General features: G+C 51.9%; 56 protein-coding genes across 56 annotated transcripts, besides 1 other annotated feature; 26 read left to right on the top strand and 30 right to left on the bottom strand.

The window, feature by feature from the left end:
- Positions 1–5,327: 5,327 nt before the first annotated feature.
- CTRU02_209983 (uncharacterized protein) lies at positions 5,328–6,686 on the bottom strand (the record flags this gene model as incomplete). The annotated part of the gene is made up of 2 exons (XM_036720801.1): positions 5,328–5,527; positions 5,663–6,686. 2 exons carry the CDS (start codon positions 6,684–6,686, stop codon positions 5,328–5,330), a joined length of 1,224 nt encoding a protein of 407 aa, XP_036587641.1.
- Positions 6,687–8,781: 2,095 nt separating this feature from the next.
- On the top strand, positions 8,782–10,379 carry CTRU02_209982 (gpi-anchored wall transfer protein; the record flags this gene model as incomplete). Its single annotated transcript, XM_036720800.1, has 2 exons — positions 8,782–8,889; positions 8,994–10,379. The coding sequence occupies 2 exons, from the start codon at positions 8,782–8,784 to the stop codon at positions 10,377–10,379; spliced, it is 1,494 nt and encodes a 497-aa protein (XP_036587640.1).
- A 6,727-nt stretch (positions 10,380–17,106) lies between these two features.
- CTRU02_209981 (Fatty acyl-CoA synthetase and RNA processing-associated kinase 1) lies at positions 17,107–20,711 on the top strand (the record flags this gene model as incomplete). Its single annotated transcript, XM_036720799.1, has 4 exons — positions 17,107–18,057; positions 18,114–18,707; positions 18,762–19,609; positions 19,661–20,711. 4 exons carry the CDS (start codon positions 17,107–17,109, stop codon positions 20,709–20,711), a joined length of 3,444 nt encoding a protein of 1,147 aa, XP_036587639.1.
- A 3,846-nt stretch (positions 20,712–24,557) lies between these two features.
- CTRU02_209980 (membrane bound cation transporter) lies at positions 24,558–27,614 on the top strand (the record flags this gene model as incomplete). Its single annotated transcript, XM_036720797.2, has 6 exons — positions 24,558–25,279; positions 25,757–25,772; positions 25,829–25,936; positions 25,990–26,061; positions 26,117–26,194; positions 26,244–27,614. The coding sequence occupies 6 exons, from the start codon at positions 24,558–24,560 to the stop codon at positions 27,612–27,614; spliced, it is 2,367 nt and encodes a 788-aa protein (XP_036587637.2).
- A 2,954-nt stretch (positions 27,615–30,568) lies between these two features.
- On the top strand, positions 30,569–31,942 carry CTRU02_209979 (SPRY domain-containing protein; the record flags this gene model as incomplete). Its single annotated transcript, XM_036720796.1, has 1 exon — positions 30,569–31,942. The coding sequence occupies one exon, from the start codon at positions 30,569–30,571 to the stop codon at positions 31,940–31,942; it is 1,374 nt and encodes a 457-aa protein (XP_036587636.1).
- Positions 31,943–32,059: 117 nt separating this feature from the next.
- CTRU02_209978 (enoyl-CoA hydratase/isomerase) lies at positions 32,060–32,959 on the bottom strand (the record flags this gene model as incomplete). The annotated part of the gene is made up of 1 exon (XM_036720795.1): positions 32,060–32,959. One exon carries the CDS (start codon positions 32,957–32,959, stop codon positions 32,060–32,062), a length of 900 nt encoding a protein of 299 aa, XP_036587635.1.
- Positions 32,960–33,519: 560 nt separating this feature from the next.
- Positions 33,520–35,595, top strand: CTRU02_209977 (clr5 domain protein; the record flags this gene model as incomplete). Its single annotated transcript, XM_036720794.1, has 2 exons — positions 33,520–33,635; positions 33,807–35,595. 2 exons carry the CDS (start codon positions 33,520–33,522, stop codon positions 35,593–35,595), a joined length of 1,905 nt encoding a protein of 634 aa, XP_036587634.1.
- Positions 35,596–36,274: 679 nt separating this feature from the next.
- On the top strand, positions 36,275–38,332 carry CTRU02_209976 (d-lactate dehydrogenase; the record flags this gene model as incomplete). Its single annotated transcript, XM_036720793.1, has 5 exons — positions 36,275–36,560; positions 36,636–37,907; positions 37,956–38,050; positions 38,100–38,180; positions 38,240–38,332. The coding sequence occupies 5 exons, from the start codon at positions 36,275–36,277 to the stop codon at positions 38,330–38,332; spliced, it is 1,827 nt and encodes a 608-aa protein (XP_036587633.1).
- A 1,202-nt stretch (positions 38,333–39,534) lies between these two features.
- On the top strand, positions 39,535–43,878 carry CTRU02_209975 (uncharacterized protein; the record flags this gene model as incomplete). Its single annotated transcript, XM_070205372.1, has 3 exons — positions 39,535–39,935; positions 40,024–41,573; positions 42,686–43,878. The coding sequence occupies 3 exons, from the start codon at positions 39,535–39,537 to the stop codon at positions 43,876–43,878; spliced, it is 3,144 nt and encodes a 1,047-aa protein (XP_070061020.1).
- A 423-nt stretch (positions 43,879–44,301) lies between these two features.
- On the bottom strand, positions 44,302–46,422 carry CTRU02_209974 (ATP-dependent RNA helicase rok1; the record flags this gene model as incomplete). The annotated part of the gene is made up of 1 exon (XM_036720790.1): positions 44,302–46,422. One exon carries the CDS (start codon positions 46,420–46,422, stop codon positions 44,302–44,304), a length of 2,121 nt encoding a protein of 706 aa, XP_036587630.1.
- Positions 46,423–51,040: 4,618 nt separating this feature from the next.
- Positions 51,041–52,911, bottom strand: CTRU02_209973 (immunogenic protein; the record flags this gene model as incomplete). Its single annotated transcript, XM_036720789.1, has 3 exons — positions 51,041–52,315; positions 52,373–52,562; positions 52,625–52,911. 3 exons carry the CDS (start codon positions 52,909–52,911, stop codon positions 51,041–51,043), a joined length of 1,752 nt encoding a protein of 583 aa, XP_036587629.1.
- A 4,651-nt stretch (positions 52,912–57,562) lies between these two features.
- Positions 57,563–57,751, top strand: CTRU02_209972 (uncharacterized protein; the record flags this gene model as incomplete). The annotated part of the gene is made up of 1 exon (XM_036720788.1): positions 57,563–57,751. The coding sequence occupies one exon, from the start codon at positions 57,563–57,565 to the stop codon at positions 57,749–57,751; it is 189 nt and encodes a 62-aa protein (XP_036587628.1).
- A 6,537-nt stretch (positions 57,752–64,288) lies between these two features.
- Positions 64,289–66,459, top strand: CTRU02_209971 (uncharacterized protein; the record flags this gene model as incomplete). Its single annotated transcript, XM_036720787.1, has 3 exons — positions 64,289–64,762; positions 64,813–65,206; positions 65,261–66,459. The coding sequence occupies 3 exons, from the start codon at positions 64,289–64,291 to the stop codon at positions 66,457–66,459; spliced, it is 2,067 nt and encodes a 688-aa protein (XP_036587627.1).
- Positions 66,460–67,147: 688 nt separating this feature from the next.
- CTRU02_209970 (lysyl-tRNA synthetase) lies at positions 67,148–69,079 on the bottom strand (the record flags this gene model as incomplete). Its single annotated transcript, XM_036720786.1, has 3 exons — positions 67,148–68,409; positions 68,468–68,638; positions 68,716–69,079. The coding sequence occupies 3 exons, from the start codon at positions 69,077–69,079 to the stop codon at positions 67,148–67,150; spliced, it is 1,797 nt and encodes a 598-aa protein (XP_036587626.1).
- A 614-nt stretch (positions 69,080–69,693) lies between these two features.
- CTRU02_209969 (Mitochondrial import inner membrane translocase subunit tim10) lies at positions 69,694–70,075 on the top strand (the record flags this gene model as incomplete). Its single annotated transcript, XM_036720785.1, has 2 exons — positions 69,694–69,791; positions 69,892–70,075. 2 exons carry the CDS (start codon positions 69,694–69,696, stop codon positions 70,073–70,075), a joined length of 282 nt encoding a protein of 93 aa, XP_036587625.1.
- A 5,574-nt stretch (positions 70,076–75,649) lies between these two features.
- On the top strand, positions 75,650–77,084 carry CTRU02_209968 (uncharacterized protein; the record flags this gene model as incomplete). Its single annotated transcript, XM_036720784.2, has 3 exons — positions 75,650–76,014; positions 76,077–76,539; positions 76,593–77,084. Coding segments are annotated over 3 exons (1,320 nt in total), but the record flags the coding sequence as incomplete, so codon positions are not given.
- Positions 77,085–78,284: 1,200 nt separating this feature from the next.
- On the bottom strand, positions 78,285–79,679 carry CTRU02_209967 (uncharacterized protein; the record flags this gene model as incomplete). The annotated part of the gene is made up of 3 exons (XM_036720783.1): positions 78,285–79,253; positions 79,315–79,448; positions 79,544–79,679. The coding sequence occupies 3 exons, from the start codon at positions 79,677–79,679 to the stop codon at positions 78,285–78,287; spliced, it is 1,239 nt and encodes a 412-aa protein (XP_036587623.1).
- Positions 79,680–80,511: 832 nt separating this feature from the next.
- On the top strand, positions 80,512–83,260 carry CTRU02_209966 (sin3 complex subunit; the record flags this gene model as incomplete). The annotated part of the gene is made up of 2 exons (XM_036720782.1): positions 80,512–80,741; positions 80,806–83,260. 2 exons carry the CDS (start codon positions 80,512–80,514, stop codon positions 83,258–83,260), a joined length of 2,685 nt encoding a protein of 894 aa, XP_036587622.1.
- Positions 83,261–84,220: 960 nt separating this feature from the next.
- Positions 84,221–87,771, bottom strand: CTRU02_209965 (WD repeat domain-containing protein; the record flags this gene model as incomplete). The annotated part of the gene is made up of 2 exons (XM_036720781.1): positions 84,221–87,580; positions 87,757–87,771. 2 exons carry the CDS (start codon positions 87,769–87,771, stop codon positions 84,221–84,223), a joined length of 3,375 nt encoding a protein of 1,124 aa, XP_036587621.1.
- Positions 87,772–88,466: 695 nt separating this feature from the next.
- On the bottom strand, positions 88,467–89,501 carry CTRU02_209964 (uncharacterized protein; the record flags this gene model as incomplete). The annotated part of the gene is made up of 1 exon (XM_070205371.1): positions 88,467–89,501. One exon carries the CDS (start codon positions 89,499–89,501, stop codon positions 88,467–88,469), a length of 1,035 nt encoding a protein of 344 aa, XP_070061019.1.
- Positions 89,502–97,030: 7,529 nt separating this feature from the next.
- On the top strand, positions 97,031–98,711 carry CTRU02_209963 (serine threonine-protein phosphatase pp-z; the record flags this gene model as incomplete). Its single annotated transcript, XM_036720778.1, has 3 exons — positions 97,031–98,428; positions 98,478–98,630; positions 98,682–98,711. The coding sequence occupies 3 exons, from the start codon at positions 97,031–97,033 to the stop codon at positions 98,709–98,711; spliced, it is 1,581 nt and encodes a 526-aa protein (XP_036587618.1).
- Positions 98,712–99,943: 1,232 nt separating this feature from the next.
- Positions 99,944–102,369, top strand: CTRU02_209962 (tRNA-dihydrouridine synthase 3; the record flags this gene model as incomplete). The annotated part of the gene is made up of 3 exons (XM_036720777.1): positions 99,944–100,284; positions 100,336–102,231; positions 102,288–102,369. The coding sequence occupies 3 exons, from the start codon at positions 99,944–99,946 to the stop codon at positions 102,367–102,369; spliced, it is 2,319 nt and encodes a 772-aa protein (XP_036587617.1).
- A 946-nt stretch (positions 102,370–103,315) lies between these two features.
- On the bottom strand, positions 103,316–104,226 carry CTRU02_209961 (bap31 domain-containing protein; the record flags this gene model as incomplete). The annotated part of the gene is made up of 4 exons (XM_070205370.1): positions 103,316–103,691; positions 103,786–103,935; positions 104,017–104,102; positions 104,206–104,226. The coding sequence occupies 4 exons, from the start codon at positions 104,224–104,226 to the stop codon at positions 103,316–103,318; spliced, it is 633 nt and encodes a 210-aa protein (XP_070061018.1).
- Positions 104,227–105,305: 1,079 nt separating this feature from the next.
- On the bottom strand, positions 105,306–106,670 carry CTRU02_209960 (peroxisomal membrane protein; the record flags this gene model as incomplete). Its single annotated transcript, XM_070205369.1, has 3 exons — positions 105,306–106,012; positions 106,067–106,573; positions 106,616–106,670. The coding sequence occupies 3 exons, from the start codon at positions 106,668–106,670 to the stop codon at positions 105,306–105,308; spliced, it is 1,269 nt and encodes a 422-aa protein (XP_070061017.1).
- Positions 106,671–107,578: 908 nt separating this feature from the next.
- On the bottom strand, positions 107,579–108,725 carry CTRU02_209959 (hscarg protein; the record flags this gene model as incomplete). Its single annotated transcript, XM_036720775.1, has 4 exons — positions 107,579–108,162; positions 108,229–108,280; positions 108,332–108,469; positions 108,549–108,725. 4 exons carry the CDS (start codon positions 108,723–108,725, stop codon positions 107,579–107,581), a joined length of 951 nt encoding a protein of 316 aa, XP_036587615.1.
- A 1,799-nt stretch (positions 108,726–110,524) lies between these two features.
- Positions 110,525–112,003, bottom strand: CTRU02_209958 (uncharacterized protein; the record flags this gene model as incomplete). The annotated part of the gene is made up of 3 exons (XM_036720774.1): positions 110,525–111,146; positions 111,199–111,701; positions 111,764–112,003. The coding sequence occupies 3 exons, from the start codon at positions 112,001–112,003 to the stop codon at positions 110,525–110,527; spliced, it is 1,365 nt and encodes a 454-aa protein (XP_036587614.1).
- Positions 112,004–115,616: 3,613 nt separating this feature from the next.
- On the bottom strand, positions 115,617–119,342 carry CTRU02_209957 (DNA excision repair protein rad2; the record flags this gene model as incomplete). Its single annotated transcript, XM_036720773.1, has 1 exon — positions 115,617–119,342. The coding sequence occupies one exon, from the start codon at positions 119,340–119,342 to the stop codon at positions 115,617–115,619; it is 3,726 nt and encodes a 1,241-aa protein (XP_036587613.1).
- A 479-nt stretch (positions 119,343–119,821) lies between these two features.
- CTRU02_209956 (N-alpha-acetyltransferase 38-B, NatC auxiliary subunit) lies at positions 119,822–120,228 on the top strand (the record flags this gene model as incomplete). Its single annotated transcript, XM_036720772.1, has 2 exons — positions 119,822–119,932; positions 119,995–120,228. 2 exons carry the CDS (start codon positions 119,822–119,824, stop codon positions 120,226–120,228), a joined length of 345 nt encoding a protein of 114 aa, XP_036587612.1.
- A 336-nt stretch (positions 120,229–120,564) lies between these two features.
- CTRU02_209955 (sphingolipid long chain base-responsive protein lsp1) lies at positions 120,565–121,895 on the bottom strand (the record flags this gene model as incomplete). Its single annotated transcript, XM_036720771.1, has 5 exons — positions 120,565–121,205; positions 121,261–121,444; positions 121,504–121,637; positions 121,714–121,771; positions 121,839–121,895. The coding sequence occupies 5 exons, from the start codon at positions 121,893–121,895 to the stop codon at positions 120,565–120,567; spliced, it is 1,074 nt and encodes a 357-aa protein (XP_036587611.1).
- Positions 121,896–124,336: 2,441 nt separating this feature from the next.
- CTRU02_209954 (set domain-containing protein) lies at positions 124,337–128,304 on the top strand (the record flags this gene model as incomplete). The annotated part of the gene is made up of 2 exons (XM_036720770.1): positions 124,337–125,107; positions 125,209–128,304. 2 exons carry the CDS (start codon positions 124,337–124,339, stop codon positions 128,302–128,304), a joined length of 3,867 nt encoding a protein of 1,288 aa, XP_036587610.1.
- Positions 128,305–130,805: 2,501 nt separating this feature from the next.
- Positions 130,806–132,451, bottom strand: CTRU02_209953 (purine-cytosine permease (NCS1 nucleoside transporter); the record flags this gene model as incomplete). The annotated part of the gene is made up of 3 exons (XM_036720769.1): positions 130,806–131,902; positions 131,952–132,168; positions 132,221–132,451. The coding sequence occupies 3 exons, from the start codon at positions 132,449–132,451 to the stop codon at positions 130,806–130,808; spliced, it is 1,545 nt and encodes a 514-aa protein (XP_036587609.1).
- A 4,133-nt stretch (positions 132,452–136,584) lies between these two features.
- Positions 136,585–136,827, top strand: CTRU02_209952 (uncharacterized protein; the record flags this gene model as incomplete). The annotated part of the gene is made up of 2 exons (XM_036720768.1): positions 136,585–136,671; positions 136,732–136,827. The coding sequence occupies 2 exons, from the start codon at positions 136,585–136,587 to the stop codon at positions 136,825–136,827; spliced, it is 183 nt and encodes a 60-aa protein (XP_036587608.1).
- Positions 136,828–138,023: 1,196 nt separating this feature from the next.
- Positions 138,024–138,981, bottom strand: CTRU02_209951 (isochorismatase hydrolase; the record flags this gene model as incomplete). The annotated part of the gene is made up of 2 exons (XM_036720767.2): positions 138,024–138,527; positions 138,697–138,981. The coding sequence occupies 2 exons, from the start codon at positions 138,979–138,981 to the stop codon at positions 138,024–138,026; spliced, it is 789 nt and encodes a 262-aa protein (XP_036587607.2).
- A 1,484-nt stretch (positions 138,982–140,465) lies between these two features.
- CTRU02_209950 (l-arabinitol 4-dehydrogenase) lies at positions 140,466–141,675 on the top strand (the record flags this gene model as incomplete). The annotated part of the gene is made up of 2 exons (XM_036720766.1): positions 140,466–140,662; positions 140,745–141,675. The coding sequence occupies 2 exons, from the start codon at positions 140,466–140,468 to the stop codon at positions 141,673–141,675; spliced, it is 1,128 nt and encodes a 375-aa protein (XP_036587606.1).
- Positions 141,676–142,616: 941 nt separating this feature from the next.
- CTRU02_209949 (mitochondrial f1f0-atp synthase) lies at positions 142,617–143,410 on the top strand (the record flags this gene model as incomplete). Its single annotated transcript, XM_070205368.1, has 3 exons — positions 142,617–142,884; positions 142,962–143,076; positions 143,134–143,410. The coding sequence occupies 3 exons, from the start codon at positions 142,617–142,619 to the stop codon at positions 143,408–143,410; spliced, it is 660 nt and encodes a 219-aa protein (XP_070061016.1).
- Positions 143,411–150,681: 7,271 nt separating this feature from the next.
- On the bottom strand, positions 150,682–151,971 carry CTRU02_209948 (regulator of secondary metabolism (methyltransferase domain-containing protein); the record flags this gene model as incomplete). The annotated part of the gene is made up of 6 exons (XM_036720764.1): positions 150,682–150,715; positions 150,802–151,359; positions 151,423–151,497; positions 151,566–151,708; positions 151,766–151,856; positions 151,949–151,971. The coding sequence occupies 6 exons, from the start codon at positions 151,969–151,971 to the stop codon at positions 150,682–150,684; spliced, it is 924 nt and encodes a 307-aa protein (XP_036587604.1).
- Positions 151,972–167,389: 15,418 nt separating this feature from the next.
- CTRU02_209947 (transcription factor tfiia complex subunit) lies at positions 167,390–168,517 on the bottom strand (the record flags this gene model as incomplete). Its single annotated transcript, XM_036720762.1, has 1 exon — positions 167,390–168,517. One exon carries the CDS (start codon positions 168,515–168,517, stop codon positions 167,390–167,392), a length of 1,128 nt encoding a protein of 375 aa, XP_036587602.1.
- A 1,050-nt stretch (positions 168,518–169,567) lies between these two features.
- Positions 169,568–171,432, bottom strand: CTRU02_209946 (WD repeat domain-containing protein; the record flags this gene model as incomplete). The annotated part of the gene is made up of 2 exons (XM_036720761.1): positions 169,568–169,689; positions 169,749–171,432. The coding sequence occupies 2 exons, from the start codon at positions 171,430–171,432 to the stop codon at positions 169,568–169,570; spliced, it is 1,806 nt and encodes a 601-aa protein (XP_036587601.1).
- Positions 171,433–172,409: 977 nt separating this feature from the next.
- CTRU02_209945 (kelch repeat protein) lies at positions 172,410–174,801 on the top strand (the record flags this gene model as incomplete). Its single annotated transcript, XM_036720760.1, has 3 exons — positions 172,410–172,833; positions 172,895–173,828; positions 173,883–174,801. The coding sequence occupies 3 exons, from the start codon at positions 172,410–172,412 to the stop codon at positions 174,799–174,801; spliced, it is 2,277 nt and encodes a 758-aa protein (XP_036587600.1).
- Positions 174,802–175,983: 1,182 nt separating this feature from the next.
- Positions 175,984–178,306, bottom strand: CTRU02_209944 (C2H2 transcription factor; the record flags this gene model as incomplete). The annotated part of the gene is made up of 3 exons (XM_070205367.1): positions 175,984–176,353; positions 176,408–177,487; positions 177,648–178,306. The coding sequence occupies 3 exons, from the start codon at positions 178,304–178,306 to the stop codon at positions 175,984–175,986; spliced, it is 2,109 nt and encodes a 702-aa protein (XP_070061015.1).
- A 9,445-nt stretch (positions 178,307–187,751) lies between these two features.
- On the top strand, positions 187,752–188,510 carry CTRU02_209942 (uncharacterized protein; the record flags this gene model as incomplete). Its single annotated transcript, XM_036720757.1, has 2 exons — positions 187,752–188,388; positions 188,452–188,510. The coding sequence occupies 2 exons, from the start codon at positions 187,752–187,754 to the stop codon at positions 188,508–188,510; spliced, it is 696 nt and encodes a 231-aa protein (XP_036587598.1).
- A 1,531-nt stretch (positions 188,511–190,041) lies between these two features.
- Positions 190,042–191,679, bottom strand: CTRU02_209943 (rab9 effector protein with kelch motifs; the record flags this gene model as incomplete). The annotated part of the gene is made up of 1 exon (XM_036720758.1): positions 190,042–191,679. One exon carries the CDS (start codon positions 191,677–191,679, stop codon positions 190,042–190,044), a length of 1,638 nt encoding a protein of 545 aa, XP_036587597.1.
- Positions 191,680–195,183: 3,504 nt separating this feature from the next.
- Positions 195,184–195,318: a sequence feature (Protein overlapping with rRNA (CTRU02_209941, KAL0935350.1) was converted to a misc_feature.).
- Positions 195,319–196,849: 1,531 nt separating this feature from the next.
- On the bottom strand, positions 196,850–198,445 carry CTRU02_209940 (uncharacterized protein; the record flags this gene model as incomplete). Its single annotated transcript, XM_036720756.1, has 1 exon — positions 196,850–198,445. One exon carries the CDS (start codon positions 198,443–198,445, stop codon positions 196,850–196,852), a length of 1,596 nt encoding a protein of 531 aa, XP_036587596.1.
- Positions 198,446–198,982: 537 nt separating this feature from the next.
- CTRU02_209939 (DUF1479 domain protein) lies at positions 198,983–200,018 on the bottom strand (the record flags this gene model as incomplete). Its single annotated transcript, XM_036720755.1, has 3 exons — positions 198,983–199,526; positions 199,700–199,832; positions 199,910–200,018. 3 exons carry the CDS (start codon positions 200,016–200,018, stop codon positions 198,983–198,985), a joined length of 786 nt encoding a protein of 261 aa, XP_036587595.1.
- An 843-nt stretch (positions 200,019–200,861) lies between these two features.
- On the top strand, positions 200,862–201,314 carry CTRU02_209938 (uncharacterized protein; the record flags this gene model as incomplete). The annotated part of the gene is made up of 4 exons (XM_070205366.1): positions 200,862–200,870; positions 200,961–201,032; positions 201,099–201,169; positions 201,242–201,314. 4 exons carry the CDS (start codon positions 200,862–200,864, stop codon positions 201,312–201,314), a joined length of 225 nt encoding a protein of 74 aa, XP_070061014.1.
- Positions 201,315–201,641: 327 nt separating this feature from the next.
- Positions 201,642–202,822, bottom strand: CTRU02_209937 (isopenicillin n; the record flags this gene model as incomplete). Its single annotated transcript, XM_036720754.1, has 2 exons — positions 201,642–202,563; positions 202,623–202,822. The coding sequence occupies 2 exons, from the start codon at positions 202,820–202,822 to the stop codon at positions 201,642–201,644; spliced, it is 1,122 nt and encodes a 373-aa protein (XP_036587593.1).
- Positions 202,823–203,274: 452 nt separating this feature from the next.
- CTRU02_209936 (WD domain-containing protein) lies at positions 203,275–206,256 on the bottom strand (the record flags this gene model as incomplete). The annotated part of the gene is made up of 3 exons (XM_036720752.1): positions 203,275–205,034; positions 205,090–205,883; positions 205,934–206,256. The coding sequence occupies 3 exons, from the start codon at positions 206,254–206,256 to the stop codon at positions 203,275–203,277; spliced, it is 2,877 nt and encodes a 958-aa protein (XP_036587592.1).
- Positions 206,257–206,703: 447 nt separating this feature from the next.
- CTRU02_209935 (DNA-directed RNA polymerases I II III subunit 10) lies at positions 206,704–207,106 on the top strand (the record flags this gene model as incomplete). Its single annotated transcript, XM_036720751.1, has 4 exons — positions 206,704–206,739; positions 206,797–206,855; positions 206,917–207,003; positions 207,058–207,106. The coding sequence occupies 4 exons, from the start codon at positions 206,704–206,706 to the stop codon at positions 207,104–207,106; spliced, it is 231 nt and encodes a 76-aa protein (XP_036587591.1).
- Positions 207,107–212,689: 5,583 nt separating this feature from the next.
- On the top strand, positions 212,690–215,194 carry CTRU02_209934 (uncharacterized protein; the record flags this gene model as incomplete). The annotated part of the gene is made up of 7 exons (XM_036720748.1): positions 212,690–212,811; positions 212,864–213,080; positions 213,134–213,232; positions 213,284–213,448; positions 213,482–213,644; positions 213,692–214,091; positions 214,147–215,194. The coding sequence occupies 7 exons, from the start codon at positions 212,690–212,692 to the stop codon at positions 215,192–215,194; spliced, it is 2,214 nt and encodes a 737-aa protein (XP_036587588.1).
- A 2,029-nt stretch (positions 215,195–217,223) lies between these two features.
- CTRU02_209933 (uncharacterized protein) lies at positions 217,224–217,403 on the bottom strand (the record flags this gene model as incomplete). Its single annotated transcript, XM_036720747.1, has 1 exon — positions 217,224–217,403. One exon carries the CDS (start codon positions 217,401–217,403, stop codon positions 217,224–217,226), a length of 180 nt encoding a protein of 59 aa, XP_036587587.1.
- Positions 217,404–217,857: 454 nt separating this feature from the next.
- CTRU02_209932 (uncharacterized protein) lies at positions 217,858–219,012 on the bottom strand (the record flags this gene model as incomplete). The annotated part of the gene is made up of 3 exons (XM_036720746.1): positions 217,858–218,154; positions 218,209–218,660; positions 218,724–219,012. 3 exons carry the CDS (start codon positions 219,010–219,012, stop codon positions 217,858–217,860), a joined length of 1,038 nt encoding a protein of 345 aa, XP_036587586.1.
- Positions 219,013–220,150: 1,138 nt separating this feature from the next.
- On the bottom strand, positions 220,151–220,759 carry CTRU02_209931 (uncharacterized protein; the record flags this gene model as incomplete). The annotated part of the gene is made up of 1 exon (XM_036720745.2): positions 220,151–220,759. The coding sequence occupies one exon, from the start codon at positions 220,757–220,759 to the stop codon at positions 220,151–220,153; it is 609 nt and encodes a 202-aa protein (XP_036587585.2).
- A 3,037-nt stretch (positions 220,760–223,796) lies between these two features.
- On the bottom strand, positions 223,797–225,425 carry CTRU02_209930 (uncharacterized protein; the record flags this gene model as incomplete). The annotated part of the gene is made up of 1 exon (XM_036720744.1): positions 223,797–225,425. The coding sequence occupies one exon, from the start codon at positions 225,423–225,425 to the stop codon at positions 223,797–223,799; it is 1,629 nt and encodes a 542-aa protein (XP_036587584.1).
- Positions 225,426–238,218: 12,793 nt separating this feature from the next.
- CTRU02_209929 (dynein light chain type) lies at positions 238,219–238,984 on the bottom strand (the record flags this gene model as incomplete). The annotated part of the gene is made up of 6 exons (XM_036720742.1): positions 238,219–238,283; positions 238,418–238,487; positions 238,552–238,578; positions 238,649–238,683; positions 238,751–238,864; positions 238,936–238,984. 6 exons carry the CDS (start codon positions 238,982–238,984, stop codon positions 238,219–238,221), a joined length of 360 nt encoding a protein of 119 aa, XP_036587582.1.
- A 647-nt stretch (positions 238,985–239,631) lies between these two features.
- On the top strand, positions 239,632–242,518 carry CTRU02_209928 (Multiple RNA-binding domain-containing protein 1; the record flags this gene model as incomplete). The annotated part of the gene is made up of 3 exons (XM_036720741.1): positions 239,632–239,892; positions 239,958–240,791; positions 241,016–242,518. The coding sequence occupies 3 exons, from the start codon at positions 239,632–239,634 to the stop codon at positions 242,516–242,518; spliced, it is 2,598 nt and encodes an 865-aa protein (XP_036587581.1).
- A 2,601-nt stretch (positions 242,519–245,119) lies between these two features.
- Positions 245,120–248,009, top strand: CTRU02_209927 (transcription factor; the record flags this gene model as incomplete). The annotated part of the gene is made up of 3 exons (XM_036720740.1): positions 245,120–245,546; positions 245,601–245,804; positions 245,857–248,009. The coding sequence occupies 3 exons, from the start codon at positions 245,120–245,122 to the stop codon at positions 248,007–248,009; spliced, it is 2,784 nt and encodes a 927-aa protein (XP_036587580.1).
- Between the last annotated feature and the right edge of the window lie 363 nt (positions 248,010–248,372).

Here is a 248,372-nt window from a genome sequence, read left to right as displayed (position 1 = left end):
GGATGCACTACCTCGTGGCTCGTGGCCCGTTGGCGGCTCGTGGCGGTGTCACATGTCGAATGGTTCCAGTGTCGGTCATAGAATGATGTTACAAGAATTGGCAAAATCCAAACTTCCAAACTAGAATCGCTGGTGGCTGCAAGAACTGGTAAGTCGGGCCGGTACACCAAGCTATGAAATATCTACGATCTTACTTGTCGTCGACTGCCCGATGTTACTACATCATGATAGACTTTTGACGGGGAAGATGCTTGCCTAAGAACTAACACATTCGATCACGATGGTTTCTTCCTAAGTACCGTCTCCCAGCAAATCATCGTGATGAGAACACCTCCCCACTACCGCTCGCCGGTGCAACGGGCTAAGGCAAGGTTGCTGCATGCATGTCTTCGATATGACGGCCACACTTGTCTTGATGAAGCGATGAAGCAAAATAGGGTAAATGGTTAAGACATGGACTTTTAATACATTGTTGAACGACTAAAAAAGGGGAGGAGCACTATAACCGTAGATCTTATCGTCGCCTCTGGACTTCCCTTTGCATGTGCCATGCTGCATGAGATGGGGATCGATAGAGTTTCATGTCACGGGCGGTTTGGGGAGCCAGGCATGGTTGGACGGAGTATCGAGACCAAGTGGATAGTCCCCCTCGTTGGCTGACGCTCCGCGGGGGAGGAACAGTGACGATGGGGGGGCTGGAACGCGGGGAATGGCATTAAAGAGTTGAGCCGCTGTCGATCACTTCTTCACATGCTTTCTTTTTCTGCTGTCGTTGCTGTTCCTGGGAGGTTTACGTTACTTCAATTCCTCCCTGGCTCCCACGCAATCCCCTAGCGCCCTAGTGCAGTAAATGTCCAGGCCACGCCATGCAGCCCAAGGGAGAAGGTGCTGCGAGTTGGTGAGCCTCGTCCATAGATAGATCTTGAATTAGGTTTCGGCTGGCTCTTTCATTCACTCGTGGTGTGGCTTTTTTGGCTACCTCAGTGCAGCTGGTGTGCAAAAAGGAAAAGAAAAAAAAATAAAAGAATTCGGCGGTATGCCGGTGCTATCTATGCTGGGCCAAATGGTGCTGATGGCGGTGCTAGACTGCTTGTGTAATGTGTGCTGTACAGCCTGAAAACTTACGCAAATGCCCTTCAGGAGGCCAGGAAGATGAAGCTAATATGGCTTTCGCAGTAGATGTTAACAAGGCTGTTGCGGTTTTTTGTCTAGTTTCAATTTTGGCTGCAACTCTGTACTTGGCTGATTGAACGGAAAGGGCTTGCGGGACGCCAACGTCACTATGTGCTGTTGATGTGTAGACGCGGTAGAGCGCCACCCACCATTCCGGTATTCGGGCTTCAGGAGCATGTTGAGTAAGGCTTGAGGCACGCGTGCCCCAAGCCTCAAAACCGCGCTTTAGGACTGGTAAGTACATCGTGTATACTTTGCACCAAAGCATGAAGGCTGGGCTCTGGCCATGCGGATCCCACGCTTTCTGGTATAGCCCAGCAGATGGGCTGTGGCCCAGATAGACTTTGAGTAAGACTAGATGATTTGGTCTGATTTGCGGAAAGCGATGTTCTCGAGCATTTGGCCGAATATATCAACAGAGTTTATAGGAATGTGGAATCATAAGTTGACCTCTGATGTTGAAGCGTAAACTTTTTGGGGTCCCCAAATAGGGTAGTTCCTTGAACCTGTTGATTTTTGGAGAAATCTTCCTTTCATAGCTGTGTTCTGACGTGATTTATGATAACACCGTGGATTCTCCCTAGGTGTTCCGATTCGTGTGGGAATGAACTAGTCGAAAGCTGATGTAGCAACACCCTATCGCGGTTCTGTGAAACATGCATTGAAACGGGTATACCAGCACTGATTCTTATGTCTAGTTGTTGTAACATGTCAAGCTCTATATCAAGGACCGCTACGTCGTTCTATGAGTGTATATGAATCTTCATATCTGACTAACCATTGTCCTAAGACTCTCGCAGTGGTTTCGGGTGTTATGTCTTCCTAGCATCCACCGAAATCTAGGTCGAAGAGAGACAGATATACTTCGATTCGACAGAAACTAAACTTGTATGGTGAAATTATGAACAAGACGGCTTCTTTCTATATAAATTATGCATTCAGTATACGTGCTGTAACGCGGTTAGGATCAAAATATTGACCAGGAATGAGCTCAGTGACGGGATAAATAGGGTATGATCGTTGCCTTGCCTCTCAGCCGACCTTTCTTTGACTTATAAAATGGTATACCATACTACCTTCTTGTCAATGAAAGGCGGGTTGTCCGTGCTGTATATTACTGAGTGTTGTTGCAGGTGACATCCGCACTCAAATCAACAGGCCTAGTACACGTCCCGGTGTCACATGAGCATATAACTGCAGTTTCTACGTCATCCAAGCTGATCCACACCTGATATAACAATAAACTGCAATAACAATCAAAACTGAAAGTCTCATATGTATGAACTGACGGGGTTTTCTCTTTCGGTACTGGACCATCTTCAGTTGATGAATGTGAACTGTGTTTCGCCATCAGTAGCGATGAGTTGGATTTCATCGCAAAATAGAGTTGCAAGAGTTTGATAACTCATCGCGCAGGATTTTGTTTTTGGATCTTCCTGCCGTTGATAACATTGCAAGGAAAATTTTCCACTGCCCTGCCATTTTCTCGATACAGACGACTATGTAAGCAACCTGATGTGGTTTTGACGGACACCCAGCTTGCTATTTCGTCCCAAGTAATTTGCAATATCACCTGGGACTCCTAAAAAGCATGGCCAGAAGATAGGACACGCGAGGCGTGGTAAAAAGCACATCATACTCTGTAGTGACTCTTGAGCGGTTCCATTAGTCCTCAACAGTCAGCCCCAAAGAAGCGGCTCGTTTCCAGGAACCCTTGACGGTCACATCGTACACGCATATGAGTTCGCGGTGTAAGTTGTTCGCTTCGGGAAATGATTCGCCGCAACCCGTGCTTGCCATCTTTTGACAGGTGCAATTCTTCAGTGATTGTGTAACGAGTAAAGCTGTCAGCTGAACGATTATGGTCAGGAGCCAGTGCATTGGCTGGCCTCCAGCAGCGAAGTTTTGGCTCGACCTCATAAGGCGTGTCGATGGCTCATCTGAGATTCATTGACTGACAGGCATGGGATTGAACCTGCTGCGCCGTTGCCTTCTCTTTTGTGCCAAAGTCTGTGTCATTTTACCGTTTGGGAGGAACAATGGTTGTACGAGATAGCTACCGCATCCTGTAAGGTTAACTAACTATAAGTGATGTTGAAGACAGCCGCGACTGGCACGATGCCAAATTCACTCACTTTCCTCTGTCGCTACAACCCGGACCATAACCTTGTAGCCTTCTCCTGTCTGCAGCGCTTGAAGAATGCCGAAGTCGTCCCAGCTGGTGGTACAACTTCTTTGATTCTTCGATCATTGATCTGCTAGCACCTACAGCGCGGAAGAAGCCGTCTTCCATTGTATATTCCTCCGCGGAAATGTACGATAACGACGGCCATGTTTGCGAATCCTCGTACGGCAGATTCCGCGATGGAGCGGGGTTACATGAAGCTCGTGATGTCGAAGTCAGTAGTAAGTCTCTGGTTGGTTTCCATGGTGGCAAATGTCCCGATAACCGCGTAACGAAAAGCAGCGCGATCGAAAGTCTTGCAGGACCTTCGTGGAAATCGTCAAGACATGGCTTGGCTCCGTCTGCTCAGCATATCTAGGATGGTTGGGTCTGGAACCTGCCTTGGTTGCCGTCTTTTCTAATGCCCTCGACATATTCGGACAATACTCAAGCCCACGATGAATCTTAAACTCGTCAGGGTCCATGAGAATCCCCAAAACAGCAATATCAGCTCCTTTAGCAGAAAGCTGGACGTTCTTGGAGAGTCTGGACGCAGATTCATTTTCGGAGAATGGAACCCAACTTAAAGGTTGCCATGGAGTTTATCTTGCACAGCCACCAATGTGTCACTTCAGACTTTGGTGGCTGGTAGGTAACCAACCTAATTGCGCCTCGTCAGTGCCTGTGAGATCTCGATGCTCCGCGCCTTTCTCTTCACTGTATCCATCGACACAGCTGTTCAGGACCGGAAGCAGCTCCGGAATATTTGCCCCGCACGACCACTCATCGTGAGTTTATCAAGCGGGATGTTCTCCGTCAACCAGAGCTTCGTAAGCCACAGGGTCCGGATGCGGCAGCTGCCACTCGCGCAGCCTCATCGTCATGGACATAACCACCCTCAAGGAAGCGCTCACTCAAAGTACGGGCCGGTGTCCACGGGCCGAAAGATTGGAAAAGAATGTGGAAGAAAATAAGTAAAGAAAAGCGGAAACGTCTCGTACTCTTTGTCCAAGACATTCCTTGGCAATCCACAATTCCGCTGTATCTCATGGTCGAGTTTGACAGCTGACCAAACACGGGAGGAACAGCCACGATCTGGGTGACGATCGGTCCACCGAAGCTCCAACGCGTAGCTTTAGGAGGGGCGTGTGAGATGGGCTGAGGTGTATGGCAGATTGTGACATGGAATTGATGACAGGTCATGATGGGAAAGAAGAGTAGGAAAATAAAGAACGGGGGGAGGCGAAGACATGAAAACGTCTGTAGTTGTTAGCCGGTAGGTGTGAGCTTGTTACAACGTAGATCCTTTCCCCGGCGTGAATGCTGTCTCAACCCTTCGAGAAGGGGAGTGTTCGGGAGGGGGGGGGGGGCTTCCAAAAGCGGCATGTAAGGATTCTTTCATTTCTTAGGGGCGGTGAGAGTAAGGACTTGGTGGGTTGAAAATAAAGAAAGTTCCTTGTGGGCATCTTATGTCGTGGCTCGGTCAGCACGTTTGCGGCCATAGACGATAATTTCTCGCTTCGGTTCAGTCTTGGCATTTTATGTTCGAGGTGCGTTGCATACCAGGCAAGAACGATATGTTGATGTGGCTATGAGTTCTATGACCTAGGTTTGTTGGAATGGACAAAAGCGACGTGCACTCCTGGCTGAAAAAGCAAATATGGAAAAACGCATTGTTGTTGTTGGGGAAATCTCTGATTGTTTGTTCTGAAGCAAAGGACATGTGCAGATCCTCGTGTATATTTGAGAAGTCATCAAAGTACATAGCTCATCATTTAGGCACGACCGCCGACTCATAATGCAATGGTGGTGTCATCTATAGACAAAGGAGGGACAACGAACAAGAGATGATTAAAGGAAACGGCCCAAAAATGACTACCCCAGATTACCGTATGATCCTCGATGAGATGCCGGATGTGTGAAGCAAAGGATGAAGAGAAGAAAAGAGTCATTAATCGTGAGCACAAAAAAAAAACCAGTCGTGCGTGGATTAAACTTTTCCTCCAAGATATAGGATGTTCTCCCTGACCGCATCCGTCAAATCTCCTTGTCCCGTATATACATAGGCAACCGTGTTGGCCCAGGCCTCGGGATGTGGCAGCGGCAGATCAATAACGTCGCCCGTGGTAATGTGGCCGGAGACAATAAGCGCAGCCAGCATCGGCAGATAGGACCGGGCGTATTGAAGGTCTATTGATGGATTAGGGTTAGTCTGGGTTCTTAGGGAAGACGAGGACTGGCTTAAAGGCTACGGCCAAAAAGGTTCAAGTCCGCAAACGTCATGAGCGGGAAGGGAGATAAACTTAGATGAGACATGCTACTTACGGATTGGCATGGTGGTTGCGCCACGCGACGGGGCTCTGGGTTCTCCAGGTTTGAGCCCGCGGTTGAAGGGCAAGGGGCTGTGCACAGCGGCGCTGCTCGACCTCCGCCGTGCCATGCTTGGCCGAGGAGAGGACATCTTTGGCAGTGACAGTGACGGGCCGACCATTGAAGGCCGCCGCCTCAAGTCCGCAGGAGGAGAGGTCGGCAGCGGGTCTGGGACTGTGGAACGAAGCTGCTCAATGTCGAATGTGCGTTGGATGAGAAACGGCTTGCGTTCCAGGGCGCGGGGGCGTACACGAGCTCGAATTGAGGTCTGATGAGAGGAGCCAGTGGGCGTTGTTGGTATGCGTGTAGGTGAGGAATCGCCAGCAGAGTTGTCTGAGTTGGTGCTCGCATTGGACTCTCTCCGCAAAGATACAGCTTGGACGAAGACGTCGGAGGTTTTGGCATCGCCGAGATAGACGTGACCCCAGGCGCGGAGCTGCTCAAGATGGTGACGCTTCTCAGCATCCTTAGACCTGGCAAAGAATCCCGCGGTAGGGACAGATTGCCGGCGTTTTGCTTCGTCTCCCATGCCGGCGAGAAGCATGTGTCGGTTTTCCGCCGCGAGGGTTTGCCTACGACCACTGGCTATCGATGGTGATACTGGCATTACCGGCGCCGGCGGCCTACGGGGGCTGATTTGAGCAGCAGAATATCGTCTCCCCTCGGCGCCCGAATGCTCAGCGAGAGGAGAAAGTGGTCTCGGTCGAGGAGATGGTTTTGGCGGACTCAGTTCGGTGCGTTGCGCTTGTCGAAGTCTTTGGCCGAGGCGGTCAACCATGGCCCGTTCATGTTGTCTCATAGATCCATCGTTGGATGGAAAGACAGGGGTGGGCAAACTCTTGGGAGATCGATCAGAAGAGCTAAAGTATGAGGTAGGTGCTGGACGGGTCGTAGAGCGAGGGAATCCTCCCATGTTGTATTGAGGAGTCCACATGGGATGGAGACTGGGGCTATGGCGGTTCTCAACAGGAGTGGCCATTGTGGTTGTTGTAGCGATGATGGTCAACTGTGCAAGCAAGCAAGGACTTAATGACCGGGCTTATAGCGGAAGGAGGGTTGAACCAAGCGATCAATAGGTGGATTCAAAGATGGGAATGTGCAACCAAAGATAGGGGGCCGATGAGCAGCGAAATTCTATAGCTCGGGAAGCGTTCTCAAGGGAGAGGAGCACTCTTATGTCTGTGATGTGAAAGGGATGTGAAAGCAATTAATATCCAGACCGTTCAAAGGTCTTATTGGTTATCCACCTGCTATGCCCTCCGCGGACCTCACTTTCTCCACGCCGCCAGACAGTACGGAGAAGGAAAAAGAAGTTTCTTGCGCCAGCTGCCGGGGACGGGAAATGAAAGGATCGGTAAGCCTCCCAAAGGACAAAAACCACCCGAACTTAGATGCCAATGAAGAGAGACATACTGGCAGTGGACCGAAGAGAGAGGGTGTGTAAAAGTGAACGGTCACGGCTCCTTGCTCCTGGCCGCCAGCCACCACTAGCACACCCTACCACTGCCACAAATCCTTGTACGGGGCTTTTTTTCTTCTTCTCCTTCTTCTTTATTTTTTATTCTATTTGTTTGGACAGCGTAAGTGGAGTGTAATCCAGAGAATGCAGTCGTCAACTCTCATGCGACAATGGGCGGTTGCGGACAGCAACCATAACCATGCTGCTGCACGCGAGGACAAAGAAGAGGGGCTAGAGAGGCATGTGGGTTTTTTGGGGCAAACCCATGGGTAAGGTGCTGGTATAGGCCAAGACGGGCTTGCAACTTGAATTTCTGCAGATGGCCGCAGGGGAGAACAAAGAAAATGTGGCTTGTCCGGACCTTGATTCGTCAGGTTTCTGGTAGGCCACTGACACCTTTGCAATACTCTTTCCCTTCATCTCAAGCGAAGAAGAGGTAAGATAGGGATCACTGTTCGGACCTATAGCCTGGAAGAGCGGAAAGAGATTTCTCTTCTCTCGTTATCCTTTTCCATGTATGTCGCGACTGGGACTTGCTAGCAACAAGGAAGAAAGGGAGGCAGTGTGGGCGACCATGACGATATTGACCTTGTTGAAGCTGGCGGGGTACACTTGTACTGGTGCCTGCACTTGGCGCGTTTATATCCGAATCCGTAAGGTATGCGGGAGCTCTTTTTTCGCAAAGCGCTGTCTTCAGTTGCCGCGGTGAGGCCGAAGGTGTGAGATGTATGTGGTGTGGTGTGTGTGGAGGCGGGAGCACACCAACAACGGCGCTGGCTCATCAGAGTCTCAGTCGGAACAGTCACAGTGTGTGTATGTATGTTGTCCCGGGCCGGGTTCGTCCATGATGGCAAAAAGGAAAACGGCCTGGCAAGACGATGGAAGGCATCCATTGATTTTTGACCGGTTTGGGATGACAAACTGACCTAAACGTGTCAGAGGGAATGTGTAAGAAAGGGTGGGCAAAAAAGGTGGGATGAGACATGGAATGTCACCGTGGTTGACAACGATGTCGCTCTTTGCCTCCCCACACCCCCCCCCAATCCTGTCCACAGAATCACATCCATGCCATCACAACAGCTCAGGAAGCTGCGAAATGTTTCCTTTAGATGGATGACAAAAGATGCACGAAAGGGAGTTTGGAGTTCCAGCGTCAGGTAAGGCTTTCCAGACCTCCGTGCCTCCGGAGCCCATCCGGAATGGGGATCCACTCCGCCGACTGAAGCTCCTGATTGGATGACTGTTGCTTGGATGGCATTTGCAGCTATGCTGAACTGTCACCCACCTGAGAGTGGGAGGAGCTTGGACCACCAAGGGGGGGGGGGGCTTTCCTGTCAAAGTGAGCCGGCTGTTCTTTCGATGGTGGTTTTTTTTTTTCGTAATTGGAGCCATTTGGCGACGTTGCAAGTTGGTCACTTCGTCAACTTGTCCGACCAGATCTTACAAACTTTGTCCTTACCTGTCCTTTGGGCGGTTCCAAAAGCAGACAGATCTCCGAAATGCCAACAGTTTTATAGCTGACATTTGGACTTCTTCCCCGGCTGATCAAGCCCCCCTAAATCCTACACCCAAAGAAACAACCTCTTCCGAGCTCCCCCTCCCTCGGATCGCAAACATGTCTGCCACAACGGCCGAAAGCTACAAGAAGCTCAAGGAGGACTTTGTCTCCAATCTCTCCGGAGGGTCTGTCAGCGAAATCAACTACGTAACCGCAGTCGCACCCGTGCGTCCTCCGTCTCCTTCCCTCTCGATTTCCTCCCCCCTCCAATATGCGCTTGTAGTGGAACAAAGACGAAAGCTAACTCATGCATCTTTCCCTCCATTCAGGTCGCAGTCCTCCTGTGGTCTGTCCTCCAATCCCGACAATCCTTCTTCAAACCTTACACGCCCCTAGCAGGGCTGGTCGACTATCTCCTCAACGTCACTGCCATCCTCCTTTCCACGACCCTCTACGCATCCTCACCCCTGCTCCTTAACATACTCCTTCTCGCACCCGCCGCCGCTGTTTACGCCTTCCCGCCAAACACTCGTCGCAAAAAGCCCGCTGTTCCTCCAAATGCAAAGTCCAAGGGTGCTGGCGCCAATGGCGCGCTCTCTATACTGTCTGTCAAGCCATTCTTGACGCACTATCGCGGCAGCATGATGGTTATAACTTGTATCGCCATTCTTGCCGTCGACTTCCGCCTCTTCCCGCGCCGCTTCGCGAAAGTCGAGACTTGGGGCACGTCTCTGATGGATATTGGTGTTGGGTCTTTTGTGTACAGCGCCGGTGTCGTCGCCGCGCGCCCTGTTCTCAAGGAACGTGCCGAGGGCCGCTCAACACCACTGGCCACCCGGTTGTTGAACTCTTTGCGCCATTCCCTCCCTCTGTTCGCTCTAGGCATCATCCGCCTGCTTAGTGTCAAGGGCCTGGACTACGCCGAACACGTCACAGAGTACGGCGTGCACTGGAACTTCTTCTTCACGTTGGGCCTGCTCCCACCATTCGTCGCGATATTCCAGTCCGCCCTTAAGATTGTGCCGAGCTATGCCGCCTTGGCACTCATTCTGGGCGTGCTGTACCAGATTCTCCTCGAAAGCACGGAATTAAAGGCGTACATCCTGACCGCACCGAGGACGGATCTGATTTCGAAGAACCGGGAGGGCATCTTCAGCTTCATCGGCTACCTGGCCATCTTTCTCGCTGGACAGGATACAGGCATGTACATTCTGCCCCGCAGCGTCAACCCAAAAAGCGACTCCACCCCCACGACGCAGCGCAGGACACTCCTCATGATGATGGCCATCTGGTCAGCTGTGTGGGCGGTTTTGTATTTCTTGAGCACTAGCTACAGCTACGGTGATGGCCTCAGTGTGTCACGCCGTCTCGCCAACTTGCCCTATGTCCTCTGGACAGCTGCTTTTAACTCCACACAGCTCCTAGCCTACTGTGTCGTGGATACCGTCTTCTTTCCTGCAACTTACAATGCCACCGATGCAAAGTCGGAGAAGGAGGCTTATGAGACGGCGACGAGCAGGGTCTTCCGCGCCTACAACCGTAATGGCCTGTTTCTGTTTCTCGTTGCAAATGTCCTGACGGGCCTGGTCAACATGACGGTGCCCACACTTCATGTCGGGCCGCTTGTCACTATGGGCATTTTGATCGCCTACAGCGGGATCCTCACCGGTCTCGCCCTGGGGCTAGATGCGTATAATATCTCCATCAAGTTGTAGGAGGCACGGCATGTACATACGTATATACGTAAATATCATAAGAGAAGATACCAGCCGAATTTCCATCTTTGAAGCATCTTGCGTTCGCGACTCCCACTCGAAGCTACGAGGGGCTACCTTAATTGCAGTCACTTGGCCCCTCCCGAGGCGGCCGAACATGGCCTGATGCCGGAGACGCACAAATTGGATGTATCTCTGCAGTTCACAAGGCAGATGGCTCAGGTGGTTAGTCCTGGCTGACACGTTAGAGGGCTCGGCAATCCTTTAAACGATGCGATCCGGCAAGCTCGGGGTGACGGGTCGCTGAAACGGAGCCGTCGGCAACCCGCAGCCATCAGCATTCGCTCCATTATGGAAGGAGTCCTTTCTTGAAAACCACTGGATTCGGGAATCACCCCCTCCATCTGGAGCGACGATTTTGCGGCTGAGATCAAGGAGCCGCTTGGCTTGGGCAGTATTGTGTCTACAAGAGACCAACGTACCAGTACATTTTCTCGCATGACAGGTCTCCTCAACCAGTCTCGTTCGGCCCCATCAAAGTTCATTCACCCCACTAGATTTGGAATCTTTCCAGAAACATGGCAGACAAGAAAAATAAAAAAAAATGAAGAATTCGGTCCGTGACCCCCAGTAAGTCGTCTTTTGACTGTCGGGGACCCCGTAAGACACATTTCGCAGGGTTAGTCCGAGTGGTAGGGAAAATGAAGATTGCGTATACGAATCCCCCAAGGCATTGATTGCCCTTTGAGGAGGATCCCGATACCCGGCTCATTGGGTCTTTGCGAGCCAGCGGGGGTCGTCCCTGGACAATTTGAATAGGGCGTCTCCAGTTTTTGTAAAGTCGACGTTGGGTTAACGGCTAATTGGCGATGGGCGGGGTGGATATTGCGCGTCGCGTTTTTCGCGATGTTATGGACGCTTGTGAGTGGGATCGACGATGGGGAAGGTTTTTGTGATGGAGAAGCATGAACATGTCCACATTTTATGCCTTGTGAGTTGTCAACAACACGGCATCAATCCCTTAACCTGACTGCATCCTGTACAGAGTAGTATCGTCCGTCAGTTCCAAAGAGTTAACAAACGGCGATGGACTGATTGTATCAGCCAAACGTTGCGGCGTAGTCTGAAATAAAAGCTAGGATGCCACTTATGATGTCACTAGCAACATAAACTTGTGGCCAAATGCCGAGTTTGATTGGGTTTGTCCGGAGACTTTCTTGATGGGGTAGCTCGCTTGTCCCCAGAATTAGCCCGGCTGCCAAATAAAATGAACGGTAATTCCATCGTGAATAGTAAAAAACCGGAATGCACTAGCCGAGGGGCCTTCGACAGTCTGAGAACTCATTTGGAGCCCCTTCAGCCTTCCTCATCAACCGGCCTGGTATGCCAGGCCCCCAGATGTGATCTTCGGATAGAAAAAATTGGAGCTTCGTCTTCGATTGACAGCTTTAACTGGATACTTTGCTTCAACGGATTTGGGGACAGTCTTAAGGCTATCTTTTTGTTCTTTGCAATTGAGCCTTGCCCCGGAGCAGGTAGATCCCTGTCGCATGCCGTGCGCCTCATCTCCGACATTAATGCTTACTGACTTACTTGCTTGCCTGAGCTCTTGGCCCAACCGTCAATTGGAGAAATTGAGTGCTAAATCCCCGTTGGTTTTGGTCGGACGCCAAGTGGCTCATGCGTGCTGAGGCGTACAGCAAAAAAAATTCTTTTTGCGACGTCAGCTGCGGTCAGGTCGGGCCAAATTAACAAGTCGCGTCGAAAGGCAATGCCGTTGGGGGTGTTGCAACAGAACGTATGCCTGGCCGGTTTTTACAGATTCAGTCCGTCTTAGAAATATCAAAGTTGATGGGGGGGCATTAGGCCTTGCACAGGATGAGGAACGCGGGCCTGCGGATTCAAGACAAGCGACTATTAAGGTGCAACGGTGCTGGAGGGGACGTTGCACAACGGGAACCCGTCAATGAGGTGAGACGACAGTACCCAGGAAGGTAAAGAAGCGTATCGGGTACGAAAAGACCGAGTTGCGAGTGGATGACAGAATGAGGGAAGACGGCTGAAAGGATGCCAGTATGGATGCGAGATCTTACATGCGAGGCAGCGAATGGAGTAAAGTGTACTTCGATACGTGCGTACCTTGCCTTGCCATGCATTCAATGGGGTAAACCTGCGCTGGAACCAGGCTGGGTGGGCCGCCCGGATTACTACGGTTGCAGGCCAAAGTAAAACCCCCTTGACGGGTAACTGTGGCCGTGCTCTGTCTGCTTATGTAAACATAGGTACTTCCAGCTCCTAGACAGTTTCTGGACCAGTCAGGTCGCAAATCTCAAAACTAGTGTGGGTCTACACTCCACAGGACACATCCAGAGGGTTATACTTACCCCTAACACGTAGTAAGAAGATCATAGAGGGACACTCATTATTGAGAAGGGTACTGCAGCAAGGTTGAGCGACTTGCGCATAATTGAACCTCGACTTGTCAACCCCAACTAGTAGGTATGGCGCGCATAAAGTAATAAATCGTAGATAAGCCGAGCGCAGCCACGGTTGCGTCCAGGTGCACATGTAAAGGTTGAGGATATCGAGTGAATTTCACCATGCGCAAACATGCAAGATTCGTTGTTCGAAGGCCAGGGAAAGATGCTCCGTCCGGTCTCGCAAACATTGATGAACAGCGTCAGGCTTTGGACGGTAATTTGGAGATATGCGTCCTGCCACATCGATGCAAGGGAACTCGCTGGTGCCTCAAGCGCGTATGCCAGCGGCGTCCTATGTTTATGCTAGTATTGTCATGATGTGATGGGTGGGGTGCGCAGAGGAGACTCGTAGTAGCAGAGACTCGTAGCAGTGTGGTGAGTTGTATTCCCTTGCGCTTGACTGGCTTAATGAGCCGACACCACACCCCAATCAAGGAGAAATGGAGAAGAGACGAGATGCAATCAGACGAAACCCGAGTGATGTGGGCGGAAAGCTGTGCTGGCAGACCTCTCGCTGCAACTGTTGGACAGATGACAACTGAAAGAGCCAAGGAGCCCCGGACCATGTTCTTATCCCTGTCCTTGTCGCCTGAATGGGTAGCCCAATGGACAGGGATTACAAGAGTTTCGTGACAGGCGACAGCTGGAGACATTTCTGGACACCAAGGTATCCTAAGAAAATCGCGATGCGACTCTGCAACGTTAGTATGCGCTGCCGCATGAGAGACGATATATGGCCAAATGCTGGTAAAAAGAATAAAACAGAAAAATAAACAGAGATCATGAGGGGGCGGGTTGTTTGTTGATGCTCGTCATGAATCGGGGAGAGATGCACGTCGTGCCCCTTTCAAGCCGGACGCATTCAGCAATATGCATCGCATCTTGTTATATGGCCTGGCGTTTCCTGTACAACGGGTTAAGATTTGCAACACTTTGAGGGTAAAAATGCGAGATCGCTTGTTTGCTTTTCAAGGATTGTATCCTCCAGGTGCAAAATGTACAGCTCGCCCCTTTCATCACTGCCTAAGGAGGAGGATTAGAGCAGCATGTGAGCAAACACGTGTGAGCTGCATGATTCGCGGTCATCCTTGCTGTAGAGCGATTCCATCTAAAAGGTAGGACATGGATGAGGGCGGGCATGAAGTTGGGATACCCGGCGCAACCTGAGAGTTGGGAGCCCTTGGGCTTCTTGAACGATGTGGAGTAGGGTCTCGAGGCTTGATGCCAGCTCGCTTGACAGACTTGGCTTGTCCAAGATAAGCTCGATGCCTGTTCTATAGGCGGCTGATGTTGGTTGATGCCTTGGAGGTGGCGTCAGGATAATTGGCAGATCGAGCCTCGACCTTTAATTCGGTTTCGGTGCCATATTAATGCCAGATCCCGACATGATGGAGCAGCTAGAGCGACTAGAGCAAGTGGCAGAGATTGGGTCTCGTGGAGACCGTGGAACGTTTAGGAAGTGAGATTGTCATGAGAGAAATTTTGCGAAGAAAAAGAAAATTGAACATATATCGGGAAGGCGAGACATGCAAGGTCGGACGCGGAATCTGTAATGGATATCTGACGCTCCTTCCTTTCCTGCGGCCGTCTCTCACCCCCCTGCCTTCCCTCTCGTTCTTTCCTTTCCCTCAGCAAACGAAAGCCTTCCCCCCTCTCTTTCTCATTCGCGTGCCTCGGACAAGGAACAAGTACCTTGTCAACCTGCATCTTGTGTGTGTATCGGATTGAATTCCAGTCAGAGTCGAATTCCAGCTGGCTCCCTTTTCACCCACCAATTTCGTACCCGGATAAGTTGAGTCTGCCGTGAAGGCAAGCAACATTGCCGTCAAATACCGGGAGCCCAGCGCCAGCGCCGCACCAATACCAGAGGCAACAGCACCGGCACCAGCCACATCCACGTTTTGGCTGTTGTGCAACCCACTTCGGTCTCACACACCTCCGATTCACAACCTACCGCAACTTACACCAGTCCCGCCTAGGTTGGAACCTCGACTCAGACAGCCCAGGTCGTAAGAGACTGAGCAATTTCTACATCGATTGGAAGGCATTCGTTGTTCGGATCATTGCTGAAAGTCGTCGCACCAGCTAACCTAGCTGTCATCGAAATTTCATCGGGTCGATTCGCCCTTTAGAGGCTACGGAAGGGAACGTCAATCCATTCCATTCCGGCTGCCGCTGCATTGACGAGGATAATTAATACTTACCCTCGGGCCAGCAACCCAACCCAGGCCAAGCAAATCACGGAACCAAGGAAATGACCTAGCTGGATTGAAAAGCCCCAAGGGAGAAAAGAAACGACAAGTTGCCCACCTTCTCGCATCTGCCGGTGCTTGGACGGCCACGATTGCCATAATTTAACGAGACGGCATCTCCTCATTTTCCCTTCTTCGTCTGAGCGGCCACAAACACTTCAGTTGAGGCGGAAGCTGGTACGAACACCACACAATATACAAACACACACTCGAAAAACGGATACAGCTTCTGTTCCTGCTTTTTCCCCTCAGCTCAGCTCCGCTCGATCCTACCTCACCTCCTCCTTCGGGTACACTGCCGAGACTTCGACCGCAACCTCGTCACCCCATTCCAGGTGCTTCATCTATCCTACTACTGCACTTCTCCTTCCTTTTGCATTGCAGGAGGACAGCACAGCCAGTCGCCAGTAGTCGCAGCATTAGCGGATATTAGCGAGTATCTGGTACCTGCATCCGCTACTAGGTGCATGTACCGCAGCGACTCCCTTTTTCCCGCTTTTCCCCCCTGAGGCCCACGCATATATCCTTCACTTCCCTAGGCGGTACTTGCATTGGACAACTCCCCTGCAAGTACACGATACCCCCGGAGGCACACTCTCTCACAGACTCTCTCCCGGCCAGGTCATCCAGGGCAGCCAGTTGGTCCCCAATCTCTCTCTGGGGTTCCCGCTCTGTTTCTTGTCGCGCTCCGCGCTGCGCAGTTCCAAATATTGGACGCCCTGAACCGGCTCGTCCCAAGGTCTCATCTCGTCAAATTTACTTCAACCAGAACGAGGAGAGTCTGACCGTTCGCTCGCTCATTCTTTCTCACAGTCTCCCCTCGTCCAAGCCAAGACAGGACCCATTCCTAATTCCGCCAGCCTTTCTCTCATTCTGGTCTGGTCAAGTTTGGTCTGTCCTTGTCGTGTCTGTTCCGCGTCGCCGACAGCCGTCCTCCACATCTGCTCTTCCCACCGACTTTGCTTCAGGTTGGGCCCTCACCTCATCCCACCTGTACACGGGGTGCCCCTTCATTGTCAGCGTCTCGTCTTGTTTTTCCGACCGACGATCCAACCTCACACCCGATAGTCGGGCGCTAGTTTCGAACCTGCGAGGACGAAGAAGCGCACCATCAACAGCTTCGACCATTAACAAAAAGCCAATAACTGGAAGGGGCCCGCGCGCCCATACCATTGTTGTCTTACCTGAGTGTTGCGAGAGCTTCCCAGTTCCAAAGTCAGGTCAGGCGACCTTGATTGGCCAACGATAGGGGTTTGCTGACAACAACATTGGGCTGCCTATCGTCAACTTCCAACCCACATCCTCCCTCAATCAATTACCTCACTGAGGCAGCTTCTGCTGTATTTCACTCGCTTCCCTTTAACTGTCCACAGCCCCGTGTGGTCTCTGGCGGTGTCAAGAGACAAGAGGCACAGGCTCGAAGCCGCACAGCCGTTCACAACAACAGAGTGTGTGCGTGCGTGATCGGCCCCTTGTCGCGTCTTTTTTTTTCTGTGTTGCTGCATTGACTCGACATCCCAAGACGATTCGTCGCCAATACAATTTGTCCTGGCCGAACTGCAGTAAACAACAAATCGCAACCCTGACAAGGAAAAAAAAAAACAAAAGCGATCCCTTCCACCCGCACCATGAAATAGCCAGAGCCGATTCATTGGTACAACAGACAGACAACGCAGCAAGGTCCATAATACCTCCAATCGGACTCGTCCATCCCATCCCAATTCTGGCCAACTTAATTCCTGCAGCTCATTAATTCCTGCGTCCTGAAACCTGCTGCCCATCAAGCGAACTACACCGCAGAGGAGCATTACTCACTTAACTCCTTCGCTTCTCACCTTCCGCCAGCAATTTCTCTCCCTTGGCTCCTCCCAAAACGCACCAACATTGCAAGCCGCCTTGTTAGCGACAGCCGCGAAACAAAACACGCCAAAATAGAACGGCTGCCCAGTCGAACTCTATTTTTCTGCGCGCTTGCGTCTTCAGCGTTGCAAAAGCATGTCCTCGGCCGCTTTGCAGCCTGCCCATCAAACACCAGCTTTGGCACCTCATTTAGTCGCTGCCACTTCGAACAACCGTCAGTACACGTTGGATCATCCCTCACCGACCCGCGAGGCGTACAATGCCAATCTGCAAAACACGACTGCCTCTCCTGCATCTTCACACCGCCCCTCGAGACGACCGAGCGGAACCGGCGCGTCTGTAAACAGTCCGGACCCAGTTTCGCCCATGACGTCCCGAGCTGCCCCCGCCAGTCCCATCGCCGTCGCGCCCTCCTCCCCAGACTACCAATCTTCATCCTCCGAACGTCGAAAAAACATGCCCCCTGTCGCCCCCCCTCGAACGTCTTCGACGAACTACTCGGGCGGTACTACTACCACCGCTGCCTCAAAAAGACGCGACCACACAGCTGAAAAGGCCGCCTCTTCACCGCGACGCGGTCAACCTGACGGCACCAACGGCAATGCCGATCATAGCTTCTCAGACGACACTGCTGGCTCACGCAGCAGAAGATCGTACCAGCAAATGGCACCAGATTCTCCTCACCGCTCGAGCGGCAACCGTCCGGGAAGTCAGCCAACAGTAATCCCTGTACGATCACATGCAGCGCCCCAAACGACCGCGCCTCCCAAGCAGCCCACACACGAGGGAAGTGAGGTTTTGAACAGAATGGTCGTTTCTCAGCCGGAAGTCGATGTCGCTCGCGAGAAAGAGCGATTAGCAGAGTCCCAGCCTCAACGTGCTGTGTCATCCCACGATGATGCCGCACCGCCCCCAATTGGCATGTCGGAGCACGATGATGGCAGACGAGGAGGCAGAAGTCGACATGATCATTCTGGAAAGCGCGATAAGGTTGTTAGGTTTGGCGATTACATTCTTGGTAATACTATTGGTGAGGGCGAGTTTGGAAAGGTTAAACTTGGATGGAAACAAGATGGCGGAGTTCAGGTAAGCTAACGGTCCGGCTGCACCCCCCAAGTGCTTAACTTACCATGTGGAATCAGGTTGCCATCAAGTTGATCAAGCGGGATAGTGTTGGTAATAACCCCTCCAGATTGGCGAAGATCTATCGCGAGATTGCCATTCTAAGGGGTATCTCGCACCCTAATATTGTTCGCTTGCATGAGATGGTTGAGACGGAGAGACATATTGGTATCATCCTCGAATACGCATCTGGCGGTGAACTGTTCGACTACATCCTCAACCACCGCTATCTAAAGGACAATGCTGCAAGGAGACTCTTCGCCCAGCTCGTCTCTGGAGTAGGCTATTTGCACAAGAAAGGAATCGTTCACCGAGATCTCAAGTTAGAAAACCTCCTTCTGGACCGAAACCGCAACATCATCATTACAGATTTTGGCTTTGCCAACACTTTTGATGCTGACGAAGAGCTATCTGAAGACGAAGAGTTGAATCTGGGCGACCGCGAGTTCGTTAAGAAGTTGGGACTGGACAGGGTCAAGACCAATGGCACAAGAAAGGGTGATCTAATGCAGACAAGTTGTGGCAGCCCTTGCTACGCCGCCCCAGAACTTGTCGTTAGCGACTCACTGTACACTGGCCGAAAAGTTGACGTCTGGAGTTGCGGTGTAATTTTGGTAAGCACAGCCTGCTATGAGTACGGCAACCATCCAAGGCTGACAGAATACTAGTATGCCATGTTGGCAGGCTATCTTCCATTCGACGATGACCCGGCGAACCCTGAAGGCGATAACATTAATCTCTTGTACAAGTACATCGTCAACACCCCCCTTACCTTCCCCGAATACGTCACGCCCCATGCGCGTGATCTCCTCCGACGAATTCTCGTCCCCAATCCGAGAAAGAGAGCGGACCTCTTCGAAGTCGCTCGGCATAGTTGGCTGAGCGAATATGCTCACGTCGTGGAATTCATTACGAGTAGTACCACCACGCCAACTCAGATCCAGAACACGACCGTCCCCTCTGAGGACGCCGCGGAAGCACCTGGCATTGCACGTAGTGCTTCAGTTCGCGAGTCATCCAAAACCAAGGCCAGCACGCCTACGTCGGTGGGAGGACTTGCTAGTAAGCATGCTAAGATCGACACTGACGCCGAGGCAATGGCCGCTGCCAAGCAGCAGAGAGACAACAAGCGTCGTACTGTCCAGGTCGAGTATGTCGCACCGACGACCCAGACTCAAAGAGGAGAGACTTCAACAGGAGGCAAGTCGCGAGCACGCTCAAACAGCCAAGGCCCTGTCGAAGTTGCAGAGGATCAGGCCCCTGTGCAGGAGAAGCCTCTCCCAAGAGATCCACCTGTCTCTAGGGACTCATACAGGGCCAGCAGGCAAGGAACGCGCCCACCAAGCTCCCATCGGAACACCGCGACGGCACCGACAAGACCAGCTCGTGATATCCGGGCAACCTCCGACAACGTGTTTGTATCTTCAACATCGAACCCGCCACCCACGGCGAGACCCCAGACAGGAGGGTCAATGGCTTCAGGCTCAATGGGATTGGGAGCTGGCGCTCGTGGATCGTACGGCCAACCAACCCCCCCGACCGTTGCAGGTACTAATGCTCAAGGAAGGATTCAACAACCTAATGCTCAGGACTCGCAAGCCATGGGCCGGCCTAGCGTCAGCGTGCCGACCAAATTCGCCCAAGTTTCTGGATTCCCCGAACAACAAGCCGCCCAAAGCCAAACGCCATCCCAATCGAGTGATGGCAGGGGCCATGGGCACAAGCGATCCAACACTATTGGCGAGCTTGGATCTAAATTGCTGGGCCGAAATGGGTCGATTTTTGGTGGTAAGAACCGCAACAAGCGACCTGATTCTCAGAGCGCAGACAAGAATCGGAAGTATCCTCCAGTCAGCATGCCCAACAACATACCAGTAGAGGGCCAACCCCGTCCTTCAATTGATTCTAGGGCATCACGGCGATCATTCTCCCTAGGTCTTGGCAAGAAGCGGAGTGGCAGTATTGCCGGTTCTCAGACATCCCACGAGAAGCCGAATCCGGGCAGACGATTCTCTCTGATTCCTCAAGCCTTCTCATTGAAGGCTATTGGCCTTGGCAGAGACTATGACCCTCCACCATCTGAGCCTCAATCTCAACCAGATCTGCCCATCCAAGATCCACCTGAAGTCAATGAGCAAGGTCGATATGTGGATCAGCGGGGTCAGTCTCGTGGCTACGATGGAGGATATGATCAAGGCTACCGGCAGCCGCCTGGTTCGAACTCAGCCCCTCAATTACAACGTCAGGGATGGCAAGAGCAACAGCAAGGCCAGCAGCAGCAGCAGTACATGGGTCCAATCGGTCAGCCAAGCGCCATCCCTGGCCATATGCAGCAGGGCGCAGTACTGAACACCGGCTCCGAATCTTCGTTTGAAAATACTCAACAGCGGAGGCAGTCTGGTGTTCCTTACCAAGCCGGTGGCTATCACGAACCCGAAAGCTACACTGGAGGCTCCAGAGGAAATGGTCGTTCTGGCGTGCTCCAGAAAAATAAGAGATTCACGGACGCCTACAACCAAGAGCAGTACCATGGCCACCAAGGCAGCAGTGGAGCGGCCAAGAGAGTCATGGACTTCTTCCGGAGGCGTGGTAAGGCGAGAGGTGGCGAAGAAAGATAGAGTACTTTTGAAGCCCTCAATTGCTCGCCATCCGTTGATATGGGCTCACGGCCCCTATGCGGTGCTCGGTCATCTCAGATGAGTCTATCACCGGCACGACAGGTTGATCGGTGAGGTGGAGACAGGATGTCACTCACCCCTCTCTATTCTACAATTTCCGAGTTTTTTAATGTGTGAATACCAAAGCCAAGAGGACGTAATTGGTCGCTTGGAGTCATTGTCGGATGTTCATGTTGTCTTGATCGCCGTCTGCATTGTTGGCGAACCGGCATAGAAAGGTTCAAGGAGTCTCTTTCGTTGGTTCTCTCTTCGCGTAATAAGGGAAAGTTTTGTTATTATTTCTTGCGTCGATTGACGAAGGGTCATGGGACAAGGTTTTATTACTCTTTTATTTTCGGTACAGACGGATTGGTGGGTGTTTCGTCCTCGACAAGGGATCATTTCTGTTGTTGGTTCAACTCGTCGTTTTTTCCTCTTAATTCAATGGCATCACAGCGGCGGTCCCGGATTGCTCGCTGACGGCGACAGAGGCGTATGGGAACACCGAAGAAGAGAGACTAAGCAGTGGTCGAGTTGATAACTTTTTGTGTGGCAAGAGATAGAAGACGACCAGCCTCGTTGGCTGTTGTCGTGGGATTGTATGCGTGTAGGGTTGAAGCATTTTGAGCTATAGTGAATGGCAAAGCATGACAATGTGGACATTCTGATGCGATGAGTGAGGTCACCTCATACCGTAATCGTAACCGTTGGATGATAGTGGTGTTAGTGCAAGCCATCTAGAGAAAGCTCATCGGATCTGCCAAGCTGATGACGGGATGACCCGCTAAGAGTCTTGGCAGAAGCCATGATGCACCACCAGTTTACGTTTATGACTGAATTAGTCTGGATGGATGCGTTTCCTGCTTCCCCCCCCCCCCCCCCAAATATTTCTCGGACTTTGCTGACCATGTATGTCTGTGTATCATTGCGTTTTCGTTGCCTCCCCACTTGAATGTGTGGCTTAGTTGGTGTGGCGCAGCTTACCGCAGTTGGAAATCGTCCCCCCAAGGCTTTTGACGTCACCTCGGCACATGCGTCCGGCTTGGTATACTTCACCTTTCTTGAGAAGGGTTCTCATTGGTGACAGGGGGAAAGAAAGCGGTCTACATGTGCAGATAGGATAGGACCCATTGTTTGACGCTTGATCCATCACCTTATTCCCAGCTTTTTTTTTTGTGCCCCATGTGCGGGTTGTGGGTGGACGCGTATGTGGCTTCTTTCGCGAACACGACGACGACGACGGGAAGTTTGGTTGTTTTTTTTTTTTTTTTTTCCCGTCGTCCAATGGCCTTTTTGCACATATGCATGTGGTTTACAGTGCAGGTCATGTTACAGAACCGCGAATTAGGTTGGAAGAAAGATTTTGAGGGGGGTGAGAAAGCAACGTTCCGGGAGGGCTAATTAGGTTTGGGGACATTGCTTTTAGCTACTGTTCGGCAAAGCAAAGGTAGGAAGAAAAAGAGTAAGGCGAGAGAGGTTCATGGCCGGGAAGCTTGGAGGGAAACATAATGTCAAAAAGAGAAGGTGTTCCGTGCACCTACACTACTACTACTACTACTAAAAAGAGGCCTGTGTGCATGTGTGTGTATGTGTGTGTGTGGGTGAGTGTTTGGAGCCCAGCCCAGGTGGAATGGATCATGACTCTGCAATACGCACCATATGGTGCAAACACCCGGACGAATCATCTCGCGTACAGGAACCGTGGCCCACGTATATATATTGTAGTCTAGGGGAGATACAAGGGAGCGCAGTAGCAGCTGGTCAGGTACGAGGGTGGTCCCAGGTTTGATAACAAAAGTGCGTTGCCAGGGATGCGATACTAGTGCTTTGTGGTTTATTTTGCATATTTACTTCTTTGTTTAGCTTTGGCTCGCATTCCATGGCCATGATAAGGCATAACATTGTGTTTCGGGCAAAGATCAAAGGCAAGAGCAAATGCCAGAGTATCTTGGAAACAAAGCATCGGCGCGAAACAGAAAAGGAAGGTGAATCGGAAGAGGACCGTCCGCCCGTGTCTCTCGGTCCATGTTTCGAGATGGGTGTTTATTGTTTTCACCCATCATCTGGACTCGCTGTTCTTGGCGCACGTTGCGACTTGAGTCGGAGGAGAAGAAGGCCGTAAGCCATTTACCTTTTTCTGCTTTTGTAATCAAGTGCCAGCTGCTTGCGTGTTTCCTGCGGGTCGTCGTTTGAACATGCTTTTGAAAGCTCGGTCGACCACGGCTTGGCTCCGTCCGGTGAGAAAATCGTGTGTTTACGTTGCAGGAAGAAGAAGGGCTCGGACATGGTGAGGTTTCCATTTCATGGGACGGTGGGCGTCAATGTGGTGTAGGTTAGGTCGGATATGGCCTTGATTGGTAATTGTCCTGGCTAGAGGCCAGTCCAGTTCAGTCAAGTCCAACATAGTGTGATAGTGCAGCAGACAGTCAGTCTTTGGATGTCGGCGCGGGGAGGGCGATTGCGACTCAAGGTAGGCTATGAACAAAAGTGAGGCTCAGCTGCATTGTCCGGGCGGAGCGGGTGGAGGGAGGGGAGGGATCGAGGGGGTGGGAGGGAGGTATCCTGCTCTCCGTCGAGGTCTGTGGCGCTTGTTATTCTCCATGTTTATTTGGGTATCCACTCGTGACTCTTGCTTGATGGGCCCTTTTTGTTGAGTCAAGACCGGGGGGCTTAGATGACCTCGATGGCGAAAAGAGAGGAAACGCCCGTGGAAGCAAACCTCGGTGCCAAAAGGAACTAGCTGAATCATTCCGCCGCGTCTTGCGTTGCCCCCTTGCAGCGGATTGATCGTAAGTGATATCATTTTGGTCAGCTAAGGTCCTGTAACTGGTTAATGACGGCGATGGGTGAAAGTGATTGGGGACACCTGTACATGTATCCATGCATGCATAGTTCCTGTTCCTCAGTATGGCGTCGTCGGCCCCCACTGACCAATACGTACCGGTTCCATGGCGAAAGCTTGGTGCAACGCCTTCTGGTCCAGAACTTGCATCAGCTGGTATTAGTACCATAGAAATGTCATCACCGAATGGTTCCAGTGTTTTGTGTTGCCGGCAGTGTAGTGCAGTGTACATCAGGGCAAGTGGTTGTATTCCCCTCTCGAAGACCCAATTCTTTCTTTCTCCTTCAAAATTGGGAGAATCATAACATCAAAATAGTAACAACATTACACCGTGAACCAGAACGAGGACTGGTCAACCGTCAGTCAAAGACGGGGAAATTGTGGGTGCGCCACAGGAGCCTCAGGCAGGTGACCAGAGCGCTCTTACTGTATCTGGTACTGAACTTCGCAGGCGTTCATCCACTAGAACGTTTCGGCATTAGCGATTGGCTCCGGGCAGACCAGAGGGCGACAAGGGGTTCCTGCTCCCCAGACCCATGTTCAGCGGGGACCTTGATTTAGGTCTGGTGCCTTTCTCTTTGCTTGCGTATCAGCGCCGATGGAAGCACCATGCAGCCCAGTACAGCAGTACGGAGGAGCTAGCTCTCTACTTGCCCGCCGGTACACTTCCGCGTTCCCACCATCCGTCCCAATCTAAGGGTGCGTGTCCAGGACGTTGCCTCTATCTCATGCCTTTAAAGCATCCCTCTGTCGCGTCCGACCGCATCTTGTTCTGGTCTCCTCTCTCTTTCTTAGTCTCCCTACTCTTTCTCACCATCCCCCGAAGCTTGTCTTCAACAGGTTGCGTATTTTACCTATATCAATTCGTTCTTGTGCTATCACCAACTCGTATACACCCATCTTAGTTCCTCCCCCCAAAGGACCAACATCTCCACCGAGACACGAGTGTCCGGTCATCAATTTCGATGAAGAAAGCCTCATCTGATCCCTCTAGTATAGACAGCAGACGCTCTGGTGCAGACGCAAACGCGCATGGCGTCCGTCGCAGCTCCTCCAAACGATCCGAAGGCAGCACGGCTCCCATAGAAGCTGACCCCCTCTCCCTCCCTGGCGCCAGCTTCTCCTCCCTTGCGCCCGCTCAGCGAAACAACACAACTACCAGCACCTCCAGTGCTAGCAGCAGTAGTCACAATGGCCATGCTGACGACATCATTACCCCTTCCAACATCACAAGCTCTTCTGCGAGCAAGACGATTGTTCTTGATGACAGTATCGACAGTGCCAACAAGACCAGCCCCCGCGAAAATGTTACCACATCTGCGGAGGCTTCGGGGAAGGGGCCTTTCATAGGAAGCAATGGCAGTACGCAGAACGACAACAATCTTGAACAGCAGCAGCAGACAACCCAGACTGAGAAGCCCAAAGTTGTCACACGCTTCTTCGACACGTGCAAAATGATCATGTTTCACAGCTGGGTCAACCTGCTACTTGTCTTTGTGCCCGTTGGTATCATTGTAAAGGGCCTCCACGTCAACCCTGGCATTGTCTTTGCCATGAACGCTATCGCCATTGTCCCCCTCGCCGGTCTTCTTAGTCACGCCACCGAGTCCGTGGCTAGCAAGCTTGGCGACACAGTCGGCGCCCTACTGAACGTGACGTTTGGTAATGCCGTTGAGTTGATTATTTTGTAAGTACCCCAATTATTTTCGTCTTGAAAACTCATCCAAAATACGCACCTCTTGGGGGTGTGTGTCTCTCTCAGCTATCTCTGTGAATGAGATGATAGATTTCGAGAGAGAATGGAGAGAGGTGAGGGGACTACGAAGATCCGACGTGTTTGGCTTGGCTTGGCTTTTGTCTTGGCTGTGTCGCACCCCGGATCTTGGCTCTCAGTCACCCCCAAAATTCGATGCTCTACATTTCTTGGCAAAGGGCTTGGCTAATGCTTAATTCTCCAACTAGCATGTATGTCTATACCCATCCGCGGGTGATTTGGATGAGAGAGAGAAGAGAAGTCGATGAAAAAAGACACTATCACATCAATCAAGTCCCAAATCATGCAGTTCCCTCTTCCGTCTTCGCCCCTTTCCTCATGCACAGGTAACCCCTGTCATGAGTATATTTTGCAGTGTTGCTGACATGACTATTTGTTGCGTTGCTTCAGTATCGCACTTGCCAAGGTAAGCCATCATCATTGAAATGCCTCCGGAGGACGCACAACTAACCTCCATGATAGAATGAAATCCGAATCGTCCAGGCATCGCTCCTTGGCTCCATTTTGGCCAACCTCTTGCTCATTTTGGGCATGAGCTTCTTCCTTGGTGGCCTGCGCTTCCGAGAGCAGGTATGCGTGCCCCTCGTCATTAGTCGTGGATATCAATGCTGACCAAAGGATAGATCTATAACAGCACCGTCACGCAGATGAGTGCTTGTCTGCTCAGTCTTAGTGTCATCAGTCTGGTCCTTCCTGTACGTCATCTCCCATTATATTATACTCGTGCAACAGCTAACCAGTCATTTGCAGACCGCCTTCCATGCCTCTTTCACGAACCTTGCGAAGGCCGACGACCAAACTCTGAAAATTAGTCGTGGTGTCAGCGTTGTAAGCAACGGCTTCCCCATAATCTCTGAAATACGCTGACGATGGACAGATCCTCCTTTTGGTTTATCTTGTCTACCTCCTCTTCCAGCTCAAGTCTCATGCGTATATGTATGAGTCTACACCTCAGCACATAGTCGACGCTGAGTCTGCCCCTGGTCCGGCTGTAGGCTGGTTGGATACATCAAGTTCCGAAAGTGATTCGGACTCCGATACAGACTCAGATAGCTCCGATAGCTCTGGTGGTACTGTCCGCAAGAGGATGAAGAAGGTGCTGCGCGCCGGCAGGAGACGCAAGTCCAGCTTGACTTCCTACGATACTGAAGGTCGCCCCCGTACCCGGAACTCCTCCGTCGGCACTCACAACTCCAAGGGTTCCCCCAGCCGGCCCCGTCTCCCTCGCTTCGGCTCAAGCATCGGCAGTGAGGAGGCTGTGGAGGATGAGAAACCTCGCAAGCATCGCAGACATCACAGACGCCACCACAAGCACAAGAAGTCTAAGAAGAGGATGCATAGTAACCTCGTCGATGTCGACGAGCCCACTATCAGTGAACGCCCTGAGGTTACTTTTCAGAATGGTGAACCCCGCCGTGTCGATTTTGCTCACCAGGGCCCCGCGGTCGAGATGGGTACTTCTGAGGTTACCCAGACCAACGAGCGCAGGCCTCTACCTGTCCTCCGCGGCTTGTCTATCAAGAACTTCGCCCCAGCAGTTTTCACTCAACCTCCCGGCTCTCCCGCTATGGGCCCTGTTCCCGCCGGTCCCGTTCCCCGTGTCCGCTTCGGCATCCGTCGTACCAACTCTCTACCTGACCGCCTGAACCAACAAGCTGGAAACGTCAGACCACCCGGTGCCTTGTTCCCTGCTCAGATTCCAAGGGCAGCTGTAAACAGCGGCGATGATGTAGACGAGAAAGTCGTACCCAACGACCATCTCTCTCGCACCGCCGCTATTCTCCTCCTTCTGTTCTCCACTGGTCTGGTCGCTGTCTGTGCCGAGTTCCTCGTTGATTCCATTAATGAGGTTGTTGCCACGAGCCCTCTGGGTGAGGTCTTCATTGGTTTGATCATCCTCCCCATTGTGGGCAACGCCGCTGAGCACGTCACTGCGATTACGGTTGCTATGAAGAACAAGATGGACCTGGCAATTGGTGTTGCTGTGGGTAGCTCCATTCAGATCGCTCTCTTCATCACGCCCATTGTCGTTATCATCGGCTGGGCCCTGGGCAGGGACATGTCGTTGTATTTCACCCTCTTCGAGACAGTCTGTCTGTTCGTTTCCGCCTTCATCGTCAACTTTTTGGTTCTTGACGGCAGGAGTAACTACCTCGAGGGTGCACTGTTATGCGCGACGTATGTCATCATCGCTGTGGTGGCCTTCTTCTATCCCAACTCGGACGAAGTCAACGCCCTGGGTGCTTGAGAACTCTAGACGTGGGATGGGTGTAAATGAGGCTGCGTTGTCGGTGAGGGCAGCTCGTGGCTCTTTATGATACTTAATGATTGCACTTTTCTTTTCTACTAGTGGTCTCACATCGCTTGATGTGGAAAACTACCTTTTAGGAGGTGACTTGGTTTGGGGACTTTTATTCTATATGACAAATTGCAAATGAATTTGCCCATTTTTTTGGGCGGCAGTAGATATTACTGGTGGTACTTCTTCGTCGACTTAGACGACTGAGATACGTCGCTTGACGACGAATATATATATTTTTTCTAAACAGTTTCTCTCTCGCTGCTCTTTGTTGTGTACGTTGGTTTTGTCCTCAGAGGCTTTGCCCAACGCCTCAGTAACTGCTGCAGATTTCATCCCTTGCAACCGTAGGCTGCTTCCCTCGTTCCCCTACCTTCTCCTAGGCAGGCAACAGCAAGGCTGTCAAGTAAGGCAGACTTCACCTTAAAAATGCCAACAGACGACAATGGAGTCTCTCCCGCAGAATCATAACATTCGGCATTAGAGAAATGAAGGCTCTGCGGAAAACAGTACTGGAGATCTCGACGACCATTGTGCGCCGCCGGACGCCCGAACATGCTTGCCAAGTCCTACATAGTTAAATGCACCTAAGGTGGAGTATAACATTCACTCGTCTTGATAGCTTACTATGCCTATCTACCCTCCGCTACGTCGCCTGGAAGATATTTGTGTCGCCGCTATATGCGTATCACTCCCGAGCACGATGCATCCTTACTTTCGACGATACTTGGGAAGACGAAGGAGGGTGTGAGCGTCTGGGAGCAAATTCCGTGCCTTATCGCCCAAGGCGTCTGTGTTTGTCCGGATAGTCCCAAAAAAAAAATCGTGCTAGGAATTTGCTGCTGCAATTGCAGCCTCAACAACGTAGGGGCTTGGAGAACGCTGGGTACCTATGATTACCAAGATGGGCGGCGGGTGATCAGGCTCAGAGGCTTCAACTTCGCTGACAGCAGATAGTAGACATCAACCCGGTTGGTTTCGCGTCTGGCATGTATACTCTTGCTCCCATCGTAGAGGTCGTTTGATTTGATTGTTTAATCGGTAGAGTCGACGAACTCAGACGTCTGGATGAAGCCCTCGAGTCCGATTCAAGGAGGCTCAAGAGATGTGTGGGGGAGTCTTTCAAGGCTTTAAGAAGACATTAGGGGCAAGCCATATGTCGACCCTCGATATAGTCAACAACCTAGGCAAGCTTTGCGCATGACATAATCAATCCAAGGTGGCCGAGGCCATGTATGAGCGAGCTCTTCAAGGCAGGAAAATGGTATCTGGGCTAGACCATGTGTCGATCCGTAATACAATTAAAAAGATGGCCTTTACTCGAAATATCAAGACTGAGTTGAAGAGGCTGATAAGATGTATAAGAGGGCTCTTCAAGGTTATGAGAAGGCATTAGGGCCAGAATACGTAAAACCCTCGATACAGTCAACAGCCCGGGCACTCTCTACTCAAAAGGTCAAAGCCGATTTGAAGAGGCTAATTCGATGTATGAGAAGGCTCTTCGAGGCTACGAGAAGTTGCTAGATCTTGAAGATGCTAGAATCTGTATCTCTGTCCTCGGCATTCTTTCCAAACTTGGCTTGTTATTTGAAAGGCAGGACGAGGTAGGCAAAGCTAAGCCATACTACCAACGGGCGCAAGATGATTACCATACCTTACTTGGGCCACGTGCAGGAATCATGTAAGGGCGTTGTAGAATACTTTGTGTAATGAAGCAGCATTTGATGTTTTTGGCTGGGTTCACGCTTTGTTCTCCGGCAAAGAATCTACGAGATGGGACTTTGGCACCTTTCTGGGTTGCCTCTATGTGTATGTAGTACTGCAGCAACATTCTATGCAATTATTATATCCGTAAAAGTCCTCATTGGGTAATGACTGCGACGGGCAGGGGGTCGAGACTTTGTCTCCTGCCATGACCTACCCTAGGTATGTATGTATAAAGACCCTTGCATGTTTGACTGATCGCATAAAAAAATACCGTGTAATCTCAGTGCGACCGGGAGCCTCTGTTGGTTACTAACTTAACCGCGGCTGAACTTCGTGATGTTTGTTTCGGTGAATTCATCCGAGACCGGTCAAGGAAATCTCGGTGTCCTCGGGCCATCGGGTAAGCTTAACTTTTAGCCGCGCCCGAAGCCCCCACCCACTTTCGCCCGATGGTGCAAGGTTGTCAGGCTAAATAGGCGTAATACCATCACTCCCCCCTTCGCGTGGCGGTGGCTGAGATCTTTGTCGTAAAAATGAAAGACTTTTCAGCCGTTTGCTTGACGGTGAAGTTTGGAAAAACTCTGTTCAAAAGGCTGCAAAGGATTGATTCGAATGCAAGCCAAAGTGCAAACGTTTGCCTTTACATTGCGTTCAGTGGGACAATCTGGTAATACATAGTAGGCAAAAAAGCATGCAAGCTGCCATTTTTCGCTTTCAAATGTGGGGAGCTGCAAGTGCCCCGCGGGGGCCATCGAAAGCTGCGCAGAATAAAGTGGGTCTCTTACCCAAACCGGATAGCTCCAACATCATTCAATCCAACCTCTTTGGATTAATTCGTAATTACACAGCCACTTTTCAATTGTCCAGATACATACAAACTTCAGTCGCCGTCAGCCCACGTCATTCGTCATTTGTTACATTCCCTCTTCATCGTCAACCTCATCATCATCAACTTGCAGGAAGAAATTACTTATTCGAAGCGTCGGCATTTTGAAGCACTTTGCCCAGTCACCCGCAGTGTTTCGGATTCCAAAGCTCCCGCTTAAGCTCGAGCTCTATTTCAACGTCAAGGCGCCTATCCCCGCTAACTCGGACACTTTGTTCCGCAGCTTCGGAGGCATCCTGATACACGAGACGAACCGCATAAATCTTGTCCCAAAGGAAACCGCCACAAGCTTTTCCTCTTCCTTTTGAGAATGTGTTTCGGTAGCAAAGCCGACAAGGATGATAGTCCTGCCCCTCGCCCCGCGCAACGTCCTCCCTCCGCGCAACAGCAACAGCAAGACATCAAGATGAGCAGTAACCAACGACCACAGTACGCTCCCACGACCGGGCCCCCGCCCGGTCAAAGCTCCAGTGAGACCTACGCTCCTCCTCCCGGCCCGCCTCCGAGTCAGTCATACGCTGCACCTAGCGGCCCTCCGCCTAGCCAGTCGTATGCTCCGCCGAGTGGTCCGCCGCCGGGACGAGGTGAGGACGATTTTGCACCTCCGGCAGGGCCGCCTCCTAGTCAATCCTACGCCGCGCCTTCTGGGCCCCCTCCTTCTCATGAGGATTACGCACCTCCTTCTGGACCTCCTCCTTCTCACGGAGATTACGCACCTCCTTCTGGGCCTCCGCCCAGTCACGACTATGCCCCACCCCCAGGACCGCCTCCCTCCCAGCCACAGGGAGATTTCGCACCACCAGCAGGTCCTCCGCCGTCCCATCACGACTACACTGCGCCGCCTCCGGGTCCGCCGCCGTCGCAGTCGCAGCCAAAGCATGATTGGGAGGTCGCTGTCCCGGACACCTCCCTGTTCCCGCCACCACCCGCTTTCTTCAGCGGCTTTGACCGGTCACCTGCCAACAACTCGACTGAGCAGGAGGCCGAGGCGGGCGAGGCATGGGTGGCTAAGTACCCTCTCGTTCAACCCATTCATCTCGACCCTGCCGCCTTGGAGGCCCTACGGGCCAACAGGATCTCCCTGTTGCAACCCCAGGGCTTCCGTGGCAGCTTGAATCAAGTTGCGCCTGGTGTTTGGGAAGCTTCGACACCGAAGAACGCTCCAGATGGCACTATTATCGGTTATCCCCCCCTCTACTCTGTGAGAAACCACTCTCCTTTGGCTACCGGTCGGCAATTTACGGCGTACTACGAAGTTCAGATTCGTGAGAGCGGCGCAAAGGAGGTAGACGTTGCCCTGGGTTTTACTGCGCTGCCCTACCCCAACTTTAGACTCCCCGGATGGCACCGCGGCAGCCTTGCGGTTCATGGTGACGATGGACACAAGTATATTAATGACAGATGGGGTGGCAAGTCCTTTACCACTCCCTTCCGTATTGGTGAGAGGCTTGGTGTTGGAATGACCTTCTCAGCCAATGACGGTCGGATCAACGTTGACATCTTCCTTACTCGTGATGGCAGGCTTTCAGGTAGCTGGAACCTGCACGAGGAGATTGATGCAGAGCAGGATGGCCCGGTTACTGGGCTCGAGGGGTACCACGACTTGAGCTGCGCGGTTGGTTCGTTCAACAGGAATATCTACGAGATCATTTTTGAGCCGAGTAGGTGGAAATACCAGCCTTGAGGGTTGAAACGTGAAAGTCAAGGCTGGGTTGTATCGGAGGACAGAAGCCATGGAAGGCATACTTAACAGAGCAGCGACTAGTTTTCTTATCATGAGTCAATTCAAAGCGTGAAATAGTTACATCTTGGCCTTTAAATCTTTCTCCTTCCACCACGGGTACGCGCTTGGCGCGTCCTCTTCCATGGTTGCTTGGAATTTCGGTGCCCGCTTCTGCATGAAACTATCCATCCCCTCTTTGCTGTCCTTGCCTCTGAACAAATCGAAAAATATTTTGCTCTCCAGCAAGTGCGCCTCCTCGGGAGAATCGGGCGTTCTGAGGATCATGTCCCGCATGACCCTGACAGCAACCGTGCTAGCGTTCGCAGCAACGTCCTCGGCAATCGCAAGGGCACGCGGAAGAACCTGATTGGGTTCGACGATCTCACTAAATAGATTCCGTAGCAGAGGGCTGTCGGCGGGGTATACCTCGCCGGTGGTGACCAGATGCAGCGCCGGGCCCGCCCCGATGAGGCGGGGGAGATAGAACGACGAACAAGCCTCCATGTTGAAGCCCCTGCGCGCGAAGACGAAGCCGATCTTTGCCGATTTGGAGACGATACGGATGGACGCCGGCAGGGCCATGGTGATACCGATACCGACGGCCGAGCCGTTGATGGCGGCGATGATGGGCTTGGAGCAGTTGTGCATCGCTAAAGCGACGACGCCGCCAGTGTCGCGGTGGGCGTCGCGAGTGGATGGCAGGGAGACGGGGGAGTGGAGGTCCATACCCACGCAGAATGTCTTATTCTCGGGGTCGGAACCTGTAAGAACTATGACTTTCACGCGGGGGTCCTCGGAGAGTAGGGAGTATGCGCGGGCGAGGGAGTGGGCCATCTCGTCTGTGAAGGCATTTCGGGCGGCTGGGCGGTTAAGGGTGAGAATTATCACGGGGGTAGGGGTTGGTGAAGTTGCTGGATGGTGAGAGAGGCGTATCTGAGGGATTGAAAGGGTGTTGTAACTGTCTGGGAGGTTCACCATGATGCTGGGGCGCGGACAAGTACGGTGTTTTCAATATGAGGCGGAACAGCTGTTGACTGCTGACTTGAACTCTGCCTTGAGATAGGCACTGACTAACGACGATGGGCGTCGATGTATCTGCTGGTCAAACTGTGAAGTTGAAAGGTTCAAGCGGAAGTTGAAATTGAGGGGGTCTCACAACCGGATACCGAGGTCCGGTATGGCTGTTCTGAGTATATGTAAACGGGATATTCCAAACTCTGCGGAGTTTCTAAATGAGCGGCTTAGTCCGCCAGAGTTCTTGGGAAACTGGAGGGCTCAATTGGTAACCTTTTTTATCGCTATAACCAAGCTATCAAACAATACTTGCACAAATTGACGACCAAATGCAGCTTGAGATAGCATTGTAATCTACCTAGGCGAGATAAGGTCGCGATAAGAGTGACAGTGTTAAAAACCCATGCCACCATTATGTGGCACAGTACGGCTGACTCAACCAACCACTTGCGCATTGTAGATCCCCTTGGACCCTCGACCAAAAGACGCATTCCTCGACATGAGGCATACGACACTTCTAGAGCATGGTCTATGATTGGGATGCCCACGAAAAGCTATGTTTTCAGCTGTACATCAACGAGAAGAAGTCCCTCGAGGACATCATGGATTACTTGAAAATCCACCATAACTTTTCTCCCTGGTGAGTCAGTTTCACGTTGGTTGTTGGGCCCGGGAGGCCCCTTTTCCACTCCGCATATCATGGTCTCTCTCGCCGGCCGGACCAGCCGATCCACCCAAAGCTTTATTCCTTCCAAAAATGGCGAGCAAAAAATCCGGGGTAGAAATGCCCAGCTAATGACGTACCTTGCAGCAAACGAGCTTTTCAGACCCAGTTCCGCAAATGGGACTTCCCCTCGAAGCAGAACCCCGCCTACAAGAACGACCGGTTGGTTGCACGTATCAAGGAGCTATGGGAACGGAATCTTCCTCAAAAAGAGATGCTCCGCGTCTTGAAGGAGGACGGGTTTGATATCAAGAAGCGCGAGCTGATCCGCGTAAGGACGAAAAATCGATGGCTTCTGAAAGCTGCGAACGGCGAGCGGGCCAAGGAAACTCTTGGTTCTGGGCTCCGGCCGGCTCTAGCATCGGACAGCATGTTCGAGGGGCAGAGTGACAACCAGCGATTGCCCGGCGACACAGGGGACATGACTCCGGATACATTGACAGATCATGACACACTCGGGACTCTGCCTGACGAGCTCACCACTGCTTGGAATGAAGACAACAGTCGGAGAAAGCGGCGGCGATTGAAGGCCTGGGGAAGTGCCTCTCAAGATGCGCCGGTTGCCCCGCGATTTCCATCCGAGACCACGCTTGACGAGGCCAAGACGATAATTGGCTTGACGAATGACGTCTATCGACAGGTTCGATCTACTTTTGCACAGCTCTGCGAGGAGTCGGACATCGTCAAGAAGAGCGTTGCCGGCCCCGACAGATGGGAAGCCGTAAAGGACAGGCTGATTAGGGAGATGTCGCAGCTGCAAGACGTCATGTGGCAGTCCACAGAAAACCAAGAGTCCAAGAAGTTGGCGCTCGATGTTATATGCACCGATGTGACGAAGCGGACACGGACACTAGACAAACGCATCACTCTTGCAGAGGCCAAGAATATACTTGGAATCAACCCCGAGGAAGCTAGAGATCTACGTGCTGTCTTTGATCAGATTCTGAGAGACGGCTGTTTTGGCTCCAAGTCTGAAGCCGGGCCAGCCCAGTGGAACGACCTCAAAAAGAGATGGGAGGACGAATCAGACCTCATCCAACGTATTATTGCCCTCGGGCCTACAGATCCCTGCTACGCCGACAAACTGCGCGCTCTAGACATTCTCGCTCGGGATGTCATGAAGAGATTGCGGGATGACACAACGAGGAAGGATAAGCCAAAGAAAGAGTCTCCTGGGAAGGCGGAGCAACCGAAAGCTGTTGGAGCCCAGCAAGAGCGGAATCCCGGGCTTTCGCAATCGAGGCAGCAGGACGTGGTTGATCATGTTCGAGCTGACTCCGATTTGGTCAACCAGTATGGAAACTCTGGTCAGGTCTCTTCTATGGGTCTAGTTCCCAGTTCTGGGGACAGCCAGCCCCAGATGCTGATGCCTGTGTCTTTGCAAGCCCAGACCGCCGACCCCCTCGGTCATTCCGCTGCCCGCATACTATCTAATGCACTCCTTGGTCAGTCGAGTATGGCGCTGGAGTCGCATTTGGGGTCTTCACTCCTACTCGCTGCCAACGCGCAAGCTGCTTTTGTAGACCAGCAATATGCACAGCAGTTCACTGCCGCGCAGCCCATCTTCCACGCGCCGGTACCCACAAGTGTGGCCGTCTACTTACGACTGCACCCCTCGTCCACATTCGTCGTTAATGCTAATCTTTGGATCGCGACATTGAACTCGCACTCGGTGCAGGTGCTACGACATGTGGCGGCCAGCAAGTTTCCTGGTGCCGTCTGTCTGAGAGTTGAGGGGGTTCTGAAGGACGGTAAAGGCGGGGAGATGCCTCTGCAGATTGACCAAGATCCAGAGCTGGCTGCGTACTTGGCACATCTGCAGGGCGCGACTCCGACTTTCAATGTGCAGCTCGTCCCCGGCTGGAAGAGTGGTTAAGCCGCTACTTGGCGGGGTAGGGCTGAAATATGATTGGGACGCATGACTGAATGAAGATACCAGTGTATTATTAGACATTGTGCTCATTGCAAGCTGAGATGCTATTGTTCACGCCGATGCCGGTACTGGAGCCGGGGGGCAGAGCTGTCTTATCGGAGACGAATTGCTATCGCTAATGCATAACTGAAACCCAGACCCCCTTGTAGAGTTGACATGTCCTCGTTCGATTCATGCATGATGGCGCGCTCTCAAGAGAAAATACTCTAATTCGTCCACTTCACCTCGGGTTTAGTGAGTGAGCGGGCGGAAGGGAAAGTGGAAGCCACGGCAAAATGTGGAGTTGCGCCGGTCGCGGTCGCACCGTGGAGGTCCCATAACTTCCCCGCTTCCGGGCCGGCCAATCCTTATCCCCGACAGCTTTACAGGGGCCCAACGACCAGTTTCTGCAGGCTTTTGCATGGATTCCATCTCGCAATCTGAGCTCCAAAAGATCTAAGGCGGCGCAGATCCACCAGCTACAAAATATCTCCAGGCCTGCCACCACCTTCCCCTCAACCCAGACCTCCGAATCCGGATGGCAACAAGCTGCGTCTTGTTCTACTACAATTGACGCTCGACTTAATTACCTACTCGAAACCGAATCATCGATATCATTCTCTTTGCGAGTCGAATAAGCGCAATGGCGCATCTTAGAGCTAGAGCTCCGCAGGCAGCTCTTCAGAGCCTCAGAGCTGCAAGCCCGGCCCCACGCCGGCGATGCGTCGCTCTGTCCGCTGGAGCCGCGCGGCAGATGTCGAGCAAGCCTGATCGACCGGTGTCGAACGAAGACAAGACCGGCCGTACATTCCAGGGCCAGGTTGTCGGTAGTATCTCTCAGAGATTGGCGCGCGAACGGGCGGAGCGGGAGAGGTTCGCTGCTGAGCGGGAGAGGATGTCTGGAGGCAGGAACTACGCCTATACCTTTGGTGAGTGGGATACTTGCATAGTTGCGTTTTGATCTGGGCATCAAACCATCAGCTAATGCGTCGCTTTGCCTGCAGTGCTCCTCGCATCGATCGGTGCCTCGTACTACCTCGGCACACTCGTTCCCTCAAGTCCCAACGAAGAGTCGACGTTGCCGCTCCACAAGACAATTGCGCCACTACACAAGCTGAACAAGGAGAATCTCGAGGCTGCATGGGCTGACTTCGTCAACATCGTCGGCAAGGAGCACGTCAGCACGTCGATCACCGACATTGAGCACCACGCCGACTCCGAGTGGTCGTCGCACTCGGCCAAGCCCGATCAGCGTCCCTTCTGCGTAGTGTTCCCGAGCACAACGGAGGAGGTTTCTCGGATTATGAAGATCTGCCACGAGAGGCGCATCCCCGTTGTCGGCTACAGCGGCGGCACTAGTCTTGAAGGACATTTCACGCCTACGCGAGGTGGTATCTCCATCGACTTTGGCCGCATGAACAAGGTCTTGAAGCTGCACCAAGAGGACCTCGATGTTGTCGTGCAGCCCGCCGTCGGTTGGGAGTCTCTTAATGACCAGCTTGCTCAGTCGAACCTCTTCTTCCCGCCGGATCCGGGCCCGGGAGCCATGATCGGCGGCATGATTGGCACAGGATGCAGTGGCACCAACGCCTACCGCTACGGCACTATGCGCGAATGGGTTCTTAGTCTGACAGTCGTGCTGGCTGACGGTACCGTCATCAAGACGCGCCAGCGCCCCCGTAAGAGTTCCGCCGGTTACGACCTCACCAAGCTCTTCATCGGTTCCGAGGGCACCCTGGGCCTGGTGACGGAGGCAACGCTCAAGGTCACGACAAAGCCGGCGTCGACATCTGTCGCTGTCACGTCGTTCCCGACGATCCGCGATGCGGCCAACTGTGTCTCCAAGGTTGTCGCCGCGGGCATCCCTGTTGCAGCGGTGGAGATCCTGGACGACCTGCAGATGCAGTGCATCAACAAAGCCGGCATGACGAGCAAGGCGTGGGCCGAGGCGCCGACCCTCTTTTTCAAGTTTGCGGGCACGGAAACGGGCGTCAAGGAGCAGATCGGGCTGGTGAAGCAGCTCGCGTCCAAGGCCGGCAGCAAGACTTTCGACTTCGCCAAGAACGAGGAAGAGCAACATGAGCTGTGGAGCGCAAGAAAGGAAGCTCTGTGGAGCACGATGGCTGTCAAGCGCGAGGGCGACCACGTCTGGACTGGAGATGTCGCGGTGCCGATGAGCAGGCTGCCGGACATCATTGAGGAGACAAAAGAGGCCATGGCCAAGACCGGACTGTTTGGAACCATCGTCGGACACGTCGGTGACGGCAACTTCCATAGTGAGTATTCCTTGCTGAAGATGCAAGGCGAAGTACTAACGTGCACAGCTATCCTGCTTTACAACGACCAAGAGCGCAAGAGAGCTGAGCACTTTGTGCACAACATGGTCAAGAGAGCTATCGAGATGGAGGGCACTGTCACGGTATGTATACTGCAGGGAGTCGCTGGAGCAATGTCACTAACGTACGAAGGGCGAGCACGGTGTTGGTCTGGTCAAGAGAGACTACCTTCCCCACGAGCTGGGCGAGACGACTGTCGATACGATGAGACAGGTGAGTGAATTTTCCGAGAGCCTGTGTAATGGCAATTACTAACTTTTGTTACTCTACAGATCAAGAAGGCTCTCGATCCCCTTTGTCTGCTCAACTGTGATAAGATCGTCAGAGTGCAGCAGCCGAAGGCTGGCGAGGTGGAAGAGTGGTAAGCGGTAGTGGATGGCGGAAAATGTCCAGATCGGACAGGTGTAGGAATAGGGACAACAGCCTTAGCTGGCATCATTACTCTTGTACATATATCTCCCGTCCCCTGATGCTTAAGCGCCAGATCTGGCGTTTAAACACAACGACCTTTCAACGTTAAGCCCGACTTCCTATTCCTACGATGAAGGTTTGAGTAACAAGCAAAAATACCTACTACTTAACTATTACTTACATATGCACTGAAGCACACAAAGTCAAGAAAATGTTAAAGAAAAAGAAATCTTCGGAAACAGCAAAAGTAATCTTGAAAGGGACGAGACTCGAACTCGCGCGGGTTGCCCCACCAGGAAACAGATGTTAAGCTGACCTTAACCTGGCGCCATAACCAACTCGGCCACCCTTCCTGAGATTGTTGAAACATACATGGTGGAAGGACACCTATGACCCTTTACTCAACAGGGCTTGGAGGCCCCACAGTGAGACACGCTAAAGTGGCTGTGCCCACACCACCCGCCAAGGGACTTGATCCTGAGTGCCTGAATGATTGCTGGCAGAATCGACCTACCTGCTTGGGTCCGTGGTGATCATGTAGGACCGTTGGGTTCGTAGTTTTCTTTATTGTAGTAGCCTTACAGATTCGATGCATAGTTAAATGTTGTATTTCGACCGGCTTACTACTGGATGGAACTTGCTGAGTCTCTTCAACCCCATATACAGTCCCACTAACACCAAGCATGCTATCTACGCCGTTCATGGTTCACAATCGCAAGGCGCAAGGCGCACGAAAGCAGTCGTTCCAGGTTGGGTTCATCGTCCGTTGGATTCGAGCCTGATATTGTTCCAACACTTCCCCGGTTGGTGTCTACGTGACTTGCAGGGTTGCGACGCAGCCATAAGTTGACCACTGGAAGAAGCATGGCGCTTCTGCAACAAAATTCAGCTCTGAACCCGACTATTGTTTTAATTGGTGCACCCCAAGCATTGCACCAGATAATCTCAAGGGTACTCCCCACACCCTCCGACTGCCAGGGCCTTCAGGTGCGGCACCATGCCATACCTTGGAGCAGTGGTGGATGAGGCAGTCGACAAGCCTTGTAGTTAGCCTTGTTCCCTCCGAGAATTTACCATATAAATGCCTCTTAGGATCTTATGATTGATTTGAGACTTTCCTCGTGCCTCATCATATGTTTCGAAAGACCTTCACGCCATGGCGGACCCTCTATCCATAGCCGCCAGCGTCGCTGGCCTTATCACGCTGGCCACATCAACCGTGAAGCTGGCCAAGACGATGTCAGACCGATACACTGAGAAAGCAGCCGCCTCTATACGAGGTAACGCCGAAATTCTTGACACCGCTCTCACCCGGATAAATAAGAGCCTTGAAGACCAAACTTACACAGGTCCAGGGGAGGAGGCTCTCAGAGAGCCTGTCGAGTCTTGCGCGAGGAGCCTGCGAGATATTGAGATGCAGTTCCAAAATCTTGATATGAAGGGGAACTTCATCAGTAATATGGCCGGCCGACTGGCTCGTCCGGATATACTGAAGGAGATACAAAAGTTGCAGGTCTCTTTGGAAGGACAGAAGACGACCCTTCTTATTGCAATGCAGTGAGTTCCTTGGACGTGGAAACGCCTTTCTTTATTCCTGAAAATCAACCTCATTGGTACGTCTAGTACTCTCTAACAGCTTTGGTAGGAACTGCTCAGGGGAGAGCCAAAACAAGATGTTGCACATGATATTTGGCGCCATCGAGGACCTACGATCCATCATCAAAAAAGAGCAGGTCACAAATGAGCCTGTTAGTGACCATGCCATGAATGCCCAAACAACAAACAGCATCGAGAATACAAGCGTCGAGTCTGTGGTGCAGACGTATGCTTCCTTTGACGACTGGCTGTCGAGTTGGACGGTGGCAGAAGAAAATCAAGGCACTCTGGCGGCACCAGTAAGCGGCGAATCATCACAAAACAAAGGTCCGACCGCGAACTCCCCGACTGTACCAAGCGGTCCACAACGTGTGAAGTTGATTATTGAAGGTCTCCAGCAGGCAGGACACGAAGGAGCGATCACGAAGGAGATCATCACCACCAGTGACACGTCGTTATGCGATATCATCTCTGAACTCGATGAGACACTTTCGCAAACCGTAGTGAATAAACTCAGCAATAACCATCATGAATACGAACGAATATGCGGATTCATAGATACGGAGAATGGCGCCAAGTTCCCGCCGTTTATGCCCCGGGACGCTTCAATTGTGACTGTCACAGATGGCAGCAGCTCCTATATCGTTCGTGATGGGCTGAGGGTGAATCGTCATGAAAGGCTTATCGACTTTTACAACGAATGTATACGGGCAAATGTGTATCCAAAAACTTCGACATCGCCACTTGTCAAGAAAAAGTCATCCAGAATTGTGGTGCGCAATGCATTTGATCCTCAGCACTGCACCAACATTACGTTCCAGAGGACTTTGCGACTTCCGAATGACAGGCATTTTCAACGTTCACCATCGATTTCGAGGAGGTGGCAACCCGGGATCTATCGTTCTGAACATAACAGTCACAGGTACAGTAGTTCCAAATACAACAGTTTTGAACATGGCAACCCTTATTATGGATACTCTAAAGATAGTAGGGCTCCAGGAACTTCCGACTTCTTGGGCTCATTCCCCTTATTCAACGTTGAGGACTATAAAGAAAAGCTACCACCGGAAATGCACGAAAAGGGAGGGATGTTCTTCCCCATCTTCCAAAGAGAAGGCCTCGCCATTTCGTTTACAAAAGGCGAGCCAACCGAGGCTGATGACTATGGTGGTGCTGAGCAATTTGCCATCAGGGTTTATGCTGGATCTATCAACTGCTTTTCAGGAAAAACAGCAACAGAAACAGGAGCAAACGAACAAGACTATGTGATTTGCCCAATGCAGAAAAGGCTAGATGGTTACAAGGATGATATTGATGGGACTAGACAATTTGTTGCCATGCCTCTTGGATGGCAATATTCCGCCGAACACCAGATTACAGGAACAGAGGGCGTTGGCGGGATACAACTACAGATCGCAGCCCCTCTCTGGGACCATGTCGACTTCCGTGTACATGAGGACTTCTGGAGATTGGGTCGCTCTTTACGCTTTACAGACAGTGCCTCGGATTCGGGCCTGGAAAATGGTTCAGTCATCGTCATGTCCAACTTCAAGACAGATGCCAAGCTGCACAGCGCTTGCGAGATCTTATCCATCAACGGTAGCCAGCAACGAAGCCGTCCTGACTATTACCCCACGACTTGTGGCATTTCTCGTTTTGAACCTCCTCAATACACTTACCACGTCAACGACAGCCGTTCTCGCCGGGTCTCTACCGTTCAGGACTTAATTCAGATGAGAGGAAAGCAAGGCGCCGATCCAACTTCTAGTGTCCGCCTCCGCCCTGTTTTTTCATTAACTGTCCATCTCAAATTTTTTGTTACAGAAGACAGATATGATGTGTCCGAATTTAACAAAACCCTTACGTGTTCACCTTTTCTTGACCTTGGGTCTCTTATTTCCCACTGCCTTCATGACGAGTATATCGACTGCGGGTATTGTAACAGCTGCACGAGAACTTTTACCTACTCAGTTCATCCCCGCTGGTCATTTGGAACGTCCAAGACAGATGCTTTCCTGAGTGTCTGGCCTTCTGATTACATGCCCCTAGATCACGTGCTTGAGGTTTCGAAGTTGGCAGGGAATGAAGTGCGCATATTTTGCATACGGAAGACTGCCGGGGAGCTGAAGGGGAAAGATCACCAACTTCCGTCATATCCTAATCCAGGCTTTAGGCAAGGTTGGGCGATGGGCCTGGGGGCTGGAGTGCCGCTTTTCCAACAAATTCACAAAAACACTACCGCCAGAAATTGGGACTGGAAGAACAGCTGTTTTATTAATCTACAGCTCTTGAACGCAGCTTCCTTTAAATCCATTACCGGAATACCGGCATGGACTCCTATCTCGCTTCAGGATTACCAGAAGAGGCAGCTCACGTTACATGTGCCACTTGCACCAGCGCACCCGCACGCATCGTCAAACGATTCTAAATTGTCTAGTCTGAAAAGCATTAGTACTCTGGATCTCATGTTATCTGATGATATCAGATTCAGACGGCGGATTGTGCTGTGCCCCTGGTGTGAGACGAATCTCTGCAACATAGCGTGAGTCTACCTACCATCTTGCTATGAAGGCAAGCCTCTTGTAGAACTATACTGATGTCTTTCAGTCTTCTTCCGTGTAAACATATCTTCTGTTCCGATTGCATAAAAATCAACTGTAGAACCTGCATTCAATGTAGTGTTGCAACGACTGAACGACTTTTTTTCTCAGGACCAATGGAATCACCTTTCGAGAGGCTCGCCATTTCCCCAAAGCTTCTTACCATCAGGGAAGCATGCCAGGAATTAGAGGCCGTGCCTCGATATCGGCAAGTTGACGCGGCATACGAAAGCCCCGAAATAATAGCGGCGAAACTCGCCGGATGCACCTGGGGCGACCAGACCATGTTCTGGTTAAACTTCGTAATTGATGTACTGAAAAGGACCGAAAACGAGCCACGGATTCGGATAGCCAGGTCACTGGTGAGGGAGAAAGCTCAAAGCGGAAGCGTTTCCGAAGTTGAAGCTCTTCTACCTCTTCTTTCGAGAGCCGATTACTTTGAGGACCAGCATCACGGCCAGGAACATCTCGAAGAACTTCTGCGAGATTCTCTAAGGAGTCTCAACTTTCCCAGGCCAGACAAGGAACTTGGCATCACAAATTCAACCACATGCCTTGAAGCTGTTATCAATTGGATGGAAAGTGAGGCTATCGAGCCAGACCATCTTCTTGAATGGGGCGTGGACTTAAAGAAATGGGTTTGTCCCCAGGCGCTTGACAGCCTCAGCCGAGTTATTGGTTTCCTCAAACGCGGCGGGAAATCACTTGCCAAGGATTACGGCTTCAGTATTTTTGACTTAAAGGGAGCCAATGAAGGCAACTCGCGCCAGGATATCTTAAAAAGCGAGCTTCAAAAGGTAGTGTTGAATGAACTCGTGTCCAGTGGTTGCGACGTGAACCTCCGTAATGCCCAGGGTTACACGATGCTCTGGTACCCAGGGCATCTCGTACGCACGTTACTCGACAATGGTGCTCGCATAGACATATACGACCATAATGGCAACACGGTCCTACACGACATGGTATTGAAACGGCGTGAGACTCAACTCAGGGACCTCCTGAATGACAGCAGGGTTCGGGGTGCGGTAAATCTATTGAATAGGGAAAACCTTACCCCTTTTCACCTCGCACTAGGGATCGATGATCTTGGCGAATGGAGAACCTTCACGAACCTGCTCGAGAGCGCCCTGGCCAGTGTGTATCTGCCTCTTCCACGAGGCGCATATCGGGATGAGTTGATAAGGAGTCTCGAGAAGTGGAAAGATAACTTGCATCTAAAGACAGCTTATTGGTATGGCCAATATTCTGAGAAGCGCCTGCAAATAGTGCGGCAGGTTTGTGGCGTGAATAACACTACTATTTAACGGGTTGAGATTGGCTTACGCCAAATGACCTCCCGCCGCCTGGGAAGCAAAGAAGAACCAGGGAATTACAAACAGGCAAGGGGCTAGCGAGGCATATGCTTCTTTCGGTCTTTCATCTATTCATCACCTTCATCATTTTTGAGGTCCTCGGCCTTCCACTCTGGAATTTGGTCTTTTCTTGTTTGGATCTGATTACTCCTTCTTTACGGAGACAATACAGGTTGAAGTAAAGCGAGATGCCACTCACGCTCAAAATCTCCCATAGTTTTTAGTCTGTAGCCACTACCATCATGTTTGACGGAACTGATAAAGCACAATGTCTTGGATATTCACAGCATCACACTTTGCCAAAGGTTGAACGACAAAACATGCGATGCGTTGTAGGCAGGCACGTACTAGGATTATTTCACTGAATAACGTAGCTTAGTCGTCAATGCCTCCCCATTCACCAACATCATTGTTATCGTCCGCCCTGGAGGACTTTTCTTGCTTCTTCCTCTGCTTGCTCGCTGCAGCAGCTCCCTTCTTGTTGTTTTCCCTCCGTCTCTCCCATTTACTCTCGGTAGAGATCATCGCCGCTCCGTGGCTACGTCTTGCCTCAACGCCCTTCTCCTTCAACTTCTTCTTATCTGCCTTGCTCACGTTTGGCAGGGCGTCGAGGAGCCACTTCTGTACGTTGGCCTCGTCGCCTGACTTGCCAGCCTGCTTCTCACTGGCGGCGATGACGTTGGCAACACTCTTGACAAAAGGGATATCGTCAGTTGTGTAAAAGGTTACAGCAACACCTCCTTCACGACCGGCTCGGCCGGTACGTCCAGCACGGTGAACGTAGGCAGCGCTGGAGCCAGGAACGTCGTAATTTACAACGCCGTTTACACCTGCAAAGTCGACACCGCGGGCGAGCACGTCTGTCGTAATCAGAATCCAGACCTCGCCAGCGCGGAAGCGGCGCATGATTCCTGCACGAGCTTTATCAGACAGACCACTGTGCAGGGCAGCGATTCTGGTCGGGCCGCCAGCTGCCAGTGGTATGTCATACTTCAATTCCTCTGCTAACGCGGTCGCACGCTCAATGGTCTGAGTGAAGACTAGGAACGGGGGGCGCAACGGAGGGCCCGAGTCGTCTCCTGCGGTGGGGTGAAGGAGCTGTCGCAGACCAAGCAACTTTCCCTTCTCTGTTGCGGTGTAGACTAGTTTATGAGTTACGTTGGGGACAGCCGTGTCCTTCAGTCCAACAACCAGGCGAAGTAAGGGCTTAGTTGATGATCTCTCTGCCTGAATCTCCTTGACCAAGGTCTCAATATTGGATCCGAACGTCGCAGACCAGAATGTGATTTTCAAGTCGGGGTTAGAGCAAGCGGTCCAGATGGCCATGGTCTGCTCGCGGAAAATGGGGTCAAGTAGAACGTCGGCCTCGTCAAGAATGAGTGACTTGACCGTTGGGAGCACGCGCTGAGTCTTTGATGATCCAGATGTGAGGAAGTTGACGAGGAGTGCCGGTGTAGTAACTAAAATGTCTGCCTTCGTAACGTGCTTTGATTTGGCAGGCTCAGTCTCACTGTCCTCATCGTCATCTTCAGAGTTCTCACTCTCAGACTTGTCATCCTCGCTCTCGGAGCTCTCGTCTTCCTCAGAAGGAACCCGCATGCCCTTCTTCATGCCCACAACCTTGATGCCAGAACCCTGGGCAAGCTTACGTCCCTCGTTGACAATCTGGAAAACAAGCTCTCTTGTCGGCGCAATGACGATTGCAGAGAGCTCGTGGTCATCTTGCTCTCCACCGGCAGAAGCCCTCTTTTGCATGATGGAGTTAATGGCAGGGATTAGAAAACTAATCGTCTTACCGCTGCCCGTCGGCGCAACGGCCAAGAAGTCAACTCCTCGCGACACGTCGCCCAGCTCGTCATTGTGAGGAACTTCCTTGAGCGCAAGCTCGGGCTGCAGAAGAAGAGGAAGGCTGCCCAGCTGAACCTCAGTTGGCACTTTATAGCCCTGGTGAGCCAGGTTGTCCGCCAGCAAGGGGGCGATGTTATAGTTCGTCCGCAGTTCGCGGAATGAGGTCAGAGGCTGCGGGTGAAGCAGGTTCGTCTCTTTCTCCACCTCGACAGCAGCCTTCTTCTTCTTCTTGCTCTTTGTAACCTTGGAAGGATTCTTGTGACGCTCGGAAAGGAGCGTGAGCTTCAATCGGTGGGAACGAAGGATCTGTCGGCACTCGTCTTCGGGGAGCAGAGTTGGCTTGACGGCAGGATTTTGCGTAGTATCCTTGTCCTTCGCGGCGGCCTCTATCGCCTTCTCTGCTTCTTTTCCAGGATCCGGCTTAGGCGCAAAGAAATCGACTTCGGGCAACTGCGCTTCTTCCTTCTCTTCGACCTCTTCTTTGCCGCGCTTCCTCTTGTGTCCCCGCGTAGAGGGGACTTCATCGTGGAAAAGCTGGGGATTTGTTCGGTTTCCGGCCGACGGTAGGTTTGTCACCGCATTATTCGCAGCCTTGGGACCCTTTGAGGTCTGCTTGATGCCTCGCGACAACACTTTGAGGATATCCATGGTTGACGGTGCGAAGTCCAGCGAGGATATTCTGGATTTCTGCGAAAGCTGCAATTGACATGGAAATTTTAAAGTGGACCCGCGGACTGTGTCCGCACAGTGTGTTTCCTGTGCGGCCCCCCGGCATTGACTGCAAGACTTACCTAATCTAACTTTCTTCCATCGTATCAACATAACGGCAGGCGACACTCATCTGCCACGAGTTGGACGCAAAGTCAAGGGCGACCAATCATGATTTCTTCGGAAGTGGTATATAAATCTGGAGATCTAGTTTAAAGCATCGACGAAATAACGGCATGTAGGGACCAGGGACTGAATCTTCCTGCAGCCTGTGTTGAACACGCAAGTATTCATCTGTCTTTGTCACAATCTGCTCACTCATCCAAAAAATTTTATGCTCAACTCCTTGCGGTAAGAGTTTTTGACGTTATACTGTAAAGCTCTCCAACCTTCATGACCTGCCCCATAAATCGTATGTAACGGCGTCTCATACATGAGGGCCGAAAATAGTCATCTTTCAGGAAATGACGGCTGTAAGCGACAATTTGAATTGTGCTAGATGCCATTAGGGGGCGTTGAGGTTAACATAATAAAGGAAACATGTGCATAGATAAATGAAAGCGGTTTTGCTTGCTCCAACCGAGTCACCCGTTGGCTAATTAGCGTGCTGAAGTAGCGCAAGGTTTTATCATTGATTTCATAGTCTGATGCTTCTGACTCCCAAAGTGATTGATCTCCACGCTGTGGACTGGGCCGAGATTGATACCAAATCATCGCTGGTCGGGCATACAGCCGGCATCATAAAGGTCAGTATTAACGGACTGAAGAGGAAGAGGCCGGTCGAAAGTTTCTGCGCGGCAGAGAGGCTACCTTGTGCGGCAATGAGAAATATAACTCGAAGGAAGACGCTACCTACTCTGTATTTGGGATCATGGGTGTGAACATGTCCTATTGCACTGAGCAGGCAAACGCGCTTTCTTTCGGCTGCAGACAACCATTCGTAAAGATCTACTTCTCTTCATTTTCTCATCCTACATAGCCTCGAAATCACAACAGACGATGCGATTTCCGTGGAAACAGATGTATGTGGGAAGTCGAAGCAGTGTACGGTTACCCCATTGGCTGAAAACCCAAGCTACTTCTTCGTAGAAGATCCTATCATCTGGTATCACGCTTAAATAAACAATTCCTCGGCGACAAAATTTGCGATGGCTGTTGAGCATCATTATCCCCCACACCTTCCTCCGACAGGTCTTTGCCTTTGCCTAGCTCCTTAGGGAGAGGATCGACAGAGACGCTTATTTCCGGCATCTATTATCCAACAATGGGTTCTCGCATTGAGATTTTTGAGGAAGAAGTTGTACCAAGAAGCTTGCACGGGGAATTCTGTATCCTACAAACGAAGCTGTAGCTTGGTTTCATGTATCAACAGTAGCTTCAAGACCTGCCGAGCGAATCCCTTCCTACATAATGGCACACGGGTTTCACGTAGTTTTTGGTCTAGGTTTGCCAATAAACAAGAGCCTGTAGGCTAGGCGATTCATCTGCCTCAAGCAAGAAAAGGCAAGACGAGGGCATATAATGACAGCCACGGAGATAGCTGGCGAAGAGTAGTTGGCTCTTAAGGCTTACTAGGTTCTTGATTTTCTTGAGCGATCACCAACCCGTATTTCACAACACCTCAACATAATGGTATCTCTTTAACTAATCAGTCTTATGTCCTTAATGTACCTAGAACGTTTTGTATTTAGTGGAAGTGTGCCTTAGTATTCAAAGCCGAGCACCAGAAACGGGGTCCCAAAGAATCGAGATATACCAACTCATGATTCGCATCATTCTAAAACTAAATCCCATCATTTTGGGGTCGTCAGTAAAGTAATTCTAGTCAAATGATTCACACAAAATCGTAGTTCCAATTAGTATAAGAGAAGTCAACGCAGTAACAACTTTGGTGTCATCCATGGAATTGAATAGTCTATGGGTTAACGTCCTCTATTGAGCCGGTGACAGTAAAATACAATTCAGCTTTCAACGCCTCATCTTTTCTACTCATGGATTCAGTCAAACCATATTGGTGAAAGAAACACAGAGCCTTCACACAAGCCAAGACTCCACGGCGCAGAGAGCAGCAGGTGGTACTTCAGCACTTATATTAAGTCCCACTAACATACCAGGCAGTTTGATCGCCACATCGGCCTTCCATCAGCCAAGTCCAACTGCAGTTCAACCCGCAACAAAAACGTTCTTCAGGCCTTGATTTCCGTTCCCTCCAACCGCTCCTAATCGGACCTTCTTCCGTCGCAGAGAGGGTACGTCATCCAACCTCCACATGGAAACGCGATCAACATCTCCACCGAGCCTTGGGGCCGACAGCGCAATTTAGAACAAACACAAAGATGAAAACCCACACGTCTAGCCCACGCCAACCCCTCCGCTCCCGAGACCTGGAAACTAGTTCGAAAGGGCCCGCATAGGTGGCAGCAAAAAATGAGAAAAATAAGAGGAAACCCACAAGGCCCGCTCCCCTCCAGGTTCCACCTAGAAAATTTCCGGGCCTCAGTTAATCTCAGCTTCACCTCTTGATGTTTTTCGTCCCCAGTATAGCAAGCAAGCACTGATTTACACGTGCTCGTCACGGCCGTGCCCAGGTCAACTACGGAGAGCCCGATGCAATCTTGGAGTTGGTTCGTCTATAGTCTGGAGGGACTCGGACCGTCTTGACATATTCTTCTTCACCAGCATCGCTAATCCCCCGACGCACAAACGTGATAGGAAAACGGCAAGTGTACAGATATGGACAGATAGATACTTCGTGAACAAGTACCAACCGTAAATAAAGTACAACTCTAGAGCCATGACCGAATAGAGGTCAAGCAGAGAAAAGAGTCATGAGAATGTCAAAGTCCAACCCACCCCCGGTTTCTAAATCCAGACCAAAAGCACCGAGGTGAGACGAGAGGAGGGGGAGAAAAGCACCAGCCCGTCGTTCATCCCACCCCCTTTAGTACCCTCAAAAAGCCCAGTCCCCTCCTCCGAAGAGAAGAGAATTGCCATGTCCGCTGAACAAGTACTCGTCCAAGTAGGAAACAAATACGGTCGACGCGCACGAACCTGCCAGTTGGAAAAGAGGGCCACGCAAGATGACCTCGCCATAGCCCACTTCCAAAACAACATGCCGAAATAAAGTTGACAGGCTTACTAGTGAAGGCGGAACACTGTATCGAAGAAGCATAATCCGTCTGCAACGTGAGCCTGCAAAGCGAATGCAACGCCAGACCTACGGTCGCAGTAAGAAAAGGCATGGGCAAAAGACCTCGTGACCTCCCCAGACTGCCTCAACTTCGCATGTCGATGGCATGGCAAAAAGAAAAGTGAGACGAGACAAGAAGGAGCCGAGCTCTATGTTGCCTCCCCCCCTTTTCCGTCTGCCCTCTGCAGCACAATCCCAGACGAACGCAAGGTGGCGCGGCCTTTGCCAGCACTGGTGAAGAAGAAAAAGGCTCATCGTATGTTTTCCAACTAAAACCTTATCGTGCCGTGCCGCGTGTGTGTGTGTATGTCTGTTTGCTTTATCGTCCAAATTCCTGAGGCAAACCAGGAACCAGAGCGGCAGGCATAGTTGTTGTTGCTGTTGTAATGGGCGAGGAAAATAACATGGCGAACCGGGTTCTTGGACTTGTAAGTTACCGTAACGTCAAACGTAGCGTTGCATCCGTTTCACGCTTGTTGACCTTCTGGAACTCGACCTCGCTTAGCTACTTGGGCAACAACAACAGTCGCAGGGTGTGCTTGGACCCAAGTAACGCCAGCATGACCGTTGTCGAAACCTGCAACATGTCAAAACGTTTAGAGGCCTTCGAGGAAGTATACGGACTTCCTTCACACGTACACGCTTGAGCGATATCAGCATGCGCACCAACTAACTACTAGTCACAAGTCACGCGGATGGTAATAGACAACAGACGGAAACGAGGCTTAGCAACACGCAACGAACTTCTATTAAGTATTAAGTGAATGCTAAAAACGCGACGCCAACCCTAGTGGCTGGCACGGACCGTTACAAGCACGTCTTTTCCCACCAACAGTATCTCCAAACTCAAGTCTGACGATTCCTAACCTCAGACCGAGAGTAGAACCAACGCAAGTCCGTTCATCCTATCGACCCAAGGCTTCTTCGTTTTTTTGTCGTGGGTATTTTTTCTTTTTCGTGTTCTTGTCTGGAGCGACGGGTATAACTGGGTATCAAAGCATCAAAGCACGATACTTATAAAACAAACAAAAGAACAAACCAAACAAACTGAATGTGATTCGAAAAGACCGAAAGTGGAACGGAATCACCTCCCGCCAGATTTCGCCTTCCGATGCGTGTGCTGTAAAGAGGGAAATAGGAAAGGGTATCAGGTAGAATCAGTCTTGACGGGGTATCTTGAAATGCAGATCCGATTCCCGAACAAACTCAACTGAGTGAAATGAGTTGTCACGTGACATTACTCTTCCTCCGATCTCGATCCAATGCGTGCAATTTTTGTGCTGTTTTTCGTCGTTTGTGTCATTCTTCAGAGCTTGAAGAGGGAAACCTCCACTTGCGAGGAAGTCTCATTGGACTTAGCTGCGTACTCTATGCGGCAGCGGTGACAGGGGCGGGAGTAGAGGCGGCGACGTTCTCGGGCTTGTTCTCGGGCTCCTCAGCGGCCTTAGTAGCCTCGGCAGCAGGAGTGGCCTCGGCGGGCTTAGCAGCCTCGGCGGCGGCAGGGGCCTCCTCAGGCTTCTCCTCCGTCTTCTCGAGCTTCTCAGCGGGCTTCTCAGCGGCGGGCTTGCCACGGCCCTTGATGGTGGCACGGAGCTTGGAGAAGGCGCTGGTCTTCTCGGGCTTCTCAGCCTCCTCATCAGAGTGGGCAGGAGACTTGGCGGCAGGGGACTTGTCGCGCTTGCCGAAGCCGAAGGGCAGGGAAGACTTGCGCTTCTCGCTCTTGAGCTCAGGGCGAGTCTCGCCGTTGGTGGCAGGAGCAGCCTCCTTGACCTCAACAGGGGCAGTGGCTGGGCTGGTCACGTCGACGGCCAGAGGAGTGGTGGCTTCAACAGGAGGGATGACGGGAGCAGTCTCAGCGGCAGGGGTAACCTCGGCCTCCTTAGCAGGGGTGGCGGGAGCAGCCTCGGCCTCAGCAGCAGCAGCAGCCTTCTTCTCCTTCTTGCCGAAGACACCGAAGATGCTGTTGCGCTTGACGGGAGTAGGCTTCTTCTCCTCCTTGGCAGCCTCAGCGGGCTTCTCCTCAGCAGGAGTCTCGGTGGCAGCAGCAGCAGCAGCAGGGACCTCAGCAGCGGGAGCAGCAGGAGCCTCAGCGGCAGGGGTCTCAACGGCAGCGGCCTCAACAGCGGGGACAACAGGAGTCTCCTCCTTGGGAGCCTCAGCAGCAGCGGGGGCAGCGGCGGCCTCCTCCTTCTCCTCCTTCTTGGACTCCTCCTTCTTGCCGAGAAGGCCGAAGATAGAAGTGCGCTTGCGGCTAGCAGAGCGGCGCTTAGGCTCCTCCTTCTTGGGCTCCTCAGCGGCGGGGGCCTCCTGGGTAGAGACGGCAGCAGGCTCAGCGGTGGCAGTCTCAGTTGTGGCATCAGCAGCAGCGGCCTCAGCAACAGGGGCCTCGGCGGGCTTCTCCTCCTTCTTCTCTTCCTTCTTCTCCTCCTTCTTGGCGGGCTTCAGGCTCTCGAGAGCGGTCTTGTAAGCCTCAGTCTCGGTGATGGAGGTAGCGAGCTCCTTGGCCTCAGCAATCTTGTTCTTCAGCTGGGCGATCCAGTTGTCACGGTCCTCAGCGCTGGGAGCCTTGAAGACGTGCTTGTGACCCTTGGCGGTGAAGTGGAACTTGTTAGCGCCGTCGGTGGCGGGCTCAGAGGCGTCGGCCTGGGAAATGATTGTTAGTCAACCATGTCTTGGGGTAACTTCGTCTGTTATTCTTACCAGGTTGATAACACCCTGGGGAGCGGTCTTGTCACCGAAGAAAAGGAGACCCTTGCCGGTGTGGGAGGCCCAGGCAGCGTTGTGGTGAGCAGTCTCCGCAGACTTCTCGGTCTTCAGATAAGAAGACAGGTTCTTGGACTCGATGGCGTCAGATCCGAACCAGAAGAACTCCTTGGAGTAGATGAAGTTCCTGTGAGCGCTTATGTAAGTATGTGTGGCCAAGTCTAGCAGCTATATTTGCGTGCTACCTACTTGGGGAAGTTAAGGCCCTTGTGCTCAAGGTGACCCTCCTCGACGGGGGTGACCTCCTTCTTGGGCTCCTCGGCAGCAGCAGCAGCCTCGGCGGCTGGGGCCTCAGCTGGTGTCTCGGTGGTGGTAGCCGGAGTCTCCTCGGTGGTGGTGGCAGCAGCAGGCGCGGCGGCGGCGGGAGCCTCAGTGGCGGTGGTCTCGACGGGCTTCGTCTCGGCAGCGGGCTGCTCGGTGGTGACGGCAGGAGTAGTCTCCTTGGAGACCTCGACGGGCTTCTGTTCTTCGGCCATTGTGAATGTGTGTGAAAAAAGGGGAGTGGGTATCTAAAAGTCAGGCGAGAGACTTGGGTATCACTATGAAAAGGTGGAAAACAAAAGCACTAATAAAAGTACTGTTATGGTCGTGAGGATTTGTATAAGTGATCTCTTGGGAAACAAGAAGATCTCTTTGGGAATAATGGCAGAAAAAAAGAAGACCTGTAAGTGGTGGCAGAGAGAAGACGGGAGAGGGAGAGAAGAAAAACGGGAGATGGAGCGGGACGCTGGGGGTACTTATTCGCAAATGCGTGACAAGAGACGGCTTTGCCCTTGCCAGGAGGCCTGGTTTGATGGAGGTTCACACGGTCCAGTCAGTCCCTGGCGAAGGAAAAAAGAGGCGTGGCCCCGTTCTAAGTGGCTCCCCTGGGCTACCTTGGGTAGTGTGGGCAGGGAAAGAACGGTCCAAGGTGTGTGTGCGTGTGTGTGTGTGAGTGGGCGTGGGTAGAAGGGAGGAGGGAGTGTCAATGTCAGTCCAGAGGGCGACAAGGCGTGGGAGGGAAAGGCAGGAAAGCATAGGCACAGACAGACAGACAGGCAGGTACATGAGATTGTTTGGGGTTGCTTGGGTAGCAGGTATCCGTACGGAACGGTAAGGTACGGTTAGGAACGTAAGGTGCTTACAGACTGGTCGACTTGAGGGCAAGTGCAGGTCTGATCCGGCCTATTGGCTTATCACTTGCCTCAGGAAAGAACGTGTATACATACATAGCTTGTGGTGAGAAGGAGGCGTAGGTATGAGTTCTCGATGAGCGGAAGGTGCATGTCTGGCCATGCATGGCATGGGGGCAGGTGAAGTCACTCGTTCCAAACGGATACTTTTTGTGGGGGTGCTTTTGCCATTAGACGTCTATCGTGGTCCCTGTTAGTATCATTTACAGGACCAGCAGCAGGAGGAGCAGCAAGAATAGCAGTAGCAGCTGCCATGTCAGTGTCAAACGGTACACTGACACTGCGCTCTCTCTGATCTCACATGTGGTAGTTTGTATCTTTTGGGGGGGGGGCAGACAAACAGCCCCAAAACACACTACGGCAAGGTAATCAACCTTAGCACAGTAGTAGTCCAGTTCTTTTCAGAGTTTAGAAGGAAAGGGGGTAGGGGAGGGAAGGAGTGAAGGAAGGAATAAAAGGGTACATTAACGGAGCACGTCCCGGACGGAAAGATACTTGATCGAAAGTACCTCCCTTTTGGCGTAGGTCCTTTTAATGGCAAGTGGGGCAATGTCCTTAGTAGCTCTGTCCCTGTCGCTGCTTGGATGGTGTTGCTCAGTTGGCCCAGGTGCGCGCACAGGGGATGAGAAAGAGAAAGAGGCTGGCCCGTGCTGCACACAAGCGAGTGGGACGAAATTGCAAGACCCGTAGCTGCATGTGCGTGTCCTGCGGTAGACGACGGGAGATACGATACGTATCCCCTTCAAGACAGGGACGTATACCGCAGGGCGACCGGGGGTTTGGCAAAGACGAGCCTTTCCACAGAGCGGCCAGCGTCAGGGGGTGCCTGTCTGGACCCTGCTGCGTTGCCGGGAACATGCCATCGAGATCCACTCTCGCCGCCATTGCCAGACATTAGTGGCCGTCCTCTTTTATTTGTTTAATCTTTTGTACTTTTTTTTTTTTTGGGCTACTTTTTCTTTTTTTTTTGTATGGTTAGCTTCCCCCGTTGTTCCCTCGTCGCGACGACGACGACAAGAGTAACAACGAACCAGAAGCTTTTGGGACAATGCATTAGGAAAAGTACGTATTGGTGTACGAATCATGGGTGCAAAAGCCTCGAAGGCGTTTGAATTTTTAATTTTTTTTTTTCTTTCCTTTCTGCGCCGTGCCCTGTCAGAAGCTGCAGGCGACCCAGCAACGGCCTCGGCCGTTTGATGACGGGCCCGACTTACAGATTGCACCATGGTGACTTTACGTGGTGGACCTTGGGAGATGGCTGGGTGATTTGGATGTGCGTTGAGCCCAAACCTCAGATAAGGCACCAGAGGGAGGACATAGTAGGGAGCAGCCCAAAAGTAAAAGGGGCGGCGGCCGTCCACACAATCGTTCGGTGTGTTTTATCACGGGGCAGGATGTGTAATTAAGGTCGGGAAAGCGCCTAGGATACATAGTATTGAAGGTGGAATCCCTCCTGGGCCAGCTCAGCAAGGTTGGACTGACTCACCTCGCACTGTGGTTCAAACCATGTACCTGAACGTGTTTTTATTTTATTTTTCCATTTCCCTTGCTACTACTTGTTTAGTGCTACTGCTGCTTCCACTCACCTACTTTTTGAACCATACATCAATGGTGTACGGCTACCGTTACATTCGATGGTCAGAACTGAAGCGGCGACGATCGAAAGTGGGTGGATGATTGACGGGCGCTTGGACATTCATACGAGATGCCATGTACTCTGTACCTTTAAGATCTTCCCTTTTCTATTTCCGCCAGCTTGTGTTCAAAACAGGAAGAGATAGACGAAACCGGAGGGGAGGGGGGAGATTCAGGATTTCAGAGTTAAATAAATAAAAAAAATTATACCCTAACAATATTTACAGAAGAAATTTCTTAAATAGAACCGCCTCACCTCCGGTCAGACTCGCGTGATGCCTTCCAACCAGCCCATGACGGACGTCAATACACCTCGAGGGGGGTGCCGGAGAGATGCAGCTCCATTCTCGTGCATTTCATGCAGGCATTGCATGGCAACCACACACTGGAGCCCACACCCGCAACCGCCTACGCATCACTTCCCACCATCTCGCGAGAGCTCGACGGTGAGCTCGACAGCCTTGACTGGCTTGGTTCCAGGTTCCAGATTCCAGAGTCCTACATCTAAAAGGCCTTCAGTCTTGACATCTTGTGCGTTGGGGCTTGTACTGGGCCCAGGACTTGGTTGTTGTCCACCGAAATATTTACTAGCCACTACCCATGTTCTGCAGGTCAAGCCAAATTTGAGGCGACCTGACAAACCCCTTTTGGGCCCCTTACGTATGCGCGTGTGAATAAGTGTGCGCCATGCCCTACTAATCTGCCTTACATGAGCACATGGGCGGGTTGTGACCGGCGCCCAAGTGCCGGCATTGCTAGGCATTCAAAACGGCTGTCATCGTCCAGATATTCGCCCCCATTCGACTGCATCACTGTTTTTGCTTTGCAAACCAGTAAGCGCCGCTTCCAACTTGCCCATTTTTTGTACCATACCCAAACTATCAGGGGAAGGGGCTAAAAGGGCACCTCGCGTGTCCTCGCTACTAGTGAAGCTAGCAGTGGTAAGAAGGGAGGGGAGTGTCCAAATCACCATGTTGCGACATGCGTCTTTCATCCTGCTCGTCAGGTCACTTTTCAAAACGAGACAACCCCGGTTCGTTAACCTTAGGCCAGAATCCACATGGTCAAAGAGACAGATATGGGAAGGAAGGGTGGGCAAAAAGAGAGCGAGGAGAAGAGAAGGGGAAGGGAAGGGGGGGGAAAAGAAAAAGGAGCCAAGGTGGTCCGCTGCTAAACCAACCACGCCATAGGGCCACGATGGAGAAAACGGGGACTGTACGCTCTGTCGAGATGCGCCGCTAGTCTGCTAGCTGCATCCTCTTTAAAACCATGTGACTCAGGCCAGACACCAGCTAAGCAAGAATTAATCCTGAGCGGGTGTGTCGATCAGCCTGCGCACCTTAACCTGACGCTTCATTGGGCTAATTGCGCACGCAACTGACTGACTGACTGACTGATTATGGGTGTGTGTGTGTGTGTGACTGTTGTCAACTCTGATGCTCCACACTTTATCTGCGCAAGAAAGAGGGCCAAAAATTGGAGGTGGAATGGTAAAAACGCAGTGATCAAGGTTCCTGCAGCAGACGACACACGCACATACTGCCATTACAGAGTTGTGGATTGCAGTCTGTACCACCAAAAAAACATGGTACATCACAAACGGTACGCCTGTAAACCTGCGACGATCGAGTGCCATGACACTGCCGCTGCCACTGCCAGTGACCCGTCACCCCTCTCGTGCCGCCCCCATCTCAATGGTCTAACCACGGGGTATGGTATCACACAGCACAGACAGCTCCATCTCCCATCTCTCACACCTACGAGCATCTCTACTATCGCGATACATAGTACATAGATCATTTTCAAGCGTTTGGATCTGGTGAGCCCAGCAGCTGTGGTCCTTGGGGTGTGTAGGTCTCCTCCTTTAGGTGCAGCCGCATTCCTGACGGCATAACGGGTAGCTGAAGACCACAACAAAGAAATAGGAGAAGTCGTTCAAAGAAGACTCGTCTGAGGCCAGCATGATAGATCCACCGTCGCAGAGACCATGGAGATATTCTCATGACAATCAGAAACAAAAGCCGCCCGACACTGTGCGACTACCAATCAATCGGAGATCCACCGACCCTTGCCTTGGACCCATTCCGCATATTTGATCCAAACAATCCTAGTTGCCGCCAGGCCTAGTCTTGGTCTCTCTTGGACAAGTTGGCGCTGCCGACAGGGACTTACGGGGATGTAGACGGCCACCCCCTGTCTCTGATGGTCAAAAAGTACTTACGGGGATTTATTTTCCTTTCGAGATTCAGGACCGCGACGCAAGAACAGGATACATTAAATCCCCCTCCACTGTCCGGTCCTGAGAGGTAGTGCCCTGGAAATGGCCAGGACCTCGTCAAGGGAGAAAGGGAAAAATCTTTCAAGACGCGAACCCGAACGGCTCTTGTTCGGGGCTCTCTGTTCGAGCGTGCATCAATCCAGACCTGCCAAGAAGCCTGAGGCTGATTCCAGCCCGCCAACTTCTCAAGAACCCCTAAACACACGACATTGTCAATACTCCCAGACATAGCCACTCTGCACGGTGTGCATGCTTAGTAGGTCTTCCGACGAGGCTCGTACCCGTCATCACTTTGACATTGCTTGCCCGCTCGCTTGCTTGGGTAGTTGGGGGGTGCCCACGGTTGTCAGATACAGATGCGCAGGGACGGTAAATTATAGCCACTGCCGAGCTAAAAATTGCTGATAGGCACGGCGTTCATTTTAACAAAGAGCCTTGGGCTGTCTGAGTCGCCCACTATTGGCTTCGGAGGGGTTCCAGCGGAGGCGCTACTATCGTGATCCCATTAAATCACTGGCCTATTCTCGCCTGAAGCGTAACCTACAAAGTTGGTCTGAATGGTGAGAGAAATTGCCCCAGTCAATGAGAAGTACATGGTAGAGTAAGTACATTCAACAAGCCGCAAAGCACTGTTACCGTTTTGAACCGCCTGATGAATGATAGCAGACGGACGAAAGAACTAGCAAGCCATCGGAGAAACGAGGGCTGTAAGAGTCATGCTCGATTGCCATGCCCGTGTGCCCTGAACGGCGTAAGCATAGCGTGGCCTGTCCTCTTCCAGAGTCTTCAGTACTTTACGACTAGGAGGGGCCGGGAGAGACAGCTGGGCCGTGTTTGTTTGGACGTCCGCTCTGAAGTCTCTTTGCCCATGAAGGGAAGGAGGGGAAAGTATCTTGATCTCATGGGATGGATAGTTGAATTGAGACGTTGGGAGCCACTCAAAGAATGCGAATATATGTCCAGGGTGCCCATGGCCGGAAGCCGAATCAATGTTGAGGTATGCCGTCAGATGGCACCGACAAGCCTTGCCAGCTGCGGGTTGCGTGTCCGACCCTCATGACTGATCGTAACCCTGTCGGCTGATCCTTGCTCGTCTCTCCTTTTTTTTTTTTTTAGTCGACCTGGGTTAGACAGTAACATTCGTAGTAGATTTTTATCTGGCCCCACATCGTGGCCAGTCACGCTGGCGGTGGCTCCAGGGAGAGGCCCGGCAGCCGGAGAACAGCTCATCGCTGCGTGGGACGAGGCTCGGGGCCGGGCGTCACTGGTCGAACTCAGGATCGGTGATGGTGTCGATTCGATGCCGCCACAGGGTGGGTTTCCAAGCAAGCCGAAAGGTTGTGTTCTAGGTTTGCCCGGATACTGAGAGTAGGGTCAGGGGAACAGGCTGGCATCCAGCTGGACAAAGAGACAATAGAGTTGTCAAATGGGATCTTCGGCGGACCGTGAAGGGCCTGGATGAGCGTTCATCAGACCACGTACAGCCCTGCTTGGCCTGATGGCGACATCGTCATCTCCTCAATCTTGCTGCAGGACATCTCGCCATCTCCCTGATCTGAATTGACGGAACTGCAGCATCGCGCAGAAAGGGCTGGTACAAAAATGGGGCCGTCGTTGCAGTCTCAGATACACATGACCAGAAGGGCGCGGGACGGTGTTGTGGTTCGGGTAGCCTTGCTGGTTTTGGAGAGCGGTATCGTATCGGGTTCCCTGGCATGATTTGACATGACATGGTAGCGCAACAAGCGAATCTGTAGTAGCGATACCACCCATCGTGGACAGATGGTGGCTCAGATTGTTGATTGGGCAGGTACATATCAAGATAACGACGTTAGACGTCGTGAGTGGTTGATCAGGATCTTGCATCTTTGTTGCGTGTCTGTCCGCGGATCGCGATGAGAGCTTCCTGCTCTGTGAATGCCTTACGTAAGGGAAGGCAGATGGTCATGTTGCATACACCTCAAGTTACATACATAGTAACAACGCTTCGCAAGGGAAGGAAGTTGGCAAAACAAGGCAAGTAAAGACAAGTTCGGAAAGTCTGAGGAGGAACATACCATATTGTCTCTTTCCACCGAGGCACAGGCAGATGTCGTCACTCTCAACTTCAATGGGCGCAGCGCATCATTCCACCCTCCTTCTCTACACCTTTTTGCAGACCAGCTGGTTTATTTTCTGCTCCCACAAGCTTCGTTAGTTACTCTACTGTTCTTGGTTCTTGTTGCTTGGCCGAAAATTCGCCCTGTTCCCCCCCCTCCTTCGAGGCCCATCTACCATCCTTAACCACCACTCCCCTCATCCCACGTTGAAGGCACTTACACACCACACCAAAGGCAAGGTGTGAACCCTGACGGTTCGCTTTCGTCGTCTAGCGTCTATTCCCTCGCCTTCCTACTCTTCGATAGGATTCTTTTGCTGCATTTGTTGATAGTCAACAAGCCACCCCTCCATCTTGCGTTTCCCTGTGCATGCGCATGATCACACTTCTTCCTTTTCAGGACAGTGGAGACAGCCGTTTGGAATGCCGTCTTTGATCCGGACGTTTGTGTCATTCTTGGCTCCGTAGCACCCGCCGGACGCCGTAAGCCGATTAGCATCCATCCTCGCTGACAATACACTTCAAACAACCTTCTTACCTCTCACTGTAGAACTATGCATCCGCACCGTCGCCGCTTGATGTATAATCGCAACAGTTATTCTCTGGGGAAACTCATGTTGCTGGTTGATTGGCCGCCCCCGCCGTCGTCTAATGTCTGAGACACGCAGCCTTGGGGGTAGCTCGAGGTCTCTCTGCGGAGTGAAACATCGATGCACTACAGAAAGCCAACAACCACTGCGACACACCCTCAGGCAGACTCGGTTCGGTTGAACAGCTCCGTTGATGGTGAAGGTAGCTGTAGCAGTGCAAATCAATATCATCCTACATCACCAGCTGTTGCAATGCAAAGATTGCCATGCTTTGTTTGTTCCGCACCACGGACGATATCCTCAACCTATAGCTTCATGTGAATAGAGGTCGAAGCTTAGCCCCGACCCGGCCTACTGGAATGAGAGGTTGAGGCAGCCGGGTCACACACTGTTTCGTCACCTGGGGCTTAATCACCCGGGACCTTGGAGCTCCTCCAACCCCGACCACGATGACCCGGCTTGCCGCCTTTACCGGTGGCACCGCTCAAAGCATTCAACAGCCGTTCTGCCTCAGCACGCATTCTGTCGCCACGATGGCGCAGTTCGTCGGAGCTTATTCGGATAAGCACACCATGCATTTCGTTGGTCTTAGTGAGCGAATCCATTATATGCCGTGAGCTGGTTGAACCCATCACTAGGGCCCTCGTCATCAGCTGGTGCCCATTAGCCTGCGATGTCGCAAGTGAAACATTCAGTCCCTCGTTTGATACGGGTGGGGAGCCGGTCGAGACGGACTAACAGGAGACAGGTACTACGCTGCAGAGGGAATGAGGCCGCCTTCATTGGTCGAAAATCAAGATAGATCCGAGGCTTCCTTTTGGCAAAGGTACTGACAAGGCACCCCAGGTATACTATACAATAATGCGTCAAACCTTTCCCACTTCCCCATGTTGTGCTGGCTTGCTGTGCAGAATGTTGTTGCCGCCGCCGCCGCCGAGGGGCTTGCTTGAACAATTGGAAACTCCGACGTCCGCAAGCCGCTATGCCCTGGCGGTGATGCTCAAGACAAGGAAACGAGGCTTTTGGCCACCGAAAAACCATGTTCCTGACTTTGATGACTGACACGGCGGTGGATACAAGTCTTAACCACTTTTCCGACGTCTGCCGCCGTATTCCCTGCCAAACATGTGGCTCAATCGCCGGTTCTTTCCACCGCAACCCTCTTTCGGGGTTGACGTCTCCAGCGCCGGGCTTTCCACTCACACGAAGTTGCGGTGACGGCCTCAATTTTTGGTTCGCCCAGGGTCTGACGCCACAATTGCAGTATTAATCCGACTTGTCTTCACACCATGGCTGGCAAAGCCCGGCACACTAAGAACGTTCATGCAAGCCCCGCCGTTTGCCATGCACATGATGCGTCGTTCCTCTCGGCTTCTTCCCCTCACCATGTTCTAGATCCTCGGACCATCGCATGTATCACATTCGAGCGAGTCAAGTGCCCGCTATCGACGCTGAAAAGGGCATAAGATTAGTTGGGAACGTCGTATTTTATGCTCGCGACGTTAGAGATTTGCCATTTTCAAGCGTCTTGCGTCCCGCCGCCGCCAGTGCCGCTCATTCGGGCTGATCCAACCGTACCTCCCATCCGGGCAAGTGACCAATTGGCGTCACCTGTGTGATTTGTTTTGTCTCTTATGTGGTACATTCCGGTAGCAAATGCAGATCCTAGCAACTTCATTGGTATGTAGTCAAACTACCATCTGACGGATGTTCGTTTGATTTGTGGCTTATAAAACCGTCTCTCAAGGACACTACGTACGGTACAAGCTAGGCACACAGCGTTTACCTTCGGTTTGGGGAAGCGGTTTTTTTCCCCCTTCTTTTTCCCCTTTCTGGGCAGTTAACGCTGGTCGCAGTTAGGTTCCTTACAGCCTGGTATCTAGTCCGTCTTCACAAGCCAGAGCATTGATAGTTTTAGATACTTACTCAGCAAAGAGCTTCCTGATATTTGCTTTAGCAGTTGATATGGGGTCATGACTCTTGCGCATCAATGAGGATCTTGTAGCCCATGCGCCCAGACTTTTCATGATTCGTCGAATATGGCTAGACAAAGGCTTCGAGTCCACTTACGACAGCACTTGTATGTCAGCTATTAACGTCTTCCTCTACTATGTAGTTGATAGATGGTTGCAATTGAAATTTGCAAATCTAACTTCCTACTTTTTGTAATTTGAATCATCTAAATCGACATTTGCTTTTACAAATCTCGATTCGGATAGACTAGCTTCAACCTGGAGTCGTAAGCCGAGGGTAATGCTCGATAAGTTCTTGTCTCTGTGGAATATACAGTGCAGTGAAAGTTGTCCTCCATAACCATTATATAGTGGCGCTTTCATACGACGCCATTGTTTCCTGGCTTATCGAACTTTAACGCCATGCATCCTTCTTGACCTAGGTGTTTGACGGAGCTCCGATATTCCAGCTAGCTGGTATGAAAGCCTTGCTTGGGGATCATGTTCCCACACAGTCTCCTATGACAAAACTAGCAATTATCGAAATGAACTTGGCGTGGTGGCGCGCGGTTCTTATTTCATTGATGCCGTCTTCAACTCGAATGATACATGGAAGCTTCCCGACAACGCTGATGCTAAATTCTAACATAGAGCAAGAACGTCTCCACAATCATTTATTGATAATTGAAGGAGGCAGTCTGTGTCGCGGAGAGTCTTATAGGTAAAGAACTCAAATTATGGACGAAGAGACTGAAAACCCACAGCGGCTGGGGCTGGGCATCTAGGGTCCTGTATCTATAGGGCCTGGTTTTCTGAGGACAATCCTACCTCTCAGTTGCTCTATGTTCTATGAAACTTGGATTCTTAAGTCGCCTTATTTGTGCTGTCATCCTTTCTCTTGCACATTTACAGAAACCACACATCTGCGAGTATGAACGATCACAGGAACTACTCCAAGGTCTCAGAAGCTCTATCACGCTGACGATAATGTGCCTGCCTCAGAGATTATGTGTACCTTGAACTATTCCATATCCTAACTTGAGGGCTTCATCATGTGTTAGTTACTATGGGCAGAACTGAATCTTCACCAGCACCACTGATATCTCTGAATACAAGAAGTTGGTTCTCTACATAACTGATATGGTAACCTTTAGCACTTTACTGCTAAACTGTTGAAAGGAGACACATCACTAATGGCTGCCTTCAGCGGCTCCGTTTATGATAGATGCCCCCCATTCTCCTCGTCGTGATAATGCATATCACCTTGGACAGGCCATCCTCTCATGGCGAGATTCCGGGCCCTCTGTCTAGCTTCTGAACAAGGAATAACAACACGTCCCGTACTAATGACTGCCTGTGCTATTCACCCATATCTACGGTTAACTTCAATACTACAGGAAGGATCCTTGATAGCTCTTGGCACTTCGTACGATTTGGGCTGTTTTCTCTCATAATTACCCTACGTGGATCTTCTTCCTTCCTCTTACTTTCTCCTCACTTACTTAACTGATTCACTTGACAGTGGAAGCTAAATTTGTCCTTCAACGATTTATACTATATTTCACGGCTTCATTTCTCATCGATCGAATAACAAACCTCCTAAGGAAAACAGACGTCTTGTCCATTGCTCTTTCAACCTACCTGGTTATCCCTTTTCCAGATCAAGCACTTTCCGCAGATATCCTGAGTGTTTCATTCTGACTTTCTTCGCTTCTCTCTTTCCTAGGAACAGATACGTAACATCTGATCCTATCTCCTCTTTCTTGGTGATTCACACCTTATTTACAAGCACCTATCTCTTGCGTTAAGCTGCAATTGATTTTGAAGCTCAGCCTCGACACAGCGGTACCCAATCGTATCATTCCAAGAGCTGCATCTTCTCACACTCAGACTATAACACGATATCACTGCGTATATTGAGTTGAACTTTTACATCATTTCTTACTTTCCGATTCCTGTAATCTAGGGTCGCTTCCCAAATACTTTTACCGCTTTTCTCATCATTGCTCCTTCTTACCGCTCAAAAGCCAGTTGTTAGAAGGGAAACCTTTGAGTTCATTACTTTAAGCGTATTCCATAATTGCTGGAGCATCACCTAGAACACGACATACCTCGACTTGAAGACAATATGGCCAGTAAAAAGATGCCACTTCCAGTCGGCTCTGTGAAACTCAGCATACCCGAAGAAGGCGTCTGCCACCCAGTCGTAGGCCGCACTTACGAAGAGCAGCGTAGGTATCAAGTCGAACTAGTCACAAAGATCATCACTTCCAGAGATGCCCCGCTTCCAAAGCTGCCAGCAGACGGGATGCCCAAGCCCCAGTTCTGGGAGAATCTTCGACTAAGTGGAACGCATTCTGTGGAAGCAGAAATGCAGAATAGTACTCAGGCCGGAGTCTTAGCTTCGTCAACAGGCGAGAGAGTTCAGGAGTTGGGAGAGCCTACACCAAAGTCAAAGCCAACACACGAATTGGCTGACATTCTTCGCATTATTCCGATAGGATGTGAAGTGATTGCTCACCTCTGGGCTGTCGATACAATCGCAGTCGGCTGCCTCGCATCCACTTCTAAGGCTTGCTCAGACTGCGTTGCAATATTTGTGGTGGGTAACACTTTTTGTTTGTTAGGTATGTCGAAACTTACTGTTCACAGTCTCGCTTCCACCTCCCAAATGGCGATTATCAAGACTGCGACTGGCTACCAACCTCCCTGATAGATATGGCCGAGGAGAGGAAAGGAACAATAGGCATCGGGCGTAATCTTTTCATTCGTGGTAGAGACAGGAACGCCCCTCGAGCCTCAATAAAGGGCACTCCCAACGTCTGGGCCACCGACAAGACTCGCGCCAAGATGTGGGACATTGCCCAGATGAACAAGGGTAACGGCAGCGTCTACTTAAAGTTCATGCCGTTTCTTGTTTGTGAGGAGAAACTTTTGCTACTAGAGCAGAAGATCATGATAAGGAGACAGGAACTGGGTCTGCCTCCTATAGAGACAGACGAACGCCACCATCATCTCCGAGAGATGAGTTATAATATTCCAATGCGTATGTTTCTCATACCAAACTCTCACTTCTGAAACTAAACTAACAGGATAATAGTACGCTCCATGCACCAATACGGTCGTAACTTAAAGGCTATCAGACTTCACGAGACCCCTATGCTAGATATTCGAATCGTCGAGTTAGTCCTGACGGCATGTCCCAGGCTAGAGGTTCTTGGAATAATTAATTGCGAACTTCTTCACTTCAGTACTATCATCGCATTGCTGGACTTACTGCACTGGCACTCAAAGAATGTCAGCAGGAATCCGATCAAGCTCGACTTTTACCCTCGAGCCAGTTATGGCCCGCTCCAAGACCGTCAAGGAACCAATTTCATCTCGTGGGACGCTCTACCAATCACAAACCGGTCATCAGCAGTCTTGACGACAATCCTACTGGCTATTCTAAAGGCTCTCCCTATGGGAATAGACCTAGTTTCAAAAGATCAACCCTTTCGCAAGTTCATTGACCTTATCCCGATGAAGCCAGGGGCGAGCGCCTTATTTTTGCACCATCTCTTCACCTGGGTCGATGCAGTTCAGACTTATGGACACCACATGCCTAGTCTGGACACCCTTGATGACCTCGAAGACCAGGTCGTTTTGGCTGTTTACCAAGGGACGAGGCACGGCATGCTGCCACATTTGCGAGAATCTTGCTTTGGTGAGACCTTTAGCTGCTGCCGCTGTGGCTATGCCATGGTAAAATGCCTTTTCCGCCCGGATATGCGGCAACGTCTTGATAACCAGCGTGTTTGTCGAGTGTGTGAGCTTAGATATAACCTTGAAGGTGAGAGGAACCATCGCCTCTGGGAGAAAGAAAAACTCCTCGCATCATTTCTACACTCCACGGACGACAGCCCAAGGAATAAACACAGCCACATCATCAATTCAGCGGTTATCCAAGCAGACTTAGGGGATGTCATAGCTCCGGTAATGGCAAACCCGTTCATTGTGGGCCCGGCTCCTGACAGTCCCTACCGTCTTGCTGTACTGGACGAGCATCGCGCTCTCCCTGATTTAAAAGCCCTAATCTCCCCAGACCGAGAATATGACACTCTTCGCACATCGGGCGAAGCTGCGCTCCTCGACGCAGTTGACAGGCTCAGAGAGTTGGAGGGTGTGTATCCTGACCACCCAACGCTTACGCGTCAAAAGCAGGCTACTAGCAAGGGACAGAAGCAGTCATGGGAGTACGCCATCTGGAAGGACTCTGCCAAGGAAACGGAAGAGCACAAAGCAGCCGGCTTCTGGTAAGCGCTTCCTGCCAGCCTTTCCAAAAGACTGCTATCACTTCAGACTGCAGCAGAACTACATTCGTAATTTCTCTTCTGCAACTGGTCTCGGACGGAGCATAGCCCTGGTTCTTTCCCAGAAACCACCTCTCTCTGCAACAAGCTTGACTGAATTGGGGGGTGTTTTGAGTGTCTTTAGCCAAGCTGGGTGTATACCAACATCATAGACTGGGCAGTGCCACCCTCTCAAGTTATTATTTACCATACGGCCGTGTGTGATGGGAATTTTTGGGCGATCTACGTAGAAGGATCGAGCTATCCTCTCATTTGCGATCTAATTTCTTTTGGGTTACATTTTCGATTTACTTTCTTGGAGTAGCCTTTTGGTTCCGCAGAGGAGGCTTCACTTTACGCCCCATTATCTTAGCCTGGATGTATGATACGATATATGAATACACAGCGCACATTGATTGTTTAACTTCATCTTTCTGTTTGCTACTGTTCCGGTGACTGATTCTGAGAAATGTGGTGTTGATGCGCCCCAGATTCTTGATGATAGTCTACAAGGTTATACATCTATGGCAAGTTAATGTTGTACAAGTTTTTACACGCTCAATGCTAAACGCTGTTCCTCCTGCTCCTCTCTTAAAATGATGACACCCCTAGTTCTCCGCGCAATCCAGATAGATCAAATGCGCAGGCCCATGCCATTAAGACGATTCAGAATGGTTCTGCCCCTCAGACGTCAACCCCACAACGTTCTTCAACGTGCCGAAGCTCAAACAATCGCTGATCCTGTTCGCGCCAGAGAACAACATCACCAGTCTCTCGACGCCACATCCCCAACCTCCAGTCGGCGGCAATCCGGCTTCGAGAGCCTTGATGTAGCTCTTATCAAGTGGTGCGTCCCTTAGGGCCTCACCCTCCTCCCCGTCCTCTGCGATCTCTGCTACATCCTTGCTGGTACCCAAGGCTCTATGCTCTGCGAGCTTACGCGCTTGAGCAGCCGGATCGTTCTCCTCCTCATACATGTTCGCCAGCTCGCGGCCGTTGACGAACAACTCCGTGCGGGCAGACACCAGTTGCAATGTCTTGGGGCATAGGAAGCTCTTGGCCAAGGGGCTCATGCAGGCCGGGTGATGCGTGATGAAGAGAGGCCCCTCGAAGGACTTGGGCTCGAGGTAGACCGCCGCCAGGCGGTCGAGCAGCTTGGACATCGTCCGGGGGATGCCACCGGGGATTTCGATCTTGCAGAGGTTGAGCACGGCGAGGAGTTCGGAATAGGCGTTTTCGCCCGTCAGCTTCGGCAGGCGGATGCCCAGCGCCTCTTCCAGCGCGGGCACGAACTCGAGCTGTCTGAACGGGCGAGAGAAATTGGCCAGGTCGATGGGTTGCAGGGACGTGAGCTGCGTGGAGATGAGGTCCTGACAGTGGTGCGCCAGGCCGCTCAGCAGATCCTCCGTCTGCGCGATGAGTTCCGGCAGCGTCGTGTACGCGCTGTAAAACTCGCACATGGTGAACTCGGGGTTGTGCGTGCCGTCAATGCCTTCGTTGCGGAAAGCCGGCCCGATTTCGAAGACGTTGTGCACGCCGCCGACGACAAGGCGCTTCAGCCAGAGCTCGGGGGCGATGCGCAGCGACAGCTCTTTCGAAGGGAATTCAGTGGCGGTGGTTGTGAACGACCGCGCGACGGCGCCGCCGGCGTTCTCAGCGAGGATGGGCGTCTGAAATTCGAGGAAGCTGCGGTCGTGGAAGTAGTCGCGCATGTACTTGGTGATGTACGAGCGCAGACGGAGGACGTCAGCGACTTCCGGGTTGACTATCATGTCGACATGGCGTTTCTGAGCGCGTGTCTCCGGGTCGGTGAGGGTCTGCGGGATCTGCTCCATGGCGGGGGAGAGGAGCTCGGGAAGGAGGATGGCATTAAGGGTAAGTTCGCCTGTGGATGTGCGCGTGGGCTTGCCGGTAATGGCTATTATTTTGCATGTTCAGCATGACATCCGCCTTAGCATGGGTAGAGACGGGCTTACAGATGTGGTCGCCCTTCTCAATTAGGCGAGCAAAGAGCTTAAACCTGTCTATGGTCACATCGGGAGAGCTCAGGTTGCGGAAGTTTATCATGCCCTGGATCTTTTCGAATTCATTGACAATGGTGACGAAGACGAGCTTGTTGCCGTGGGCGCGGACAGATTGGACGCGGCCTGTGGCCTTGGGTTAGCAAGGTGGAAACGGACTGCGGTCCGGAGAGACGCTTGATGGCATATTTTCAAATGCGTACCATACAGGGTGACGACCTCATTACTCGGCTCTTCCAGCTTTTCCTGAATCCATTTTCTCTTAAACGTAGGCACAGACATGCGCTTGCTGCGATGGACCAACCGGGGGTGTGTTTCCTTGTACAGACCCGTCGCGGCGACCTCCTCCAAAGCCTTACTGCGCATCTTTTTGAATTCCGATGTCCTAGGACCCTCATTCTGTGTACTAATCTGCTGCTCCCCCGATCCTACGCTGTCCTGTGTCTTCCTACCCGCCCCATTGTTCGCGCCACTTGGCCGTCCGGAATGGAAGGACTGAAAAGGTCCCACGACCCGCGGGGCTCGTATTACTGGCCGTAACAGCCGTAGACTCTGAGTTAAAGTCATTGCGCCTGAGTCTCCATGTTAGCGGCCATGTTCATTAAGTTATGTGAAGGCGCAAATAAGGGAAAAAAAATTGTATGTCAGACGTTAGGCAGTTTAAGTCACCCACAGCAAGCTGTGTAATTCGCAGCGGTTCTAATGCTTGCAAAATGCAATCATCATATCAATCAAAAAAGAGAGAAAAGAGAGTTTGCTTTGACTTACCACCATAGTTGCTCAAGAAGATGATTGATCTTCTTGAGTTGACCCAACAAATTCGAAAAGCGCAGAATGGCAGATTTTTATAACGGCGCGATTTTCTTCACTTCTCGCCGTTATCGATAAGAAAACTCCGGCCCAAGGACGGGCCGAGGACGGCCTTGCTCTAATTGACGCAGCAGTGATTGGACGTCAAGCTTACAGAGGGTCCGTGCTATGCCGCAAACCTGCTTGCCCGCTGAGTCGCGATGCGATAAGATAAGGCGAAAGGAGCTTTCTGTAAAATCTCGACTCCACGACGTCAAGCATCTCATCAAGCAATCTAGCTACCCGTAATCAACCACCACATCTCCCGACGTCAACGGACCTCTTATCTCATCACCAATTCTCAAGCCAACCCTTAATCTACAACCGCCAAGATGTCTTTCTTTGGAATGGGCCGCCCCAAGCTGTCTTCGGACGAGAAGATTGCTATGGCTGAGCAGGAGATGCGTCTGCTGGCTGACATGCACAACCGGTACGTCGACCCTAAGTCGGTGTCATTTGCTCCAACTAGAACATGATGATGCGGATTCGATTGAGAAAACCAACCTTGCTGACATATCTGCGTGCTTCAGCCTGACTAAGATCTGCCAATCAAAGTGCCTCCCCGACTACCGTGAGGCCGACCTCAACAAGGGCGAGTCTGTCTGCCTTGACCGCTGCGCTGCCAAGTTCTTTGAGGCGCACATGAAGGCATCGGAGGTGATGCAGGCAGAGAGCCAGAAGAGGGGTGGCGGCATGGGCGGCGGCATGTTCTAAGCAGCTCGATGAAAAATGATTTGAAGAGATGGGATAGCGTGCCGGAGACGATGCCGTGAAGGACCACGACGGAGCGAAAAGGCGATCACGCTTTCTGCAGCATTCATGCCGCGATGGCGGACTGTACGGATAGGGGTTCTGGGTAACGGATTCGCATTGCGAACCTGGCTGTATATGGCCTGGGAGATGCATGAGGATTCGATGTATTTTGAAGCACCGCGATGGGCTTCGTGTATAATATGGGACTTGGCCGGAGATCCCTGGAACAAACAATGAACTACCCTCATACTTACCGCCTGATCAATATTGCCTCAAAGCCTGGTGTCATTGCTTTGATTGATGCAAGGCAGCAGTGATTGTCCATTCGACAGTTGACGAGACCAGATTGCCATTGTTCTGGAGATGCTGGGAGCTCTTACCTAGTTACGAATGCCGTTGAGGCAGGATTGTTCATCCTACTCTTGAAATACTAGCAACGCGTAAACTTATGTATTTATGTCTTCACCGCATAAGGGCACAGGGGTTCACAAGCCATGAACCGTCGCGTGTTTGTGTTTCCATGCACCCCCTCTCTTTCACTAAGGATCTTGTCTACAATCAAATATATTGCGGTATCCCAGGTTACTGTGCATGCTGGCACATAATCCAAACCATCAGGAGAACAAAAGCTGGACTTATTCGTTCGTTTTCACGTGACAACGCCATCTCGCGTCTCAAGAGAGTTACGAAATCTGGGAAACCAACGTCCTCTTCCACCCCTGGCACAGCACAACGGAACAGTTGCACAGCCAAGGAGGCAGCCAGCATGAGTCGCCAACCAACCGAGCCAAGCCAGACACTAGGTGGCCGGCCCCGTTTGATAGACTTTCAATAGCATGACGGGAGAATTAGATAAAGTGGTGTAGCCAAGGTTAGGCTACGATGTCACGGCAAAGCTTATGAGATTGTCGTCCGAAGAGGGGATCGACAAGTTCTAGATTAAGCACAGAGAAAGATAGATCTTAAGGGGGGGAAGGGCGGCTGATTCGCATGCGGATGGCGCAAGAGCCATTCCCAGTGCCGAGCTGCAAGCCATCCGTATATGCCGCGTCTAGCCAGCGGGCGCAAGTAGCAGCAAGAGACCCAAAGTCACGGGCGATGAATTTCATTATGAACGGATACATGACTCTTGATTCTCCCGTCAAATGCTGCGAACTGAGGAGCGATTCCACCCCGTCGACCGCCGTTCCATGTTGCCCCAGAAACCAGGGGCTTGAAGGATGGATAAATGGGATCAAATAGAGACAGATGACTTGTCCGTGATGTATACGATGGGAGAAAAGACTGGGCCCTCGTCTCTGGGATGATGAGGGGGAAAAGAGCAGACAAGAAGGAAATCCCGCTTCGTGGTTCGCTCGAAGGAATTAAGGATTACTAGAGGCGAGATTATGGACCGGGCGGAAAACAAGGCCCAACGTCCCCGGAAAGTCGGTCAGGGCCAGAACGTTACACTGCAAAAAATAGATGCAATGGTCCTAAATATTGGTTCTTTTTATTGTGTAGTTTTTATATGATCGACCCGCTTGAGGAAAATGAGCGTATGTGATATCCCACAAGTAAGAAACAGACCACAAGCGGGAATGAAAGATGGAGCGCGAGCCACCTTTCCAACTCCCGGAGAACATATGCCGGTTGATCTACCGCACGGAGTACTGTGTACTCCTGCTGGTCACGGGAAAAATGATGTAAATCTCAACTGTGTCAAGCACTCAATCCGAGAGCTTGGGGCTGCTGGGTTAGATCTGCGACAGGGGAGGGGACATAACTTGCGCAGACGGGGTCCAGATGAAGACCGAGGTGGCTGTCCTTGAGAAAAAGTTGAGCAAACTTTTTATGAGTTCATCGGGGTGCGTGCGTATGTGGTTGATGCGTTTCAATAATTCGGATGAAATTAGAGAGTGTGTGGCATGTTCTGGCACCGGCTTCTTGCAGTAGTGATTGAGCCCAACAATGACTGTGCTCGAAGAAGAAGAAAACAAACACAGAGGGGCATGTATGCTGAGGATGTTGGCATGTGAGGCAGAACCGAAGAAAATGAAGAAATCCGATAGGAGATCCGTTCTCACATCACCGTCAGCCGGGATGAGGCTGATACATCATGGCATAGAATGAGGAAAGTACGTGCAAATGGGTGTGTGGTTGGTTCAGCGTGCCTGGTTTGGCAATGTCTTCAACTGGTTCAATTGACTGAGCCTCAAACCGTGGTGCCGCGGTGGAGACTTTGGCGTGGCTTAGCGGCTCCCTTGCATCTGTCGTCACTGCACATGGTTGATCGCCATTAATTCTTACCACCCGTTCCATTTCTCGGAGCGGCGCATACGGACGGGTTCCCTTGCCGGGGGGGGGGGGGGGGGCAGTGTGGGATCGGAGCCCGTGGGCACAGAGGCAGCAAGAGAGAGGGTGCGGCATTGATGAAGGTGGGAGGGATGCAGGGAATGCAATGGTGCCATGGCCGACGGGTCGTGGAGATGACGGTCGAAGGTTGACGTAAGTTGCATGCCGTGGGAATGACCTACAGAGAAGCCGGGCTGGAAGTCCTAGGTCGAAAAAGCCTAGCAGCAAAGAAGCCTCAAAATACAACATCACTAGAGGCTATTTCAGCAACAAAACTCAGGGGAAGCAGAAGAGCGTATCCCTTTGGCTTACGGAGCCTGAGGATAGGACCTATTGCCTCTTTTGGTCGTCGTAAAGGACTCCAAGCGGAATGTGCCGTTAGAGCCGCGGGTTTGGTAAAGAATACGAACCAAACAAACGGGACACTTATTTAGTCAAAAGTCACTCCGCGGGGCAAGGAGATGGGGGGTAGAAAACCCAACAGTGATGAAAACAATGCAAGACAAAAGAAAACAATAATGATTCAGCCTTCATCGACAGCATCAGCATGTGAAGTAATATTTTCAAATACAGAAAAGTGTCAAAAACATGTCAGCTTCTCTTTTCAGCCGGTCCAGCTCGACAATGGAATGTCCATATGCCAGAAACGGCGGCTGGGGAGGTCTGTGACGGCTCGTTGACGGGCCTATCAGCTGAGGAGCCACGGCGTCGTCCGGCTAGGCACCTCATGCCGCAAGCACACCAAAAGGCTGGCGGTCTCGTGGCCGCAATTAAGGTCGAGCCTAAGGCAGGGCGATAGGGCATGCTGTGAGGGTTGCATGCAGTCATCTAGGATGACAAGACTAGGAGAGATGATGCTTTTCGAGAAGAAGGCTGGAGTGCTTGTTGTTGGTGGGAATGTGACTTTTGTGTGGCTGTACAAGCATCATATTGTTTACATTTCTACCCTTGTCACAAAGACTTGCAGAAGTTGGAGGAAGGCTATACCACGAAGACGACACATACAGAACAATACACAAGCTAGAAGAATCTACAGCAGGGAGCGGGAGAGTTAGCGGCCATTAATTAGTGAAAAGAAGGTTCAGTGCCCCCATGCCCCATGCCCTGCTGCATCCCATACACACACTACTTTACGTCTGCAATGTACTACTGGAATGTACTTCGTGCAGTAGAGTAGAGTCGGCGATGAAATGTCCTGCCTTGCCAGGTCAAAGTCATGCATGTTAAGGGACAACAGGGTCGCGTGTCTCTCACGGCAGGCTGACTTGCAGGTCTGCAGCGAATTCGTTAGTATAGTGGCCCACCAGCAGGGGCTTTTGCAGAGAGCCCGGAGGCAACCATTCGGAGTGCCCAACGTATCAGCACTAACAACCACTACTAGCCAGAGAGAGTCCACCCAATCCAACTTGCATCTCCAGTCCTATTCCTGGAGCAGCCCGCTGCAACCTTGGACCCGGGTTCTCTGCACAGCCTTACTGTTCCTTGGGATCGATTACCAGCCATCTCCTCATGCCTGCCTCTGCAAGTTTCCTGCACCCACCTTCCAAGGTTAAGGTGGTACTGGATCGGGGGGAAAAAAAAGTCTGGAGGTGGCCCTCGTGCAATGGCGCTCTGGCTGTGCTGTACCGGCACTAGGTACTAGTGGACAGCACCTTGGGCAAGGTCACTATTTTATTGATGGGGGTGTCTGGTAATTAATCGACTGGGAGCTAGGATTGCTATGCTTTTGAGGCCTCTCTTTCTGCAAATGTGATTGTGATGCTCTTCCGGTCATATACGACACTCATGCCCCCCTCTCTCTCGCCCTATTTCTCTTCGCTTGTGTCAATCACCACGCTCTTCAGTAAAAACGATAAACTTCGACCGACTACTCCGTACGAATACACACTACGCACCCGACAACGGAAGCCGCGTTGCCCTACAAACCATCCCTCCATCGATCCATCGAGCGATCCGCCGCACTAATACGAGAAAAGGAGAACGCCGAGTGCTGCACTGCACATACTCCGTAATACCAAGAAACCCCAACACCAGACGACGCAAACTGCGCTGCGCGGCCAGACCACTACGTGCCCCACTCGCCTTACAGCACGGCACGCTTCACCCAAAGAGACGAAGAATCCTCGTGGATCGACCAGCGAGCGAATCGTATCGGTCCAGATTGCACCCTTCGACCCCCTCCTCCAGAGCGAAACCACCACCATCCAGAAAAGATCATCAGTCTGCTGGCTGTCAGACTGGCCCTATTTTATCATCCATTACGGAGTACGCAGACTTTTTTCTCTACTCTTCCACGACCAAATATCGAAAGACCGACCCAACAACCTCTGGATTCCGCTGAACCTCCTGCGTCGGTCTCTCTCTCGCGCCTTCTCCACTAATTGCCAATTCCTCCGTGACCGAACTGGTCACTTTTTCCCAGGTTGACCTTGTCCAGCCTTCCGTCGTCCGTTGTTCTTAGTCGCTTGGCCCCTCCCCCTTTGGTCCTAAGTCCTTGGTCCTTGCTCCACCTGTCTAGCGACCTGCTCACTCCTGGACCCCACCCCCCTCTCTTTCAACCTAGCACCCCCCCAGTCACTGCCCCCTCAAGGCAGCCTGTCTCCTGTTGCCCGTTGGGTGTTTGCCTGCGCCGCCATTAGCCATAACCTACCTCGCCCCTCTCCCTCCACGGGTCCGCGGTCCACGCCCAGCTTCCCTTTCTGCCTGTCAAACCCGGAGACAGCGAAAAAGGGCCTTGAACCGGCTTGTACTGATCAGATCAAACTCCTCAACCTGTTTCAGCTTCAGCACCAACAACCACCACCTTCCCATTCCCTTTTTTTTTGATTTTATTTTCTTCCAACAACAGCTTTCCCCCTTGCTGTCACCCAAACCCAAACCCAAAAAAAGCGACCCCGTCGTTCAGGAGGAGCGAAACTCTATCTCGTCTCTTCCTTTCCCTTTTACTGGTCTTATTATTTCCTCCCGGCCCATTCGCGCCTCCCACTTATTTTGTCGAATTTCCCGCCAACGGGGCCGCCCTCCCTCGCTCTCCACTCGCTTTTTTATCCCTTAACCACCTCCCCAAAAGAGAGGTCACGTTCGACCCTGACCGTCGTTTCCCGACCGGTGTCGCCTACCGTTGTGTCTATTGCACACGCCTAATAGCCAGCCCTGACCGCCTAACCCCCTTTCCCAATCAACAACCATCCGTCGTTCCAGCATCACTTTCTTCTCGACTCCTTCAGGGGAGTCGCCAATACCGTCGATCTGGCTACGAGGCTAGATTCCCGCCGTTCATTGCTCGGCGGTGACCCAAACTTTGCTGGCCACGACCAGGAACTCGCTGCACAACAATACGCTCAACAGTATCAACAACAGTACCAACAACAATACAACCCACCACAGTCATCATATAACCAAGGCTACGCCTTTCGCGAAGGCATCGCACCATCCACGATGAACGGCTCTCGCCCCGCTAGTACCAACCAGGGCTTCCTCGGCTTTGGCTTTATGGGCGCCAAGTGGCCGAGGATTTTCTTCGCCATTACCCTCATCCAGGCTATTATTTGCTTAACCTTCGAGGCGTAAGGCCACCTCAATCCGCCAGCTATCCTCGTTTGTCTCGTCACTGACACTAATAATATAGTTACGTATTTTGGAAGTTTCAGACCGGCCTGACCGATCAAGCGCCTACGGGCAAAGCGAAGGAGGACTCACCGAGACGGACGATCCCGACCTTCCTCGCTCTCTTCATTTTCGGTTTCTTGTATGAACTGGTCATTGTATGGGATGCCCTGCGAGCCAAGAACACTATTCAGGTCATTGGCGTATGCATTGCCAATCTCGCCTTGTTGGTTTATACAGCCATCCAAGTCGACCAAATCGCCGAGGCGGTCAGTGATCTCAAGGGTATCAATGCCCTCAAAAATCCCCATGACGACATGTGGGCCGATGTCAAGCCTTATCTCATTGCGATTCCCTGCATTCTCGCCTTCGGCACAATCGCCATGGCATTTGTTGCTTGGAAGCTTTACCAGGTTTTCGCCTGGGACATTCTGAAGACGATAGGAGCTGATTACAGAATGAAGAAGCGATTCCTTCACTACCAAGTGCGTCTGACATTCCCGCTCTCTTCCAATTTTGTCGTATTAATATCCATTAGATTTACCTCGCCCTCCTGAAATTCGACTTCTTCTTTTTCCTTGGTTTCACCGTTCAATTCCTGGTCATTGTCGACATTAGGACCGATACCGAATTCGGCTTGACCATCGCCGCTGTTCCGGTCACCATTGCCATTCTTCTCATGGCAGCCTGGTTCACCAGAATTGAAAACAAAGTCGGCATGGTTGCCGTCATCGTTCTCTACCTCGGCGCCCTGAGCTACTTTATCTTCAAGCTCGTTCGCATTTACCAGCCGGAGACCCGCGAGCTGTACCAGCCTGTCAAGAAGTCCCTTACTGCGTTCACCGTCATCACGATTCTTCTCATCATTTGCACCATCATCAACTGTATCGTTTGCATGCGCAACTTCGGGGCCGGTCTGAAGGCCCACCTGCGCAAGCCGTCTCGGGACTTGGAAAAGAACCCTGACCTGAACTCCATCAACCTCCAGGACGTCAAGCCTCAAATTGCGAGCAGAATGACGATCGATTAAGAAGGGTGGAGCTGGCTTGACCCAACGAGGCATCGAACGATTGACAGAGACGCCGGGCGGTTGTACAAAGAAATGACTTTACGAACAATGCCACCTTTCTTATTCAAAAAAAAACCCACGAAGGGACTGTGGACGAACGGAACGGTGACACGCGGGCTGGGAGCGTGTTGGACTGGTTGAGATTCCCCATCATCGACTTTATTCTTTTATTTTATTTCCCTTGTTTGAGCTACATTTAAATGGCGTTGACGATGCTCGCTCCTTCACCCCACGTGGAGGACGAAGAATGGCCAAGGGCGGAGTTATGGATTGATTCTACTTATGGTCGCACTGGCGACGGAGCGCACCCAGGATACCACAATGACCTCTGGGCGGCGGAGGGGGCAAAAAGCCTTTACGTGTATTCATGGTTCCTGTTTCTTTATACCGTCAGGCCGCCTCTAGGACTTAGACAGCGATTTGCTTTGAGACCTTTCCTTTATTGTAACCTAGCCAACATGAGGTAATTCCAAAGATTGCTAAAGTATATCTAAATATATTTAGCCCAAACTTGAGAAATACTCATCTTGTTTGTCCGTGATACGAACTGAATAAACTGAAGCCTGGCACAAGATGAAACCTCTGCATACAGATGGGCTGTGTTCTGTACCAGTTTCGTCATCGTTGTAATACTAACCTGCAAAACGGCTTCGATCGGTAGTGTGGCCATCCATGAAAGCCAGTAAATACCATCGATCACATCGTCACATCCCCGTCTAAGTTCTCAAGACAAAGTCAAGTGAGATCTGTGATTGTATCTGCGCTGTCCAAAAACCAGGCATTAAACTTCATAAAATGGATAAAAATGAAAAAGAAAAGGAGCCCAGACCCCTTTCCACCTAAAACCCCGCGACCCAAAAATCAAAGTGACACCGTTTGTCAATGTGAGAACCGCCCCTCGCAGTAAAACAGAACCCTCCCTCCTATGTGTTTGTTCCGCAGTTTCCTAAAACGCCTCTTTGTGTCTCTTTAATACCGTTTGAAGGAATGTGCCATAGACCCACACTCGCTGTGCTACTTCCCCCCGTATTTGTTATAAGCTTTATCAACAATGTACTCTACATGCTCGACTGGACAGAAAGAGCGGGGTGGTCTTTCTTTTTAGACAGAATAACGGACAATAATTTTTTGTTTTTGTTTTTGCAGAGATGTACTCATCAATCAGAGCTTGATCTCTCGGGCATCTTTGATGTGACCCTCGTTGGGGCAGTACGGACACTTGAAACGCGAGCTCTTAGTGAGGCGGTGCAGTGACTCTTTACAGATGACATGACCACAGGGGAGCATCATAGGCGGATTCTGCTCCGTTGTCTGCTCCTTGCTCACGGGACAGACGAAGATAGGGTGGTAGATCATGCTGCGCGGCAACGGCGTCTCAAAAGCGAGCTCGTTCTCCGTCGTCCACTCAGTCCTTTTCGCCTTCATGTATGTTGTGTACTTTATGAGTTGTGGCAGTGCAATGGCGCCAGCTGTCGCGGCGACGTAGAGCGGCGATTCGGCGGACAGGCCCAGCAGAGAGCAGAACTCTCGCGTAAACGAAAGAGCGACGTCATCGAATGCTGCTGAAGTCTCAAAGATGTTGGAATAGGGTGAGTGGCCGATGTTGGAGGCGTAAATCATGGCACAAGAGAGCTGCTGAATCTCCTTGAGATGTCGGGCCTGGAAGCGGCCGAAGTTGGCTTGGGCGTAGGCGAGAGCGCCCGCGCGGCCGTTGGTACCAGGATCGTCAGGAAGCCCATTGACTTCGGGTCCCTTGAAGAGCCAGACAAATTGTAGCTTGCTGAGCTCGAACTCGAGGTTGGAGCCGCGGGCCTCGAGCTCTTCGCTGTTGAGCTGAGCCCACTCGATGGCCGGGACGAGATTGCGGTTCTTGAGCTCATGGAGAATACTGTACATGTTTGCGAACTTGTCTTGAAGCTCCTGGGACTGAAGAGAGTGGATATCGGTCTCGAGGACGTGGGGGTTGTTCAGGGAGGCGGTAGGTGGGCGTTCATGGGCCTCGCGAAGGAAAGTCGAAGCGACATTGAATTGGCCCTCGCGCAGCATGTGCATAGCAACTGCACGATTTATCAACGAGGGATATGAAGCCATAGCATCGTAGTCTGTGGGGAGAGGTCGCGAAGGGAAAGACTGTTACCGCTGGTGTTAGTTGACCTTTCGTCTCATGTGCGACGGGGTTTGTGAAACGCACTTTATCGAGGGCTTTGCCAAAGATCTTCTGGGCTTTCGAAACCTCTTTCAGGTCATTATTTATTGCTTCGAAGCCTGCGTTGACCGGGTTCTGGAGCTTGGTCATGGTCAAGCTTGCGCGGTGCGGGTCGGATGCTGTGGCACGAGAGAGAGGTGAGCACACGACCATCTATGATGGCGGGGGGGGGGGGGGGGGGGGGGTGTTTGATCTGGGAGATGGCGAAACATACCATTGGCGACTTGCTCCCTCGCCTGGATGAGCAGATCGAGTAGCTTGTCAGCGTCCTTAACCGCGGAGTTGAGGGTCGCCTTGCGGAAGCGAGAGAGGTCCGCTTGGAGCACCATCATGGGGTTCTGTTCTGCCATGTTGAGGGCAGTTCGTGGGTGGCTTAATGTCGTGATGAGTGGGAGTCAGGTGTTGGATGCTGTGGCAGCGTTGTAGCTCGACGGATGGAAGTTACGAAGGACAGGTCATGGTAACGAGACTTTCGTTAATAAGATTGGATTGCTTATTGAGTATGATTTCCTATCAACTGTCAGGTACTCGGGTTTGCAGGCCAGGCGGTCGATGGCCGTACTGGATTGATGGTCGTCGAAGTTGGGGTTACAGACGGCTATCACCGACAGTTAAGATAGCTATCTCGGTAACTGAATTAGTGGTTATAGCGGTTGAGAGAGGGGTGGGAAGAGCGGGCAGGCCCCTGCACCGTGCTGTAGCCGCTCAGCGTGACGTGTTGCGGTACCGGCGAAATGGCGGCCCGGATGGCCATTTAGGGAGAGTACCGAATAACAGGCAGGGGGCGGGAGTTATTGGGGGTAGATCTGGGCTATCGCGGAGACGGGGCACCTTAGCGTTAAACGCTGCCCTTCTTTCTTATGCCGCCCATTCGCTGTAGGAGTCGCAGGTGGTACAGCTCCCGGCCCAACCAATCCACGACAGAAGGACATTGCGTCACATGCCGACCAGCCTCCGGTTCTGATTAGAGATCGAGAGAGATTGAGGCAGTGAACTACTCAACAAGACGCGCAAGTCACATGCAAGGCAGCACTCAATTTTGAGCTTCATTTCCGGCTTCTTAAACCACTCCTAAACCCAAAGGCACAACGAAAGGCGACTATGAACTCGACTGTTTGGAGATAGAGCTGCTGGCGCTTCTAGTGTCGTCGATGCCCTGAGTACCATCGCCGCGCACTCCAAATGGAGATGGCTTTTCGCTTCCCGTTCCCGGTCAACGACCCGCGAATGCATCGCGAAGAGGAACTGTCACTGGCCAGGATTGCGTCGCAGCAACGCAGCAATCGCCCGTCTCCCCTGGATACTCCCTTGCCGCTTGATGCGCGAAAGGAGACGTCCACTGAGCCCGCGACGCAGTCCCCCTTACCGACATCCAGGAGAAACTGGGTGTTTGCTGATCCTGTGGCCTTCAGGTGGGCTTATAGTTGTATTTCTACTATAAAGATCATACACTAATGATGTCATGTCTGTTTACAGATATTTAGAGAGCGATCCGTCGGTTACCGTCGTTGAGCGACGAGGTGTCCTGCAGGGATACGAACTATATCTGGTTGAACAATGGGCTTGTTCACGAAAATCGCCCACGCTGGTGATTGTCACCTATACAGGTGATCCGAAACATTCAGTCGTGGTTGGGGTGCTGGCCGTCCCTGCGGACGAGAGTCTTTGGTCAGACCGCCTGCGATTCTACTTCAAGGCCATACACCAGTACCATGCTCGGCCGAAAGAAACACCGCTGGGCGATGTTATGGTTACGAACCTCAGTAGCTTCCCCTCAGCACTGACTGTCATACCCGTACCCGACGGCGACATTCGCGCCCATCGCCAGGCCTTCATAGTCAACGAAAATCTCAAGCGACTGGGGTGTTCTGGTCGATCTGGCATGACTCTGTCAGACCCCACACCGGCGGCTGTGGGCACATTTTACCAGCTCTACAAGACTAGCGAGAAGATTCCCTTTTCACAGTCAGTGATAGAACTCGTCAAATTGTGCCAGGTTTCCTTGTTCATGTTTGGGAAGTTGGATAACGAGTACATTGACGGATTGCTGTGCGACAAAACAGAAGAAGCCATAGGAAACTGGTGGACGGAGCTCGGCGCAGAATCGTACAATGTCGAGCCGACGGACGGCATCTTAGGCCCAACCACCGTGGCGGCCCTGCTGGGCATGTTAATGGGCGCGAGGAACCGTCTGCATTACTACGGTGCACCCGTGTCCAAAGATGTCTTCGACATTGAGAGTACGAAAAGGGGCATCGCCTACTTTCAAAAATCACATAAACTTGAGCGGACGAGGCGTCTGGATCGTCCAACAATCCTTAAGCTTCACAGTGTAACGGCAAAGGCAGCTGCTGGTGAAGGCTGGGGCGTGCAAAAGGCAGTCAAATCCACCGTTGCTGAAATTGGTGGTAAAAGAGGCGAGTTGGTTATCGGCATGGTCAGCGGAAAAGACAAGGGTGGCATTGCCGACATCGAGACGGTCGATATTGACAAATTCATTGCATTGGCTTACGGCGAGCGAGCGAAGTGGCTTTGGTATGGCAAACCTCGGAGGACCGTTCCAGAGTTCCAGGAGAGGCCATCCGATATTACACCGCCGCTGTTCGGAAAAGACGAGGTTGCTCTGCAAGCTAGCAAACGAACACAGTCATTGCCCATCGAAGAAGAAGTCCAGCGACAGAAGGAAGAGTCTCCTGGGGTTTACTCAGCCCCGGCGCCTGCTTCAGCTGTAAGCGTGACTGATAGCCCTGGAGATAAGGATGCTCTTAGGAAAACTGTGTTCAAATCGGTCGCTGGCAGAGTAAGTGACGCTAAATCTGGGCTTGGGCGCATCAAAGATGTTGTCGGAACGGGGTTGAGAGGCCATGCCAGTCGCCCTAGTAGAGACGACTTTGGCGAGAATGCCTACAATAATGCTGGCGTCTCTACACTCGCACAAACTTCGGCAGCAGCTTTGACATCGCCAGTTGTGGTTGGTAGAGCCTTCACGTGGAAGAACAAACCAGAGGAGTACCTAGTCCAATTCAAGAAGGACGCCGAAGCAGCTCAAGGCATACCAGAATCGGTACAGGAGTCGTTTGAAACCCCTGTGATGGTCAAACAGGCCCTTGAATCATCCGATCCCAACTCAACACACATCGAAGGCGGAGTTGCAACACCTCCGAATGGTCCCGTTAAGGACGAGCCTGAACGGGCGCAAGCGTCTGTGGCCGGGTCTGTTGTAGACGAGGCAGATCTTCATGGGCCTTTTGAGACAGAGCGGAGCAGCAACAACGCAGTGGGCTTCTTGCAACGGCGACATTCCATTACCGTTTCAAGACTCTCTTACAAGCACCCTCTGAATGAAGCTCGATGGCCTCGACGGCTGTCTTTCGGTGATGCCGAAGAAGCCGTCTTGCGTTGGGAGGAGATCACTGAGGTGTACGACGACAAACACTTCGCTACGGCAGATGCGTTGCTACAGCAAGCCAGTCTAGCCGAGCTTGCCCGTAGTCTCTATGATTCCATCGCGACGATTAAACGAGAGGTCAACCCTTGGGTAGAATCTAAGGTCAAGGCTGTTGAGGGTATGGACGAGCATTACGCTCGCGAGCAGGAGGATCTGCAGAATCTGTACTACCAGCTCAGTGAAGCATACCATCGTGTCAAGCAGAGCTCGTCAGAGCTTGTCGCCGAGGAGCGGGCGCACATTACCGAAGCGATTAAGGAGGTGGAGGTACTAGTTGCGCGGCTCGATTATGAGATCAACGCGCTCGTAAGTAAAGTGGACGATGTCGAAGACGGAGTGAGGCTCTTTGAGAGGCAAGTCGAGGACGTGGAGAAGCGTGCCGAGGAGCTTAAGAGGACCCTCGAGACGGAGAGCTGGGCGCACTGGTTCGTCAGAACGCTCACAGGTATCGGAACTGGGCCGAACGTTACAAGGGGGTCGTGAAGACGACGCTGGTAGAGGTCTTTGGCTTGCATAGCGCGGTTCGTTTTGCTTTGGCATTGGGAATACCCCTTCTAGGGATTGCATATTTACAATCATTCTTATAGGTGCGAAATTGGGGCGCGATGGTATGTATATTCTCATTATCTGCTATAGAAGCAGGTTGTCTCTAGGTTGAACATTTAATATTACTGGACCGAGGTTAAATTGCCAGGTAGAGCTTCTTGGGGCAGGTTAAGATAGCAATGACATGCTTTAGAACGGTTCCTACTCTTGGTGAGTATCTAATACACTGGTTGTATAGGATGTCTCGTCAGTATGTTCCCCTTTTATTTCATCATTTTCTACGACAACATTATCTCGTGATGTGTTAAGTTGATAGCCACAATTCATTCAACTCGGGCATTAGCTCCGCAAAGTAGACTCCAGACTTTTCAAAACAATCCAACAAGCTTTGGGAGTAACCCAAGCTGTAAATTAGGTTGGAGCTGGCTGAGAGTGGTTCATTGGATATATTCAGTAACCACGCAGCGAGTTCGTGTTGCAGCCAGAAGGGATAAGGGTTGCTGCGCTTCTAGCAAGCGGAAGATTTTACAGGTGGAACAACTTTGTGGTAATCCCATGTATTCATGTCAGCTAAGTAACTAAGACTGAAAGAGTGGAAGTAGAACTCATAAAAGAACTTTCTCGAACTAGATCTGCTGCTTAAGATAATGACACAATGATCATGGCATGCAACAAACAGATAAGATCCATCTCATCTTTGCCGTGGACATCCATCAATATGATGTTCTATATTGGGCTTCATGCTACGTATTAACTGTATGTAGTCGACCTGACGTTGCCCCAGAATGAGCAAAATCTTGATCGTATTTGCTTATCCAGCCTTTTCTTTTATTCTTCTTTTTAGTCCTAGCCGTCTATTTTTGTTCATATCCGTAGATATTGTCACGTTAGCTCCGTTCAAACACTCGAAGCCCAATCCCAAACCTCCAACCCAACTCCGCCAACAACCATTTTCCCATCTCCAATAACCTCCAGATCCCCAGCATCAGCGACGCCGCTGTACTCATCCGCCAACAGCGTGATCTCCTCAACGCCACCCCGCCAGCAAAGCTTCCACATCTTCACCCTTTGGTCATTGCTCGCGGTCGCATACACCATCCCCCCGCCATTTGTCTCCTTGAGAAACGTAAGACCGTTAATGGCCGCAGCGTGGGCCTTTCTGACACCCGCTCTTGCCACTGGCGCGAAGTCGGCATTGGGATCTAAGGTCGTCACGCCGAGGGCGTTATCGTCGCCGCCGGTAAGAACCACGAACCGCTCTGAGTTGGCATGTACGTCGAGGGCCTTGATGCTGCTCTGGTGGATCCTTGTCGTGTACTTGAGGACGTACTCGTCACACGAAGACCGCCAGACGGCAAGGTGCCCGTCTGTCGCAGCGGTGACGATGTCCAAGACTCCCTCTGGGGAAATACGAAGGTGGCGTACCTGGACGAGACACGCGCCGGTATACTGCCCCTTGACCAACAACTCGAAGCCGCCTTCAGGGGTGTACCTATACGTCTTAACGACCGAGTTCGAGAACGCCATGGTAATGGCCACGGCTTCCTTGAGCCACGCGACATCGAAGCTCGTAATCCGCAGGTCACCTTCGGCGCTCCTGTCCGTGAACACAGCCTCGCGCATGAGTCCCAGCCCAGGGACACCAAGATCCTTGACACGCCATACCATGAACTCTTCATTTCCACTGCAACTGAAAAGGTATTCTTCGCCCAGCCACTTGAGAGACTGTAGTCCGGCGGTGTGGACCTTGACAATCTTCACGCATTGTAATTCTCTCTCCAAGGGGTTTGCAGCAGGCTTGTACTCCCAGATACGGATCGCCGTGTCCTCGGCGCCAGTGGCCACGTACCGCCCAGAGTACGCAACAGCGCGCACCTCGCGGCCGTGGGTACCGCGCTTCAAGGTTCTGTGGTGGGCGATGGCGGCACTGTTGTCGGGTTGTTCGTACACACCGAGCGTTGCGGCCTTATTGAAGACGAATCGGACATGATCCCGGCGGCTGTATGCGAAGGCGCGGTGGGCGCCTCCGCAGTTGACGCGCACGAGTTCCTCATGTTGCGTCTCGTTCCAGATGACGAAGTTCTTGCTGCGGAAGCCGCAGAGGATGAGGTCGGTGCCCATGAGCCAGGCTTCTTCAATGTTGGGGACTGCCGTGGGGGCGGTCTCGTGATGGAGCAGGAGGGCCGAAGGTGTAATTTCGTAGATGCGGTAGTTTCCATCCCTGCTCGTGACGATGATGTGGTCTACGGAGGAAGACGTCGACAGGGGGCCGATGGAGGTTATGGAGTCGGTAGTCCGGCGGTCTGGTGCCGGGATGGCAGTCAGCTGGTCCCCGGAGCGGCGGAAGGCGCTCATGTAGCCGTGCCTAGAGCCGAGGACTAGGAGATCGCCGACAACGCAAGCCGCTGTGACGATGAACCTGTTGTCAAGGTCGGTGGGAACCATAGATAGTATCGTGTATGTTTCCAGATCCAGAGTGAGAATTTGCATGCTGGCTTCACCACCTAGGATCGTAACGAGGAAATCCAGCTTGGATCGGCCGCTGTCCTCTACCAGGGAGTCCAGGCAGAAAATATCGGCAACCTTGCCAGGCACCGTGCCAATCTCCTGGACCGTCGAGTTCCTATACAGAAAAATCTTCTTGTTCGCGGTACCCAATAGCGCCAACCCCCGACCCGGGCTCTTCAGACTTGTACAAGCCCTGAACGCAGCCAACGTCTCCTCATTGGTGCCGATCTCAGACCACATCAACTCAGCTCCCCACGAGCCGACCATAAGTCGGCCGGTGGTGGTAGTCGCGAGCAGTGTATCCTCATCAATGAATGCGAACCTATGGAATGCCTCTTTTGTTTGCGTTGGGACAGCAAATTCAGGATTGAGGGCCGGCAACTTGCCGACTATATCCCGCGTTACCAAGGTCCGCAGTTCACTCGGCAGACCCTCAATATGGCACCCGGTAGCAGCGCGCGAACGGTCCGAAAAGAGGTTAACCTTACTATCCTGTCCTCCCGTAGCCACCAGAACCTCCCCATTATCTAACTGTGTGAGGGCCGTGGCCCAAATGTGCTTTCCATCATGACGCGCGTACGTTTCTTGATGCATGATTTTTGCAGTGACCTGCACGTCATCCTCGGCTGCTGCAGCGGCGGTCAGACACTTCCGTTGCCACTGCTGCACGTCAACCTCTAGAGTCCATGTCTGGAGAGTTGAATCCTCGCCGAAGGAGAAAACCCTCGCAGGTCTACCGGAAGCCAGCTCATTGAGCGTGCGGGGGAACCTGACGTGCCAGATGCGTGAAATATGGCCCATTACCATGGCCAGCGGCGCACTGTATGCGACCTGTGTCGTAGTTAGATCTGCCGCGGCGGCGGCAGCAGCAGCATCGGCAATAGCCCCTCCGAAGCCAGTTTCTCTCGCTTCACCAAAGGAATCATACTGCAGCCGCGGTGCGTCGGGTCTCTCCGAGATATCCCAGATGCGAATCGTCCTGTCATCGCTGCAACTTGCCAGCAGCCGTGCCTTTGTGCCACCAGCTCCGAGGTCGATCTCGGGTGAGATATCAACGCCAAAGATAGAACCCTCGTGGCCCGTGAAGACGAAGAGCACCTCGCACCACGGCTTGTTCTCGTCAGAAAAGTGGCATTTCCACAGGAGAATCTCGCCAAAGGCGGTGCCCCCGGCCACTAGCACGGAGGTCTTGGAAGTCCAGGCCAGGTTGGCCGAGTACAGAATCGGCCGTGAGGGAGACACGATGCGCCCGAACTCGAGCGTCTTGCCGTCCTCAGAGAAGGAAAACTCGAGGACCTCGTTGTGAGCCGTGACCAGAACGCCGCGGCCAGGCTCTTCTGGCGAGATGGCGCCGTCGTAGATCCAATCCGGCGCCTTGGCCTCGACGATCTCGGGCAGCAGTTCCCCGTTGTCATCGCCGCTGGCTGACAGGCGCGCCTCGATAAGGCTGAGAGGCAGCACCGTTACAGCTTGGTTGCCCCAAAGCAGCACATGCTGCTGCCCATCCTCGCCGCCCCCAACGCTGACGCCGTGGATAGGCTGGGCGTGGAAAACCTTCATCTGGCAGAGCAGTCTGCCATCCCCGTCATAGACCTTTAGGTCTGTGTCCTCCCCAACGAGGAGATAGGTCTCACACCGCTGTTGCTGCTGCCCATCACCACCCCCGCGGGTCGAGGTAAAAAAACAGAGGCCGGTGACGGGGGTAAGCTTATGGTCCCGCCGCAGTGAGGGCCCGGCTACCCCTGGTTTCTGTTTCCATGTGATGTCAGCCGGCTAGATCTTACTCCTTTCCCACTTTCTAATGATTTTCTTTGGTCTTTTTAATTTGCAAGACGTGAAAGATAGCAAATAAGTGAGCGCGGGTGAATCCTATTTTCGAAAAACTAAAAAAAGAAAGAAGAAAAGGGGGATGAATGATGACTAACTGCATGGCGATTCATTGAGGAAGTTCAAAAAAAGGCTATATCGTTCGGTTTGGGCCTCCAAGTTGGGGACCTTAAAATCTCACGCAGAGGGATTTGTTCTAGTCTCAGGGGAGCGGTTTCTTGTATGCGAAAAAGGTGTTGCCTACGGCCCCAGGATCATGATGCTAGTTTGCGGCTGGATGGTGCTTATTAGGAATCCTTCTCGGTCTGTCAGCCTGGTTTGGTGGCTCGAGTCATCCCTCCTTTCTGCTGTGTGTGGTGGAGTTTTTTTTCGATGTTTGTGGGAGAAATTTTGAAGCATACAAAATCGACAGTGTCAATTTCTCTCAAGATGCACGTTGCTTTCCGCCGCTGTCAGTGGGCTGTCACGATTCAATGACAGCGCTGCCACATGAAACACTCACATTGCATAAGAGTCTCAATTGGAAACATTGTGTGAAAATGAGCAAGTTCTCTTTTGCGGTATAAGCATGGATTGAAAATTCTATTGACAATGAGCCTGGCTGGGTATCGTCCATCCCCAGGAATCCCCTCATTCGCCCCTATCCCATCAAGCTAGACACACAATCATAACCACTTCCTCGCGCGTGTCGTTCGTTCTCGTGATAATGACCATAACCCAACGCCATCGATGCTAAATCAAAGTGGTTGCCAAATCGCACAGCTTCGTATAGACATTACTGCCTCCACCCCATTAATCTAATGAGCTCTTAAGAGCGGTGGGAGTAAGGCTCGTATGCCATGTCGGAGCGGGCGCCGCTGGCATAGCGGGGAGCACCGTACTGAGTAGCCTGCTGCTGCTTGTAGTAGCCGTTCTCCTCTTGAATGGGCTGGTAGGAGCCGGTGGCGTTGCCGGTGGGCAGGAGCTTCTCACCGTCGCTGTTGCGCTTGCGGTCCTTTCGGGTGTGGCTGGGAGCGCAGCAGCAGATGGTGAACATCCAGAAGAAGCCGGCACCAAGAGCCAGAGCAGCAGCAATCCAGATAAGAGCGAGGTAGCTGTTGTTAAAGGAAGCCGAGACACCGTACCACTTCGCAGTGCCCTCAACAGCGCCAACGACAACAACAGACATAGCAGTAGTAAGAGCGGCTGAGGCGCAGACGGCAACAGAAGCGAGGGAAGCGACGAGGAAGGTGATGCAAGACATGACGCGAGTGCAGTTGGCGAAGATACCGAAGATGATCTCGAGGCCAAGAGCGACAAAGGCGATAATGTAGGCGACCTGGGTCCACTTGGTGACGGTCTTGAAGGCTGACAGAGCGGTAGTCACCTCATCGGGGAGCTCGATCTTGCGGCCGGCGGCAGTGCCGATGGTCTCGAGGGTGCTGGTGTTCAGGTACTCGGCAGCCCAGTCAAACTTTGCCTTGGTGCAAGTCTTGTCACCGTTGGAGGCGGTGGTGCAGTAGCCCCAGAGAGCGATGTCGTAGAGGTTGTCGAGGCCGAGGTCGGCGGCGGTGATGTTGCTGGTCTGAGTGCCATCGGTCTGAGCCTTGGTGACGCCGCCAACGCCAGAGCCGCCGTGGAGAAGAGCGCGGTTGTGGTAGTTGCCGAAGTTGACAGGCTGAGTATCGCGACTGACTATACTCGATACCGAGGCAGGGTTGATCTCGAGATCGGTGAGGTTGACGCGGAACATGTAAAGATCCTTGTTGGAGACACCGCCGAGGGCAGCAATCATCAAGAAGATGAGAGAGCCGACGGTAAGAATGAATGGCAGAGCCACGCAAATAACCCGACCAACACCCATGTTTTAGTTGTTTTATTTGCTTGTTGAAGAGTTGTTGTGGTTGTGGAAGGTTGTTTGATATGTAAGTAGGTTTCGAGTGCGATGATCAACGAGCGTGTCCAGTAAAAGAACGATTGTTGATTTGATTTAGAGTTTGGAAGGTGGAGAAGGCGGAAGCTAGCGAAGGAAAAGGAAGCTGGAAAAATCCCTTATACAAGTATCGGTTAGGAGGAGGAGGATGAGACGAGAGAATATAAACGGATGTGAGTGAGTGAGGAGAGCAAGAAGTAAGCGGCTGACTAGAGACGGACGACCGTTGATGTTTATAAAACCGGCGAGCAAGGTAAGGTTGGGGGACTCCAGGTGCCTTACGTACCTGCGTAGTATCCATACGGATGTCAGAAGGCGCAGGGCCAGCAGGTTGGGAACGGGGGGTACAGGGACAAGGACGTGGACGTGGCGCAGTAGCGTACTGCGGTACAATCCACGGATTTTTTTGGTGGAGATGGGACGGGATTTGATGCGCAGCAGAACAGTAGCAGTGGCTCGCAGTGCCGTCTCAGTGGGCAGGCTGAGCTGAGCTGGGACGCCAATCCAGCGAAGCAACAGCGACACCCTACAGCAAAAAACCCAGCCCGGTGCGTGTTTGCAGCACAAGCTACGGAACAAGGCAAGTCGAAGTAAAGGTACCTGGCCCACTTGCCTCCCGCTTGTTGCTTTGCTGACGGGCTGCAACCCGCCTCCACACAGCTTAGCGGCGCGACTCAGCCCCGGTTCTGCTAGGAACACCCATGACCATTAGGGAATCCCTCGCCCGAGCAACGGCGTCGAGCGGTGCTAGAGCTGTTCTTTACTAGGGCCGTATAGGAAACGAGACAGAAGAAGGCTCTACGGAGTATCCTATCCCACACATCTCCCACATGCCGTACTACTAGAGTGCTCTACATAGTATCGGCAGCGATGCTCGAATCATTATCCATGTTCGCACATATCCGTAAGGCATATGCCGTTACCGTCTTGGCCCTCATAGTTGAGTTGCGTTGCACAAGACGGGAGGGACCTTTGGAGATTACCGACGCATACCCGGACAGCTAGCTCGGGCAAGAGAGTCTGACAGGCTAAAGCAATGGAGAAAGAAAGGCAGAAAAAAAAAAAAACATCACATAGTAGACAATAAGCCGAAGAGAATTTTGGCAACAAAAATGCAGGGCATGGGGGAGTATCTGACAGGGGTGTGATCCATAGGGCAGGAACTGATGACGCCAACTAAAAGTACCTTTTCAGCGTGCTGCCTGCGCACGGGTACTTTTTCGACACTGGTGTCAAACCTTGCCCGTCAGCTCAACGCCCCTCCCCGGCATCGCTTCTCTCTATCGTTCCATGGGATTGTTTTCCATTTTCTTTGGATGCCGGGTTTCTAGATGACTGTTGGGTGCAGCTTTCGCTAGCACCGATTGGTGCCTTATGAAACTTTCCTAAATGATTACCTGGAGGATGGAGAAGGAAGGCCATCCTGTTGCTGCACACCAATTTCACCCACAGAAAGGTCCTGTCCAGGCTGCCTCAGATTAATGAGGAACATCGACGGGCCAAGAAAACACCAAGAAGCTGAAGAACTAGCGGCCCTGCCATGCTCTTCAGCGTTGGCCCAACTCGCCAGCTCGTCAACTAGAGGCGTTGCCAGCAAATTGAGAATTTTAGGACTAGGCCAGAAAAGGTGAGAAGAAGGGGCCATGTTGTATATATTTCGCTGCAAGCAAATGCTGAATGTTGCTACCAGTACGAAGTATCATTCTCTTGACTGCGGCGCCATACGTTTTTCCTAAACCCCCCTTCTCCTCATGACATGGTACGCGTCCTTTCTGCTGTGTCTCTCATTCGTCCTTAAGCATGTTTGACCGGTCGGGCTTGTGTGTCGTGTTTTTCGTAGTTCAGATGAGTGGGTGCGAACAGCAACACACTGTGCAGAGTATCTGTACTTTGCCTGTCTCTGCACCGAGGCGACTCGTAGGACACAGCATTCGCTGCAACGCCATTTGCTATTCCCTGTTTCCAATAACAAGATTCGCCGTTCGCCAACCACCCGCTGGTAGTCGATCGGTGGTCTGTTGCTCAGTCACAAAAAATCCATTGTTACCCTGAGAGGGAATTGGCATCAAGATTGCCATGATCGGCGTCAATTCACCGTCTGACACGTCCAAGCTGCACGCCGGGCTCCATACACACACGCAATTAAAGTGGCCTGGGGTGGTGGTCGTCATCCTGCGGAGGCTCAGCTGTTTATTTTTCTAGTGTCTTTTTTTCTTCTTTTTTTTTTTATTTTTTTTTTTACCTGATGCCATTTTGCAGCATTGGGTTTCCCGCACCTTCTGCACTTGGCACCGGGTTTTCAATCACCCACGTTCCGGTGACTGCAAAAAATAAATAAAAAGCACCATCATCATTGGCCAGTCGATTCCCTGCATGTCCTGGGCTCAGCCCCATGGAACGTTTTGGTAGCAACCGGTTATCGGGTAGTAATGCGTGTGGCTGACCCTTGGGCTTGCCAGATCGCCTACTCAAGGCAAGCACCCACTCCGGCCCTGTGGCTCTGCTATCGAAAGTCCCGCCTCACAGAAAAGAGCGAATAGAACAAGAGAAAGCCAAAAGGGAAAGGGTCTTGGCCAATCTCGCACTAGCAAACGGCAAGGCGGAACCCTCTAATTTTAGAAGATGCAGTCCTTTGCCCCTACCACCCATTATCGCTAACGCCGACCTTAACTATCCTCGAGTGCAACACCACTTTCCGCTGTCAGCGCCGAATGACAACCTCATGGCTCTTGTTCACTATGGGGCCAGCCCGAGACCCTCTACTTGCACTTTTTATTTTTTAAGGTTGACAAGCCGTCCTTGGGCCAATCTTGGAACCAATATCATTGGTTGACCTACCCTGGGAGCCTGACGTCGCCCGTCACCGCCACCACAGTCAAGCTCAAAGTCAAGGTCAGGCCCCGGAGCCGTTGGCTATCATCTGGCTTTTGAGGAGAACATGACCCAGCAGCTTATCGGTATTCCGAGTCACGAGCACCCGCTAGGGTTCCGACGTTGGTGTCAGGGTTCAATGACACTTTCTTGCCGCAGATTGGCTTACTAGACAGCTCCAACGAATTACGTCTCGACCGCGAACACAATCGTGGCTCAGTGACCCAAGCTCGCTGTTATCACTACAAGCGGGGTTTTTTGGGTGAGCTCACTTTTGGCTTGCGGCGCGCGTGGGGAGAAGAACCGGCCTCGGCGCGACTTGAGATACTTCCTAGTCTGCTTCATGTCGGACTTTCTTAGAAACAAAGAAAAGGCGATTCGACAATGAAGTTGCGAGCATGCCGAACAATTCGACAAATTTTTCTGTTCTCGGCACCTATCTCTGTTTTGTTTATTCTCTATTTTGAGTTTTCGAATGACATGCACGGACTTTGGCTGCAACGCTGTTCATCGAAAGACGGCAGCAAAGTGCCACGGAGATGTTTCCTGGGGGCCAAGATCATCAAACATTTTACTCGCTCTTGTCCCACTCATCTCACGCCGCGACTGCAAGAGCCTAGACTGATAAGTCAACTCGAGTCGAGATCCGTTTCAGCGGCCACAGCGAAATGAGATTCACAAGAGACCCTCAATGACATATGAACAGGGGGGGCCTGTAATAGGCGTCCCCGGACAGAGTGCAACCCTCTGCCATCCTCCGTTGCCTGCCAAAGAAGCACTGGTCCGAATCCGCGCCGGCGGTGACCAGATCAACACCATTGAAGCGGCGAAGTCGGCCATAGGCGCGGTAAACGGCAATTGCATTACAAACCATCTGCCCACCTGCATGTCGCCGATGTTCTCGCACGCCGACTTATGGCGTGGCTTCGGAATACCGTCACCTGGGCATGAGGGGCCGAGCCCGAAAGGCGGCGTGTGTCGGCCTTAGCCCTGAGTGGGGTTATCCTTCAAAGTTGACCAGCTCACATGTCCTTGTCGATTTGTTCCGTCTTGACCGCATTGTGTGCTGGCCGCAATTCCCATACACCATTGTTGCTCCCCAACCTGGAGGTAGCTGCAGCTGCAGTTCACCAAGACAGATAGTACGTGCATTACTGGCCATTCCTGTTTGCTAGATCTGAGCAACAGTAGAAGCAACACCCCCCACTTTTTTGAGGCCCTCGACTACTGTCGCACGGCAACTAGTTACAGCACGTGTTCACCAGGACGCGGGGACAACGCATATAAGAAAATACGAGCGCTGGAATGTAAGAGCAGCCAGCGTCAGGGTTTGATAGTCCAATTTGGGAGACCAAGCAAAGATTCTTTATTTATGTCCGTGTGGTTGAAAGCAGGCAGTGTTGCGGGGTTGTCACTATAGGGTTTGCTGTCTACCATGACCTTTGAATCATGGGGACAATGGTCGACTACGAGACGTCGGGTGAGATGCGACGCGTCGACGCGGATCTTGGAGGCCTTACTCTAAATTGTACGGATGGAGAGCCATCTCACGTCGTCCGACTCACCTTCGTTTGCGACCGCGGCCGTCCGTGGCAGTGCGGGGCGGTCAGTGCACCTCGCAACACCATTCCGGAGCCGGATGGAGCTTGGGACATGGAGATGGATGTTGGGGAAAGGAGAATGGAGGGAAACGCATACGTGGATTCAACGACGGAATTAAGTGGTCATAAGGCGGCGCTATCAACAAGATTTCAAGGTTCCCAGACGCCCAGGCACAAGCGCATGTGGTGGGTTTGATCTGGCGGAGCTTTCGAAGTGTGCCAATGAACTAAACTGATTATCAGCTAACAGAACCGAACATTTGGCATTAATGAGGATTACGACGTGGTGTAACGGAGCCTTGGGAAGTCCATGTCGTCAGCAGCCCTTCCTCACCTGCATCTGCACTGATGAATCAACAGAAGATTTCGCGTGCCTCGACTTCTACATCTTCCCCTCTTCCTGCTCTTCCTCCCCTCGTCTCGTCTTTCTCCTCCCCTCCCCTCCCCTCCCCTCCCCGCCCGCTGCCACACGCACACCCAATGTGGCACATATCACAACTGGGGAGCCCTAGCAACCTCGTGGTCTCTCCTCAATGCCACCAATTGTCCACGAGTCGAACAGTAACAACTTGCATGAGCTCGCAAGTGCAGAGCCGGCGGCTTTCTGAGCATTCAAATGTCGCGCTAAAAGACGGTGGACAGAAGCTACTTGACGCCTAGTGTCGTCACTGGAAAGTCGTGAATCCATATTGGACCCAATAGAAGCGGGACAGTGGAGGATGAGGGGATGGGGTGGCAAGGAACATAAGTACCTCTGCAGCAATGGGATGCAGACAGGTACTTGCTCGTCTCCGCGGACAGCAAATCGGCTCATTGCAAGCGGTGCGGCGGCCTAGGCCCAGACCCCCTAACCTGGCCTGTCTCTGGCGGAGTCTCTGAGCCTCTGGGTGTCTCTCCCACCCAGTTGGAGTCCAAATTAGCACCCGGCAGGGCCCCATTTGAGTGTGTCAGAATGTCGTGGTCCTTCCCAAACAGCAAGGACTGCATCAATCATGACTGCTTTGCATCTTGGGGGACATCAAATGATCCAATCCGCTTGCATAGCACTGCGCTGCCCCAAGCTGAGTTGCAGTTGCACTGCATCGCATTTGCTCTCTATTCTACCACCGGGTTTTATTAACTTCCCATTGGATGCCGGGGACATTAGCTCAAGGTTGTCCCTAGGCATGGGCCAGGTGAGCACGAGGAATGAACGTGACAGGAGCCACTTTGGCCAACGACTACAGCAGCCTCAGGACGACACCTCATGCTACTGCTACTGCTGCGCACACAAAGATGATTGATGATTATATTTCCGCCTCTTGTGCCATATTCTTCTGCTGCCACTTCGTGGACCATGGACAAGAAGTAGGCAACACCTCTCTTTCATATTAAGTGAAAATTTGAACATCTACTACTTAAGAGCCTGATCTGCAAACTGCTACGTTGATCCGGTGTTCCGTTTACGCACATCCTTTTGTCTCCGTCACAACCTTGTCTACTCTGGCGTCCAACATCGACACAGGGGTCAAGCGCCAAAGCATCACCCAAGCACTTCCGCCGCCTTTGCCTACTTATCCGACCAATTCGGCTTGCTGGCCATTGCCAACCCAACAAACTCGACACAACCGACAACAGGTCAACAAGCTAGCCAAAGCCCATCTACTTTGTCCTCTTTCCCTCAAAAGTTTATCAAGGGAAAGAAGAACAAAATCAACAGCTCCTATATTGGCACTCAAACCCCAACGAGCAAGGCGCTTTATAACTGCTGCCCAAATAAAGGAGCAAAACCCAAGACAGGGTCGCTCGTCAATCGTCAGAACCTAAGACGACCAGGGCAGAAGATTGCGCAGACGAGACAAACCCAATTCCCAAGCACACGAGCCTGGTCAGTCCAGGGCAGTGGACCAGTACGGGTTTCAGGCGGCGTCGACAGGGAAAACAGCGACAAGAAGTAGCGAGACAGCACGGCTCTCCTTGAGACCATTCTGCCCCCCTCAAAGTGATCCAACTCCATCTTAGGATCCTTGGCAGCCAGCCGCCAACCACGACCTTGGGACACCGACCACTGTCTGCACTGGGCTGGATTGGATTGAATTGGGACTGCGCTTCCTCTTTGCAGAATCTGATCGACTAACTTTCTCACCACCTCCTCCCGCCACACACACTCAACTCTCTCCCACACCAACAATTTGCGCCTCGACCAACATTACTTCCCCTATTTCGCATTGCCTTTCTATAGCAACATAGTCACCCTCCGCCCCCATCTGATTGCACGCTCCCTAGGTCGCCTGTTTGCTTCGTCCATAAGGCCTCCCCCCGCATTCCATTAACCGACGGCCTCCCACCTTGCCCGCAGAGGTATAGGCTTAGTTATTTATCGAGGTACGAATTTGTCCCTAAGATCCGCTGGCTTATCCCCATGCCTGTCGCCTAAGCGCCCAGCGCTGCATTCATCCCTCCTCATCCAACGGCAACTCGGCTCTCTTCGCCTTATCTCCAGTCCAAGCGACCCGAACGAGGCTGACTTGAATTCCTTGCAACGCAGTCCTTGACTGGAGTCTTTCAACAGCTTCATTCCATCCGCGCGTCCGACTTGTACTCGTTTTCTCTCACTTGTCCGAACACCCGCACACCGCGAGCCACAACGACGTCACTCGCCCGTTTTCTCGCTTACAGGCGACACTGACTCCTCCCCAGCGATCGATCAAAGGCCATCGCCTTTAACGCGCCCAAAACGGACAATTCAAGTGGACGTCGCTCTCCCTCCCGCATCCGCTTCCTGTCCATCCTCGATCGTTTATTCCATCCCCCCTAAGACTGACATTGCAACGGATCATAACTTTTTTTTCCCTCCCTAATCCCGAGCACCTGCCAAACTCCGGGTGCAGCGGCGAGACGAGCAGGCTAGTCACACATCAGACGGAGACAAGTCAACCTTACGCGCAGTACCCAACAGACAACACCCACGACTGCCGCCCCCTATCCTTCCGCAATTAGAGCTGCATCATGGGAAACCAGCCATCCAAGGAGGGTGGCCACGCATCTGGCAAAGGCCCTGGCAGTGAGCGCACTGCCGAAGATCTCAAGTCATACCCTTCCTTTGGCAGATCTGATACCAAGGATTCCTCGAGGTCCTTCAAGGCCCTACGATCCAAGATTCCCGGGTCGAGCAAGACTGGCAGCCCGAGGAACTCTGTCGTTGCCTCTACCGCCGAAGAGAAGACCGACGCTGCTTCGGTAAAGTCGGGCAAGAGCGCTAAGTCCGGCCCCCGAGGCCGCAACGACTCCGCCACGTCCCCTACGTCGCCATCAGGCGAGCTCGAATCCCCCCTCGATGACTCGCAGCCGCCACCCTCCCCGACACAGTCTAGCACTATCAAGGGTGGCCACCACGATGTGAGCGCCGCACAAGCTTCCGGCGAGGTCGATCATGTGTCCGACCAACCGCCATCTGCTGGAGGCAGCCTCAACACCCATATGCAGCAGCCAGGCAAGTCTATCTTGGCGAAGGGCGGTGACGGTGCCGCCACGCCGGTCGCCAAAACCTCGTCGACCAACTCCAGCGACAAGCACGAGGGTGGGGTTGCCATGAGCGAAATCAAGGACATCGACCTCGACGACTTTATCAAACGGCTCCTCGATGCGGGCTACGCGGGCAAGGTCACGAAGAGTGTCTGTCTGAAGAATGCTGAGATTGTCGCCATTTGCCAACGAGCTCGCGAAGTCTTGCTCTCTCAGCCTGCTCTCTTGGAGCTTGATGCTCCCGTGAAGATTGTTGGCGACGTCCATGGACAATACACCGACCTGATTCGCATGTTCGAAATGTGCGGCTTCCCTCCCTCGTCCAACTATCTCTTCTTGGGTGACTATGTCGATCGCGGCAAGCAATCCCTCGAGACGATTCTTCTGCTACTCTGCTATAAGCTGAAGTTTCCCGAGAACTTCTTCTTGCTGAGAGGCAACCACGAGTGCGCCAACGTCACAAGAGTTTACGGATTTTACGATGAGTGCAAACGGCGATGCAACGTCAAGATCTGGAAGACCTTCATTGACTGCTTTAACACGCTGCCGATTGCTGCTATTGTTGCTGGCAAGATTTTCTGCGTGCATGGTGGCTTGTCCCCGGCGCTGAGTCATATGGACGACATCCGGAACATCGCCAGACCCACCGACGTCCCCGACTATGGGCTTCTCAACGATCTTTTGTGGTCTGATCCTGCTGATATGGAGCAAGATTGGGAAGCAAACGAACGAGGTGTCAGCTACTGCTTTGGCAAACGGGTCATCCTCGACTTCTTGGCGACACATGACTTTGATTTGATTTGCCGAGCTCACATGGTGGTTGAGGATGGTTACGAGTTCTTCAATGATAGGGTCCTTGTTACGGTCTTTAGTGCTCCCAACGTAAGTGTTAAAACCTAGGTGCAAAGATGTTTGCTAACGTCCATGACAGTACTGTGGCGAATTTGATAATTGGGGCGCTGTCATGTCGGTTTCGAATGAGTTGCTCTGCAGCTTCGAGCTGCTTAAGCCGCTGGATTCGAGCGCGTTGAAGAGTCACATCAAGAAGGGCAGGAACAAGAGACAGAGCATGCTCAACAGTCCGGTAAGTAAAATCAGGATGATGCGTCAAAATAGGAAACTAATCCGTTGGCAGCCTGCGCATGTCGAGCCACGAAGCGTTTGATGAGGTGGTTGTGTAGGGGAGAAGATGGGCAGCAAACTGTATCCATTCACTGTTGGATCATCATGAATTATAAGTAGTCGGGCAACCGGGCAGGACAGTCGAACCAGAACTTACGCGGTAGCCGATGCGGCTCCGGCGACATCTCGAACATCCTCGGCAGGTGGAACTCCCCGAAGGAAGCAGACGCCAACCCGAGTCCGAAGAGACGAACGATGCCTGTAAAGGTGTAAAAGCCGAGCCGAGGGATGGCCAGGTTGGGATACCTGGCAGGGTCAACCTCTAAGCAGGCGCTGTTCGTCAGTCCGAGCCTTCATGTGGCTCGGATAAGATTGGGAGGCAGCTGGAGACAGGAACGGATTTCTTCGATAACGCAAACATAAAATGGGGTGGCCAAGTGTGTTCCGGGTCCGATTGAGGGCGGTCTTTAACACAGGCCTGTCTTGGGCAATCACGACACAAGCTAGCGATACTGTGAGCCAGGTTATTTAAGGATTTTGTCGATGAATGAACGCATCGACTAGCTGGGGCTGGTAGGAACATCATCATTAAGGAGTAGTTAGGAATATCAGGGCTTGATTTTCATGTCTTTTCCACACTGGGCATCCTCCGTGACGTTTTGTAGTTCAAACTCTTTGACATGCACCTCAGCAGGGAACAGGTAAGAGCTTCTAGGCTATCAATTATCAGGCGCTGTGGAGCTGAAGGGGCTGAAAGGCGAGGCAATTGCCAGCTAACTGAAAGTAACGCCTTCCTACTACCGCGCCTAATCCCCAAGTAGTTTCCCGCTGCGGCATTGACCCCTCCGAGTGACAGCCCCACCTTCCGTCCTCAGCCAGCCTGTGACATCAGCAGCTTCTTTTTTTTCTGTCGCGGCAACCAGACCAGACGAGTTGCTGTAATACGGACTATTCATTGCAAAATTTGCAATTGCCGTTTCCTTTTTACCAGATACTTGCTCTTTCCACGGTAGTTGGAAAGCGTGGTTTCTCAAGTCTCATTGGGGCTACTTTTTTGTCCTCTATCACACTGGTTATCCCACGTCCAAGGGTGAATTTTTTTTTTCACCAGTCAACTCTCTAACCCAAGACCCGCCCATACCTTCCTTTCCTGACCTCGCCTTCAAATACCACTGGTCATTCCTCCCGCCCCGACTTTCATCCATTAGCAAAGAATTATTCCACCGCTATCTTGCCGCGTCCGTTGTTTTACAACGAAACGTCAAGTTAAGGAAGATGGATAATCACGCACCTCCCCAGGCCGATGAGCCTGACCAGCGCGCATCGAAGCGTCTTAAGATGAACGGTTCTGAGTCGCAGGCTGATACCGCTCAGGATGCAGTCATTTCCGCAGCGAAGGAGGAGCGCGTTGCTGTCGATGAAGCCACGAAGCGTGTGGAGCCTGCTTCCGTGAAGGAGGGCGGCGAAACATCGGGTGCTGTTCAGCCCGCCACTTCTGGACAAGACGATGTTTCGATGGTTGATGCACCCACGGGCGCCCAGGACGGAGCCGCGACTGCGGAGCCGAAGAAGGATGACAGAGACAGATCACGCGGCACTGCCCCCATCAAGGCCGAGTGAGTCTCCAATGCCTTGCCTCAGAGCCACATTCGCTAACTAGAACGCAGGTTTCTTGTCCAGAAGGAGAACCAGCCGAAGGAGCAGGATGAAGTCGTTGATGACGACGCAGCTGAGGGCCGTGATCAGGGTAATGAGCAGAGGGACGGCAAAGCAGACGCTCGTGACAAGAAGAAGAAGCGTGAGAAGGGCCAGAACAAGGAGCGCAGCTTTGGCCACTTTGATGATGCCCTTCGCCTCTGCAACAGCCGCGCCTATAGCCCCGAATTCTCCCCGCGAGAATGCAAGTTTGGAGACAGATGCAACCTCGTCCATGACTTGCGCAAGTATCTCAAGGAGGGCCGTCGTGAGGATCTTACTACTATGGACGGCAAGTGCCCCGTCTTTGAGCAGTGGGGCATTTGCCCCTCCGGCTGGAAGTGCCGCTTCGTCAAAAGCCACATGAAGGAGGTTGAGCATGAGGATGGCCGCAAGGAACTCATCCTTATTGAAGAACCCAAGAGTTCGAAGACGAGCGGTGTAGCGCCTGTCGAAGTCGGACGTGAGGATCTCCGACCGGGTGTCTATAACAACACTGAGAACCAGCTCAAGATTGATCTCAGCCGTAAGCGCATTGACTTCACCGAGACTGATAAGTACATCACCTGGATGAACAAAGAGACGAGACTGGGCGACGAGTTCCATCAACGCCGCAAGGATCAGATTCTTAGTAACCAAGATGACCTGCGCGCGCAGTATGTTGAGCCGCCTTTGAAGCCGTCCGAGAAGCGCAAGCTCTACTTCGGCAAGGAGACGCCTGCTCTGGCTCCTCTGACCACTCAGGGCAACCTGCCTTTCCGTCGCCTTTGCGTTGACCTCGGCGCTCAGCTGACGTACTCAGAGATGGCCTTGGGTATGCCTCTTGTCCAGGGGGTCAAGAACGATTGGGCTTTGATGAAGGCGCATGAGAGCGAGATCACACCGCCCAAAGTCAACCCTGAAAGCGCTAGCATCGTCAAGGGTTACGACAACTCCCGTGATCTTAAGTTTGGTGCGCAGATATCCGGTAACCAAGCGTGGCACTGCGTCAAGTCTGCCGACCTGCTGAACCGCTTCGTTCCTCACCTGCGTCTTATTGACCTCAACTGCGGTTGCCCCATCGACATGGTTTTCAAGGCCGGCGGTGGCTCTGCCCTTCTCGAGGCCCACGGAAAGCTCGAGCGCATGGTTCGTGGTATGAACACCGTCTCTGGGGAGATCCCCATCACGGTCAAGCTCCGTACCGGTGTCAGACAGAACCGCCCCACCGCCACCACCATCCTCGGCAAACTCGCTTTCGGTTCCCGCGAGAACCGTGACCGTCTTGGTGCCCCTGGCTGTGCTGCCATCACTCTTCACGGCCGCAGTCGAGAGCAACGATACACGAAGAAGGCCGACTGGGGCTACATTGCCGAATGTGCCGCCATGATCAAGGAGTACAACGAGCAAAAGGATAGAATCACCGACACGGCTCAAGAGCCCGACGAGTCTACTCTGCCCAACTCCAAGGACGGACGTATGTTCTTCCTCGGCAACGGCGACTGCTACTCCCATGTTGAGTACTTTGAGCACATTGAGAAGGCCAAGGTCGATACCATCATGATCGGTCGCGGCGCTCTTGTCAAGCCATGGTTGTTTGAGGAGATTGAAAAGGGACAGTACCTTGATAAGTCGGCTACGGAGCGTCTTGCTTACGTCGAGAAGTTTTGTAAGTTCGGCATGGAGGCCTGGGGAACCGACGAGCTGGGCATCGGCTTCACACGCCGTTTCCTCCTCGAATGGCTCTCCTTCGCCCACCGCTACGTGCCGCTAGGTCTTCTCGAGCACCTCCCGCCCGACCTCAATGACCGCCCTCCCGCGTACCGCGGACGCAACGATTTGGAGACACTTCTCGCCAGTAAGAACTACCGTGACTGGATCAAGATCAGGTATGTCTCTGTTACCCATATGATTTTTGTTACATACCCCCCTGACTGTATGACAGCGAGATGTTCCTGGGACCGGCCCACCCCAACTTCACCTTTCAGCCTAAGCACAAGTCCCACGCCTATGAGGCCGAGGGCTAGAGTAACATAGAGACAAGACAAACAAGCAATGTGGTTGAGGAGTTAAAAGGTAGAAAAACTTGCCATATCCAGTCCTTTTACGCAGGCTTTGCATGCACAGTTGGTCAGATTCTCCAGACGGAACTGCCAGACATAGTAGCTATCATTGAAAAAACGAGAAGTTGCTGAAGCCGCGAAAAGCATGAGATGAAATGGGATAGATAGAATCCAAAAGTCATTTTGCAATCACTCACGAGTGACCACCAGTTGATTATCATTATTATTATCATTGGTATCTTCGGCTTGCCTGAATCTGGCCATACAAGGCCATTTTTGTCCAGATTTCTTTCTACATGATAAAAGTTCTGGGCAGAGGAAACGCGTGCTTTGTGTCCATGTTTCCTGCCGAACAACCTGCCCCTTTGCTCGTGTGTAAACTTATTGTTACCGAAGACGCACAATCTTAAAACGTACGGCCCTTGCAGCGTCTTTTCGGTGTGTCAGACTGGTTGGGCATATCAGATACCCGCGGCGGGGGATGATTGATTACGGACCAGGGATGTTGTTCCAGTCTTGTAGTCCTGGTACGACGAAACAATTCGAGGCCGCGAAATGAGATAGCTCTGCACATCAAAAATGTGATTTTTTTTCTTTTTGTGTGAACATAATAACCTGACTGTATGGGCGACAGGAGGAGGAACTAAGTCGCGTGGGGGCAACAATAGCTTCACACTAGAAGAAACCATATCAAAACGGGGCCAATTTACTTTGTAAGTCAGAGCTTAATTATAGCTGCAACGCATCGCCGTGCTGGATCCCTCCCCCATGCCTCTATGCCTATGACTTATCCCAGCCCGAACTTCATTTGTGGCCAACAGCATACTGTTTTTGTCACATCCACTCCGCGTACCAATTTTGTTCCATGTTCCAAGGTTCCTCTCAAGAGATTGTATGGCCTGTTGGCTCTTTACTGGGCCTTCTTGTCACCCTTGGGTTGCGTCTGGGCGTACTGGTCAGAAAGCTCGTCGTAGCTCTTGTGCAGGCCAGCGCTCTGCTTCTTGAGCGTCTCGATATCGCGGTCTCTCTTTTCAATCTCCCTCTTAAGACGACCAATCTCGCCAGAGTCACCAGCGACAGCGAGCTTCTCGCTCTGCTTAGCGCTGCCCTGAGTGCCCTCGTAGCCGCGAACCTTGTCCTCAAGGCGCATGACTTCGAGGATCATGACGTAAGTGCGGTTGAGGATCAGAGACAGGAAAAGGGTGAAGCCGCAGAGGTACATGTTGCGTTGGGAGTAGAACTTGCGGGCTTGCACCTCGAGGCGTTCGTGGCCCATGACGGCGGCTCTGTAGAACGCCCAAGTCAGTATTTGTGAAAGTCGGTATGAGGGCCCGCTCTATAGGAAGAGTTGATCAAGGGAGAATTGGTTCAAGTACGTACCCGCTGTTCTGCTTCTCGGTAGCGAGGGCCAGCTCAACCTGAACACGGTATACGCGGTTGACACTGTCAATAAAGAGGATCAGGATGAAGACGAAGGTGATCTTCATCCAGTACTGAACTTTGGCGACAATAGGGCTCTCGGAGATGAAGCTGCAGGAAACCAACGGTTAGCTTATCGGGCTGTTTCTGGTCGGAGAGGGAGAGAGGTTGACTGCAGGGCAGCAAACATACGTAAACAGCTTCCGCTTAATGGCGAAAGGAAGGGGCACGATCAGGAGCATGAACAGCCCCATCTCTGCCATGAGCAGCATGAAGACCTGTTTAGGTTAGCAATTATCCGGTATATCGACGAAGCTACTTCCAGTCCCGCCCTTACTCGGACGGAGCGGGATCATTGTGGTGCGTGGGAGGGTAGCATACGAGAGTGTAGTAGAGCGTCATCTTGAACGGTGCGGGGAAAGCTAGAGCTTTGAAAGTTGGTTGTGACCTCCCTGTTGTTGAAAGGGAAAATAGTTGTCGAAAAGAACACTCGGAAGCCCAAACTGACTTGTCCGACAGTGTTTTGTTGTAATTTTTGTCAAAGGTGACGTGGGTATTTTTGGGTTTGGAATACTGTGATTTGTTACAGGAAGATGGTAGGCGAGCTGTGGGAGGAGCTGGCCTTTTGTACAGTGTGCGTGAAGGGTGACGATGGTGGGACTATTCCATAAGGTAGAGGTGGCAGGTTACCCGCAAGCCACCGGCAGGTAAGTTACCTACGTAAAATTACGGAGTAGGCAAGCTGAATGGGACGAGAGGCCTGGCGGGTCTGGTGCTGCCACAGTATGTGAGGAACCGGGGGAACTGCAAAAAAGACGTAAGTCAACAACGTCATCGGTGGCTCGTGCACCCACTTGGACGGGAGCTGAAGGTGCAGCCTGGGTGCTCTTGGATACACCGCGTTGAATGCGGCAGTTATGACAGCTGCCACCAGACGGTTCTTGGGTTTATGGGCGTCCGCTGTCCACAGAAGTCACGCAAAGAGCCAAATATGTGTTAACTTTCCCGTCATCCAATCTGACGTCAATGTCAAGGGACTAGGAGGATTGATAGCAAGCTGGACATACAAATCAAGTTTGAGGCTAAGCCACATTCTATTGAGCCGCATTAGAATCAGTCACCGCAATCGCCTGTCTCACCCAAGCCTTCTATGTTTACTTGCGGTCATCGTTGTGCAAACATGTGTATGCATTCTTATCTTCGCGTATACAGACACTGCCTTATGTGGCTCCACTTTGGGTATTCTTAGCTGATTGAGACCAAAGTAGTAAGCGGCGACACCAACCGCTCCCAATGCCGCGAAACCCACCTCCTAAACCTGAACGCCCAGCTTTTTGAGTCCGTAAGGACACGCGACAGACCAAATAAACTAAAATGCCAAAGTTGTACAGTCTTACAAAGAAAATTCAAGGCCCCGTCCATAATCATACGCCCTCTTTACACCGCATAGTACTCTTTCAAGTTTGTGAGCTGCCGCCGTTTTAGTTGTAGAACACACTCTTCTGGAAGCTCTCGGGAGCCACATCGCCAATCTTGGTCTTGACTTCCGGGGCATCCCCGGCCGGCACGCTGGGTGCAGCCTTAATGGCAGCCAGAGGCTGACCGGGACGCTTGATGACCTCGAGATAGGTCGAGGGCAGGTAACCCATGCGACCATCGCGAGCACGGCACCTCCACCACTCACTAGGATTACCCATAGGGTCACTCTTTGAGAGGACGGCGACGAGGTCACCTTTGCGTACTTCCATATCCACGTCCTTGACGGCATTGCCAGCCTGTGGCGTGAAGTCGTACAGCACGCGACAGTAGTCGAGCTTAGAAGGATCAAGAGCCTGCTGCTCGCCAGCCAAGGCCATGCGGCGGCGTTCCTCCTCCTCGGCAGATGCAGCAACAGAGTTGATCATTTTGCGCATCAGGTACGGGAGACCGAACGCAGCCAGCAGGAAGAAGAAGAGGGGTTTACGGGAAGCCTTGGGGGGGCCAAGAGGAGCACCATCGGGGCCGACAGGCTGGCGACCTTCAAAGCGGGCAAAAGCTGCTGGTGTAAGCGCCGTCGCGTCGGCTGGGGGTGGTCGGCCAGTGATCTTGGCGATGAGGGTACGAATCCAACGCATCAGGGTGAAAATGCCGAGGATTGAACCGAGAGTATCTCTAAGGTTGCCGAACTGCTCCGCTACCGAGACCATAGCTATTGCATTTTGTCAGTGACATATGTCAATTACGCTAATGAGATGTAACGTACCGAAAAAGCTCGAATGCGTAGCCATATATGTGCTCTCCAACATCTGAGCAAAGCCACCAAAGGCTCCAACGATACCTTCCAGCATCTGGAACGTCGTCTGAGTGCTATTGTTGAATCGGTTCGTCAAGCTATTCGGGTCGTTGGGGTTTCCAGGCATGCCCATGCCCATCCCGCCGCCGTACATGCCACCATACATGCCGCCGCCACCATACCCACCATAACCCCCGTACATGCCGCCGCCGTAGCCGCCGTAGGAACCGAGTCTCGAGTAAGGGCTTCCGTAGGGTGAGGAGTAGGCACTGCCGTAGCTATTGTAAGGGCTAGCGGTCGCCCCGATGCCGGCTCGACTGTAGGCCGAGGCGTTTTGGTTCACAGCCGAGGCGAGGGAAGCAGGTCGTTCGGGCACGTCTGGGACACCTGAGCTGGCCGAGAGGGATGTAGTCGGGGTCGGGGTTGCAATCGAAGCGGCGGTCGGGGCTATTGCCAGGATAGATGTTAGTAATCTCAATGTGGCGGTTGGGTTGGTGACATTTGTGCATGTGAACTCACCTGACGAAGTTGTAGTAGCGCCAGCGCGCTCCCAAGGCTTTGGTGGTGATGCCATAATTGCTTTTCTCTTGGGAAGAAGTTTTCCTGGGAAGCCGTGATGTCGCTCGGCGTTATCTCGCAATCCACGGGCCGATGTGGTGGCGACTTCGCCGTATGCTTTTTTGTTTTTCTTTCAGGATTCCGGGGTTGCGATAGAGGTTGGCCTCGAACAGCCAGTTCCTCGAACGGAATGGCAATCAGCCTCAATCAGTTGTGATGTCGGATGACGGTACAACGACGTTGGTGATGTGTGGGAGGAAGAGAGGGGAAAGAAAAGTCGGGGTAGAGGAGAGAAAGAGTCGCTGGGATGACCGACGCGGATTGGGGTGCTAGTGGTGCACTTGAGTAATGGGGTCGGTCGGCGGACGGTGTCGGGGAAGCAGTGCAGTCACAATGCAGGCGGCGGGCAAGTGACCCCGGAACGCATGCGCTTGGCGTTTCCTGCGAAAAAGCTGGAGTCGAAGTGCGTGCTAAAAGATGGGGTCGGGGGTCCCATTTGCCTCGGTATTTCGGCGGGCAGCCTGACGTCTGTGTTTTTCGCCGCTGCTGCGCCCCCCTTGTCAGTTTGGCCTCGGTATCTTTGAGTAGCCATCGTCTTTTAAGGTTATACGTTTTCTTTCAATTCATCGGTAGCGCTTCCGAGCGCCAGCTTACCTTTCATTTGTCTATCTTCCGATATCACCCTCCCCGAGTCCCATGATTGGCGGGCAACTTCTCATGGAAGAATATGGTCATGGACGTGATGGCGATGGCGCAATCAACAATGCTAAACACTTTTACAGATGAAGAGAGAGGATCAAGATCCCACATAACTAATATTACCGAGATAGAGATAGACTATATGCTAATACGAGTAATCAAATCATAGGTTTTATTTTATTGTTTCCTTCATTTCTGGCATATGCCTTGCAAGCCCGCCGACGCTCACTGCAGCCCAGCAAAAGCCTTTGCAGCCTTCACGTGATCCTCCCACGTCGTCAGCTTATCCTCGACGATCGCGTGCGACTCATCCAGCTTCTCGCCGCCATAGTAGCCAAACTCATCCAGGAGTCTGAAATTTTGCAGCATCTCCTCCGCAGCGAAGTCCGGCAATCCCTGGCTCTTAAGGATATCACGGAACTGATCATGTGTGAGCTGGTTGTACTTCGCATTCTTGCCAGCCTCCGGGTACACCTTCTTGAAAGTCTCAAGGGCCTCGCCGGCCGTGATGTACTCTGTTGCACCCAGTATGCGCTTTCCAAGCACTTTTTCGCGGTTCAGAACGATGCCCTTGATGAACTTGCCCGTGTCGGCCGTGTCAAAGATCGGGATTTGCGCCGATTCGGGGATGGGTAGGTTGAGGGCCCACGCGTTGTCTGGGGGCGTAGGTCGGAGCAGTCCGCCTGGCACATTGGATGCATAGAAACCGGGAAGAAAAAAGGTTGAGGGGAGGGAGAGGGTACGCGCATACTCCTCAACGGCAGCCTTGCTGTCAAAGTGGTAAACATCGGGGAGTACTCCATTGGTGACTGACAATAACATGTTAGCAGGGGTTTTGTTCCGCTAAGACTTGATAGATAGGGTGGTATACTTACGCTTGTTGATATCGAGAAGCGAGCTGAAGATGAAGTGCTCGACGCCAGCCTCCTGCACTTAATTTAGCTTCCGTATGCCTCATGGACAGGAGTGTATACGTACCTGAGCAGCATCGACAATGTTCTTGCCCTGCTGGGTTTCGAGGTCCTTGTTCAGCGATTCCCAGTAGTTGGTCACCGCAAAGACAGCTGCGGAGCCTTTGACGGCAGTAACCAGCGAGGCCTTGTCATTGAGATCAGCCTGGACAGATAAATGTTAGTATCCTTGCTTCGCCGACTCTCAAATGCAACGTGTTGGATGCAATTGTAAGGTAACTTACACTGACGACTTCCACACCCTTGGCTGCCAACGCCTTGGCAGAATCCTTGGTCGTATCACGAGTGACGCCGCGGACAGTCCACTCATCCTTGAGCTTGGGGTCGTTCACGAATGTATCAACGATGCTGCCACCTTGGGCACCAGTGGCACCGAACACAGTAATGATCTTCTTGGCCATTATTGCTGATTTCTGTATCTCTTCTGGGATATGATAGTTCGTGGATTTAGCCACAGGGTATGTAGGCTTAACAAGCTGTGCTACGTTGTTAACGTGGGGAACCTCCGGTGCATACAAGAGTGCTTCGGCTGACCAAAGTGTTGTTGTGTTGAGCTTCTGGCAGTTAAAGGCTTTGCAGAGGTTAAGTCGAAAGTGAATCGGATGTGAGAGATACTCTTCAAATTCATCAACGAGAGGCAGCATCGTCCGCTCTTAATATACACATACAGATCTAATACCCTCCCCCCCTCGAAACATCATGGTCGCATATCGGAATAGCACGCACCTCGACATAACCTACCAAAAGTGGTAAGACCAGGTGCCCTCTACCTTGCAAGTTGTGTCGCTCCGCTATCTCCAGTGGGCCCCGTGCCAATCGTAAACCCCATGTCATAAACTTACCGCGCGCATGGTGATGGCGAATATAGGGGCGTATTGATCTAAGCAATCCCCTAATGCATCGGATTTGTTCTCAATGTGCTTCTCTGCAGCTTGTTTTTGGCATGAGATACTTTGCCAGGTATAGTTTTGCTTACGTATTCGCTGTGCATGTCCGTTCCCCGTTACTTAGCGCTTACATTCCCCGCTGTCTAGAGGCTTACCAATCGATAGCAGTTTCAAAACCACGAGCTTCGTCCAGTCTCCAACCATGTGCACGCGAACGCGCGAGGCCCGAGTACTACACCTTCGATTTCCATTTCAAGGTAAAAACATAATGCCAAAGAAGGCACCAGAGTCATGAATAGCACTCCAATATCGAATGGCATTTGTCAGACACGGAGTATTGGACAGCTCGGATTTCCGTTTCCCCTCACAAGAGCGAGCAGCGAATCCATTCAATGACGGACTTGAACGATTCAGATAACTTACTATCTGTTCGGTCCACCACGCTTTCTTGCCTTTGTCTCAACTCCAATCTTCAAGAGAACCAACATGCAGTCCGCGTACCCCCATCCAATCACACATCTGCCATTTACGCAAATTGCTGAACTCCGCCTTGCTTTTCATGCTGCTGTATTTTCAACAACCTTAGCTTGCAGCCGGAAATATCCTCTCCAATCAATGGCCTTTCTATAGCAAATTCACACAGCTGCTGCCTCGCAGGATTGAGATGTGCTGCGGGTCAAACGCAGCATGTCAGCAATGATTATTTTCCGGCCAGTAAGAGTCTTCCGCTTCCAACAGTTGTTTCATAGAAGCCACAAGGGGTTGGGCTCCTTTGACGGCTGCTCTGGTATTACATTCATACAAATATTCCTCCCAAGAGTCTACGCCAAGGCAAGCTATAGCAGGACCTTTTGCCAATATCACGACGGTAGCAGGTAGCACGGCAGGTGGAGTTCAAGTACGTTTTTATCAATTGTGAATCTTCCCTAGCCTCTAGCAGAGAAGCGAGAACAAAGTGTTCTCTAACCATTTCCCAAAGTCATCTCTCAAGTCAAAAATAGGCGCACTTTCCGGAGCCGGGTATCATCTTGGACGCCGTCTAAGAGTCGTATCGTTTTGTAGTCCCCGCCTGCCTCTTCATGCGAGGTATGTTTGTGTATGTGACCCTCGTGTAAAGTATCGAAAAGAAGTGAAAAAGACGTTGTCAAGTCATCAGATTCCGTGATCCAATACAAGCAAAGCTTGCTCGGCTCAACAATTCAGAAGAGAAAAAAAAAACGCCAAATAAGGGTGTTGTAAAACACAATCATTCCCATCCCATATGTGCACTTCCGGGCCTCCCAAAATCTCAATCAAATGTTGGCGTAACCAACTTAGCTGGAAAGCGCGAACAGGCTGACCTTACCGCCCTTGGCGGACGTAGAGTCTGAGGAGAGCCAGCCCTCAACCTGCTCACGGGTGAGACCGGTAGAGAAATCGACACTGCTGTCAAGAATCTTGACAGAGACCTGACCAGATTCGCCGTCCAAGACAGTAGCTACTTTGATAAAATCGCTCGTGGGGCGGTCAAAGTAGTCAGAGGAGCCACCAGGGACATTGGAGTGGAAGGTGGACTTGCATTTGGTGTCACCGGGAGCGAGGACCTCGAGGACATCGATCTCACCGCAGTTGGGCCAGCAAGAGCAAGCGCCGTACTGAACAGTGCGAGGAATGCGAGCATTGAGGAACCAGAGCGCTGGCATGTCGGCATTAAAGCCCTTAGTGCCATCCATGGGCATGTTCAGCTCGAAGAGCCAGACGGAGTCCTCGCCTTTGAAGCCGTGGTAAGCAACAGAGCCGGGGCGGTAGTATCCACAGCTGCCGTCAGTGCATTGCTTGTCGCTGTAAATGGCGAACTCCTTGTTGGAAGGGAGATAGACAGGGTCCAAGACCTGTGGCGAGGAAGCGCCACCACTCGCATCGGAGTTGAGGTAGGACAAGGAGTTGCCGAAGACGCTGGCTCAGTCAGGACCTGCACAACTATCATTGAGGCCATCATGTAACTTACTTGTCAAACTTTCCAGAGCCCTGGCCACCGTAGTTGCCAAGGAAGACAATACCGTCAGCGATAGCCTTGTCGGCATTGTAGTAGGCAACACGGGTGTAGTCGCTACCGGAGCTTCCAGTTGATGGAGCCTTGGCCTTGCTGGAGCTGGCGGGTTTGGGAACAGCGGCGGCCACAAAGGGGGCCTCGGGAGTGGGAGTAGGGCTAGGAGTGACAATGGGGGCAGCAACGGGGGTCTCGGCTGGAGGAGCGGCCTCGGGGGTAGGGCCATGCCAAGTGTTGATCCAAGACTGGACAATACCATCAATTGTGGCTGTGACCCAAACATCGCCACCTCGCTTCTCCTCCTTATGCTGGTGGGCTTCGGCATGCTTCTTGTGCAAGTGGTGGTGACCATGGCGGCGGGCATGAGTATGAGAAATAGAAGAAGAGCGCTTGGCCTTGGGTGAAAGGTTGTACACGGCAACCTGCTTGAGGTTCATGGGGCCACGGAAGAGGGGGGTAAGCTGTGCTCAAGTAAGTAACCATACATTGGCAAGCCTTTGATGTGTTGGTAGATATAACTCACCTCTTCGTTGAAGGGGGCCAGAGGACCAGAGAAGGCGACATCCTCGAAGCTGCAAGATCCGTCTTCACCCATGTTGGAGACAGCCTTGTAACTCCCAGGGTGGCCAACGTTGGAGTAGAGGATCTGGTTCACGAGGCCGCACCACCAGTTTCCACCCTCCTCTTTGGCAGTGCCAGAGCACTGCTGAAGAGCCTGGCCAACAGTGGCCGATGCCAGCAATATGACAGTAGATGACTTCATGGTGTTCTAGTGCCGTGCGCAAAACGATTCTTCGGGATGATTGTTTGCTAGCGAGATTTGCTGTGAAAATCTGCGTGAGGTCTTTGAGTATTTGACCAGCGTCAAAGAGAGTCGCAAGTCTAAAAAAAGCCCCTTCTGGAATTTCAAGTCGTTTTGTGATGGTCCAGACTTTTCTTTTGACTCAACCAGGAGACGTATGACTGGACGATATTGGAATGTGAAGTACTCAGTGAACCCTGTTCAACGGTGTGGCGTGGTTGTGATTCAAAGTTTGTGAACCAAGTGTGAGGCGCGTGGAAAAAGGAATGACTGGAGACTGGCAAGTCACCGGAAAGGAATGGCGATGCTATTTGGTGTCCGGCAGGTCGGAGCAGTGCATCAAGACTTGATTGTATGAAGAGGGAAAAAGAGAGATGGGTGGAAGAGGATTGGGGCAGGTGCGGGAAGACTAACTTATTAAGTTGGTGGAGGGCATGAGGAAAGAAGCGTATCTTGGAGTTTGATGGAGAACCGGCAAGGTAGGAAGGTACAGACCAAGGCAGGAAGGAAACAACTTGCGCAGGTGGAGGACAGGAGCCAACAGGGGCAAGAGCACCTTCCAAGTGAATTAACCCAGCTCTACTCTCACACCTTCCTCCTCTTAGGTGAACCGACTGGAGGGGTTACTTTTTGGGAGGAAGGGCAGGGACAGAGAGGGAAAAGAACCGTTGAATAATTGGACGAACTAGGAAACAGAGCAGAGCTGGCCAATCTGCTTGTTAGATTCAGTTGAAACAACGGCTTGGCCGCCCATGGGGCTATACCCTGCAGACCTCGGCAGGGGTACAGGTGTAATCTTACATAGTGCCTATTCCAGCTGAGGTACTTCTTCACCATTACTCTTTAGCACACCTATCTATGTACCTTTGCTGTAGGTACGGAGAGAGATGCAATCTACGGAGTAGTTGTATGCATATGAGCCCACCTCCTTTGCCAAGGGCCAAGTCCAGTCCGCCTCGGTCCCATTACGAGGTCCGAAGAGGACGGCCAACCACCAACTGGCACAAGAGCTGGACACTCTCGGCGTTCTGGGCTCTAATCTGATTTTAAACAGGCATCTAGGTCAACGGAGTGATTATTGCCGTGCCTCTGCAATGGCGTCTAGTGTTATGGCAGCAATAAGACGAATCCTCTCGACCCAAATAATAGAGCCAGCGCAGCCGCCATAGATCGACAGATCAACATCAGAAATGGTCCACGACTGTTGGTTCGTTGGCACTTGCGCGCCTCGGAACATGTTCACTGAGTAAGCAATGAAGTGCGTACTATATTTATCGACTTGTCATCGGCAAATCTCTTCTCAACACAGAAAGTCCAATGTGTTTTGCACAAATACTGAAGCTGAAGACTGCTGAGGGACGATAGTTTAACTGGCGCCTTGGCTTGCCATCCTCTTCAGGTCGTCCAAGAAATGGGGGCTAGCACCACCATCAGACGCCCCTGACAGTGCTCTCAGGCCCTTTCAACTCATCGCCCAGGGGCATCGAACCGCCTATTTCGGGGGTTTGGGGGTGGCAGTGTGACAGCCTTCCCGACGATGACAGCCCCAAGGAACGTAATGCTTCAACACTTAACAGAATCAAGCTGGTCGTGGTAAGATATAGTGTAAGTGACGGCGAATCTAGGTGCGCCCTCATCTCGACTTGGTGGGCCGCTTCTTTTACCATGGTTTGTCCCAATCCCAATGACATGCCGAATCCTCATCCCATGTCAAAGTTCTGGCCGCAGATATACCAATCACCTCGCTCGAGTGCTACTCAGCCCACATCGCGGCCCATCTCATCCGATGTTTAATCGCGCAACGCCATGACCTACAGGCCTTATCCCAACTCACAGTGCCGTCCAGCCCATGCTGACGCCCGCGGAAGTGACGGGTTGGACTTTGCCCCTTCACATATTTGGTTTTACGCTACCCCCGTTCACGTGTGGTCGAACAGGACGACGATCACTCCGCTTCTGCTCATTAACCCACAATGTTACCCAGCCCTGTTGATCCGTTCTAGATCCGCTTTGCGCTTTGCGCTGGATGATGTCGTCGCCGGCAGAGTCTTGAAAGGCCAAGGAAAAGGAAAAAAAAAAAAAAATGACAAGGGCAACATAAAGAAACTCCGGAGGTATCAGAATAAAAAATTATTCAGAGGAACGAAAAACCGCTCACTTGCCCCCCGTTTGGATCCTGCGCGGCAACGTATCATGAAGAGTGGGATAGGTCCTGTCAATGTCCACGTCGGCGTCGTCAATATGCCGGCCCAGTAATGGAAGTCAGCACGATATGATGTGGCAAAACGGCAGAGTGCATAACTGAACTCAATCACGACTTTGCTATTCCCCTCTCATTTTCTTAGAAAAGCACAATCTTACATGACAACTATGACCGAATAAGTTCTTGTGAAATAAGCTCGTCGGCAGGCTGCCCGTTTTACATACGGCGAAGGCGACCCAAACAACAGGTCCATGACATAGGGTTCACCAGCAAATGAACAAACTACCCGCACCAACCTTTCGTGGTTGTTCCTGCATTAGCGGAACCGCTTACCCGTGAGCTTCTGGTTGGTCATCTTCCAACTTCATCTGCAGTCATACCCTCTATTCCCACCGTGGCGGCTCCTTTTTCGACAAGATCTATCTGTCCGGCCGGCGGCAAGTTTCGGCGTACCACGTTGATGGTCAGCTTCGATGCTAGCATGTTGACCTTCGGGACGTCACCGAGGAAAAGTTACCTGGAGCCACATCACTTCCACTATATATCAGACCCACGAAGAGGAGGTCGACGAGTCGTACACTAGAGGTGTTCACTAGGGGGCCAGTGGTTTCGACTGATATCTCTCCACACCTTGTGGTGTGTAACAACATCAATCACAACAATCCGCCAACTTGACCTTTTGACCCAGAATGTTTTTTCGCCTCCCAACTTATGCCCCGCCACGTGGAAAACGCCAAATTCTACCTTTCCTTATCCTCCCATTGGAGGATCATCCTACCTAGCTTCTTCACTTTTTGTGGCCGTTGGGGCTGCGAGACACGTGCTGGTCGGGAATGTTCAACGTTGCCCTAGAATGCAACTCTCTTTCCTTCTCGCCTCCTCTAGATGGAAAGAAAAAAAGCCTCGATTGACATGTAGTGCAGCCTTGGCGCTCCACATTCATTGTACATCGTCCTGCAGGAAGAGCTGATACCAAGGGATTTGGGAGAAGAAGAAAAAAAGAAAAAAAGAGGGAGAGGAGGTTCTCGACTAGATTTACTTGTATACGGATACCATTCTTTCCGTAGGAAGTCTCGGGCAAGTGCCGCCTAAACCGTGACTCACGAGCTTTCGAACTTTTTGAGGGCTTTTTCTCCCTCCCCTTCTATCGCCACGAGAGTGGCTACGAGTTACTTCCGAACGGGGGTTCAATCTTACAGGGATAATGAGTCGGAGAAGGGCCACTGAGACATACCGCCATTCTGCCCTGCAGTGTCCGCCGTGTAAGAGCGGTCTTTTTCGACAGCTTTGTACGGAGTACAGAGTACACGTGAGACGAACCCAGAACAGTCACAAATGCAACAAGTGATGCATGATATTCGATTTACATATCTATTCGGAAGCTTTAGCCTTCTTACCCCTACGGGCGCGAGTGCCCTGGGCACTCTGTCCCGAGTGCACAGTTTCGTCGTCCACAAAATCATCCTCCTCGTTGGGCGTAGTCCTCGCCCTAGCCTTCCGCTTCCCTGTGGTGTTCGATGGTGCAGCAGAGATCTCCCCTGCCACCACAGCCTCTCCGCTGGCATTGGCCCTCAATTTGCTAACAGCGCTGGCCATTCTTTTGCTCGTCGTAGTCTTCTGCCTCGGAGCAAACGCATCTCTGGCACCTACGCCAACAGACCCCTCAAAATACCTTGTGATATTGGCCTGCGTACCCTCAATGTCGCGTTTATTCATATCCCGAATGACAGGAACAAGTACCTCGTCGGTACGCTCCTTGCTCCACCCAATAGTCGCCATTAGGAACTGCCTCAGGCCTTCGAGGTCTGGTACGCCCCATTGGAACGGCTCAGGGCTGCTATCTACCTCGGGATGGAGGTATGCATCTGTGACGGCCGGGCTAGGGAATCCTGTTGGCAGGAAGAGCTTAGTGGCCTGAGACTTGCGGAACTTTCGTCGGAAAGGAGAAACAGCATCGGCCTCCTTTGGACGGTTATTCATCTGCACATCCTGCCACCAATCCTTGAACTTGCTGAGGCCATCCTTGCCGGGGAATTCGGAGAGGATCTCCACGGCCGTAACAGGTCCAACGCCAGGTAATCCCTCGGTGTAATCGGATCCGAGCAGCTGAGCGATGGCAATAAGCTGTTCCCGCGACAAGGAAAGCTCCTTTTCTAGGTCGGAACCAAGGTAGCACTCAACGAACTTGTTGCTGTTGAACATGTTCTTGTATACACGGGTACCTCCGAAGAGAAACGTGTCCGAGTCATCGGTGACGATGCCATCGACAAGGCCGAGGCGCACGAGCTCTGCGCACTGCGCTTCGGCTTCCATTGGGGCCGTGATATAGGGGATGCCAAAAAGACGAAGGAGGGCCTGACATTCAGTTACCATGACCTGCGTAACCTCGTCTGCGTCTCGTCGGTCCTTCTTCTGTTGCGTGCGGAGTGCTTTGAGCTCCCTCTCATACGCCTCCCTATTCTCATGTTCAGACTTATTATTCAGCTCACTTGCAAAACGAGCGTGTTCATCTGCTTCTTGCGCCAGGCTAGCGAAGAGTTCTTCATCCTCCGGGTCGCTGAACTCATCTTCGCTATCGCCAAACACCTCGGCTTCAACGTCCTGCACAGAGTCGCCTGCCGTATTAGGATCGTCTAACGTTGGTCCATCCATCAGGTCCTCAAAAGTGATTTCACTTTGTTCCGTGAACTTTGGTTGTTCCGTGTTCACCGGGATGTCCTCCATTTCTGGCTCTGGGGAGTCTGGCAATTCTGTTACGGTAACTTGCATATCCTCGTCGGCATCCTCGACCTGGACATCTTCAAAATCTGGCTCTGGCGACTGCGGTGAGTTTCGAAGGGCCGCATCGTCCTTATCGGCAGGAACATTTGCCCCTTCCTTTTCTTTGGATGAGCCAGCTTGGACTTCGTCTGCAAGATCTGTCGCTAAGGTATTATTTGCCAAAAGCTTGTCCTGCTGAGCAATGATCTGCTTCGCAGGGGGAGGCGCATCGAGAACCTCCACGTCGCTGTCTTCGCTATCGGATGATTGAATCTCAATAAGCTGGTTCTGTCGTTGTCGTTGGAATTTGCGCTCCTCTTCTAGCGCAGCCTCCCTATCCTCAGTGTTGATTTCACTCTCGACCTGTCGCTGTTTCATGATAGATTCACGAATGTCCGTATCATCCACCATCCAAGGCGGCAGTGGCTTTGGGCCTTCTTCTTGGGGTTCTCTCTGGAATCCACCCTCGTTTTCATCTTCGGCGGGTTCCTCTGCATCATCTGCAATAAACCCACCGCCAAAATCGAGATCTTCCTTGTCTTGAACCGGCTTTTTCAAATTTAATGGAACTTGTTTCGATGTAGCCGACTTGTCTTGATTTTTCGCCGGCTGTGCCTTCTTTGAGAAGAGAGAAGATCCCCAATCGAGCTTCGGAAACGGTAACGGACCGTCAAACGGATTCTTAATGTTAGGCACTGCCGGCTTCGGCTGAGCTCTTTTGGCTTTACGAGACGCTTTAAGGGCCGCCTGCAGGTCCATTTCGTCGTCACTACTGCTAGCGTTACTTGCCCGTCGTCTGGGAACAGCTGCGGTTGACCTGTTGTTGACAATATGAGCCACCATTCGACCGCTCGTTGCTGTAATAGGCTTGGGCGCCTCGACTGCCTTCTGTTTCCATACCGGCACAGGTATTTCCACATCATCGAATTGCTCTTCTTCCTCTTGTTCTTCTGTTGTCTTGCCATACTGGTTTTGTAGCGATATTGCAATGGCATGATTAATGTCGTCTTCTTCTTCCGGGTGGAGCCTCCCTTCTTGTTGCTCCCCAGCCACTCCCTCGTGTTGTTCGGGCAAATCGCCGTCGACGAAGAGGGTCTCCTCGTCCTCATTCACGTCATTTATCTCGTTTTCTCTTCGACCACTGTAGACTTGCTGTCTTCTGAGAGCAGCATCTCTTGATGCCTGCGTAGCTGCAGCTGGCAAACGGTTTAGGCCCTCCACTGGGACGTCTTCAAAGTCGTCTTCTTCGTCGGATACCTCAGCCTTTGTCTTATCCTGGAATTGGAAATCCAAGGCATCAACATCAATGGGCTTATGAGCTTCTCCCAGATCCTTCTCTTTGCTCACTACACCTAATGCCCAGCCGCCCTCTGCTCCCTCGTTCTTGACCAGGATGTACTCTCTGTCTCTTTCACCAGCAATTCGTCCACCTCCTGTCAACGTGAGATCAAGGCCCGTCATGCCGGCTTCCTTCATGAGGCGCTGAGTTAGATTATTCCTTTCTTGGACTCTTTCGATTTGAAATCTTGAAAACGCCATGCGGTCGGGGAACATGTCATCTAGCTGTTCCTTGCTCAGTCCCATCCTCAGACGACTTCGTAATCTTGCCGCATTTAAAATATTGTACCTATCCGGTGGAGGTAGACTCTTGAAAAACTCGCCATCGAAGTCAATCTTGCTGAAATCGTAGAGATTGATGTCCTCGCCGTTATGGAACTGTCGAGCATATTCTTCTAATTCTTCAATGCTCATAATTCTGGGATCGTCGGCCTTGGCCATTGACGCAATATCGCCGTCGAGCTCAGGCAAGTGGTATGCATCTTGCTTGAAAAACTTCCTTCCCCGTTGGCGCTCCTGCTGTGACATGCCCACCTCATCGACATACACTATCTTATCCACATCGGGTATCTCTTCTTGGGGGGCCTCTCGTTCCCGGTGGATGCCCCTCTGTGCATCACGCCGTCTCTTCTCCTCTTCCTCCTCGGCAATCCTTTGCATCTGTACAGCCAGTAGTTTGCCAGCAGTGCGGACGGCATCCTCCCTTCTGCCTTCACGCCGGCGTTTCCGGCCCTGAATCGTCTGGCGCTTCAGCACAGGGGCGCCGCCATCGAAAACGAAGACTGGTTTTATACCAAACCAAAGGAGTTTACATATCCGGCGGAAGAAACCCACGACATGAGAGTTACGCAGTGCATTGCCTTCCTTGTCACGCACAGCTTTCAAGAACTGGTATATCCAGATAGAGGCATCGACAGCGAGGCGCTTGCGATTTAGGGTCGCGAGGTTTGTGGGCCGCGCACATGGCTGTGCAACTGTCCAGAGACCATTGACACCCATGACTCCAACGGGGGAGATCGTACACGGCGGCGAACGGTAATAGTTTGGTCGATTTGAGATTCACAGAGGGTTCGGTTCAGCAGAGGTGCCAGGTACAGCGAGAAGCGTTCTTCTCATCTGTCTGATAGAATTCGCATGGTCGTAGGTAGGTACGAAGTCCTGGTCTATCTGATGAGTGTGAATCGTATGCGTGGTGGCGTAAAATACAGGCAAATAGATGACTCTGTGAGAGATGGTGGAAGGCTGCAGCTGCCTGCAAGCCATTTAACATGAAGAGCTCGGGTAATGACGCGCTTTCCTCCACTGTCTTCCTTATCAACTCTTATCGGCTAGCCCCGCTGTGCCGCCGCTCTCAGACGTGGAGGCAATTGAACCACGGAGCAATCGGCACCGGTGCAAACCCTCCAAATTGCTTCTGACGACGACACCCGACGAATGCTAGGAAAAGCGATGGTCATAGTCGCCATCGAGCAGTCGTAATGGAGAAAGAAGAGGCAAGAGATTTCTTGACCTCGCTTTTGAACAAGAACCTGCGCATCGTGGCCACTGATGGCCGCATGTTTCTTGGGCTTTTTAAATGCACAGATCCCGTAATCAGGCCCTTGTCCTCGTCTGAACGAACGCTTTGCTGACCATTGGACTTGTCTGGTAGGATCGAAATGTCGTATTAGCCCATACTTACGAGTACCGCCAGCCATCGACACAGCAGCGAGTTGAGGCGGCACAGAATGCTTCTGCGGGCACAGGATCCGTCACGATGGACATGACATCCCGATACTTGGGTTTGGTCGTGGTTCCCGGCCAGTACATTACGAAGATCGAGGTGGAAGAATTCGCCAGCCAACTCAGAGGATACAACCCCTACGCCGATGCATCTGTGGTTTAGCATAGATACACTGCGCAAGAATAGGCACCTCGACACACTCGAGCCCCTGTCGTTAAAAAATGATATATAGAGATGCCGATAACGATGGATTACGCAACGACTAAATACCTAAACTACAAGAATCATTATTTTGCCGTAGCTACCCCTCTGTCCAAGTTCTCCGTTGTAAGCCTAGCCTCAATTACATTACTGAGGCACCAAACCCCTAAACACCATAACTAAGCGCTGTCCTTAAACACAGTACAACTATTACCGCGATTGTAAGCTCGCTACCTTTGGAACGAATGCATGTACGAAGAATACAGGTCGAAAATGGCCATCGCACTGTACTGTCCTTTAGGCAACGACGGCTTCATGCTGACGTCCTCGGGTTTCACCGTTCAAGCCGTCATCTGTTCCCGCGACGGAGTGGCGGATGTCATCCTCATCATCGTCATCTTCCTCATCATCATAGTCTGTCTCTTTGTTGTGGGCTGGCATCCATGAGGAATCGTCATTCAAAGGGGCATCCTGGCCAGACAGATCGTGCCCGCCCTCAGCACGTGCCTTGATATTGTTCCTGCGACGGGTAGACAAAGTGCGGGCGCGGGTTGAGAGTTTCGAGGAAACCGCAGCGTTAGAGGTGACCCAGTTGGTAAGGGCATCCTCGCAATCTTGAATGATAGCCTTACTAGCTTCGTATCCGTCATAGGCAGCGCGGGTCTCGCCAGGAGTAACAGGAGTGTCGTCAATAAGCTCAAGCAGGTGCTTTCCATAGCCGGCAATGATTGCTACCTTTTCGCAATGCTCTCTCAGGGCATCAAATTGATAGGTGTAGGCAGCCTTGATCTTTTCGCGGGTGATGTTTGACAGCTGAGCCTCAGCGACTAGCGACTCGGCCTCGGCCCTTACAAGTTCCTGTTCAAGGACAACGATCTTGGGTGAGTTGGGTTCCTTGTACTTCAGCTGGGCAATCTGGTCGGTGATTTTCTGTTTGCCTGTAGCCCATGTTAGTGGGAATTGAGTTGCAACGGCTGGGCGGCTCTGGCTTACGGTCCCGGCTTGGTTGAACCGAAGCCTCAATGTTGCGAATACTCTTGATCGTCACGCGGTATTGGTCGTACCGGTCAACATACTGGTCCTCAAGCTCGCCGATTTCGTAGAGAAGGACGCCCAGCTTGTCAGTGACATCCGATACGTCTTCGTCGCAAGCCTCTCCCCAAATTGACAGTTGTTGCTGGAGATCCACAGTCAGAAGAGTTGCGACAAAAGTGATTACAGCGCGAGAAAACTTACAGCAACTTCCATACGCTCCCTAGCGACCTGCTCGAGGCTGCGCATCACATTCTTCTCCATCTTTACCAACTGAGAGAGCTTCTTCGCAAGATCTGGCCCGAAGGCACCGGCGGACTTGTGGCGGAGGGCATGTCCTGAATGGACTAGTCAGCCTCTAGAATGGCAAGGTTGAGGCAGGTGTATATGGCGCAAGACATCGTTGGGACTTACCGAAGCCACCGCGGAAGAGGCGGCCAGACTTGGTGGTCGATGGCGGTGGGGGTGGGTTCTGCGACTGGAATCAGCATTGTGATGCGTGCTTACTGCAGATTAGAGAGGCGTCGGGTTCAAATTACCTGAAGTTGAGAGGCGGTGGGCGCCCTCGTTTGGCGCATAGAATAGGTGCGGTGCATGATGACGGCGGCAGCGACAATGACAGCACCAGTTGGCACAATTGGACGTGACGTGAAGTCTGGGTTCGGGGCAGAGAATGGTTGAGAGAAAGGTATCGCGGGGTGGGACAAGGGCAGAGGAAGATCAAATGACGGTCGGGGCGGTAGACTGGGGTGATGCGAACCCAGGCGTTTATATGTAGGCACCGGAAAGGGTCCAGGACAAGCGTGGATGTTGCGGAGGGAACGGGACTTGAAGTGGGCAGCCTCCTAGGAAGTGAAGCGAAAGGGGACGACAGCACAGCGCAGCGAGGGATGCTCAGTGGCCCTCCCCTCAGTGCCTCTTTCGCGCTGGCGACGTCATTTGTGTCTCTAGCTCGTGTTTTTGGCGTTGTTCGCAGCGTCACCAAGCTAGCCAGGTACAAGCCTAGAGGTCCACATTTGAGGTACCTGTGGCACCATGTTAGCAGAACCCATCACAATGTTGTCGTGGAAAGCTACAACCCCGGAAACTCTGGTCATTGTCACTCTCCTTGGGATTCCGGCTACCGTGGTTAAGATGTAGGTAAGGCAGGCATTGCACAGCCAGGGCGATCGCCATCTAGGATCGCGCCGTCTTGTCGACCCTATCGCCCAATGTGAGCCTTTGAAACAGACGGCTGGCACTTTTTTGATTGACTTGGGATGAAGAAACAAGATCAAGCGGGTGCAGACTGCACGAAAACCCCGTCACCCCACCACGCCTGCCTGTTCCCTTCCGCAGGCCGTCTGCAGGTCCCGATGGATCATCTCTGCTTTCCTTCTCCAACTTACATTGTAGCAAGAGACTGGTATCCTATAATGCCTATATAGCAGTGAATTTTTTTAGTTGCCGTACTGCCTTAATCGCGTCGACTGTGCCATAGTATGTTGAGAAGCAGCTAAATCGTACCAGCACAGGCTCCTGTTAATCAGGTCGACCTTCGTCAACCAGTGCCGAAGACCACAAGCCAAGCACCATAAGTTTACGGTTAGCGCTGTATGTCGTCGAGCTCGGGCCGGTGTTGTCCAGTTTCTTTGGAACCAAGGTCTCCGTACTAGACCCGAAGAATGGGCGATGATTTCATAGACTCATGATGTATTTGCTCGTCACTTAGCGCAAACTGCGACTCAGCGGAGCACCTCCAGAGCACAAGTCCAGGCGGGCTAGGTGACGGTCAGATCACTCCGACGACGGCTCTTTGGAGCAAGCCTTCCCGCTGACGATCGAACTAGCATGTCGTGGATATTAATTTATCTATTCTTCTTTTCCACCCCTTGATTATTAGGGTTCTTGCCAGGGGGGGGATCCATTCATGCGTCTTTACTCGAGGCCTTGTTTGTACTTGAAAACACCTAGAATAAAAAAAGTCAATTGCCACTACACGTGTTAATTTTGCATTTTAGCTATATAAGAATTAATTTAAAAAGAGAAAGGTTTTTTTTCTTTAGTTATTCGTTACTTTTATACCAAAGAACGCAACCTGAATCAATTCTCGCTTTGCTACGCTTTCTGTATATATACGATTAGCATCTAAACAACACAAACCCGCTCACATCGAGTTAGGTTGTTTGTCTTTCAAACCTCGGCTAGTGCGATATGAGGACCAGATTGACCAGAGCAGGCAAAATCTGAAGATCTAGGCCTTGACAAGAGCTGGATTTATTTTTGTGTAACAGAGGGGCAGAAAAGACACAGCGTTATTACCTGCCCAGGATCGTGCTTGCGGCTTCAATAATGTTTGCTCAGTCACTATTGATGAAACCCCGTCGTAGCATTATCCACTTCTCGACGTATTCAAGCTTTGAATTTAAAAGAGAATTAAAGGATTTGCGCAACACAAATCAAGATGCTTCAAATTACTGTAATTCTTTGAAAGTAGAGGGCATGTCTTTGTCCCATCCTATACGGACAGGATCTATTAGTAACTGAACCAACGCGATATTTGGTGGGTTATTGTGGATGCTTTTAGTTGCCTGAGTGCAGTTCTTGCAGCACAACCCCTGTTCTCCGGTCCATTTTAGGCCTAGCGCCTTGCAATCTCTCCCTCCAAGTCCTTCCTTCCATGAACGCGCTTAGCTTCGCAATTCACCAACGCGTCTCACAATATCTCATCTCTTCTCTCACCATCACCTTCATCCCGGAGAGTCCGCTTGAGTGGGAAATTGTGCCTTGCCTCATCTCATCAACCTCTTTGCGTTTGGATATCAACGCGACGTCACTGGGCGCTCACTCCCAGCCGCCTGGCATGAGACTTCCGTAGTCAATGTCTACAGGTTTTGCTGACGCTGACTCTGGGGAAGAGGACATGAGGAGCGACCGTGTCTGTGTTTGCGCACGCAGCAAGTGAGGAGGACCGAGGACAGATCAACAGCCAGAGGAAATCCAGCCAGAGAACACCGCCTTTGCGCCTCCTGCTCATTGCCTCTCGCAACCTTTCGATATGTCCTTCCTCTCTGGGTCCGACCGGGACGCAAATGCTCGCAAAGGTCCCTACATAGATGGGATTGCCCATTTTTACCCCGACCACGACTCTTCAGACCAATCTCAAAACGAGACACGCCCACAGCCTCAGAGAAGCTTGGGTGCTAAGAACGAATACATCGACTTAACAATCGACTCCAGCCCTGCTAATTTTTCTCGGAAGCATCATTATCATCTTGAGGTCGATCGCGCAACCCCAGCAAGGCCTAAGGTTGAGGCCAGCCACCCCCCGATTTTCCCACTAGAGCCTTCGCACAACAGTAGTTGCATTTCAGACCCAAGCGGTGGCTCAACCGCTGTTTCCAGCAATGCAGCCTCAGTATTAGATCCCTCGCCGCCACCGGTCTCAATCCAGACATCAGTTGATCTTGACGACAGCTACGATGCCGAGATGTCACGACTTTCGCGACCCGATGGCACACTGAAGACACCTCAGCAGGTTACACCGCCATCATCTACCCGGCCTTCCAGCCATCAGTCACCCAAGCATGCCTCCATTTCCAAGAAGCAGACTCCAAATAAAGGCACATCGGACTTTAACCATCTCGCCGGTCTGCTTAAGGAGTATTCCAAGGACATTCGCAAGACCCACGAGGAATTATGCATCTACGCCCTCAAATCCACTAAACCTGTTGAAACACGTGTCGTGACCGGCGTTGATTTCTTCGCCGACGTGAGTCTCTCACCGACTGCTGAAGAAAAGGGAACGACAATGAAAATCCGAGTGAAGGTGAGTAGGGAATATCCATCTTGAATTGTTTGGCATGCAACGTCCCAGGCCCTTCACATGCCAACTATTCTATGATTCTTGTGGTGCTGATGCGATAATAGCAACACTTCCGCGGCAGGAAGTCGGATCAAGGTCGCGACGCGCATTACCTGCCGGCTTGCATCAAGTCGAGGAAGGACGCTGTGCCCAGGTACCGGTTTCACCATACAGAAATCGTCAAGAATGTCCTGTCTCCCAATTCCATGCTCAAGTTTGTGCCCGTAATTAGGGATCTGGAACCTGACGAGGAGCGAGACTATCTTCTTTGGCTTAAGGAACTTGAAAGGATGGATGCCAGCTGCGGTTTCAAAACACTGGGTAGCCGCGAGCAGCGAGTTGCTAGAACCATTCGGAAGGAACGGACTGCCACTTTGTCCTTATTCCTAGATTCGTGGCTCAGGAAACTCGCCATAAACAATTGCAATCGGACAACGTTGATCCGTCACATGGCCAGCTCGGAATCTGATGATGCCATTACGCCACAACAGAAAACGAGCCTTGTCAACCTGCACAGCGACGATAACCTTGCAGCTACCCCGAGGGCTCTCAAAGCTGCAAGGGTTTTCACCGAAGCATTTGACAAAGTTTTCTACTACGATGCACCCAAGGGGTGCGGAATCCTCCTGCGTGATGTCTTGAAACTCGACAAATCCGTCGACGAAATCGTTGAGTCAAAGAAGACAGCGAAGGGCGGGCAGGATGATAATGAGAAGGCATCATCCCTCGAACACTGGATTGAGACCCATACGGTCATGGGCTGCCTCATCTGCTACAGCAATTCGTGTGAGCATGGAGATTACAGCCTCGAGAATCACAAGCGAAACTTTTCCATGGACTGTATCGGAATGTATGGGCGTATGTTCTCAGCAAACCGCGTGGTATCTTCCAAAGACCCAGTTGAGCACTTTGATCCTCCGCCTCCCTGTAAGCGGCAGTGCTTCCGGCTCAGCGGCATGAAATCTGGGGCGCAATCGAGACCGTGGACAGAAGATGAGACTCTTCTTTTGCGGAGTCTCTTCACGATTTTGGATCATAACAAAGTCAGAGTCAAAGCTCAATGCGCGACTGCTGAAATCCTTGGGAGGGAGTGCTGGGACGTTCATCGTCATCTGCAATCTTTGGATATCACACTCCCACCCCTCGAGACCTTTGAGCCACCAAGGGTCAAGAATCTCCCCTGGTACGATCGCAAGAAGAAGATGCTCATTGGTGACTGGCAGGACCATACCAGTTCTCACGACACCAAGGTCCGCCCATCCAACGACCCATGCCATCATGAAGGTGCCTGCACTGCGGAGAACGAATGCCCTTGTGTACTCAACAATATTCTCTGCGAAAGATTCTGCCGTTGTACAGAGGATTGTTGCGCATACAAATTCACGGGCTGCGCTTGCCATGCTAGCGGCAAGACATGTCTACAGAAACAGAAAGAAGGCCGTCCTTGCATTTGCGTTCAACTAAATCGCGAGTGTGATCCTGATCTCTGCGGAACTTGCGGCGCCGTAGAACGCGCTGATCCTGCAAATCGGCACGACGACGCACTATTCCAGACTGGTTGTCAAAACATTGCTATTCAACGAGGTGTCAGTAAAGCCGTTATCCTTGGAAAGAGTCAGTTAGAAGGTTGCGGCTATGGATTGTTCACAGCAGAAGACATAGCTCAGGATGAGTTCGTTATTGAATATGCCGGCGAACTCATTGTCGCAGATGAGGGAGTCAGGAGGGAAGCGAGGCGCGGAGAAGCGTTTGCTACGGAAAAAAGCACTTCATACGTGTTTAGCCTCTTGGATTATGAAGGCATCTGGGTCGACGCCGCTATTTATGGCAACCTCAGTCGTTACATTAATCATGCTGTGGAGGCAGCGAACGTACAGCCAAGCATTCTTTATGTCAATGGCGAGTACCGCATCCGTTTTTCAGCCACTCGCAATATCAAAGCTGGCGAGGAGCTTTTCTTCAACTACGGTGAAAACTTCCCGAACTTGACGAAGAAGATGATAAAGGAGAAGGCCGACAATGAGGAGGAGGAAGCAGCTGGGGAGGGAGCCGCAGCACCTGTGAAGCGGGGTCGAGGCGGACGTCGTCGAGCACGAACCGCTTCAGAAAAGCCAGCATCGCAAAAGTTCACAAAGACCAAGATTGCTAAAGGCGTTCGTACGGGAGCTCGTAAGGAGGCACCAAAGTTGACCGCAGGTGACTATGAGGCTCTGGTCGACTTGGAAGTTATACCAGGGCTGGGCCGAAAACGAAAGCGGGCCTTAAAAAGCGACGATGAGGAGGAGGAATACCACCCATCTCTCGAGTCAGAAGATAACCCTGATGCGGGAGGAACAGGGAAGCGGGGCGGCACTGCTCAACGACGGATCCGTCGCATGAAATCTGGCGGACGCAATTTGCAATCGGACTCAGAAGAGGAAGTTTCATTACAAACGACCTCTCCACGTACTAAGCGTGGACGTGGCCGCGCTACTCCTTCCCAGAATAATATCAGAGCCAGATCAGCTACGAAGAGCCGGCCAACTCCCGTACAGCCAGAAGCGAGCACGCCACCCCTTAAGAAACGACGTGGACGTCCGCCTAAAAACCCCCGGCCACCCAGTCCTGCTGCGGAACGGGAAATTGAAGTGAATCATGTGAAGAGCGAGATTCGTGCAAGTTTCGCAGCCCCACAGAGCCATGAAGCAGAAGGTGGCACCATATCTGTTGACGTCAACCCTCCACGATCCGCCCGTGGACGCAAACTCACCACCCGCGGCCTTACCCCCCGCCCTCAGGATCAGATGGATACTGACGATGGGGAGCTCAACAATGACAGAACTCCGTCCCGGCTGACGAGTAGGCGACGGAATGACGAAAATACGATTACTGCTAGAGGGACTCCGCGAACTAGGCACTCGTCTGCATCCCAGGCTCGTGCGGCTGTTTTAGATTCAGATGAAGAGATCATTACTCGTACCCCAGCTTCACAGCGAAGAGGGAGACAAAGACGTCCAATGGAGCCTGTTGAGGACAATGATAGCGAAGATAGCTTTCACAACCAGGACCTTGGATCGGACTCGGATGACGAGGATGTGGTCGATCGCTCATTTCTCAGACGCGCGTCTAGGACAAGAAAGCTGCCGGCTCGGTTTCGTTCGTCAGACGAGGAGGAGTCCTGACGTAGCGGGACATTCGGCTTTGTCAAAAGGTCATCACAACAGACATTACCATCCCAGTTATGGCTTATGAGTCGTGGTTCTCATGAAGGGAAATACACGAACTTAACGACGGTAGTGGTATGCGGGGGAGGGTAATTTGGGTTCCACATTTTCTGCATCATGTTAGCATCAATTGGCGGGTTCATCAGTACTTGATCAAAGGATTCGAGCGAGCCAAGGGTGTTACTGGCCCGTCGGCTGGAATACATATAGCTTTAACCTGTAGGAAACTCCAAGGAGTCTAAAGCGCACATAGTTGAGGCCAAGGACAGTGAATCAAGTGGCACGGCGCCACAGAGCCATTTACTTGCATTAGTTTCCGAATATATGTAGTTGCATTGAAATCGCAACAGGCTAAAGATTTATTTCGGTGACAGAGTTACGGTTGGGAGGTTGTCGGCATTGAATAAAATCCGATAGCCTTGTAACGAAACTTTTCGGGCTGTTGAGCGCCTGTGGGGTTCAGAGAGCATTGTCTAAGTAGTTGCCAGGTTTGCCAGCAAGCTTTGGCTAATATTGTGGTGCACCTCTTTTTCCAGATTTCATCGGACTAGTAGACGTGACTTGCATTTCGTTGGTCACAATTAACATTAGCCGCCATCTGCTGGTCCTTGAACAAGAAGTTTGGGCAGCAATGGACGCAGAGGTCACTTGCATGTCAATTCTCAATATCAGCGCAAATGCATCAGCCATGGCCGCAACTTGCCTAGTCTCTTTTCTCCCAGTGTCATTTTGGAACAATACATGTCTTTCAAGACGGTTTTTGAAACAAATGCTTACAGCCTAAGTCTGGAAGATTAGACCTGCTACCTCTACGCAGTTTACTTACGTGCACATCAAGAGTTATATTCGAATGGCGAAGTTGAGACTACATCATGGCGACTAGCTCCAGGGCTATGCATTGTACAGATTAACTTGGTAACCTGGGCCTAACCTTTACATGAAGGGGGACTGCCGGAGTGTAAGAGTCCGGTACTGGCTTGGCTGTGCTATGCATAGTTCGTTTATGGAATGAATAAATTGGCGTGTGATTCAGAGAAATTGTACAGGTCGAAGAAGCCGAGAAGTCAAGAGAACAAACAGATTGGCAATTGCTGTGAGATACACTCAACCCAAAGACAAGAAACAAGGCATTTCCTTGTCCGGCACTTATGTCAATAGACCGACAAACTTGAAATCTTTCGAGCATTTTTATTCCTAAATCAGGATGGTGTTTCTTGACGGAATGCACTTTACTTGAGTTTATATGCAAGTTGTGCTGATGCCACTTGTGCGGATAACCGTTTTGTTTTAAGACCCAGTAACTACCATACGACTTCGTTACATTTTTCTTGCATCTATTCTTCATATACCATCATCTTTCTTCTATTTTGAAGGTGTGTCAGAGGAGAGATCATGAAAGATGTTTGGCTCTGATAAAGTTATTTGATACACTGCACATCATACAGTCCATGTCTAACTACGCTCAAGCATGCTATTTTTTTCCTGATTACGAAAATCGAGCAATAGGAATAAGCTGCCTGAAGCCGGATAATAGTGCGGTAATGGTTTGGTTACACCGGTGGTTAATTTAAGAGATCTGATTAGTATACTAAAAGAATGTCTCAGTCTATCTCACTCTTTCAGTTCCTGGTTGGTCCTGTAGGATATCCCGAATGCATGTCTAGCTTGTATCGTTTAATCATCTGTTCGTCTACTGTGTAATGATCAACCATGGCAGTGGAAAAAAGACGCTGCTATTGTGCTAAACGTCTCGTGGCGAAATGTTGTCGAAGACGCAACCTCGCTGCTGGTAGGAGTTAAGGAACTAAGCATCGAAAGGTCATTATGAAATAAGCAATAGACTATAACATAATGGAACGCCAGAGTTGAAATATAGTTAAGACAAGGTGGTTTTCCTGTACTGTAATTGAGAGTAATGGTTCTGGTTGTCCTATCCTCTGGAGGCCCTGTTGCAGAACAACTCGCTGAGACGTTTGCACCAAGGCAACGATATGGATGAAAATAACCACAGCCGCAGGCGCAACGAATAGTGGCTTGCCTTTTATCCCCATTCTTTCGACTTGTCAAAATATGGGCTTGTGTGGCCGCCCGGCAGCCTCGCTCCCACGCGTAAGGGCTCGCTCGGGAGAGAAAATCCGTCTCGTTCACTTCAAACCAACACCTTTCACTGTACTTCTACACATGATGAACCACCTGGATCTACTATGTACTTGCTATTTTCACCCGTACAGGGCCTTTTCTCCGTGAAACCTACAAGAACCCAGTAAAATGGGCCAAATACCAAGTCTGTGCATAGCGCTCCAACCAACACCAACGCCATGATTGTAGCCGGGATCGAAGAAATTGACTTTGAACTCGCGCAATATTGATCCTGAACACCAGAAACGCCTGTAACTTCCATATGTACATGAAACACTCGTATCATACATGAATATATGCTACCGCTTTCTCATCTAGGTTCATCTCTTAAAGAACCGTTTCTCAACAGTTCGTAAAACGGTATAAGAAGCAGATGCAAAGGAGAACCCAAGCTCAAAGCCGATATCACCACCACGGGCGCCGCCAGCAAGCTTTCCAATTGGGCCCGTGAACCATGTCTGCGACATACCAAGCACGGCACCCATGACGCCTATCAAGAAGGCCGTCACGGCAGCGAAACCCGGTGGTAGACGAGATGGGGTTTCGTGGTCTTCGAGGTTATAACCGGAGAGTCCACGGCGGAACACGAAATGTTCGGTAACACTGATGCCCGTGTAGATGGCCAGCCAGTAGGCGATGATGAGCATAAAGTTCTCCAGCCAGGCCTCAAACCGGTCGTAACCAGGGATGCTGATGGCAACATAGACAGCAGTGCCCGCAAAGACCCAGACCCAGCGTGGTACCCGCTCTGTCCGCTTGGAGAGTACCTGCAACGTCAGTGAGACGGAGTAGATGTTGGGACAGTTGTTGGCGATGATGGAGAGTGCCAAGATAACGAGACAGAATTGGCCAAAGCCGCCAAGACGCGGGACAAGAACAGACGAGAGTAAGCCTCCAATTCCTGAGCGTGAATAAGCGTCGCTGAATGTCGGATCCAGGACGCTGGCGGTCATGATGGCAGCACCAAGGAGCTCAGTGAAACAGAGTGTGAAAAATAGGCCGCTGAAGGTTACGATAAAGACTCGAGTGCGTGGGGTAGAGGCTGGGTAGTAGCAGGTATAATCGGCGCTGTAAGAGGTCCAACCCGTAGCGAAACCGTAGACGCTCGCGGCAAAGGAGAGAATAGACCCGGCTTCGGCGGGGCCCGACTTCAAAGGCAGCATGTTGTTGAATTTGCCCGAGTGGGCAAAGACTCCCAGGACGATGAGAAAGATGATAGTGCAGGGAATCCAAGAATAGCGCTCGTAGGCGTGGACGATGCGGTAGCCGAAGGTGCAGATGATGAGAGTCGATATAGCGATGACAAGGATACCGGCCCATCCTGGCATATCTTCATTGACGGCATGAAACAGCTGGGCGCCGACAATGACGTTCACGGCCGACCAGCCAAGGCATGCTAGGACGTTGAAAATAGCGACTAAAATAATGTTAGCCGAAACATGACTGAAAAAGCCTTGGGTACCTACTGAGTTTGACGCCATAAAATCCATACCAAAACCGAGAGAGAACCATCTGTCGAAGACCAAACTTGGGGCCAAAGGTGGAAAAGAAGCAGACTGGCATGACCCCAAGAAAGTTGAAGAAGATGATGGTCAGAGCTGTATCGACGTAGCCAAGATCAAATACAGGGGTAGCAAGGGCGCCAATTGCGAATGAAGACACGACCATGTTCGCAGAACACCACTACGAAGAGTCAGAATGCTCTGGGTGGCATAGAAGTCCCAGCGAGACTTACGAGCGTCCCAACCATGCTGAGAGAGTCATTCGTCCGTTCGTCCTCCGGGACTCTCTCGATACCTCTCTGTTCTACACCAAACTTGCCTGCCAACCTCTGGAGCTTCGCATAGGTGGTGGTGCCGGTTGCGAAATCCTCCTGGGAATTAATGTCAGTTCCCACATAGCCGCGAGCCGTATCCTTCTTCTCCCCATTCGACTCGACGTCGCTTTTGTTCTCAAATATAGCCATCTTTGGCTGTGTGTGGCGTTCCCGTCTCGTTGGTACTTGGGTTTGTGTGGAGAGTCACCGGCAGTTCATAGCTTTGCTCGCGATATTTGAAGGAACAATGGACGGTTTGGCAGCGGAGTACTCAGAATGAGGCGGACAGATGCTTCAGAGCACTGGTGACCAGTGGTGGGAGGAGAGTTCCGCAAGGACGAGACGAAGGCAACATGGTGGCGAGGCAAGCAGTAATATTCAGACCGCGGAAAGTGGAGGAGCCCTTATCAGGGCGAACGCGCGCGAATTCCTCGGGACATCCGAATTCTGGGCTCAAGATGCAACTTTTTCGCGGAGCACACACCAAGCTTCTGACGCGAAACTGGTGGGGGAACAAATGGAGCGATCGAAGATAAGGGATCGTGGCCATGAAGACCTTTGATATCCCCACCGTCGCGTCCCTGACGGCGGGGACATTGTGATTCTCGGAAGTAAGCCGGCATTTGGTAGGTCAGGGAATGGGGCACACTGGAGTCTCAAGTTGAGCTAGAAGAAGGACCAGAGGCAAATTCGGGTGTGCCGGGTTTCTCCTGTCCAATGATGAATTTTGAAAGAGATGGAGGGGAACAAAGGCCGCCCCAGTGAAAATGGAGGTCGTCAGGCGACAGTTGCGAAATCAAGCAGATCTCGGGCAAGTCAACACACGGCCCGGTGACTCGACGATAGGGTTGCAGAGGGATTGAATTCCATCCTACAAGAGCATCTGCTGATAGCCATAGGACCTACCCATAAGCCCAATGGATCGAACAAAGTCAAGAGGAATTCTGCGATAGATAAGACGGGACAGCCCACGCAATCATGCGACCCCCCGGGAGTCCGTGAACCTGCGACGTAAGAGGCAAATGGGGAACTCTACATTAAGCCGAAGAGTCGAGCGTTTCCTGAAGGAAAGGCTTATCTTTACAATGAATATCTGTGATTAGATAGGGGAAACTTGCAAGTCGCAATTGGGTGGATAACGAGCAGGGTCGCTCAATTGGGACAAGATTGGCTGCCGTGTTGCCGAATGCATAGATGGAGAAACTTGACGATGATTTTTTCTCCATGTTGCCTTGAAGGGAGAGAAATGGAGGGCTGGGATGCCAAGACAATGAGAAGTCATCTACCCTTGATTGGAAACGGGAGCCTCATTCACTAGCGGTGCATTCAATCAACGTGAACAGGCAAGGTCATGCCTCCTATCCGAACTATTGGAATTGGAAGCCACCGCGAAATGAAAGTAAAACGAAAAAAAAAAAAAGTGTCGATGACTAACTAGAGGCTCTGCATGACGGGACGGGACCCAAGGTCCCACTCTTCCAAGGCGAGGGTTCGTGCCCAAGAAGCTTAGCCATCTTGAGCGGAGTGCCTTACCTCAGCATTGTGTGTCCCACATGCAGCCACAGCTAAGTTCGTGGCTGTGCAAATGGCGATCTGTATGTAGCTTTCTGAGGATACCTCCAGTGCCCGATTCCATACGTTGACATGGCGTGGTGTAGCAGGCATTGAAGCTTACTTCACGTCATGCTCATACCAGCAAAGTCTTTGTTCTTTGCACATTCCTCTCGAGCATCTCTGCCCTACACTACCGGTGCATCGGCGGGATAGTGCCCCGTAGTGTGGAGGCTCAGCTCGATCATCGAAAGCCAAGCTTGCCTTGCATTCCTCCGCTGGTCTGGGGTTAAACTTTACCGTCGTCGTCGTCGTCGCTGGCACTGACACTCCACCCGCAAGTCGACAGCCTTCACGAAGAATGGAATTACATATAGTATGCCTTCTATCGACGTTGTCCGACAACTCTCAAATGATGAACTCTTTGGAGCACGTGTTTCCTATAAACGAGGCGAATGATCGACAGAACCTGATCACCTGGCATCTCGGCCCATTGTTTCTTATTTCCTTCCCTCAAACTCCCTAGATTTCGCGACACGCATGGTTCTAGTGCGTCTGCGGCAAGATATGCCCTCGTTGATCATGTACCCTTGAGACAAACGTCCTCCTCGCTACCCCCACTCGCCTCCACTGTAAAAAATACGCCGGCCTGAAGTCAATCATGTCTCGCAAGCACGACGGAATGCTCAGCGCCTCTTCACAAGGTGTGCGCCTGTATGCCGTGAATGGAGCACAACATGATCGCTGGCAATACTGAAGCGGAAGAATGAGCAGCATCGTCAGCTCTTTCCTAGCAGAAGGCTGTCACATTTCAGAGACGGATTTGACTGGTCCTCTGTGAAGTCTTCTTCCGCAAGTTCATATGTTTTTCCTGAAACTGAATCCACGCAGGGAAGTGAGACTTAATTTATCACCCGATAGCACGAAGCTCCCTTCAAACTCTCGTGGTAGTCAAAAGCAATTTGAGAGACACCCCTGTGTCCGAGCTCTTTCAACTGACCCGCACCATCTCTCCTTGCACTGACAGTGGCTGCGATTGGCTCAGCCCGTTCAGAGCAACGTTGCTGACCTCCTCTTAACACGTTGGACCACGCCGTTTGCGGTCGGCCCGTTGCATGGACTCGACTCCTCGCACACAATGAATGTGGTGTTCAACAGAGGCACCTGAGGGATCGGAAGACATGGGGTTCCGCGATGCGTTGTTCAGGTGACGCTGGAGATCAGACCCGATGTCCACAAAACACGAGAACATAATTCTGACTCAACCACACTCTCAAACCCACGAGCCTACGATCCCTCGCCCAAGACGTAATCTTAAAAAAAGGAAAAAAGATCAAACCTCGACAGCCAAAGTGACATGTTTTGGTTTGCCTTTCGTCTGATGTTTAGTACATGCAGAAAGGCTAATGAGTTTATTGTCTCGCAGCAAATGAAACAAACACATCATTCAGCGATTGTGGATTTTCCCTCTTTTATTTTTAAAAGTTGCTTTTCTTTTCTACCACTATCTGCAGTAGGGCTGAAGTCAGCCGCGGCAATCATTGGATGATGTCTCTACAATCACTCAACATGTGTTTGCCATCAATTTGCCTCGTCTCCCTCTCAGCCACAGTTCTATTCCTGTCTTACCATTACCAACACCTCGGCCGGGTGTGCCGCGCCGCATTTCCTCGTCACTGTCTTCGCGAACTCAGCTCCCCGCCGCACCGCAACAGCGCTAAGCCGCGCACACCCTAGTCTCACCTCGTACCGAGAGAACAATGTCTCCAGCATTCTTGGTCCCTGGGGACTGTTAGCCATTCCCAAGAACCCGTTCTGATCCAATTGCCATTAGCGTCTGTTTCCCCTTCCTCTAGGTCTCAGTACAAGCGAATAAGGTCTCCGTCTGGCTGAACCGTCATCCACATCGTTCTTCACCCTACGTAGCCATAGTCCCACGACGAGAGATCATCAGCGGCTTGGCAATCGTACCCCCTTCCATATCCCCCCCCCCCCCGGTCAAGATACCCCTCCGTAGAACGAAGTACCCGGTGCCTCTTCCCGCAAGGGTGCAGCCGTCGGCAACAATAATCATATTCGACGACAGCGCTTCACGTCAGACCTGGAGCAAACTTTTAGAGCTGTCGTGTCTCAAAAGCACGTCAAAGATTGACGGCTTTAAGAGTCGAGGGAAAGTTTTGCAGCATGCGTGGTGGATGCCCCCTTATCCCTTGCCCTAGTCTATTGTTTCCTTCCGGAACCCTTCGTCTCTAACGTCCCTAAGCTAACCTAGATGATCGATGGCTCTGACAAGAGCGGGAGATGGGCGTTGACTAAGGTGTCCCATAACCCACGCCGCAATTAAGCAGCGAGGTGTGGCGCGTACTAACGCCGTCACCCATGGCTCCCGACAGGCTTCCTATCAGAGAAAAGCCCGTGTACAATTTGTTGTTTGCTCGTATTAAATACCCAGCCGCCCTCCCGCCCATGCTGTCAACCGGCTCATTTCCCCATCACAGCATTCCGTCAGCAGTCTGGTTGTTTCAAGGCCTCAATATACAAAGGACGCTTGGCCTTCGTCTTCCATCGTCTCTTCACACTCGCTTTCGGCCTATCTGTCTCTCATCTCTCGCTTCATACCACTTCGCTCCAGCATCCCGGTCTCAGATAACACGTTAGGCTGCTCTCAACCCGCCTCCTCGTTTTCACCCACCATCCGACATACCAACCCGCGCAGTTTTTATCTGCCAAACATGCAGCTGTACGCCATCCTCACCGCGGCCGCCACCGTTTTCTCACTCAGTGCCATGGTTCAGGCCAGACCACTACCATGCCCAGATGTTCGTCTCCTCTTAAGCCTTCTCACAGCTGATAAAACGCGTCCCTAACATTTTCATCAGCTGAAGCGTGACCTCATTCTCAGCGGTCAGGCCAGTCCCGAGATATGCTGTTCCTACGGCACATGTAAAGGCGACGTCAACATCATCAGCGGGTGAAAAATCTGCCCATGATTCCCATCAAGGGGGGCGTCACTATCATCACCTTCCGTCCAACGACAATACGGTCACCCATCACTTTTATCATTCCTATCGATGGCCCCGTCACCCAACTAAACACGCCCGTTCGTGTACAAATGCAGATTTCGGCGTCTAACAGGGGACATACAAACGGTGTTTGGGCGCAACAGGGCGTTACAAATCTTCGGATTTTATTGTTTTATCATTTTTTTTCTCCTCCCTCTCATGTTCAGTTTTCCTTTGTAAAATGCAGGGCATCGCACCCGTTTCTTCCAACATGAAGTTTCGGGCAACGGCTCGGGCAGCCAACGCAGCAATAACGCACAATTCGGCATCCCCAGATATCTGGGGAAACCCCCGGAACGAATGAGATTCTTCGGTCGGAGTTCCGCATATGGCATCGGCAACAGCAGTTGCATGGTGTGCGTGTGGGGGACTGTCAGTCGTGCATAAGCCGGCGACACCGCCGGAGAGGGGGCAAACCCAAGCGAAAGAAACGTATGATGAGGACTCACCAAATGGAAGCCTTCAGAAGATTAATGGGTCATTGTATACATGATTGGGAGGGAGGGTTAAGCATGAGACTACCTGACTTGGTCAGGCATGGTCATGGGGAAACACACGATATGCACAGCAAAAGAGCCTCGGTGGTGTAAGCGAAAAGAAAAAAAAGGCTTCTCGAAGCTTTGCCACTACCATTATTGATAGAACGAGCTCGGAAATAATGCAAACAAATTCCTGACATGCATACACTCATCGCAAAATGAAATCACGGCGCTGACTGGGCGCTTTCTGTTTCTGTCGGAGACATTCCTCCCCACGTGGTCCTCTATTGGTCGCTGTCTCGTATCGAGGCCACATGGGCTCTTCGTAAAAGATAAGCGTCCCGCATCTTCCCAACATAACGGGTCCCGTCTTCACCAATCACTCACCATTACGCTCGCGAACTTACAACTGTGCCTAACTATTCGTATGGGCATCGTGAGGCGGCGAACGCGGGGCGGGCGATGGGCGTTCATCATGTGCTTGCGGACGTGTCTTCTTTCACTAACTCGTACCCGCGATGAAGGCCTCGCTGTCTGTGACAAATCCATACGAGCCCTGCCCATGGCTGAGTGAGCGACTGCTTTCATGATAGCTTCAAAAATGGTCACGAGAACCATGCAGAGTGTGACTCAAAGATACACAGATTGACTCACAGCGATGTTGTAAAGGCAGACACCAGGCGCCCCTGGCGTCGTTGTCGCACAGCAGTCTTCCAGCATCACGCAATCCCACCCGCCATTATACGCATCGGTGAGAGTACTCAGGACGCATTGGTCCGTGTTCACCCCGGCGAAGAGCAGCGTCCGCTTCTTCCCCTCTCCGATTCCGGGCTCTCGTTCCAGGTGCTCCCGCAGGGACTGCCCCGGGCTCCACATGCCGGACATCCTATTCTTGTCGCAGTGCACGTCCCCGGTACGGGCAAGTTGCTTCAACGGCTCGTATATGTCGGCATTCCAGCTGCCCTTGACGAGACAGCGGCCCATACCGTTACCTAGCTCTGCGCCCAGGCCGAGGCGGACGATCTTGTCGTTTGCTACGGCGCCATGTATGAGTGATCTTGAAAATCCGCGCTGGACGCTGGCGGGCATCTCAACGAGATCTTCGTTGGTCAGACCCCAATTTAGCCAGATTACCTGCGTTTCGCATCAATCAACATGGGAAATGAGACAGCAAGCCAACGTTACACCGTTGCACCACCGGCAGATTAGACCGTCAGCCCGCCCGGGGAGTAGAACGATAGGCGGTAACCATTGCCGGGCGATCGACCGGCCTCGTGCCCGACTGGCGGGGAAATGGCCGTACCTGGACGCCTAATTCGCGGCATTTCTCGACGACGTTCTTGGTCTTCTCCACCGCGGCCAGCCCGGCGGGATGGTCTCGACAACTCGGATGCAGAAAGTAATTCTGCATGTCGACTATCACGAGTGCTGTGCTGTGGGGGGCTACGGATATGAAGGTCTCCGTGGGGCCCTGGGTCGTGCCGAGGGTTAAAGCCGGGGACCGGCCCCGGGTGAGATCATAGGTTCGTGTCGATTTCTCATAGCGCCATTCGTCCCCTGGCGGGCCAAAGACTAAGTCTGCGGACATGACGAAAAAGCGAGAAGTACGAGAATGTGCGATGGTCCGAGTTTTTTCCTCGGATATTCTATCCCCGATTGCGGGTATGGCTTAGCTCTTTCCCCGAATGCGGGTATAGAGTTAAGTGCGGTCAGGCTTTGGTTCGGTCGGTTGTATGTCATTTAAGGTGGAAGGAGAAGAAACGAAAATCATTCATGCAGCATTAAAAGACCGGTAGATAAGAAGCCCCGCAGCTTAGGATAGTGCAAGCGCATGTACCTGTCGGGACTAGGTGTCAATGACTGCATTCCGAGCTGCCCTCCCGCTGCCCATTTGTTGCTACTGTCCTCTATCGGGAAGGAGAAGATGTCGGTGCGGCCTTCGCCCGGTTCCGGGACAGGTATGGAACAAACGCGGTATCATAACTCGGAAGATCCTCTGCAGCAAATTTTCAAAATATAATTAGCCACCAGCGGCGCGTATTGGCGGATGAGACAACCACAGGCGCATCCATGCAGGCGCATGTAGAACAGGTAAGTAGCGACCGAGGCAAGCCGTCGCATGCGCGATCCAGACTTCCATGCTGAGGGCGAACGGGAAGCACTTCGGGGCCGACGTTCAGTTTGTTTGGTTGAGACTAAGGTAAGGTAAGGGAACCAGGTCTCCATCAGGCCAAGAAACCAGGTATCGGGCAACATCGCGATTCGTGGAGCGAGAGATATGCGCATCCCCTCCCCTCAGCAACGGGCCACGCTGCGACGAGACGGAGGAGGGTAGGAAGAGAAAGAAAAATCAGAAACCCCCAAGGCGGTATCCCCGGTTTGCATACCACGTGAACGCATTAGAAAAATCCCCGCGGAGCAAGTGGCCAGCTAGATGCCCCTCCCGGCGCGCCTGGACCTGCAAATTGCGCGGGTTGGCGCCTCTAGAGGACTCGAGAAACAGTTTGGCTGGGCGACTCTGGGCGGCTCTGGACGAACGTGTCGCGGGGGATGGACGGTGTCGGGTACGGATCGGCGTCGTGATTGGAGCGGGAAGTCGCAAAGAGAAAAAATCGGTCGCTGTAAGACCGAACAATTCCCACATTGCGGCAGCGCCCCACCCCCTGCCAACAAGCTTCGACCCTGCGTGACGTTGCGGCGTGGGGAACTGGGGTTAACTATTCGCCTCGACCCCTCGAGAAGGAGGGGCTGCATTAAAACATCGAGGGGCCGAAGAAGCTCCTGGTTGCTGGTCGACTGAAAAAAAAAGTTCCACGACTTGTGAAGAAGGTATATATCCAGCCGAGCCCAGACTTTGGAGGCCTGCTTCGAGTTTGACGTCTGTCCTGTCCCGTCTTGCTCCGTTCATCTCGTCCCCCTCTTTCACTTTCACTCTCATCCTGCTGCCAGTCGCCTCGTCGTCTTGTGCCCAGCGTTTCATTCACCGCCATAGTTTCTGTGGCAAAGATACCTTCTGGTCAATTCGAAGCCCTACTAGAGCACACACACACACACCACACACTCACCGTCACAATGTCTCCCTCAGCTGTTGACCCCCCCGCGTCCGTCGGCAACGTTAAGCCGTCCAAGGCCAACATTGGCGTCTACACCAACCCCGCACACGACCTGTGGATTGCGGAGGCCGAGCCCAAGCTGGAGGCCGTCCAGGCCGGAGAGGGACTGGCACACGGCGAGGTCACCGTGGCTGTCAGGAGCACCGGTATCTGCGGGTAAGTGTCCTCATGGGAGTCAGAGCCAGCGCTGCTTGGGAGAGAGTGAGCGAGGACGAGACAAAGCTGACCAAGCCTACAGATCCGATGTTCACTTCTGGAAGCACGGATGCATCGGACCCATGATTGTTGGGGGCGACCACATCCTCGGCCACGAGTCCGCCGGTGAGATTCTGGCCGTTCACCCCAGCGTTACCCACCTCAAGGTCGGCGACCGTGTCGCCATCGAGCCGAACATCATCTGCAACGCTTGCGAGCCCTGCTTGACTGGTCGCTACAACGGCTGCGAGTCGGTCCAGTTCCTGTCTACCCCCCCCGTTCCGGGTCTGCTGCGTCGATACGTCAACCACCCTGCCGTGTGGTGCCACAAGATCGGTAACATGTCCTACGAGGATGGTGCGATGCTGGAGCCCCTGAGTGTTGCTCTGGCTGGTATGCAGCGTGCCGGCGTGCGCCTCGGCGACCCGGTCCTCGTCTGCGGTGCTGGGCCCATCGGTCTGATCACTCTGCTCTGCGCCAAGGCTGCCGGTGCTTGCCCGCTGGTTGTCACTGATATCGATGATGGACGTCTGGCCTTCGCTAAGGAGCTTGTGCCCAGTGTCATCACCCACAAGGTTGGCCGTGGCACTGCCGAAGAGGAGGCCCAGCGCATCGTTGAGTCTTTCGGAGGCGTCGAGCCTGCTGTGGCTATGGAGTGCACTGGTGTCGAGAGCAGCATTGCCTCCGCTATCTGGGCGTGCAAGTTTGGCGGCAAGGTCTTCATCATCGGTGTCGGCCGCAACGAGATCAACATCCCCTTCATGCGCGCCAGTGTCCGCGAGGTTGACGTTCAGCTGCAGTACCGTTACTGCAACACCTGGCCCCGTGCCATCCGTCTGGTGGAGAGCGGCGTGATTGACCTCAGCAAGCTGTGCACACACAAGTTCAAGTTGGAGGATGCTCTTGATGCCTTCGAGACAGCCAGAGACCCCAAGACTGGCGCCATCAAGGTCCAGATTCAGAGCTTGGACTAAGTCAAGAGTTATGAAATGGTTGGTGTTTTGGGCATAATACGGCGGTGTTGGCGATTAGGTGTCATGGATGGTCATTTGATATGTTTATAGAGACAATTTCCCAATGAGTTCGTATCTAAGCTGGTGTGAAGTATTATTATTGTTGTATATAGTATTGCAGCAGTAGAAAACACATGGTATTATGGGCAGTAATTCAGTGACGATGAGCTTGCATGGGCACTTTTGTGGGGCAGGTAACACAGTATGTACGTGTGGTAGCAGGTGCTGGTGTGTATCCTGTGCCTTCCCTACATGGATATTAGAAGAGCTCCATCCAAGCTGGAAAGGTTCAAACGGCGGGACGTCGGCCACGAGGGGATATGCGAGCCTGCCTTTCAACAGCGCAGCATCCATCTCAAACCCCGTTCTTCCCCAGTACCTGCCTGCCTGCCTGTCAAGGCTATCTCTCCCTTCCCGCGCAACTTCCGTTGATGAGGACCCCAGCACCCCTGACTAGTTCCACTATGTGATTGGCTAGTGCTCAAAGCGGCATAGTCCGAGACCCGGTCGGGCGCGCCTGCTTTTCGATGAGGTAAGGTAAGGTACAAGGAGCGACGTACACTACCTGGCCTGTGCAGTTAGTTTTTTTTTTTTTTTTGTCGTCGCTGCAATAACTTGGTCAGCAGCCAGCAGCCAGCAGCCAAGACGCACAGACCACTCGTCCGGCTCGCAACAACAGCACAAGCGAAATCTTCCGAGAGGTCGGAGGCAGAGACTGACGGCCTGAGAGAGCTCTTTTTTTCCTCACGCAAAAATCACCATCACCAACTACTCCCCTCCCCCATCAATTGGCCGCCAACGAAGCTCCCCCCTTGCCCCCGGAGCCGTTCAATTCGATCCAACCTGTCCCGAGATCCAGATCCACCGGTTTTTATCGATTTTCGATACTCTCGCCAGTCAACATGTCTGCTGCCCTTGCTCGTCCGTTGATGCGGACCACCGCAACCCGCACCATCCCTTCCCACGTCGCCGCCCGCTTCGAGTCGACCGCCGCCAAGAAGGCCACTGAATCCGCGAAGGATGCCGCTGGTAAGGCCAGCGAGTACTCGGCCAAGGCTGCCCAGGGCTTGAGCCGCGCCGCCAGCGCTGCCGGCCCTGCCCTGTCTGGTGCCGTCAACGCCCTCGGCAAGGTCGGCGGCCGCACCGGCAAGGTTATCGGTTTCATCGAGAGTACGTGACAAGAAAGCGCCCAGAAGATGGAGACTTTGGGAAGACACCGTGACGTGTTTTCCGCCTGCCCAGAAGTTGGACAAACATTGACGCAATTGTGACATTAGGACAAGTCCCCTGGGTCGTCTACTACTCCCGCGTCGGTCTTGAGCTCTCCAAGATTGTCTTCCACGGCCAGAAGATGGCTCCTCCGTAAGCTACTCATTTTCAAAAGACTCGGCACGCTCAGCGTCTAACCTTGGACCGTAGCCCCGTCTCCACCTTCCAGACCTACTTCCAGACTGCCCTGAACTCCCTCAAGAACCCCAGCGGTCTCCTCAGCTCCGCTTCTTCGACCGCCAGCTCTGCTGCCTCCGCCGCCGCCGCTGCTAAGCCCTCCGTTGTTGCTTCGCGTGTGAACGCCGCTACTCTGGCTGCTGGCGCCGTTGTCGCTGCCGAGTGCCTCGGTTTCTTCACCGTTGGCGAGATGATTGGCCGCTTCAAGATCGTCGGCTACCACGGCGAGACCCACGCCGCTCACCACTAGACGAAGCAACCGTCCGACTCGCCCATTCTGGAACGGCTTTTGTGAAGGAAAGGGGTGGAGAAGATGTGTTTCTTTAATTAATTCGACTGCATCTAAAGAAGAGCGGATCTGGCGGTATCGGGACACTAGACACCGGGGTTAGGGGGTGTTATGGAAGCAAACACGCATGAATGCTCGATGACCCGTGTAAGAGGTTCATGTACCCATTCCTCCAGCCTCTCCGCGAAGGGAGTGGCTGTGTTTGGGAGCGCGGGAAGAGAAGTGGCTCGCTGGGATCTGGATCCGATCCCTCGGGCATTCTCAACAGGCACCTTTTTATTTTCCTTATGTAGACTTTGTACATCACACGTCAAACGCAGTCACCCAAGCTGCGAAACCTGCCTCCTGCGGGTAAATATCAGGAACCCTTTCAATGACCAGTCTGCCTTGGAGAATTCTCTCTAGCGTTGTTTGATTTGTTGTTATCTAATATGATACGATGTCCGTCAGTAAGGTATGCAGTTGGTGTAACGGACAATCAACTAAGTCTATTCAACTTTGATACTCGATTTTCTAAGTATTCACCCCCCCTTTCCCAACGCCTATCTGGCTCTGTCTACTCACCGACTCTTGCAACCTTCAAGCACGGCGGATGCAAGGGAGGACCTGACTTTACCTTTTAGGTCAACGCTAAAATTTATCCGGTAGTACTCGGTAAGACAAAATGCCGCTGGACCGCTGAATGAGCTGTCCGCAACGCTTATACCACCCTTTCATGTAGAGATGGAGATTGGAGCACATCGTTCTCGGTGGAAGAAGGGTCAAAGAGGACAGCTAGCCCGGTTGCTTGTAGCTCATTCCACGGGCGCATGGATCTTTAGGCGATGGACATGCCAAACTGGTTGTTTCCCTGATATGTAAATAGCCTTGACCTATTCATGCTAGAGAGCTTTTGTAGAACTAGTATTTGGGTGTTATGCCTACACCGTCAACTTCTATATATAAGTAAACAGCTACCACCCTGCCAGAGGAGCAGAGACCCCTTCCACGACGACAACAATCACGTCCATCCGAACCACTGCCGAGCAGCGGGGGAGGGGGGGGGGGGTCAAAAAATTGATAACTAGTCACCCAGAGCCAGAAAACAAGTTGGCGGGACATCAGGGTATGTCCTGAAAAGCAGCGGGACGGCTCTACTAAAACCACGCAGCCTAAGCAGGGCATCGTTTTCATATGCATAGTCAGTGTAGGCGGCTATCAGCATCAGTTACGATACCGATGTCCTTGTTAAAGCCGCCAACTTGGAATTCAATGGCTATGTCTCTGATGCCAACAAGATTGCTACTTGGAAGGGGGATAAAGAATGCACAAAAGAGGTGTGGTGGTATGACAGGAAACTGAGCACTAGACGCTGAGGACAGACTATGATGTTGGGCTTGACTAAAAGCCTAGCCGCTATGCTAATGCGTGTTTGTTTTCTGTACAAACAAGGCTATGATAACATCGCTCGAGGAAATAGTAGAGTATAATTTATTCTCGAAGGTTCGAGTCTTGTAGACAAACTACAATTTTCCTGTCAAGATTAAGACAACACTCTAATTCATATTATCACGATGCCGGTAGTACGTTTAGTAGGGGTTTAGAATGGTCATAATGTGATCACCGGGAGGAGTACTGAGAGAGTGATTTCATAGGTGTTTGTTTTGGACAATATGTCTTACACCGTCCGGTTTTCATGTACTGCCCGTGACATCGTCGTATATGAGCTGTTGGAAATCATACCCACGATGTGATGTTCACTAGAAGCAGCGTAAACGATTGGACGACTGATCCAATTTTATAGGCCGTCCGGCTACCTGTCCCGCATATTCCGCCGTCATCATCATTTCATGTGGAAGTTCTCACACTATAATTCAACATGACAGTAGATTGCTTATGGACTCTATAATTTATCACAGTTCTCTGCAGGTTCAGAATTGTTTTGCCCATTCTCGGTCTTGTTGCAAAAGTATCCTGCGTCATCTCAATTGTACTCGTTTACTCCTTGATATCTGAATGATACGGCGGGAACAATAGAAGCAACGACTCCTATATGCGAACTGCATTCATAAAATAGAGCTTAGAAACTGGCAGAGCACCGATGCAAAAAAATGTGTAAGAGACAGATGTTCACAAACCATCAAAATGAGGGATGCGACGTGCGGATCCGGTACCCTACTCGCGCCATGGTAGCGCTCGTCGGTATACACATGGTTCCATCGCTCATGGCACCACTCACGTATTGCGGCCATGGTTCCTAAAAGAGCTAAGACGGCCAGCAGTTGACCTGTAGTCACAATCGCAAACTCGCAGTCTACAGACCCAGCCCGCGACCACCCGCGTGTCTGATCACTCATCGATCTTCAGAAGCGTCTCGCTTCTCCTCCTCCCAAAACACCGACGTTGGATGGGCCAGCCTTTAAGCCGGACGGCAGCAGGGTCGTGGCAAATCAGAGGCCCACGTTCTAGTCCCTTGGCCGGGTACTGTTATGGTCCAACACAGACATGGCGCGGCTTCCAGCATGGCCAACGACCGTAGTCTCAGCCACCAGGCCTGTTTTGGCCAAAAAAATAAAGACAACACATCCGCGCCGCAGACCCGCTGCCGTCTGTGAGGACGAAGCCGTTCCCGGTCGTCTGACCATTCCCGTCGCCTCATTTGACTTCATCCCATCCCATGCGGCCCAGTCACGCGGCACCACGGATGCCACGCCCCTACCCCCGACGGGAAACAACTTTACAGTGTGTCCCGGTATGGTGTCATGACAACTCTGGCTCAGCTCCTTTTACTTTTTGCATGTCCCATGGGGGAATGTCCCGTAAGAGTTAAACGGCCAATAAGGAGTGAATTCAGGTGGTTCTCATAATATATAAAGTGTAAGAAAAGTAGTGTGCTTTGCAGATAATGGGATATATGCCATGTCCGGGACCATTACGTATGGAATTGAGCTTGCCAGTCCATTACGCGACGAGTGTCTGGTCGCCCGACCACCCAGGCCTGTGTTCTGTATATTGAAAGGATATCTTTCTCTTTTACCAAAGTACCAAGTGAACCAACAGACGCATCATCACCAACAGGGGTTAACGGGGCTGGGGGCGGGGGTGGCGGTCGTTTTCGTAGTAGATTGGTTGGAGGGGCGCGTACGATTGGGAACATTGAAATCCGGTAGGGACGGGGGGGTAGGGCACGTGAATCCGGCTTTGGATGATGATGTGTTGGCATGTTGACAGCGCACCTGTTGGCCATCTCTGGGCACTTCTTCCCCTTTTCTCCAACCTGACCCTGGCATCGACGACATGGGTGGTTACCATCCTGGCGGGATTCCCGTAACGTCCGTTCATCACGAGAAGAGGGAAAACAATCAAAATCTGCATGCAAGCCACGATTATGCGGGCAGTCCAGCTTGGCCAGAGGAGAAGGGTGGTCAGCAAAGCAGCCTGCGACCTGTGCCAGCGGCGGAGATGAGAGGAGACGAGGGCTTTCTCGACTTGTATAATCCGCCGGCCAGAGTTTTATCATGTTTTGTAATGTTGTCCGTTTGTTCACCATCGCGCGTAAGAGAAACCCGAGTTCCCGGTTGCATGGGTTGATCGCTTTTTATCACGGGGAGATCGCGGCTGGGCATAGCATGACGTTGTGGGTTGGAAAGATATTAAGCTCGTAGTCACTTTGAGGCACTGTGCCTCTAGGAACGGGAAGCTTCGTATTCGTAAAAAGGATTAAATACAAACCATACCACATGGGCTTAGTCCGACGTATCTGGCCCGATCCCTCGTGGAATAGCACCGCGAAGCTCAGGATTGTCGGCACGTCTTTGGCCGAGACCCCAATGCCTGGGATTACCCCAAGACCTGTTACCAATCACTGGGTTTGACCTTATTTTAACCGTACCCGGACAAGGTTTGTAAAAGCAAGAGGTGGGCCCGGAATATAGCCGCAAGCCTTGATCAGTAATGGAGTTCGAGAAACAGGCGAAGCGGTTCGAAGCTGGCTTCACTGTGTTCCGTTTTCTCGAACACACCTCGACTGGTCATATCTCACTTCTGATCATAAGTAAGACAAATAGATCAGTTGCTTTGTACTTACGCATCACAAATCACCGAGGCTGCTGGTCGATTACGGGAATTCCGCCTTGTGCTAAAGACGAAGCACGAGCTCTGAATGGCCAGTTTACGGCAATGCCAGAATATACTCTTGAAAAAAAAAAAAACGCCTGACCCGTTCCCCTTTACCCTTCTGGAAACGCAGGATTATTCCCTAAATTAATGAAGGAAAAGAGATGAGGTCGGGCTGTGGTGCTGCATATGCATATGCGTATGCGTGGCTTTACTCCTCCCCTCCTCCATCTTCCTGCTCTGTTTGGGCAACCAATCCGTTTTCTTCTTCCTTTTAACCCCGGTCCACTCATCTAGAGTTCCATGTCCGCGGGACTGGGCGTCCGCTTGATCAAAGTACTGGTACATGGGAGCAAAGGGGGGAGGGGACGACGGGACGGGAAGGCGGACAAGAGGGAGAGGGGCGTGACATGAAAGAGGGGAGGGAGGGGCGGGCGATGATCTAAGCCCAAGGAAGGAATGGTGGGAGAGGAAGGCCAACCAGCTTTGACAGCTCATCATGACATGGCTGCAGCTCTCGGGGGTTAGCGGAGGCAGGCCTGTTCGTCGTCCGCGAACGCAAGAAATCGAGAGAGACTGTCAATGTCAGCCAACCTCGTGGTTGGCAGGCAGACAGACGGTTGATGGGTAGCGCGTACAAGCCACAAAGCCCCAAAGTTCCAATGGCGACACCAGATGGAAGGGAAAAAGCAAATCTGAGTAATGGAGGGTTTGGATCGTGGTGTTTCCAGATATCACCCGGATATGCAGCAAGTGAGATGCTCGCAGTGTGACGCGCATGGCGAAGCCCACTCGCTAACACTCTTCCCCTCTGCAATGTGCGAATAAACCAACGGTGTAAGACCAGTTGCTACATTAGGAAGCAGTTGTTGCCCGCAGCTTGTTCCCTGCCCCGGTTGTTGGTGTTCCTCGCTACCCTGGTTGTTGGGCTGACTTCATGCTTTGCTGTGCTGTCAAATAATGATGGTCACGACAATACCCACTTGTGCCTACATGTAAATATGCGTGATATTGTTGGCCGACGTCAGAGGAGGGGAAAGGGGGGGGGGGGGGGGGGGGGGGGGGATGTATGTAGGGTGGGGGGAGGGCTACCAGAACACCACGTCGCATGGGCCACCGTATAATCGGAAGGGAAACCAACACGAGTTAGATGAGGTCTGAAATTGAAAATGATAACAACAGCAATAATCGAGCGATGCGGCCAAGCACGCAGACTGATGTTCTACTGCAAAGGGTAAGAGTAGTGTGGAGATCTGGCATACGAGTTGGCAAAACGGAAAAAAAGAGTATGAAAAGATAAAAGAAAAAACCCCTCCCCCCAAAAAAGCCATCCTTGATGATGGCTCTCAAATAGCGGCATAACCGATATTTGGCTCGAGCATGACTGTGTTCACGAATGGCAGCAGGTCTCCCTGACGGTCGCGTCTTGATGTTACCCAACCACGACGGCAGTGCAGATATGCCTGATGAGAGCCTAACACCTCTGGAGGTCGGAAATACGCCCCGAGGGAGGGGGTCATGTTGACATCACACTCAACATCCGGAGTTAATCAAAGGCTTCTGGATGAAAACAAGAAAATAAAAATGGCCGTGATCTGGGTCCCGGTGGTCATGGATGAAAGGTCTCAAGCGGGCCGCCAACGGAGGCCGCGTTTCGGGGTCGTTGTTCCGGCCTTATGTACACAATTCAAACAGGGGGGTTAGTGCGGAAAAGGCCAGAGAAGTGAACAGCGGCCGCAGCGTCCAAGCCTCCATTCACCCTTCAAAAACGCGGCCACCATCAACCGGCCAGGTTTGATCATGCTTCAACCAGCAAAAAACATGCCATTTTTTCTGTCTCTCCCACTGGATTGCTGCCCAAAAATCACCCACAAGAAAGCTACTCCTCTATCCACTCCGCCTCGCCGCGCCATATGCATGCATGATGATAAACAACGCCTTTTAGACAAGGTCCTTCTAATGTAATGAAACAACGAAAGATGAAAGAAATAGAAAATTGCTTGGGATTGCTCCAATTGCAGACTATTAGATGCGCACTTTCAGATTTCCCTCCCTCAAACAGGTACAGGTCGTGGCCATCTACTAAAAGCTGCCTCCCGAAAGAAAAGGGCACAAGATAAGACCCGACCAAATAATTAGTATTCCTGAGTGAGACACCCTGTATATAAAGCAATGTATTGGAACAACACAGTGTTTGTGAGGATGCTTGTTGCTTGGTGGGGAGGGAACCGGTATTATGTACCGGAGGTAATGTGACGACCCAGGGTATAATAGAGCTGAACCTTAGATTGAGGTTTTGCTTGGATCGAGAGCTGCGGAACAACTAGACGGCAAATAAAGTGAAAGCTGCCTTGTCCACAGGGCCAACCCGCGATCTGCGAAAATACGCCCTGGCAAGAGCTAAGATCAAGCCATCATGGGAATAGAGATGGACGATGATCGCCTAAGATATGGTAGGCTCTCGACCGGACGCACCGAAATATGGCCGGGCCAATAACAAATAAAATATATAGACGGGCGGGCCGCGACCGCATCCAGAATCGAGAGGTGCGTAGTCAACATTTGTACCCTAGTAGGCATGGCAAACCGATGAGAGCTCAGATATGGTTGATACAGAAACCGGCCATGAATAATTTCGGCAGGCAGAAGTGACACCACGCCGTAGGTACTGCAACATTCGAGTAGGTGTACCCCCGAGGTCGTTTCTTGACCCCGTTCTAGAAACGAGATTAAGAGAAGCAGGCTGCGTTTTCGTGAGCCCCATCGATAGTAGGGGGTGCCTTGGTGACAGAAGCCCCAGGGCATGAGCCCATCGGCTCGCTCCCGGTTGTATTGGCCCAGAAAAGTCCAGATGTGAGGGCAAGGTGTTAGATAGGTAGAGGTGGTATACGCAGGGGGAAAAAGGAGAAAAAAAAAAATTCAATCGCTATAGTGGTCCCATTGACAGGTGTTGGCTTCGCGAGGTATCCGACGTGGCAGACTTGACCCGGCCATTTTCGGGCCACAATGGACTTGCAACGGAGGGTGACGGCAGGAGAATCGCTAACGAAGTTCAACCGTCACGTTAGCCGCTGAAGCCCCTCATCTACGGTGAGATGATTGGGGCCATCGGCAATCTGGGCTCTCCCCTTTCACAATCATTGGCCGGGTTTCCTCGCCGTCCAAACAAACCTACACACGACAATTAGTCCCAGGACACATGAATCAATAAGTAGTGGCAGTCAGTATGCAACGGAAGTGTGCATGCGGAAACTCACATTCTGCAGTAGGCATGGACGCTCAGCCGGCAAATGTCCCTTTTGAGTGCCTCTACGAGCTCGTCCACATGAGCCTTAGACCAGCCCTCTACTCGAGTGAATGGTGCAAGAGTCATGGCCTCCAAACCATGCGTCAGACCAAGATTGAACCATCGGCCGATGAGAGCTTCGGCTTCGTTAGGGCTCCATGGGCTGACTGGCAATTTGACCATGTTCTCAGTGATGTTGGTGAAACCTGCAGCCCGGAGCTCGGCCCCTGCATCGAATACGTCTATGGGCAGTCCATACGTCCTCATCGCATGGGACAACGTACTGCTCCAGTGAATAAGAGGTGAATCCTGTGCTAAGGTACCATCATCGCTGCGAGGAACCCATTCGATTTCCACTTGCTCAATGTAGCCGCCTGGTTTCAGGTGCCTGAAAGACTTTCTGTAGAGTTCTGGCCAGTCTCTTATGCAGCCGAGCATCATTTGAATGTGGATCATGTCCAACGTCTGCTCTAAAGCTGGCCAGGGCGACTCAACATCAGTGCGCGTGAACTTGACGGTTGCAGGGATCCTGTGAGGGAAGAAAGTAAGCAATTAAATACATCAAGTGCACATTAAGATGTGTAACACATACGCACTGGGTTGGATCATAGCAAGATCCCACCCTTCAACCAGATCGCTAGCATCTTCTGAACGGGCATAGAGCTGACTGTGGGTGGTTGTTAGCTACTGTAAGCCTTGATGAAGCAGTAGGGCAAGGGAAAGTGGGCATCATACTCGGCAACATCAATCGCCCAAATTCCAGTCCCCGTTCCGATATCGAGGACGTGGGCTCCTTTGGGAGGAGGCACTTCGAAGAGCTTTTCATTTCTCGCAAGAACAATGAGTTTATGAAAAATGTCAAGTCTGTCTTGCTCGGCCTAGTCACCTTGTCAACTGGGGAAGCTCTCAAGAGTAAGTCTATCTGCGCAACGTACATCATCGATAGGAAGTAAATATCTGCCTCTTCGGTATCCGCAGTAGCCGCGGCCGTTTTCAGAGTAGTCAGATACGACTTCCTGAGTCCCACTGTTACAAGCGCAAATAAAAATCCCGAGTCAGTGTCGCATGTCAACGAGAAGGGCAGTCAGAGGAGCCGGCACCCAAGACGGGCTTCGTACCTTTGTTGAGACATGGCTACCATGTGTATGGAGACCAGGTTTCGAGTGGGCAGCAGTGGTGCGAAGGCGTCGTGTTGTGTTCAGTAGAACAGGCTGCAACTCATTTGCGACTAGAAGGCGCTAGTACATGAACGATGTGGCAACACTATACGCGGCCTGGCAGATTAGCAATGGTTGACCGAGAGGTTAAAGATAACTTCAGAAGGAAACCTAATGTATAATGCAAGGCTGGTAACTCTGAAACATAAAGAAAGCTGACTTCGGTTTTCGCTTTGAAGAATTGGAAATGAGACAGCGGACAATTTAAAGTGTGCGTGCAGTAGTGAGTCTTGGAGAGAAATGAAACGAGGATACGATTGTAACGCAGACAAGGAAAGGTAGCTGCAAGTCGATGGAAGCACACACGCACGCACACGCACACACAGAGTAAAGAGACACGCACACAGCCAAGCTGAATGTCATCTAGGGAGTAAGGCCGCCAACAAGACTGTCTTTTTATGGGGAACGTGACCCAAACAAGGTCTGATTTGAGTGAGGGTACCGAGAAAGACAGAAGGAGGGAGTAATCCACGGCAGATGTAACAGTTAAGCGGAGGAAAGGGGCCCAGGAGGATGTAAGCAGCAAGTCTGATTCCTACTTTAGAGGAATATGGGCAACTCGACTAGTTCTTGTATGTCCAGAGGACCAGTGCACTGGCACCAGTCTCTCTTACTCACTCACATAAAGAGATACACGCCAACAACAGTACACGATACTGACGGCCAAAAAGGGAAGAAAATTGACCGCTGCCAACACCGACGCCACCACCACCACCACTACCACAGTAACAACAAAACACACAACTCACCATGGTGCAGTTGCACTTGCGCTTGCACCGACGACCGTTGGCACACGCAGACACGGGTGGGCGAGCGGGCGCGTGCGTAAACACTAGTCCATCGCTCTGCTTTTGCTTGTCCAGGGCCCTGTTCGTTGTAGGTCAAAGTTGATGGCATAGCACGACAACTCAAGGCCCAGCCAACAAGTCGGTTAAGAGCGATGCGGCCAGAGAAAAGAAGCTGCAGCACGCTTCACACCCTTTGAGATGAGAAGAAGGGTGAGCATGACATGGGTTCAGGTGTGGTCACTCCAAAGCCAGGGCAGAGACGAGGGCCGCTTGCTGGGCCTTGACAGCAGCGTATCAGTACATGTACCTGCATGCCAATGGCCGCAGTAACGGCCAACAACAAAGCAGGAGGAAGAGAAGCTGCGGAAGGATGGTGCAAAATGCAAGTCTGCGTTGGTGTGTTTGTCACCATCAGGTGCAGGATCATCTGAACAGGATGGGGCTCAAGGTTGGTACTGGAAGATCATGGTGCAAAACGACAAAATGAAAGCACACAATTGACGTACCGGGTTAGGCCACCTGGTAACCTTCACTTTGTCCGGCCGGGGTAGATTCGTTTGGTGCCGTACAAAGAGGTGAGGAAGTGATACAGACGAGGCCCGGTGTTGCGGTAATCGGCCTTTTTTTTTTTTTTTGGTTGTCGTGTTGAAGCCTTGGAGACTTAGCCAAAGACGATGGTTTGGAAGACGACGAGCAGCGTCGCAAGAGATAAAAACCGTTGGCCAGGCAGGTTTAAGCTGCTGTGGGTTGGGCTGGGCTGGGATTGTAGTTTCTAAGGCGACTTTGTTGAAATATCTTGGCGTACAATGTGTAAAAGAATTCCGAAGTAAAGCTGGGTTTAGGTGCTCAAAATGGACGAAGAAACCGGGATCTCCAATAGAGTTGACCTTGCGACAAAAAGATACCAAAATAGGTGTGAACCAGATGGGAAAAGAAGGGCAGGTCAAAATTGCGGTCAAGGTTGGGGTCGCGTTCGCGTTTGAGGTCTCGAGGGTCTCGAGGTTGAGGTAGACGCAAGGTGATGTGATTGAGAGTTGCAAGGCAAAACGAAAAGAGAGAGAGGTAAAAGGGACCCCGCAGGCGGTTTGGGTCGGTCGGGTTCGTTTCGGCGGCGGGCGGGAGCGGGAGGAACAGCGATCTGGGCGGGATGGGATGTAGGGAGTAATAAAGGAAGAAAGTATCCAGACCAAGGTTTGCGGTTTGAAGGTAGGCCAGCCGTCAGCCGTGTGAGCTAGAAGAGATAGCTCACACCACAGCCTAGTAGTACTAGGTAGAGCCCTAGTAAAGTAAAGCCAGGAGTTCCTAGTCTCGGGCTCAGCACTACCGTACCGTACCTAGCAGCTGAGGTAACTGTAGGGTCTGTGAACTACCTACTAAGGTAAAGACGGGTATGGACTGGTCGCTGTGCTGCAACGTTGGAAAGGGGGTTAAGTGAATGAACCCTGACCGCAATCAACAAAAGCTGATGCAAGTGAACAGCAAGCAAGCACGTCCCCGTCTGTCCACAGCATACGCGAGCAAGCTTCCCCTATGTTGGTGCGAAGAGATGGAGAATATGAAGGTGTAATACAGGCGCCGTCGAGTCCGCCGGTATCAATAAGCGGAAGAAGCAAGTATCCGCATCCGCGAAGGAAAGACGGCAAAGTGCGGTCAGCGTAGGTAAGGGGAGAGAGGCAGGCAGTTGAGAAGAATTCGAATATTCTTCCGATCAGTGGAACAGAAAGGCGATGCCGTTATGATTGGTCTTTGTCTTTGTCTTCTTATCTTGTCTTTTCGGCCTTTCTTTCCTTTCGGTCTTTGTCGTTGTAGTGGGTGGGTAGTATTTCGTCGTAGTCGTAGTATTCAGTGCTCTTGTTGCAAAGAAGAATAAAGTAGCCTTACGGATGGGTTTGCTTAATCTCCCGTCCTTTCAAGATGTGCTTGCGTCGCTAGGTCTCTCTGGTCTCTCCGCCTCCTGTGGTTCGGGGGATTTCCCACTGTTAAGTAGAATTAGTGGGCTTGTTCATTCTCGTCTCCAACTTCGATCCAATGTATTTTCCCTGTTCCCTGCCGGCGCTGCGGTTGCCAATTCCATCAGGTCCATCACGGCCCTGGGGGGTGGCTTTGGGGGGGGGGGGGGGGGGGGGGGGGGGGCAAGTGTCAGTGCCAGTGACAGTACCTGTCTGTGCCTATGCCTGTGCCTGGTGTCTGTGGCCCCTGTGGGTGTCAATGTGATGGATGGAGCTTTGGAGATGGCGGGCCTACTCAAATGTGCAAAATCTCGCACTCACTCGACCGTGCAGGGCAGCGTCGCCAAAATGTCCAAGTACCATTCTTGCCCCCTCGTCTAGCCCTGTCCGTCTTGCCGCTGTTGGTCTGGTCCCATCTTGTCTCCAGGTCCACAGGTTGTTGTACATCTTTTTTTTTTCCTTCCCTTTTTTTTTTTCTCTCTTTGCTTTTGCTGCCTCCTGCTATATCATCATGATAACAACCCGGTCCAGACAATGGGCATAGGCAAGGTATGGGACATTATGAAGGCATTATTTTTTCTTTTTCTTTTTTACTTACCTCGCTAATAATATCAAAACCCGGGCTCATGCGGCAGGCATGACAGATTCGTTTGACGAGAGGGTGCTGAGAGGTACGGACAGGCAGGTGAATAGACAGGTTGGTATAGGTAAGGTATGGACGGATACCTTCTGTAATATTGGGCGGGTGGAGGTTGAGGAGGGAAAAAGTCGACTAGAGAGGGGACATGGGGTTGAATCCACCAACAGGATCAGAAAAAGGGGCGTAGTGTAATTCAATTCGTTCGTTGGACCTGAGACTGGGGGGTCCTGGGTGCTTGGGAACGGGGGACGGCGGTACAGGTACGACGGGTACGGGACAGAAACAGGACATGACAGACCCCGCGGTGAACAACTGCTGCTAGGGAAAGCCCAAGAGTGTCAAGGTATGACGACGGCAACATGCGAGAGAAATACTGGGAACCCGTTTCTCGGGGCGTCGATTTTTATTTAGCAATGGAAGATTGGGTGCATTCTCCCATGTTCCATCCAATCACGCCCCCCTCGTCCCTTGCCCCTCCACGCTCTGCCCCCTCGTCTGCTCTTGCCATCACATCCCACCTTGCCCTCTCTTTTACTTGACCGCTTCATGCATCGTTGAGTTCCTCCATTCCCAACTGTGTTCTTTCCCTGTTCAAGCGCTAAAAACTACGCAGGCACGTACGTCGAGTAAGTGTCTTAGTAGGTAACAGGAAGGACTAAGTGGCCCCTCTCTTGCCTTAGTAGTACACCCTCAGTGAACTTACCTCACTTGATTATTTGCATCGTCCTTGCCTGGATCGCTTTAGTGCCCGGCACCCGGCGCCACTGGAAGGAATGTCTCACATCATCCATTGGACGCCTGAACCCAACTTCCTTTCTTCAGTCTCTCTCTCTCTCTCTCCCTCCGTATCCTAAAACGAAGAAGTAGCAGGTAGGTGTCTGAAGTAATAAGAGCAAAACAAAAATAATACCAACCCTGGCCTGCGAGTTGGGTTGTTGATGGCTATTTTTGAGAATGACGCTTATTATAAAAGGCAAGAGGCATACATACATGCATGCATACATACACAATGTAGTATAATACATAGACTAGGACTGGCTGACACATACTTCATACCCACGCACAGGTCTATCCATCCACTCCTCAACTTGGTTCACTCATTTCCTTTGATGCGTCCAGACTCCAGCCTCCCCATCCAAGAGCCCGGGTGCCATGAACTGCATAGCCATGCAGGCCACCACACTACACCGCGCTACTGTACGTCTACCAGTAGGGTAGGGTTAGTGGAGCGGATCAGGGGAGGGTACCCGCCCGCAGATTTCAGATTCCCACCCTTCATGTTTCCGTCACCTCCTGGGCTGGTTGGCCAGACGTAGGGCGAGACACCAGGCATGGATGGCATGGTTGGGGCCTCACCTCCCCTCGCTCACACTGTCGTGTACAGAGCTTCTTGCATACGTGCCTGGCTTGCTATTCCATGTCTTGCACCTAGCCCCAAGAGAGGCCTTTCAAGACTGTCTCCGTTTCAGGGCTTCTCCCTTCTGAACCGGGAAAACCAGTCCACTGAGTGCGTATTATCAGATACACATGTGCCTGCCCAAGAGCAATATGATTTGATATTCCCCAACATGGCATATCTGGTTTTTTTGCTCTAGAAACAAACAAAAACCCTCTCTCCCCATGGCCTACTGCGTAGCATCGGTACCATGCGACTATCTATGTTAAGCCATCCTCCCCCCTCCCCTCCCCTTCTCGTCAAAGGATCCCAGAGATAGGGCACCAACAGCAGGCAAGCAGGCAAGCAGGCAAGCACTGCATTTTGACCCACATGATGTTCTCTGTCCAGCCTTTACAACGGACTCGAAATCTATGGGATAAGACGCATGTCGACGGTTTTTAGTGTCCGTCTAGCCTGTCTTTCGCCTCCCTGGCAAAGTCCCAGAAATCTGTGGCTAGAAGCTGCCAGGAGCCCTGGCAAACCTGCAGGCCTGCAAGCACCTTGTTCGACCGTCTCTTCCTCCCCGGCCACCTCTTTCTTCTTCTCCTTCTTCTTCTTTTTCCTTTTTTCTTTTTCTTTTTCCTCATTGCCAGAAGTCCTTTCAGTAGATCCCTTGTAAAGACGTCTGAAGTCTTCTCCCAGGGGTCCCTTGTATCTCTTCCCGCGCCTCCATACCAATCGTGCGTTCCTCCGTCCCACCCTGGCCCGGTGAAACACCAAGGAACTCGAAAAGCTGCCCAGTGTCGCGGCATGGCACGGGGACAGGTGGAGGTGAAGTGCAGATTGAGGGGCTTGTTACCCGTAACGAGCCTTGTCCATGGCTGCTGAACACCCCAGAAAGCTGAAGCTCATTCGCATGCTCACACACTCACTCATATCAGGCTGTGTTTCTTACGCAAAGAGTCGTACCTTAGCCCATCTTGAACGGACTGTTGGTGGGGACTCGGTCCTGCTTCTACACGTAGACGCTGGAAAAGTGGGAAACACGACCTCTTTCATGTCACCACTTCACTTCAACCCAGAGAAACGCTTACCCAAGTCCTCTTATCCACTACATCTACTGTCAAAGAGGAACCTAAAGTCACTTCCAATGCCGGACTTAAGACTAGATAGAAACGGAAGCTCCTTTCCTTCAGATGGTTGAGCGCAGTATCCTTTGCACGCTCTCTCTTTCTTGCACATCTCTCATCGCATGCCTTTTCGGAGGAAAATGTCGCCCTGTTTTGATGCATTTGTGTTTATGATGTACCAACCCACCTAGTATTTAGCCTCAACTTGGTTGTGTTTTATTTTTATTCTCAATAATATGTCGACATCAAATGTGCACAAGTAATTATTCTGGCTCGCATCCCAGCTAATTGCTGCCGGTTTCGTCGGTTTGGGCAACTCTAGACGTTGGCACTTTCCGGCCTGAAGTCGCAATAGCGCGGCAAGTGTTCTTTCCCTTAGTGACCTCGTAAGGCGCGCATCACACCTTCCACCTTCCTCGATCGGTAACGGCTTCCAAGCCCAGCCAACTTCTCGTCATGTCTCATTCAAACAGGCGCGCGCTAGAATGTCACCGATCTCATTTTGTCATTGCCGCCCTCCTTGATCGTCCTTGCCTCCAGAGTACTTGGTGCAGTAGCATTCTCCACAACCAATTGGCAATGGAAGCTGTCTACCAAGAATTCAGCAAGTCATATCTCACTCCTTCTGACACAACTCTGCCAGATGCGTCACATCCCCAATCACCCCACACCGAGCATCAGACTCTACCGGAATGCTTTACTTGGTCATTTACCAACACTGACATTCCGACTACCTACCAGTGTTGCTATAGGTTCGAGACATCTTCCTTCACCGGATGCACCTCTTAGACACGCTGTCACACCGCACACTCTCGGTCTCTCCAGCCTTGACTTCTTTTTTTCATTTTTCTGTTCCTGAACACAGGACAAGCTACGGCATGAGCCTGCCACACCCCGCACCTGGAATCCTTCCAATCCATGTTGGGGTGTGTTTAAAAAAAACCAAAAAAAAAAAAAAAAAAAAAAAAAAAAAAACCACGGCACTAACGCTCACCGCACCCTGCTGTCACCGTCATCGCCATCCATGCGGTATCACAAATTCCCGTCCTTACATAACAAATGGGCCTCAACTCCTTTTCTCCAAACACTGCGCGTCACTGGGATGGGCCCTTTCGACATGTAGTCCCAGCATCGGGTTCCAAGGGTGAGGAATGTTTCTCTCTTCTCCTCCCAGTTCCCTGTCAATCATCCCACAGATACCACATCATACCCATCCACACACCAACACTGGCTTATTCTCGTGGTTGTGCCTGGCTTGAATTTGTACCGCGACTGGCTGGTTGGGCTAAGTGATAACGTTACCTTGCTTTGATGCAACTAACTGGAGTTCCAGAACACTGACCTAAAATCCCAATCTCTTTTCATCCATCACTCCTGCACAAGTGACTTGACCATGCAGCACTGGCGCATAGTACTAGCCATGTTGTGACGATTGGCGGCTCGGTGACTTAGCCCAATCGAGTGCAACGTTGACAGCGAAACAAAATGAACCGCATCCAGTCGAATTCCTATTCCGCGGTACCAATTCCCCGACCCAGCAAACTACACTGATCTTATGTCGGCCTCGTCTAGCGTCGAAAGCCTACTGGCCGATGTTCACAACCCCTGTGCTTCGTTTCTCGGGGAAGGTGTTGAAACCTTTCCGTGAGAAAAAAGCATGTGGTTGGAAGATCAAAGAGCAGAAAACGACTCATATTTTCGGAAGTCTCTATCCATAGAAAAACAGCCAAATACAGATACACATACACCTCTACACCTTGCGGGGTCAAAGAGACTGACTGAAAAAGAAAAGTAACAGTCCAGGGCTGCACTCATGCTCTGCCTCCGCCACGATATTTTAGACGTTACTGTCGTCGGCGATGGGACCCCCGAGTCCGTCACCCAGGACTGGAATCTATGTCCCAATCCGTCTATTGAAAACCCCTTCACTTTCCAAGCAGTATCCAGCACCAGCCACCCCAAGACGTTCCGGCTAAGTCACCTGGCTTTGCCAACTGCCAAGATACATACACACGCCCATGTTGATTAGTGCCATCTTATTCTGTACTACAAAGAACACGACGGCTGCCTGCAAACGCTAGCGAAGCCTACTGCACCTCACACTATATACAATCATACGCCGTCAGATAAGGTACATTGCCTTGCACAGTATGTACCGTTCCTTCCATGCAGGGGAACGCCAAAGCTTCCAGCTTCTCGGAACTCCCACTCTTCCCTACTGCCCCACGACTCGAGCATCAAGGTTCCTGGAACGCCGAGCATGCTGCATGGGCTGCAAAATCATCCGGAACCGAACCCTGTTGTCCCGACGAATGCAATCAATGTGTCTTGAGACTTATTGTACAGTGCTTCAACGCGTCCTTGCGTAAGAAAAGATAATTAGTGATTAACAAACAGTAATCCACCAAGACAGTTGAGGTATGCAACGGAGATTCCCGTCAATCTGTTGCGAGCGGGTGAGTCCTCCCTAAAATGGTATCGAGCCTGGAGGCTGGTGTGTTCCTCGCGATTTCCGTACGAGGGCAACAGCGCTGGGTCAGCCGGCATACTATTCCTTCGCGGACAATGTTACCCACCCACAGGAGTATACACACTATGGTTCAGGTGCCCCCTCGAATCCTGGAGGCACACTGTTGGGAGAAGAGACCAGAGCTCACGGCACCAGGTTTTGATCCCAAGAGCCTGGGTGCAATGCATCGCATCATGCAGCCAGCTGGGCTTTGCAGCATGGCAGCTCTCCTGCAGCGACAAGCGAGGCTCGCCCCATCTTCGACTAACACGCCACCAACGTCTCTCTGGCGCCCATGGCAGAGATCATGCCCGTGCGAAAAGCTATCGGGACAGGCTTCGGTCGAAACCATCGGTCAGGGATATGTCAGCCGCTGCTACCCTTGTCTTGTCTGCACAAACACAGAGGGGCAAGGCCCAATGGCGGCGGGGAGGGAGAGACACCATCTGAAGTCAAGGTACCAGCTGGCTGGAATCGATCGGCGGGAGCGGTAACATTTCCACGAAAGAGGAAGCGTTTGAGCGGCTAATACTCACCATCACATCTGTTCCGTTCACCCTGGCTGGTTGCCGGCCTCCCTTGTGTGCCTTGGGTGTTGCCAAGGAGCAGGCACCCCCTGTGCGTAGGCCAACACGAGGCTGCAACGATTGAAATTGAGCTCGCGATCCTTTCCAGCATGGTATCGTTCGACCGAGGCAATGGGTGGCCTTTGTCTAGTTGTTTGTCGGGTGATTGGCCATTGCTGGAGACAATTCCACGCATTTGCCGCTTCTGGTCGGCTCCGCATACAAAAACAACCCAGGGTCCGTGGTGGTGTCTGAGGCTGACGTCGGGGTTAGATGAGTTGGCAGCGGTGATGACACTCTTCGACCCTTGACCCCTGGGCCTTCGGACCCGACAATCTGGTTCAGGCGCTACCGGACCTAGGAATTCGAACCAGCCAACGACCCCCAGACACCGCCACTAGCCCGTCACCTGAGTCACCTACCTAGGCGTAAAGAAAGATGAGTAGAGCGATGTGGGCCTCGGGACAGATGTGGTCCTAAGGCATCATAGACGACGCGTATCAAGTAATCCCGAACACCACCTCCTATCTTGTTCCCCTTGTTGTGTCCCAGCTCACTGGGCAAATGGACCCTTGCTTAAAATATGACGCCAGCACACCTCCTGTTCGCTTCCATAGCCGTATTGCGGCACGGCGGAACCGACACCAGAGCAATGGGACAGCCAAGATGAGCGCTCTGGCTCAAGTTCAAGTCCCGAATGGCAAACACTGGACAGCATAGACGGCGCCAAACTTAAATCGAAACATGGTTGGCGAGGACGAGCTTTGGCTGTGGCCGTAGCTTTTGCACTGGTTGTAGCTGGGCCCGGGAAGAACCTCTGTCGAGGACACGGGCAGTCGATATTGCTCCAGTCGTCTTTATTTCCCCGCAACCCGACTCAATGTCACTCAATATCAAGGACCATAATATTCCAGTCGCGTTTTCAAGGCTACTCGGACCTACAGCAATCCGAGGCTACCGTGAGCACCAACGGCCGAATCCTGCTGTAGTGGATGCAGATGGTGCTCACATGATGAGGTTTCGGTACATTCTCTCCCAACAGTGAAACGGAACACCAGGGGTCTCTAATTGAACCCAAGAAGCACACAGCAGTCTCACGGCCCAGGCTGTCGCTAGCCCACCGTTGTTGGTTACATCGTCCGAGAGACCGGGCATTCATGTTAATGCGCGGCTTACAGCCCTTTAAGTGTGGACTTGGCAGACCCCTTGTCATCACAGTGAGTTTGATCGGCGGAAATCACACATCACTATTTGTTGCTGAAATTGCTCCCAGTTTGCTAGCATCTTTGGTTGGGTCCCGAAGCATGATAATACGAAGCAGGGAATTTAAAAATCCTCAACCAGCCTCCAGGAACACCTTCACCACCAACAGAGATATGTTGCTCACGGACACTACCAGAATGGCATAGGCCATACTAAAAGGAAAACTAAACATGGTCCAACACCGTGCTCTTCGTCTCACTGACCCAGTATGCGTTAGATTGAACGCTCTTGTTCCACAGCGAACCTCTAAAGGTGTTAAACAGGTTATGATTAAGCAGCATATTATGGAAGTTAAAGACGATTTCTTTGATGATGTTGTTAAACCATGGTTGTGTTTCCGGGCCGTTTTTATTTTTTGTTTTTATAGAAATACACTCTCTCAAGGGTAGCTTCCCCCAGACTCTGATGATTAAACTTCGACGTTGCATTTCAGACACAGCGTTTTGGTTGGGCCCGTTTTGGAATACAGGCAGAGCTTCCGCCACAAGTTTGGTTTAGGGGGCGGTCAGCCTGGGGATCACTAACATAGTGGTCGCTGAGTTATGTGGTGCCGATCGCAATTGCATCAAATGTTCATTTCACTCGAGCGCCAACATCGGCTGACAGAATTCACGCCACTGCAACTGTATAAGAACTACCGAGTCCATTCAAGACCATGCACCACCGACCCCGGACCCCGGCTCGATTAACACTCAATGTGGTGCGAACCCCATCGAGTACCAGTCGCGGAATATTCTGAGATACGATTGCCATCTGCAGGCAATTCTGAATTACGCATATATTTGGTGTGTGGCCAGCGGACGAAGCAAAGCGGCACAACTTGATCATCCGTAATACGACCAAGTGCGGGAATCTCGGTTTTCAAGCCCACAGTTGATTGCGTCAATTACACTGTTTCCTTTTCGAGCAATCTATGGCCGACACAATGAGCAGGCGAAGAGCAAAATCTCCGAGCAAAGCTGACCAACAGGGCGCAGCATCCTGGACGCAATCCTGCAATAGCGGTTCCAAACTCTCGGGTCTGATTTCATATGCTTGGACAACTGGTCATCCAATGTTGCGCTGACAAGCAGTTGTAATGTGTGCCTACCCCGACTGGCTAACCATGGCCTGCCCCTGCCACGGTTCACTAGACAGCTACGCGTCCGATGAATCTCGAGTCAACCTTTCTCGTCGGTCATACACCTTTGACTCGGGTGCCGTGCCCCAAGACCTTGCCGTATTGGTACTTCTTGGTCCGGTAGGCACCAGGGACCTGTGCGACCTTCGATGTTGATCCTCACCATCGGCCTTGGCCATCGTTGAGGGATAAAGCAATACTTTGCGTTGGGGTACCGTCCATTTCAAGCGGTTCATGCTGTTGCTGAACAGTCGCTATTTTTATTTCTTCCGTTCTCACCAACGAGACAAGAGAATTTACACAAGGCTTTTTCTGACAAAGGTGATATCAACACAGGTAGAGCTGCCTGTGTTGGTCGTAGGCGCTGACACATTCTGGTGTGCACCTGAGGGTTGGGTGCTGGTGGACCACGGTGGTGTCATGCGACGGGCGTTTCGCCGCCGCCATGCTGCCAAGGTCGAAATCTAAATCGTTAATCACAAAGAAGTGCGTTTAAGCGCCTTAACCACAGCGGGTTTCCACATTCGGGGCAAGTTGGCAAGACCAGATGGACAACTTGACGGTGTGATTCATGATCCAAGCAGGCGTCTCGCCCGTCCCAGGGAGAGTGTGGGAGGGGATCATCCATGACATGGTTTTTCCCGTCGAGCCCTGCCCTGTCCCATCGTGGTTCTGCTGCAGCGCACGCGCATCTGGGCCCCTCAACGGGCCGTACCTGTGCTTATGTATGTTTGTACGAGGACTGACCCGGAGGCTGGAGTCAACAACTTACGCCAGTCACGTTTTGTGGGAAAGGCCACTATAACATTACTTACTGGGGCCTATTTTAGCGTGGCACTCAATCGATACATGTTACAACGTCCTTTTTATCCCCCCCCCCCCCACCCTCTTCTTCATCTCCTTCGTCTTGAGTTTTTTCTGACTTTTATCACCTTGTCACTGTTCATAAGCAACCGAGCAGGAATATGGGGGTGCGGAATTGAAGTCAGTGGGCCGCTCAGCTCACAGAAGGGCGAAACGGGGTCGTGAAGGGGGTATCCCATGGGCCATGACAGGTCCTAGATGAAGCGTTCCTCAAACGGCGATACAATTAAAATGAAACCCTGTTTTCGCGGAAAGGCGGCCCTGGTGCGACGATTTCCTTGCCCTTCTGCACAATTACCCGCTGCGGGCTGTCTTCGAAAGCGACGAGGGCCCCCAACACACCAAATAAAGCACGCGGTTGGTTTAGGGAATCAAGTGGGTGCTTGACGATGCTCATCAGATGTACAGACCAGCCCCTTCACAAGGCCCTCTGGAAGAGGAGCTCGCAATCCGAACATGCCAACCTCTTCTCACTTTTCTCTCTCCGGTGTTTGCTCGGTACCGATGCCCGAACCTCATCGGAGACCAGCCTCGGCTTCTTAGCATTGTAGAGTAGTACTTCCTAGCAATTTTTTTGTGTAGCCCGTACACAACATGCAACGTCGGCACTTGGTCGGTTCTCCACCGTTGTCGGAATGAGGCCGAGATAGAGGCGAGCTTCTTTTGCTCCTTTTCTTCCTTTTCTGGCAGATATGTACGTACGCTCTTTCCCGAGCCGAGCGAGGGGTTGTCAGACGTCGGCCGCCTTTCGTTCGGGCTTCAATTCCGCAACATCAGCGGCAGCCAGATTGCGGGCAGACAAACGATCTGTCTGCCCACAATCTGGCTGCCCGCCGACTAATTTCTTGGGCCCGGTTAAAGGGCAAGCGAGGCGAGTAGTGCGCGTAATCGTTTTTCGGTAATGTTTTTCAAGTTGTACGGATTTGCCGTGTTCGATTGTGATGTGGCACTGACAGAGCAATTGTGCGGGTCGTGACCGGCGGCGTCTGTCGCCGATGATTTCTTGGAAGTCTTCCGTGAAGCACATCTTGGTTCTTGCACTTGCCCTGGTAGCAGTTTACTGTAGACTGTATATCTGAATATATTACTGAAGCCGTCCAGGCAGATTTGAGACAGTCTTCTGAGCCACAACCACGGCGATGCATAGTCCGCGGAGAAAGAGGGGGGTGGGGAGTTGACCCAGATCCTGGGGTAGAGAACCACTTGGTCGTTCGGCCGACGACGCCCGAGTTTGATGATGTTGTAATTGTGCGAATAAACCCAAGTAGCAACCCGTAACGCTGGGCTCTGCAGGTTGTGAGTGCTCTGTTTAGGCCGCCTTATTCACCACCAGTTCCGCATACAATATCACATACAAGTTCACTTCTGCTGCTGTTGAAATGAACGTCGTGGCTGCTTGCCGTGCTGTCACGTCGATGTTGCCAATCTTTCTCAACGGCGGCCAGGTCTTCGTCCCTCCTTTATGGGATATCTCGAGCTCACTGGTTCTGTTTTGTGCTTGTGAATAAACCGAGCGGCTGGCCTACGGTATGAGTACGTCTCATGTTATGTTACACGGTTGGGCTTGACATGAATTACATGTACCTGCTGTGGCAGGGGCTACATGGGTGGTAGAAATATCAAGTCCTACATCTAGTAGCAAAACACACGTTGTGTAACCCCTATCGTCGTCAATAGCTAGAAGGCAAATAGTAGGTCGTCTATCCGAAGCGGGTTCTTAAAGGCCGAGTAATGGTGTAGAGCATATTGAGAGGACAAGCTCGTCCCAAGGAGCGTCTAAGGTACTGTTACTGCTGTGTGGAAATGTCTGTGTGGAAGACATTCGAACGCAGACCAACTTCTAAACATAGAGTGAGAAATGGGTCGAAAACAGGACGAGAACAAGCACTGTATCTATCAGTGGAGTTGAAATGGGAGTCGATGTCACTAGGTGGCGAGGGAGAGAAGTGGATAAAAGTCCCCCTCTATTTCATATCCTGTACTAGCATACCAGACTATAATGACAAAAGCGACACAAGAGGCAAACTGACTGGATAGGTTTGTCTATGCTTCAGCCTCGGCCCTGAAGCTTTAACACCAGCTCTTACTAGGGATGCCATTGCATAGGAAGTATCGCTCGAGTTAGCCATGGGTTTGCATCGTGTTTCGATATTGGAGATGCCGGAAACAGCTGGTATCGCGACTGTCAAAGAGGGTTTGGCCAGCTATGCTTTACATGGGACAAGGTAAGGAGGCATGTTCATAAGCTGATTCGATTAAAAGAATCGATAGTGTTCATGCCTTTGCTCCTTGTTCTTCTTAAGACCACGCATGCAGGTAATAGCGTGCGCATAACGTGAGGCTGCGTGATGAAGGCAACGAGTTGTGATTAGACATGGTCGTGGATCAGAGTCGTCATCGTAAGCAGCATCATACATAGCCAACAGGTCAATACATCAGCTTGTAGATACGGGCAATGAGAACATCAGATCGACGGTCACAAAGAGTATACAGAGGGAATTTGTGGCAGTAGGTTCTATTCTAGAGTTCACCTACGGTGCTGTTATACACTTTCTTTTTTATTTTCGGTCATGTTGTAAGAGGAGGCCTGCATTCCATAGGAAAGCCCCCTGCCTAATGCGCACGAAGAAACCTCTGACATTGCCCTTGCCCTTGCTCACCTTTACCCTGAGCGGAGGGCCAAACTGCCAAACTGCATTGCTTATTCTTTCCCCATCAAAATTTGTTTATCACGCTCTTCTCCTATTGCTCTCGCCGCCAATACTGATAACCCCATGTTCACAGAATCCCCCTGCCATATGCGGAAAATGGCAAGCGAAAACCGATATGAATTGACGAGACCCGTCTTGGTACGGTAGGGGATAGAAACCCGGTCGTGAAATCCAACTTTCTTCTTCATCGGTTAGCATCGAATAAGTACCACGTCGTGGATGAAGTGCGCAAGCAATTGTCGCAAAAAAAATAGAACCGATCGACTGAAAAACTTGATGGCAAAGAGCTCTGGATGAGTGATTCCTTTCTCACTCTGTGCCAGTCTATAGAATCATAAGTTCTTAGTTCGGGTTTTGATGCACCCGAAAGAAGATTGTTGTCATTGTCCCACGATTAAGGACATGGCCGTTGGGGGTGTCGCCTTTACCACTCGTACTCTCCAGTGGCCTTGTGGAAAACGTATTCCTTGCCGTTGACAGTGAGAACGCCATCCTTCAGGATGCACTTCCACTTGTTCTTGACGCGCTGAACCTTGTCGTACATGCAGAGCATGATGTGGCCTAAGCCCTCGTCATCGACTTCATCCTCATCCTTGTCCTCATCAGGATCGTCAAGATCCGAGTTGATAGCGTCATCGTCCAGTTCATCATCGTCATAGCCGTCGTAAGGGGCAACACCGTGTTCCTTGCCCTTGGAACGCGAGTTCGCAGCAGCCTTGTGTTTTGTCGCTTCCTTCAGAGGCAGCATCAGTCCGCCGCCTTCCATGCTCTTCGCGTTGGCAGCAATTCGCGCGTGGATCATGCGATCGATGTCGACGCGGCCGAGCTCGCGCTGGGTGCCGTCCGCATTGCGCTGGAGCAAAACACCCTCGAAGTCGAAGTCGTCGTCGATGGCGCCGTCAGTCTGCGAGGGGTTTAAGCCAGGTTGGCCATTGCTCGTAGGCCGTTGTTGTTGGCCTGGCTGCTGGGGTTGGCTGGGTCGGTACTGTTGCTGTACAGGCTGGCCAGGCATCTGCGGGAGGGGAGGCTGGCCAGCAGGCCTGTTGGTGGCAGAGGACTGAATCGCGTTGATGGAGCCTGCGCCCTTCTCGCCGAACTGGCCACGGACATGCTGCGCAGCGCGAATGGCAGCAAGATTGGCGCCTTGAGCATCTGTTTGAGAGGGAGGTAAGGCGACATTCTGCAATCCAGGCTCGGGCTTGATGTAGGGCTCTTCCTTAACAGCAAGGTTCCTGGCCTGATCAGCTGGGGCGACAGGAAGCGGCAGGCCGGGCAAAGGCGGTTGAGGACTCAATTGAGCCTGGGAGTAGGGGGCAGCTTGAGGTGGGGGAACTGCAGTTGTCGGAGGGGGGGCGGCAGGAGGAGCGGCTTCAGGCTTGGGGTCCCATGGGAAGCTTGCCACTTCGAGCTGCGACAACTTCTCCTGCCAGCCTTTCTTGAGTTCCTCTAGGACGTTCTCATCAACTCCTCCCTCCTCGAAGTCGACACGCGATGAGTTAATCACCTCGTCGATAATCTGAGAATAGACATTTCCAACTGCGTTGTTGGACATGATGACGGTCGTGGGTGGGTTTCACTGCTAGATTCTTGTCGGCTAGTAGAGTAAAGTGGTAGGTGTATCACGTTGATCAAGTAACCGTGACGTCGCACCTGACCAAGAGCAAGTCTCCTTGCAGTTATTGATTTCTCGATATTTTGATCGTTGTCGCAGCTGCTTAAGCGTCCAGGTGGCTGGTTGCGCTTGCCTGATTAATGAAGGTCGCTCAATTAATTGTTGATGAGCGTACGTCTGCCTAATCCACCACTCTCGTTGCCCAAGATGGCACACGTACGTAGAAATTGGTAACTGCAAGGCTTGAGTTTGTTTCTATGTAGAATCCTCTCGCTGGTATCGTCAAGATCTGGTGGTGCCAGGGTGTCTTGTTGGGGGCCCTGTTTTTCGCTGGTGATGTGTATGGGTCAAGGTTGCCTTTGTTCGGTCGATTTCCTTTCGACATCGAAGCAGCAGTCGTGCTAGGCATTAGTCAGCGCAGGCGGCAGCCGCAGCGGAAGGCTGAGTTGATCACCCGGGACCCATATAAGCGATAAGGTGATAAGATGGCAGACGCCCTGCATGAATTTCGAGAATGCGGGGGAGGAGGGTCCTTCTCAACCCCTGCCATCACTTTTACAGGGCCTAAAGAATTGAAGCCGTCACAATATACTTAGTATTCTCAAGTTTGCAGTTATTTTAAAACCCGATATTTTCTCATTTATTGCAAGCGGCTTCTTGTTACTTAGCTTATGCCGTAATCTGTTACAAAAGTACGCATTTGTAAACCTGTACAATACGTTCCCTAAAACACAAAAATGACAATCCCTTCCCGCGCCAAACAGCAGTCGGCAGTATCGTCTGCCGTTATTCATGACCAAGCAATTTCATATCCCATCGTGGAGAAGCTCTTTCGTGCCACGTAGAGTCGGATGCAGCAAAACCCTAACTCCTCGCTGAAGTTGAACCCCAACCGCTAGGAACCCATGACCGACAAATGCCAGAATGAGATATACCTACATTTGTTGATGTCGTTGGACCGACATTCGCCAGGCTTGGACGGTAAGACATTTACCGGATGGTCATCTGCTTGACCATGTCTGCTTTGGCCGAAGAGCTGCTGCCGCCGACACCGGCACTAGCTCCCGCCTTTTTCTCGAACACCTTCCAGAATTTCAGACTCTCGTCGGCAGCTACATTGCAAACGTCAGTATACGTCACTGTCAGATATAGAATATTGTGTACTACTCACCTGCAGTAGCAAGCATCTGTCCGTCAGGGCTGAGGCAACTGTGGAGGACCCTGCTCTCGTGTGCAGGAATCTCGACGTTACGAACCAACGTCGGGTAGCTCCAAATGCTGAGCGAGTTGTCAGGGAATCCACTAGAGCTGACAATTTCACGGTAGTGAGGGCTCCACCGGAGACTGGTAACCTGCGAGCCAGTATCAATGCTGTTGACGCGAGCGCCCGACGTAGAGTTCCAAAAATGGATGTGGCGGTCATACGAGCCACCACCCGTGGCCAGAAGGTTCATGTTCCAGGGGCACCAGGCGAGAGCCTTGACGGCGGCCTTGTGGTTGGTCTTGGTAAATTTGGGAACAGAAAGAGAACGAGCATCCCAGATAGAGACGAGGTTGTCGTTGCCGCCAGTGGCGAGCTGGGCACCGTCGGATCGCCACTCGAGGCCACAGACCTCGGATGTGTGCGAGACGAGTTCTGCCACCTTGTGCTCAGCGATACGGACATCGTGGTTGAAAACAAGTCCACTGCGTGCACCAGTGGAGAGAAGGTGCTTGTTCCAGCCCATCACACCGATGCGGGTGTCGTGGCCGAACATGCTGCGAACTTTCTGGCCCTCGGCAACGTCCCAGATCTGTACCTCACCGGTACCAAGGCCAACGCCGACATAGGCACCATCGCCAGACCACTTTACACTGCTAACGTAAGTGTCAGGACTCGTTTCAAGGAGACAGCTAACGCTTCCCTCATCAGCAGACCAGACATAGACATTTCGCTCAAGGCCAATGGCGACCTGATTGCCAGAACTCCAGTCAAGAAGGTTGAGGTAGTAGTCGTCGATCAGACCAGGGGCGTCCAGAACACGCTCAGGAGCAGTTGCGACGCGGCGACGGAACTGAGCAGAAGTGGCAGTTGCGGGCTTGAGGGGACGGTTGTACTGCTGGCGGAGATCAATTGGCTTGGAGGACTCAGGGGGCGCAGGCTTAAACTCAAGAATGCGAGTGTTGAGGCTGACACCGCAAGCATTGGCAAGGGAATCTTGATAGGCGACGGTATTGGGCGAAGGACGCGAGTAGGTTGCAGGCTCCTCCTCGTCAATGTTGAGGCCCTCAAGGGCAGCAATGGCGTCGTCTGTGGCCGACGACAGAACATTCGAGGCCTCGCTAGTGCCACTCTTGGATCGCTTGTCAGACATATCGAGCTTGCCGCTGCCAACGTTAGCGATGGCGGAGCTGGCGCCCCGGTTGGGAATAAAACGGTCTGCGCCATAGCTGGCGGTCGTCTTGGCAGTCTTTTGTCTCAGGGAGCCCTTCTTGACCTTGGAGCTGGAAGGGGTCTTGGTGCCAGTACCAGTTAAAGTGAAATCGGACACTCCGAGCTCCAGAGCTCTGCGAGGGGTAGAGACGCCTCTGGCAATATTGGACTTAGGAGAGTCGCGGTGTGATGACTTATTGGTGGTCGATCTCGCAAGGTGTGCTGTGAGGTTGCCGCTATACGTGGACTTGCCAGATGCCCGGTATGTGTCATTGCAAGACTGCTTCTCAGGAGTAAAGGGGGAGGAGTTCAGATTCGCCGACACTGAGGTGGTAGAGTGCTGACGAGGAGAGGGAGTAAGGGGCATCCGACCGCCAGCGGTCCTGGAAGAGAAGAGCCCCTTATGGGACTTGATGGGGGTCGATACTGAAGCGGTGGCCATAATGGGTTCTGAAAGTGGGGTATCGTATTAGAGATTTGTCTCTCTCTCCAACGAAATGCGTTGGAAGGAAGAACGTTGAATCAAGAGCTCTGAAAAGTCGAACGAGCTCCAAGGAATCTAGCAATAGGTTCCTGAAGTTCTGTTTGGGCTGGTATTCTGCTTCGTTGTTTTATTCAAAGTTGGAAGGTGCCGTCGTAAGAACTACTCGGAGTATGGAGGCGATTAATTGGCTGCAGGCAGCACTGAGATCTAATAGACCTAATGATTCTTGGAAAGAGCCTGAGAGTTAGGAGGTTCACCAAGCTCAGAGGCTTAGCAAAAGCGATTTTTTTTTTCAGGGTTTTTTTGAGATCGAGAACGGGGGACTGAGATTTGATACAGAGAGAAGAAGCTATCTAGCTGGACAGGAGAGCTCTCTTCCTCTTTTATTTACTTTGTGCCCCACCAACGTTGCGGCCGGGCAACGACGCTTGGGCCAGCCAAGTGAATAAAATGTGGGCCATCTGACGCTGGAAAGGGTTTTGGCAGTCACGTGCACCATCGGGTACTGCCGTTAAGTGGATAAGCCAATTAGAGGATGGAGTCCCTCCATGGCAGTTGCCACGACAGATACGGACAGGCCGCAGACAGAAAGAGGATGGCCCGTGATTGCCCAAATTAAGTGGCCTCGGATTGTCAATGCAGGAACGCTGGACCTCCACTATCGCAGCGTGCGACGGCAGACCATCTCGTTATCGTCTGTCTCTATCGAGATTACACTTGCACCTGCACTACCTGCATCCACATTCGCATCTGTGCCTGCACTCGGTAAGACAGCAACGCTGAGGCGCTTCTGCTGCCTCAGTCTCTGATTGCCTCCCGCTTAGCGATTTTCTCCCTCCATCTTCTCAGCAGACATACAGCCTGCGAGACGTTTTCTGCGACCTCGGACACGACTGAGATGCCGTTTTAGCATCCACGAACTCTGACTGCCTATCATGGTTCAGCCTCAGCCAGGAACCCCCGGGCCTTTGTCGCAATCTCTGTTTGGTGTCCCGACTAACCAACCTCTGTCAACCACCTCTTCTTCCACGCCGTCGCAACAGCCAGCGACGTCTCCGATGGACCAGACCCCAGGGTCCGCGGCCTCGAGTAATAACACGTACATTATGCCCAACTCGCCGATTAAGAATCGAGGCACGTTGGACGGATACCGACCCAGGGTAACGAGGACCCTTGGACAAAGACCCGCATGTTTAGTCAATGCCTCCGTCACATACTGCGGCAACAACCAGATATACGCTTTTGGAGGGTTTGATCAATACACTGATGAGGTGTACAATCATGTTCTCAAACTTGATCTGGTGAGCCACCAATGGAGCTTGGTGGACAACTACGGTGATATTCCCGGCGTGCGGATGGGTAAGTACTTTTGGCAACTGCGCCTAATGCATCGCCTTGCCCTCTTTTAACACAATAGTAGGCCACACAGCTACCCTCTACCAGGGCGACAAACTTCTTGTATTTGGTGGCGAAAACGAGCATCGAACGTACCTGTCCGATCTCATTATGTTCGATTTGAAGACGGCGCACTGGATGCAGCCTCAAGTATCGGGCCCTGTGCCAAAGGGACGTGCAAGACATGCTGCTGTTTTACACGAAGATAAACTCTTCATTGTTGGCGGTATCACTGGTCATGACAACTATGTTCTTGACGATATCTGCTACCTCGACTTGAAAACCTTTACATGGTCGCGATCCTGGCGCTTTGTGGGACGTTTCGACCACTCAGCGTACATCTGGGGAGATCGTGTATGGGTCTTCGGCGGTCTATCTGAGGACATGGACAAGATTGGAGATCTTTGGTGGCTAGACCTCAAAGGGAGTCCAGCATTCGAGTCTTCGCCCCATGTTGGTGTTTTCGATCGTCAAACCGGCACCAGTCGAACAGTCGGCTCGCCTAGACAACCTTACGCGCTGTCACATCCACCACCCGCTGTGGGCGCTTCTGGCTATGCCGCCAATTCTAGAACTCAACAAGTTAACCCACCATCTTTTCAACTCAAGACGTTTGCTCCAATGGCACCAGGAACGATCTCGTCATTGAAGTTTGTTTCCGGTCCCAATATACCTTCACAGGGATCTGGTATCCATTTCCACGTCTACTCATCTGGCACATTACTTGACTTTGTCACGCCAGCAGCAACTATTACGTCTAAGGAATGCTCTTTGTCGGCTCTTGACCTAGCAACACTTCGATGGCAAAAGCTTGCCGAGGGCCGTGAAATATTCAAATCCGGCTACCGTTGGCACTACTGTACCATGAACGAGGACGGCACGAAAGCATGGCTGCTTGGGTGTCCCACCGATCCTGCTGCGTCTGACCTTGGACCTAATGGCTTCGAGGAGTATTTAAGGTATGTGGTGTGGAATCAGAATTTTTGGACAGCTCATTAACTAGACCGTACTAGTGATATCATGGAGATCGATCTTCGCCGATACGGCTTCCTTGGCAACAACCTTTCTGTTGAGCCACGCACTGAGTCTCGACCAACTACAAGAGTTATTGATCAGCCTTCAAAGGGGCTTGGCGCGGACTTGGCTAAATTATTTGATCAGCCACCCGAGACTGGTAGCGGTACTGATTTTATCATCACGGCCTCGGAGGGTGACTATGAAGATGATGATATGATGAGCCGAAATGTGAATGCCTCAACGGACCAGAACTGGCTGGCCCCTGATGCCCCCACCTCACAACCGATCCACGTCCACAAGCTCATTCTCCAGGCCCGCTGGCCGCATTTCGCCCGTCTTTACAATTCTCAAATGGCCGAGTTTCATACCAAGAAGATGCACATTCCCGAGCCTTACACTGTCGTCAAGGCGTTTCTTTACTACCTCTACACAGACAGTATTCACGGAACATCGGTCAACGAAAGTGGCGCAACTACTGAGTTATCCGATGTAGCTGGACTCTTAGTCATGTCCAACATTTATGGAATTCCACATCTTCGACTGTTGTGTGTTAACCGACTGTCAAAGGAACTCGACGTCGACCATGCATGTATTATATGGCATTGCGCCGGGCTTGCGAATGAGGATTGGCTACGTAAACGCGCAGCGCAATTTTGTCTCACGCACTGGGGTCGTATTGTTCGCACACAAGGCTTTCTTCGCTTACCACGATCTGCACTTGTTGAACTATCTCAGGAGATTGACATGGAAGGCCGAGTCGTTGGAGGTGATGAGTTGGAGTATGTTGGTGGACTCGGTGGCTCCCGTTTTGGTGACGGCTGCTCCGTTGTGAGCCGAAAGGAAAGCGTCAGCAGCAATCATACCCAACTTCTCGATAGCGAAGCCGATGATGAAGACGGAATGGAAATGAGCTGATTCGGCTTCCGAGATTGAGAGTGCTGGGCGCTTAACTTTCACAGCTCACTTCATTGGCTGGTTTATACATTATGGTGCTGGTTACAAAGTATCTGCGATTTGGTTTGATCAACTCTTAAATTAGAGGTTACGACGGGATGTTTTACGCGGATTCAGGGCTAGGGAAGGCGGAACAACAATGATTCTTTGCATGGTCTGGTGTTAGAACTCATTTCACACGTTTTGTTTGGCTGGCAATGACTTGACTAGGGTACGTTGGAGTTGTGACGTTGTAGATAGAGATATCCCGCACATCCAGAAAAAAAAAAGAAGACATTGTTTTGCACACCAGCTCGAGCATTTCAGTCTATTTTTAAGATTTACGAACCAAAGCAATATTAACTTTTTCCTGCCAATACCCATATACAACGCCAACATGTACGCATTCATCAACCCACTGTCTTGCAAGCAAGCTGCCGCAACTGCCGACGGGAGATCAACGTCATCCCAGAGGGGTCACTCGATGACCTTTTTTTGTGCAAATAACCATCCTGAACTTTTCTTTTCCTAGTCCAAACTCGTACAAGACCTTGGGTCAGACATATCTGCATTTTCCCATGGCCCCCTTTTCATTTTCCTTTTTCATTTTTTTTTTTCGGTTGTTGTATTTCTTTGGATAACATCCGGTGCTTCCATGAAGTTGCCAGTCCTCGTGTCGCGGAAAGTCGCCACTTGAGGCTATCAACAGTAGAAAAGAGTCCATGTCACCCCGGTAGATGCGAGGCCGCCAACTACTGACGAAGAGGTTCAGCCGGTTAGGAAGCCAATCAAGAATGATGTCCTCCTACTGCCCGCAGCTACCTATCCCCAATCGTCGACGAGGTCTGTATTAATTCTAGAGAGGGGTGTATCGTGGTTGGTTGCAAAACGTTACTAGTAAGTCTATGAGGGTATAAAACGGACAAGGGCAGACTCGGTCGACCTGATAATCGAGCTGAAGTGTGTCCGCAAAAGCAATCAAAAGCCGCGCGATATGCTGCAAGCCAACTCCGTGGCAAGGATGCTCTGGTTGGAATGCTCTAGACCAGGGACAGGATGCTGCAGAGTATTTTATGACGCCATGGCTCTGGTGGGCTTTCTAAGCCGCGTGGGGTTTGAGTTCAGTGAGAAATCCCGCTAAACATTTTTGCCGTTGCCACTACATCATCTGGTCCTCACCGATGCCGGGGAGGTTAGACATCGTGTTTTCCATGAGACCCGGCAAGTTAGCGAGGTTATTAAGCCCCGCAGCAAGGAACTTGAAGTCGGGGTTACACGGTGCGGAGTGTCCTTTATGCTGTGCTTCAAGTCAGCCACAGCTACTCGCCAAATTGCAATTGAAGGGACACTTACGTATTTGAGACCGTTGAGGTTCTTGTAGCGTTTACCACAGACATCGCAGGAGAATGGCTTCTCCTTCTCCATTCCTAGAGTACCTGGATACGGTGTGCTGGTTTCGGGGTTAACAATGGAGAAAGTTCCGTCGCCATTTTCGTGTAGCTGTTGCGTTTGATGGCCATGAGTTTTATGATATCTGTGTTGAGGCGCCATTAGTCGCAAGTCACTACGATTGGTTATTAGCACTTACTTGAGTCCGTTCTGGTTCTTGTATGCCTTTTCACAACCGATAACGGGGCACTTAAAAGGCTTGTGCTCTTCGGGGATCATCATAGCGCCAAACTTTTGGATGAGAGCCTTATTGGCCGGGCTGTTGGGCTGGCTAGGATCAAAGCCCATTCCAATAAGATGTGCCTGGATTGCACGTTGCTGGTTGGTGAGCGCACCACCAGGGCTAAATAAGTGCTTGCCAGGATCGTTGATACAGAATTCGGGGTTTGAACTGGCATTGCCAAAGTTCACATCCCCAAAGTTTGATCCGTTCAATTCCATATTGCCACCCATGGGCATCCCCGGTAGGTCCTCATCCATGTCGTCCATAGACTGCATTTGAGAGTTCTGGAGAAATCCGTTATTCGAGCGTTGTTGCTGAGGCGTTTGCTGTGTAGTAAGAGTGGGCGTGTTGACAGAGGAAACGGTGGGATTATGCTGCAGGCCAAAACTTGCAGCTGCAGGAGTGGGTGGCTGTGATGTACGCAGTCCCTGAGTGAGGCCCGAGGCGTTAACGTGCAGCTGAGGCCGTTGTTGTTGGCCGAACATTTGGCGAGTTTGGGACATTGTCCTCTGGCTGTCATCCATTTCCATGTGACCAAGCGTATCGTCCATTTCCATATCGCCAACCGTGTCCATCTCATCCAAGTGCGACATCTGGTTAAGCTGCTGCCCGGACATGTTCTGCTGGCCAAGCTGCATCCCAAGGCTTCCCATACCACCACCAAGGTTGGAGCCTGGACGGCTCTGTTGACCAAGTTGCGACAGAGAAGCTGTGTTTTGCTGCTGTGTCTGAGGTCTCACGCTGCTGGCTCTGGATGATGATTGTGTAGGTATCGCGGCATACTGAGACGAGAAAGGCGCGTTGCGTGCAGTGTTCGGACTTGGTTGTGTGTGCGACTCTTCGTAATGCTGTAGCAGATCGTGGAGGTTGGGCAGGTTAAGGCCGCAGCAGGTGAAATCTTTCATGAAGCTAGCCTCTAGCTTGGGCAAGTACGACCCGGAGTGGAAGGAAGGCGATGCTTGGTGGGCAAAAGGCGATGTACCAGCCATAGCAATACTAGCACACCATCAAGTCAGTATGGTTTTCAATTTTTTGAACTTAGAGTATGAAGCTGATGCGATGCCGGTATGAATGGTACATGGCAACATTGCGCCACCAACCAATGTCTCGGGGGCAAAGACACACAATCAAAGACAGGGACGTCGGGAAGACATACTCATCGCGAATAAAACTGCCGAAGGACATTCCTCCCCAGCTGGCGCCGCCCATTAGGCTGCCAGCGAGACTCTCGCGTCGCTGGCGATTAACATGATCGCGGTTGGGGTTTGCCATAGAAATGGGCTTCGGGCCAGCGCTGACAAAGGAGTCCTGGCGACTCCGACCCATCGCCGAATCCATCGCGGGGCCAGTGGTCATATCGATACTCTTAGTAGGAATAGGAGGAAAATCGAGAAGCTCGTCAGGTAACTGAAAGGGATTTCTGTCGAAGCTAGATTTGGCGGGGACAGAGGATGAAGCAGACGATACTGAAGGGTCCCGGGTGGGTGTGGCAATGGTGATTGGCTTGGAGGACCAGAGGCCTGCGCGGGAATCACGCACGTCAAATGAGTCGGTGGGCGTGAGGGGTTGAGGGGAGGGCGAGTTGGGGGTGAGGGAAGTAGAATTGGAGGAGCCAGGTGAAGGAGAGGCGAAGGCGTGGTCAGAAGCAGACGAAGACGCCGACGCACGATAACTAATATTATCGGCGCTGGCGCAGTCACTTCTAATGGGCGTGCGTCTGTCCTCGCTGTTGTGGGCGGCGGCGGTGGACCGGGTCGACGGGTCCCTTGGGTCCTCGGTACTTGTTGGGTTGAACCAGCGAAGGGCGCTCCTCATGTCAGCTGGAAGTAGCCGTTGTATTGGGTTAGGTAGGGGACCGTGGCACCCAGAACGTTTCTCGACCCTTTTTGTGGGTAATTATTAAATCGGGCCACCTACTGCAGCCGGCGGATACGCCCCGAAAAAGGAGATCGAGTCCGCGTCTCGACTAGCAAGTGATGCCGCCGCAAAGTCCCAGGAAAAGAGGGGGGTGTTTGTTTTGTCCTTTTTTTTTTTTTTGCTAGCTTTTTTTTCACCCTTTCTCTCCCTTTTCTTTTGTCTCGGTATTAGCAAGATAAAGAACTAAAGCGACGGGTACGAAAGTTTGCGAATAAACTTACTGGGGAAATTGCTGTGGTGTAACCCGTTTGGTTTTTGCTGTATATGTAAAAGTAAGGACCAGGAACCTTACTGACGGTTCACCGTAGCCGTGTCGACCAGGGAGGCAAATAAAGGTGGGCTGGGGGCCGAGCGAGAACAGGGTGCCGAGGATAGTGACAGAGACGGCGTGTGTATTGGTAATGGCCAATCGATCCAGATCGAAGTTGGCGGGAGGCGAGGTTCAAAGCAGGAGGCAAACGTAACGGAGGCACGCAAGCCCTGTGGCTTTTAGGTCTTCCCGAGGATCTGAATCCGGCGGGCGGTAATGGTTATGATGGGCAAATGATGCCTTTGACCGGATGTTGCGACCGATAATGTTGCCCAATGGAGAGGTCGAGAGGTTCTTCTCGGCAGAGTGGCACTAGACCATCCAGAACTGTCGGTCGAGGTGTTGTATAGGGAATTTATGTAAGTCTTAGAGGCGGTGTGGTCGTTGTCGTTATTATGATAATAAGTGGCCGTGTTATAGGCGCAGAGCTTGAGGTACGGCGTAAAAATGCTGTGGTGATGATATTGGATGATACACAACAGAGAGTAGAGGTGTTCCAGCAATGTGAAGAGGCGTCGTCGAGTCAAAGTAGCGGAAGGGCAAGAGCCAAGTATATATGATCCGAATGGTAGACTTGTGGTAGAGGTGGAATGCAAGTGCAGACGGAATGGCAGGAGGGGAGGGGGGTTATGAATAAGAAGAGGACGGTATGGAGCTGGAGATGTACATGCGTGTGTTGACTCGACTCAAGATCAGATCCAGGTTGACCCAGTGTCAAGGTACCTGCACTTATCCAGCCAGTCCGGGCTCAAGGTTCCATTGGCCGGTTCTAGGTAAGGTGAGGGAGGTGAGGACCACGCGCGGAGGGTATCCGTAAGGCAGAGCTCGGCCGATGTTTGGGGTGTTGGAGAGGAGGGAGGGTAGGAAGTTAGGGAGGGGAGCGGGAGGCACTGTTTGCCATGTAACAACCATTGATGGCAACGAACCGAACCATAGTAAGGTGTAAGATGTTTATCTACCAGTGAGGAAAAGATTACGCTGTTGTATCACGCATGTCGAGGCGAGGCAAAGATACAGTTTTGGCAGTCCTAGATAGAGACAGAAGCTTGGTGGGATACAGCCAATAAACTCGGACAGCACCTGTTGTTTCTTTCTGCCATGCCAAGGGGGTTGTTACCAATGGGGGCTGGGCTCAGCCGGGCTTGGTCTTCACCTCAGGCAAAGGCGAGGCAGGCAGGACGATTGCAAGAACGGTGGACGAATAGGTAGCCACCACACAGACACACACCTCAACGGTCAGTGACTCTTATTTTTTAAAGGGGGGGGTGGAAGATGTGACTCGAGAACCGCTGACGGTGGAAGCCTATTTACTGTTTACTGCGAGAATGGATGTATGAAAAGGTAGTAGGTGAAGTAAAGTTTACGGTGTTTCCTATCCCCTTCCGCCCTTTCCTGCTGCAGGTAAGCAGACACCAGAGGCCAGTCCCCCATACTTTGACGGGGTAGGAGTGACAGTAGCAGTGACCTCCTTCCCCTACGTGCCAACCTTGCCTTACCCGAGCGAACTAACAGCAGAGTCACGTATCCGCACACCTTGCCTCCCCTCGACACACATTCCTTCCCAAAATGCAGGTATTAGCGCTCCTGCTCCGCATGAACGACGGAAGCGGCGACGAAGACAGGAAGGAAATGGGAGTTGGCAGTCAAGCGCGCCCTGGGGCAAAAGCAGCCGTCGACGAATGACAAGGCGTGAAAAGGTAAGGTAAGGCAAGGTAAGAGCAGCAACAGGGGATCGCAGCGCAAGGCAAGCATGGCACGATCCACCAAAAAAGGAATAACAGATGAGGAAGAAGCAACGACTCGACTCGCTGGCGCCTTCAGGGGACCAGCAACGGAAAAGAAGCAACTCTCGGGGTCCTGCGACTTGTCTAAGGTAATTAACGAAGACGAGGGGCCTTGCCTGCACGACCACTTCAACAATTCTCAAAGGTCCAAATTCCTGAGACCCCGGTTACGTATTTTTGCAAATCCACAGCCAGTAATTGCAGGGAGCTGCGACAGCAACAAACAGCATTCATGCCTCTTTGCCAGCGACTATCCTATCCCCTCATGTCCTCTTGCCTCCCTGAGATTCATTAACGCCGTAATGTCGTTAATGACTGGCAATGTTCCGCATCCGGTCACATGCTCACCCGAAAACACTCCTCGGCCCGTACGAACACCATCAGTGGTCATCAACATCATCGTCTTTCGGCAGCACCACACTGCTGCATTACACCGCATCGAACCGTTCCTGGATATTCTTTGCCACACCGGCCAGTGGCGCTCAACTCCTCCAAGTACCGGCACCATCCCGGACGGCCCCCAAAAATGGTCCCTTGGGACCCCATTTGAGACAGCGGGCAGGCGAGGATGTGCCTACTTCTGTCACAGCCAGGCTAGCGCAGCGACTTACACACTTCATGGTCAAACACCATCCCATCCACCATCTATTTTCCGCTGTTCCCACCACGGCCAACCCGTCCCAATTCCTTTGGAAAATAAAAAATAAAACAGGAGACAGGAAAGGAGGAGAACAAAATGCCATGCTAGCAAGGACAGTCTCAGGCACAGGGGGCGGAGCGGGATTAAAACCGTTACGTGATCGACCCAGTATCTTGGAGACCTTCCCTGGGATTGGACAAGGTCAAGGCACCGTATTAATTGGAACCTGTCGGCTTGCAAGGCAGCTCCAGCTTCATCCAGCCCTTGGCCACCACCACCACAATCATGTGCGGCGGATACGTACCTGGACTGATGGGGCAATTTCATCACCTCTCAGTTCCAAGACCAACATTTCGTGCACTGGCCCGATCCATATTTCCAATCATGGACAGGTCGAACCTGTCTGATTTGAGTAACCCGGACTGCTGAGCGTTGCGCAGCAATGGGAGAGGTTGGCTGCAACATCGACTAGTATCCGTCCTAGGTATACGGCTGGTAGGCACTGTCTTGCGACTAATCGTCGCCTTGCCTTGCCGGCTAGCTGGGAAGTCACTGCCTGCAAGCCAATCGCTGAGAGTGAACCATCTGATCATCGCTAATGCCCCCAACACACGAGCGAAGCGCTCTTGGGAAACAAAAAGTCTCGCAAGTTTCTCCAGGGCAGCAGCCAAGAATAACTCTGATGGTAGGTTTCCCATATGCCACTTTTGAGTAAACAATACATAGCGAGGTTGCAAAGGAAGTCAACATCAGCAAGCTACGAAATTGCCCAGTCTTTTTTCCGCTTTAGTGGGCCCCACGTTGCCAACGGATGGATATTTCTCAATGATGACTGGACAAGGCTGCCGCACAACCATTTCAACACTGCTATGCTTGACTCATAACCAGACATGTAGTGTCGGGGGGAGGCCTGTTTGTACTTTGGCTAACCCATGCTCTATGGCTGCCAACATCTGGTACGCACATTAGGAGCCATCCGTCTTCGGTGATTGACCGTCAACGATGACAACCAGGGTGGTAAAGTCCTAGGGGACGTCTATGCCTAGCTTACTAGGTGGCAGGTCACTTGGAATCGGCCGAGGCAACAACATGTCCCGAGACACTTTGGAACAAGACACCAAGTTGGGGTTCGGATCCTAAGGTCCACCTGTCACGGCGACCTCATCTCATTCCTGCGAATATGGCAGCTGGTTTTGCGGCACCCCGGGTGCTTTGGGGGAAACGCTCCGGGACAAACGAGGGTCTCACACGTACGATGACGGTTGGTAGACGCAAAAGCGGGATAAGATGTCGCGCACATCATCAGGTCAGGAAGTCTGTTCATGGGCATGCCAAAGAAGAATGTGGCAGAAACACTGTCTCCAATCGATGGCTGCAGCAAGGAAGGCGGTCTGCTTGTGCTAATTGGGATTGGTGCAACAAACAAGCTGTACTAGTAAGTAGGCGATGGCGACCATCCTAAGCCGCCTTGCCTTACGGAGTACATTGCTACCAATCCTCGCGGATACGGTGGAGGAAATGGAACGCTGGGAACACGGTGCAGCGAATACCTGCAGAAGCGGAGCAGAGGCACAACCCTCACCCCCACTCTACTAGTTTGTATGCCGGCCCATGCCAGCCGTGACGAATGACAGCTTCGACTTGGGCACCCCAAAAGCGCCGCCAAGCCCAGCTTCGGGATGCCAGGCCTGTGTCTTGCCTGCCCTATCCTTGCTAGCCGCAACAACTAAAACGAGCCTGACCCTCGTCGTGCACACCAAGTTGCCTTTCCCAGAATCCGCTCCCGCTCCGGATGAATTCACCGTCGCATGGGTAGGCTGTGCCAGGCACTTGACACTTTGCTTCTCAGGGACACGACCCCTAGCAGCCTGGCACGCCGCCTAAGAAGTTCGTTATTAGCGCTACAAGCCCGAAATCTTGACGACAACTTAGCTTGCCACGGAATCATGAGCGGAATTAAGTTGAAGGCAAAGCTTTGGGAGGGTGACCAGGTGCATCTGCGGACGAGAAACCGTCTCGTCACCACGGTTGAAAGGCGGTGAAGGGCATTTTCATGCTCATGGATGGGCGCAGATCGACCATGCCGACGACCTACAATCGATAGGATTCCGAAAATGGGTACGTATACTCCTCTGAACCACTACCTATCATCTATTAATCGTGGGCTCGTTATTACTGAAGACCGAGACACCCTGTCCGTCAATTCGCTGGTCAAAGAAACCCTAGAGCTACTAGTATGCGTGAAAAGAGAGGTTTTGTTTCCCAGCCGCGAAAAGCGAAAACAAACTAGAGAGCAGCATGCGATGATTTGAGATGGCCATCGCACCGTTGCAAACGGTCCCTGTTCCCGGCATATCATTTCCTCGTCTGACAAGACTTAGACCATTCCCCTTGTTATCCTGCGTCAACCGATGAGAGAGAATGCACCTCGCTTGGACGTAATTGTAACTTCCCTTAGACCACGACGCCTAGCATCAAAAGTGTTGGACCACCTTTTCTGCCATGATTCCTCGTCGAGTCTAAACTGGACAAGAAACATGGCGCATGGCAGTGGACTAGAATAACTGTAGATCATCAGTAGACTGACTCGCTTATGATTCTAATTCAGATGAGATGCAACATGGGCTCCCAACGTGGCGCCCGCAAGGTACTGGATCTCTGTGCGATCTTGTATTGGAAGTTCGATCTCATATCTATCACCACCCTTCTACCCAGTTCGGTTTCATGACTACTATGGTACATGCTCCACAGCTGATTACATCCTGCATATGATGGCCATGGCTAGATGCAACTGTTGGATCATATTGCTAGGCTGATCTTGTCTATCAACAATGTCGTTTTCCCTTATCGTCTTCCTGACCCTGCTAACCGTTACGACATCACCAGCTTGACTCCTACGCACCCGTGCTTAGCGAGACACTAATCCTGACACCACCACCCACACAATACCCCGCAGGCACTGAAGTCCTGAACACTTGTGTTACACTTGATCAACTTCCCGGCCGAGATCGCGGAGACATCAACGGTAACGTCAACGTTTGCCCACCGTTCGGCCGTCTTCCTCCAGGACATCTAAGCAAGACTCTACAGCGGGGTCCAGCCTGAAATGCCGCAATCTCGATACTGCATGGTAGTTCGCTCATCACTCTTCACCAGCCCACCTGTGTGGATACTACTAGTTCCGCCATACGAGATGATCGCTTACCCCTTGGCAGGAGGTTATTCCAGGTAGGCAGATTTCGTGCCTCAACGTTACTGAGCCTTGTGGCCCTTAAACTCTCTGGCTGCATTTTCCACAGTCGAGTCCGAATCCTACACAAGCAGGCATCAAACACATTCGGGGACCCTGGTTCGGAAAGAGCTTACCTGCGACCTCGGTGTCATTAATGTGCATTGCCCGACCAGACACCGATTGTCGACCATGAAGTCATGGAGGTCATGTCCGCTCTATTGCATCCTGTTTGTGCGCTGTTGAGTGCTCCGTCGCTTTCAAAATGTGTGCCGATCGTCCCTAGCAGTTGGAGCATGTGAGGTGCATGATAAATGGGTCTGCAACAATGTCGGAATTTGTGCGGGTGACGAATAGAAAGTAACGCCCTCACACTGCCTTGGAACGATACTGGGTGAAGAGACGAAAGACCTCAACGCCGGACTCGCTCCGCGCAAATGACTCGGCGCCAGCCGATCTATGAGACTTGGTCCAGGTTCACCCAAGATGGAGCCTTGGGGCGTGGAGTTCATGGCAGACAGGATGCTGCGCCCAAATAACTCAAGTTTATTATCCACGGGCGCAGGTTGCCTGTGCACAACAATTCGGCGGCGCATGAGGCATGAATCGAGCAGCAAATAGCGGTTCGGACGATTGAACGAATCTAGGAACGTTTTGAATGGCAAAGTACCGTGTACAAGTTGCAAAACTCCGGCGAACTCCAGAGGCGCAACATGGCAGCCTTGCAAAGCATGCCAACAAAGACACGGCTCAGCTGAGAGGAAACAATCTGCTCTGAAGGCTTGCTACATGTGTTAGGTAGGGTGCTCTAAGGGGGGAGGTGAGGTGATTTGATTCTGCTGGCTGCAAGCGCAAAGGCTAGTAGTAGTCGGTGAAGACAGCTGGGCTTTGTTGGGCAAACGTGGCAAGCGGGAGCGCACAGAGGACCCTGACCCTAGCAAGGATTGTGGAAGGGTTCTAGAAGACGGTTCGGGCTGAAGAATCAGCCAGATTAGTCCAGCCCCTCCCCTTAGCAATATTCCGTGGAACGGGCCTCCAATACTGATTACATGGTAATCATACCCATAGGGCCCTTGACCTGGTCCGTGGACTTGTTTACTGCGACGAGAGCACATTACGAACACAAGCACACACACTACTAGTACGCGCAGGATGCCATGCGTCCCATGGAGCGAGCCACAGCCTATCATCCAACCAGCGGTGAGGGGCACTGGATGCAACTAGATTTGGTGCATAATATCAAGGACCCTGAATGGGGGGTGCAAGTTTTATGGTTTTTTTTTTTTTTTTGTGGTGGTTGATCGCATGACTAGGACCCTGAGCATCGAGAAACTCTGAAACGCAGGGACACTCGAAACTTGTCCAGAGTTAACCTAAGGTAGAACTGCCTCCATCTTCGTAACTGTCCAACGAGCGCACATACATAATACCACGTTGGAGAGTTTTAAGCTTGGGCAGTTTTTGTCTCTTGGGGTGGTGCGAGGCGAGTTTCGTTCACCGCCCTTACAGCTCTATCTAACTACCACCAAGGGTATGGCTGGCTTTGGATGGCCTTTTGTGTTTTGACATTCCAGTCCTTGACCTTACTACTAGATCAAGGTTGCCCATTGTGGTCATTGTACTGTATGCTCGAATATAACTCCAAATTCTGTCCTGCCAAACTTGTAGCAATGCCAATACTTACATCGAAGAATTTTTGTTTGTGAACCGACACTACGTAAACTCTGTTGTCGCCAATCTACGCATATTGTTTGTCCATTACAGCGAATGGAAGCTGGTTGATCCATCCGAGTCTCCTGGCACCACCAGTCAATCTTACATTGAGAAAATCTGCGATTTTTGCAATCTCCTTTGAGCATGGCCGAACCCGGCGACTCGGTTAGTATTCATGCGACGTAAAAAATAAGGCCCCTGGTTCTTAACATTACATCTCAGCCACCACCGCTTAGAAAAAGTAAAAATAAACAAGGGAATTCTCAATAATAGTTACGAAGTATTGGTCACGAGGGATGAGGCATGTCAGCGCCATGCTTCAAGTGTCAACTGGCGCTAATCAGCATACAGCATATGGGAAAATGGTGAAAAAGGACAGGCCGCTCAGCCGCAAAGTCAGCCCATTTGCATCCTTACTGATTGCACTTGGCGAACAGGCTTCTAGAATAGTGGTTGGTGACTGTCCGTCACTAGAAGCATGGAATCAGCCGGCGATCTTTGCCGAGTGGCCGGTGCAGCACTTGCCCTGGGCTGACCACTCGGGCGACAGAATAATAGCTAGCCTTTTTTGTTGGTCGATGTGGAAAAGCGGCCATTAATTCTGTCGCCCGGGTGGCCGATGGAAGAGTGGCTGTCACTCAGCGAAAGGTGGAGTTTTTGCCCCAGCAATATGGGAGCCGCGAACGACCTCTCCACGGAAGTCAGCAATGCTAGGCGAGTACTATGAAGTCATTGAAAGCCGCGGTGGACATAAGTCGGCGAAACTTGCATTTCTCAGCAGGCTGATTGATACCGCAATAGGGAGTTAACACGGCCCGTCCTCGGTCTGCTCACGGTCTTGCTGGTATGTTCTGGTTTAGGGTTTTCGGCGTTTGAATTACATAACATGCCAAAGTAGCAGCAAACGGCGAAAGTAGGAAGGGTCTGCCAAAGTGGTCAGACTGGCAGAGAACTGAACGGCCGGCGCCTGTGCCCCGTTCAAGGCTTGACGCGGCGCGACTAGCCAATCAGAACTACCTCCTCCACGCTTACTCATCTTTACGGGAATTTCTCGGGGTTTGCCCAGGAGGTTCGCTGTTCGCAGAGCCCACTGGAAGACCGCTGAAAGGCCGCCAAAGCAGCACCGTAGGACACTGAGAGCAACGACGGCCGGGCGGCAAAGACCGGGCTGCAAGGGTCCATTACATCATGCCGGAGTAACAACTTCATGGCACAATTCTGGGTCCCAGTGCGACTTTTTCTGTCCACGAGGCGTTCCGGCCCCAAGCTTCCAATCGCCGTTCGGGTCTGTCATCAATTTATGATAACCAACTCTTTGAATATAAGGACTATTGACCATCAGCTTCAGCCTCAGTCTCTTCATTCGCCTCAAGCCTCAAGCTTTACAGCATTGAACTAGCAATCCCTAAAGTTGCGACAGCAAGAACCATCCGAGCTATATACTTCTATTTCCGAACCCCGATCCGTCATCAGTTCGTCGTCATCAGGGCACATCGTACGACACCATCCCCACGACCAACAACCAAATCCCGACAACACCAAAAACTCTCAACCGCGCGCAACTAGAACAACTTCTCTTGTAGCTTTTCAAGGAGTTTGCAAACCACCAACTTCTCCAGACACAACTTGTCCATACTCTTAGCACACGACCCCCATAACCCGCAACTATGAAGGTTCTCAGCAAGGAAGAGGAGGCAGAGCACTACCAGGTTGTCGTCAAGGGCGGACTGTTGGGCGGCAGTCTCGGTCTAGGTGTCGGTCTCGCGGGTGTTCTCTTCGCCTCTAGACGCTACCCAGCTTTCCGCCAGTTGACGCTTCCTTTCCGCTCTTTCCTCGTCACCTCGTCGGCCACTTTCGGCGCCATCGTCAATGCCGACCGCGCCTCTATCCGCTACGGTCATGAGAAGGACCCTATGTTCGGCTACCAGGACGCTACGGCGCGTGCCGTCGCTGAAGCCAAGGCCAAGGAGACGACGATGCAGAAGTTCAAGCAGTGGGGCCGCGAGAACAGATACTCCATTGTTTTTACCTCGTGGCTTGCCTCCATGGGTGTCGCCTTCGCCTTGGTAAACCGCAACAAGTACCTTACCGGTGCTCAGAAGCTCGTCCAAGCTCGTGTTTACGCCCAAGGCCTCGCCGTCGTCATGCTTGTTGTTACCGCCGCATTTGAGATGAACGACGCCAAGACGGGCTCTGGTCGCTGGGAGACAGTTATGATCATCGACCCTGAGGACCCCGAGCACAAGCACCTCATCGAGAAGAAGATCCACAAGGAGGATTACGAGGGTCAGGACCTGTGGAAGGGTATTTCATCCCCAATCCCCCCAAATCGATTCAAGAAACTCGCGACTAACATAAATGAAACAGACATGGTCGCTGCCGAAGAGCGCCGCATCGCTGCCCGCAAGGCTGCCGAGCAGAAGTGAATCATCAATCATTGAGAGAAAAAGATCCGTAATGATACGACATCATCATCATCATCAACCACCTATCTATCTATCAACTCTTATCTTGTACGATTGCGAGCCTTGAATTTTCCTTACTTGTCACATGTTTTAGTAGCCTGAAGAAGCTATACACAAAAATATCTCTTCTCCCGGGAGATGGAGGAGAGCTCAATGGCGGCCTGGTTGCATTGCTGGCGTTTATGGGAGGGGTGGCTGCGCAGACTGTACCACACCATGATGTAATACCCGTCATGAGTGGGGGAGGGGAAGAGCGGCGTTGATTAACTTGAAAATAGTTAGACCGAAAGTCATCCAATGGATAGACCATCGGAATCAGAGGAACAACTAAATACATCCCTGTTTAATGTTAGCTTCGTGTTGCAAAAGCTCATATCGCGGTGACGTGAATCGTCGGCAACGTGCCCGCGGCGGGGGATGTTGCCCAACGCCCCGTGACGTCTTGTTAGCTTCATGCTACGGGCAAAGACGAAGAAAGATGCCCCTGGGCGCATCAATTGGTCTCGACCCAGTCTATTGCCCGCCGATCCCCCCTTGGCATCTGAATCGTGCTCGCTTCAATGTCACCATGCCTCTTTGATATTTGTACAGAGATGTCCCCGGCTTACATACGTCAACCGTGCCACGAAGGGACCTTGCAAACCTACTGAGTATCCGGAGGACATTTGTATGGCAAAGATCAGAGGGGGAAAACAAAAAAGGAGGAGGGGGGGAGGAAAGTATCGTGTGGTTGAGTAACCATTCAGATGATGCTCGGCCGCGGACCCCTCCTTCTCCTCCCCCTCTCTTTCTCGCTCATGGCGGGAGAAACCACCGATAACTCTGCTGATCCCCATCACCTCCGCATAACCATGAAGCCGGGGTTCGGCTCCCCCGAGCCAGGCGGAACGACGTCCATCACTATTTGACCGGCGGATCAATCCAGATGACGTATCTCGCCCAAATTAACGTCAAAGTGTATCTGCACCCATACATACATCATTTCACGTCACTGACTCGGTGAAGCTATGGACCCTGGCCATGATTGGCAGTCACGTTTGATCTACCTGCTCCGTATCTTGCGGGCCAATCCTGTAATACCAACACTCTGGCACACGAGTCTAGGCCTCGACATTTCCGAGGACGAATCTGGAAGGATCAAATTGTTGAGAAGAGGGCTTGTATGTTTCCTTTCTTTCTTTCTTTTATTTTTCATGTTTTTATTCTTTTAAACAAAAATGAAGCCTTTAGATTTAACTCACTGTATTTAACGGGGAAAAATTACATGCCTGCCTGCCGCCCACCAGGGTTTTATGAAGCCGTTCCGTCATCAAACATAAATACTGTAATAACTCAGAGGAGGATTGTAACGATACAGAGTAGAACAGGATACGAAACAGCACGCACACGTACACACACGCGCGCGCACGCGCTGTGAGACAAAGAAGACCGGCTAGCATGGATGGTATAGGAATAATTAGAAGCGCGCGCGCGGACGGCGAGAGGAACGGCCTCAAACCTCGATGGTGAAATGGCTGATTTGGGAGTAATATGCATGCACCGCCAATTCCAGCATCCAAACATCCCCAAAGACCTCGCTGCCGTCGAACCCGCCAATAACGAACAAGCGACTATCGTAGAGCACAGTTCCATGATACCCCCGACCGCTGGGTGGCAGGCCGTACACACGGCGACGGTCCCAGGTCATGGTGACGAGGTTGAGAAGAAGGACATCATTGGAGTATTCGTTACCGTCGTGGCCACCGATAACGAAGAGGTAAGAGCCGACGAGGGTGGCCGTATGCGACAATCGGCGGAAGGTGACAGGAATGGAGACGGCTTTCCAGACGAGGGCATCCACGTCGTAAACCCACACGTCGTTGAAGCACTCGCCACCGTCTGAGCCGCCAAAGATGATGAGCTTGCTACCCACCATATTGGCCGTGTGATATCCGCGGGGCTTCGGGCGGGTTTCCCGGACGCCGGGGGGCGGGGCCCGCTCAGGTCCAGAGACGATCTTCCAAGACATCTTGTTCATGTCACTGACATCGAGGCGCCATACGTCGTTAAGAGCGCGGACGCCATCGCCGCCGCCAAAAATGTAGATGCCGTTCTTATAGAGGCAAGCGGTGTGGGCGCGGCGTTTAGAAGGGACGCGGTCGCCTATGACCTTGGGGCGGTGCCACTTGAAATTAGTCGTATCGAGTACATATATGTCGTTATAGTACGCGGGACCGTCACCACCACCAAAGATGACCAGTTTCTTGCCAACGGCAGTGCAGGTCATGGCGCGTAGGGGCACTGGGATCTCGCCAGTTACGTGAGGAACGGACCAATAGAAGGCGTCGGCGTCAAATACGTATAACTCATTGAAGCAGGCGCGGGAGTCACAGCCTCCAAACACAAAGATATTAGACCCAACGAGTGTTGTGGTATGGGCGCGGAGGGACGTGTGAGGAGCACCCGATACGGGTGCGCGAGACCAGTACATGCCTGATGATGGAGCTGGAGGCACATCGGGCGCTGTTCTGGGGTCTTGAAGAGGAGGGAAGGGGATGTGTTGTCCCTTTGGAGCACTTCGAGCGGATGAACCGGTCGTTGAAAGCTGCCGTGTCGTCGTTGACGACGAGGGGATGGAAGCCTTGCCGGCTATGGCGGACGTCGAGCGCATGACGAGAGGACGGCGGCTGTCACGGTCTGAACTGGGACCGCCGGCTGACTCGGAGCCGTCGTTATTGCTGCTGGTAGTGGAAGCATCGGCGCTGGGTCGGTATGAGGGCGGCGGAGGTTTCGGGGGGTTCGCGCTCGTGGGAGTAGTACGTGAAGGTTGAGCAGACGAAGACTGTGCTTGTGAAGCTGATTGAGAACGTTGGCGGATTGACAATTCGGAGGGCTTGCGGCGGCGATCCTGGCTCTTGGACGCCAGATGCCCGGGAGTGTGGGAACGGGGGATGGGGCCACCCGGGGCGGAGGGAACACGGCGGTGCTGCTCGATGTCGCGGTCGCTCAGGTCCTCTAGATCATCAGGCAGGTCACCGATGACGCCGGGTGGAGGAGTGGGCGCCGGGGCGGAGATCTTTTGGGAGCGGACGACCTTCGACTTGAGGGGGGACCGGGGGTTCTTGTCCACTGACCTGGCCGAATCAGCCATGGTTCGGCGGGGGAAAGGTCATTCCCCCCCTCTCGCGAGGAAGTGTGAACTATTGATTCGAGGAGGCGAGCGGTTGCGGGCTAGGATGTAAAACAGTGTGCAAGGGAGGCGTCTAGGGCAGTTTGTTGGCTTGGATGGACGGTCGAGTCGAGGTCGCACGTGAGTCGTGAAGGGTTTGTTTGCCTGTCGTAGTTGCAATTGAGATGACTCGGGATGTGTGGTTGTTGTTTTGGTTGCAGGATGCTGGAGAATTGGAGCCCAGCCGCAAAGCCCACTCTCCAAAGGTTGGGTCTTGGGACCAGCTCCTCGCTTCGAGGTGCTTGTTGCTTGCCCACACCTTCATTTAATGGGGTAGTGGGTGGTGCTGCTGCCAGGCGTCGTACTAAGCTACTGCGGACGGTATGGCAGGGTCGGGTAAGGCAAGGCACGGCCTCGGTGGCGGGCCCTTGTTGGTGCGGTCAGGCTCGATTGCCCCATGTGAGCTACCACGGACCGACATTTAGCTGTCTTGGTCCCTAATTCCATCCACGTATCACAGGTCCAGGTCTGGTAACCCCCCTCACCAAAGCCAAGCTTGGGCCATCTCGGCCCCTGCATTGAGCGGTTGTGCACTCCGAACCAGCTGTTTCGTGCGGCTGTCACCGAGTGTCAGGTTAGATGTGATTGGTCTTGTGCATAACTGAGATTGGTACTCTGTATCTGATGGACGAATTGGCTTGCTTACAGCATCCCATTGTTCCGGATTGCTGCTGTTTGATATCAAATCTTTCCGGCTTGGCTCAAAAGCTGTGCAACTTGAGTTGTATTTTGCTGGTGGAAGTCAAGTTTATGCAAGAATAGACAATATTTCAACCCAATTACTACTCGAGGGTCCCTAATACCCGCCCGCATGGAGTCGCAACAGAACCACGATGCATCAGCTCGCACGTGTTAATTTCCTTCGGAACAACGCATCTCTCTTTTCCCCCTTTTTTTTATATATACATGTATTCCATTTTTAAGTACACGTTCTTGTCGTGGCGCCTTCTGTGTCATTAACATTGTTCAGAACATCTACGTTGTTCAACATCCTGCATCCCCGGTGGATTATGTATTGGCTCAGAAAGCCTCTCGCGAGTGTCCGCGAAGTGGAGAGCTACCAATGAAAATGCGTAGCATAACCTTGGGCAAAAGAGCACCAATAACGGAAGCCATATGTCTATGATTCTGGAATGGAGTAGCCAGATATCGTGAAGAATCACTCATTGCTACAAAAGTTCCATCTGTTAGCATAGACGGATCAAGAGGCTTGTCTATGGGCGAGGGAGCGACAAGGCAACTCGTCGGTTTGTGCTTTCTTGCAGTATGCCAGTCAGTGGGAAAGGTGCTTCAAAATCCGCCATGTTAAAAGCATGCCAGGTAAACCAACGACGATGGTATCGATACAGAGTTGGCGAACAAGAGAGAAACATAGCGGGCACTAGTGAAGAGTGTCGCTGGCGATTTCTCGCAACGAACCGAACAGCGCAGCCACCTGATCCACGCCTTCATACATACCCATTGGCCACTTTTCTGTTGTTGACTTTGAGATTAACTAGTTGCAATACTTTTGCCCGCTTCCGCTGTCTACAAGACCCATCAGAAAGCATATCTAACAGAACACATCTATCATGATACAATCGCTCAATAATGCTTCAGACTCTAGCTTTGCCGGCAGTTGCAAAGCTTCCGCAGGTCGGTCTCATCCATGCACTGATCTATTAACACACTTTCCCTGAGTCTCCCGTCAACAGAAACTGTACACGGCTTCTCGGTTTTTCGGCTTCTTAGTTTGTGTCACCAACGACGAGGTTAGCTAACTCGTTAGTTCGCCAGAGTGCGGACACCGTCACCTTGGATTCGATGGTTCATGAACTTAGCCCTCGAACCTTTCCCCTCAGAAACAGATGGCAAGCCGCGCCGCCGATCGGGGTTTCATTGACTGCAGAAACTATGATATGACACCGGCACTACCTGTATCGGATGACGCAAATTCCCTCTATCCTTCATCCGCCAATCTGCATCATCCAAGGAAGTTGGAGTTTAGATTCAACCAGGGTGTTTGGAAAGGATCAGATCACGACACCGTTAAATACTCTGGCCTAACGGTGATGACTTCAGGTTAGATCCGGATAAGGGGGCAAAGTAATGTTCGGATTCGGAATTGGCACTTCACCTCGTTAACGACCAGGGTCCTGGAGAACTACATGCTCCGGAGCCTTAGGAGTTGGGGTCTAGCGGAACCCGAAGTTGGAAATGGAGTTTTGGAGGAGCGGGGGGGGGGGGGGGGGGGCATTCCAATTGCTGCAGCACGGGACATGATTCAGTCCCAGCTCCCGCCAAGGTTTACGGCAGGTTCTAGACACCACGTGTATTGGATGGAGCATCGGAAGAAAGCAACGACCCCCCAATTTGCGCAATCAGCCTGATCAATTTCCTGAGCCCCAACATGATATCTCATTGCGTCATAGTCCAGCCAGCTCCGACAAGTCTGACGAACGATGATGGAGAATGATGTGAGCCTTTACAACTCCGATGCTTGCTCGCATGAAGCAAATGGTGTCGCTGCCTCTGGATTCCATCCAGACTAGAGCTGTTCCGCAATTAAATGGCAGGAGAGGGACGAGATGGACAACAATTCAGGCAAAGATAAGATCATCTAGCCAAGAAACAACAAGATAATTCCAAGTAATACAGGATAAAAGTATCGTGTACAAGTTGCGTCAAATGCCGGAAGTACCAGCTACTTCACCCACCAAACGGAGCCTCGTTTAATGAGAATCCCAGGAGAACATCTCCATGGCTACGTAAAGATGGATCTACGTCATTCAACCCCACCAACTGACCTCTAATCACTCCCCTAAGGCGACCGGGGGACGGGCATCAGCTTGCCGGGGAACGGGGTTTCCCTCACCTTCAGAGTACTTTGAGGGCCGGGGTGTATTGTAAAACCTGAAGAGTTCAGGTCGGGATGTGAGAAATATACAACTCCAATCCATTTCCTTGGCAGCCAAGAACTAGCGTTGAAATGTTATACTCACTGATATGGAACGCGTACCCGGCCATGACTCGTTGATATGGGGGTTCCAGTTTCCTGTAGGACGTCAAGTTTGACAGGAAACCGACGCTTGGGGTTTCCTTGGAAGTAAGGGTTGCAAAGAGGGCTAGCTACTAGCTTGAACTATGTCCCACCGTTGCAGGCGTCTTGGGACTCTCGGTGTTCTCGGCCGGCATCACGATCCGATATGGTGTAGTGGCCAACATGATGGCCCTCCCATCGCTGAGATGTCAGGCATAGTCCCAAGTTCGATTATCGGTTTCGGAAGAAACACGAGTGTGTTCTCTTTTGCTTTTTGTCATGTGTGACTGGCCAACTTATTAGTTTCTTCTGGCCCTCCGCTGTTGTATGTCATTCGTGATGGGCAACTTTGAGCACACCTAAAACGCAGTAGGCGGTCGCCTCGTGAATAAGATATGTGAGCAACTTCAACGCGTTAAGTGAGCACATGCGGCCACACCCACTGGAGAACTCGGGATCCCGTCCGCTCTCCCATCGATAAACCAGTGAGGGCCGGAGTAGTAGTCGGGTCGGTGACGACCGGCGAATGCCCGGTGTTGCATGTTGCTTTTTAGCATTGCTGTCTCCGTGTGCTAGAACTTGTCGCATAAACCATTCAAATCGAAAAGAGAGCTTTGGTTCGAATTGTGTTCTGGTGTGGTCACAAGATGGGAGAATGTTGAAAGCAATAACACAGCTGTGTATACTGTTTGGGCAATGATGAGATACCCTTCTATGGTGATTACAGACATGTGCCAAGACCATTCATTTCGACTGAGTCGATGTGTCACTTCTCTAAGGGAGCGCGCTTGTTAATGGGTTTGACGACTTTTCAAATATATGATGTTGCAGAGCATCTTGTGAAAAGTTAAGAGAGGTCCACATGATGCCAGAGTGAATAATGTTCTACACTTCAGGCAGTCCGGGATGTCTCGTTCCTCACTTTGAGATTTCCTTTCTCTTCATATTGTAAATTAAGTTCCCTACACTTCCCCTTTCAAGGATATTTCAAAATGGATTCGTTCTCAAGGTTATGGGCTGCTTGGGTTTGAATGTCTCGATTGCAACCACAGCAGTGACACGTTTGCTTCTCGCCATTGACAGAACCAACGCCCAACATGCGCTGAGAAATGGCCGAGCTAGCTCGCAGAATGAGGTTCAAACCATTTCAAAACAGGAACGCTTAATTATGCGAACAGCGGAGAATTTCATGGAGTATCTTGTCACCTGGTTTATATGTAAACAACATCGACCTCAGACACTGCAATTTCAACGCACCATTTATAGATGCTCTCTGTGCATCATGGGAAGTGGAATGGATATAAAATACGTTCTTGCGTAAGCTGGCTTGGTCCCAAAGTGACAGGAACAAGTTCACACTCCTGATGCGCACCTCAGACTAGACATACTAGCTGATGCCGTACTCTTTTGCAGGAATGCCTTTGGATTTGAATGTGCCTTGTAAGCAGAGCTATGAATAGAAAGTTTGAACAGACCTTTATTGAAATCTGAATGGCAATTATCGGGCTTTAATTACTCTCGGGTTTCTCCAACATGGCAGTATCGTGACGAATCACCACCCTAACAGCAGAGGGATGGCATATGATTTGACATGATTTTTAGAAACTTTACAGTTTCAGCATTTCAGCATTTCCGTGCACTCCTCCGTGAGGCACCCCTTGCTTTTTGTTGGACGAAGTCGTTTTGCGAAAGGCCATAACAAGCGATAAACCCGTTGTGAACTGGGGAGATATCTTTCTGTTGGACCGGATGACATACATGTTGGGCCATCGTATGATACGTAAAAGTTCCCGCCTGATAACTTTGAAAGCATGCCAACGTCAAGGTAAAGTAGTGACTTCCATCTACAGCTCCGTAATTATATCAAAACCACCGATTCTGAGCCAACTCCTTGAAAGGGGTTGTCAATATTCATATCTGATTAGGGATCTACCACCGGGTCATTAATTTTGCCGTCGTCCGCATGTTCCCTAAGCTTTTCCAAACTGCACTCCTGTAAACATCAGACATCCCAAAGAGCATTAAGATACCAATAACAACGCCTGGAAAATTCCTTGCGGATTGTCGCCGCAATTAAAGCATATCGTAGCGGTCAGGGAACAAGATGGCATTCGCCATCCTAACCAACGCCTTCTCTGTCGGACTTCTCCTCTCCTGGTCTTCCCAAGGAAGCAACCCCATGGCCCTAAGCCCGTCCTCTCCACCCGCATCGCTAACTTCCTGCACGCCAGGTCGGCCCATATGTCTCGTCTCGCCACGGCCGCCCCCAAAGTCTGGGCTTGGCTGGCCAAGAAGGAATGCCTTCCTCTGACGGGCGAGGTACAGAGCGTTGGTTTGTGTCAACGGGCAGGCGGGGATATACATGATGGTGGCAGGCAAAGCTGACAATGGCACTTTGTCAACGCCGTACACCATGTCAGGATGCCACACCACATAGTCACCAGGACGGACGGGCGGGATGCGCACGAGGGATTTATCGAATTGCAAATGCGGATGCAATGTCGCGTTGAGTTCCTGGGTATATGAGGGAACTGCACCCTGAATGATGCTAGTTTGCGTGAAGTCAAGAGACCAGTTCTCGCGAGCTAGGAAATTTGGAGATTCGGGGGAAGGATTATGCGGGGAGAAAAATGGTCGAAGGAGAAAGTAGGCGGTGGCGAGCTGGAGCATGGGGCAGAGAAGAAGTGTGCCATCGGCAGGGTCGATGTCCGACATTGAGAGCCAGCCTTGGAACATGCGAAACATGCTGCATGAGCCCGCTCCATTATAAAGATCTGAAGTGACCTTAAGCCGTGTGCTGCTTTCCCAGGGATCATAATCTTCCCACCGCCCATCCCATATGCGTTGATACGTGCCAGCATTTCCGTACCCATCGCTTTCCCACCGCTCGACACTGCCGCCGTCTACATGGGCATTCAGATGCCAAAACTCATCGCCCGGCGTACGGATCCGCAGACGGTCCGCGTAGGCTACGGGAAGGTCAACCGCTACCGAGGCGTTGGCGTCACGCGAGCGCCATAGCCTCATCAAGAACCGTTGAGTAGCGAGCACATTCGGATGGGCGCGACCCTTAATCTGCGCCGGCGACCAATAAATTCCAAAGAGGTGAGGATCGCGTGTCGGCCACCCCCTAGTTTCTGGGTTATCGGAGAGATATGTCTCCGTCTCTTCCCGCCAATTGTGGGCTTCCTCCGCCGTTACAACGTTGCGAATGACGGCGCCACCTCGGCGCCGGAGCTTGGCGGCAAATTCAGACACGCGGGCATGGTCCTTGAGCTCCGAAAAATCGATGGTGGGAATTATGTCAGACTTTGTTACGCCAATCAGTGCAATCTCAGCGCGGAGGGCGACCAGGAGTCGGTTCCACGAGTCCACTATGGCTGTTTCCTTGCCGGCGACGAGGCTGCGTTTGATCTGTGCGAACCTCGGGGGAAGGGGGATAGGCCCGCCGTTTTCCGAGAATATCTCGTCCGCACGCATGAAACCTCTCGGGCGGTTATCCATAGCCGGCGGGAAGTTTTGGGACCAGAGTAAGCTGGGAGTATCAAAAGGTGAAATATACTGGGAAAAGAGATCGGGGGAGTAGGACATTGATGAGAAATCCGGTGGCGGTGGAGGCGGCATATCGCCAGCAGCCCCAAACTGGGCTCCGAATAATTCATCATCCATGGCGTGGAGAAAATGACTGTCGGACGCGAGACGTATCGACAGGCCTCTGGGTCGTGTGCTCGTCGTCGTGTGAATGGATTGGGCATGCACTGAGGTGACGGTGGTCTCGGCGCCTGCCGTCAAGGATCCGGGGTCCTGCAGATCACGCGTCCCGGAAAAAAATCGGGCGGGTCGTTGGGACTCAGCGAGGGAAACTGGCCATTGCTGACCACAATGCAGCCGGCCCGCTGTGCCGCTTTAAACTTCATTCGAACCTGCTCCTTCGTGTAAGACCAATGGGAATTTTTTCGGTCATCAAGAGCGAATGAAAAACAGCGTAAACAAATAAGCTCCGCCCAAGAATTTCACATTCGTGGCCTCGGAACGCTGGATGCTCCCCCATGATACACTCCAACTATAAGTGCATGCACCGCGGACCCCATTCCGGTAGAACCCCCGGACCCAAATCTGGGCATGCCATCCGGTCTATGATGCTCATCTGCCGTATCGAGTCGGGATACATATTCCGCCCCTTGGGACTTAGGCCCTAGAAGCTTATTATGCCGCCTTCCCGCGTTTCGATCGTCGAACTGGGCCTTTGTCTTCAGGCACTGCATCAGAGCTCTTCTTCCTCTTCGCAGGTGCTGGCTTTTCTACGTCCTTCTTATTACTTGTGGCCTTGGAAGTCGAGTCATTGGGTTTGGCTTGAGAGACGGGACCCTCTTTTTTGAGCAAGACGTAGGCCACTTTCTCAACATCCATTGCGGAGACACCCAGTCTCTTTGTTAATTTTTGCGCCTCAGTGTTGAGGGAATCGTATTCCTTCGTGTTGTATTTGAGCGATGCTTTTTGGCCATTGTTACAGAGCCAATAATATGCTTCATCGGAGAAGAACAGAATCTGGTCCGGAAAGTGTACCGCTAGCAGAAGCGAAGCAGTCGCGGGACCAATGCCCTTCAACTTGGTCAAGATATTAAGTGATGCAGAAGGATCTGATGTGTCTTGGTAGACATTAATGCCTTCTTCCACGATTTCCTGGACTGTCGAAGAGTCGTTCGATGACACAAGCTTCATCAGGGTCGGCCGAAATTTGCCGTGACGTCTGCAATGAAGTGTCAGACGATCATGACCATGTCAACATGGGCGCCTCTCTATAAGCTCAGTACACTTCAAGTGTCTTATTCGTGGATCGTGATAATGTTCAGACATCGCGTCCCCACCAATGTACATTAGGCCTGTTGGGCAAGGGGCCGAATTAAATAAGCATGTACTTACAACTTCCAATCAACCAGAGTCTTGACATCGTCATGGTCCATGGCCCGCTTCTTGTCATCATACGAGAAGTGGGTGGGAGCTTCAACGAAACGGAACTTATCCAATTCTTGCAGGGTCTTCTGACCAGGCTTGGCTATATAGCGTAGTTAGGTAAATTGCAGGCAGGGTTATTATAGATGCGGGGGAGAGCGCGACTGAGGGCCGACGTACCGCCTTTGGAGGCTGAAATGGAGTCAATCAGAGGTTGGTAGCTAGCGAGAAGCTCCTGAAATTCTGTGAGAGTCACCTTGTCTGGCGACGTGATTTTGGAGCTGGCCATGATATGTGCAGCTCGGTGAACCGCCGCCGAGGTGGAACAGTTGGTGCTGTGATGTTCCTAATCAGGAACAAGATTCAACTCGGGAGTGTAAGCCGGCAGCCGAGATGTTGGAGCCGGGTAGTGCAGTCCTCTTTCCCCAGACCGACGCGGTTGTCAAAACCGAGGGTCGATAAACGCGACTTCAAAGACAAGACGCGTCGTTGACCATGAAACCCAAAAGCTTGAATGAATGGAACCTTGCACAACGTTGTGTCTAACAAGATCTCAACCGCAGATGACAAAGACGACGCTAGGTGTGGTATGTAGGGTTGGGGCTAAAAACAACAGGTAAAAAGCATACCATCTCATGTCAGTCACCAGGTGAATTAGGTAGTAATACTTAAGGTGCCCAAGCTTTCCCCTGCAATCAGATAGCTATGGGTCCGTGAAACAGAAATGGCAGGCCAACACGTGAAAGATGGCGGGATGAAACGGCCTCTGAGGCTTTGTCCGGGGTCGTATATAATCCGTCTTCCGGGGGCTGGTGTTCAGACAGACAACTATCTTAGCTCCACAGTGGAGGCAGCCTGTTGGCCGTACACTATGAGGGGGGCCCGTGCATCGTCTTTTTTGCAGAGCCCAAGACAGTCTGGACTGCCGATCGGTGCAGAAGCGCTACGGGGTCGTCCGAGAGGGAAAAAAAAAAAAGTGTTTGGTATGCGCCCGCTTCGGCTCGTCTTTTTTTCTCTTCCTCAAAAAACCCCACGACTTTTACCGCCGTCGACGAATTTGCGCACGTAGCACTCTTGCAAGAACAACACCGAAGCTCACGAATCTTTCATACTTCCCGTCCAAATATTCAAGATGGGTAACGTATGTACTCGACACCCCTCCCCCACCGCTGATCAGGGTCTCTGGTGGAAACAAATTGAGGGGCAAGTTGCTGACATTTCGGGGATACAGGGCGCAAAGGCTCAGCAGAAGCGGGAGCGCAACCAGAAGGATGCCAAGTCCAAGGGCTCTCAGCTCAAGGTGGTACGTTAAGAGCCTCCTAACTGGATATCACAGTCAGTGACATACCGCTAACGAAGTTGGCTACAGAACGCCGCCGCCAAGGACATCCAGTGCCAAATCTGCAAGGCCACTTTCCTCAAGACCACCAAGGCCCCTGCGTAGGTTTTCCTTCTTTAGCATTCTGCTCGGATGTCTTCTTTCTTACTTATACTGATGCTTCGCCTCTGTAGCCTGACTGAGCACGCCGAGAACAAGCACAGCAAGGGTCTTGCTGACTGCTTCCCTTCCTTCATCGCCGCATGATCACGAGTCGTAGAATGAGAAATCTGGAGTTTGGGGGGTGGTTGTGAGATGTTGTCTTGAAGAACGGGGCGCCGTGGTGTGGCAACGGCAAGGCGTAGTCAGGTGAGGCGGGGCATTCAGCGAAGGCGTAATATTGGATTTCTGCTCTGTTTATATCGGGAAAGACAAATACGAGCTCACGATTGTACAAGTTTTTATATTTCCCCATGTGCACCTAGCTGGCTTCCGTATTCTTATTAAAAGGCCGGACCAGGATTTGACACTCGATGAGTAGTCGAAGGAAACCAACAACTGCACAGAGGCGGCAGCCGCACCCCCTTTCTCATCTTATTTCGCCGCAATCGCCTGCTCCTGGCGGATCGCTGCCAGGATATCAGGATACCACCGTTCCCCCACATCAGGATGACTCTTCACACGGTTCCGCAGCGTCGCCTCGCCCAAAGTTTTGGCCACGCCGCCTGTTCTGAACGTGAACTCAACATCATCAAGCCTAGTCCCGCCGTTTTCTTCTAGAACCTTTCTCCTTTGCTCCTTAATCTCATTTGGCACCTGCCCGACGCCTACGGTCTCTAGGTCCACAAAGTCTGCATCCCCCCTGACACCTTGAAAAAAGGGAATCGAAAACCGCGCGCCGTCACCCGCCCTGGGACTTAGCACGCGATGTGTTGTAGACATACAAACGCCTTGCGTCAGCGCCTCAAGCCCCTGACCGATGGCAACGACGAGTGTGCCATCAATGGGTGGTGCATCAATCCACTCCCCTTTCATGTTTTGCACCTGTAGCCCGCGGTGGTGGCTTGCTTGCAGCAAATAGCTTGACAGCATGCTGTCCTTGTGCGGACCGACGCCCTGGCCCTCAACACCGGAAGTCTTGTCTAGTCCAAGCTCTTGGACGTCTGGGTACTTTACAATCTTGAGCTTGTGCTGCTGATTCTCGTCAAAGTACTTGTTGAAAGCGTCAGGGGGGAGGTGGATGGCCTCAGCGATGAGAGAAGTGAATGCTATAGATATCTTGCCCATGCGATTCATGTAATCTGTGAAGGTATCGCGGAAGCCAGGGAGGATGTTCTCTGAAGGCCATTGGTTTGGTGCCAAGAGGTTATAGTAGAGGGGATCATCAGGACCAGGGATGGGGTGCTCAGTCGAGAGGTCGATCTGTTCCCGGTGGTCAATCTTGCCGGCCGTAATTTCGGCCGACAGTTGAGAGTAACCCAAGAAAGACTTGGCATTCTTCATCTCAACCTTGAGTCTGGCGTCAAATGTCAGTTCGTTTGGTCAGTCATACCAAGGATGGTCAGTTTACCATACTTTTCTTCTTGGGGGATGTCAAAGAAGGCCTTGCCCTCTTTGATTACTCTCTGAAACAGCTCATCGGGTATTCCGACATTCTTCAGATACAGAAAACCGACTTCCATCAGGGCATGGCGGAGCTCTGCCAGGAACTGAGGTTTCGTTTCGGCATTATACGCCAACGACAGGTCAAGTACCGGAATTGACGTGAAAGACATTGTGCATACGCCTTTGACAAATACAGATTAGAAGTAATCACACTCAAGTCTTGTAGTGATATGTGTTGAAATTGCGTCAAAGCGACTTTTAGGACACGATTTCTCCGCACGTTGGGCGTAGGGCGCAAGGCAGACTGAAAAGTATCGTAGGGGAGGAAACATGTTCCTGTGACATTGGCACCCCAAGATGTTATGTAATCCAGCATCGATTAGTTCTAATAATTCGATGGAATGGCGTGCTATGGCAGCGGGGCGCTGGTTGTTCGGTCTGCGCCCGGCAGTACGGAGCTGCGGGGTACCGGCATGGTCCTCGGGATGTCACTGACCGGCCACCTTATGAGTCTCTGATAACACAAACATCTAACCAAAATTCACATACCCCACTGTGGGCCCTTTCGTTTGTACTCATTCTATTATTGGGTATATTGCACATTGTCGATAACTTTTGTAGTCTATGAAGATGCCAGGGGCTTCGTCGCGAGCATCCCTGTAACCTTGTAGAACATATCCTCAATGGAAGGCATAGCAAACGCTGGCGCCGCATCGAATAGCTCTGCCAGACGCTGCCTGTTGATGACTGCTGGTTGGGCATCGTCATCATCCAAATCCATCTCTTCAGAGGGTCGTTCCTCTTCGTTATCGCTGGCCATTTCCTCGTCCTCGACTTCAGCATCCTCAAGAATTGCATCCTCTGCAACTGGCTCGGCATCCAGCTGCATTTCTTCCAGCGGCCTGGAAATAGCAACGGCGGCGGCGTCTGAGGCCTCAGCAATTGTCCAAAGCTGTGCAGAGTCGTCAACGGCAACGAAGCCAGATGAACTTCCGGTGGAAACCAGACTGGTAACACGGTGAGGGATGCGCTTGACGCACAACAACTCAGGCTCCTCTGGTCTCATGACAGCAAGCTGGGACGCTTGACCGCCGGGCACGACCACAGCAAATGTTCGCGATTTGCGATCGATAGCCAAGTGGCTGAACTCCTTGGCCGCAGTGGCATTGCGTCCGCTGGGTAGCTGGATGCCATACTGGAGCTCATCGGCCACGACATCATATACTCTCAGGTCATCAGAGAGGGTAATGACGTAAGGGGAGAGAACCTGCAGACGACGAATGTGTCCCTTCCAAAGATTCTCGAGCGTGAGCCTGATTTCACCCGTTGTGGTGTCGACAACGTAGACAGCACCATCGTTAGAGTTGCCAAAGGCGACGAATAGCGTTGAGCCATCCTCTGAAAAGCAGAGGCTGCCGCTGCGCTCGCTGCCATTCTCGCCAGTGATTGCAAGAGCATCGGCACCAACATTGCTTCCAAGAGCAACTGCCAGACCACACGACCAAGAGTGCAAAACCTCACCGGTACTGTCCTTGGAAGCAATACCATCCTGCTGCCTTGCCCTGGAATGCCATATCCGCGCCATGCCGTCATCTCCAAGCGTGGCGAATCTGTTTGATGTGTGATCCGCAGCAAGGGCCAGTACAGTTTCGGGCCTGCTAGTGACATGAGGGCTGTTGATTCTAGATGACAAAGAAAAGGGTTCGTCGCCCTCGCCAGCAGCCCAAAACTTGAGGTAAACCTCGCGTCTTTCTTTAACAAACTGCTCGCGAGCTTCAGGGGCAACCTTTTCCAGGTCACGTTGAGGCGGCTGCCAGTCATCAACCGTAGCCAACCAGCTGCCGTCTTGAGAGAAAGCCACGTGAGTGATGCGAGGTTCTGAGATAGGATTTCCCTTGGAGGTGATGTTAACATCTGTCGGTTGCGTCCTTGCGAGAGCCTGTTTTGAGATGCTTCTGAACGACTCCATATCGAACGACTGCAACAAAGGCGCAGACTGCAGTTCACCAGCCAGCATTGCCTGTTGACCAGTGCCAGTGCAAACATACAGTCTGGATGGTTCTGCAGGGTTCAGAGCGGCGGGTACCGGGTGGCGCACATCATCGGATACGGACCAAACACGCTTGACGAGCAAGTCTTTGGGTGTTGAAGTGAACCGAGCGGCTGACTGAATGCCGGATATGTAAGTTGTCGGTTTCATCTCTGCAGTGGAAAGAACCATGGCGGAATTATCATCGAGATGCACGGCATAGGACGACCCGGTAGGTGAAACGACCACATTCTCAATGCTTCCCGACAGATGGGGGATATGGTCCATCCTGCCAGTGTCCATCTGCCAGAGGACAAGGACATTCTCCGAGCCACCAGAGATCATGTAGTGACCTACAAAAAGGGCCGTCAGCAAATAGTGATCGTGTACAACGTGCTAGTCACTTACCATCTTTTGACCATTTGACGCTGTGAACAGCTCTCCTGTGCCAGTGATACTTGCGAGCCTGCAGGCTGTCCTTCTTAGACTTAGGCCCATTAAGATTTTGCAGCTTCCGAAGGATGTCATTGTAATAGTAAATGGCACCTCGAGCTCCTCCAGCAATCAGATCAAGAACAGGGGCACTGTCCTTCTTGTTTGTGATTCTGATATCGGCCGAGCAGATAATGTCGGTGGAGTCAAAGGTGAAGAACTCGCACTCCAGGCTAACATCTGTTTTAGAGACTTCGGGCGTCACTGTTCCAATAATAAGACCGGCTCTGGTAGCACCGAAAATAGTTTTGCCATCGCCGCTCGAGCGCAACAAGTGAATACCCTGATCTGCCTCCTTCGTCGTAAAGAGAATCTCGGAAGTTGGCTCGGCAAAATTAGGGCCAAAGTAGGCCACGATCTCGCCCTTCGACAGCTTCTGTGTTGTTTCAGACATGTAGATAACTTCTGTCTTGCCATTTTGCCCCTCAACCGCTGCAACAGTCATGTCCAGCGCGGTTTGCGACTGGGTACGGAACTCATCGTAAACCTTAGTTCCCTTCTTCCAATTGACCCGCCAGACTCTGCCATCCGAGCAGGCAACCCAGACAAAGTCGGGCTTGGTAGGCGAGAGGCATGTCGCCACGATGGTCGGCGCGAAAGATTTGTCGGCATATGTGTTTTGGACTACCGGGAGGGGAATTCTTCGGACAAGGAGGGATTCGGCCACTGAGTAGATTTGCAATGATGTGTTATATGTCAGGATCAAGTACCTAGCCGTAAGTTAGACGCATTCACGAAAACGAGACGTGGGCATGCTCACTTCTCTTTCTCGACGAAAATGGGGTCGATATCCGCCATACGGCCGCCCATTGGCAAGGACACTTGCCATCCGGGCGCCTGGGCATCTGTGTTGCCCAGCTTGACGAGTTCGGTTTCAATTTGGTCGTCGGTAAGGTTCTTCTGAAGCTGAGAAAGCACGTTCAAGGCATTGTCGCGAAGGTCGCCTGCATCGGCCTGGCTGTTTTTTGCAGGCTTGCCTCCTCTCTGCCGAGTGCGCTTTGCCTGGCCGTCCTTGTCATTCTGATCTCTCTTCCTCTTCTTCGTGTCGGCGTCCCGAGTCCTCGGGTTTGAGGGGCCGGCCATTTCGTAATATACACGCCGAAAAGTTACAAATGAATGTCTGTTTCTTGGTCTCGGAGCGGAAAAGAGCGAAAGGGGAAGAAACTACGGTCGACTGGCCTTCGACGATTTGGCTTAGAATTCCTTCTCAGTTCGCTCACATACGACCCTTCAAGAAAAAAAGTTCAAGAGTTCCCAAAGAAAATTTGGGTCCCGCTTCCGTCGCTGAGCAATGCAATTGGCGGATCACCCCACAGTCAACCTCGATAAGATAAGGCTCGGAGAATCTCCGGACCGACAAATTTTCTCTTCGCAGGCTAGCCAAGCAGCGCGACTAAAGTTTCTTTGACCGTGGCGGTGGTTTGCGATTGCAGAGAGCTTCAACTGCGCAGACGATACCAGATACCAGTGACTGTACGGCACCACGGCGGCTTCCTCCGACACCGATACTTCTCGTGCTTTGTAACCAAAATGATTATTCCTGTTCGCTGCTTCTCCTGCGGAAAGGTTAGTGAATGCGCCGCCTCTTCGACGACAGGCTCGATATCTAACTTCCCCTTACAGGTCACTGGCGACCTCTGGGAGCGCTACCTTAAGCTCATCGACGATGGCATTACGGATGGGTGAGTCTGTTACTTCTCTGTACTTCCCATGCAGCCAATTTTTGCTGACAATGGGAAACAGCGACGCGATGGACCAGTTGGGCCTTAAGCGTTACTGCTGCCGTCGTATGGTCATGACCCACGTTGACCTTATTGAGAAGCTCCTGAAGTATGTTTTTCATTACCCCTTTGACCGGCTACAAAGTTCTCATGTATGGTAAAGGTACACCCCCGACGGACGCAACGAGAAGAAGATGTCTCTGAACCCATAAATCCGTCACGGAAGGATGGTATGAATGGAGTTTTGGAATTTCAAGAGCATTGCAAGGCGTTATGGTTTTCTTTGTGCCAGAAATGCGAGACACTCCCGGCTGAACAGTGGCCTACCTACGAGCGAAAGGCGGCGGCGACGGCCATCGTGCCTATCCCACTGGATCACAGCGATGCACAATGGCAAGCCTAGTGCCTCAATTACTTGCTTTATGTAGGAAAGTCGACAAAGAACTGCAGGCACAAGTAAAAGGCAATCGGGCGCCCCCGTGCAGAGAAAATAGCCAAGACAGGTTCAGGCCTGCAAGAACTTCAGATGGGCAGTTGGAGGTGGCTGGGAAATTCGGCTCGGAAGGTCTCGCAATCTTACCTTATTTCTGCCGGTTGATTCGCCTCTCATCATGTGATTAAACCGCATGTCGGGTCTTGGCCAACAAAGCATCCCTGGCACGTTTCTCAGTCGTTTTGCTGAGTAGCCCAGGTTCTCTTGCAAACAACCGCAGCATGTGGGTTTGGCTTAAAGATGTATGTGGCTATATCATACGAGTTAATGGGCAAGCATCTGGTCATATGCAGCAATGCCACTCTTGATGTTGTGGCGCGTCAGCCCAAGTGTTGGTGCTTCCACCCAAGGGGGAAGATGCATTTTGATCTGGCTTTCAAGTTAGAACCAAGTAAATAGGACAGCCAGAGTAGCTTCGGTTCTTCCGTCAATGCACCATTGCCATGTTCACTCTGATAAGTGACGTAATGCCATGTCGCATCTGTCATCCTTAGTCTGCAAAAATCTCAAGCAGGCAGCAGTCTGGCCCAACTTGCTCAGAGGTTACGGTCTTGCTGGCTTCATGCCCCTTGAAGATGTTCAGTACAACGAATGACACGGAGCGCAGTTGCCTCCGTCAAGAGGCCCACTTGCTTGTCGCTACCTAATGTCTCTCTCTATCAGTGGTGGCCACCAGTATCCTCCGCTATTGTGCATTCCCAGAATGCCCAAACTTGTAAGTTTAAAATATCTCTAGTGGAATGAACCAGTAAGGCATCGACATAAAGTACTGTAAGGGCCGTAGGATGAGCCCGGTGGCCAAGTCCAGGACCCGAGGGAATGGAAAGGGCGCGGCGCTTTTACCGCGATGAGGATGCGACTGCACCAACGGAGTCTCGGAACCAGTTAACACTCACGGTCTAGAGCCAGACCTTCATTTCGAGAAGGGTGATGATTTGTCGACGGGACGCAGGGCAGTACCAACACGTCTTGGATTGACGCACAGTGTGTGGAGTCTGGCAAAGAGTCCGCCTGATGGACGCATTAATGTAAACAACTGTCTTCCAGGAATAGACTGGGGAATGAATCCCACAACTCCCTTCATTGAGCCCACCTAGTGAAGTATGCTGCAGAAGTTTGACTCCGTAGTAACCGCGGAAGGGTCTAGCTGGCGCAAAGGCAGTTGAGATGGCTTGCACTGTCCAGAGCACAAAATTACACTGCTGCTTCTCGGTCACACAAGATGGAAGCGTTATCCCGATTGGGATTTCTGATCCGGAAACACATTCATAGAAGAACTTGTTGGCGCCTATGCAGGTTGGCTTGCATGCGTGATGCGTCGTGGCGGCAGGGATACCAAGTACAGCCTAGGGCCTGTTGTAATCCCTGGAAGTTTGCAGTCGGGTCGGGTAATGTGTGTTGTGAAAGACGACGGGGGAAATAGGTCTATTATTCCTCGGCAAGCTCTTCCCCGTCTTTACGTGGCTTTAGATAACAAGGGCACGCCAAAGCCTGGCGATATAGACATCGAAGTTAATCCTTCCAAGTATTGAGGTGGAGAGTAGTTGCATCAAGTGCCACTTCTTCAAGCAGGACGATGACAGTCAACAGTAGTAAGAAACAAAGATAATCTTAAGGCAGCTGTCCACTGACAGAGAGATTCAGAACGAAGCGCTATCAGGTGGTGATCATGGTTGCGAAACCAACCTCTTCAAGGAGGGAGGGGGTTTGCCAGGGTCATGTTATGAAGGAGCAACCCGCCAAGCTGAGAAGGTTGGGTTGATTCATGACATCCGCATTTCCGGTTGCTTAAGATCAGGACCTCAATAATGCTGGCTTTAGTGCTTTCCATGACAGCCTATGACCAAGCGCTCGAGTAGGTAGGACATAAGACAAAAGCCGCGTTGTAACTGATGTTGCATATGACTGTTTTCAATCTGTTACATGACAACTAATTTGGAGGTTCCTCGGGCTCAAATAACGAAGCCTCGTGTTGTTCGGTTCATAGCCTGAGAAAAACGCGGTCACGGAAGAAAAACAATGTGATGGTGTGATAACAGCACCGCAAATAAGGAGACTAGAGTCTAGATCAAAACATAAGGAGCAACTGACAGTGTCAAGCACCGGTGAGGAGAAATACGTGCCTGTCGTGCCAGTAGGGATCGAAGCCGTTGGCGGATCCGAGCTTCTTCACCACCCCAGCACAGACGGAAGGCTTGTATGGATGGAGTGCCTGCTCTGCCTGGCAGTCTGCCAGTGGGCGGGAAGTCGATCAGTGGGAATGGTCCACTTTAATCTGAAAAACGGCGTCGCGAACAGGAAAGGAAAGCCATCGACCAAATCGTCGGAATTCACAGTCACTATGAATAGAAGGAGCGGAGACTTGGGGTTGGTCAGGTGCAGGTACGTATAGATTTGAGCGTTGAGGCTTGCTCATCGTCTGCAATCTACAAATTGCGACGAACAGAAAATATACTGAGCCCTACTGTCAAGTCTCACAGATGAAGGCATGCACTTTAACCCTGTGGGTGACAGCCCATCGTTCTACAAGTCATCACTTGAGTCTCTTCTTTACTTGCAAACCTAACCAACAGACCGGATTACTGCTGGGCCTGAAGCCTCTAGACCAGCTAAGGCCCTTTTTTACGGCGATACAAGCGATGCCTAAACGGCACGTTGGTCCAAACAAGAATGAAGTGCGTGAGGCTTTGTTTATTTGTTGACCCAACGACTCGAACCACTGCAGAAGAACCCTTGTCAAGCGTCATGTTCGAGGCCACTTTCAATCGAATTACGTTGGAGCCCGCAAATGAGGTTGATTACAATACAGTTGAAGTGTGCAAGTGCATTTGGCTCCAACAGCTGTCCCCACGCCCAGCCATGCAGAGTCTCACCAGGGCGGCAAACAGCACCCAAAACAGGCTGATGACACGATAGACAGGGAGAGCCGTTCACGAACACGCATGCGTGCTACCGCATCTAAACACACAAAACAAACGCATCGTCGGAGCGTGACTGAACCCTCGCGTTTTCCATGACACGGCATCAGCGTAGTGGCCCTCCAAAGTGTTTGCATGACCACAGGCCAGGAGTTATTAGAGATATCCGTCCATCCACACTTAATGCGCGGGCAGACACGCTGCACGAAACCACAATTGGGCAAAAGTTCCGTCCAGATATGGGAGACAGCCGATATTGTCGAACTCAACACACCGGCTCAGCCTAGGCCTAATGACTCGTCTTTGCGACCTTTTTCTTCTTCTTTTTCTTTTATAAATCCTGTCGATGTACAGCATAGCGCAAGGCAAGAAGAAATTGGGATAGGAGGCTGAGGTCATACACTCTTCTTGTACATGACGTTTAAGCCTGCAATGGGACTCTGGGCACTTAGTTTGTTCCCTATCTATCGCTTCTTGTCCAACATCGATGATGATGCCGTTCCAGTAACCAGCCAAATCAGTTCTTCCACGTCAAAATCCATTTTACTTTGTCACACTCATTCATTCTACCAGAGACATGTAAACAACACTTGTCAATCAACCCTTGCTTAGATATTCTTGTAGTACAGACACTGTCCTCAGGTTATTTTGTTTTTGGGAGGATTCCCTTTCCTTCCCTCTTCAAGCTTAAGGCCCCCTCCATCTCCGTGTGGGGCGGCGGCAGAACCAGGGGTGTTTATGGTTCGCTGGATGATGGATTGCCCACTTCTGCTAAGCGCCCACGCCTGTCTGCCCCATGCAGCCCACAGCTCGACGATGCTCTTCTCATCCACTGACACAACATTGTGCTCGGATTTGACTGGTCGAACCCGCCAGGAGGTGTCTACTATGCCCATGGGAAAAGACGCGCAGCTGCACATCTAAGTGGCTAACTTTCACTCTATGCCTGCAGGTGCCTGCCCTACCTGCCCAGGCCAAGCCGACTTCGTGGAGTTCGCCCCGCCGCTGCTCTTCTGCCGGCCAAAATGAGGGTTTCTTGGGTGCTTGGGTAGTGAAGTGCTCCAATACTCTCCTCCCACGCAGCTTGCGGATTGGATCCCATCCGAGGAGGAGCTTTCGTCGTCCTCTTCTTCCTCTTCTACAAGCGCCTCGTCTCTTTAACTCGAGTGCTTGAAGTACTGACAAACCTCGACCGTCTTTCCTAGATTCCTTAAATCTGATTCGGCCAGGAAAACCAAAAAAACTATCGTCCACCATCTTTTTCAATTTTTTTTTTCATGTGAGGTGCCTTTCTATAGGGCAGAACTGAACTTGACCAACAATACATACAGCATAGAGACTTTCGCATCCGGTTGGATTGCTCCCCAACACAGCACCCGTCTTTGGGTACTTCTCGGTCACGGTGTACAGACACTTCCGTGTCTTTTCCTCTGCAAACCCAAGCCTTCTCGTTATTCCAACAGAGGATTGACAATACTCTAGTCTGTAAAACCGGACTACCCGCTGAGGTGCTTGTGCAGTGGAGGCTTAACATCCACATCAGCCGTCATCTGCCTGCCTATCCGTTCTTTCTGTCAGTTTTCCTTCTTGCCCAGCTACGCGAGCCCAGAAGGACGACTAGGCAGTCGGTGGAGTTGTGCTTGTCATCCGTTTCGTCCAGTCTTAGCCGCAGGTCTTCTCAACCGCCCTTCCTACAGATGCATTGCAGCATAATCGCAGGCACACACAGACCAGCCTGATTCTGCACGCTTTCGTCCTCTCTTTGTCTGCTATCAGGTGTCGAAGCGGCAGTCGATGCTGCCCGTAGGTCGATCTTACTTTTCTTCTCCATAATTTCATCCTTTGGTTTTCAGAAGCTGTTAAGGTGCGCCGTTCCCCCTTGCTGTTCGACCAGCAAGCGCAGACCCGCCATATCGCTACGAAACCTGCCTGGCCCTGTCGAAATTCGCGTGAGCGAGGCACAGACACGACCAGCCAGGGTCGGATTGGAACCCTGGTCCGTACCACTGCTCGGCCCAGTACTGGGGTAGCAGTAGGCACAGCTCCTCTTAAACTGCCCTCCCCACCCTCGTTCTCTTGAGCTTCCTCCCCTCCATGCCAGCTGCTGCTCGTCTCGAAGCTTGGTGATCCTCGGGCCGTCGTGAACGAGACCAGACCCTCCAGCACAGCTCCAATCCTTCGCCTCAACGGCCTTCAGGATCGAGGCCAGGTAATCAGCCAGTGCGACCCAACATTCGGCCGAGTCGACCTTCAAGCGCAGTCCTTGGGGCTCTCGAGGCATTCTTGAACTCGCAGCCGCCGACCATTTGTCTGCCGGACAGCCGACTTTTACGCCGCCGTGTAGTCAAGACATCACCATCATCACGAGCGACGTTAGGCTGATCATGGCACTGGAAGCGCCCCTTCGGTCGTCTATTGGAAGTCAAATATCCGCTTATTCTCATCACAACGAGATGTCTGTTTCGTCTCCAGAAATCGGGTCAATGCAGTCGCCTTTCATCACCATGTAAGTCATTTGAGGCCCCTCGATCTGCAAGGCGGAGTTTGACAATTTTTAGGTCATCAACTAGTTCAGACCATCTCGGTCCCAATTCTCTCCGACCAAACTCCATTCAAAGACTGTCGTCGAACAACATGAATCTTATGAGTCCAAGCGATATCGTTGGCCCATCTCCTGTCACCTCAACCGGTACAGAAACAACAGAGATTGAAGACGAGGAGGCAGAGGAGGTCCGGGCTCGCCCAACCTCGGCCAATCCTTTACCTCACCCTCAAGTAGGCTCATTGACTCCGTAGAAAACAGTTTAGGATACTGACATATTTCTCAGCTCATGATGCTGACCACCAACATACCCGACCATGTGCGACAGGTTGGTAGTGAAGAGGCTGTCTCGGTTATACATGCGCCCGAAAGCTTCCATAGTTGGGTAAGCTACGGCCACCTTGCGTAATAGTATTGATGTCTAATCACGAGGCAGGTATCGAATGAGCCGACCGTCAAGCCAGATCAAGCAAGCGAAAAATCATCACCCAGGTCCGACTCGAAGTCGTCGCCTAAGTCTGATTCCAGATCATCGCCTAGAACAGATACAATCAGCCTTCCATCCGTGACCGGACATGCAATCAAGGTAAAATATTCCGAGGTCAGTAGAGAGTTTCGCAATTAATTAATGCGTGAACAGTCTAGATCTCCTGGACTACCTACTCCCCCGCCACTCTCTACAGACGTACGACCTGTCCGTTACAGCGTGGATAGTGCCACGCCACGTGCACAAGACCTTCAAGACATGCTCAACGAGTCATCTCGGCTTAGATCTAGCAGTACAAGCAGTCTTGAAAGTAAGTAATATTCACTGCGTTACCTTCATGGCTCTAACGCAGTCCAGAAATCGATGAAGCGAGAGGAGAGGAGACTGATGCAGAGACGTACGACGATGACTACGCCACCCCTTCTTTGCTACTTGAGGACTCAGAAATCAGAGCACTGCGAACTGCCCTCCAGGAATGCTGGACTCTCTGCAACACACTTGCCAACCTGAGCTCGATCCATCGAACAAGGGTCTTCAACAAGTCGGGCACTCCCGACGCCCACGAGAAGGCTTGGATGGCCTGCTGGAAGCTTTGTCAACGGTTATATGATAACCAAGACGAAGACCTATACGGCCATAATGTACGGGAAAACCTTGACTTGTGCCGAGACTTCTGCCAGTCACTCTTTGATGTCCGGCAAAAGAAAGATGAAGTCGCCGACTCTATTCTTAGAGTTAGTTTCGAGCTGAACAACCAGTAAGTGCTGATTAGCGAATATGTGTAACGAGATGTCAAGCTAACTCTTTTTTAGTCTGTACAGCGCTCAAGATATTCGGAACCTGCCAGAGCAATTTCGCGAACGAACGCTGGACTTCTACATTACACTTTGCCATCGACTGATGAAACAGCGTAGCGAACTAGCAGATGAGACCGACTCCTTGTTGAAGGCATGTTGGTCGCTTGCAGAAATGCTCTTCAGTTTGAGGCAGAACAAGCGAGACGGTAGGGCACCTGACGAGGAGCTTTTGGGTTCGGCAGTACAAGCTTGTTGGGAGCTCTGCGATCTTTTCAGAGATGGGTGGACTCAAGTCCGCCCAGACCGGAATACGCCACGACCAAATCAGACAAGCTTTTTCGGTCATCAGCAGAATTTCGAACAGCCATCAGGTCGTGAGAGCAGAGCTTCTAACCGCTCATCTTATTCAAAGCGGGAAAGCCATAAGACTGTTACGGAGGAACGTCCACGAAAGCCACCTCCAGTCCCTGAGACCCCTGTAACCGAATTTGAAGACACGCCCATTTCACCGGAGAGCCAATCGCCTCGAGTTCCCAACATTCTCGTTCTCGGCACGACCTCTGACAGTGGGCGTGGCGGCCGATGGTCAAGCAGCGCCTCCCAGCTGTCCAGTTACTCGCAAAGCAGCAACAAGACTTCCAGCACGGCGACAACAACTACAGCAAGTGAAGAGAGCAACACGAGCCGGATCAAGGCTCTTGTTCTGAAGGCAGCTATGAATGTCGGCTACAGCCGAGACCCCGCTCTTGATAGCAAAGCCGAGAAGGCTGCTCTGCAAGCCTTTGTTAAGCAGATGCCCCCGGGATCTTTCGGCTCTCTTCCGACTCACGCCACGCTCTTACAGAATTACAAGAGCCTTGTACAAGCCGACGCATCATTTCGGGGATCATCCCTGCTTCCAGCTCGAGGGAAGCGCATTGCAGCCAATGACATGGCCAAGAGTGTGAATTACATGGCAGGTCGTGCCAGCCAATACGTCTTTTTGCGCGATCTCTACAGGCTTGTCTTCAGCTTCCCCACCGAAGAAGGAGAGTCGCGAAAGTCCGTTAGCATTGCTGTCTAAGCCCCTCTTCTCCGGGCTATTCTCAGGTGCCCCCTTTCGGCATTTTATTCTTTTATTTTCAACTTATGATCTACCACGAAAACATTATCACCTTACACAACACATCATACAGGTGCGGGAAGCGGGCGGACTCATTTCACAAGAACATTCTAGCTTTTAGGAGGAAGGCTTCAGTATCACGTTTTTAGGAGGAAAGCGGCCCCGTCTGTTCGTTTCTACTGCACTTAGATACCCCCCTCGTGGATGGATTTTGGCGCTGGGAGCTTGCACAATTTTGGGAGGCTAGAAAATCGCGTTTTGGTTTTATGCAGCTTGCTATTACGGCGGAGGCAAGCCGAAAGGCATCGTCATTCGTTTCATCATGCGTCACATAGATACCGTGGCCTATTCCAATGGCCAAGCAACTATATAGTTTATGTCGCAATGACTTTTCCTTGTACGTCTAAGGCTTCTGTATAATGCGTCAACTGCCATGTTTTCCTGAATCACCTTTCGAGATGCGAGGGCCACGAATGAGACCAAGAGAGCATCGCCCTTGAACATCCTTATTAACCGCGAAATGTCTAGCCCACTTAAATATTCCTGAGCTCATCAGACAGGGTGACTAAAATTGGGAAAGGTTGTTGTATTCATCATTCTCGTCGAGGGGTGATACTTTTTCCCAGTCAAAGTCATAAGTATTGGCAAAGTCAGTCGGTCCAACCACTGTCTGTTCTCGAGGTGCAGTTGCCTGACAATCCTCGGCACTCCACTGCTGTATATATGGCGCTGCATTCATGTCGGAATTGCGATCCGCGGCAGTTGATAGAGCTGGGTCTATGCAAGAGGCCATAGCTAAATCTGCAGACAGAACAACGCCTGCCGTGGGTGGTGGCATGAAGCTTGTAAACTCAGGGACAGTATTCCAGGCACTATTGTTGCTGAAGGAAGTGTCCCATGAGGGGTCTGTATTCATCTCTGAGAAGTTGAAGCCTGTATTGGCGAGTGCTGGTTGCTGGATCATCGAGTTCGCCGTTGGGATCATGAAATCTACTCCACCTTCTGTTCCATAATCCGAGTGAATGTGAGGTTGAGGATTATAGTATCCTATCTGAGGCAACTGAAAAGACATGAGCGCTGGCATCGTGTTGTCTCGCGCCAAATCGTTAACGTTCGTCCCCTTCAGAAACTCGCCCAAAGGCGTCAGAGGTTGTCCAGCTTCGCCCTTCTTCGGGATAGTTTTAGGCGTGCCAGGAGAGTTGACCACGGCATCCTTCGCCAAATTGAAATCCTTTGGTAACACTTCGAACTTGGTCAAGATGCCACGCGACTCTGCCTCCAACGGTTCGGTGTTATCTTTTCCAACGGTGCCAACATCATGAAGTCGTGCATCAAAGTTGGGTTGGGCATCCGCACCTACAGAATCATCGCGCTTGCGCTTCGTTGACCTATTGAACTTGGTACGATAATGTTCTAAGACAGGTTGAAAGCCATAGGGGTTGTCGGAATCCCAGGCTGCTACTGACCGGGTCGGCTCATGGGCGTTTATTAGTATGCCGGATGACACTAATACTGCGGTCGACCGCGATTCCAATAATCGAGTGGACTCATGGGGCTGTGCCGGGGATATCACTTTTGTCTCTTGTTGGAGAGTCTCTGGGTGGTTTGGGAAGCAATTGTAATTGTTGGGAGGTAGAATATCAGTGTTGAAATCACCCAACTGTTGTAAATGATTGTGTGTGGGAGTAAGACAAACAGCCATAGCCGGATGATCGTCGTTAATAGATAGGAGGTACTGGGCTGGTATGGAGGTACTTCTGCTGGCAGTGTAAGTCCCTAGTCGTAGTATAGTTGGATTCCTATTGTCAATAATTACCTTTCTGGCGACGGGGGAGCTGTCTTCCTATTTCCCCCGCTCTCCGGGAGAGTTCCATTGATCAAGGCTGTACTAGAATCTTAGTCTTAGCGCTTTGCTCAGATTATTGCATCTAGCAAGAGTGTGGAAATACACAACCTGCACAATGGCAGCTGCTACCAGCAAGGGATGTACTTACCCAAATTCGGGATCGTGGCCGTACTTGCTCTTGACGTACCGGAGCTGTGAGGCTGTGAGCGGCTTGTTGAAGCGCTCCTGGTATCTTCGCAGAATCACATCGCGCTTCTCCTTACTCAGGGTCAGACGCAAGATGAAGAGGATCTGGTCCTCGGTGTAAGTGATCTGGCCGACCATGTTGGGTGTTTTATAGCCGTTGTGTATTCAAAATGGGAAAGGAGCGTTGGTCCTGGGAGAGTGTTTGGTTTAATTTTGAGACGTCGTAGAAGATTTTGTGAGGGCGGTTCTAAAGGCCTATCTGAATGGAATGTGTGAACGGTATGTGGATGTTGACGATGGTGTCTTCAGGAAGGAGCTACAATGATTTGTTCTTGGTGCAAGTGAATCAGTTGACAGAATAAGGAAAGAAGGTTCTCCAGGTGATGTGGCGAAGCACACCATGTTCACAATATGTGACGGATAACACTAATAAACTTCATCTTAATTCTTATTGATTCTTGCATGATGTCCCTCTATCGCGTAATCTATTTCCATGTCTACCCGTGTTATGCTTACGTCTTCGCGTCTATGTCTCTAATGCTTGTGTAATCAATCCAATAACTCGCTCGCTTCACCATCAAACGTTCGATATCTATGCTGTATGCTGGTGTGCAAAAATTCCCCACCAGCAGCTCACTTGGCTACCCTCCTCGGCCTCGCCCCAGTCGTCCTGGCCGTCGAGAGTTCCCTCTTCAATGCAGGTAAGGGGACGTTCCTGACTCCCCATGGCATCCCTGAAACTTTTGAGAAGTCTCTTGGTCGTTTCATCTCGTAGCGGAACCATGACGACGGCACGGGCATCATCTTCCACAGAAAGCTGTGTAGAAAAGGCGCCGGCCAAAAGGCCGGGGTGATTATCGTCGTACATCGGGTCTGCAGCAAGGACGACCTAACAAACGGTTAGCGGCTTTTGGTGAAGTTACAAGTCGCCGAGGCGGCAAACCTTGAACTGGTTTTTCTTTTCAAAGAGGTCTTGATCAACCTCGTCCTCCCCTGAGCCTCCCCACGTAAGAGCACCCGCATCCAGCGATCCCCCTAGCTTCTCCACTGTTGCCCGATTGGCCTCCACGTTATGACGCAGATTGTCCATGATATCGGGCAAGTCACTCAAAATAACATGAACTTTCCATAAGGCAGCTGCTGCCAATCCAAGTAGTCCCGTGCCGGATCCCAGCTCCAGCACAGATGGCCGAGGTTGGCCAAGTGACTCATCGAAGAGCCGGAAGAGCGACGTAGGACCCAAACTTGGCAAGTACTGAGCCAATACGTAAGACGAGCCCCAGGTCTTCAGACCGAGTGAATCTCCAGTCAGAGGCGGTTCTCGAATAACAAGTTCAAATGTCGGCGTTAGAGTGTCTTCTCTAAATGGCCATCGGCGAGTAATCTCACCCATTGCTAGTCACTGTAAGCGGTTGCGTCCGTGGCATACATGAGAAGAGAATCCTGCCCTTGACATACCTGTACGCCCACATCGCTCCGTCAGCCGTTTACTTGCCTCCGACCAAATAGCCTCTTTGTCAACGTCATCATCGATCCAAGACAGTCCGCTCTTTATAACGGAGGAGAGGTACATCGATACCTCGCGCCGAAAGTAAGCGGTGGTCTCCTCTTCATGGAGGATATCCGACCTCCTGCGCCTGTGACTCCATATTGGAGGGCTCAGTTCCAGCTGCTTTAGTGTGCTGAGTAATTCTTCACTTGACGGTTTCTGCCACATCTGAGGGAAATCCTTCGGTTCGAGTAACATGGTTGCTGTTGATTTTAAAGTTCTATGTGAAGTCGTCTACTATGAAGTTTGTCTTTTTGAAAATCAAAAGTTGGTCGCAACAAAAAGGGTGGTTGCTGGATGAAGAAGGGGCGTAGGAAGTTTGACTATACCGAGGAAGAGATGAGAGGCGTGCTTACGGATATAGCCACTGAAAATTTCAGTGGCGGTCTGGACTTTCCGCTACCCAAGGACCCCATCGCCAAACCATACGGAGGCAATGTTAACGCCGATAAGGATAAGAAAACCCTGGGATTCCTTATCGTTATCGAATCATGTATGGGACCCACAAACGAAGGGTCCAAATGTGGCAGGTGGGGACCCAGGTTCGAAGGGCGTGTTCCTTACAATGCAAACCTCCTACGTTGCTTGGCGATTGGTTGGCCTCGCCTGCAAGGCTGCAGCGGAGTCATACTGGGCCAACCCAACCCCACGTCACAACATAAATAGGCTGCAATTTCTGCAGCTTAACTACCTTCCCTCTTTTCTTCTCCAAGCACCGTCCTCTTCAACGCTGCGTTTCTATGCTACAAACGGAGAGTTTATGCGCAAGCATGATCTCTCGAAGGGTTCCCTTCAAGACTGGCATATGAGAAATTCGGAGTAACATCTTCACTCAATACCCAAGTCTCCTGCCTTGTGTAGGATGACGGGTCTGCCCGCAAGGGCCTGGCGTGACTTCACGCTTGCAATTGGCATCAGAAAAGCAGGGCCTGTAGCCGTCTCTGTGTATATCCTTGCCCTTGGGCTTGGAGAAGACAGAGTGCTGGACTCGGTGACCCTATGGGAGAGCCGTTGCGAAGATTGTGCACAGCACTTGAGTGCGATACGCAGCGTCTGGATTCCTGGCCGGCTTCGGCTGGTCGGGAGACTTGACAATTCAATTCCGATCATTCTGTTGAGGACGGTGCTTCACTTTTTTCCCCTTCGGTAAGCATATCTCTATTTTTTTTTTCTTTTTTCCAAAAGTCTCATTGTTGAAGGATACTGCTAACGATTGAACGTTGCACGATTACATATCGCAGACATCTTTCTCGCAACCCTGTCTCCGTAGACTGGCGGCAACTCACCGTACAGAGAGTTTCGCAACACTAGCTGTGTGACAGCCCGGGTGTTCGAACTAGCTACCGCCCTCCATAGTCTGCTGATTCCCATCCTCTCGGTTGGACTCATTGGTGCAAGACCCTGTTGCCGGCAATCCAATCAACAAGGCCTTCCACAGTTCAGAGCTGGTGTCTGAAAGGCTACGTGCTCTGTCAAGACTTGCCACAATGTTCTTGGAAGCATGATGGTCAGTGCTTGCAACTGAAGCCAAACTCAGCACTTTCTCGACGGCGCCGATGACAATGTTTATTTGAGCCTCAATGATGACGTCTTGTTCGTGTGATGCACAGGCCTGTGGTAATCTCTCCTCGTAGGCAGTCCTGAGATGCCTCAAACAGAGGCTGACTTGGGTCGTGATGGTGTTAATGTACACTGCTTTTGTCGCGCTGCGGTCCTGAGTGCCAGCCTCGTTGCTTTTTATCTCTGCTCGTAGCTTGTCGGCCCAGATCTTGTTCAAGGTCTCTTTATCAGCGTATTCCTTGAGCTGGCTGACTTGTGTCTCAAAACCGTCCAAGTTCTCACAGTAGAAGGTGTACGCTGGGCCCAGTTGCTGATGCAGCTGCTGGAGCAAGAGTCTGATTTCCACAAGCCGTTGCTCGCGGGCATGTGTGGCTTTTGAGTCCATACGAAGAGCCACTTGTCTGTTGTTGGTATTACCCACATCCTGCCCTTCATCGTCGCCGCGGCTTACTTCCTTGCCTTTTTTGTGGCTGCGGCTTCCAGAACCGCCACTACTGCGGCAGTTGCTATTGCCCAAGGAGAATTGGCTGGAGTATGGCGCGGAGTCACGTTCGCGTTCACTTGACTGGGGGGACATTGGAGGAGAGCGTGTGTAGGCTTGTTGACCAGCGGCAGGTGTAGCGACATAAGCGTGCAAGAAGATGTTTTCGGGCACAGGCAAAGCGGCCTGCCAGTCGCTGAAATGTAGACTTGAGTGCTGTGGCGGCGAAGTTGCTTCGTAGTAGTAATGTCGTCCGGACGGGGGCGGTCTGTAAGTATAGGACGGCATTTCTCTCTAAAGCCCGAAGAGGATAGACAATATCTAGATCCGAGAAGAGAGGCACTACTTGCTATCGAATCTATCAAATCTTCCGTCGTAAGGTCTGGCAGGCAGTTTAGAAGTAGGCAAATTATACTCAACCATTGGCGCACATATGCTGGTAAATTCCATGAACCCGACGCTATAAGGGATGCAAGCGAAAAAAGTGGATGTGATGGCAGCAGACGGCCGAGAATCCGCAATGCACCGGATGCTTTCCTTTGCAGTTTGTCATCATTTACTGCAAAAGGACTACTCTCCTAAGGCCATTTCAAGCATACAAAGCTCACTACAATAAGCCAAGGCACATGAGATTTTGCTAACTAGGCAGCAAGCACTCTTCACCTTTGGGCGGCAAGGTACTATCCAACCAAAGAGGTATGTGAAAAGCTACAAAGCCAGAGAAGCAAGCATGAAAAAACAAAGCCGATGCTGCAGCTCATGTAACCAACAGCCTTGCCCAGGATGCAAACCATTCCCGCAGAATGGGTCGGTACCAACGGACCATTCAGTCGGTACCCGCCTCGCAGAAAAGGGTAAGGTAGCATGACGGGTAGGAATCTCATTGGGGCTCCGAGACCAATCCAATCATCCCGGGAAACGAGGCTAAGCGAGACTACCGGCCCGGCGGCGGCGGGGTGTGGGCGGGCCCCCCTTCCTCTCCTCCTTCCCTTTCACCTTCTCCTCTCTTGGCACGGCCTTCCCGCGCCGCCCCTGCCCCCCCTTCAAATCTCTAGAAGACGTCCCCCCCACCCGTACGGAAAGGAACAGTATGGGTGACTGAGCGAATCTTCTCCTCCCCAATTCCGTCAACAAGGTTTGCGAGATCATCGGATATAGGCTCCCTGGATCCCCTCTTTTAATCAACTCATTTGCTTCAGAGTTTCGTTATTGTTCGCCAACTGAAAAGGGATGGCAGGCCAACACGAGAAAGTGGTATCGCTAAAAAAGAGCGAAGAAAAAGACGCCGAGTTCTCCCTTCTGTTTCGCGAGGGGGCTGAGACGCGGAAACACCAAGGGCTTGGGAGGCAAAGACGGCTGGAAGCTTTTTCGGCGGCGCAGCGCACGCACCGCCCGCCATATTTTTAAACAAAAATGCCTTTTCTGCGTGTGTCTTTTTCTTACTCTTCCCTCCCGAGTGTACCACTACAAGCCGACCCATTCCTCTGTCATCCCTTGGGCCGGCCAGCCAGATACGATTACTACCAAAAACAGAGATGACGGGGGATTACGAGGGATTAAGAGAGGGGCAAAAGTAAGAAGAAAGGGCAGCCGACTTTGCGAATTCATGTATAGGCTATACGAATCCGGGCTGCCAAAAATAAAACAGAGACAATATTCGGATAAAATAAAGATGACAGGAAAAAAAAAGGTTTAAACAATAGGAGAGATAGGGAGTACACAGGGGCGCGATATTGAAAAGGGGCAGAAAACTTCACTGCTATGTCAAGAGGATTCGTCTTGTCAACTTTAATGAGCCAACAAAAAAATTAAATACATGGGAGATTTCACGTTTTGCTCAGCTGTTATTGCGGGGAGCTCTGGTGGGCACCTTAATCACATTTCCAAGTGACATGGCTCGGAACGCGATGGAAACGGTTTTTTGGGGGGAGGGGGGACCTTGTTTTTCGAACCTGGTGTGGGGAATGACACGACGTCAGAGAGAGAGAGAAGCACGCGGGAGACCGAACGGAGACCGAACAGAGAAACACGAAATCGCAGAAGGGAGGAAGAGGAAGGGGGGCAAACAGAGGGGAATTCGTGACACAGAATCGCTCTCCGCTACTGTTCTCTTGTTTGTGCTTTCTCTCTCACTCTCTTCCTTTTTTGTTTTTTGTGTGTGTGTTTTTTTGGGGCTCGTTCGATCATGCAAAACAAAACCCGCCCCTTTTGCCCCGATGTAATTTTGATTCAAATAAGAGCCCAGAGAAAGCCCAGAGAGCTGCAGCGCACGGCCGTTTTCAACTCGTGCCATTGCTGCATCGTAAAATGACGTTGACACTTTGCATAACAACGCTTTGTTTACAGCAAAGATCAACTACATGCCGTTGCACAACATGAAGCGCAGCCTCATACACGTGAGTATACATGGTAAACAACAAAGGGGTCAAGTGAAGGATTGATTCAGTACGGGTCTGTTAAGATCATTTTCGATTCTTGTTTGTTTGTGTAGGTGACTGACTACCTGCTCTGGTATCAAAGAAAATGAAAGGCAGAAGATGAAAAAAGGAGGTAAATCTCGCTCCAAATTTTAAAGACACAATGATAAAATTCTGGTCCCGTCTCCACGGGGTTTCCAGTTCGGTTTTTTGTCCATGCAATCCTATATGCTGGTCACCAATGCCGCCTGACCCTGATGCAAATGCTATCCAGTCCAAGGAAAAAGAAAAAGAAACGTAGAAAAAGTAGCGAAAAGGAGAAAATAATCATTCGCTGTTGCTGATGCTGCTCTCATTTGGCCGTCCTGTCCAGGACTTGGCGTGAAATCCCCAGAAATTATCGCTTGCGAAGGAGAAAAAAAAAAAAAACCAAATCAAGTCTGTCTTTTGCACATGTCCATCTTCGCTGGTCTCATCGATCCGTTGCTGTGGAGCAGTTTGGGACGCCGTCCCTTTGTCGCCTTCTAAGCAACCGCAATAGGGGGCGGGCATTCCCTGTAAATCTCCGTCTTCATGACCTTGAGCCGTTCGCGCATATCGAGTAGATCGGCCATCTTGTCCTCGGGCGGGTGTTGCATGTCAGCAATCTCCCAATGCAGAGCCTCATACTTTTCATAGAACGACTTGAAACGCGCGGCCTTGTGGACCAGGTCGGGGCTAAGCATGCGCTGGCGCTTGGGAGCAGACTTGGTCCGGGCGCTGTCGATGGAGGAATCGGAGGATTCCAACGCCTTGCGCTTCTTGGGTGCTGAATGTTCGAGATCCGAGGCATTCGTGGGCGGTGACGAGGCCAAGGGGGATGATTTGGCTGGCGATGTGTTCTTGCTCTTGAAAGACACTCCAGATGAATTGCGGGGAGAAGCATGCGAGACATCCGCGGGGCGCTGCTTTAGGTTTACAGGCGCCTTGATCGGCGCCTTTGGCTTCGCCCGTTTCGCAAGGGGCGCTTCGGAACTAGAACTGCTGTCGTCTGCCTTCTCATCCCGCTGTCGTTTGGGTAGCTGTGTCTTGACCGTCTTGATTGCCTCCCGCTCGACAGATCTCTCTTTGGGCCGTTCAATTGACCTCTCCACCGGCCGCTCTGGCTTCTCGATCGGCTTAGGCTTCGGCTTAGGCACGGCGATCTTCGGCCTGGGAGGGAGCGATGTATCAGGTTTTTTCTTGGGGGCAGGAGCAGCGGCAGCGGGTGCAGGCCTTGGCTTGGCAGCCACGATGCTCGCCATCGGCTTGTCCTCCGAAGATTCTGAGTCCGAATCTGAGTTGGTAACAAACTCTGCGGAGAGTACACGACCATTTTTGCCGGGGGCGGACGCTTTCTCCTTGCTCTTGGTTGGTGCAGCTTTGGCCGGGGTTGACTTCTTGTTTGTCGACAAGAGTCGCTTTGCGGTAGTGTCGGCAGCCTTCTTTGGCTTGGCCGGGAGGGGGTTTGAGGATGACCGTGACATGGCTTCACCACCCTTCATCTTGAGAACGTCTTCGTCGTCGTCTGCATCTTGTACCTTGATCTTTGGTGGTGGTGCAGCGGAAGCCTTAGCGATGTTCGCCTGCAGCTTGCTGAGGATCTTGCCCTTTCCTCGCTCCTCCCTAGGAAGGAGCTTCTGCCACTCTGGCTCTGTGGTTGCCAATCGCATCTTATCGAACTGACGGATCGCGTTGTCGATCGCTTTTTGTCGGGTATCTTGGGTATCATAGTCGTACTTCCACACGTCCAACTCTCTCCAATAGTTCTTCCTCAACGCCCACATTTTGTTATCTTGGTCGAGCGAGGCCACCTTTTCCAGGGCGGGCTTGAACTCTTCCTCCTTGCCTTCCCATAAGCTTTCTAAGTAGTCATATGGCCTGTCTTGTACAGCAAGTTCGTGGACAATCATGGATCGCTGCTCCTTGAACTTCTCAACTACTTGCTGTGAAGATGAAAAGACAGGGTTTGTCGACGGCGAACTGACGGCTACCAGAGCCGGTGACGAGGGCGATGATTTGCCGCCGCCGTTGCCATATGATGCCATGCTAGACAGAAGTTTGGACGTTGGCTTTCCCGAGGTCTTCTTCTTCGCCGGCGGCAACCTTTCCATAACCTGTGATCTATTGTCCATGTTAGTTGTGCCATGACCACCATGACCCAGTCACCGTCCACATACGTCTTCTTCGATGCGTTTGCCGCGGCGATAGAGTCTTTCAGTATCTCTGTATCCGAGTCCATGCCAGAGGACGATGTAGAAGGGGCACCCTTCGCCTTAGCCCGCTCGGTCTTCTTAGGGCCATCGGAGCTGGGCAGCTTCTTCCATAAAGATGATGTTTGGGGTAGCCGTGTGGCTCTTTTCGTCGATTCGAATGGTTTCGTAAGGAATAGGTCGGAGGAGAAGGCGTCGGGGATCGGAGAGAGGGTATGGGAGCTGGAGCCGTAAAGCAACGTCTTTGTAGGGGGGCCGTTAGCATACATGGAACAAACGGAATCATGCTTGAAATTTGACATTGAGGGCTGCCACATGTATGTTTTCTCGGTAGCGATGCAGCTTTTGTCATGCAGGTAGGCAGCTCTAGCTGGTGATTCTTCCCGCCAGACGAGACAATAGGATTGTGTCCGGGGGGCTCGGAATGCCAGACAAAAAATAATGGCTTCACTTACCGGGCTGTTCCCCAGGGACAATTGTAGGTCCTCACCACTCTGAACGCACTTGATCATGTTCTCGAGAACATGATCCGAGAGAGTGATGGTAAAAGCTTGCGGAGGGACAGGGTTTCCCGAGGCAGCCGAGCTCTCAAGAATGAGGCCGGTATCCGGGACCTTGAGCGAAGGCATCGTGGATCTCGAGAGGTCACGCGAATCGGTTGTGTTGAAGGCTGGCGGTGCGTTGCATGCTCCGGCTCAGGTTATAAGGAGAGCAGTGCGGCAGAAAGGAGAAGAAAATAGTGCGGGTTCGAATTGGAGAGCCGAAGAAACTGAGGAGGGTCGTGAGAGTCGGCTGTCGTGGTGGTAAAGTGCTGAGTTGCGTATATTATTCTCGCAAGCGGATTATGGGGCAGGTAGGCAGGACGTCACATAGTAATGGTACGTCGGAATGGGTGGTTCTCGGATCGCAAGCAGTCGAGGGTAGAGTGAAGGCCGGTTATGCAGGTGAATCACTTTATCGTTTGGACAAGTAACAGAGCCGTTCTACAGTAGTAAAAAAGGACACAGTGAATAGCTTGCCCCGGAGGGTAGAGTGGTGAGGAAGAGGTGAAGGTGAAAGAAGTCGAGATTAGGAACAGGAGGAGAGTGTACGGATAGGAAGCACAGCCAGTCAGCTCAGCCCAGGTTCGGCCCCAGCCAAAGAGAACGGGCCATGGAAGTTGGCGAGAGACAGAGGAGTTTGAGAGAGAGGGAGAGAGACCTGGGTGACAGAGCCCAGCAGCCCAGTGCACGCCGGTCCGCAACAGGGCCACCCACCACGCCTCCAGACGTAACAGGGCACCCACCGGCACTAATTAGTGCAGGTACATCGGAAGGTACTTGAGTACGCTGACGAACTAGACCACCCGCTCGCTAACAGGCTCACTGAAGGCCGCTGGAGCAGGACGGATTCACTGGAACGGTAGCCTGAGCCATGAGAGAGAGCGGGTATGGACCATGTACCACTCCCATGCGAGACAGGGCGCCGAGCCTGGCCAGTGACGGGTACTTGGCATATACTTTGCTGAGTTCATCGGCTGAGTTCCCAGCAGAGCGAAGAAGGAGGGGGATTGGGGAGGCAGAAATAGGAAGATGGCCCCACCTTGGGTGCGATCTCATGGGCAACCAGCGCCTGTGACTGGCTGCGGAGCCGGTCGCGGTCAGTGACCTGGTCATTCTGCTGGTCGCCTAGTGCCTGTACCTCTCGTACCTCTGACCTTTTTGGCGGCACGACAGGGGGCTGGGGAGACCCACGACATGGGTGAATGTACCTACGGGTCAGCAAGGTACCTGATGTACTCGCAGCGTATGGTAAGGCACCCAGTCCCAGTCAGAGTACGGAGTACGGCGCACTGCTTTTCCATGAGTCCTCAATTCCCTACTGGTAAGTGTACCAGCCCAGAACGTTGACTATGCTTTTCTTTCGATCGGCCCCAGGGAGGAAAGTTGAGGAAGAAGGGGAGCAAAAAAGAAAAAAAGAGTTTGATCGAGTGCGCAGAGTGATCTAGACACACACTAGGAAATGGGACTCATGAATGATGAGGTAGTGAGTTGGATCACTCACAGCCAGTCACGCATTCATGGTGCCACATGGGCCGAACACATCATGGTCGAAACCACTGGGAGGATACCGACAGCGAGCCCTGGCAAAACCATCGCTACAATGGTGGACGACGTGGGGAGTGTGCGGTGAATGGCTAAATAAGCTATATTGAGACGTTGCCCGGAACAGCTGCGGGATAGCAACTGACTGCGGCCGCCAGCTCTGGTCCTCCATGCCATTCATTCAATAATTTTGTCTTTTTCTATTCCATACCCTGTACCCAGGTGCCGAGAGGTATCGCATCCCTCTGAGCCCCCTACTGAAGTTACCGGGTCCCACCTGACAGGATGACAGAAAAGTCGTGAAGAAACCGTAATAAATGAAAAAAGAAACTGTAAAACACACCTCTAGCAATGGCTCTAAACCTGGCCCTAAGAGAGAGAGAGAGAGAAAGAGAGGAAGCGAGCAAGAGACAACCGAGCCATAACAGGTCTGCCTGCAACGTATCGAGTATATACAAAATACGGCTGAGCTGCAGCAAGTAGGTAGTATTTGAGATTGTATTTTTGGCTTCACCCTTTTCCCGCCCGAATTGCCTAAGAGCAGCCCTTGAATTGATAGGGCCGCTCGTTTCGCCGGGTTCTCACATTCCCACCCTGTTACTTTTCCTCCGGGACACACTCACCACGTCCTCATTTATGACGAGATTTCAAAGGGAAAGAAAGGGACACACAAAATGACTATCATCTCCCAACGGCAACGGAATCGGCAACAGACGTGATGTGGCAAACTACCCTCCATTATCTCTGTCTTTGTCTCGGTGTTTCCATGGATCGGTTCATCTTTCCAATGTCTGTTGCTGATGTTTCTGGTTTGGTGGGGAACAGAAACATGGTGCAACCGCCCATCGACTTGGGTAGGCATGGGAACTTTTATCAGAAACCGCAGAGCGCCGTCTGCCTTTGAGGTCCCTTCTTGTTGCTTCTTTGCTTCAAAATTGTTTAAACGACGGGCAATCCGTCCAAACTTGACACAGGGTCGCGAACCTTAATGGTGAACCGCATTGGGGCAGGCAAGGGCGAGACCGCTTTGTCCGGCTCAGCCCAGTCCAAGGTCGACCGCAGCTAGCGGATCTGCCACCCGAACGTGGCTCTCGCCGTCTCAACTGTAACATGGTTGCATGCTCCTGGATCCCTCAGTCTTTCAGCACTCTTTCCAGCGCCTGCTGTGAATCTGCTGATGATATCCCGTCCTGAGACTTACCACCTTGGAGGCTTCTGTTGGCCGGCGATATACTTCTTCTGTGATGCGGCAGCGGCCACTCGGCTTGCCTGGTGAGAAGGCACTGATTGGAGTGGACACAGCAAAGGTGCTCCTCTCCGCCAACCTTTTGTTCACTGGAACCCTCACACGCCCGACAGGCCTGCATTTGATTCGTAGGGATGAAGTTGATCCACTTCAGTGCTACTATGCAGCACTATGCTCAGGTGAGAGAGCAACAGATGGTCTCCTGCCTCATTCTGGTGCCGTAGTATAGTGTTGCTCTGCTCCCAGGATGGGCTGAGTACCCAAGGCGTACCTCGACTGCAGAAGCTGGCCTGTCCCTACCATGCGGATACACAGGTTCCAAGTTACGACCGTGTGTGGTGGTGCACTGAGCCATGAACGGCTGGTGCCCACCCTGCCGGGCCTGGAACGGAGGCAAATGTCGCTCGTTTGATGATTGACAATATTTGGTACTAGTAACTATGATACCGGGGGAGAATCCCGTCAGACGGGTCGCCCGTAGGGCAGTTGGTCGCCGCCGTACTTGGAGCATATTCCGTGATTGGGAGAAAAGAAACCAACAGCACAGACAACAAAGACAGGGGAACGACAGACGGTAATGTTGAGTACCGGCGTGTGCTCCTCCTTCTCCTTCTCCTTCTCCTCCTCCACCTCTTCTTCTGCTTTGCTGGCAGAGCATACGTATGGCAGGCCGACAGCAAAGCGGTGTTTGCTGGCGCTGCTGACCCTATGCCTCTGGGCCCTGTGTTTCTTGGCACGGCTTGACCTTTTGCGGCTGGAGCGTGGCCAGTGGCCGATGAGATTCTTTCGTGGGTAACGTTAACTACTGTTGGAAACGCCATGGTGGTGCGGAGTACAAGCCGCCAGTGACTAGTGCCACGGTGCGTGCCTGACATATTCACCCCTCTTCGAAGGTTCCCCAATCCAAGGCCACCCACGCCATGCCAATCCAATACCTTGCATGCGTTCGGTCGACTCACGGTCGAGGAATAATTATTCAACCTGTTGTGCCGCCGGTCATCGCCGCTGTTGTCACTGCCGGAAGAACGCTTCAATGCCGCCTGGAAGCGGAAACACAAATTGGAGGGATCGAATTGAGGCTTGTTCTCGCAAATTTCCCTTGAGAAATAGGCCCAGTTTAACCGGGGCGCAAGAGGAGAGAAGGAGAGACGATGAATCCATACTATGCCGTCCCGCACCTTATGATCAAGTGAAGTAAGGTGAGAAGAAGGGATTATACAGTAGCCAATTTACGTCGTCAAGGTCCTCTCCTGTTTGAATGGAGTAGCGGACGGACGGCTGTGCCTGGGCTTCCCTTCCCTTGCCTTCCCCTTCCCACGCTGCACCTGAGCGGACCTCATGAGGGTCCAATGGGTCCAGCCTTCGCTTGTACGTGCTGTCACTTGATTCCCTGATCCGGTGGTCAAATGTTGACTGTGGATGCAAGGTTCCTCCGTGTCGGGCGGCGGTTGCAGGTTTTGTTGTTTCTGAGTCACTGACATCACCGACGCAGCCGAATCAAAGCAAGCAGAGCTGTATAGGCGTGAATGAAGGGTACGGACAATGAACCCACGGACTGGTAGAGCATAAACCGTAATTGGTGCCATGAGAATTTAGGTGGGCTCCAAAGGGAGAGAAAAGACGCTGATGTGACAGGGGCAGGCACTCTGAAGGGAACCCAAAAGAAACGAACTAGACGGGAAAAAAAGGAGAAAAGATGGCGGACTGCGAGAAATGCATGGGGGGAATGTTGTAATGCTTGAAACAAGACAAATATGAGGCGGCCGGCAAAATGAAGGCTCGTCGTCTCGCGACACATTGTGAGGCACCTGCCACTTACGATTTTGATTTTGATCCTGTCAGTGGTCATGGCGGTTATTGGTGTATTTGCTGTTGCTGTTCTTGTTGTTGTGTTACGTTTCCTGCCTTTTCCGCTCCTCGTCCAGTGTCCAAGTGGATGGCGACGATTTGCCGGGGCCGCGGGAGAATCGCACTTTGGTTGCAGCCACGAGGTGATGTACCGCTGCAGTACCTCTTTGGTGGAGAATGCAGGTGGTCGGGTGGGTCCCGCCTGGGCGTGGGCAACACAAAGAGGTGTACTGTTTTTTTTGGTCGTACCGGAAGTACCTCCCGGTGCTCATCTAGTTGAGTAAATCGTGTAGGGCAGCCACACTCTTCGCCTAGAGAGTATGTGGTCCAGTGAGCTCGTTGCTTAACGACGCCTTCCGAAACTCAAGAGCAGATGGTCTGTTTCCCCAGAATGAAGAAAAAGAAATACTCAAATCGACGACGCTTCCCCCCACCAAAGATCGAACAGTTTTTCTTCTGGTTTTTTTTTTTTCACTTCTCTTTCCTACGAGGGACCCATGTCACACCTCGATCTCTAGACTGACCACAATCAAGTCCTCGACGCTTTCAGTTGCTGAACATTTCTTTTCCCATACGCCTCATCGAATGGTTTTGGAGGTCTAGAGACATCGCGCCGTGTCACGTTACCGCACTGTTGTGCCAGAATATGCTGGGTTTTGAAGGGAGCAGCTGCAACTTAGAGCCACCAGGGCCCCATGGGATTCGTAAGAAGAATAGGGTGGGTAGTGCAGATGCGATGGAGTGCGGGATGGATGGATGATGCCTGAACCAAGGCGCCCGCTGGTTTGTCGTGGCACCCTGTATTCGATTGGAACCCATCAAGTTCCCCCCGTCCAGGAACACTACTGACAGAAAATGTACGACACGTGCTCAGATTGCACTCGACAGAACTGATCACTGCATGGCAAGCCTCGGCCTATTGACGGGACGTCACAGCCAAAAGGTAAAGCAATCGGAAGGAGGAATCGAACCCAAGTTCTGTACCAGTACGTCGTACAAAGCCTTGCATATCCAAAACTGCATTTGATGGGCAATTTGGGGACCAAGCTTTGCCCGGCCAATTATGTTCCTCCTCGCCTGCTCGTCGATGCCAACAAGTGCATCTGTCAGCTTCGGTGTCTATTACGGTGCGAGGGAAGCTCACTCGTAACGGTGGTTGGTATGTTGGTTTGACAGAGCCCTCCGTGTGCTCGGTGATAAGTCAGTTGAACATTGCCACCTGCAGGCTCGGCGTTGGGTTGGTTGGGTTTGGATTTTGTCACTGAGACGGCTGATGGCAGCTGGACACTCAGTATTTTCCCAATTGATTTGCCCGAGATCGCAAATGGTCAGTCAAACAGCACCAGGACCGTTCGGTGGATGCCTTGGCAGGTGCCTCTTACTGTCTCAATATCGACTGAAACACATCTTTCGAGATTATCTAGCTTGCCTTGGTCCTTTACCGTTTTTTCTTGGTGAATTGGCTGTAGAAACCGAATGGAGGCTTGGTCTCTTCCCCGTTTGGACTTGTCCCGATGCGAGAAGAAACCTCTCTTGCATTCATTCGGTGGGAACCATTCGCCTTAGCCTACCGATCTTACCATCCCACGCCGCTCTTCTGCTGCTTGTGTCACGAGGGGTAGTTACGAATGGTAGGGTGTCTTATTTTTCATTGCGGGCAATGCCCACAACGAAGCAATAGAGAGACTAAAAAAAAACCACTTTTACGCAAGCCACCACCACATTAACGACATTGTAGAGGTGCCTCATAACAAGTTGAAAAACATCGCCTTCAAACCCAAGCGGACGTGCCGTGTATCCATACTGGTACTAAAGTGACGTGCACTGACTGCTACTGTGCCCTCCAAGATTCAAGGAACTGTGTCAGGTCCGGATACATACCCTCTTCGTTCAGCGCTCTCCACGCCACAAAGAAGAACATGCTATCTCCACTACGTAGGGAGTGCAGCCAAATACGTTCACAGCGATTACAAAACAAGCTGCATGTGCTACCCATTCAGTAAGGCAGGTGCCATGAATTAGCCAGAGGGTCAGTCTGCCCCTCCCACCAACCATGGCGTCATCAGCCGCATTCGATCCAAATAAACAGTTGCCCTGGCCATTTGGCTTTCCTCCGCTACCGGCTCCCGCGCTTGACGCGAAATAACCAGGCGGCCAACGTTTGGGACGAATACAATCAATGAGGTTATCCAACGCTACAGCCAGGTTTGCGAACTCTCAAACTCCGGGGCTCGCTCATAGCATTTGCCAACACGGACGATATGGCTTCAGCCGGCCTATGCCTTGGCATAGATTGGCCCCTTGCGCACGCGCGCCTTGCACGACCCAAGACTGGGAACAACGGACTTAATCAACGACCTTCTCGCCTAGGGAAGAAGAAACCATCTGGATCAACCAGATTCCAGTCACCACTGTGTTGATATGTGTAAGCCTCAGCTCAGCCAGCCAGCCTCAGTCAGCCTTCCCGGTGTTCCCGCCTCTGGTCTCCCCGTCCTCCAATTATCCGCCGAGCCGCTCGTTCCAGGCTGCATACCCTGACTGTAGCATCTAACCCTCGACTTGCTTGCGGTCGCCACAACCGAAGTAACCCAATCTCACAGGATGGACGCAGTGTAGAGGCAGTCAACCCAGAGCGGCCGGGGTCTTGCGAGCTGAGATGGCCTCGAAGAAATCCATGGGCCCCCTTTACATTGTGCTGTCTCGGCAACAAACCTTAACCAAGGCATTTGACATTCACAGGTACACATAACCTTACGGGTACTTCAAACACCTTAAAGCTGCCCTGTACGAAAGCTACGCAGCAGATCGTTCTTTCCCTTGCACTCTATGTCGGCCTTGGGAGAATCTGCAAGCGGCCACCACTGACCTGCTATTGCTCCGCTGCTCCAGGCCTTAGACAATGCTAAAAGTTCAGACATTGGATGGAGCATCCGTCCACAAGGGAGCCCTCCAAGGAGGCAGCATAAACGTCCAATTTCTGCTGTTAATCGGCCAAGCCACAGGCAGAGCCATCCTCTTATCGTGCGTTTTAATCTATCTGCCGTGAGTTGCGTGTTTAATGCTGTCGCCTACGCCGTTTTTCGTAAACCTTCAATGGTACATGACCAATATCACGCCGATAAATCCTGGTCCTACAATGAGAGTACAGAAGTATGCCCAGACGGTTGGCGGAAACTGGGCTTTTGCTTCACTGGTGGGGTTGGCGCGGTCTTCACCCAAAATATATCCGGTGGATCCTACGCTGGTGGGTGACGGAGCAGGAGTATTTAGAAACCCACCATCGAGGGCGCGGCAGGGAGTCGACTGGGCAGCGCCTGCCAGTCTGATCTGGCTGCGCGAGGGATAGTCTCGATGTAACCCACTGAGGGTCAGTGTGTCTCCCCCCGCGACAAGTCCGTGATCAGACATTGCCCACGCCATACTTCCTAGCAACGGTGCGGGAACAGAAGTTAGCTCTTGGGATATCGCCAAACGACCAAACCACATCGTCACTGGGTCATTGTTGGTTAACAGCGATGACAAAGCCAATGGATGTCATCAGCTTACTGGGGGCTGGCCTGAAAAAGGTCCAAAACCCCCCACTCTTAGGCAGAGATATGGAACACCCGCTTTCCACATTCAGCCATGGGGTGGAAAGAACGAATCCTCAACAGGCATCTGACTTCATCCTCCGTCTGATGCATGCGGCCCCTAATTGCTGGAGCTGGGCTGTCTTATTTGAAGAGTGACAATATCAACTTTGTACCCATTTCGACGGAATCGATTCGAGAAACGTCTCTACCAAGCGCCACCAATTGATCGGCTGCCTCAGCACATCTACTCTGTAGTTGAACACCCTGAAGACTAGACGCAGCACTTGTGACAAGAACTGCTTTCTACCCGTCAAGACATTCCCGATCCTGTGGGCTGACGCATGCTGGACAAACCCCTCGCATTGCACCACAATATATCCGCCTTCCCTACCGAACGGTAGCCCCGCGCTTCCCCTCTCAAGACGCAGGCGAGACTTATTCTAGCTGCGTTGTGTTCAACTGTCTCAAGAAATGGACTGGACCGGTAGATTTAGAGCAACATTCCCGGTTCGAATTGGTGGATGCATGCCCAACTGAATGGGTGTAGGTACATGAGAGATACATGCCTCATTTCCCCGCCTCATTGCCAACTTGGGCCGTAGATGCCGTAGTACAGTCAATAGACTTGAGCATTGCAGGACACAACCCAACCTCCGATTCATAGCCGCTGTTCGGCTTACCAAAAAATGCCGGAATTCTCCCGCAAGGGCGACAATAGTGGGTGACATTTGGACACCGAAATTCCAGGCCTTTTCAACCTGCTTTGCTTTCTATGAGAGACCGAATTGAGTCCGCTTTCCACACCCCGGCAGTTTGAAGCCAATCCGCCGCCGAGCTTGAACTATGAGACATATCAAGACGGCTAGGTCACACACAACGCTAGAACAGGTTACTCCATCCGAAGATGACGGACGTCCCAGACGGCTACATACAGGAGCTAGCATTGGTGGGCAGACCAAAATGCAGAGAAGAAACCTTGGAGTTAAGGCAGAGACAAGATGAGGATGGGATCCAGAGTTCGGATAAGTAAGACCTCGTGTCCCGTGCGTGCTGAAACTTTTCGTGGGAAGAAATGCGCTGCTTCCGCTCCCACCATTACCACCATCACGAAGCCAATTGGCAAACCCAAGGGAGCCAATGGAGTTGAAGGTCTGCGCAGCTCTTGGCGGGTGACTTGAACGCTCGACTTACTCCGATGGAGAAGTGTTGCACTCGCCATCGCCCGAACTAAGACGCACCTTGAGCAACATGGTGGTAGTGAGGGGCAGTGGGTGATTCAACCACACTTTGATCCTTCACGCTTTTATGCTCTCCGTTCCGGTCCTCGATTCGGGCCCTGATCTTCCAGATCATCCCCTGCTCCGGGACCCTGGATTAATTCGTCCCTGAAGCTTGCGGACCCTCGCAGAAAGCACCACATTGCTTTCATTTGCCGCCAACCATTCGTCTCGGAACAACCACAATAATATCGTTGTAGGATTGATTGCACGTCGGAGCATCTCTACAACCGTGTCAGCGGCAGACGAATGGATTGATTCCTCCGCAGGCGCCATTGGCCTTGCCCCGCTTCCAGTTCACCATAAGAGTACCTCGCGAGTATCTGTACGTCTGGTCTTTTTGAGTTTTGTGGAGAGTGTGGGACAACGGCGAAGGCGGCAGAACACCCACCACCCTCAGCTCATATTCCACCGAGGGTGGTGTTAACGCTTTGTAGCAAAGGCCTGCACATCGGATGCTGAGAGGCCCGCAATATGAGAATACCCGGAAGGTCGTCAAGACGCTGCTCCGACCCTACCATATAGTCTTGGTAGGATGGCTGGAACCCTTCCTCCGAACCGCCGGTTACCGTGCGAAAGACAGCGAGGCCTGTCCTCTCGACAATTTTTTTTTTGTTATGACCTTGTCGGCTGCCGTGCGAAGGATCCTTCGCCTTTACAGTGGTCCCGACGACCATGGTGAAAGACTCTTCTCAATGCGTCGCAGATCCTTTGGAGAAACATCCCGTGGCTCTCCACCGGCGTTCGACGAACTGACCCCCGTTGCACCCCCTAACCTTCCCGTCATGTCGATCCGGCAGCAGCCAGCCACCGGCCGACAAGTGAAGCGAGTTTTGTCCACCCACCGTCTTCGGGAGCAACAGTGGCGGTGGTGGTGGTGGTGGTGGTGGTGGTGGTGTGTACCTACAGGATAGCAACGCTACGTTGGCTCTAGCGTATGTCTCTTGGCCTCATCGCGCGTGTTCAGAAGGAAAGGTGACGAAGGGGGGCAACCAGCAGCTTCTGGCGTCAGGTGAGAGAAGCAAAAGTCGGACGGCCCCCCAAGACCTGCCAGGCGAGTACTAAGCCCACCTAGTCTTCAAGCCCCCGCCATCCCCTGTCCCATGTGCTCCATACCCGGTACGTACCCAGCCGCAACCAAACAGCGGTTGATGTTGTTGTTGGGTGCCTGACAGCAACCACACCCTCTCTTTCTCTTTCTCTCTTCTTTCCTTCTTTCTCCAGCCAGAGCTTTTGTCACCCTCAACTCAGGACGATGTGGAGAGCGGGGGCTAGAGCTAAGTACACCGCCCTCCGTGCTCCGCCCGTCTTGGCTCCGACTTATGACGAGCCTTTGGCTTCCTTGTAGTATTTTTGCTTCCACGACTAGGTAGATAGGCTTTTGCATGAAATCTAAGTACATTATGATATGGTGCTTCGTTAAGTCGTTCGCGGTTTAGGCGCTGATGGATGATCTTCTAGTCGACTGCTCTACATTGCTGCAAAGAACGTTCCTACCTGATTGAGGGGCGTCTGGTTTCCAAATTACCGGGTCGCCGCTATTGAAGGGCGCCAGGGTGATCATTGCGGAGAGGTTACCAAACTTGAGACGAAATCAAGAAGCACTGGCCTCGGTTTCGCCTGTGCAGCCTGTTGATCTCACCTTTCTGTCTATGTTGTGCATTAATTCGGATTCTGAACCATTGGTACCGCCGATAGTGCTGTTGAATTGGTGTAAAGTATGTTCATGGGTTCAGCTTCAAAAAAGAACCCCAGCCTCTGCGACTTAGCCTGACGGGAAATACTTTTGGACTGACACTCTCGTTCGGCGTACAGTAATTGTGGGAAATGTCTTTGGCTGTGAGCCTGTCGGCTTTGACCCGGGAGTCGTAGGACAAGGAATGGGGTGCGGCTGGGCGGATTTGTCACAGAGCTTGTCTGAAACGACATATCGACTGCGGTTCCCTCCCTAGCACCGAGACGTCAACGACGACATCGACGACTCTTTTGGGCAATACCGAGGAGCATACCATAGAGGGGCTTTGAATCGTCCTACCCGTCCTCGTGATGGTTGTCCTTGTGATGGTTGACGACATCTCCGCGAATGTGCCTGTGTCTCTGGTGTTGTCTATTTCTCCTCGTCAAAGTTCGCGACCTGTGATGATGTATCGTATGCCGTTTACTGAACCCCTAATGAGTATATGATTCGTTCAGTGAATAGAAGAAGCCTTATGGTAACTGTGACCTATGTCCAGCAGATGAATACCTTCCCCACCGCCCCCATGTGCACAATGCCCTCGGCATGCTACTTCCAAAATGTCTCCCATTAGGTTCAGGAGATGCTCAGTCAGACCCTGGCTATGAAAGGGACCCCAGCTCAGGTCACAGCGTGTTCTTCCACACATGCCTTGTGCAACCAGAGACGTGAAATAATGATGTGAATTGTGTGGGCAGATGAATAGGTACCCGTCCTCCCAAAGAGGACAATCATGTTGAGATGCCAGAGAGCATCTCAACTTCCCTTCCGGTTCCCTCTCCCGACATTGAAGCAACCCGCACACGCGCCTTTGCACAAAGTTTCATGTCCCATTTTCCCGTACCAAGTCGGTATTTAAAAGCTTGTCCCCTTATTCCCGTACACCATATTTGCAACGCGTTGTCTCTGGGGGTTCCTATTTAGACACGTGGTTTCGGTTCGTCTCGCTCCGTCTATTGAGTCTTGAACAAGAGGATGGCGCAGTGGCCAAGGTAAAAGTAGATGAAATGCTTTGTCTCTATTTGAAGACGAAATATTAGTCAGAATGCTGTTGCATTGCGTATGTTTGCCACTTCAGGGAAAGAAAAGAAGCCCGGTTGCAGGGGAACTAGGTGGAATCGCAAGGCCATCTGTGATGCCAAATAGACGTACCGTGCGTGACAAAGCTGCCGAAGTTGCGGCCAACAATACAGTGCCATGTAGGACCCTTGCGCTCATCGAACTGTCCATGGCATATGTGTAAGCTGGTGTGACATAGTAGGCGGAAACCAAACAAGAAGACTTACAGTACGCTTGATGTGCTGGGCGATATCCTGCGAGTCGTGTCAATCCAAGTCCGTGGCACTATCAACTGCACACCGGAGCCGTTTTGAGGATACGCACCTTCTCGATAGTAAACTTGGTCATGGCCTCCTGAGCTGCGAAGGGGTCGTCAGTATGGCGGCGGTGGGTTCAAGAGGGGTTTCAAGCGATGCCACTACATACCAACTTCAATGCACTCCTGTTGCATGTCCTCGGTCTTAAAAAAGTTAATATTAAATCCCAACAGTAACTCTATGGGGGTGTTAGTTCTCACCATGTCAGCGCTCTTGACCTGCGCTAGATTCCCGACTCGTCAGCCTCTTCTGCTTGCAAGCGATGTCGCAGGCCGCCCTGGGCAACCAACATACCTTCCAACTTCTCCCGGGGAGCGGGCGAGGTGCTCTTAGCGTCGGCCATGTCGATGTTCTATGAGGTGGGAGTTTGCCTAAGATTGCGATGTCGTCGTCAGCTTCAGCGCACGATGTTGAGCTCGTACAGCCTGTTTCGAGCCCCCTTTAATTGTCGGTCGTCCATTGCTGCGCTTGACGATCTACGAGTACTCACTAGATCAAGCGTCGACTTTCCCAATGTTGTTAGCAAGGAAATTCAGGTAAAGGAGACTTTGAACATACACCACAGTATTGTAGAGAAGACTGGCAGTTTTGGAGCTTGTCTTGCCAATATGCTGTCGCGTGTTTTGGTCAACCAGCAGAGTAGCCGCGACAAGAAAGGGTCTATTCTATCAAGTTGGGTTGCTATATGCACGGACCATATCCGCTTCTCGGCAGTCATGCGCTAAACCATGGAAAGGAAGGCGGCCACTGCGGGGCTCTCAAGGTCACATGCAGATAGCGATAAGAGCAGGAAAAAAAAAACTTGAAGCAGTTCCATTTTCACCTCCATAGTCAACAAAACCTTTCAAACTTCTTCCTCATACCCTCATGACAGGATGGCTTTGGGTTTATAACCACCACACCCTAGAGCATTTTACGCTCGCATAACACTTTCTCTCCTTTTCACGAACGTCTGTTTAATTGTTTTTCTAAAGATACCCCATTTTCGCTATGGCTGCTGCCACTACACTTACTCCTCCATTGGAGACCTCCCGCATCTTCGTTAGGGGACTGCCACCCAACATCACTGATGCCGACTTTCGAAAGCACTTTTCTGCTGGTGGTCGCGAGGTTACAGACGTCAAGGTTATTCCTCAAAGAAGGATTGGCTACGTTGGATACAAGACACCTGAGGTTGCGACCAAGGCCGTCAAGTACTTCAACAAGTCTTACATTCGCATGTCCAGAATTAATGTCGAACTTGCAAGGCCGGTATGTCGGAGATAGCTCCAGGTAAAACCAATGATCCCATATGCTTACGTTCCTTTCCCTCTTAGATTGCAGATCCCGTCCTTCAAAAGACAAAGGGAGTAAGCGGACAGCTGCCTGTGGCGAAGACGTCAGAATCGGCTGCACTTCCGCCACCCACTGCTGAAAAGGATGACGGGTTAAACAAGAAGCGCAAGCGGGAGGATCTAGATGAATCAGACCCAAAGCTGCGCGAGTTTTTGCAAGTCATGCAGCCTGGCAAGAACTCTTCCGCCAATGAAATGTTGGATGTGATCGACTCTGCTGCTGTTGAGGAGCAGAAAAAGTTGCTCCAAGACGGCGAAAGTGACGATGAATATGAAGCCATCCCGGCTCGGCCTGAGAAACGGCAGATGAGGGAGGCGCCAAAGGGAGATCACCGCCCCGCGGAATCTTTGCCGGAAGAGGACGAGGCAATGCCGGACGTTGGTCCAGTCCCTAAGCCGGTGCCAGACGCGACTCAGGACGAGGCTCCCGCCGTTGCTGTCAACAATAACAACGGCGCGGCAACCTCAGACGATGATTGGCTCCGTTCAAGGACGAACCGCCTGCTGGATCTTGTTGATGACGACGAGGTACTCCAGCCCCCGGCTCAACAAGACAGTGGAGAGACAGGGGGAAGTGCACCCGCAATTAATCACGAGGCCCCTGTCGAGAGCTCTGAGCGACCGAAGGCCGCGATTGAGAGTGAAGCGGGAGCTGGTGATAAAGCGGCACCCCTAGCGAAGAAGGTTGAGGAGGAAGGGGACGAAACCCTCGCCACCATCAAAAGGACCTCAAGACTGTTCGTGCGAAACTTGGCATACAGTGTAAACGAAGATGACCTGCGCTCGCATTTTGAACAGTTTGGGGAACTTGAAGAGGTAAGCAACACGACTTTTTTTCCTTTTTTCTTTTCCATCTTCAGCCACTTAGTGCTGTACAATCATGTGATGAATCCAGATAGGGACAGCTTACATCAAATGATGGTTGATGCGAACCTTGGATCGGTATTTTAGTAGATGCTTCGACTTTCTGAAATGATTTATTTTCTAAGCTTTTCATGAGAACATTATGTTTGGACTCAGATTGCTAATCTCCTGGAAAGGTACACCTGCCAGTTACCGCTACTGGTGCAAGTAAGGGCTACGCTATGGTGCTGTTCGCAAATGCCGACTCTGCTGTTGCTGCATTCCAGTCGACGGATGGTCAGACCTTGCAAGGGCGACTTGTACACGTCTTGCCCGCTGCGGAAAAGCGGGATACAGGATTGGATGAGTTTGCAATTTCAAAGCTGCCCTTGAAAAAGCAGAATTTAATCCGAAAGAAGGCCGAGGCTGCATCTAGCTCCTTCAACTGGAATTCTCTCTACATGAGCCAGGATGCTGTCAACGCATCAGTTGCCAGCCGCCTGGGCGTGTCCAAATCGGAACTACTTGATCCCACCTCGGCGGATGCCGGTGTTAAGCAGGCCATCGCCGAGACGTCGATCATCCAGGAAACTAAGGCCTACTTTACTTCCAATGGCGTTGATCTCGATGCTTTGAAGTCACAAAAGCGGGGCGATACGACCATTTTGGTAAAAAATTTCCCTTTCGGGACCACGATGGAGGAGCTGAGAACCATGTTTGAAGAGCATGGCACCGTCTTGAGGGTGCTGATGCCACCCAGTGGGACCATTGCTATTGTCGAATTTGCTCAGCCAGCACATGCAAAGGCGGCGTTCGCCAAGCTTGCATACAGGCGGATAAAGGACACTGTACTGTTCTTGGAGAAGGGACCCAAAGACCTTTTCAAGCATGACGCCTCACTGAGCATGACACATAGCAAAGAGGATCGACCTACTGGCGTGCAGAAGCTCAGTGTTACTGAGCTTTTGGGACGAGACGACCAGGGTGAGGCAGACGTTGGTTCAACTTCGCTGTTCGTCAGAAATCTCAACTTCTCCACGACGACGGAAAAGTTGGCCGAGACGTTTAAACCGTTGGACGGTTTCGTTTCCGCTAGAGTAAAGACAAAGATGGACCCTAAGAAGCCTGGCCAGGTGTTGAGCATGGGATTCGGCTTCGTTGTGTTCAAGACAAAGGAGCAAGCACAGGCGGCTCTTCAGTCCATGGATGGCTTCGTTCTCGAAGGCCACACCCTCGCCGTCAAGGCGTCGCACAAGGGCCAAGACGCTGCAGAGGAACGTCGCCGGGAGGACAAGGCCCGCAAGGCAGCGGGTCAGCGTACCAAGATCGTCATTAAGAACTTGCCCTTCGAAGCAACTAAAAAAGACATCCGTACCCTATTTGGCACGTATGGCCAACTTAGGGCGGTGCGTCTACCGAAAAAGTTTGGCAACTCAACCAGAGGTTTTGCTTTTGCCGAGTTTGTCACACCTCGGGAGGCGGAAAATGCTCTCAACGCGTTACGAGACACTCACTTGCTGGGCCGCAGACTTGTTCTCGACTACGCAGAGGCCGAGGCAGTCGATGCTGAGGAGGAGATTGCCAAGATGCAACGCAAAATTGGTGGCCAGGTTAACAAGGTTGCCATCTCGCAGCTCACGGGCCAGGGAAGGAAAAGGGTCAATATTGGGGGCGACAACGCCGACGAGATGGATATGTGAAAGGACTGAGAGGGATGGAGGGAGTCCGAGGAACATGAACAATTCCAATGAGAGGATCCAATTTGTGCCTCTGTTGTGTGGCACCAACGTCGTGCCAATCTTGTTGCAAACTCTTGCCGCGTCGCCCCAGTCTTCTTGTCCAGTGATGTGAGCCCCATGTGCAAATCACAGCTTGATTTTTGCTTTTACCCTTGAGATGTCACTTTCTTTAACTACAGTGGCTGCCCGCATCCGTGATTCTGTACGCACAGCTGTCTTGGTCATCCCTGGCCTCGAGACTTGGGCTTCCCCCGCGGCCGTGCCCTGCCCTGCCTCCCCCCTTTGTCCCCTTCCGATCAATTTTACCTCCCTCCTGGGAGAGATAAACCGTTTCGCTATGACTTTCCCCATATCATGCAAAGACGGGAACCCAAGGAGTCGGCCAATTGTGGGGTTGCAGGTGGCGGAGTGCAACTCACTATACCTTTGCTATTGTCATCCCCCGTGCACCAGAACATCGAATGGTAAGGAAGTAGCCTCAAGTGTGGGAACTGCTGCCATCATCTACCCATCACCGTCAATGATAAATCAGTTGGAGGGGCAAAAAAAAACAAAAAACATAACATGATCAAAAGAGAACCCAAGCCTTGATGTTTTTCGTCAGCCTCTGCTCACTTGCCCTCGCCTCCTTGGACCCGCTGATGGAATGCATCTCTCCCCTTCGCAGGTGCTCTGTCTCTTCCTAATCAGGACTGCATGCCAACGTTGTGATGCGCTATGCCTTTTATCTCTGTTTGTTTTTAACTCAAAGTGCGCCTTCTCCTCGCCCCCTCTGAGAAGAGTTCTGAGAGGAGCAAGAGCTTGGCAACAGGCATGATAACCATACACAATAAGCCACACACAATCTCTTCGCCTGTTCATGTGGTCTTGCCTCTCTGAATGACCAGCTTTCCTAAGGCTAAAAAAGCAACGGCTGGTACATGTGAACGGCAAGATGATGGTGGGTGGGCTGTACGTGCAGATCCAAAATCGTAATGTTTCCAAACCCAAACTGGTCTGTCCCCATGAGCAAACGTTCCTTGACCAACCCCTTGCATGCCATCGGCTCAATCTATCCACCCCTCTAGTTCCTCCATTTTCAGCGATTTCGCCATGTGGAGCGGCCCCTGCTAAGTAGGTGGACATAGACGAACATACCTTCAGTTCCAGGGCAAAGGGAACCAAAGGACCTTTCCTCCCCCTCCCCTCGACGTTCTGGGAGCTGTCAAGCCATGCCCGTCAGATATGGACCCACGACGTCGTTGAACTGAATCTACCGCCACGCTATTCGCACCCTTCTCCCTCACCTGCCAGTCCAGTGCCCCTCTCCTCCCATAGACACGCCCCACCAGCCCTGCCTGCCTGTCCTCGATCCTGCTCCCAGGTTGCATCCCGCCCTCCGATCTTTCTCTCTCATCCTGGCTGGGTCTTCTCCGGAGATTCGATCCGGCGTGGCTCGGTCAGAATTTGCAGCCTACCTCTCAACGCATTACTATGTTGCCCTCTCATGGTGTCGTACTTCTCTGCCGCCCCCAGACATCCCTTTCACCCCTCTCACCCAGGCCTCGGAAACTACAGGAAAGGTGGGATATACTCTGCCCCTCTTCTAGGGTCTGAAGTTCCATGTAAGCACTCCATAGAGGGGAAAGCTCTGTTTTTATTTGACCAAAACGAGGACAGGGCTGGAGTTGAGTAGCCAGGCATGTTGTGACTTGGGGAATGGACGAGGAGGAGGATGAGCCAGAGGGCTAAGATGAGGGGTGTGTTGAACTCGATCTGGAACCTAGGGCGTCGAACCAAAAAAAAAAAAAAAAAAAGGCTTTCTCTCTCAGACTGACTCCTCTCTCGGCAAGCTACGGGCATGCTGTTGATGTTGGCCTCCATCGATCTTGTTCGTTCCCTCGCCTCCTTTCTTGCAAACCCCGAGCGGGTGTACCTGACCCCAGGAACTTATATTGACGTACGTCCCATGCCAGCGCCTTGCCTCTCAACCTCTCCAAGCCTTCTCCTCTGTCCTCGATCAGCACCCTTTCAAATCATTCGCCCTTGCTCTGGTCATACAAAGGAGGAGCACAGGAACATCCCCAACCCTCTCTGCTAAGAACTGCGGAATTCAAACTCATACACTCCTTCTACTTTGCCAATCGACAGAAACACCATACTCTCACTTTCCCATCATTCCGCTCCATTCCACTCTTTACCTATTTTGAAAAAAGGTTCCTGAGGAATCTTTGAGCCCCCGGAGCATACTGGACGAAGATACAAAAGTGCTCTTTTGCTTGTCCTTGCCCTTCTCTTAAAACGAACAAAACCCTTGCCCGCCCCGTCACGAAATTCCTCAACAGTCATTCCTTTTCTTTTTTGCCTCCCACTCTTTCATTCTTTCCCTCAGTGGTTCCGTTCTTCTCAAGGAATCCGTTTACAATCCAGTCCACGTTGCAAACGCATACCGTTCCCCAGGCTTTCAGTGGGGGAACGACGGAAAGAAAGAACGGAAACGAAATTCGTTGCAGCACAGCCCTCCGTCATTGACATATCCAGAAACTTGACGTTACGCTTGATAGAGATTTAGCAAAAGGCCAAATGGAGCACCCACGTCCCGTACTTCCGTCTCAGCGCTACTCTCCCTCTCCCGTCTACAGCTACGATAGCAGACGATGTACACCAACGGGGAGGCAGCCCCTGAGGGAGTCGACTGGAAACGCCCAGCCCGGATCTCACCTGGGCAGCCTGGCCTCATCGTGCCGTAACAGTCCCCTCGGGCTCTTCTCGCCCAGCCTTACCAACATCCCGACCCCTCCTGTCGTGCCGTCCCAGGCGGGGACGACCTACAGGAGCAGCAACAGCCTTCGGAGGCCAGATGCCCTACATCTGGCCAGGCGAGGTCGACACGACATCAACCCAATCTACTACGCCCCAGAATTTCGTCCTTATCGGGACAAGCAGGACCAGAAGGACCCTAACGAAAAGCAAATCTGGCCCCGCGTTTTGGAAGATGCCTTCCTCGACTGTAAGTCTTCCCCATGCTCGAGGTGCGAGAGACATTTCTGACTGTTCCGTTTAGCACTGCTCATCATTCCTCACATGGGAAGGAAGAAGTATAGCATGCAAGGAAAGCAGTTTGGACGCAACATGCTCATCAGTGAGTATCTTTGGATTGCCTACTGCTGCAGTCTGCAGCCGGGGCAGAAGGCCGAAGAGAGAAAACGAAAGCAGGTGTCTAGCCACATCCAGGTGGTCAAGAAGATGTTTGAGAAGCACAGGTGCTGTATGTTGGCTCATGGTCCACCTGGGGTTGAACTGAAGCTCACACGTTCCAGATCACTTCTTCTTCGTGAAGGATCCAGATAAGAGCGAGGCACGACTCAAGGACAATTTGGAAATGGCCTCATTCAAAGATAATCCGGTCCTCATTGCTCTCTCCGAGGGCCGGCTCCCAGATGTCCGTCCCAACTATGAGTACTTTGCCCAGATCTTAGCCATGGACAACCTCGTCGTCATGCGTCCCAAGACCTGTTGGATCTTCGTCGCGTCCTCGAATGTGAGGATGGAGGAGAACGGAGACGCATACGACCAAAATGGCAAACTACTCGACCATGACTACTACCCCCACCTGGAGAAGAACCTGCACAAGGAAGACAATTACTCTCGAGGCCTCAACGGCAGCGTTCTATTGCACGAGTACAACCGCGAGCTAGCACAGAAAGAATCTGCTGCCGTCACAGAGCTCTCTCAGGAGTGGGAAGCCAAGTTTACTCCTCTGCACAAGTCACTGGAGTATGCAATTTCGGAAACGAAGTGGCTCGACATACTCGAGATGACGGTGACGCTGGAGATTCACCCCCGCAGCCAGTTCCCCGCCGGATCAGAGCTGAATGGTTTCGTTGAGCTCAACATTGCCCAGCCCACGCTGCAAAACCACCGATGGAAGTGCATTACCAAGCTTGCGCGGCCCGAAGAGTTGCGCCGCGGTGACAGCGATCCTCCTGTAGTCGAGCAGACAAGTGAGGTTGGCGTGCAGTACACACACAGGCCGGGATGCCAGGACAACAAGTTCGACTGTGACTGCCGAAGCCGTCCCAAGCAAGACGTGCGAGTCCCCTTCCCTGCAGCCGAGTGGGCCAGCATCCTCAGTATTTGCGCCGGATATCTTGATCCTGGCGAGAGCAAGTCCAAGATTGAGGATGACGACGAGAAGGCCAAAGCCGCTGAAGAAGCCGCGTTCGAGGCGGAACGCACCACGGCCGAGCTCATCCAGCAGGTGGGCATGTTCCAAGAGCTGTGGTCTGTCCCACCGGACAACAACAACACCGACCGGCGTGTGTGGGTACGACGCGGCATCATTCTCTGGAAGTTCCGAACGATCCACGCCTTTGACGACAAGTGGAACCCGATCTTCGAGAAGCCGGCGCAGCAGAAGGGCAAGAGGCCCGCCGACGAGGAGGGTGACGAGCACAATGGCTCTTCACGACGCGGAAACCGTCCCAAGCGAGTTTACAACCCTCCGGGCACAACATGGCGTTTCCTGACGGCTCTTGACCCCGTCTCCCAGGCGCACCAACAGAATGTCTGCGTCAACCCCACGACTGCTTCTGGCCCAAGCCGTGAGCTCCTCATGGCACCTACGCCTCCTTACTCTCATCACATTGCCGCAGTCATGAACGACAACCTCAACTCTGCTTGGGAGTCGGTCACCATGCCCGGTCAGCTCCCTAGTCTCGCCTCTACAGGTACGCTGGGCCTGATGGACAGCTTCTCACACGGACTTGCTACGCCGCCCCCTACGGCATCCATTCACTCTTCGTACGCGAGCAGCTATGACGGCAGTCATGAGCTCGCCAACGGGTCTCACCATCAGCTTGACTTCTTGTCTGGGGCTTGCACGACCTCCATGGGCAGCCAGAGCACGCTTGTCACTGACATGGGACCAGCTCCTGCCGATCCTTTCTTGTCGGCAACGGCGGGTATCCAAGTTTCAAATGGGGTGAACGTAGGTGTGTATGATGACGCAGACTGCGAGGGGATCCCCGAATGGGACACGGCAACTTCATCCTTCCAAAGCCTCCATCAATGGAACGGCTGGAACGAGGCGTCGGATTCAAAGACGCAGCAGTGGCATAACGAGAACCAGCGCAGCACGGCGGCCAACGCCAATCTGTGGACAGAGGGCAACAAGGACCAACAGACATGGAACCAGCAGCCGTGGGCCCAGGCCGTCTCGGCAGTCGCGGCGGTGGCCGGTTCGGACGGCAGAACGGGATGGTCCCCAGTAGACCAACAGCGCGGGCTGCCCTCCTTGGACCAGATCAGCCCACTGAAGTCGCTAACCGGCAGAAAGAGGGCGCGCTCCAACAGCCTGGACATGGAGAACCGGGAGAACTTCCCCGCTACCGCCATCCAGAAGCTGGTGCACCATCGAGCGCCGGCAGCTGTGTTGGACGAGAGCAGCCACGGGCATCGGAGTTGGGACTAAGCCACCACATGGTCAGCCGATGGGAGCAGCGGGCAAAAGTATACCTTGCCTCGAAGGCAGGACGTATGTAGTGCGCGGATGTGAGTGAGTTAGCCCTGCATGCAGCGGACCGTCGTCGGGCACAGGACACGAAAAAAGGGGCATTGGGAAATTGATGGGTGGAATGATTGACGACCGACTCATGCGCGAAACGCTCAAGAAGGGTATTTTGAGTGGGATGGGAATATGTTTTTGATGCATAGAAAAAGAACGACACTTTGATACCATAATGCTGTAGTTGAGTTAGTAAGGAATGGATGATTTGCAGTGCCGCAGCCCAACTAAGCAAACCGAAGCAAAACCTAAAGAAAGAGAGAGTGAAGG

This window comes from Colletotrichum truncatum (assembly GCF_014235925.2).
Source record: "Colletotrichum truncatum strain CMES1059 chromosome Unknown Contig_0006, whole genome shotgun sequence".
NCBI classification, from domain to species: Eukaryota; Fungi; Ascomycota; class Sordariomycetes; order Glomerellales; family Glomerellaceae; genus Colletotrichum; species Colletotrichum truncatum.
The sequence above is the reverse complement of the archived record's forward strand: the minus strand, read 5'-3'. Positions and strand labels throughout refer to the sequence as shown.